At 42.6% G+C, this 288,358-nt stretch overlaps 3 protein-coding genes across 11 annotated transcripts; 1 reads left to right on the top strand and 2 right to left on the bottom strand.

Moving 5' to 3' along the window:
- Nucleotides 1-6,139: 6,139 nt before the first annotated feature.
- Nucleotides 6,140-50,727, bottom strand: PRR5L (proline rich 5 like). 7 transcript variants are annotated; one of them, XM_055790080.1, is made up of 11 exons: nucleotides 50,499-50,727; nucleotides 49,008-49,077; nucleotides 48,331-48,399; nucleotides 38,032-38,305; nucleotides 36,567-36,647; nucleotides 33,044-33,092; nucleotides 21,106-21,163; nucleotides 18,129-18,220; nucleotides 14,414-14,554; nucleotides 12,827-12,953; nucleotides 6,140-8,964 (listed from the first exon to the last, which is right to left on the bottom strand). In XM_055790080.1, the coding sequence occupies exons 4-11, from the start codon at nucleotides 38,199-38,201 to the stop codon at nucleotides 8,582-8,584; spliced, it is 1,101 nt and encodes a 366-aa protein (XP_055646055.1). In that variant the 5' UTR covers nucleotides 38,202-38,305; nucleotides 48,331-48,399; nucleotides 49,008-49,077; nucleotides 50,499-50,727; the 3' UTR covers nucleotides 6,140-8,581. The 7 variants fall into 7 exon arrangements, with proteins under 7 accessions (XP_055646055.1, XP_055646051.1, XP_027651659.1 ...); XM_055790076.1 differs by lacking the exon at nucleotides 50,499-50,727 and adding an exon at nucleotides 50,288-50,410 and having other exon boundaries at nucleotides 48,252-48,399; XM_027795858.2 differs by lacking the exon at nucleotides 50,499-50,727 and adding an exon at nucleotides 50,288-50,410.
- Nucleotides 50,728-67,782: 17,055 nt separating this feature from the next.
- Nucleotides 67,783-74,748, top strand: COMMD9 (COMM domain containing 9). Of its 2 annotated transcripts, XM_055813255.1 has the most exons (6): nucleotides 67,783-67,884; nucleotides 67,989-68,114; nucleotides 68,451-68,590; nucleotides 69,375-69,409; nucleotides 72,823-72,926; nucleotides 73,771-74,748. In XM_055813255.1, the coding sequence occupies exons 1-6, from the start codon at nucleotides 67,834-67,836 to the stop codon at nucleotides 73,909-73,911; spliced, it is 597 nt and encodes a 198-aa protein (XP_055669230.1). In that variant the 5' UTR covers nucleotides 67,783-67,833; the 3' UTR covers nucleotides 73,912-74,748. The 2 variants fall into 2 exon arrangements, with proteins under 2 accessions (XP_055669230.1, XP_055669233.1); XM_055813258.1 differs by lacking the exon at nucleotides 67,989-68,114 and having other exon boundaries at nucleotides 67,795-67,884.
- A 24,104-nt stretch (nucleotides 74,749-98,852) lies between these two features.
- LDLRAD3 (low density lipoprotein receptor class A domain containing 3) lies at nucleotides 98,853-217,401 on the bottom strand. 2 transcript variants are annotated; one of them, XM_055791364.1, is made up of 6 exons: nucleotides 217,285-217,401; nucleotides 176,704-176,850; nucleotides 156,982-157,107; nucleotides 154,111-154,245; nucleotides 105,396-105,741; nucleotides 98,853-103,769 (listed from the first exon to the last, which is right to left on the bottom strand). In XM_055791364.1, exons 1-6 carry the CDS (start codon nucleotides 217,316-217,318, stop codon nucleotides 103,508-103,510), a joined length of 1,050 nt encoding a protein of 349 aa, XP_055647339.1. In that variant the 5' UTR covers nucleotides 217,319-217,401; the 3' UTR covers nucleotides 98,853-103,507. The 2 variants fall into 2 exon arrangements, with proteins under 2 accessions (XP_055647339.1, XP_055647346.1); XM_055791371.1 differs by having other exon boundaries at nucleotides 98,853-103,766.
- Nucleotides 217,402-288,358: the final 70,957 nt, after the last annotated feature.

Below are 288,358 nucleotides of genomic sequence, written 5' to 3'. Positions count from 1 at the left end.
TGCATGCTGAATCGCTGAAAGGCCAACAGATAGTTCTCCCACCTAACAGAGTTCTCTGCTGTCCAGTGACCTAAATAATTGACCTCCCCATCCGAGGCTTTAACTGTATGTTTGTCATGGGTGGCTTGCAAACAGAGCTGCAGGTTTTGGCATCTGTTATCTGTGTCTGAAGTAAAAGAAGATTCCACCATCAATGGCAAGACCACGTTAGACCCACTTCCACAGGTAGCAACCCCCTTCGCTAAAGGCTGCCCTGCCTGTTAGATGCAAGCCTGCTTTGATGCTACAGAAGCCTCATCCCAGCCAGCATTTTGACACAATTGCCTGTTTTATGAAGAGGTGGTTGCAGACCCTGCTGGTAGCGTTTCAGACCCATGATTTAATGACACATGCCATTAAACTGAACTGTTTTAGGTCTCCCTGTTTGGACTTCGCATACCCCTGCAGTTGAAGAAGTCTTGCACACCGGCAGCAAACCCTGTAGAGCAGCCATGAACTTCTGCTCATAGGTTTCCACTAATTACATTTACAGACACTTGTTATGCTGGATAGAACAGATCCGTTATGCTGGAGCAAATGTGGCTTTATCAACTTCAATGAGGAAAAGGACACCAATTAGCAGTCTCAGGAAGGTGGAGGGTAGGAGACAGATTGAAGTGATATACTGAGTATGGGGACAGGTGTTACTAACCCAAAAGATTCATCTCCTGCATGCGCACCTTGCTTTCACCACAAGCAGTGGCAGAGACTGTTTGCGGTGCTAAGCACCTGGATCCCTTTCAGCCCACAGGTTCTGCCCTCCTCCTCCCAAAACCACATTTTCTGCAGTAGTACCCTGTACACTCTCTCCAGCACTAAAAGAAAATAACTTACCGGCTTTCAGAGCCACTTTGCATCTCTAAGCATGGCAGAGGCTGGGCACAGCTCCTGGGCTGGCTGCACCGTAGCACACCCAAGGGGCACAGGACTTGAGGGGTCCCAGACGTCCCAGGCACAGCTGAGGGGAAGAGAGCTGGTTTGCAAACGGGGTAAGAGACAGGACAAGTGCCAAAGGGCAAATCTGCTGCCCTCTAAGACTCTCAAAAGCCCATTTGAGGCTCCTCCACTAAGGGCAACCCCGAACAAGCCATGCAAGAACACATCTGCAAAGCAAATACCCACTTCCTCAAAAGCCTAATGCTTCTCCACTTGCCTCTTCACAGCCCCTGCAGATAGGAGGACCTACTGCTGAATGCACCGCACTTATTATTTTATAGATCTGAGTTTTCCTAACCACGGCCAAGCCAGAGGTGTGGAGGGAGGCCTGCTGCTGCCCTCTGAAGGCACCACTGGTCCTGCCGGTGGATCGGCTAATCCCGACAAATAGCCGCGCGGGCGCGGGGGGGGAGCGGAGCATGGGAGGGGCACAGGTCTTAACCAATTTCCACTCCACATTGTAAACCCTGAGCAAAAGAAGATAGCAATAACGATGCAGACAGCCAGAGGATTAGATTAAGCACTGGGGAACGTCAAAGAAATAAGCTTTTGAAGATGGGGGTTTTTGTTTGTTTGTTTGGCTGACGAGCGTGGGTGTCCTGTTCACAGCGGCTTATACATGCTAATGAGCTCGGAGGGAGCTCCTGGCAAATGCTGTCAGGCCTCATTTACTCAACATTTATTTTCATTTCAAAGAGCTGGACTTACAAAGACATGGGGACAGTCTCTTTGATGGGGGAATGACTAGACAGTGACAGCTGCTTTTTGCCACAGTGCTGTTAAGGATGAGCCACCGCTTTTAACCAGGACTATGGGTGCAGTTGGGCAGCATGCCTCCAGTTTGCCACTGGGCTTTCAGGGGAGAAAGATGTCTAACATTTAGGAGCCAGAAGAGAGACTGATGATACCCTGCACCAGGCTGACCAGAGGAGCTCCATCTGCACTCCAAATACAGTGATGCTCAGCATGCCCGCTACTGTCTTCTGAGAAAAACTGAGAATGGGGGGAAATCACAAGAAATCCCCTTCTCTCTCCCCTTCCACAGCATTCACTCAAACTGTAAAGGAGAGTCATTCTGAATCCCTTAGGTTCAAAGTCCTGTATGCACATTTGAGCTCCCCTCCCATCCCCACCAAAGAGGAAAAAAAGAAGGATAAGAGTAAGTTGTAAATCTAGTGCAGATACCGCCTAGGGGGGACTTTTCACAAAGACCATCAGTCCCCTCCTTCAGAACAGCCTCTCCTACCTTCTCATCTCACAAACAACCACCCTGTAAATACATGATAATTCATTAGCCTGAGATGAGCCCGAAGAAAGACAGCAGGTTTTGCACTTGTAATAGTGAAGCTGCCCCTTAGAGACAGATACGCAGGAGACAAGGGAGGACTTCTTGTTTCTGCTCCAAGAACTATTCATATATGTTAGTCGATAAACATTTGGTGTAGTAAAAACCCAGTGGAAAAGGGGACTTGCTTACCCATAACCCATGTAAATCAGTCCAAGAGGCTTACAGGGTACGTGGTGTATGGCAGAAATTCTGTGGTTTCTCTCTGACATTTTATATATATAAATTGTGTTACTTTCCAGGTAGTCCTGGTACAGTTACTGACATGAACCCTGAGCATCTCATAGCTGGTCTGTCTGCTCTTTGTGTAGCCTAAGCAATTCTCACAGAACTCATGCTTTCAGGTAAAACAAAAATAATTAAATAAATACATTAAAAAATTCTATTATGATAGCAACTGCAGAAAACTTCTGGGTGTGAGCCAATGCAGCTGCCTTCATAAATTTTGAGATCAGAAAGAATGATTCTGTGACTTCAACTTGTTTTCCGATGTAACAGAGGTTGTTACTGCACAGCCTATAATAGTTATGCCACAAGAATTACAAACTAGCTCTTGGCATAAGTGGGACTTAGCTCTGAAGGCTGATGACAGACACTTCAAACAGCAACTGCTTGAATATTGCTGCAGTTTATAGGTGCTGAAGAGCTGCTCTGTACTATGATAGGAGTTTAGGGCAGGTGAGACCCTTCAAGCCATTGTGGTTTTGAGGGTTTTTTTTGTAAGGAGTTTGTTTTCCTTTTGCTCATTGAAATGTCTAGTGACCAAACTGTAAGTAAGCCTCTACCCCACCTTTTGTTATACCAATTATGTGGGAAAAAATTAGTCAGCTATTTCCTTTACCTGCATGTATTTCTTCTTCATTGCCCTCTCCCATCTCGTGGTCTCCTACATGAGCTGTTGGCCATACACAACTAGCAACTACTAGTAATAATGACAATTTTCAGTTCACTTATTTCCTCACTGGAATTGCTATTTTTTGTTATCATTTGGACTGGAGAAATGCAGCCGAAACTACTAATACACCCTGAGCTGCCTCTTCCTGTATACTTACAACAGCTTTCACTGGACCTGGAAAAGTGCTGAGGGCAGGATTTGTCCCCTGGAATGGATGAACTTACACATAGGAGAGATGTAAAATGGCACAACAATTATAAGCACTTAACTCTCCCAGGTGGAGATAATGGTTCAATATAATTAACATGGGTATTCAAGGTATCTTCAGGTACAAGCAATGAATGAAGGGCAGCCAATTCTCAGATGGAAAGTAGCAGCTATTTTATCACATGAAATTTTGAGCACCATATTAACGAGAACATGTTGATCATTTGCTGCTAAGCTGCTTTAAAAGCTGGCCTTTCTGTTTAGAAGCTTTTGCTTATTTAGTTAAGTGCTTGGTGCCCTTCACTGGGAGCTGTTGGCATAGCAAGGGGACAGTAAATGGGTGGATAAGTAACAAAATCCCATTTAAGCTCTTGTCATGCTGCCAGATCCGCCTTCCACATTTGAAAAATTAATAGTATGACTAATTATCTTCTCTTTGCTCAGGAAGATACCAAATATTAGCCACATTCTTCCCACTTTGAATTAAGGGGAAAATTTGTGGTAATTTTCCTGTGGAGCTGGAGTGTTTGTGAGCAAGAAACAAGCTGATTGTGGGCCAGATTTCCAGCCAGTGTTCCCCTGGGAAACTCCCTGGGCACCATGGAGTATCTACACCAGGGTAAGTCTTGCTTTCTCACCTGCTTTCCTAAGCTCTGCCATCAGGCTGCTCCACGAGAAGCAGTGCTGGCTCTGCAGAGACCGGTCCCATGCAGGGAAAGTGGCAGCCAGGACGCACGGACAGCCTGGCCCCCCACCTCCTTCAGAAGTTTAGATGCCCGATTTGTGGCTTGATATGACACACACATTTGTTTCAGGAGTGAGTGGTTTCCCACAAAGGAGAGGCTAATGGGAGGATGTGCTCTCGCAGCCTCCTCCACAGCCCGTTGAATGCGCACCACTGGCCAAATCGCGGGGCAGATTTGTGGGGCTGGGGAAAGGGCCCAACTCCAGCGCCAGCCTCATGGAACGAGTAGGTGCCTGCTGCACTAAAATCACTGGATAAAACACAATCACTCACTTCGGCCGGCCGGCTGCAGCTTCCACAGCTGAATAGATCTTTATCTGTCTCTAAATTTCAATTGTGAATGAGAAGAGGAGCTCACTTTCATTTCTATAGCACAAACGTCTAAAAATAACCCTTCTTCAGCCTTTCCTAAGCGTGAGGAAGACCCATAGTCACTGTAAGTGTCTCGGCAGAGCCCTGCCTGCAGCCCTCTGCACAGGCAGCACCTTTTGCTCTTAGCCCAGAACTTGCAATCCTGGCTCTGGCAACTTGGTGCAAGACAGTCATCAACTTCAGCTGAATTTCTGCGCTGCTTGGCTCCCCTTTCTCTTACTGGAAGGCTGCCCCCCACTCCAACCACCCTCAAAATACAAGGTGTGTGCCTGGCCCAGGAGCCCTGCTACTGGCCCAGAAAAGGAGCCAGGCTGGGAAGGAACAGGGAACCCAGTTTAGGAAAACTGGTTACTCTGGGTCTACAGCAGAATTAAGACATTCATATAAGTACAGCATAAACACCACAATTTATCCCTCATCAGACACTCTATTCCTGCTCTCTGGAACACACAGGCTGCTTGTAAGAGCCAAGCGTTTTTAGTCTGTCAACTCAAGGTTATAAGTATCAAAAGACCATTCCTTCCAGGGCTACCCATCGCCATTCAGACCTAAAAAATAAAGGGCAATACCCTACCTCAGTGTCGATCCACACCCTGCAGGACTCCTCCCTGCTGCTGCCAGTGCCAGCACCAAGATCTACTGCATTTGTTTCAGATAGAAAAAAACAAAAAATACACCAGGTTGCTACCCACCCAGCTGGGGACTGAAGAAGCTCTGCTTACTGGCAATAAAAAAATGCTGCATGCTTATGAACGATGTCAGGAAAGAGGCCAGTTGTACTCAGAATAGCTTTCTGCTGAGGCACCCTCAGTAAATTTGTGACACAATTGCATGGACACAGAGAATAAATCACTTACCTTAAGAAAAGGAGACAGAGTAAAAAGAGAAGACAGATTCAGTGTGATAGGAAGCGGCTCAATCTAGGTAATTATCTAGTTAGAAGGTAACACACAGACTTTGGGAGGTGGTGAGAGAAATCTCTTCTTCCCATTCTGACAGCTCTTCCAGGAGGTGCTCTCGAGTGGATGACCATGAGGGTAGAAAAAACCTGCGCTGTGCCCCTGTCACAGCTGTGTGACATGGTGAGCAGTGAAGAAATGTAACCCCAGGCCAGAACCCTGTATCCAAAATGCAAGTGTTTCTCATGCTGTGGCTCATTGCCTGGGGACAATGTGGCTCTTCATTTCCAGGGGACTGAGCCTCAGCAGGCTGAAAGCATCCTCAGCAGACAGCAGCCACTCAGCTCTGCCCCCACAGCCCTTCAGTGCCAGCCTCGTGTTGCTGTCACGACAGACGCAGGGCACAGATTTCTGACCACTTCCAGGTTCATCCAGTCTGCCTGTAAAAGGTATGGGCTTGCAGAGGCTTGTACATTTCACATGGCTGTACAAGTGGTGCTTATGACCAGACCCTCAGTGCGGTTTACAGAATAAGTTTTTTTTACTTCAGTTTATAAAGTAAAGCCACCAGCTTTAATCCTCCCTATAAACCAAAACAACTAGGGAAGTGCATGATTCAGAGTGGCGCGGTGCAAATTTTTGCAAAGTAACAGACACAAAATCAAAATAATTCAAATTATACATACATGTAGAACAAGAAATTCAAGTTAAAACCAGGACTGTATTCCTATTAGCTCTAGAGATGACCCAAAAATATGTCAGGAAATAAATAAATCATTCCAGCCTCCATAAAAGAGGGTGCTGCTCACTAATCCAAATGGTTTGGGTATTTACAGAAGGCAAATGGGTTAGAGAAGAAACAGAAAGAAGAAAACCATTCATAACAGTGAACTGAAATGCTGCAGGGTGATCACTTCCCTACATACCCCACTACGACTAAGAGAAGGCCTTAAAACACAGCAAGGGGCCAAAAACCTCCCTTTTGAGCAGGATGCCATCATCTGTCCCACATGGGAGGGACCATGCCAAGGTAAGACCAGCATGGTCTGTTAGGTTTGGCTGTCACTACAGAGATTCTGAAGCTCCGCCACAATCCGTGGCCACCCTGGGGCAGATGGATACAAGTAAGTTGGCTTGGTCAGTCCAGTTTGTGAAAGGAGGGCAATTTATCCTAGAATCCATCTGAAGGGAAGACTGCTTGAAGTACACATCTTCCTGGCCTCTGCTGGACTGTGCATGCTCTGAGAAGGAAGCAGCCAGCATAACTACATCTCTGTTCTCCAGCATGTAAGAACAGCTGGTGATCAAAACACTTGGCATTTCCACAAAGGCCAATAGCTAGGGTACCTTAGCTGACTGCAAGAAAGAGCAGACCCTTTCAAGTATCTTCTTCAACACTTGCCGCAGGAGACAAAGCAACACCCTTGTTTACAAAGGCAGTATGACTTGTGCCCATCACTGGTATTTCTGATGCTTTGTTTCCAAATAATAATCTGCTTTATTTTTGCTGCACATGCTACTACAGCCAAATCCTGACAGGTCAGAGCTGTACTTGTGGTGCAACCAGTGGAACAGAAGATGTTTAATGTCTAACAGAAGCAGGCAAATTCTGCAGTTAATGTCATACCATGCAAAAAAAAAAAACAAACCATCCCGAAGGCGCATCCTAACCTTCTGTTTCCTTGTCAAGACAGATTTATTTACAGTCAGTACCACAGGGACTAGATTTGAGTGGCAGTGGTGTTATATCCATATTTTTAATGAGATTTGACATTTAAGGCAGCATTTCAGTTCACTTCTAAGCCTGTAATTACACTTTCAAATCTGCTTAGCAAGACATCAGCAGAGTATCCCAGGGGACTGCTTGAACAGATTGGTTCTGTTCTCATAGAAGTAGCATTTGAGTACCGAATGATGCTACAAAGCAGACACAGCGGATGGTACTGCCTGACACAGACACTTGCAAACTGGACTCACTCCTAATCCTCAAAATAAAAACAAAGACTGCAGAGAGCCTCGCTTTATCTTAAAAGCAACACTGTGCTGAGTCAGATACCACTGGAGGTCAGGAGCACTTCACAAATACACTACCAAGACACGACTCCTTTCTACACCGGCTGGTTATCTTTGGTCTCACAAAATCTGCAAGTGCAAGAAGTATCAGAGCAGCCCAAGGATGAAATCCTGTTTGTCACCTCCTGGTCTAGAGTCATGATGGCCCAGTGCTGAGAAGGAAGGGCCTTTATGTCTCCCGCACAAGCACAGACTCTGCCCAGCATCTCCTTCCCAGAGGAATTCATTTGGATTTCTCCTGTCATTGTAGCCTGACCACCACTGAAATTTTGAGACCAAATAGATACCAAATGCCAGGATGTTCAGGACTATATTTTTCCCTCAGTTTACACACCTACTCCTCCTTTGTACCCAAGTTTACACTGCCACCCGCAAAGATATGACTGGAACGAAATACAGTACTTATGAAGTACTCAGCTGGGACTCTACATGCACTCAGTTCTCCTGAGGTCTGGACACGGGCAGAAGTCTGATTTGTTTGGATTTCAACTTTTCATCCATGCCCATGGGAGGCAAAGTGAACTATCTCTTACTCTTACAAGCCACCTGAGCAGATCTTTCTGCAGGATGCAAATGGTTTCATCCCTGAGTTCAACTTTAAAAGAGAAAAACACAGTCTGCAGTCATCAGCACCAGAAGCAAAGGGAACATTTAGCACAGGGTGCTCCGCCACAGGAACAAACAGCAAAAAAGCAGCACAAAGCTGGGGAAAATGAAGAAAAGCAGAAAGAGGCTAATTTGTATCATACCAAAGAAACAGAAGGAAATCTGAGGCCAAAAGGTTTGGACTAGCAGAGAAAGAAAGCTTACAGAAGGTAGACAGCAAAGCCTTTGCAGCCCTTGGTGCTCACTCAAGAGCAGCCTGGTACCTCCATCAACAGTGATCCCAGACAGGCAAGAAAAACAAATCTAGAGAGACAAAAAACAGATCTCCAAAGAGATGTAAGATCCCTCAAGGCCATTTCAATGACATGAGCAAAACTCAAGGTTTTTTTTCTTTTTTTCCCAGCAGGGATGACAGAACAGTTTGTCCAGTTTTGTGCATACAGTTCTCCTCAGCACGACTTCTTCTAGCTGACTGATGTGCAGTTCAGCTCTGCAGGGTCTTGCCTACCTGCTGCTACAACTTCCTCTGGTCCATCGGCAATACTGGGCTCACTGGAGCACTGCCTGTGGCTAAAACTGGGCTGCAGGAGGCGGCATTTGTCAGTACTGTCTGACTCCTCAATCACCATTCCCGTGTGCATCATGGAGGCCATTGCCAGGAGCTGAATATCCGAATGAGCGTTGGCAACAGTGTGGCGACGGATGCTACCACATTTCTCCAGGTAAGCCTCACCCTCCTGCTCCGTCAGCGGGGTCAGGGCCATCTCGCTGGGTTGCCGGCTCGTCACCATGTGAGATGAATAATTGAGTACACCAGTCTTAGCATGGGTTCTGGAGTACCGTCTCTCTGGAAAAGAAAAAGGAAGCAGGAATGGTCAACAGGGCACAAAGCATCTCCCAAGCTGCTAGGCTGGCCACAGGGAACCAAGAGGACTCGGCATGCAGCCACAGAGTATCCCATGACATTACCACCAGGGAACAGTCAGGTGCTCATTAGCTGCTACTGACAGAGGTTTATAAAGTAGGTCTGCCTCTCCCTGGGGAAGGAGACACCTCCCAGCCTGCTGTAAGGCAATGGTGTTGCTGCCTGAAAGAAATGAGCCCAAAAGTAACAAGTGCAGCAAAGGGACTTTCTTTAGCATTCTGATGGTCTGCTCTCTTACCCGGGGGGGGTGAGGACCAAGTAGGAGCGCTCACATGCAGGTTCACTAAAATCAGTGACACTAAAGTGGCACAGGTCCCCAAAGAAACATTCAGTGAGGACCTGAGTTGCCATCCCTTTCTCTGGAAAATTTCTCTCAGGAGACGCCATTAGCTGGTGTCAACATAAAATTCCTGATGCTTACATTGTGCTGCTTCCCCAGCTGCCTACAGAAAGGCAGTTCTGCTAGCATTATCCCACTGTATTTTTTTAAAGATTATGCAATAAAAAGAACATTTCCTCCACTTAAAATATGTCTGGTTTGGGGGCTAGACACTGCAAACTCCTAACTGCACAGCAACAGCCCACAACAGCCCAGGGGGAAAGGCACAGAAGAGAAAGGCAGTGCTTGCACAGCACAGGTGGAAGTGGTGACACAGAATTGATGAGTGCAGGGTCTACAACCTGCTTGGCAAAAAAAGGGGGGGGGAAATGCCTGATTTAAAACTCAAACCCAAGGCACAGTCACCAGCTCCGTATCATGAATCACCATTTCAATTCTGACACTGAAAGCTTTAAAAGCAGGATTCCGAGTTTGTGCCTTGGCTCACTGTAATTCACTCCCCTAGCAGGCTGAATCAGATAGTATTACTTTTCACCCTGCTGTCTTCCACCACCATGCAGGATTACCATGGGATGTTAAATCTCTATGCAGTCTACCCCCAAGACAGCTGATAAAACTATTCCCTGTGTTTCTGTTTCTCACCAACTTCCTTGAAGTGCAGGGTCTCATTTCCTAAAGTCAGAGACCTCTAAACCATCTAAAAATACTTCCACCAAGACTGCAGAGCGTATGAGATAGAGTAACAAAATGCAAAGGAAAGCACTTGTCAGTGAAGGTTATAAAAGAGTTTTGGAAGCTTTCACCAGGAAGAAAAACAGAAAACAAACTCTATATTGTTGCAGGGAGGAAAGGGTAGGCAGCCAAAACTCCACTACTGGCAGCAGCCAAACTATGACAACGGTTCACCTCTCTGCTTCCAGTAATACATTCATTCAAAATGGTTCATTCTGTGCTGAAGAGTATGTGCAAATAATTTTTGAGGCTGGTTACAGTGAATATATTCTTTAGGTGTCACCTGCAGTTCAAGCCATAGCAATCTGTAGTGTTGGAGGCCATTGGGACCTGACTTTTTTGAGGGAAAAATATCTGCAGATTATTTTTGTGCAACAGAATTAAAATTCTTTATCATGAGAATCAGTTAAAATTAGGCTAAACTCCAAACATTCATTTATTGCTTTACTTTTCCCCCTTTACTTTCTTGGCCGCAAAAGACAGTCTCTTAAGGGAGTTGTCATGCATAGTACAACCAGAAATTTTATTTCTGTTTTGGTGTGTTATGGCCAGGAACATAAACTGGGAGGAGTTTTTAAGGGATTTTTCACAAGCAAACTCAAATCAGCAGTGATGTTAGGTTTAACACATGGGGGGAATGGGTAAATGTTTTATCTTCTTCCCTATCTCCAATTTAAACATTGTTTCTTAGACAGCTGGATCCCCTCAGAGTACTCCATCCTTATGCAGATTACAGCTAATTTACATGGTCAAAGCAAGAAGAGTGATAACAGAAAAGCAGGTGGGGACACTGTCCTCTATGAATCCGTCTACAAGCTGTCCTGTCCCCTCTCACACCTATCCCTGCTGCACTCCTCTCTCACTTTAAATCAAGTTTAAGATACATCAGTCTTGCAGACTGAAGCCTTATGTGTATTCACAGATGTGATCAGACACCTTCAGTTGCATTTCTCAACGCTCATTCGTCTTGAAGGCTCCAGTCTAGAGGGCAGTTTGGCCTCCATAGCATCTGTTGAGAATGTATGTGTACCCAAAGCCAAAGCGCAGTTTCCAAGAAGCTACTACACAGAACCTATGGCCTTCATCGCCATTACAGGTTGCCCACTGAGAGAAGAAACTGGTTCTGAGAAAGCAAAAAGGTGACAGAAAGAGGGAGAGATGAAGAGAAGGAAGTGTGATTAGAAGTGGGAGTTAAAGAAAAGAAACCACCACCACAGCAGCACTTTGAAAGACTATTTGCAGAAAAGTGCTGCTCTGCTGTTAATGTTGTGTAATACAAACACAAGTTTTTTCTCTTCTCCTGTTCAGCACAGGGTGGAGTAAGGGCAAAAGGACACCTTGGAAATACACACAAATAAAAGACAGCTAAAATCAAAGTAAATACAATGCTTTTAAGGCACATAAATTTTACAAGGCCTATTTCTGTGAAACTTTCTTTTTTTAATGGCACTAATGCCTTGTTCAGCTGGCAGAAATCCAAAAATCCAGGATGGCTAGAAACTTCAGTACGGGTCAGGCAGCTACCTTTGAAACTATCCCAGCAGCATACAGATGTCCATAAACAGCAAAACAATCAGATTTGTCAAAGTTCAACTTTAACAGGGGAATGTAGTCTAGATTCAGCCTCAGGATCAGGTCTGCAAACAAAGGCTGTATAACCATGTCCACTTGCATAAAAGATACTTAATTGCCCAACAACCACAAAGACAAAACCCGAGCCATACTTTGCCTAAAGCCATGCCCTGAGTTTGTTACAGGCATGGGTTGTCTGAGCCTTAGTAAGTCCTTTTACTGCAAGACCATCTCAACCCCTGTGCTGCTACAGTGTTATACAAGACAGGTTGTGTGTCTCCAGATTGCTACAGTTTGCATCAAAGCAAGGGCTAAAGGTTATAAAACCAGAGGGAGGCTGGAGCTTTTCGCACTCACTCGATTTAAATCTTCTTGGCTATCAAATCAGTATCACTACGGCTATTTCTTAGCTAGCGAAGCTCTTCTGGCCCACCACATGTGTAAGCAGAGCTCCTGGATCATGTGTGGAGAAGTTTTCCACTATAAGCATCCCCTTCCTGAAGTGAATGCCAGTTCTCTCACCTACACCCGTTTATCCACAGTTAAAACACAGATATTTTATTAAAAAAAAAAAAAAAAAAAAAACCAAAACAAAAACAAAAAAATAACCCAAACCAAAAGCAGAGTCCTCAGACTGAAGTAAGATTCCATGCAAAAACCCCTGTAATCCCTCAGAGTGAGCACCCAACAGTTTTTGCTGTTTGCAAAGGCTGGCTGATGCAGCAGCAAGCATGGCAACCCAGGAGCCATAAAGCAGGCTAGCAAGCAGGGACAGAGAGCAGGCAGCAAAGGACTAGGTGCAGTGTCTCACCAGAGTGAGAGCAGCATGTCAGACATGGACCAGAGAGTCCCAAAATCTTTTTTAAAAGCCCACCTCCAGAGAGAGGGGAGACTTTGCACCTGTGCATGCATGCAGTAGTGGGGCAGTAATAGCTCACTCCATCATGGAAAATAAAAAGCCTGCCACAAAAAATCTACATTCAGAAACATATTAATCAGAACCTTCTTGAGGGTGTTTTAGCCTTTGTTTTCTTTCTTTGAGTCATGCATTGTCTCCTTTTCTAGCACAGATATGTACTGCTTCACATTAACCAAGCTGTGTACCCCAACAAGAGCTTCTGTACGATGCGCATGTCTTACCAAGCAAGCAGGTGCTACCAGAGAAGCTGTGATCCTCACACAAACCCAAGTATGGTGATACCACCTGCTTGACCAGTTCTTCCAGCTGTAGGTAGCCCTCACTGGGGCCGGTAGGCTCATGGACACTCTGAAATTCAAACATAAAAACTCAACATTACCCTTATGTAGTTTTGAGTAAGGTTTTTGGGTAAAGCTTGGAGTCTGTTGTCTGCACTGGAATACCCCCACCACATCAGTTGATCATTTGGAGAAGCAGAGCTGATAAGCCCAAATGGAGGTTCAGGCACTGTTCAGGTCAGCCTCCTTGTTCACACCATAGCCCTGCCCTATTGACATTGAGCAGCAAGCTGTCTTTTTCCTGACCAAGCAATATGAAGATACAGGGTACACTCACATGGAGGGTTTGCACAGTGTAACTACAGTGATATAATTATACCAAGGCAGTTCTACCAGGAAATGTCTCTTTGTAGAAAACCCTTAACACAACTTGAGCGAAGCACTACTCTTTTCCTAGGCAGGACTGCAAGAAAAGCATCCTCTGTAGTTCAGCTTACAGCTGTGAAGATGGTAGATAACACTAACCAATTTAACAGTAATTTCAGAAACCGTTCACAGACTTAACTTCCTGCAAAGTCTCAATAAGATATTCTTTCTCAAATACATCACCCTGAGACCCTCTTTGCCCTCGAGATTCTTTTAATAAAGTATTGCAGGGAAACTGAGCTAGTACTTTATCTCCTGTTATTACAGTCTGGGTCGCTAGGAACATCAGAACAGCGAGAACTCATACAGAAATACCAGCTTAGCCACTTCACAGTTTCAGAAAGTTTCATTCCTCACCGCTCATTGTAAGGTATATTAGAGAAGAAATAAAAGTGAGAGGAACCCAAACAGCCACCTGTGATATGGTATTTTGCAGGACTGTCGTGCTGGGCAATATAAAAAGATAAACCAGCTGGTATATTTGGCTGCATTTGGCATGCTTGGAAAATATTCGCTTGAGTTCTGAATAAAGAGGATAGTCCTCACGTAAGATCTAGGTCTCTTGAGAGAGGCCTTTGGAAGAAGTCTAGCATTTTGCCTGCTGCCTAAAGGTTTTTTCTTCTCTCATGGGCACTGCTCAGCATCCCAGCTGGCCAAGGAGCTGGCATCGGACAGCCAGCAGTCACAGCTCATTCAAATCCCACAATCCGCTCTGATGGAGGCTTGCCCTGTCATTTGCAAAGCTGAGAAACCAGGAGAACTAGAGCACAAAGAAGCATTCAGAGAAGCTGGGAGATGAAAATTTATGTGAAAAAAAAGCATCCTCAGACTGTTCCTAAGTGCAGAGGAGAGGTACCAAGAAAAATACAAACCAAAGAGCAGAACCTGGCCCTTTCATGGTAGCATCCTTACCTGTTCCCAGGAAAGCTCAGGACATTCAAATTCAGCTCTCATTTCTCCATTTACTGCTCCCAAATCAGCACACATCACTTCCCCTTCATCGTACCCTCTACCCTCCCCACTCTCCTTTGTAGGGTTCATGTTAGTTCAATAAGGTCAAGATACACAAGTGGAGACAGACAAAGAAGAGCAGAGGCTTCCCACCTGCAGAATTAACAGCATCTGGACAATGGAAGCTGGGAGCTTTGTCTGGACCAGAGGAAGAATTTCTTCCAACTTTACTTTTAGCAAGACCAAGTCTCTGAAGCCAAGAAGAGCAATCTGGCGGATAGTCAATTCCTGACCCTAAAACAAAAACACAGAAGACAAAATCCATTAGTTGGTAAAGGGATGTGTGAGCATTGCATGAACACATGTATGCATACAGACAGAAAGGGTCTATCCCACCCATTGCTGCTGTGGCAAAGCACCCCACAGCTGCTCAGGCTTAGGATTTATGGTACGCTTTAGTTGCTTCCCTCTCAGTCTCTGTCCCACAGAAATTCTGAAATGAGTAAAACCTCATCTGAGGTGCCACTATGTTTGGAGTGAAGCCAAAAACGGGTCTGTATTTCACCAAAAGACTATGTATTCATGAAATCAAACTGCCATCCACTTTGGTCACAAACAGCCAAAACTCAGGATGAGTGCAGCTTGTGCTTTTGCCACTCAGAGCTGAAAAACCAGAGATTTGGTAGGGAAAGAGGCTGGTACAGATTATTCCTTAACTAAGCCTTGTCTGTGTTGGATCCTCTTTTTCCTCAGCATCTGTGCTTTAGGCCTTGATGGTACAACAGAAATCCACCGTTCGGTTCATAACGGATGATAAGGCTAGATCAAGGCTAGTGACGCTGCTTGTACCAAACATCACTTAACAAAAAGCAACAGCACTGATTTCTACCACAAGGTGCTCTGCGTCCTCCCAGTTACTTCTTTTACATCAACACCACGAGTAAGCATGTTGTAATATTTCTCAGCATATTTAAACACAGTTGGACTCCATTTGGCATTCTGGTGTTACCGCCTTTCCCTCTGCTGTGCTTGACATCTGCATGACTTTCTCTTGCTCCACTGCAGCTTAACAGCAGAAACTTTCCTCCCAGACCTGCCCAGCACTTTCCAGCCTAAAGAGTTTTCCTTGTTCTTCCCAGCATGTTAATCTCTGCCCCACAGTCTGTTTGGGAACCATTTTATGGTCTCTATAACACACTCAACATGGCAAATATTTAGCTGGAAGGAATTAACAGCAGTTAATCATTAATTCATATTCATTTTAATGCCATAATTAACAGCATCATCAATATGTAAATACAAATTAAAGCAATAGTCTGGAGGGCAACTTGGCCATAAGAAAAGCACTTTGCTGTTTTAAACCATCACTGTGTGCTTAGAAACATGGAGGTGTAGTAAAGACCAGTACATATCTCTGAACTGTATTTCAGCAGCTGCACCCTTTTTACTTATATCATGCATTTTAGTCCTGTTAACTTCATACACCATTTCAAAATGCAAACATCTTACTGTGCCAAACAAAACAAGATTTGCTGTTCTTTTTCCACACCAATCAGTTACATCAACAGCTGCAACTATACAAAAGCCAGTGACCTGTTTACATAGTTTCCCTCTGCACAGCAATTTAACCAACTTGGCTGCATAAAGGTCATAGTTCTGCAACAGCTATGAGCCTTGGGTTTAAACTTAGCTGAGATAGGAAGTTACTTCTAGTTACTACCTTCAGTAACATACACTTAACACATTTGGCTGGCTGACTTTCATTCTGAATGGACAGTTGCTGGGATCACACAATAGCACAACTAAATAATCACTGGCATTTGCAGCAAAGGATGGGGAACCAACAACAAACTGACTTTCCCATCTACTGAAGTAGCATATGAAGAACTGCGACTTGGTGAAAGAGATTTTGTTATACAAGCTAGATGAGCTGAGTGACTCAGGGATTGTGACAAGACAAATACAGTAAGGAAGTTATGCTTTCAAAGAGTCTCAACGTCACAAAGTCACGCTTTCACCACTACCACCAAGTTACTTTCAAAAGCTGCAGTAACTTCTTTTCAATTTCTCATTAGAGACATTTAATAGCAGGGGAGTAGATTTTTCTGCTAAGTGGCAAAATTATTAGCATCGGTCAGTATGACACACAGCTCAGCTGTTTCAATGGTGCACAGGTAGCTGCAGCACAGACAAACTGCTGCTTAAAAAGATTAGGTCACTCTGAGCGTTAGCTGCAGGAGGAGAGAAAAAGGCAATATTATAATTACAAAGTTTTACCTGCCAAGCACCTACCTTTAAGCATCTGCAGCAAGGAAAGAATAAAGATAAACACAGTAGAAAGGTTAGTGTCTGTCTTTGCAGAAGTCCTTTCTCCCTTAGGAAGTGTTAACTTTAATAGGATTAGAGGAAAAGAGCAACTGCCAGGGCTTAACCCCAGCTGGCAACCAAGCACCACACAGCCACTCACTCACTCCCGTACAGAGGGATGGGGGAGAGAATCAGAAAAGTGAGAAAACTTGTGGGTTGAGATAAAGACAGTCTAATAGGTAAAGCAAAAGCCATGCATGCAAGCAAAGCAAAACCAAGGAATTCATTCACCACTTCCCATGGCAGGCAGGTGTTCAGCCACCTCTAGGAAAGCAGAGTTCCATCACATCTAACGGTTCCCTGGGAAAGCAAATGCAATAACTCCGAACATCCCCCCCTTCCTTCTTCCCACAGCTCTATACGCTGGGCATGACACCATACGGTATAGAATATCCCTCTGGTCAGTTGGGGTCAGCTGTCCCAGCTGTGTTCCCTTCCCAGCTCCTTGTGCACCCCCAGCCTGCTCGCCAGTGGGGTGGGGAGCAGAAAAGGCCTCAGCTCTGTGTACGCCCTGCTCAGCAGTAACAAAATTATCCCTGAATTATCAACACTATTTCCAGCACAAATCAAAAACTTAACCCTATACTAGCTACTGTAAAGAAAATTAATTCTACCCCAGTCAAAAGCAGCACATCAACCTTTAAGCTTTACCTGCTGCCTTTCACACGATACAAAGGAAAAATAATTTTAGAAGGCTCTGGAAAGTCTGTCTTGTGGAAGAGGCAAAAGTCAAGAGGAGGAGGCTAGCGTTTCCAAGAACATCAGTCTCCTCATGAAGTACGTTTTTATTTTTCTCTGATGGAAGAGAAGATGAAAATAGGCTGGGGAGGTAATTAGACTGCTTGTACGGAAACTAACTAAAATTACATTAAAAAATGATACAGCTCAACACTTCTGATAGGATACCCAGCTTTCAAAATCCCCTGTGTAAACAGGCCTTAAAGTTGTTCATTCATCTTCTACTCATAGATTTTCTTGTCCCCTTATTAAAGCATAAAAAAACCCAAGAGTGGATTTTCCAGAGGCGCAACTGGGACATAAGCCCTCCAAACATAGTTAGGGTGAGTTAAACACATTTGCTCCTGATCTGGTCTTCAGATTTGTCCCTCTGAAGACAAGCTGCCAACGTTGTCATCTGCACCAACAGTCCCAGGTACTTAAAAATGGAAGAACTATAAATACAAACGGCCCAAAGCTTCAGTCTAGACAAGGTACAGCCCAACAGTTTCAGTGTTCAAGCTTAGCTAAGCACAGAGGGCAGAGAAATGGGAATAAATTATACTGTGCTTGCCCGGTAGATTTTAGCAGTCCTTCTTACACAGTTAATGCTGACTCGGACAGGCTCTCCTTCCTCCCAGATTTAGTTTAAAGGTTTTGAGACCTGTTTGGCCGCTGCCCAAACAGTACTGCTGGAACAGAAGAGAAGTTTCCACGTGCCATTGGCAGACACTGCAGTTACATTGCCTCACCTGATTGAAGACTGAATCATAATTAAGATTACCTGGACTGGGTAGAATATTGCCTGGAGTGTAGGAAGAGTCTCTGTAAAATAGTGATCCCAGATTTCAGACAGGACTTCAATGCGATCCTCACCTATGAAAACAGAGATTAGGAGCAAGAGCTTTAGCAACAGGGACACTAAAATCAAGTTGAATTTTCCCACTACTGTGTAATTCCCTAAGTAAGATACAAACCCACCCTTCACATTTACAGTTTCCATCCAAAACTGGACATTGCTTAGCCAAGCTTCAGTCTGATAGAGACACAAGGCTGTGACCATAAACTGCTGTGTTGCTTAATGCAAAGAAGACAGCATTGTGCAAAACATGAGACCAATTCCAACAGAAGAGTGAAGCCCCTCTCCAACCAGAGGCTTTAACTCCACAGCAAAGGATTGTGTAAACTCACAGCCCACAGTTAGCGTGCTCAACTAGTGTGGGAGCATGGCTGCACATCAGCAGCTGAATCTGAAAACCAGCAGGTCACAGCCAACATCAACCGTTCTGCAGCGACTGAGTCAGGGAGACCATTTACAAGAGCTGAGACCCCTCTAGCATCCCCCAATTCCCAAGAACAGACACAGCAGTCAGGGTCCTGACCAGCCACAAAGCCACCATGCTCCTTTAAAACGTGGCACTTAGGAAGGTTCTGGAATGAAACCTACTTGTGGCTACCCCTCATATGACTCCAACTTGAACAAACATCCTCAAATGTAGGTGGGTATTTAAAATTAAGGCAGACTAAGTTGTGCAACTCATGATTCCCATAACATAAATACAACTGTGGTCAAAAGCCTATTATTACCAAAAAATGCTTTACTGAACATAGTCATTTGAATAGACATTTAAAATAATGCTCATAGGCTTGACTTAGAGCTGCGTGCTCCTCAGCATTTGGGCCCAAAGCCTTCAAGGTTTTTTTGGAAATTTTTCCCATCCCAAAGGCCAAAGGTTTGCTATGTTTTTTTCAAGTTTTTAATAACATACCCCAGAAGAAGCTCAAGACAGCTTTGAAGGCTAAGCCTCAAGGTGATTGAAAGCCCTACATGAGGAACTGGAATGCAGGTAAAATTGCAATGCAAAGGAGCCTTATCACTGTCTTCTGAAGTACTTTTCCCCTCTGGAGATTTCCACACAGGTTTTCACTGGGCTTGCCCATTGGTTGTGCTGCTTAGGACAGAGCCAGAGAGCAGAGAGCTAGCAGGACCAGGTCCTGCAGACATCTCCTTTCAGGCAGAGCCCACCGACGACTGCAGGAGGGTTCAGAGAGGTCTCTGTGTCAGGTATGACACCGGCTTCAAAACTGGAACTGCAAGCAGAGAAGCACCAACCCAACACCCCTATCACAGCTACCCATTATCAGAAACTGCCAAATGCAAGTGAAAAAGGCAACAGGAAACAGACTAATTGAATGTTTAAATTTTTCCCTCCTCTGCCTCCTCCCCAGGACTGCAATGCTTTGGTGTGCAGAGTCAGAATGAAATGTCATGGAGAACTCCTTCTGAATGGAAAGGAGGAATGGTTTGAACAGGCATTGAAAGAGATTCTGACAGACTGTATAAAGGAAAATCATGTGAAAATAAAAAGCTGTGATCTGAAAAACAGACACAATAAAACATTGTCATGCAATGCAGCAAGAACATTATTCCATCTCTGAGTACTAGGACAGCAGAAATTTTCCAGGAAGATGGAGCTAACTGAGGAGTGTGTACAAGACGTTCCTGCTGTGACCACAAGATCTGCAATAAGCTCACACATTATGAAAGAAAGGTGCCCATGAGTCATCTCCTGCAGAGATGCCAGCCTGCATGGGCGAAGTGGCTCCAGTGTCACTTTACAGATAAAAAAATTAGGCATAGGAAGAGGGTTTCTGCTGTCTGCTTGGGAAACTTCATCTTACCCAAACTACTTGAGCAGCTACAAACTGCTCCCTGGCAGCTCTCAGCTTACTACAGACTGGAACTCAATTTTCATAACGGTAAAACAGATATTGGAATAGTTTTTGATGGACACAGAAAATAAAACCTACAACAAGCTGCACAGCACTCATTCTGAAAAGCTGGCAGTGGCAGGGCAGGTACCCACATTCGGGAAAATGCATGAATCTGCCTTCTTTCCCTTCCTCACAGGGCCAGTGCTGAAGAAGCACGCACCAAGCAGGAGGCTGGCAACTGCACAGCTCCTTTAGGGTCTGAGTCCTGCAGCCTGCTGGCGGGATGGAGAAGCCACTTGGTGAAGAATGGTGCAGAGGAACCCAGCACCAACAATGATGCAAGACTGTAAGTGTCTATTGGCATTTAATGACCCAGATACAGCACGCTGGTGATTAGCAAGGGATCTTCCCTAACAGGCTACAAAACTGGGTCAAATCAAACAGCAGCCTAGCTTTGAATAAAGACATGTGCTCTAGAGAGCTTGCTCTGCTTGAGCAACTGTTAATATACGTGACTAACTCCCCACACATCCAACACAGAGTGGCTGCGCCACACTGGTCTTTGTCCACAGGCTCTGTGGGGGCAAGCATCTGTACCCCAGTGGTTTGAACAGAACTTCATGTGTGATCAGCTTCTTTCTTGAAGGATTTAATTCCCACCCAAGTGACTGTTTTTTTCTCTAAATTTACACAAAGCCTATTAGTTCAGCTCTCAAAAGCATGACACAGTAACCAAAATCGTGATTACATTGAGCTGCAAATCACATTGAGAAATAAAAGGCAGAAGGCAGATCTTAGCAGTCTTGCAACTGCTTTTGCTATGAAAACATGACTAGTGGGAGTGTTGCAGCTACATGGCTATACAAACAGCCCACCAGCTCTTAAGCTTTAGAAAGGCTGCAGTGCATCCTGGCTCCTGAGAGCTTATATGATACCCTAAGACAATAACAGAAAGGACTGTATGCTTTGCAGACATGGGGATCATCTTGTTTGACCAAACATCAAAGCACAACTCCCTTCCACAACAGGTTTCTTATAATACTTGCCTTCACACAGCTTAACCTTCTCCTCTATAAACAGCAAACCTTTCGCAAGGAGCTGGTTCTGTCAAGAGAGAAGAGAGACATGCATTTGCCTTTTCTGAGATTTAAAATAAACATGGAAGAATAAATCTTTTTCAGATGTTATCTGCTTTGCATGCAGTTATCTAAAGATTAGTCATATCGTAGCACTTTCTCCCAGCACCACCACCAGTCCTGGTCTTACTGTGAGTGTTCTACATTCAGTAACCCCCTCTTGTTCAGCCAGACATGAGAACACGGCAGATAGTTGAAACACTTGCCAGAAGTGGGAAGAAAAGATCTGTCCTGGGTGAAGGAAGGAGTCAAGAAAACAAAATGGTTCTCAACAGAAGAGTACAGCTACATAAGCTATACCCTCAGTCACATGATGGAGGTGATCAAAGGGCCAAATGATCAAAGTGTCCCACTCTCTTCCTCCTTTGCTCTAGTTCAGTACTTGCCCGACTGTATGGTAAGCCAGTTCAGCTCCCTTGACACTTACTTCTCTATTCCTACCTATTATTTTTCTATGAGGCTTTTTTTTGCTATACTGAGCAGTTAGATCATCTCAGTATTCAGTCCCAAGCGGCAGAAGCAGTGACAGGAGCTAGTCTTTCTAGATAAACTGAACTGTCACAGAGACCAGACTGATCAAGATATCTATGTGCCTGTTTGCAGACATCTAAATATCTGATACGCTTTCTGTTCCCATTTCCCCAAACATAAGAATGGTGCAAAAATGACACCTACATTTTTGTTCTCCCAACAGCACTAGGTGAATCAGTTATTCTGAAAAGCTTTGAGAATCCCAGAGAAAGGAGCTGCTATCACCACAAAACACGCTATCATTGCATCCTAAAAGGTTCAGTCCTACCACAGAGATTATTTTGACAGAGAATAAAGCCTTCTGTCCCTTTGAAAGGATTCAGTATCAGGGTAGTGCACAATATTCAGAGACCTCTCCTGCTCTCATGTTCATCCTTCAAGTTTTGTTTTTAATGGGTAACCAGGTCAAACATGCACCTCTCAACCTTTCACCAGCTGAGGAACAAGGAACATCTTTTTTCACTGTCAGTGGACACTGCCATTACCTCAGTGCCTGGACAACTACCCGGGCCTCCTGATGAGCTGCTGTACTGCACACCTGCCCTTGCGCTGCTGCTCTGGATGATATACCTTCCCTCTGTAACCATATACCAGGCTGGTTCATTTGTGACACACTCAAGCAGGTAACCATGTATGCCACCCCAAGCAAAGAGAGCAGCACACCTCCGCATCCTCCCCACAAGAAGCAATATTACACCGGGGTACTGTGGAAAGGAATAAAAAGGAGGAAGTGTTGCTCTGTGACATCCTCCGCTTGTACTTCATTCCCAGAATAAAAGAAAAGCTTGTGACTTGAAAATCCTGCTTGCTAGCATCAGACATCACTTAAATGTGTAGAAAAGGAAGGGCTTTTCCCTAAATAGTATGTAATCAGACAGACTCCAAGTAGAGAGAGGCTAAGGGATTTAAGAGACCACCATACATCCTATCAGTAAGCAAACACCTCTGGATGCATTTCCCTGGTGGAGAATTTATATTCAAAAAGCTGGCAGGTAGGAAAACACTGCAAGTAATAAAATCAGGGGCTGAATTCAAGAAACTCCTTTTCCTTTCGAATCTCATCTCGTGCAAGGTGAGCTCTGAGACCCCCTGGGTCTGGGCGCCAGTGCAATATCAGAGAGAAAATTTTCCACTTGCATCTTTGTCAAGATTTCAGCAAAAAGGGCCTGGAAGAAAGAACAAGCCATACAAGCTCACCAGTCACCTCACATGCTATGGGTAGTAGGGGGAACTTCTGTGAAAAGTTTTGTCTTAAGTCAAGATAAGACTGTATGGGCATTGTCTTCTTCATAGTGTGAAAGAAGTGTGGTATTATACCACAGAGAGGAAATGGGTACCTTTCCTTGGCTGTTGTCCCATCTCATGGCTACTTCACATTAAAACGTTAACTCATGTTTTGCTACAATGGCTTACTTGTCTCAAATGCACCAGATGTAAGTATTTTTGAGATATCTCTTTAAAAAAAAAAACCAACCCAACCTGCATCCCCTAATCTGTATTCAGAATTCAGTCATGACATAAGGAGGCTAATGGCCAACCAATTAATCAGTGGTAAGTTCTGTTAGTAGCAATAACAGTTAAATATAGTGTAGTGCATACAAGGGAAAAATAATTATTGGTCATGCTTGTAATCAAGGTAATTTGCCCATGCTAGCAGGTGGCTTTGGCTTTGTTTCAGAATTCAACCCCAAAAATATTTGGTATGGCCTTATTCCCAAAATAATGTAGAATTTATGTTCTTTTTAAATTAGTTACACAAAAACCCCACAGCATTTTAGGAGCAACATGTGGAATGAAACTGTATTATTTGAACCGCCCATCCAAGTCACAAAACTTTGACCCTTACTAGCTCTAGCAGAGTGCAAAAGCAATCCTATCCATGCAGTATAGTCAAGCTCTAAACAAATTTCAATACTCAACCAATCCTAGTAATTTCAGCACAGGAATCAGATCTGACTTGAACAGTCCTGTTTGTCAGAGGTGCTAAAATTGCTATTCCACACACAGGTGACCATGTGGAGACAAGAGCCCAAAGCACTTTTGCCTGTGACCTTCTGAACCTGCTCGCAGACATGACATGACTCTCACTCACTGCAGCTGAAAAGCTGTGGATGCCAACAGGTAAAAAGCAGAGCTCTCTGGCAATACTGCAGACAACAAAGCAGCTGCTTTTAGGCTTCACAGAGTGCATGGCTGTCAGTTGAGGAGGGTATGTTTTGGTCTGTGCTGACTCCTTCCACGACACTGCTGCCCACACAGGTTAGCAGGCATGGAGGGACCTCCAGCGGCACATGCACCACCGAGGGTCTGGCAGCTCACGCCACCTCCATGACCTGTGATATCTCACCCTGCTTATAACAGCTTACTCAGTTTTAGCCAAAAAGCCATACCTTGATTCTGAAAAAAAAAAAAAAAAGGTCCACCACCTTCTGCAGTTTTTTGTGCTATGGAATTCCGCCCCCTTCCTGCAGAAGCCTGTTTTCTGATTTTATTGTCACCAACGTGACAAAGGGCTGCAGGGAGCAAAGGGAACTTGTCAGTGAGAAATTTTTAATGGCTGGGGGGCCTTTGTCTAGGGTTCACTCCTCCACCGGGGTGAACGTTAGGATTGAGACGAAGAGAAAGCCAAAGTTCCCAGCAGAGCACAGGAGGAACAGGGCTGCCAAAGGATGAGTAAGCTGCAAAGGGAATGTGTCTGGGAGATACTTTTCACCTGGGCTATGATAACAGCAATTAGCAAGTTGGATAAATAAGTTCACACAATGAAAAAAAATGTTCAGCATTTCCAAACGTGATCAGCTAATGGAAGGTGGCTATTTTGCAAAGATTCTCTAGCAGAAATACAAATAAATGACTGCACATGTCAGGCACTGGACAACAACGACAACAACAGACTTTCCAGGAAAAAACAATGTGGAAAAGGAGGGAGAAAAATCTAGAAAGGAAAAAATTGGGGGGGGAGGAGTGAAACCCACTTACGCTGTAAATCTTTTTCTTCCTGAACAATAAGATAATGTTTGAAGTGATATTGCACTTTTACCCTTCCAATTGCTTTCAATTTATTAATGAAGTACCTCTATAATCCTTTATTTTTCAACCTATCGTTCAAGGTAATTACCTCTCATATATTGCAGGGAAAATTTACAGCTGGTCTTTAATGCTGTGCCATTTTTAATTACTATAGAATAAAAAACTGTATACACACACGTATATATGAGGGTGTCACACTTATTTTCTTGTGTTCTTCTCAAGAAATAGAAATTCCTTCTCTATCTGTGCAAAAACATTACGTTTCAACTTACAATCTTTGTAAGCACTGTGGATACGATTTTCCAGTTACTTTGCTTGTAGGTTAGTATTAACAATGCTTTCTACTTTCAGAGATATTTTTTTGTGTTTTACAGCTATGTCAGCAGAAAAATATGCATTTGTACACCTTCATGAGCAGCACAGTTCTATCTATAAAAACAGATATATCAATCGTTACCCTGTAGTAAAGAATTTATAATGCTCTCATGAATGCATTATCAGTAATTCCATATGCTAAATAGATTGCATCATCTCATTCTTAAGGTTTCTTAAAAAAAAGAAGAAGAAAAAAAAAAAACTTAGCTCCATACAGTTCCTGCAGATGTTGCAATTACCCTCGCAAATTTTCCCTTTTCCTGTGGAAGAGAGACTTACTGAAAAAGGAAAAAATAATTTAAAAAAAAAAAACAAACAAAAAACTACACTTCATTTCTCTTCTCCTCATCTTAAAAATATCTGGACATTTTACTTATGTCTTTTCTGCTAAAGTCACAGGCTTAGGAACAGATTCAATACAAATATTACCCCCTCAGATCAAGCCAGACAGGTAAATTTTCATTAAAAAACCCTACAGGGTTTTCTGACAAATAAATACAATCTAATAAATGCAGCTGCAGTGGAGGTCTGTATCAGACCTTGTCTAGATTGCAAGTCTCATTTTACTGCTTTATCCCTGGTTGCCAGAGGCAACACAGAGGCACAGAGCTAAGAGGAGAAATAAATCTTCTATTTGCAAGTAAGACCAGATGAAGACTTACACCAAGTGAGTTTGAAGGGTGCATTTATTTGAAAAAGTTTAGCTGCCACCTTCCATTTCTTTGCAATTACAGCTGAACTGTGCACTTGGGGAGGCAGTTATTCCCTCCCCTCCCCAGATCAGCTTTCCCAGGATCCCCAGGGTGAAGTCCTCACCCTGCTGTTGGGACACCACAAGCTGCTATACGCTCATTGTGGGTGCTGCAATCCTGCCCTTACTCTTGCTATGCTGAAGCATGCACTGCAGAGAAACAAAGCCCCAGGTTAACCCCCCGCATGTACATGCAGTCGAGAAATTTGGAGAGATGTTTTGCAGCAGATAAAAGTGGGCTTGTGAAATCTTGCAGGTTGAAACCCCCCTACTTTTCTCAGCACAGAAAAGCACAATAGCTGTTTCAGGTAAACCACCACCAAGTGCAGCAAAGACAAAGCCTTAAGTAAGTTTTCAAATGCCCCAGTTTTGGCAGACAGTATTCAAAGCTCCAGAAAAACCACTTTTCCTTCTTCCTCAGCAGAAACCCTCCCACAATACATGTGTGTTTGTTACTCTTGCAAAGGAAGCTGTGCTGAAATCGTTGGTAACAAAAAAAAATAATCTGAAGGCAGTCACACACCATGCTGTAAAGCACAGGCACTTTCCAGGTAATTCCTTTTTCCCAGCACAGATATTTTCCCCTTCCTCTCCTGTTAGAGAAACTGAGGCAAGTTTCTCCATCCACATCCAGAGAAACAATTCCAGTTCCCCCAGCACAATGACTGAAGGTGGAAGCTGTCCCAGGCACAACAGCTGGGGCTCCTCTCTCAAACTAGCAGTAATGGGCACCTTCTCCCTCCTCTACCTTGCCAGGAGCTGGCCATCCCCAACAGGGACCATGGAGGCCCTTCCTGTGCAGGCTCCAACTACGTGCCATGCAAAATCGTATCCATCTGACTTGCCAAAGATAGAGATGTTGCCTGTCAGGAGCACTTTCCTAGCAGCCTGGTCGCAGTGACAGCCTCTGGGCAGAACCAACAGGAAGAATTTTGGAGCGATAGCCCTACCACTAGCACAGCTTGCTACATGCAAGTTGAAGGGTGGTGAAAAGCAGCTAAGTAGTTTTGGCAGTAGCTCCACAGAAAACATCGAGGAGGCTCAAGCCATCACAGGCGACTTCACATCTCATCTGAAAGCCTTGTCTCTGCAGTGTAGCAAGACACAAAGGAATTCTCCTGTTAATCAAGAAAATATTACTATTCCTAATAAGCCACTATTCTTGGGGGGAAAAAAGTTGACATGAACATCCATTTAATCACAGACAAATTTCAGTTTCCTTTTAAGTTTCCAAGCCAAACATGGCTAGTATGCCTTTAAGAAGCCAGATTAGAATAAACAAATCAATACTAGCTCATCAAACAGAAACATACGCTTGTAAGCTTGGAACAGGAATAAACTAATCCAGAGAAAACTCAAAATAATTGACTCTATTTTTCTGGGTGAAAAAAAACCCAACTTTTTTCTTCTACACATTACAGCATTTCTTAAACGCAGCACTCTCTTCTAGGCAACTGAGGCTTTGTGTTCTAGTATTGAACCACATTTTTACAGGCTCTACAAGTGCATAGACACTATTTCTTGGATAATCTGATGTTAATTTGAGGAAAAAGCATCACCCAAAGTTACTTGGCAAGTATTTTCTACAAAGTTATTGCCAGTTGTACACAAACACCTACCTACTTCTTGGCAGTGTTTTACAAAATGCAAATCTGTGTGAGCTGCAGCATCTCACACCTGGAACATCCCCCCTGTCCTTTTCTTCTTCCTCTAGAAAGAGGGGAGATAGTGACAGAAGAAGAGAGATCATTTTGATCCTACATAGATAATAAATTGCAAGATAAATATGAAATAACATCCTAAAATTCCTCTTCTAGAGACAGATCTGTTCAAAACAGATAAAAAAGAAAGCTCACTTAAAACAAGTGAGGCAGGGAGAGTAATAAGGAGAGCAGACTGGGCAGACCGAGTAGGCAGCACCGCTTTGATCTAGACCACAAGGTGTCAAGCAAGGCAGCAGCTACGGGAAAATCCCATGGTCGGGCCACCAGCTCTGCACTGATGAGTCAGCGCCCCAGGTGGGAGCCCTGCTTAGCCAGGGCACAGCATGTCACACCACGCTACACTTCGAGGGGTAGCAACCTCGCACCATTTCAAGTGAATCACTCATGTCTACAAAGCCAGTGCACGCAGGGCCTGAAGCAGGTGTCCCCACTGCCACTGCCACCCAGGGCTAGGTCCTCTGCTCAGCTCACAGTAATGGGGCTGAGCTGCCGGGTGACCCTGTCCATGATAACGAAGCTGGGCAGTTGCTATGGAATCTCTGGAGCTGCTCCATGAAAGCTCAGTCCTAGAAAGTGCCAGATGAAGCAGAAATAATCAGCAGACCTGCATGAACAGAGGTTCCCAGCCAGCAAGGAAAGAAATACAATAATAAAGACCAGCTTGACACAAAAGAGTATCGCAGACACACAGCTGAGCTCTGCAAATCACACAAGTGACCATTCTTTCCCCCTGTGCTGCAGCTGAGCTGCTGCAGCCCCTGGCAGCAGGCATGGGATGGCATTTGGCCAGAGAAGAGCTACTGCTGCCTTCATCCAGCAACAACCACCACTCCAATAACATACACAACTACTTCCTTGCCTTGCTCTGAAGCAGGTAGAAATAGAAACCTGGCACCAAGGAGAGAAATGTCACATGCACCAGGTTTTTCTCTTTGGCTAAGCAGGAGAGAGGGACACGCACCATTTTCAGCTGTAGCATGGCTTTACAAAGCAGCCTCTCAACGGAGAGCAAGCATCAAGAGAGATGCCGGATAGGCTGGAGTTTGAGAAAGACATGCACCAGGGACTTAAGCAAAAGTTTTACAGTGCCGCAGCAGCAGCAGGAGGGCATGTCTCCCCCACCACCGCAGCCCCCTTGCACAGCCAGCTTACCTACAGCGAGAGGGACTCTGACCACAGCAAGGTGTACCGTCCCAGTTCTGGCCGCTCTGAAGGGAGGGGGCAAAATCAATTGAGGCTTGGGTCTGGGCATGCCTCATCACCACTGCTGCTTACTTTTGCAGCTATCCATTATCATCTTGCTATTCTTACTCTGCTGGACACCCCAGCAACACGGGTATTTGCATATTGTGGTTTCTATGGTTTTGCATACAAACAGAAAGCTGGGCCTGACTCCGAGTCACTAACTCCTTGTCACCTCCCACAGCTCTGCACTGCAACAGCTTGACTTCTGGTTTTAAGACACCAAAGCTCTCACTGCATTAAATACAGTCCGTTTGCCATCCCTCACCTACCAGCCCTGCCAGCACAGGCAGCAGACCACAGAGTGGAAAGATGACAACTCTGGGCACCTGACTTTCTGCATTTGCAGCCCATGGGTGCTGGGAGAGGTTACAGTGCCTGGCAAGGAATTGGGTCTCTCCACCTCGGGAGGAGACAGTTTGGAGTTAATGTGCATAAACCGGGCAGTTCTGCTAAAGTGGTTAGATGTGAAATAGCTAGCATTTCCATTTTCCCCTGTGAGTTTCAAGATTAACAAGCCCCCAGAGAGTGAAACAAAGCAGTTCATCCTTTCCAAAGGTTTTGTTTCAGGCTGTTTGCAGAATCAGGAAGATAATGCATCAATTTATCAACACTCACTCCTTTTATATTTCAAAAAGTTTCTCCACAACCACAAGGGTCAGACAGCACAAAGGGAGCTTATCCGAAAAGCCTTACAGCTGCCTCAGAGAAGTCCTGGTCACCAATACACGCTGTTCCTCCTAATCCCAGGCTCTCACCTTTCATGGTCATAGGATTCCTCCCTGTTGCAGTTCAGCTGATCACCAGAGAGCTAAGCCAGCAGTGAGAGCAGATGGTGCCCTGCTGGGTTACGGAGCAGAGGGGTGGGTACAAAGTGCCCCTTCTCAGCAGCAGGAAACTATTGGAGCAGTTCACACGCAAAGTCAGTACTGGCAATCCTGGGGTATGAATATTTGCTTTAAGGCAGATCTGCAGCAAATATTATGAATCCCGGCTATCTGGCATCTACACTCAGATGCCGATCCAAGGAGATGGCTTGCATATATAATAGGGTTGCTAAAACAGCGGATTTATAAACACGAATCTGCTGCAGAATGAAACATCTCCCTTCCCACTGAAACCCTTGCAGGAATTACATTTCTCTTTCAAATACAAACCAGACTCAGTAATTCTGGTATGATGAGAGTCTGGTAGCAGAGGAAAGCTGCCTAAACCCCATCCATTTCCTAAACATTCCTTCAGCAACTCCAGGAGCTAAATGTGGTGATTTGTATGAGCATTGGTGAAAAGGACTTGTGAGTAATCAAATCAAGTTGATTGCAAAGGTAGATTCGTCTCACTATAAAAGTTCTGCTTTATTTTAGTATTGAATATTCAGCGGTTAGAAAAATTGTGCGCATATGTGTAAAATATACCTAATGTAAGAGCCAGATCTCTTAAAACAATGGAAAACGTGATTTTAAATACTATCTTACTGGCTCCTATTACAATTGCTGTGGCATAAGAAATGGAAAAATTTTAAGTAAATTTATCACATCTAAATATTACATGATCCAGTTAGTTGCTCTAATTGCTGCTAGGACATTTAAAGCTGCCTGGTTACACCTGAGAGCAGATCCTCTAGGGTCCATTTCAATCTAAAAGAACAGTAAACTTGGTTCTTGGGATAGCTTTTCAGTGGGCTTTAACAAACGGAGGAGGAAGTTACAGCCAGAAGACGCACTTCCTCTCCACTCCCCATCCTGGTGGCCCACTCCCATTACTTCACCCACACCAGAGGAGATGAGCACAAGTCAAAGGAAGTAGTTGAAAACTTTATTTTTTCTTTCAAGGTTACTTTCTAGTCAAATCAGCAGCCTGATTCAACTCTGCTCATTTAGGTTGCAGCAGTACTGCTGTAAATCAGCTGGCATCTGCAGTGAAACTGTACCCACAGGCAAATGAAATAATGTTGTCAGCCCTTCTTTGGCACATGAATAGTCTTTCCCAACTTCACAACACAGGAATTTTTGAGTAAAGACATTAAGGAGGGAGTGGCAACTGCCACGCGCTGTGAGTCTAGAATCAGAAATAATTCTGCATCTTAGCTCACAGCAGGGAAAAAAGCTTATTTCTTACAATAGCCCTTATCTCAACGTTAGTCTCATGGCTTGCCAGCACCAAGAGCTTTACTTCAGGCTAAGTCTGACGGATGCCAAGTAACTCCTTTCAACATTGAGAGGGGAAAAAAGAAATTACAGAAATTAAGTTTGAGTCCCTTTGGCTTCAGTGGGAGAATAGCAATTGCAGGTGAACTAGTACATATACAGTGAGGTATTCGTACAAGTGTGAACAGACAGACTGACAGGAAAACAAACCCAGCGATGATCGCTGCCAGGCCCTTCCACTGCCCGCTCGCCGAGGCGAAGGCCACCGCTCTCCCAGCAGTAGCTCAGTGCTGAGCACCTACACTGCAATCATGGTCTGCGGCTGAAGAAGTATGGTCCTGCCGTTAGGGTGAGAGCACACAGCTTCTCCTGCTTTGGCAGGGAACAGTGCTGGCGATCAGAGCCTTCTCTCAGGACAAGATCAGATGCCCTCAGCTTGCCAAGAGGAATGCAACACAGATATCCATCCTCCAGCAGCAATCAGGCTGTAGTCTAAGCAGTCTCTTCAGTTGTCAGCTCTACTACTAAGAGATCCAAGGAGTCTCAGCTAATGCCACTAGCCCCAGCATGACTGTGACAGGCTCGAGGTTTACAGTCTGGGGGAAAAGAACAAATCCAGCCCCGGTGCTGGGAGCCATCCAGTCCCCAGCAGTAGTTAACTCCTCTTGCACAGTGACACGATGCAGCTGTGTCTTCCTTAGCACTGGAACCCACCCAGGCCTCTTTCAGTAAACTCTGACTTTTCAAAACCAGGTAACAGACATACCTCCGCACCTCACACCCTGCAAGACCGTGCTCAGCTTCTTCAGGTTTACAGGTGCATGAAGTTGCCTGTGGACATTTTCTGCTTATTCCAGCCTCACACCCCATGCCTAACACTGTAGTACCTGGGCACCTGATCAAGACCTTTCAAATTTCAATTAGCCACATGTGTTAGTTGCAAACTTACATTTGCCTGTTTTTAAATTAGCAGGAGCAGTAGCAGATTTCCACTTAACCCAGGCACTTAGTGTTACACACTCAGAGCCTAGGAAACATGCCGCCGTTTGGTGCCAGCAGCCACTCTTTCCAGTAAACCACTTGTGAGGAGAGGGTCTAAAGAAGTGAAACACAACTACCCCTGGGGCTGGAGCTTGCTTCTCACTTGATTGCACAGTGTATTTTTTTTTTTTAAGTCATGTAATCGAATACTGATAGGAAACAACACTATTCTTCTTTTTCCCCTTTCTAAGCTGTTAGCGCAGTACGCAGCAGTGTCAGCCGCTTCAGAAAGTACTGAAATTTTCTCTCCCTCTCACTCAAAGGGAAGAAAACCCCCTTGTTTTCAGCTACCTCTTTTTTTTTTTTTTTTTATTCAACACTACACTGAACAAGTTAGAACACTGAAAGCCATCAGTGCTCTCTCAAAATCATCCAGTACACTTTAACGTGGTTACATTTGAACCTCCATCTGTCTGGACAGTATCATACCAATAGAAGGCAATTAACACTTATTCACAACTGTGATTGATCAGGTCTTCCTTCGTCCTTCATCTTTTGCTTTTTCACAGGTTGCATTTGTATTTGTGGGACTAAAAGGCAAACAGTACCCAGGTTGATTTCCTGCTGATAGGGACTTCCTTCTCTGCCCCCCACCGCCCAAACCAGACAGCTGTTATCTTTTCTCTTCCCCTTTGTTGGCCCATGTTGCAGAAAACCTACTACTGAATTCTCTATACTAGAGAAACAGGGGTGAAAGAAAACTTTAAAGAAGGTGGGATACCTTTTCATAAAGTTCAAGTGAATTCCTTCTTGACCTTGGCAGGCTACTAGCAGCCTTTCCTAAGCACAAAGGAAGATTATACTTAATTTAGCACAAAGCCCATAAATATGATTACTCCCAAGGCTACATGAACCCACATTAAAAAAAGTCCAGTACCTCCATCTTCTGTAGCAAAACAAAAACGAAACACGGAGGCTACATGTATGTATAAGGGGGCCTAATTTTTTATAGGCTAAAAAGCTGAAGAGAACAAACCTCAAAAGCAAGCAAGCAAACCATGTAATACCTGAAAGTAATCTGTGATGAAGGATCCAAGTTCACTCTTCAGCAGCCGTCTGTAGACAGAAGGAATGCAGCCATGAAATAACAGCCATTGCTGGTCATTTCTTACAGGTATATCCGCACTTTACTACCAGTCATACCAAAGACACGTGAGTATGTATGAATGTGTCATTTTGGCCACAGTTAGATTACTTTTACATTTAGGTATATATTCTACAAATGTCTACAGAGGCTATTCTCAAATCATGAAGGAATGAAACAGTTTCCCTGAAGTCTTCTATTTATAAGCCATACAGCTAGAACAAGCAAAAACCCGTTCACCTCCTGAATTCACAGAAAGTTGGGGAGACAGTTTAAAGTGGCTTCGTTTGAAATTCACTATTTTTCCCTGCTTTTTGTTTAAAAAAAAAGATGCCTTTCATTTTCACCGAAGATAGCATATCTCCCTAATGCTGTACTTCCTTTTCTCTTGGAAGTAGAAGGTAGGAGGATAAGGAGAAGAGCAACGAAGTAAACACATAAGCAGAAGCTGCAGCTTCCCCATGACTACCTCACTTAATAAAAAATAAAAAAAAAAAGGCATATTTTTCAAGAAAGAAATTCTAGAAATTTAACAAGACGTGTTTTAAATACATGCAGGCAGAAGCCACTCTAAAGTTAATTTCTGATACAAACTGCTGGATTTTAAAATCAGGCTCTTATAGAAGTTTTACATCCCAATACATATTTGTATTTCAAAATTCTGATACCAAAGTCAGGATTGTTTTACATCAGAAGAAGCATTAAAAACACACAACACTTCAGTGCATTTGCACTTTTAGTGACTGTGAACATAAATTCTGTAGCAGTAAACTTTGCTTAAAATTTAAAAGGTTCCTAACACTTTCCACTGAGAAACATTGAATTTTTTTTGCTGTTCCAAGAGTTCTGCTTTTCACCAACATGAAGTATAATCAACAGTGCTCAAAAATGGCATTTTATTAAGGACCATCCAGTTCTCAGGCTATGTTGTTACCAATAAACTACACCACCTTTTCCTAATCTTTGCTGAAAGTTTGACAGCAACCTTCCTCCCAAACCATTTCATAACACTTCTACATTTATTCACACACCAACATGCCTTTACTCCTCTGTCTGAGTGGTTATATTCAGACAGCCTATCTCAAAACACATTTCTATTTCTATGAGATGGGTAAACCAGACAAATCTTTGGGGGTCCATTTGCCAGACACTCTTCCACCAGCTTTGGCAGAATATCTGCAGGGCTCTCCAGCAGCTGATTGAGAAGCCCACAACAGGTAGCCCAGCTACCAGAGACTTGCACCCTAGAGAGAACCCAAGAGAGAAGTCTCCTCCTGCTCCTCCTGATCATGGCCAGGTCACCTCCTCCTTCCTGAAATGCCATCTCCCGATGGCATTTCTTACCTTTCCTCTTGCTGTGACAACTGACTTTCAGAGCAGTAAAAAAAAAAAAAAAAAAACCAAAAAAAAAAAAAAGTATCCAGTGAGATGATACCAAATCACAGCAAGATAAAAACCTGGTGGCAGCAATCCAGAGCAAAATGTTGCCACCTGCTTGTCTCCTGGTCCTGTCATTACTGTCCTACTTTAGAAGTCTCCTGGGTTTCCCACTGTCAAATAACTAAGCACTGTGCACTTAAAGCACTGCATCTAATAACTTCCAGCAAGGAGCTGAATGGAGAACTACAGACCAGAAAAATCCACCGGCTTGACCTCATGGCACACAAGAGTCGGCTGTCTGACAGGTCTGGCTTTTTGCCCAGTGTCAAGCTAGAGATTCACCTCACACACACACAGAGCTAATATTGTGTTGCGAGCTACATCAAGAGTCACAGGTGCGAGGCTGCAGGTGTGCATACAAACATACATGCAGATGCATGTCCTTTGCTCCTTAGAGGGACATTATTGAGCTACTTGAACGGTAAAGTGGGCTATTTAAAGAATGACCTTTGGATATGTAACCAATGCTCAGGGCACCTGCGGGAACATTAATCATGTATTTCAAGGTGAGTGCTTCCAAGTACTGCCTGGGAATGCCTGTCCGTGGAAGAGGACCTTTCCCCTCCCACCATCAGCGCTGTTTACAAAGCATACACGGCTCACAAAGAATTTCCTGTTCTTCACCCAGCTCTCAACAGCCTGGATCCACTTCAGCACCCCACAGGAAGGGAGTATGGTCCTGCCACCGGGGTCAAGCCCAAGCAACACAGCTCCTCTGCGCAGCACACTGCCTCCCCACGAGGCTGGGAAGGAGCACCCACTTGCACTGGGAAGGCAAACTATGGCGGGCAACAGCCTGGCAGACGAGTCACAAAACCCGAAGCTGGTTCCCAGGTCTGCCAAAAGGCTGTGGGTTAAGGTATTTCTGAAGTCTTACAACATTTGTTTTTCTTTTCATGTACAGAAATACTCATCCCATGGAGAATTAAGACTGCTCCAAGTACTGAAACATAACTTGAGGACTTCTGACCTGAACACACTAAAATACCATGAAAGCATGAGACGCTGTCCTCACTCAGCTCTCAAAAGGAATTATATTAAACTTTCAGCTTTGGGAGCAGACCAAGTAGGACAGAGCCTTGTGCCTTGCAAAGTGCATTTATTTTGAAATTAGGGAAAGGGGTAGTTTAGATTGCTGCTTAGTACATACTTAGCCGAAATTGCCATTTGAATCCTGATGCTAAGGAGAAATGCAAATGGAGGCGGGGGGGAGGTATATAAAAGGAAAAGTGGAGCAACCTATATGACAGAATTCTTGATGAATGAACGCAAATGTAGTGGGAAAGAGGGAGGAGGAAGTACACCCACGAGCTCTGACAATACTCCTCTTAACAGCAATTGGCACAAAGGCAAGAATAAATTGTTCTTTATCTACTCTACAATCCTATCTATTGCTAACCAAACTTTCCAAATAATCAGAATGAGACCACAGATAATCACGAAACCTGCTTTAAAAAAAAAAAAAAAAGTACTTTTAATCATCAGTAGCGTCAGCGTTGGAAAATGTTAGGTTTTCTTAACTTTAGGGATTGCATTTTCAGATCTTGCTCTGCAATTATCATAATGAAGATTAGGCTTTTAAATGAAAAGCTGTGTTTTGCTTTCATTTCAAACACTCGATGGTTCTGAGAAGCTTTGGTTCAGAAAAGAGATGTTACTACCATCATGAATGCCCTGATAAAAACGTGTAAAAAACAGCCAGGAGAGGCACACTCCCTGGGAGGGGACAAAATCCTTACAATCCGAGTCGATACACATCCTGTCCTTGTCAAAGCTACACCATCCACACAAGTCAGAGAAATGCTATTGAAGCGTCCCATGCTATTCACTCCACCCAACAGCAAAAAAATAAATTAGCCTGAAACCCCAAAGCTGTGCCTAAATTTGGTCCAGTCCCTGCTCTACCCACCGATATCCTCTAACTGTGGTTCTGTAGGGGAGCAAAAACAAGCAAACACCTAACAAGCAGCAGCAAAAAACCCTTTCCACGCATTTCAGCAACCTACCTGATATTTTCATTGAGGCTGTAAAGCTCATTGTTCTGCAAGCCTCCCCCTTTGAACACATTTATCACAGCTGTTTGAACACTGCCAAAAAAAGAAGTGAGACAGTACAACATCCATAAATAACAGCCACCAGTATGATTTAACACTGAGCACAATGTGAGCTAGCTGCCAAAAACCGAGTGGTCATAATGGGATAGAGAGGTTAATTGCACTTAAATACTTCCATTCTTTCTCCCCTGGAAATCATCACTCATATTTACCTACATCCTCAAAGAAGACAGGAGAACCAACCTCAAGTTGCGCCTAGAGTAAGCAAGGGAACGTTGTTACAGAGACATCGTTCACAAAGAACACATTCATACCAGATATTTCTTTTTAACAGAGCTGTTTAGGGGATCTCTGCTGCATGCTGCAGGCTAGTTACTTTGAGGAGACATAAATTTTTGGCAATACCTGCCAAACACATCACATTGCATTATCCAGTGATGCTAGCAGGAGCCACCCAATTTGTAGCATCTGGCAGGACCCTGGCTGTGCTGGAAAGCATTCTGCAGCCAGCATCACCTCACAGAGACCCAGCTTTAAGCCCTGTTAATGCTTGTAAAGTGCTGTTGGATCATCCTCCAACTCATACTTCTCTCACCAGCACAGAGGAAGTCAAAGCGACGGTGTAAAGATGCTTTAGCATGTCTTGCCATGGCTAACAAGAGGAGTCATCATTCCCTTAACAGGCTTTCCTTTCTGTGGTCCAGTTAAGGCATTCGCACGCTTCAGAGAACTCAGCTCACCATCCTGCACAAAACTGCCATGTTTTTGCTGGGCCACTTTTGTGCAACATTAATATGCTGAGCTAGGTCAGCAAGAGAGGGGGGTCTGCAGAGCACAGAGCTGGTGCATAGTAGCAGAAGAGAAAGTAGAAACACCCACTTTTGGCAACAGATCAGATTAGGATTTCTCACTCTTCACCCTACACCTTGTTGTTCCAGTTGCCATTGCTGCGTGACACACACAGCAGACAGGATTCGGCTGTCAATAGGAAATGCTGGTGGAAGCCACAAGCTTAGCAGTTGCCAGAGGAACTTGACTGTGGTAAAAGCTGCATAATATGCAAATAAATGCCTGTCGTGCATTAAGAAACTGGTCTTTATTACCATAGTAGGAATGTGTTTTCCTAAATGGTTCTTAAAAGATGTAACTATTAACAAAGAGCAATTCTGTTTTACTTCAAGACAGTACTTCTGAACAAACCTGGCCAAAAGCAAGGTTGAACACTAGTAGGTCTAATTTTTTCACCTCTATGAAGGCTTTCAATGCTGGCAAAGCTTGGGCATGCCAAAAATCCATGCATGCTTATAAACAGACAAGCTTAGCTGTAAATGGTCTGAAGCACAAAGATAAGACACGCAGGATTCTTATCACAGGGCTGCTGCAAGGCGAGAGTTCAGCCCAGGTGGGTCCTGCTCACCTGTTCCAGGCAGAGTTAGAGCTGAGCTGCAGAGCCTGCCGGGCAGCCTGGAACCGTGGCAGGTCACTGAGGACGGGGGAGCTCATGAAGCGAGGTCGGGGCCTTCTGAACGAACCCATCTTGTGGAACTGGAGAGCAACAGATGGAGCTATGGTGAACCCTCCAGTCATAGGGTCAGGTGGAGTGACGCAAGGCTGTCAGAAAGCCTCTTCTCTTGAAGGTCCAAGTGTTAATCTCAGTGATGTCAGCAATTCTTCACACCCAAGGACTCAACCTGCAGCAAGAGCAAAGAGTCAGCCTTGGACTAGCAGTTTCCCACAGTGTCAGGCTGCAACATGGACATGCATTGCAAGATGTCAAAGAAACTGAAGCAGTCCTGCAAAGCAAAAAGAAAGGAATATAGCAAGACAGAGAAAGGAGGGATGAAAATATCCTATCCCACTAACAGCAAATTTGGGCAAATCTTCGAGAGTTCTTAAACAGCATCCCCCTTTCCCATCTTGCCCCTTAAATAATGACCCAACTCAGCCAGCCAGAAATACAACCATGGTCTCTTGATTTCAATTAGCAGAGATGAACATGGTGCCTAAACTCTTCTGCCAGAGTTTACAAATTACTTTACAAAAAACCCTTTACAAATACCTTTAAATACAGTTAACCATTCAGCCTGTATAAAATAGCAGACACTGGAGAAAGAGAAAATAAAACTATTTCACCAGTAAAGGAACAAAAGATGAACAATGGAAGAAAAGATGAATAAATACAATGCTTTTTTTTTTTTTTTTTTGAGAAGTGTTGTGCAAGGGAATAAACCCACTCATTATTAGTCCATCACAAAAAAGATATAGTAGGGAGCTTCTGCAAAAGAGGTCTGGCAACAAGATATTCTGAGAGTTTTGTTTGTTTTGTTTTCTACAGAATGAGAAGTAATTGCTAGGCCAAATACAAAATGCCGGTATTTTCCACTCTGATCATTGTCTCCATATAGATGAATATGTAGCCCCAAGTAAACCACAGAAATATAAGTTAGCTTGGATAAAAACCACAAAAAAACACTTCAGCAAAGCTTCTATACTTTGAGATCTCCCCACTTCAGATGAATACAAGCAGTAGATGTAGTTGGCAGTTTGGACAATGGAGATGTGGGAGAAAGGAGGGAAAAAACCCCAACAAAACAAATTAAAAAACTTGTGTAACTGAACTGCACACAAAAGATGTAAAGCAAAATCTCTTTTCCACTTCACCTCATGCTGAAGATGTACAAAGAGACAATCAGCAAAAGAAATGTTGTGTATCTATACCGTGCTTCTAATTTGATGAGTGCTCAGCTTCAGGAAACTCTTTCCACTCCCCAAACTGTAATTGACTCTTTTACATATAAGAGAACAGCTTTCTTCTCACCTGACCAGTCCCATTTCATGCTGAGCATACTTTGCTACCCCGCCTCTGCATGGCCTTGTCAGATTCTGCTCGGCCACCATGAAGGCCTCACAAGCCCATGCTGTGCCACAGACACCACATACCCTGTCACCAAGGAAGTTAAAGAAGAAAACATCTCATTTTTTAGGCACTGGAATACGTGGTACTATCATTCTTGAGCAGCACCAAGTAGTAAATACAGTTGTTATTCCCCCACAAGCTAAATACAGTTTGCACAGATCTGTGTGGAACTGGAACATGGCTACAATTGCAACTTTTTTTCTCTCTTTAGACAGCTCCTGGCTGTCTTTAGAGATGATAAAGCCCAGACAGTCTTTCGTGACATAAGCTTAACGGTTATGGCTTGAAAGACCAGAAATCTGTTGATTCTGTGTCTGCTCTGCTCCAACATAAAAAAAACCAACAGCATGTCATAACTTTTAGAAATCAAGAATAAATGTAAACTAATACAACTAATCAGCAGGGTCTTCTGTGTGCATTTTTAAATAAGAGTTCATTTGACATTGCCCACACATTTTCAACCTGCTAGCAATTTCTCTATTGGCAATTGTAACCACATCAGAAGTTGTCAGAGGAAAAAAGCTGCAGCACCTTGGAGAGCCGAGGGCAAGCTTTTCTCACAGCATACCAAAAGGTGTCTGGGAGGCAAAATGCAAGTATAATGGATGTTTCTGTTGCAAAAAAGTTCTTGTGCCAATGTTTGTCATCTCCAAGTTCCAAAGCTGACAATGTGAGGAGCTGAATGAGTGACAGATCACTTCTCCCAGCAGTGCAGCAAAATGTCTAACAATTTTAATAAAGGGAAAACAGCATATATTTTGCAGACCTATAAAATGCAATATAAGTGTTACTTTAGATCAGTTGTAGGCATTTAACAAAGCTAGAAAGGAGTGGTTAAGATGCCTGTGCTAGCCCACAAGCTTTCTCCTATCACTGTTCCAGGTGCCATAAGGGCATACAAGTATCTTTCTCCCCAGCAATGAAATCATTTTATAAAACTGCATTTATATTAATTTGAGTTAGATTAAATTGCAAGGGGAAAGCTTAAATTCAGAAATGTAAATTGGGAGAACAACCTCTGTGCCTTAATATACATAGATTTAGAGTTTGCCTAGGAAATTATTTGGCCTGTTCCGTGCAGGCGGCAAAACTCTATGATCAGTTATGTCCCTCCTGAGCTTGTGCTATGGATTTATGAGACTGATTCCACAGCAGCAGAACTGTGACATTACACAGTGCCCCACAATAAATTTCCTGAACACTTCTTACCAAAGGAATGTGCTTGTTTCTGCTCACAGAAACATACATGCTGTTTTCCTTAACCTCTGTTAGAGTCACGTAGACAGATAATAACAAGCTTTTGTCTGCGAAGAGCAGATAAGACATCCCTCTTCCCCCTTCCTCCCCCAACCCCAGCCTGCAATTCTGTGTTACTGTCAAGTCAACCTTACTTTAGGTTCTCATCAGGAATTTAAGACAAGGTCTTCAGCTTTAGGACCAGATTCAGTCTTATTTTCATTTCTTCAGGATTCACAGATACAAATCTCTCCTATCTTATCTAAACCAGTAACAGTTAAATGTCAGGCACAGCAGACTTCAGTTACTCTGAAAGCAGGCCAGCCACCAAATGGTATCCAAACATAACTGACCCACATGTTATCAGAACTGCAAATGCCAATGTCTGTGAGAAGGACCATCCTCTCCACATGCCCACAGCCTATTTTAGCTATTTCCAGAGTTTCATAAAGCTTGAAGTAACAGAGCATTTACGAGAAAACGGACTTTTGGCACAAGTGCATCTGAAGGCATAACAAAACACCCAAGCCCAACCAAACACTTCCATCAGACCAGATTTTCCTTTCATAGCAACTAGTTTCCACTGGAAGCTTTCCCAAAGCAAGGCAGCCTTGTAAATACTGCTTCATTTTCACAGTGAAGTTGCATTGGCAGTTTGTTGGCAATGTCCATAGCGTGCATTCTGCAGCATGCATTTTTTTGGCTTTTTACTGAGAGAAACTACCCTTGTGGCAAGAAAAGCATTAACATAGTTATAGGTTAGTGAGAAGCCCTCATGGTATTCAGGCTGGTTTAGCTATTGGGAATGAACAGTATTTAGCAAAATACTGAGTACAGCAAGGAACAGTTTTCCTCTTCACTTTGCCATGAGAACTCTCACAGAATTACGCAGAAATATTCAGAAACAGATACTGTCCTCCTAGAGGCCTTCAGTCCGAACTCCCTCGCAGCTACAGTCTCCTCTTCCTAAGATTAAAGTGTTTTAGAAGACTACAAAATATCACCTACTTCTAATAATCATAGTCCTATTCTTTATCAACCACAGAAACTAGAAAAAGCTTTACAGAGAAGTAATTATTTTTTTTTCTCCTTTTATACAGAGTGAATGGAGCTATCAGGGTGCAGCATGTTCTAGCGACCAAGCAAAACTCTCACCATTGACTATAAACTGCACAAAGACCCGGAGACTGAAGTGCAGCAACTGCATGAGAGATACAGCTGCACCAAGATAATCTCTCACTGCCACATGCTCCAGCTGCTGGGACAATGCTTTATGTGGCATCACGGCATTTCAAACTTCTTGCCAGCTGATAACATCCTAAAACATTCCCCACTCTCCTCATCTTGCTTAATGACCCTGCACATCTTGTTTTGAGAAGAAGCTTGTCGTAAGTAAGTGAGAGACAGGTACTGCTCTTCCTTCTCTTTCAGCTATCCTATCCCCGGTCTTTTTTTTTTTTCCCCTCTTATCCTCAATTATCATCTCAAAGACCAGCTATCAAAACCCTCTAGATCTCTAACAAGGAGAGATGTCATCTGTGTAAAACCCAGGTCTTTGAGTGAGCAAACTCTCCAGAGCTTGAAACCAGTGTTCTCAACTGGGGGAGCAAAGCAGGACAATGAGTCAATCTGACAACAACGTAATTTCATTCACTTGCAATTCATCACATCTGAGTAAACACTTCTAGGATTAATCTAAATCTTTAAAGAGAAGAATCAAACATGGAGACAAATCCTCTTCAAACACACATAGATACAGACATTTATATAAACATTATGGTCATCAAGCTAGGATTTTTTTTATTGTTTGTTTTCTGTTAGCCATGAAAACCAACACAGAAATCATTATAAAATGATTTCATGAAAAGACCTTTCCCTCCCAATGGACCATAATACATCTGACTGTCTGGAGGAAAAGGAAGATCAGGCAATATACCTAGGTGTATCTCTACCAAAGAAAGAAAAACTCAAAGAAAAAGTTGGCAGCATTTCCTCTAAATTATGAACCTTCATGATAATCTTGGGCTAAACAACAAAAAGCCCATGGTAACTGAGGTTAAACAAAAGAACAAACCATTTTAAATTCCTCTGATGCCTTCTTTGCAAGACTCTGAGCAACACTCACTAATGGAAGTGACAGGGCAGCAAAAATTAGAACTGTTTTTGCTTCTTAGAGTAAAACTTGTACCAGCACTACTTCACACCAAAAAGCCACAAGTCAGAAAGTAACTTTAAACCAGAAGGCAAGGGAGGGGAAGCAGAGCAGAGAAGTCACAGGATGCTCAATTCATCCAAACAAGCACTTCCCAGGTCTCCTGAAACAGAGCAACAGAGAATGAGGAATGCATTCACATATAAGAGAAGTTCTGCCATTTGAACTTCTTTTAGTGGTAAAACTCCAGCCCCATCTTTAAGAAAGATATCCACTTGCCCATTTTCCTCTCCTTTATATGCTTTGTACAATTGTGACATTGATGACCTATGACCATTAAATACACAAACTGGGTACTGCAACATGCACCAGAATTGTTTTGTAATGATTTTGGATGTGGAAGAGGCATAATCTTAAGAGAAATCCCCCACTGTAGTAGGCCTACAGACCCACAACGAGCAGTTTCATCCTACCTCAGACACAAAAAACACACAGAAAACTGTTAAGATTCTTGTTAGCTGATTCTTCTTGCAGCCAAGTAAATTCCTAACAAAGTACGTGACTAGCCAAATCCTTGATTCAAGTTCAACTGACAAGACCTGATGACAGTATTTCTGACAAAAATCCCCCATTGATTTTCTATGCAGCCATATGGAGAAGTGGAAAAGCAGCCCACAACCTGTAACTTCAAGTCTGTTTGGTAATCACAACTACACATGCATGAACTTCGTTTACATTCTACAAAAACAAAGGCAGCACTTGCCAGTGTTAAATTTGCAACACAGTTTCTCTTACAGCCCCCAACTGCACAGTTTCTTAAAAGTGAAAAAGGTCTCATTTTCAGAAGGAGATAAGATGATCAAATAGAGATTTATTTAATAACTAACAAAGGTCTTTTCTGGTTAACATTAATCAGAAACTTTGTCTTAGACATATATCAAAATAATTAAAAGCAAGAGTGTAAAAGATTTTGGAGGCAGCCTGGGACCCGATTGCAAGGCATGGTCCTTCCTACATTCATCCTTCCATGCCTTCATACCTTTGGAAATCTGACTCGTGAAAAATTTAGTGCTTAATCCACAGCCCATCAAAGACAATAGGAATCTAAATATTGGTGTTAACATGGTTTGAGTTAAGCCCTGAAACAGCAAGGAAAAGTGCAGATATTTTCTTTGGTGAGCAGACCCTCACATACGGAACAGTTTATCTTCAGGTGTGCTCATGCTAGCACCAGGAGCACAGACCATGCCCTAAGAGATATTCCCAATGCAGGAAGGTAAATGGAAGAGTGCAAGACCAGCCTTCAGGTCTGACAATCTTGTCAGCAGGATTGATTCAAGTTGCAGACTTTAAAAGACAGCTTCTTCCACCCATATATTAACGCCACTTGTTTCTGAAATCCCACCAACAAAACCAGCTCAGAAATTTTGCAAGGGGAAACTCTAGCAAAGCTATGATCAGGTATCGCGGGCCACAGGCACACTCGGGGGCAATGCCCCTACTCCTCAGCACAAGGGCAGGATCCAGGCAGTAACAAGGAGGGTGTTCCACCAACACCACTGCACTTCATCCAGCTGTAACCCAGATGCTGCCCCAGGGGGCAAAGCAAGGTGATAACTCAAACTCTCTGTGCAGGTTACATGCCAGCTGGCAAATGCAGCACTTCAGCCAGCCAAAGCATATTACCTGCAGCCCCACCACACACCTGCTGCCAGCCCCTGGCTGGCTCCAGTGCAGGCAGTGCACTGCTGCTGGGGTTGCCTGCCTGCCCACCCCACACCTCCAGCCTGCCCTCCCCACCCTGCACCGCAGGAAAGCCCAGAGGTATCCCATGCAGGCTCAGCCCCAGGTAGATGAGCCACTCAGTCCTGCAAAACATTGATTTCGTGAAGAGCTCTTGGAGGGTTACTAATAAGAGTGAAAATAATTATCTCAATTTTCTAGCTGAGGAAATGAAGTTGCAAATCCAGTGAAGTCACTTACCCAGGTCTTCTACCTCACAAGCCAGGATCCTATTCACCAAACAAAAATATCCCTCTGAGCAACTTTAATGAAGGTTTTCAAATTATTTCACAGAATTGGAGAGAACAAGCATTCACCTGATCTACTTCTCCTTTTCAAAGCTGACTCAATACCAAAAGGTGTCTTTTTATCATTATTATTCCTTTGCTGGGCTACCCCACCATGAAGGCAGCAACTTGGTGCCCCATAAACAGTCTGGAGATGTTCTAGTGAACTCACCTATCCTTAATTAAACTTAATAGATTTTTAACTACCAAGATGAAATATGTAAAAGAATTGACATAAACAGAATATGGGAAAACAGTTCTCTCAATACAGTGTTGACACTCTGGTATGCACCCATATATCCAATAACTTTACTGCTACTGTTTGACTACCCAAAACAAGATCTCACCTTCCCTATCTTCCTAGTACACACCCATCTCCACAAATGAGACCCCAGCATCCCTGCCTTCCTTCCCCATCTTTTGCATATTCCCTCTTCAAATTGGACCCACATCATGCCTTTATTCACAACACATCTCAAAAATTCACAAACAGATCTAATCTGGCTTTGACAAAAGAGCTATGTAACATTTGAAAAGAAACTCAGTGGTTTCTACTAGTTATGCTTTGAGTTCCTGAGGTTAAAGCAAACCTGAAACTCAAAGCGAAACTCTGCTTACAGCAAGAGGAAATATATGAGGAGGGGGAAAAACCTTTGCTTATATCCCAACATGGTCTGAGAAGCTTCTCTGTAATTCAGAAACCACTGTAACCCATTTGGAGTTGATGGCCAGTTAGAAGTAGGACTGCTGCTTCATGTCTATATGCAGTACAGTTCCTCATTAAAAAGAATGTAAGAAATCAGTAATGGCAGTGAACCAGTTCAATATAAACTAAAGCAATCAGGTCACAGTAAAGAGCATACAGAAAAATAAGTATTTTGTAATATAGGAGTAGCATCTAAGACAACAAAGTTATTTTGTTCTCTACCACTGGTTTTCTATGTTATTTCAAAAACATTACTTAATTCTTTGGGCTCACATAATTCAAAAAATGGAGAAAATTGTCATAGCTATTAAAAGGCACCACATGTTTGCAAAAAGCTCTGAAATTCTTGGATGGAGAATAGAGAACACCTCATTAGAATCACTTAGCAGATCAGTATGAATTCAGCTAGAGACAAATTTGATTTAGATGCACTAACAACTGATGTAATCTGATTGAAACGAATTGTGTTCCCTGTATGAGCAAATACCACACCAAAAACCTGCCTATGAAAGGCAAGAAACAAAAGCATAGCAGAGTTTCAGAATCATAAAACTGATGGACTGGACTGGGACTGAAAAAATACGCTTACCGCTTTGGTTAGGTAAGAACCCCATCCAATAGAGAGAAGGAAGGGATAAGAGAGGGGAAATTGGAGATACATCACCATCTTCTGATTAACTGAAAGCATTGGGGTTTTTTAGGCATTTCATAAAGTTGTATCCATGACAGTTACAGTAACCATCCTTTCAAAATGAAGTCAGTGCAGTGCTGTCCTAATCCACGGCAGCTAGTGCAGATTTTTTAAGCAGCAGCTTATCTGCATCCCTCTTTCGAGTTTCACCCATCAAGACATAGCTCACTTCAGACAGCAGAGTTAAAATCACCATTGCTCTGCCTCCAATTCTATAGCAAGGCTTTACTCAAGCTGTTACACTCTAAAAAGCATAACTGATTTAATAGCAAAGTAGTACTTCAAGGAGCTCAGGCCCCCGATTTAGTGGCCTATGTTATTCCCAGGCCTACCAGTCTTAAACTCTGTTGATTTCCAGAATGACTTTTAATCAGCACAGACATATGGAAACAAGCCATAGCATGAAAACAAGGAAAGAAAAAAAAAAAAATTACACAGACATAAGTAGTTATTTCCTTCCACTGTCAGGAACAGCATTCAATAGATGCACTAGTAAGTGCGTCCCTACTGGAGCAAAACAGGCCACACTTGAATGATACAAGTATGAGTAAGCTATCAAACTTTTTGCTGTAGAAAAGGCCTTTGGATTGAACTGACTTGTTTTTCAAACCTAGAAACTAACATAGCAGCTTCAACCTGTTTCAAATGACTCCCGAGTAGCATCTGCTGCAAAATTCAGGAAATACATGTATTAACTCATTCAAAACAAATACAGAGTACATTGAGCAGTCTGCAGCGATCACAGCAGTTTTGCTTAGCAAAAAGGAATAAAAGTCATAGCTGCTCAACAAGTAAACTGTTCATACTCTGTAGTTAACATGAGCAGCAGAACTAAAACAGCCCTGCTCACCCACATCATGCTCTCTTCTGAATTTCATTGTGCAGGAAGGGATAATCCCCACCAAGAGCCCTTCTTTCAAGCATGGGCTCTAAAAACACTTTCACAAAGCTCAGAGAAACTTTGTCCTTTTAGACCTTTCCTTCCTTGGTCAAATGTGGTGAAATTCATGAACTAATTCATAGTTACAAGAGGGGAACAGGTAAAGGAGAGCTACAGGGATGCTTTCTTAAAGATGCCAGGCAGAGGTGGGGCAGAGGTTGAGAGAGCACAGCTTCAGAAGAAAAAAAGTCCTATCACTCTAAATGTTAAAAATGTTTAATTTTCTAGAAATGTTGATCAGAAAGCATGCAGGATACACTTCATCAAAATCAGACAGAACATCAGCAACTGCAATTATTTTAGAAACTATCTCTGCTGCAGCTAGAATGACAATCTATTATCTTTGTGCTTTCTTGCACTTCATACTTACTCCTTTTTGCTTGTTTTTTCTTTTCACATTCCTATTGTTGTTATTAAAAACATAAGTATGCCCCACATTTTTAACCCTGGGGCTACAAAACATAGCAGTTAAGTAGCCTGCTTATACATCACAGCCTACCCTCACCCAGCTCTAGTATAAGCAGGGTTTTTTGCTAAAATCTTAAGCACAATCTTCCATCCTCAGAGTTGCTCATAGCCCCATCTCCTGTAGTAAGAACAGGTTGTTATGCCCTACTAAATAAGCCCTGGCACGCAGAACATACTTAGTGTACATTTATGCTTCAATTCAGATCAGCAGAAACAATGAGTACAAAAGGCCATACATTGCGGTGGGGAAAAAACCCAGAAATACTACAGGCACCTAGAAAACTCACATGAAAACTGAACTCATTGAAAATGAGTTACAAAAAGGATACAATTCTAGTACTCATTTGACTGCTACTTCTAATCCCTTGCTGATACATTCAGGTCCCATTCCTCTACTCTTTCCCTAAGAATGGAAGCTACATCGATTTATTTCTCATATAAAAGGTTAAATGTCTCACCTATTCTGTGTCTTTGGTTTCTGGAAATTTAAGGAATTGAAATTCTTCCATAAGGGATTGAGGAGTCAGTAAACACTACCTGCGTTCCAGTCGAACTTTGGAAGTCTTATCAAGAGTCTCCGCTGACATCAGACAGCCCATAAACATGCTGCATAAAAATAATTACAAAGAATTTTATCTTGAAGGCTGAAGAAAAATGCAAAACTGTCACCTTAACTCTGCTGTAAAACTGCCAAAAGGAAATACTGCTATTAAACTGACATAGCAAAAAAGACTCTCATATGCCCTTGAACTTCCCTACCCACCCTTGGCACTGCCAGCTTCCAGGTACCATCCATGCAGAATCCAGTGAAATGCACCATAGCTGACTTGCCAGCTAGTTCAGTCAGATATCCAGGACATCCCCACATAGACAACCACAGCACAATCTACTTCTGGAAAAGCTTTTTCCTAGCTTCACCAAAAAGCAGCTGTTTCTCAGCCCAAGTCCAAGAATTTTCCTCCTCAGATATGCCATAGAAGTCCATGGCACTAAAATATTATCAAGAATGCTGTAAGTTGCCTATGAACTGTGTATCAAGAGCGTACATTGCCTTACATAAATGTGAAATTTTCATTTACTTGGGATGGGAATTCTGCTTTTGCTTGTGGTTTGGAACACAAGAGAATCATATTTTCTTTTCAGTTCAGTACTTTGGTAGCACTTTTAAGTTCATTAATATCTTACATGTTACAACTAAAAGAAAAGTTGCAAACCTTCTGGGGGAATCTATCAGCACTCTGCACCCTATGTGACAGGTCAAGCAATCACAATGGTCTCTCTTGGCTGTAAAAAATATAAATAGCTTTAATAGGAGAAATTTAATCTACACAGCAAAACCAGAATGCAAGTGCTTTTTAATCACGTTTCTCTACTCACCTACACAGAAATGCCATTAGATTTGGGCTGCTACCACAGATCACACTCTCAGTCCTAATGTCCTTCTCATGGCTGTGAAATAGCTTGCATAACTTATTGCACTTATATTCAGCTACAGGTCATTTTTTTCTTGGCAAAACGTTAACACAGTTCTTCACAGGGGTCAGAAGACAGGATTTTACCCCTAGCTAGTTTCAGGGAAGTCTGCAAAGCACGTCTTGACTCCGCTGATCTATCTATACCATCAGGGACCACTGCACAGCTGGAGCATGGCATCTGTTTTAGAAAAAGCTACATTGCCTAGTCATCAGCTTCTCTGTCTTATGCATGCTGCCTCATTATGAAATAAGATCTACAGGTATATACATTAAATATACATGCACATACAGCGCTATAAGCAAGATGTCAACAGCTCTTGCACACTGACCCAGTGAGTTCTGCATAACTGAAACCTTTCATACCACAAAAATTGCAGCATTGCCTATAAATACGCTCAGCACTTGTTGCTGACAAACAAAAAATCTCTCTAGTCAAGACAGCCCACCTACATGAACAAATCATCATATGACTGGAAAAGGCAGGGGAAAAAAAATAGCTGTGTTTTGGACTATGTTTTTCAGCATAGACAGCTAGGAGCTGTGTTGACTGGGGTCACTGCTGGACGTGCCGCTGTGGCTGGTGTCCCGCAGAGAAGAAGGTGGTAGGGTACGGGTTTAGAGTTGAAGGAACCGAAAAGTAGATTATGTCCACGAAAATGGAAAGCACTGTAACTGCTCCTTGGGGAGAGAGGTTCTGAGCACTTGTCGGGGAAACACGGGTGGCATCGCCACGAGGTAGAGGCCCGAGGGAGACAGAAAGGGATGGAGCTACACTTCAATTTTTAAACAGGCAGCCTGCTACTCACAACTTTTGTCTCCTCTTGCAGTGGCTACGTGCTAATTCAATTTATTTAGAGAAAGAAGGGAGAAAAGCCTGTTTCCCTTCACCCCCGGTTTCGGAATTATTGCGTTGCCTGGGGGGAAGGGTTAGACCGAGACATTTAGTTTGGAAATGACTCACTCGGCAACGCTACGGAGCCGGAGGGTCTATTTTTAATATTTTTAAATGGAGAACTTACCCAGGTTTTATGTCTGCGCTTTGCTTCGGCGGCACCGCCGGGCGCGGGGGGCCGCCGCAGCCGCTGCCTTCCGCAAGCATCCCCTCCGCGCCGCCCGCCCGCCGCCAGCACCGCCGCCGGCCCCGCTGCCCGTGCGGGCAGAGCCGGGGCGCCCGCACCCCCCGCGGCCGCGCAGCCCCGGCCCGCGCCCGGCAGCGCCTCCCGCACTCACCCCGCCGGGCCGCAGAGCGGGCGCTGCGCGGGGCGCGCCGCTCCGCCGCCGACCGACGGATGTGCCGCCTCTTCGCCACGATCTGGCGAAACTTGCCACCAACCGGCCGGAGTTTTACACTGCCTGGCGGCCGGCCAGCACTTGGGGTGGTGTTTCTTCAGCAATCTGCCTCTTGCTGGCTCCTCCCAGCAGAGACAAAAGCAGCCGGGCCGGGCTGAGCCGCGCCGGGGGGAGCAGGGGCAACTCCCCCGGCCTCCCGCCCCACCCCGCCCGGGGGAAGCTCGCCTCGCCTCGGCCCGTCCCGGCAGAGCGAGGAAGTTTAAACGCTGACCTTTGGCGAGAGCAGGGGAAAGGGGAGGATGGGGGGGCTCCGGAGGCCCTTGGCGGGGTGGGGCGGCCGGCCCGGGCCCCGCCGGGCGCCCCCCAGCCGCTGCCGGGCGTCCCGTCGACTCGGCTGAGAGATGCCGGAGCTGCCGCCGGCCCCTGGCAGGCCCGGCCCGGGGCACCGGGCTGCGGACCAAGGGTCGTTACGGCCCGCCGAACGTGCGGCGCGAGGACAGGGCTCGGTTTACTCCGATGCCACGGTTCCGGGGCCAGCCGCCGCCCCGCGCAGTGAGCTCTGCCCAGCTCCCGCGGTCTGCGGCAGGTACCGGGCAGGAAACTGCTGAAAAAAACCCCACGTGTAATTCAGGGTCCTTCGGGAGATGACAAAGCCGCAATTAGTTGCAATTAGCGAGCAATCGCATGGAACGTGTAACTCGTATAGCGATGACTTTGGGAGAGCTGCTCGTTAATTTAAAGCGCTGAGATTAAGTGTTCAAAGGAGACCGAGCAAGTTTGTAAAATTGTATCGTTTTCTCTTAACCGCTTGAAGAGGCTTTTGTGAATTAGTTTACGCACCGTAATGCTGGTGCTTGACCACCCAAGGCACTGCTGCTTAAGATAATTTAAATCGCGGCTTTACACCGAGTTGCATCTGGTCTTAAAATGAGAAAAGCCGACGCTACTCTGGAACTGGTGTGTTAACCCATCAGCCCATGCAGGGATCCTTAAACACTTTCAAGTTGTTCTCTAAATATCTATAGTGAGCTTAGATGAGAACACTTGTCATACCTGTTTTTGTAGGAGAGGTATTCTCATGTCTCTTTTCCTACTTTTCTGTCTCTAGATGTGTAAAAGAAAGATTCACTGAGGTACTGTGAACCTTACCTGCTGCCCGTTGCTACTACTAGTTATACAAATAGGATTTACTATTATGAGCACGAAATCAGTACCTGGGGCCTGCAGACAGGACTTTGCTGCAAACTGTATGAAGAAATAAAAAAACATGTTTCCTGTCCCAAATTGTGGCATGCGATACCTATCCAGCACATAAAATTTTAGTGCATCTGTTGATCTGCTAATAAAAATGCATATTTTCATTTATCCTTGCACCTGCTTTTCAAACCAACAGTTACTACTTTTTCAGAGACAGCATTGCTGAAGTGGAGTTTGAGTGGTGATCTCAACCTGTAGCTCATGACACAGCTGGGAAATGACCACCACTATGGATAGACTGACTGCAGAAGCAAGGATGTGATTTATCACAGTTGAACTGTTCTTTGTGGGTCAGCAAAGATCCTAAGGAATTTGCTGGTGAAGAGAATGATGACCTGACACAGGTGGTCATGTGGCATGCTCCATCTGAGAGAAATTCTTAGGTTTTCTAAAAAAAGCCAGCACACAAGCTGACATCTTTCCCCAAATTTTAACTCAGGCGGTTATGAATCAAAACTTGACAACACATTTCAGGTGTGGGAGAAATACCTGCACATGCAGAGTTGTGGAACTCTAGATTTGTGAGGGGGAAGCTGCTCACCATAACTGTGTGGGTTTAGCTTCAGGACTACCAAGGGACATCATTGCCACAACACAGGCTTACTGTGATCATCCTGATGTATGGCTGGGCTCCTGCTTGTGGGAGAAAAGGGAGGAAAGAGCTGAAGAGGCCCCTGCCACCTCACCGGGAATAAGTGAGAGATCCTCTGATTTCCCCATCAGGAAGAAGTGAGCCTTCTGTGGAAAGGGAAGAGTCCTAGTCACTGGGAGCGAAGGTCCCCAGTTATCTTATGCAGGAGCATAGGTAGTGGGAAGACTTTAATATACAGCAAGGGCAGACAAGACAATTAGAAACATTAGCCCAGCAGAGAAAGATAACTTAGTGAGATTCATTTTACCTAACTTTAGCTATCTGAAATTATGCAAAACACACCTCGCTTTCAAAGTTAGGTAAGGTAAATCCTGCCCTAAAGCTTACCTGAGTGGAATAGGGTAGCAGTGAAAGGGATCTGAAACGAGTGATGTTTACATTGAGAGGTGAGAAAAATGTCCTGTAATAGTTCTTTTTTCCCTTTTAGCTTTGATTAGAGCGAAAAGAGAAGAATATGGTTTCCAAAGAAAGCTCCTTGCCTGACACAGATAAGTGATAATTTACAGACATCTGCTCTCAGCATCAAAGCCAATACATGGTGCAAACAGACTGCCATGTGTTTTGTGTGAGAGGAATCGCCTCTTCTGTAACCTTGTTCAAGTCTACAGTATCATCTCAGAAAACCAAAAAGCAGGCAAACTGACAATATCAATGATGTTGCTACAGATATTTATGTAATGAATAGATCTATGAAAAACAGCTACAGCCATAATTTTGGTTTTGACACTGCCTCAACACCACACATCCTCGCTACAGCTCACTCCATAGCAAGACAGCCCAGAGCATACATGCGTTCTCACACAGCCTGGTATACAATAAGCCAAACCACAAGAGTTGTGACTAACAGATGTGACATTTCATTGGTTTGCTTTATAATGCACTTGTTGATGAGATGAATCCACAACATATCACCATTGCTTTGGCTGTATGATCCCACAGGTCTCCAGCATCGTGTGTTTCCCAGAATTCAGTTCTGGGCAAAGACCCACAGTGTGGTCTGTGAAGAGGGCAATGAGGAGAGCCATCATTTTTGATGAACATTCCTAATTCTGGTACTAATTTTTAAAGATCTGAGGGTTGCAGCTGAACCAGGTTAAGAGTCACCATCCTTCAGTTTATTCTTATCCTATCCACCAAAGATCTCTTTCTCTTTCCATCTGCTGGGAGAGCTTGTATTTGCTCCAGCTGTCCAATGAAAGAGAAAGTGGGAACACAAGCAAGCAAGAAAAAATCTACTTCAACTGAAGTGGATGATTTTGACAGCAAAGTATTAGGAGTAGCTGCACTTGAAATTACCTTGCAGATTCTAGCGAGGAGCGTGAGGCAGATGGCTGGGGATCAGCCGGGAGGAGCAACCTCCTATTCCAGCTTGACAGTCAGGACAAGTCCAGCAGTCCTCAGTGACATTGTGCAAATTATTCAGCAATGCAGTTCATCTCTCTCTTGGGGCTCTAGTGAGAAATTTCCATGTTATCAGTGATGCTATAAAGCTTTAACAACTCCTGCAAAGGGAACAACAACAAAAAAAAGTATTTTTTCTTTAGTTGTCTTTTAATATTCATTTTTATGGTTTCAAGCTTGGGGAGGGAAAGGGAGGGAAGTACCTCCAAGCTGTGAGGTTGAGGGTACATTATTCTATTAATTTTACAAGTTAAAGCTCTGGCACAAATGATATTCAGGACACAAAATGCAATTCCACAGGGAAAAATGCAGCTATACTGTGTCTGGTGAAAAATAATTCAAATCACAGCTATTCATTGGGAAAAAGGATTATCAGAAGTGGTAACAGTGAAAGAGACCTAAAATAGCAGGAGAGCAGACAGTTAGACGTGCCTGTAATTTGAGATGACAGAAGAGGAAAAAAACCCCCAGAAACAAGAAAACAATAGAATAGTAGAGTTCATAAACAGAAACTGTAACAAAGGCCACCGTTAGTAGTATTGTAGTGTAAACCCCCTGGAATACTGCATTCAGTGTTCATCATTTTCTCATCAAAAAGACATCAGCAAACATAAAGGAATTATTTTTAAAAAAAAGTAGAAGTGATGAGGATTGATTTAGAGATGCTGTCATATGAACTGAAAGAGCTAAATACAGCTGTGCATGGCATCTCAGACACAAAGCTACAAAAAGTAGGCACCATGGGAGAACAACTATTTAGCTTTGCAGAACTGACAGCATTATTGTTGTGAGGAAGGAGAAACTAGGGTGAAAGGAGGCAAAAAGTTTAAGATGAGTCCTGTTACAATGGCTTGGCTGTAAGATCCACTGCCTGGTGGAATAGTTGCTCCAGGAGACTTCTTCTTGCAGTATTTTAAATAAGCACAATGCTAGTGTTTATCCCTTGGCCTACCAAGCATGGTGGGCTAGCTGATCTTCTACAGAGGAATTTTCCATCTCTAGTTTCTGTGTTTCTAAAGCTTCCTCCTCTGTAGAGCACTGTTTGTCATGTCAGTGGCAAACCTCTGAGAAGACAAACTAGCTCACAAGGAGAGAAGATCTAAATGAAGAAAAGAACTAAAGCATGTTTATATATGATATTTTACGGTCACACCACAAATCATAGCCAGGCAAAGGCAGCGGCAGCTAGTGTTCCTTATATTGACCTCTGCTAGAAACCATAATATAAATTTCCAAAGTACACAAGCAAGCAGAGCAGACCCTTCTTTCCATCCTCGTGCTTTCATTCTTCCCATCCCACTCCTGACTTTATTTGTCTCTCCAGCATCGCCATCTGCTCCATCTCTCTCTTGTATTTCATCCCAAAGGTCGGTAAACCGAATGTTTGAATTCATTACTTGGAATCCTATACATCCATCCTAAATCCTCTCCAACCTACTTTCTATACCTTAGACACCAGAGTAGTAAGTCACATATTCTAAATACCATATTTCAGTCAACCCTCAGAGCAGTTCCCATCTTCTCTGATGCATCAGTCATTTTCACAGCATAGCTGTCCTTTTCCCTTTTGTTTTCCCTGATGGTCCTCTGTGTTTTCTTCTCTTCCTTAACTGCTTCATCATTGTACCCCCCTCAGCTTCCTAAGCGAGGGCTTTTTCTTTTGGGCACTTTCCTTCTCCTTCACGTGTCTGCAGGTAATTTCACATACACAAAAACAGTTTAACTGTCAGCATGGTTGTACTCTCCACTCCAGTTCTCTCTCTTCTTTTTCCAGTTTACTATATTATACTATATTGCCACACACACACACACATTTATTTGGTCTTTGGTTTTAACTGAAATCTTTCTTTCTCTAGGTTCTTATATTCAAGCCATGTCTAAATTTTGCAGATGCTTTCTGTGTATCTTCTTTCAAATAATGTCCTTACTTATCCACACAGCAATATATCTCAGGCTGACTTTTGTCACTTCATATCAAAATTACTGTGATATCTTTTCCTCCAGCTTTCAAAACTGTAATCTTCACTCATATCTATGCAGAGCAGTGCTACAAATACCATTGCCCTCACCTCTCATGTTGAAATCAATACCTTTTATTTTCCATCCCTCTCTTGGCCTGTCATTCCCTACTTATCACCACAGCTCTCAGCCTGTCTTTATGTTACTACAATTCCTTACACTACAGTTTCACTGAATTAGCTGTGACTGATTGCTGCTGAAAAAGGCTATCTCACTCTCACACTGGCTTTGGCCAGCACTGTCCCTCCCTTGTGCTAGCAAATATCTATGTGACTGCACAGCAAATTGGATCAGGAAGATGAATGGGGTTACAAAAATGACACTGCCCTCACTCCCCATGGGGAGCTTGACCTGACTGTTCTGTTGATGGTACTGGAAAAAGGCAATTGGACCCATTGTTGTGTGAAGTACACAGTGATATCAGCCTAAAAGCCCAGGAGAACCTCAGTGTGCGCCCTTAGTGTGAGGAAGGCCCCGAAAGCAGCACTGCAAGCTTCTTTGCCACATGTGCTGCCTTATTGTGAGCGTGCTCCATGGGGCTCTTTTTCAGGTCATTTAGGATCCATAGACTGTGCCAGTAAAGAAGTCACTGCAGGAGGTAATTCTGGCATGCTGATGAACGGCTCAGTTACCAGCTGCGAAGAGGTCTGATATTTCATGTATCAGCTGTCTGCTGGCAACAACTTTCGGTTATATTGTCTTTCAAAACTGCACACCCAAAAGAGTATGCGCGTGGTATAAGACATCTTTCTTACGGCAAAACAACTGAATCACTGTTAGATGACTCTTGTTGGTGAATGGATGCCAAATCACACTGTTCTAATTACAGGTTTCTAAAGTTCATCCCTGACTTGCTATGATTGATCTGTTGCTTTTCAGTCTGTCTTTTTTCACTTCCTACACCTCACTTTACTGACTGTGCTATGCTCTGCAGGACAGAAGCACTCCAAAGCAGTGAAAGCCACTACTGGCTGTAGATCTCTCTTAAGTGAGAGAAAAAGAGATTTTTGTCCTTAAAACACCTGAAGGCATTCAGCACCATCACTTTAATGTAGCTCTCAGAGCCAGCTGAAGTCAGTGAATCTGTGTGGACACAGCAGAAGGACATGTTCACCTCCTGGGGTGACTGGCACGAGAAACAGTTTAGTCAGGGGCCAAGAAATCATGTGTCATGCCAGAAGTGACCACAGTGGCTCTTCCTGTATTTATATTCAGAAAGAATGCAGGAGAGACGTGAACCTTCCCAGCCATCCCACAGTTGGTGGGACGATACGCAGACATGCCTTTTCCCCTCAGAGCAGGTTTCTGACTTGTTGTGTGGCATATGCTGCTGGTTTGGCACAGTTGCTGACAATTTAGCCTCATCTCCCAGGCATGACACTGCCTTCCTTGATAAAGAAAGGGACAACAGAATGCAGCTGGGTGCTATAGTCTGCATTTACAAGTTTACATCTTTGTGCTTAATCTGCTCTTGACTCCCACTGTAAATGCCAGGTAATTTCTCCCAGATGTAGCAGTGCTGAGGTTGGGCCAAACTGGGAGATGCCTTTAATAGCTAAAGGACCTTATTGTTGTCTGCCCAGGAATTGGGTTGTGCTGTGGAGGAGAAGGCTAGGGGATGTCAGTGGGGAGAAGAAAACCCTCAGCCATTCAGAGTTTATTTACATAGAGAAAGGGACTGGCATAATTAATGAGTTATAACTCTGTAACTATATTTGTCTTTCTTGACCAGTTAAACTCCTTAGAATCTTAGGATCACAGAATCATTTAGGTTGGAAATGACCTTTAAGATCATTGAGAACCAACAGGTAATGTAGCACTGCTAACTCCGCCACTAAACCCTGTCCCTAAGTGCCACATCTATGCATCTTTTAAATACCCAGGGGTGGCAACTCAACCCCTTCCCTGGGCAGTCTGTTCCAATGCTTGACAACCCTTCTGGTGAATAATTTTTTTCCTAACATCAGTTTAAACCTCCCCTGGTGCAACTTGAGGCTGTTTCCTCTTGTCCTATCATTTGTTACTTGGGAGAAGAGACCAACAACCACCTCATTACAATCTCCTTTCAGGTAGTTGTAGAGAGTGAAAAGGTCCCCCCTGAGCCTTCTTTTCTCCAAACTAAACAACCCCAGTTCACTCCGCCACTCCTCATAGGTCCTGTTCGCTAGATCCTTCACTAGCTTCGTTGCCCTTCTTTGGATGTGTTCCAGCACCTTAGCGCCTGTCTCATAGTGAGGGGCCCAAAACTGAACACAGGATTCAAGGTGCTTGAATAGATGTTTCCATGTGGCATAGAAGTGCCAGAGACTTCTGGCATAGAAGTGATGTGTATGGTGAGGCTATACTGTAAGATTTAACTAGAGACTGAGAAGGTTTGGTGGACAAATGCGGGCATTGGAAAGGTGGACTGCATTTGAATATACAGAGTAAGACTAAGATGCAAATACCCAGAATATGCACAGCTTATGGTAGTTATGTGGATGGTAAAGTAAAGAACAGCTTCATGGAATATTCCTCCATGCTATTAGATGACTCTGATCCCAAATTATCTATTATTATCAGGTAGAGCCTTTGTATCACAAAGGCACTATAAAGTGGGAGCAAGGATATAGGATGCAAAAAGTGCTACTTAAATCAAGGTGCAGTCTGTGTATCAATATTCTGCATAGTGTGAGTCTTTGCAAGCCAGTAGGGCCTGTGCACTTGTGATTCAGCTTGTTATTACCAGAATAAATGTATTTTACTAGCGAAACCCATATGCACGTGTTCATATTGTTTATGAGCAATACTGTATGGTGATCACATGGCTGTCTGTACAGACACACTCTCCTCCAGAGAGCTAACATGGGTGTTTAACACCAGCTGTGGAATATGTGTCTAGGGCTCTGTGTTTTTATGGAAGAGAATCATATCCTAACTGCGCCAATATGAAGCTGGGCAAATCAGTTTGACACATCTCCAGTTCTCAGAATTTTTCTGTCTATTAGGTTTCTGATTTATTTTCAAAAAATCTCCAGAGAGAATGTTCTTTATGTGGAACTTACCCTTCTGCGAGGCAAGACTGGAATTTCAGCCATCCATAAAGGAAATCCAAGCTTTTTTTTGTGTGTGTGTAGTGCCAACTCACAAAAACAGACACAGGGCCAACACTTGGGCTTTGCAAACAAAAGAATTCAACGACTAAAACATCCTGCCTCCTTTCTTTGCCTCCCTCTCTCTCTCCCTCCCTTCCCCACCATTTTCACACCTAAAATATGTGAAATCAAAATGGCAAACCCCTTCCAAATAAACCATAATTTACTCTGCAGTATTACCCACTGGACCCATACACACATGCCCTGGGCAGGCATCCTCTCTCACATCTTCCCTCTGTGACAGCAAGTGCATCTGCTAGGTCACGGAAAGGCACAGTCCTTAACGGTGGAAAAAAATAGCTTTAATGAGACCTCAGTGAAGCAGTGCCTGGGCTAGCATTGCACTACATCATGGGCCAGGAGCTCTACTGAGTGAGGCACATATACAAAGAGCAACAGACTCTGATGTTCACCTGCAGCTGGGGAACATCAGAGTCTTCCCTGCTCAGCTGGGAAACGTGCCTTATGAAGGGACTCTGCAATAGGCTGGACCTAGCACGTGGTGTTGCTCAGTGAAGGAGAGGTGATGTTCAGGCCTAGGCAGAGGATTTTGGAATTAAGAGGCAAATGCAGGTGCAGCTACATGTTGTCTGACAGATCCATTTTCACCATGAATGATCAACCTGTTTAAAAATGTAGTAGTTCCACCACTGAGAGACACTTGCTTAGTCTAATTGTACAGTTAGAAGCAACTGGAAATAGGGAACATGTCTGCATGAATCTCAGCTCAGGCAGGCTAGCAGGGACATTGGCTAGCCTGTGTTTGGTTACTAGACAATGATACATATTAATGGCCGGAATGGGTATCCTTAGCTCAGTCTTCTGTCTCCAACGGTTGCCAAAAGTAGATGCCTTGGGTTGATCCTAGTAGCAGGAAAAGCATATGGAAAGATGACTTCTCTCAGTCATCTCTACCAATATTTTTACCTGGTTTAGCTTAGTTAAAGCTAGCAAGAGGTGCTCCCTGCACTTCAATCACTCCCCTACAATTGCAGATAGATTTGAATTTATCTATGTTTTCCAGAGTCTGCAAAGGGCAGGTGTCTTGCTGGGGGAAACTCCATTTGGATGGCACATGTTCCTGTGAGGAGGCAAAGAGAAATAATGGGATTAACATGAGTTAAGCTATGTTGCTGCCAAGTATGTAGCCACAGCCTGAAATGCAAAGTCAATGAGGTCAGTTCTAAGAAGCCATAATCTGATTCCATATTCTGTGCTTCTTTACATGCAATGGTCATAAAATTAACAAAACAGAAAAAAAAAAAAAGTTTTCCTCTGTTTTAAATATGCATGTTTAAGAAATGAAACCTTCTGTCACCTCCATTACCCTTGAAAAAGACATTTTGCTGACATAAAGGTATTTTTTTCATCTGATGAAAGTTACAGCATGCAGCAGTGCTCAGGGAAATGACAGTCTGCATGAACGGGATGCAGACTGCCTGCATCTACCTTCTTGCATTAGCCTGGCAGCAGGGAAAAGAGGGCAGAAAGAACCAAGATTAGCAGTTGGCCAGGGAAGATGTGGATTCTTGTAGCTGCAATGCATTATTACCACTACAGTGAGCTTCCACTGTTTACTGGACACATACAGATTGGTATGCAAGGAGATGGGCTGTCTGAATGAAGAAACAGAAAAGGCCAGGGTCCAAGTCTGTCTGGCTGAACAATACAGTGAGGAGAATGCAAGCCTCCTCTTTAGCTGACTTCCCTCCAGGAAACCCAACTCGTAATAAAATCCTCCTGTATCCTGTGCTGTAGTCTGGGGGTGTTGACACAGTTCCAGCTAATCATGTAGATCATATTTGTAGAAGATGGCGAGTGCAGGCTGCTGGATGCAACCAACAAAGTATTCTGGATGAAACATCCCTGCTCTATATGGGAGGAGAGTTGGCCTTAGCATTTTAGAGAGGATCATCTGTTCAAGTTCCCTCAAATGTGACTGCCTCTTTAGTCAAGTTACTGGCCAAAGATAGACCTAAAAAATTCAAAACTCCTCTCATGCCTCCTCTTGAGAAATGGGAACGGTTGTCCAAACACAGTGATTCTCATGACTCCAACAGAAGATTTTTAGACTCTGAGGCTCCCACTTCAAGATTTTGGGGGTTTCAACTGCACAGTATTTGAAGCTTACCTATTTGGGTTAGTGAGTCTTCTGAAAAAGAAATTTCTCTGCAATGTATAAAATGTATAATGCATCAGTTTTTCAAACTGTGGCTTTAAGCTGACCAAGAGAAAGACAGAGTTGGGACAGGAAGTTTCTAACCAATAATCAGTATCCAAGTCCAGACCTGGGACATAAGAAATATGGTTCTTAAGCTTTTGTGATTAACAACCCAATTTTTTTAAATTATTATTATTTTTTTGGGGTGGTGGTGGAGGGGGGAGTGGGGAATCTCTGGAACACATTATATACTACTAGTGTTTTTCAATTAGGAGGTCACTACATGAAGCACCTGAAATCTAGTTCATAAAATGCTGTGATTTTAGAAAAATTAAATTACATGTTATAATCAGAGCCATTTTAGCTGGAGCACTGATATTGCTCACTGGCTTGCAACAGTCAGTCAGAAGTCAGCAAGTATTTCATTGCCTGCATTTTTACATTTTATGGACTGATAGCGGTTCACAGATTGGAACAGTTTTGGAGCTTCTGATAGCAGTCTTGAAAATCAAGGCAGTTAAGATCTCTGTGTGCTTTAGTGCTCTCAGTGTCACTTCAGAGAGAACTTTTTCAATATGCTGCATATTCATACCTGAAACTGGTTAGCTCATTATACTTGCCTTTTCAAAACAAAGGTAGAGCCTTTTTTTTTTGGCAAATAAATGAGATATTTTCACCTCTTTCAGCAGGATTTGGAAGTAGACTATTCCTATTTTTACATTTCCTGTTCCAGGAAGGAAAGAGGGGGGTTTAATTATATTTTTTTTCTACAGACTTTTCTAGTTGAATCAAATCTGAATGAGTGGTGATAATGAAAGAGTTATGCTTCCTGTTTGCTTCTGCTTAAGAAAAAAAATTCTGCTATGAATTGTTGAAAATGCAGCATATTTTTTCTGTAACAAATTAACATCCCATTTTCTCTAAATACTGTCCTTACATTAACCAGTATCTCAAATGCCTTTCCGTTTAGAAATGCAGACAGGAAAAATATCAAGGATGCTATGAGTACTCTTTTTTTTTTCTACTGTAGAAACCATTTTTTCCAGGACTTCTGCCTCAGTGTGCTGAATTAGAGCATTTCCAGACTACATTTCCCCATGAAATGTAGCTGGGAGAATTCTGAGTACTTAAAAATCACATTGAATCTTATCATAAAAGCAGAGGCAAATGCTAATCTGAATCCAATTTCAGTTGTGATATGCTGATTTTTACCTGGAACATGGTATTCTTTATGCAAACTCCCCTTTTTTCCCCTCTTCCTATAGTTATATTGTATTTATGTGTGCTGACTCAGTGAGTAGAAGCGGCTATATTTTCAGCAACAAATGAAGTGTTAACCAGTTATGTAAGTTGTGAAATATTTTAGAAGCTATAGCACAAAATAACATCTTTTCCTCACCATTATCAGTACATTTACGGCAATGACACGTCACTTGCAGTGGTACTGTGTAAGCACTAATTCACTAAGGATCATAGTCTATGAAGGAGCAAAAAATTCACTTGGTCCATTTCATATATGAAGAAGATGAAAGAAAAAATTAGGAGCCTGTTTTTCTGTAGGTCCTCTCAGCCCCTCTCAAAAATCAGGTAAGGTTACATCTGCATTGTAAGGTCAAAAAGACCAAGAATCTATACTGCAGATGCTTGACACAGATGCTGAGGATCTGAAATGCATGCTATTTATATTCCTTTTTTTTTTTTTTCAATTCAAACCACCTTTATTTGGGTTGCCTGGGCTGAATGCCTGTTGAAGTCTGAGCACATTAGGTGCACCTCTGGAGAACATTTTCCAGTTTAATCTAACTGAAGATAATCTAGTCCCTGCACTCCAAAATCAGGTCCTGATGTAAAATGAAACACAGGCAACAGAGATGATCGGGAGATTTTTATCAATAGTACACTTCTGATCTGAACTAAAACACTACTGAAGACACATTATAAATATTGCTGGCAGGACTGCTGTAATGGTTATACACTGTCCTGAATTTACCTTATTTCATTACAACCACTTATTTCATTACAACCACAAGGCAGAAAAGAAGGCATAACAGACTGAGACATGGTGTCCAGATTGCTACCTGATTGCTACTTGCAGGCATATATCCTGAGGTACAAAGTAACTATACTTACCTGAACTGTAACAGTTTGTAGCTGAAGATAGGAAAACTCATTCTGCCTCATTTTGAGACATGCAGATTCAGAATAGTTGATGTGAATCGGCCTTACTACCAAAACCCTGTGTTTGTGTTGATGTAAGCATTATTTTTACCAGTGGAGGCAATTTTTCCTGAATGTAGTGCTTCAGCTCCTTGGTATTTGTGTCACTGAGTAATGAAGTTGCAAAATATTACACCACTGTATATTGGCAAGACAGCTTGAGATGAGGATTCAGGCAGCAATGCTCCCATGTAGCACTGGCATGAAGAGTTACAGGCAAAAGCAGAGGAGCCTTTACACCACTGTATTTACGCTGCCTTTTGTAATCACAGGTTTGTATATGTGGATACACTGTAACTGTAAAGTCAGCCACCTATCTCCAGCCTTTCTGTTGCATGTGTAGGTTCTCTTCCTGAGCTGACACAAATCCTCAGCATACCTATAGTTTCCAGAGGAACACTACCAAAAAAGCCATGTCTGCAGTTGACTTCCCTGAGCTCCTGTTCCCCAGGTAGTAGCTCTTCTGCTGATACAATCTGTCATAGTGAGGCTGCACAGCCTGAGTAAAAGCGATCGAGTATCCTGGAGCCAGAAACATCAGTAGCTGTGAGTCAAGCAATGACTTCCTAGTGTTGCTGTTAGGCTCATGGTCACTGGGTTTTCAACTAAAAGGTAAATTTATAACCGTCAGAAGAAGATGTTTTTAATCACAGAAATACTGTGTCAGAAGAAGATGTTTCTAATCAGAGAAATACTGGGGAGCTTTTTTTAAGTAACAGCTATCAAAACAAAACAAAACAAAATCTAGGTTCAGCTTCATAGTTTTATTTAAGGCTGTGACACTCCCCAGTAGCCCTTAGAATCAGTCTCTGGTACCATGAGGCACCAAGCATCAGTTTAAGCTGATCTGAACTAAACAATGCTGTCATTGTGGGGAAAAGGAATGAAGTTGGGCTGTCTCCTGGATGTGCCAGTCAGTAGGAAGCAAAACAACAAGCACAACAATGCTTAGGTGCTCTTCTCAGCATGGCAAAAGATTCAGATACCATGTTAATCTACATGTCTTGGGTGCCAGGATTAACTACAGCATGTCCTAAGAGGCTGGGTTTTTTGCAAGCTCCATTCTGCAGTTTACAGAGAGGAAAAGACCATAAGTCACCACAGAGTGTTCTGAATTTTTTAAAATCCACAACTATTCAATTAAATTTAAAAGAACTAATGGGAAACTTACACTATAAACACAAGAACTTTATGCTTTCAGAAGTAATTAACTGGTTCCCATCTCTGCCGGCTGACTTTGTCCCCGGCAAAAGCTGACTTGGCCAGGGCAGTGGGCTGCCATGCCGTGCGCACAGCAGTCACTGCTGTTGTCACCCTGTTCTCCTTCAAACTAGACCTGCCAAACCTTCAGTGCAGAGTTTGAGTCAGAGCACTGGTAGCCCCTCTTTCCATGCCATGGCTTTGTTTCCATCTTGCTGCTGCTCTACATCCCCTGCAGAGGCAGGGCTGCTGTGGGCCTTGCATGGAATGGCTATGTGTGCCAGGACAGTGATGCCTGCAGCGCCATGAACGCACATAAAGAAAACAGTTTTGTTTGTTTTCAACTCCAAACAGCACCTCTCTCACGCTTACAACTCAGTGCCTGTTACCATTACAGAATTAGTGTCCTTGCAGCTCTGAAAATACCCTTAGGCTTCTGTCTTGCTGTTTTTCATTCTTCCCATTTTGTTTGTTACTCAGGAGGTATCTTGTGCTGTGCTGACTCCTGTATAGCAACACGGGCATCAAAGGCTGTCAGAGTCTATAGTGAATTGAAATAGGTAACTTTTGGCCAAATGTGGCTTAAGGCTTCCTTAGTGGAGGTAGAGTTTTCCTGAGCCTATGACACAGGTGACAGAATTAGGTGATCTTCATTGAAGCCATGCTATGATTTTCCCGCCCACCAGCAGGGTCATGTATGGCCCAGGCAACAGAGTTATTTCTACCTTGGCCACCCGCACCATGGTTTCACACCTCTGTTCTGCACTGCAAAGGCCAGTTGACACTCCGTCATCATACTGTGCTTGCACAGGCATAGCTCAATGACCAGCTGGTGCCTGGGCACACTAACTCTGATATATATGTTTATATACATGTATGAATGCTGCTGGAGGGTTGGTCTGCTTGGCACTTACTGCTAATTCAGTGGTTACTACCTGGCCAATTTCTGCTTGAAATAGTGCCAACGAGTGCAAAAGAAATGGAAGTTTCAGAACCCCACTGTTTGTAAATGAAGTTCTTTTTGTTGCCAAAAGCACTCTTTTTTGAATGAGAACTCAGAGATACAATGAATGTACACATTCTTCTTCTTCTTTTTCATAATTACATGGCTCCCACAGTGAGGAAATGGCAACAATAGGAGGTGGACTGGAGACTGGGTATGGTATGATGCCAGCTGCTGTTACTGCAAATCAGCACCTTTGCTCTGAATATGTATCTCACAGGTAAATGTTCTCTCTTGCCACATACCCTTGTGATAATACCCAATGACAGTTACCTACTCTCTGCCCTTTGCATCCCTCTACCTACTTGTCTGACAAAGTTACTCTGTCCAATTAAGTCCTTAACCTAGGCATGTATCAATCTGATTTTACATAGGTCTTGTAAAATTGTCACTTTAGAAATGTGCTGAAGAAACCCCAGTGACCATCTTCCATAGCTGCACACACCACTTCAGAAATTTTACTGCTTAGAAAAATTCTACTTCCCTCTGACTGTAGAAAATGCTGATTTTAATGGTTTGGAAAAAAGAAAAGCAAGCAGATTACAAGAGGTTAATGATGCAATTAAAAATTTTAAGTGATATCCTGTGATCAATCCCTATGTTTCCTTTAGGCTTACTTGCTCAGATTGTAACACAGTGTTGATACTGTGTTAATACTGCCTTAATTCTGTTTATCCTTTCACAACTTCCACGCTTACTGCTGATGTTAATAAATTCTCATTTATTAATGCAGGACTTTATCTTACACAGTTAGTTACATTACCCTCCTGACACTCAGGTTACAAAAATGACCTACCTTGCTTCATCTGAACACTGAAGCCGGGTCAAGAGAACGTGATTCCAGTTTCCGGTTTCTTAAACCCTGACCTCTAACTGCTGCCCCATTTTTTGTCCTTTCAGATGCTAATGTTTAGCCCACTGGTTCTGCAAACCTTTCATCTTGCAAACAAAAATTAGGATCCCACTGTCTTTCCATTCACATTCTGCTCTGTTCCAGTATCTAGTTTACAGATACCGCTGTATTTGTGTAAGTGGAAAATGATCGCTGTGGCATAAGTACAGAGACAATTGCCGATTTCTCTGATACTTCCTCTCAGGAAGGAATAGACAGTGTTGCCGGTGTAGCTCATTTCCCTTTTCTGATCAGAGTATTGAGTTGTATACTACAGGCACCTGGATAAGCAATGGCCATCCACAAGATCCACTGCCCACTCAGTCCCGCCACCTCAACTTGGCAGCACACCTGCTCTACCAGGAAGGTCATGCCCTGAAGATGACTCCACACAGCTAACCCTCAGCTTTACCTAATGTGCCGCCTGTGCTGCGTTAGATTTGTTGGTGACACAGAGCTAGAGAAAGCAACAGATACGTGCCAGCTCTTCTACACTTATCAATCACACTGATTAATTTCAAGAGGCCACAGATGGTAAACTCATACCCCAAAACAGTTCCCTCTGAGCCTCATTTCCTGTTGCTCATGAAAAATGATTGAAAATAAAATCCTCTCCCTTTGGATTCTTCTGCCCTTCAAGGTTTCCCAGCATGAGAGGGAAACCAGTTTCTCTCAGGAAGCCCTGCCAAACTTGTGAAGCCCAATGCAAACAGCATTTACATACTTGCATTTCTTACCGTGTGTTACCCTGCTTACAGCATGATGCAAATGGAAACGCGGATGAGGGTGCTCTGACAGATGTAGCAATGGGGAAAGGGCATAGATTACTGATGCCCTGGAACCAGACATGCTAGGAATTAACACAAGACAAAGAGAAGACCATTCCTATCAGAAAGAGAACTTATTTAGATCCTGCACTAACCGGAAGATACACATGATTCAGTAAAATAATGGCCCATATCACTGCAGCAGTGCCACGATAAATCTCTTGCCTGAGTTCCTAGTAGCTGAAAACAGCGTTTACAGCTAAATTCTGCACGCAACGCACAGACTTGCACCAACAGTAAAAGAACGAGCAGATCGGAGAGGACAGTTCTATTATTTAAGGCTTGCCCTCGCCCCTCCTGCCTCACTAGCGACGCCGTGGTGCAGCTGCACTGCCGGGCTTCCCCGCTCGGCGGCAGCCGGAGGACGCCGAGCGCCCCCGCACCGGCACGCCCGCCCCGCCCTGAGGCCCGCCCCGCCCTCACGCCCGTCCTCAGGCTCGTCCCTCCCCTCACGCCCGCCCTCAGCCCCGCCCCCAGCCCCGTCCCCGCCCGCCTCAGCTGACAGCGCCAAGATGGCGGTGGTGCGGCGAGCGGAGTTCGCCGCCCTGCAGAGCCTGCTGAAGGTGAGCGGGGTGCCGAGCTGCTGCGGGACGAAGCTCCCGGCCTGGCGGCGCGGGCTGTCTCTCCCGGGCCGCGGCTGAGCGCCCCCCGCTTTGCTCCCCGGCAGGCGCCGTCGAGGGACGCCGTGCGGCAGCTGTGCCAGGAGTGTTTCTCCAGCCCTCCCGCCCGCCTCGGGCCGCTGGCGCAGCGCGCCTGCCCCAGCCTCGCCGCCGGCCCCGAGGAGGCGGAACAGGTAGGGCCGGGCGGGACAGCGGGCGGGATGCCTGCGGGAGTGCCCCCTCTGGAAGGGGCAGCGGGACGGGACCTCCCCGCCTGGGCCTCCCCGTGCGCGACGGAGCGGAGCGGCCGCCGGCGGCGGGGTTGGCGCGGCCGCGCGCGGCGCCACCGGACTCCGAAGGACCGCGGCCGCTGCTGCAAAACGAAACGTGGTCCGTAAAGGTGGCCCTCGCCGGCAGGCCCGGCGTGGAGGAGCCTTACCGGGAGGCCGCAGGGAGGTGCGTGGGGCGTACGTGCTAGAGGACGGTGAGGACCTCGGCTCCAGCGGAGCCCTTTCTCCTCTTCTCTACAGCTGGTATCTGCTTTGCACAACCTTACCAGGCATGTCGTGTACCGTGGCTTGACGAGAGCAGAAGACATACTCTCTCTCTTTCCAGAAAACTTCCACCAAAACCTGAAAAACCTTTTGACTAAGATAATCTTGGAGAACATGTGAGTGCTACCCACCTGTCATTTCCTTTCTCCAGGAAAATTAATGCCTATATATCTGGTTTGGTATGTGCATAGTTGATGGCACATAAAGTTTTGTTTCTATGAATTTTGTGCATGGCTTGGACATAATCATGCAGGTTGGGATAAGCAGAGTTGAATGAAATGTCATCTGAGTGGAATGGCAAAAAACACACAGCCATGGATGGGTTCAGAGGGTTTTCCCAAGACTTTTGGAATGGGTGTGGGCTTTGTTCACATAATGCTGAGCCCTTTTTATCCTAACAACTCGCCTTTGTGATGGAAGAATGCTGCAGATGATGATAAAACTTACTTAGAGGGCTAGATTTCAGCACTACAGAATCTGATTGGGTAGCATCTAGGTGTTCATCCACTTACCAACTTGGCTTAGGTGCAGGGACTCTGTATGAAGTAGAGCATTTGTGAGTGGTGGTAGAGGACAGCAGTTCTGCATGCTTGTACATCTCACTGCTTGGTAGCCCGTTGCTTTGATAAAACCGGGGAGAAAGGTACATGCCGTAAGTGAGCCATACTTACAGAAGAACCAATACTTGGTCACCAGTTTGCCCACCATTGTCCACCAGTGACAGCCTTTCCTCAGCATAGGCAGTCTCTCTCCTCTGCTTACTGCTGCAGCCCTGGTGACCCTTCTGTCAGGGATAAGTCACTCTGAATGCTTTCCCTACCTTTTTGTCATTTTTCTTTGGTTTTTTTTCCTGACCAAAGCACTGCTGATACTGTTTTTTTCTTTTCCACTTTGTCATAGATCTGCTTGGAGGAATGAAGCACAAGCGAGTCAGAGTAAGTAGTCATTGGAGCTTAGAGTTTAGAATAGTGCATCACAGCCTGGTTTTGTAACATAGCACAGGGATACCCCCATTTGCCTTAGATGAAGCTGTGTGATTGTGGCATTGCAGAGCTTAGCAGGGGCCAACAAGCTTATATTCGGATCTCTGCTGCTGTGTTAAATTGAGTTTCCAGTCCTCAAGCAATTCCATTTAATAGTCTGTTGCTTCCTTGCAGAGTGAAGCATATTTGAAAGTGAAGCAGTCTGACCTCCCCATTCAAGTTACTAAGTGATGTCCATATTCAATAACTGTGCACTGTAAAGGATGTGTAAATATAGGAGAATATCTTATCTTTGCATATCTAGTAAATTTTAGGCATTTTTTCTCTTCCATGCATCAGGAAGTATACTGCATCTATTCATAACTCTGCTTTTTCCTTACCTTTCGAAAGAGTGATGTAATTAAGGAATGCAAGCTTTAACAATAGTATCATGGGCAATGAGTTACATCCCAATTAGGTGTTCCATGTAGCTACAAATCTTTGTTTTCTGCACATGAGGTTTTCTTTACAACTGCAGCACTTAGGGGCTTACAAACAAGAGCTGATACATAACAGAGTACCCTGAGGTCTGCATGGATCCGCCTTACCTTTTTCTTTCCCTGTGGAAGAGATAATGTCCAACAGCTAAACAGTTCGGCAAGACCTGGAAATACACTGTCCCTCAAAGTTTTAATGGAGTATAAATAGGGAGAGGGAAGAAACTATTGCATAATGTTAATACAGTAAATACAGCAGTTCCTTACAGTAAACAATGTTCTAGTGTTACCCAAACACATAATGCTTTTTCCTGTATCCTTAACACTGCAGTGTGTGAGAGGAAATGACAGCAAGCACAACACACTAGCATAGCACACTAGCTAGTCTTCACAACCCAGAAGCAAGGCTCGGTATGTGGCTCTTGGAACACCGCTCAGGAGCTCTGCTCTGACACTCATTCCTTTGTATTCATTAGATGATTATTGAACCCTGTTGGAATGAGATTGTCTTCTAGGAAATGATGGATTATTGTAGTATTGTATTAATGAAATATCTGACATCTGTTACATAGGGACCAAGGCAATGATTTATTGAACAGGCATTCCAATCAACTGATTTATGTTAACATAAAAAAATGGATGGTTTCCTGCCCCTCCCAACCCACCACCCATCAATCTTTGCAAATTAACATACAAAGCTAAACAGATGTATTTTATGTTGTTGCAAATACTGCCAAGCGCTGCCCTTGACAGGCTATGAACTGGAATTTGTTCCAAAAGCAGGAGCAAGGCAGCCAGTTCTGCACTGCCCCTTGGAGCTCTGCTCAGCGGAGCAGGAGGAGGAGCCTTTCCTCAGAAAGAGAAATCTCTGTAAGCACTGTTAGGAAGCAACCTGAGCATCTGGAGCCAGTAGGAAGGCCAGCAATCAACCCTTGGGGAGGAAACTAGGCATTTTATGACAGGCAGGATCCAGACAGGCTGCAGTTGCCTATTGAGGCTGCTTTTTCCTTAGTGCTCAACAGGGGTTTAGGTTTTGCCTCTTCACCCCCCTCTGGTACCCTTAAATAGATGTCAAGTAACTGCTGACAACCAGGTTTGATAAGGCTTTGCAGAGATGCTCAGACCCACCGAGCACCACAGCTGATGGTGTGAAAACTCTATTTTTAAATTGAGTTTGAGGATACACCATCACCTCTACAGTTCTTTTATGGTGTTGGTTCTACACTTCATTCAGACTTCTTTGAAAATCCCTAGCTGACATAAACAGTGTTTCTTCAGGCACCCTGTAGCCATTTACTCTGACATAGTTACAGCAGTTAATCCCCTTAGCTGCAAATGCCCTTTTCAAACCAAAAGTGTTTGTCTTTGTTTCCATGTCCTTAGTGTGGGCTTCCAGTGAGAATTTACGGTTTTTCCCAGGAAACTGGTGCTGTACTTTTGAACATAGGAAGTATGGCTCAGCTCTTACCAGAAAATGGAGTCAAAATAGGTGCAAGAGGTGTTCCGAGTCTTATAAACGTGACACTACCAAAGTGGCAATGACTTTTAAGCATGCCCTGTTAAACTGCTCCTTACAACTTGGTTTCCTTACATATATTTTAAACTAGGTATTTACCTTACAGACATTTTCTAAATTTCTGGATTCTGGTGGTAAATTGTGCTTTACCACTGGGCAGTCAAGTGTTCAAGCCTCATCTTTTAACACTTGCTGTTGTTATTTGGTTGGATAACTAATTATGCTTTCTTCTGGTTTGCAGTTTGTGTGAGAAAATACTTGTAAATCTGAGATGAAATGTCAATACTTTTCCTGGATTAAAATGTTGGGGTTTTTTTTAATGACAATAGGAGACTGCTTTGCAAACAAGGGGGAAAGGTATCTGCATGCCACTCATCTAACTACCTGCCTTGGTTTCACTTGGATATGTTCTTCAAACATTCCCTGTATTTATTACCAGTAGCTGAAAGATACTGTTGAAAAACATTATGCTTCCAGGAACTGACAAAGAGCACTTGCAGCCAGCCTGTTGGTGCCAGAGTTTTGTTAGGAGAACCTTAATCTCAGTTTTTATGCCAGTTTACACAGTGCTTAGGTACTCTTGAGGGTTCATGGTACAGTACGCTCCATTAAGTACATAACATCATGAGTGAATATCCTCATGTCCTGTCTGCAACAGATAGCTTCACAAATTTCTTGACAGGGTGACCAGGTCAGACCTGTCCTCCTTCCCTTGGAAGGCTCATGGGGTCTCCAGCCCTGAACTATTGATGTCAGTATTGCACCAGACTGTTGAATGATTTCTGTTAGGCTACATCTAATTAGGATGATATCTTCAATATTTTTAACACATTGGTAGTATGTGTGCAAAGATTGCAGTTTACCAGTACATATGCTGTACTGCAGGATGCTTTAGTTCACAGGTTGAGGAACTTGAAATAACATGTTTTATCCTGCTGAATTTTAAGAGCATTGGTGTGTGCTTTCTTATTCGTTATAGAACAGAGTAATAAGCATGTAGGTTGCGGAGCAATTAATGATGAAACACTAGTTGAATGTTGTAGGCAGCAAGGCAGGGGATGAAGAGGCGAAGAAATCTTACTGTTTGCCTTCTCCTTGCTGCTTTGTGAATGTACCTATGACTGTCTTGCACTGTACCATCCTTGCATGTGATGATGGGAGAACCCTCTTTGTCCTGCCAGTGTCTTCCAGAGCCCTTCAAAGACTGGCTTATTGCAGAGTGAAAATGACCTGAAACCACACAGTAGCACTAAAGTTGTACAGTTCCCAGGGCCAGAAGTACAGAAGCATGTACATGGTGGTAGTCACAGGTTCCAGGGTCTGGTGTCGTCATGTGCTGCGGGGCCTAACAGATGCATTTTTCAATCCCTCAGTCTCCCTGCCTCAGTTGGTTGACATGGATTGGAGGGTGGACATCAAGACATCTTCAGACAGCATCAGCAGAATGGCAGTCCCTACTTGCCTGCTTCAGTTAAAGGTAATGTCAGTGGCTGTAAAGGATACAGAATCAATATTTACGTCCAACACCTGACTTACCAGTGATAGTGCAAAACAGTTCAGCCAGGCATCTGGTGCTTGCCTATTGCCTGGTGGGCAATTAACAGAATTTCCCAGAGATGATCTTTGAAATGCCACAGAATGTGGGAATGATGTCTCTGATGAAAGCCCTCTTTTCCTTGCAAGGGAGAGTTTTCTTTGCGTGAGGATGTGAGAAGACAACATATTTGTTCTCAGTCACCATTGTTCTCTACAGAAAGAAAGATGATAAATTATGAAGTCATTGCCCTTTAATTCTAAGCCACTTGTCAGCATGTTTAACTAACTGCATTAGTTGAAAAATTACTTTTGAGTACTAAAAGCTTCCTTTGCTGGCCCCATGTATCATCTGGGGAGTATAGCTATAGTTGCTGCTTATGTTCTACAGAGTTGTGGATCGCCCCAACCAGTAAAAGTGGGACGAGTGTGTTTCAGAGGAGGAGGGGGGGGAAAAATTGATTCCTGTGTGTGGGATGGGGTTAAGTATCCTATGCAGTATCTGCTAAGATGCTTTTGATAGGGATGTGGCTTCCTGCCACGAGTCTTTTGAGAATTTCCCTGTACTCATAGCAGTATATGCTTACTTGCATTCTGTCAGTGGGAACACACTCTACTAGTGAGGCACACAGTGTGGAGAATGTGCCATAGTCCTTCAAAATGGAGCTGAATGCCAAATTTAAAGCATGTTTCTTTATCTGTCTACTAAACACTGACTTTCATAGTTGCACTGGAAAAACAAGTGAATGAATTTTTCATACAGCTGATGTCTGCATCCCTGTTTACAGATTCAGGAAGATGTTGCCTTATGTGGAGATAATCCTGTTGTTTCTGCACTGACTGTGGAACTTAGCAAAGAAACCCTGGACACTATGTTAGAAGGTTTAGGAAGGATCCGGGACCAACTTTCTGCTGTTGCAAACAAATGAATACTCAAGGGCATGGATTCCAGCAGTAAGGAAGGGAAGTATTCTCTACCTACAGCTCTTATAATTTGCAGCCTAGTATAACATGTTTTCTTTTTTAACAAAACAAAATTAAAGACATTTCTTTCTTGAGTCAATAAGATAGCTTTTTGAAGAGCTAACACTTAATCATTCCTTTAGTCTGATGCCAAAAGGAGTTTTCCTATGTTGTTGAACAAAAGCTGGTCTCTCTTTCAGAAAAGGATTTGAGGGCTCAGCGCTTGGCTTAATCACAGGGATCATAACTGGAAATAGCAAATAGCTGCAGCCAATGAAGCAAATACTGTCTCTGCCCTGAAATTAGGATCTGAAAAAAGGCTCAAGCTGGTTAATGGGCTGCCTTCCAGCATTAGCAGACAGGGAGAGTGCTTCTCCCTGGAATGTGCATGTACTGAGGTGCATGCTGGATGCAGCACACACTTCCTCTCCATGAAGCACAGCCATGCTGCAGATTGTTATTACAGGATAATGCTTTGAAATAGGGCAATTATGCTACAACACATTCCCTTCTGATCATCTTCATAGCACCATTTGCAAAATGACTAGTCTGAACATCTTTAGCAGCAAGTAATTTCCTTCTTCTGTTTGAAAAGAAAAAAGGAGTTTGGATAATTCGTATTTGGGTTTATTGGATTCTGAGTGTTGCCTTAGCTGCACAAAAAACAGACTGGGAAAGTAAAGAATTGATGGCTGTTTTCTGTACTGTAGGAAACCCTTCTGCGGTAATATGTGCTTATTATTTCCCCATAGTCTTCTGTTTGTTTGTACAAATAGTCATTTAATTAAAAAATGAACTGCTAATTGATTTTGTGAATCCTTTTCACTCTAGAAGAGATATTGTCGTGGGTTACCTCAGCCTCTTTGTGATGGTGCCTGGTTTCCAGGCTGGTTTCATGCATGTTCACATTTGTTGCTGAAGAGGGATCCTTTGTTTCCTGTTCAAATGGATTCATCTTTTAAACTGTCTTCCCTTCATTATAATACAGTTTTAGGGCACCTTTTTCCATGGACACCAGCTCTGTGCAATATTACAGGTGATGACCCTAATCTAAAACTTTATAAATACACGTGCATTGAAAGTGTGGAGGAGTAAGTGCAGATAATGAACAAAATCCAGACTCTTCTTTCTCATGAGCTTCCTGTAGTGTGCCAAATGAGAAGACTGGATCCAAATGCTTTGTTTATGGCAGAGTCCCACCTTTCATAAAACATTTGGCTCTCCTTCAAGACACAAAACATCTCTTGTGTTTGAAAACATGCGATCACTCAAGAAATGTGCATAAACTACAGAGCTTTCTTAATTAATTTTATACACACCCACAGAATGCAGGCTAGACTTTAAGTGTAAATGAAGCCTGTGCCTTTAAAAGATGCTGGTGTGTTACAGCTTGTGCATCAAGATGAGATGTACAAGTCACTTGTTCAAGTCTACCTTGAACAAAGGTCGTAATGATTAGTACAGTATCAAGGTAGACTGGTGGATTTTAGACACAATAGGGAAATCTGAAAGAAGAAGGTGGATAGTCAAGAATCTGTTCCATGTGGTTCAAGATGTGAAAAACATCCGTAACAGACCTCAGTTTGAAGTTCTGTTGCCCTTGTAGCCTAGCCCTAAAAAAATCCCAGTTTATATTGAAATGTTTATTTTTGAAGCTAAGAATCATTGAGGAGGTAAATAATGCATATTTAAGTACTCAGCATTAGAGGAGCTGAGGAAGTCTATACACAAGAAGTCCTTGAGATAAATACTGAAGTTACAGTAAAAATGTTGTAGGGTCTAATGAAACGAAGAATTGATGCTTGCATGGAGTTGTCATGTAAAACAATTCTACAACTACAGAATAGTTTAAAAGAAAATAAAGACTTAAACTGAAAAGGCTTTTCCAGTGTCAGAGTGGTGCAATCTGCAGGTAGCTAAAAGTTGCTCGTGGAAATTTCATAAAGGGGGCTGTCCACTGGATCAGAGACACGAAAAATATCTGATGACTTCAAGGGCTATATCTGAAGTAATTCTACAAGAAGATATTAGTATTTTCTATCCCAAGATTTAGGAGGCTATGAGAGCTTGCCTTCAAACCTTTGCCTAAAGTGTCAGGTATTTTCTTGTTGACTCTTATCACCTTTGCCAGAAGAGCTGAAACTGCTCAGAAGCAGGTATATAAAACGAGAGGCTGAGTAGGACTGTCGTTACCTGACCAGCAACAGTACTTCGCATCAAAGTCCTATTTATGGAGACTGGTGCACAGAGAGAGAATAATATGCCTGCTATTGCAGGCAATCATGTGTGATCTTTTTCATAAAATGATTGCTCTCTTAAAGTTGGTTAGATTTTTTATCCTCCCTCCACATATTGCTGCTATTTGGTAGGCTAGCCTAAATGTATTCAGCACTACTTTATTATCAGCTTGTTCCTGTGCCAACACTGTCTTCTTTACCTTATTTCTCTCCTGCCTTTCCATTTTTCCCTCATCTTAGGAAGCAGTGAAATCACCCTCCACTTCTGATGACTAAGTCTAGTAAGCTGTATAGTCCGTGCCTTTCAGCATTGTAGTGGCCATTCCTCACTTCCAGTTTGCATCTCCCTTGAGTGGGGTCACCACAATTCTTTATATCAAGAAGAATAGTCCAAGGACATTCACTGATAGAGCTGTCATAGTATGTGAGTCACCTGAATGAACCCCTCCTCTAAGGAAACCACAAGCCACCATTGTGAAGTGGAGCTCAAAACCTCCCATCTTCATTCCAGTATTTGAGTAATAGAAAAACCCTCCTACATGTACACTGTTCATCACCTGATAATTACGCTAAGCAAAACAGTGATAAATTTATTTGTAAAACACAAGTATGCAAGTTAAATTCAAATTGTAATTTCACAGTTAAGAGACTGTTGAATCTGACTGTGTCAAAGAGTTGAAAAATCATTACAAACGTTCAAAACAAAATTTTGCTTCCTTTTACTGGAAGAAAATGTGTACTTCAGGGTGTTTAGGCTAAAATTTTTATAGATGTGACTGAGAGCAAGAGCAACTTAGGAAGAAAATGCCTTTATGATTCCTAGCTTCCACTTCATGATCTTTTAACATTGGTTTACAGCAGTAGAAGACTTTACAAGACTGATAATGATTTGTAATGTTATAATAGTTAATATAATGTGTGAGTTTTGGAGTTAATGTGTGATATTTACATATTCAGGCTCTTCCAAAAATGTCATCTATACAAAATTTTTGCTTTGTTTGTAAATGAGGTGTTACTATTTCACTTCAAACAAGTTATTTCATTACTAGTAGCCTGGTTTAGAAATTGTTTTGGCCTAAGTAAAAAATGTTAGTTTCAATTTTTTTGGTATTTAGTTTCACTGGAGATAACAGAGTTTATGTTTAATAATATATATGAGAGCCCTTGCCCAGATTAGAATTGAAAAAGGGATTTTTGGTAACAAATCTGTGATAGATCTGTTAAGTGAACAACATTGCTCTCAAATATCCTAAGAGCCCAGCTTAATCTCAGTACTAGCAACCTAACGGTGTAATTTCCTCAGCTGCTTTATAACTATAGCTATTCTGAGTCACAATAACCCCTACAAAAGTCACCAGTTTAATGAATCCACCAGTCTTTCTCACATACCCCTTAAAAAATTCATCTCACCAAGCTGTAGAGAAGTAAAGGTGCTTACAGTTGCAATGGATCAGTGGCAGCACTGGGAGTTGAGGAACCGCACCTTCCCACGCCCTTTTCTGACTTCTTGAACCCTTAGTCGGAAACTTTATTCCATGACAGTGATTTTTCCCCCATCTACACAGATGTCGTGCAGGTAGTTGCCGATTCTGCGCTCTGTTTTCAATGTAAGAGATTCCTTAAGCTTGGGACGTTCGAGTCTTGCTTACTGAATAACTGCCACCTCCAAAGTGTAACTTGATTAACGTTATGTAATTTAGTCTCCAGTTAGTTTACCCCTTTCCAGTAACCATGCCAGGAATATTACTGCACTAGCATAGCCTTGTAGCTTTACAGTGCAACACCTTGGCTTACCCACCCACCATCAGTACTTGGTAATCCTGCCCAGCATTTCCAGACAGCTCTCACAGTTCACATTCACCTGGCCCCTGCTTTGAAAGCACTACAGCTGCGTTACAAACACCGGTGAATTAAACGTCACAACTGCAGCAGGGACACTTCTGTAGCCAGCCTGATGAGAATGTGCAAAAGGTCCTGAATTTTTTAGTTACACGCAAAAATCCCTAGGTGTCCTTACAAGCATCACTGAAGGCATCCATTTTTTAAGTGACATACAGCTTTCTCTGAAAAGTAAGGTGTTGCACTGTGACTACTCGGTAACTAGGTAATCTGCTGCAGCTCTCATGATGTCCCTGTACTCCACAGGGCACATGTGGCAGTTGCTAAACAGTCCTTGCCAGTTTAAATACGTAAGATCCTGACTGTTCCTGCATCTGCTCAACACTCTATAAACCCATTTTCTGAAGTTATTAATGTGTGTGAGTCTTGCCACTGACATTGCTGCTGCTGAAGTACATAGGAAGTATATAACAAAAATACCAACTGTGTACCCACCCTGTCACATAAATTCACTCTTATTTTATTTTAAGGAGTCTCATAAGAGGGACCACAGTAGGGCCAGCGCTGGGATTGCAAGCCACCAGGCCTCCTAAACCTTCTCATACAACCTTGATTTTCACAAAGAAAGAAGAGGGAGAATGAAAGGAAGGAAGGAATGAAATAAACTTTCCTGGAAGCGTAAATGCCTTTTCCCCAGGAGATGGCGACCTTGGTCTCCCATTTCTATTCCCTCACCAGCTCCTTGGCAGGGAGCAGGCAGTCTGGGCTGTCCTCAGAAGCTGGGAGCAATCGAGTGCCTGCAACAGCCCAAAGAGAACCATTCACTTTAGCAGCAAAACAGAAAGGGGGATGTTATTTACTGATCAGCAAAAGGTCTGTCATCTGCTAACACATTTGTGGGATGAGGCAGCTGAGCACATTTTAGGGGAAGCTGGCAGTGATGGTAGTAGCAGACGGTTCTCTGCAGTGTGTCTGTCATTTTAATCACAAAGAAGTAGGAACCCTTCCTTTTCTTTCCAGGTTAGATGCAAATTCCTCGGCAGGGGCAAGGGAAAGAACGGTGTTGTATTTAAAGGGATGCCAACAACTTGGAACATTCCCAAACTGGGCCACCTCAGACAATGCAAGTTTTGCATAGATTTGTCTGTAAGCAGTGGTGAGCAGGGCACTGTAAAAATAATTTCTGGAGAAGGGAGTAAGATGGCGAGAGGGAGATTTCCTTCTCTCCCAAGCACATTACAAAACAATTTTAAAGAGTGCACTAAGCACAATGGCATCCTGTACATTCGATCTCTGTTCTCCATGTATATACAAATTCTCTTCTTGCTTTCTGGCTCACTTTTCCTCCTGCTGTTAATACAAGGTCTGGGATGAAAGCATCCCCTCTCCTCGCTGACCCTTCTGCACCCCCACCTCCCAGGAGGCATCATCTTGCCAGACTGACAGAGGAAGTGCTCATGCACACCAGCAACACTAACAGGCTACAAAGTGCTGTCAAATATGCAAAGTAAACACACTGAACAGAGACAGTTAAATAGCATCCTGTTCACATCCTTACTCTCTTCTGGTTACTGCTGTTGTGAAAGGCTGCTTTGGAACAATAGTAGGTATGGCGCTTTTTTTTTCCCCTCTAAGGAAGACACAATTTTTCAAGCTGACAGCATGCCTTTATGCTGATGAGATAGTGAAGGTTGAGTGCCAACTAGCAGCAGAAATATAATAGCATCCATTAGAGCTGTTAGCTGCAGTCGGCCAGTGCTTCTGTTTGTAATTTAGAGGGTTATAACTCAGCTATGCAAATAAGATACAGAAGAAACTTTACATTGAAAATCTGGACCTTGCCGTGGGGTTTTTAGTTTCTTACAAAAGCATAAATATGAAGTTTGCTTTGACGCTCTGGACCATGCTGTAAGGAAGAGATAAGAAAGCTAAATGAGAAGACTGCAGTATACCAATGCCTAGCCTTTGCACTGACAGGAAACTGGGCTATTTGGAAATGCTGACACCTTTACAACCGTATCAGTGACTAGGTCCAGGCGTGCGTAATACACATAAATATACAAAATAAAACATACCTATTTTGTATCAGTAATCTGGAGGCAAATGTCACCATCACTTCCAAACAAAGCACTATGTAAGTCAGCAAGGCTCCCTGGGCTGTGTCTCTGCTCTGCGTAGCGGCAGGGCTCAGCCCACATAAAGTTCACTGGAGATTTATGACCAGAACGAGCCAAGTTATGCACTGTCCGAAGTATTTTGGTTTCTCAGTGCTTTGTGGCATTTCGGCATTGGTGCCTTGTTCTCAAGCCTGTTTCTGCATTTATCTCATTTATATGCCTACATAGAGACATGACCCTTACTTTTGATCATTATTTTTTAAATCCATTAATAACAGTCAGTATTATTCCATGCTTTACTAAACCAGAATGGCAGAAAGTCATGAAGAATCTAAAAAGGTCAAACTGGATGTCGACAGACAGCTGATACGCTTTTGGGAAGACATGTCTGGTGATAAATAATCGGAAGATCAGAGTGAAATTAAAGAAACACAAAAGCATGACCGACTGTACTGCAAAACTGAAAGTTATGAGAAGTGCATGTAGAGGCAACTTTTTTTTTCACCCCTCTCTGAAAAGGATAGCATGAAAGTGCACTTGGCCGCCGGTGTCTCAAGATGTTTTCCTTTTCCAGGGCACAGATGGTAAACTTCAAACATCACTATCACTCTCACCTACCACATCAGCCCTGTAAGCAATCTTATTTACAATTTCTACTGATTGCTTTCCGGTGACCTCATTTCTCCCTTTGGTGCTATCTTAGAAGTTCTGGCTAACAGCAAAGGCACTAAAATAGACATGTTCAAAGCTACCCTTGTGGGTGTGGTAGCATAGTTCTCAATAAAGTATAGACCCGTGAAAAGAAAAGAAAGCTGGACACATTTTTGCCTTGTCCTCAGTCAAGAAACAAATAAAACCCCTTTCCTATGCTTTCAAAAAATAAAATAGCTAAGCAAGAAATCTAACCAAGGTGCACCTGTCCTTCCCTGTTCTGGCCTAGTTTGCACACCACCTCTCTAGACCGTGCATTCTCTGCGGCAGAGACCTTGTCTTCATAGCCCCATGCAGGGGCCAACGCTACCACTGGTAGTCTCATCAATAACAACGATCCTGTCCCTTGGTTGTAACAGATCACTAAGATAGTTTAGTTATTTCAGGATCAGATGTCAGGCTTTCCAGTTGCTTGGTACAGCAGTGGTCTTACCTTTTCATAGGTAACTAAGGCTGATCCATGCAGTTTAACAGGTGGATTGTGTCCCCAGTGACAGCTCACAGAGAAACGGTCCAGTTTTCAGAAGTGTGGAGCACTTTCTTTGGAACTTCAGATACTTCTAGTAACCCTTCCTCCGGGACCATCCAATCTAGAGTATCAGAAGTGTTCCCAGTACATTTTTCCCAAAAGAAGTAATTTTTGTTAAAATTTCTTCTTCCTCTACATTTCCTTTTTCTTAAATCATTCTGTATCATACACACTGTCATCCTCCACTCCAGAGCAGACTGCACTCTGGCAGTGAAAGCACACCATCCTATTTCAAGAATTAAATAATAATAAATGAAAAGTACCAAAAATCTAAAAGAGAAAAAATTTACGCAGACTATCTTAATGACTGCTGAAGCAATGAAGAGAGCTATGAAGTCTGCTAGTAACAGAAAATGAACTTGACTTCCAGATGATGAAATTCAACTCAATGGTAATTCTCTAGAGACGGGGGAAAAGCTTTGAGGGTGATGACTGCATACAAAATAAATACCCTGGTCACTAATGATATTTTTTCTTAAGTACAGGCACCTTATTCTCATTAGCAGGGTTCTGGGGAAGGAGTATCATCTAGCGCAGGGCTGTTCTAATGGTAGGCAGTGGTACAACTCTAGACCACAGGCTGGTTTTGCTTACACCTTTGCATGCCGTACAAGAAACCAAACCTCTCACATCTCCTTGGATGCAGAAACAAAGAGGGGCCAAGAGAGCAGCTGCACCTCTCCGGGCTCATCAGCCATGTCCAACCCTGGGCAGTGGGACCAAGTTTAGCCTTTACAGGAGAACTGGAGGCCTCGATGTCACCTTTGGGACCCCAGATAAAACTGAAGCAGGTAGCCTGGCTGGGGGGAGAGCGATATCTGGAAATGCAGAATGCAGAGCTCTGTGCTTGTCTCTGGTGTGACTCTGAAGCCTCTCACTTTACCTCTGCCTTCTGTCCGGGAGGCAGAAAGTTAGGTTACGCCTATTTGGGGGGAGATAGAGAATTAACTGATCCACTTGGTATTAAGCCTTTTGAAGTGTGTAGGCAAAGGAACTTGCAAGTGTGTTGAGCATATTGCCAAGAAAAAGATGTCAACGCCAGAGTATTGTGCTTCTTATGATAGCGCAGGCTGAAATTATTTTCTGCTGCCTGCAAAGAAAACAGTGTTTTGCAGAATTTATCACTCTCTCCAGTTCCTCAGGAGTACAGTTCCACACAGCTTTGAAAATACAACAGGATTTGACTCCTGAACTAAAACCTGAATCACTATTACAATGCTCTTCAAAGGAATCTGATCCTGCTGGGGTTTATAGCTGAGAGCAAGTCTTCACCTCTCCCTGACCCACTTTAAAAGTTTGTCCTTTTACCTCATTCATATGAAAGGCTTAAGAAGGAAACTGAATGGAGGCCACAATGAAAAAGCAGCTCCTCTGCTTTTTTTCAGAACCCCCTTTGCTTTGTTTTAGACCTTCCGTGTAAACTAGAAATTATCAAGATGATTCCCCTGGATACACTCCCTTCTCCCCATCTCCAGTAGCATCTTGTCCCTTAGCTTTGCCTCTCCTTTCATATAGCTGTAACTGGGGAGATGAACTTGCTGGGCACAGGAAAGAAATTTCACGTGTTTAAATTCCCTGCTGTCTGTGTGATGCACATGCCCATGCAGAGCAAGGGAGGGATTGTGGCACTTCCGAATGAATCAAGCCTGGATGATTCTGATCAACTTACTGACATGAATTTCATTTTCACAGTTAGCTCCCTGTTGCCTAGAGTGTTTTGGTTTTGTCAGAGTTGCCTGGTTTCCAGTCATTTGCTGTAGGATTTGCTACAAAATAAATATGTCCTGGAGGATGGTATAGCCTCGGCAGGCCTTTAGGAGGGTCTGCAGAGCTTGCAGATACTAGCAATTTCTCATGGCTGGAGTGATCTATCACTCAAATAAACCTGAGATGAAGCAGATGCAGCGAACAGGGAAGTGGCCTAATAAGGCTTCAGCCATCCTACGTGAAATATAAATACAGGGGTTTTTTTTAGCTGAAATCAACCAGGGCCATCATCATTGCCATTTATTGCCTTATTAACCCACTTTTATTACAGCATTTATGATGTTTGGACATCCCACAGCTCACAGAGAAATGCCTGCAATAAAGTAGTTATGTTCAGGTGTTGTCCTTTATTAGGTCTGGCCCACAAAGAGGTTTATGGGTCCATTACCATCCTCTTGAGATCTGCTGGACATTGCCTTACACAGAAAATATCACAAGCTCTTTTATAATTATCAAACAGCCCCTTAGCCAGTGTTTCTGCCTCTTCTTCCCCTCACACCTCTCAAGAGCCTTCCACTAGGAGCTCTCCGCAGGCATCACCAAAAAGATCATTTGTTTCTAGAGTCCTGTTATTACATGCAGCTATTGCATTACCGCCCTATCCTACTGAGCTTCTGAAAACAAAATAAAGAAAAGAAAAGAAAAAAAGAAAAGGAAAAGAAAAGGAAAAGAAAAAAGGAAAAGAAAAGGAAAAGAAGGAAACAAAGGGAAAGAAAAGAAAAAAGAAAAGAGAAAAAAGAAAAAAGAAAAGAGAAAAAAAAGAAAAGAAAAAAGAAAAAAGAAAAGTAATTGGCACAGCTTTCCCATCCCCCCTTAACCTGCACCCTTTTTCATACTTTCTTGGGAGCTTCATGACCAGTTTGGAGCATGGTCTGAAGGGCAGGTCTGCTGCTAGGATGCAGGACTGGGGCTCTCTGGTGTTAGTACTGGATTTGCATGCCTGTGATGTGGCTGCAGGCAGCACAGGGCTCTGTAACCAGCCAGGTGCTATTAGGAAGGCAATGACAGGATTGATACTGCTCTGATGTCTACAGCTTGCCTTTTTTATGTGGTGCTAGGGGCATTACAGAAAAAAAAACATAGAGGGAGTGAGGCAGGAAGGGGAAGGATCAATTTCACTATGCTTGTTGCAACCAGCGAGACTGAAGACATTCACCAGTCAGCCTAGTGATGAGAAAGGGCAGGCTGAGACTGACCTACACAACGGTCCTGTTTTAGTGGTAACTGATTGCTAACTAAGATTAGACTTAGCAAAACTTTTGATTTAGAAGATAAATACCTATATTCACCTGAAAAAACAGCTTGTATTAAAAATATATCTACTAATTCTGGCCTGACCCAGAAAGGCTAGATCCCCCCCGAAGCTATGTAATGTTTAAAGTATGTAGCAGATGTGCCTGGCCCTGCAGATTTCAGTGCCCAGTTTGGTCAGTTGTTCAGTGATCTGGGCTGAGTACAGCAGTGGGGATCCGGGTAGCAGTTCAGAGGGAAGATTTGAGAATAGTACTTGAAACAGACAGTTGTCAGTCAGTATTTGCAATTTAGTGGGCAAGAAGCAGGAAGGCTTCCAAATAAAAGAATTAACTGCTAATTAAGGGCTTTGTGCTCTAGCTACTAGCTGGCAACAAAATTTGTGCTGATTCTGATGCAATGAGCTTTAATCCTTCTGTGTTATCAACACTGTATTTCCAGGTTTACACACTCCCAGTAGGTAAAATGTCCTTGAAAACTCATTGCCTCTCTAATTCCCAAAACTTTACTTGAAAACATAATCTTAAATATCACATTAACCAATGGCCACAGCATCCTTCATCCACTCTTGGGACCCTTTTCTGTTTGGTATCTACCACATTTTCACAAGCTGAAGTAGCCTCAGAAGTGCTGTTAAGAGACCCAATGCAACACTGCTTAAGTCAGATGGTGGATCACCCTAAAACTGACATTCAAGGAGACAACTAAAGAAGAAATACCCCAGGAAAGGTAAAGACTTTCATAGCACCAAAAAGATGGACAGAGCACAGTAAAGACCGTCACATGCCTTCGTCTGATCACAAACTGAGGCTAGTCATGACTGAATCCTTCGAGAGTAATTTCATTTTACGGTTTTAAGTTCATACAATCTCAGGGTTCAGCCACACAATCAACCTATCACAGTTTAACAAGTTATTGCGTGTCAGCTGAGCTATGCTAAGTCACTAAGGCCTTCTGCTTCCAGTGCCTGAGAGCACACACAACTGCACAAACTTAAACTGCAGCAATAGGCAGGTTAACACCTTTCACTTACCTCGTTCAGACAGGATGTGGTGAGAATGGAAATGCCAAGTTAAGGCCATACTGTATCCCATTCTGAATGGTTGGGGCTAATCCATCTTGCGTACTAGGTTTAAATGTGTTTTGCTAGAAAAGGATTCACAGGAGATGAACCCACTCAAGCATCCATTCATCTGCTCTGCAAGTTTTCTGAACTCGACCCCTGAACTAATTTTTGCAACTGGCATCTACTCCAGTGGCCAACTTGGCTCAGAGCTCTGCAGTGCTCAAGAGAAGAGATAGTATGTAATTTTGCAGCGTGACCCACCCAGCCTCCTGTTGCAACAGAGACTCCTTGGCTTGCACGGACAAGCTCTTCGATGATCAGTCAGGAATGTGGGTCTCATGCCAACATTTCCTCTTGCACACTCTGTCCCTCTCTGAAGATCTGCAGCTCTGCGAGTGTCAGCTATGGCTCTTGCCTCGCAGACAGGCAGCGGCCTGGAATGATAATTGGAGATCATAACCTCAGTGAGCAGATCCCTGTGGCTTTCATCTCTGGCTGTTGAACCTTCAGCGTTATCAGAAGGAGTCAGAGAAAAATCAAATGTGATGGCATCAGCATTTAGGGCAGTGAGCAGGAAAGGGCAGGGAACACAGAAAAGTTATTTGGTGCTTGGTATTTAAATAATGAGGCTACCACTTTCAAGATAAACTCTTATGGGTTGCAAAAGGTCTCAAATTAATTCCAGCACTCCTCTCTGTCTCATCAGCCTATTTTCTCATCTGTTCCTTCACCTAAATGCATTGTGGTCCCTGTTCCTTAGGAGCCCTATCAGGGAGGCTGGGGGGTGGAGGTCTGTTCCCCTCACGCAAATTCTGTTGTCGGGGACTGCATCTGACCTGAAGGGGACACAGGGCCCAGTTGTAAATAAGTGCTTCCAGCTTCGTATATAAATTATACATTACTGAGTGAAGGTACTTGCAGGTCTCGGATTCACAGCTCTGCAGAAAAAGACTGACCACAGCCAACATCAGCAACAAAGCAGAAAACCACATGCTTACGAAGCCATCGGCAGGGAGGGGCCAATGCTGGGATTTTCAACTCTACCTGCAGGAGCTCCCACTGGTCAGATGGACAAATAGGACCCCGTGATCTGGGAGTCCAAACAGCATGTTCTGTCAGCCTGAAAGGAGCAAACGTTTCCCACCTTGTGCCATCGTACCGAGTTGCTCATTTGTACATGCTTGACAGTGAAAGGGTTAACTTGGAGACAGTCCCTTGATACCCTCTTCTGAACATGGTGGAAATGTCAAGTGACCCCTTGGGTTCAGCATGTTCACTCAGACCAGAGGCTGCTGCCTCATTAGCAACAATAAATTCAAAGCAGATGGAGAAACTGTGCTCCATTCTCTGATCCAGCTTTCAAAGGCCTTTGATTTCAGAATCCTTTGGATGCTCTTTGACTTTTCTCACCTGTCAAATTCCCTGGCAAGATTGATAGGGTCTGGACAGGAGGACATCAGTGCAAATTCTGGTATCAGTCCTCTCCCCTGCCAAGTTTTGCACATCTGACCATGTTAATTGCAGCTTCCCTCCCCATCTCTGATGTAAAGACCCTTTGATTATTTTTTTTCCTATCCTTCCTCCATCAACAGTGTATTACAGCACTTTGCAAGGGTCAATGGCTAACTCCTTATCATGTCTGCATTACTTCTGTCATACACAAACCATTGCCTGCATGGCCAAGCCAGGCTAGGAACCACCCAAAGCTACAGTAAGTTTCTTTAGAGAGCATGCCTCTCTTTTTTTTCTACACCACAAGCTGAAAGCCATAAAATAAAGGGAAGTTTGGAAAGTACAGCAAGATAGCAACCTAAGTACTAATGTCTGGAGAAGACTCCACAGCAAATGTAGCACCAGAACAGAGTCAGTGAATGAGTGCGAGATGTCCCCATGCCATGGCTTGGGTACAGCTGAGTGACTTGGGCAGGGAGCGGTGCAGCACTGCTTCTGACAACTCCTTCCTCAGCTGGCAGGAGACACTCCCTGCAGCCCAGCCTGTGCATTGCTGCCTTTTCTGCAAAAACATTTTTCCCAGTCCCCAGCCTGAATGTGGATTTTCAGCTGACTCTTTCTTGTCCCACCTGGGCAGCGTGAGGCCGAGGGACCCTCTCCCTGCTCCCTGCTGCCATTGACATCTCCTCTCACATCCCCTCGCAGCTCCTGAGGCTGCTTGAGAGGGCCCTGTGGAACGAGGGGGCACAGGAACAGAGTGATTTACTCCAGGGCAACCCAGGGAGCAACCCTCACCCTGGGGCCCTGATACCTCAACATCCTTCTGGAGGCTCTGAGCCGCCCGCCTTCCCCCTGCCCCTCAGAAGAGGCGCATTTTAGCTGCTGCCATCCTGCCCCACTGAAATTCCCTGCACGACTACCACCTCTGAGAAAGGACTCATTTCCACAGGTAGAAACTCTAGGGAGCCACAGAAGTAGGTAGGGGACCCTTCTTCCTTCTACCCTCCCTCCCCTAAAAGCTTAGCTTGAACAAGGCAACGCTAGCTGATGAGGCCTGGTAGATAGATCCCAGTCCCATCATGGATGAGACCAGCTCTGCCAGTTTCCACCTTTGATAAGCCAACTCATGTTTTCCTGTAGATCTGTGATCTTGGCAGCAGATGTTTGTGGTCCCTGTTCCCCACTGTCCTCCTGGGCATTGCAGATGCTGCTCCTCACTGCAATCTAGGACAGGGGGTCACGTCCCATCAGAGACCGTGAAGAAACACACCTGAACCCTGGGCAGGTCCTAGCCATCCTGGAGCTCTCCTGTCTGTCCCTGGCTTTTCAGAGGACCACAGAGAAGATTGCCTAAGCAAGATGAGCTGAAATGAGGATAAAAAGCTGTTGCATTGCACACAAACCTCTAGGAAAACCTAAGTAATAAAACCAGCCTGAAATCACATTAGCCTGAGGTTTTGACCTCTCCCAGAGCTGATGACCCAACAGTCCTCCAAAGTACAGCAAAATTCTCTTTAATACATCACTGTGATGACTCTCTACTCTTTGCAAAAATGTAGCAATACGTATTGCTAGAACTAATGAATAGCTGCGGGGATGCCTCAGCTGTCATGGCACGTGCAGGTTATGAGAGCAGGGGTAAGACACAGAGACATTTCCTTCGCTAAAAGCAGCTCTCTAGTCATGTCAGCAGATTGAGCTTACGATGCACAAATCATCAAAAAGCTGATTCCATGTAATGAAAACCAACCACGTCTTAATCCATTCTTTGACTAGACACTTATCCCTAGTGCGTGATGATCCACCTTTTGCCCTCAAAACTATCGTGGGCAACGTATGTTTTTATACACTCTGTAGTAACACAGACCCATGCCAGTGGCATATTCGACATACACGAGGCAGTGCATTTTGGAACACATATTGCACTTCCAAATCCCTCAGATGCTTTTAAAGATCTCCCCATCGTCATCCCTTCCCACTGAAGCTATGGCACAACTCATTTGTTGGAAGAGCAAGCCAGGATCCAGGGGTCCTGTCCCAACTCGTGCAGCAAGCTTTGTAATGGAGCTGTTTCACCTCTCTCTGCCTGTGAAGTACACCAGCATAAAAGCCAGGTCATAATTTCCTCCCAGCTTACACACAGCAGCTGAAAAGCTTTAGTTCTCTGTAAGGGACCGCATAATAGCCTGCATAAGGATTTTGAGCCAGGACTGGATGATGGCTGTTTCAGTTCTCTCCAGAGAGACGGTAGCGGGTGCACACACACAGAACTGATGTGTGTCTGCATGAGAGGAATCTGCCCTTGCTTAAGCTACATATTTATTATTCACTAAACCTAGTAAAAGGCACAAAGTGATGCTACATTTTCTTCTGAGAGTGAGCAGCTGCCACAGTTGTTTTGGCACAAAACGGAGCAGCAGCAAGCTGGGCCATCAGGGCACCCTCAGCTCCTACTTGTTTCTGCTGTGGGAGATGTGATCGTAACAATTTTAATGATCGGAGAGAAGGGTGCAGGAGGGAACCAGCGAACTTGCCATACAGCAAGGGGAGATGCAAGATGATGTTCAAAGGCTGCAAAACTGTCGTTTGGTGATTATGGAGACAATGAAGGCTGCTCTGCCTTCCTCCTGCTTTCAGGGTGCAATCACAGGCACAGCAGAAACAAAAAAGCATTTTGTTCACAGCAAACAAAAGCCAAGCAAACAAAACTGATTTCTAGTTCAGCAAGTCGGGAAAGGGAAGCGTTTGGCTGATGAGGCTGCTGTGGAGACTTTGGCCAACAGAAGAGCACAATTAATTTTTACTGCAAGTATCAGAATGTCAGGCACTGAAATACCCAAGTTTTGAAGATGTGCACGCCTTGGACATTGATTTCCTTGTCACTTCTGTGTAGCCAGCTGCAGATGAGGGAGGGGGTCACTCTATAGCTAAGCATATTCTAAAACGCATTCCTTTCCGCCCAGCTTGGGCCTGAAACAAAAGTATCATCTCCCCTTCTTCCCACTCTGAGGAACTGAGTTTAAATGAATCACCTGTAACTTCCCAAGTGCTCAACACTTAGGTGACTGCTTCCAGTGCCATGGTAGGGGCCTGCAAACTGAGATGCAAAACACTAGGAGAGGGAAAGCAGGCATAAAGAGGAGACGCTCCATTGCTCTGGCAGCAGAAGCCTTGGGAAGAGCAGCCATAAAATCAGTTTAGGGTTTTTTTCTCAGCCTGCAGTCTTGGGGCAGATTCCACTACCTATTTTTACTTTGGACTTGAAATAAGAAAATTATTTGTTTTTGTAATTCTGTCTGCTCACAGCAGCTTATAAATCTGAAGTCATAGTGTTTGTAAAGCAGTCTGCAATCCCCAGAGAGAAAGTACTGTTGAAAGGCCAACTAGCAGTATCAGCCACCTCTGTCACGGAGTACAAGGCAGCCCAGAGACAGTGCAGAGAGAGCAGAAAGAGGGGAGTGATGAGGCAGCCAGCCCAAGGGGCCGTCCTTCCCCAGCCCCTTTCCTGACTGAGGGAGAAGATACCCAGCTCGCCACAATACAGTCTAATACTCACAGGGTCACAGTGTTGACTTTTGCCTCAGGCCTTCCAGACTCTCTGGTACAGCATTTCAAATTGCATTAGTTTGGGAAAGAGGCAAACAAAAAAAAAGTTATATTTTTTTCCCAGGCATTGCTTAAAATAGAATGCAAACAAATGTCACTGCTGACACACAGCCCTGGAGACAGCAGTGAGATGCACAGACACAGACAGATGCATGCAACTGGTCCCTACACTTGATCAAGACTACAGTTCCTTATATATCACCCTCAACATTTTGGATAAAAGGTGGGGGTTTTTAATATCAGATTATGGAAGATAATTAAACACCTTTCCACTCACATGCTGGGTGAATAACATGAATACTGTGGTGGTTTGTTCTCAGTTTTCCATCACTTTCTTTTCCTGTCTCCTGTGTAATTTGCTCTGTCTGGCTATTTCAAAGCACATCTTTATGACGTCCTTTTACTCTATTCAAGTCACCATCTGTTTGTTTCATTAGCAGTCCCACTTGGGGGGCGGGATGTATTTAGGAGGCCATTCAACGTTCAAAAATTAAAAGCCTTGGAACTAACATTATTCAATTGGAAAATGACAAAGTGCTGCTCCTCGGCATTTTTCAGAGGCTTGTCTAAAAGCACCCCAGTGCCAATTTCTTAATACTTTCCCCTTCTCTTTCACCTTTAACTGAGAATCACTGGTTTACTTGCAGACTAAAGAGAACTAAATGCTTCATGCATTTCAAAGAGACGTTAAATAATCAGGCTAATAGTTGATGGGTTCACTTTTCTATCGGAGTGCATGGCTCTCAGCAAAGAAATGTGATGTTACTGGACACAACCCCAGTCCCCCCAGAACGACCAGCTCCTTTGACCCTGCCATCAGTGGAGTCAAATCTAACAGAGATTGCTCTAGGCTACCAGTTCACAGGCCAGCAACACATCTGATTAACGAGAGGGCTGCCACACAGCTTATCCAGAATAATGCACAATGCCAAAAAATAAGCAAGCATAAAAAGGGGAGCATTTGTCACCCACAGCGACAGTGCCACAAGGAAGACAAAGGATCATTTTTCATGTCTCTGCCAGGGAGTGCAAGGTTGTTGGGACACGATGGCAACTCATTGATCTAGGAAAAAATCTGAGTAATTTCTTGCTGAACCAGAGGAGGAGCAATGAATTCAGCTTCTTGTCTGCATGCTCCCCTTGTTCTGTAGCACAGGATGAAAAATAAGCCCAGCCAGAGAAAGAAAAGGAGACTATCGCATTGCATTTGATTATATTACAGTGCATTTGATTTTTGGGTGATGAGGGTAGCTTGGCTGCAGGGGGAAAATGCAGATCAGGCAGACTTAGAAGCATGAAGGGTCACACAGCGATTTGTTTCTTCACTGGGCCATTAACTCAGCTGTAACTATCCCAGATGTTTTATTGGTTTAGATCCTGCATTTGAAAGGTTCTTCCGTAAGTTGTGACTCCCAGATTCACCAGACTGTGGCCAAAGCTATAACTTCTGGCTGGAGAAAAAAAAAAAAAAAAAAAAAAAAAGACACTTGAAAAACACAAACACATCGTAACTAATGCACTGCTAATCTGCCTGAGCCCAGGGTCCTGCTTACAGAGAAGTACGCTACCACTTCTATCTGCATGGGGAAAATACGACTGCATTAGAGAAGGATAAGTAGTGCCTCAGATGCTGGGTATGTCTGACGTTACCAAGCCATTGCTGGTGTACTGTTAGGGAGAGACTTCTCCAACCTGCCACCTCAGAAGGATGCTTACTCGCCTTTTCCCACTGGCCACCTAAAAATGGTGAGTCGAGATCCAAGCAGGTGGTCAAGCCACAGCAGCACAGCCAGATCTGCTCCATGCTGGCAAGCTTTGCGACAAAACTATCAGAAATAGTATCTGAAACAGTGTGGCCATCAGGACTAGGGAAGTGATTGTCCCCCTGTACTTGGCAGCGGTGAGGCTGCACCTCGAGTATTGTGTTCAGTTTGGGGTCTCACTACAAGAAAGACATTGAGGTGCTGGAGCATGCCTGAAGAAGAGCACTGAAGCTGGGGAAGGGTCTAGAGACCAAGTCCCACAAGGAGTGGCTGAGGAAACTGGGTTGTTTAGTCTGGAGAAGAGGAAGCTCAGGGGAGACTATCCTGAAAGGAGGTTGTAGTGAGGTGCGTGTCGGTCTCTTCTCCCCAGTAACAAGTGATAGGATGAGAGGAAATGGCCTCTTAGGAAAAATTCTTCACTGAAAGGGTTGCCAAGCATTGGAACAGGCTGCCAAGGGAAGTGGGTGAGTTGCCAACCCTGGAGGTATTTAAAAGACATGTAGACATGGTGCTTAAGGACAGGGTTTAGTGGTATAGTTGGCAGTGCTGGATTTAGGATTGAACTTGATGGTCTTAAGGGTCTTTTCCAACCTGAATGATTCTGTCATTCTAAAATCCACCACACAAGAGGGTACAACGCCCATACAAGATGGTCTCATCCCAAATTGCGATAGGAACAGTTGGCAGATGTTGGGCTGTGAGAATACCCCAGAAAAGTTCAGAGACAGCGTTTAGTTGTTTGAATTACCTTCCATCATCAGGACATTGTAAAGCAGTCACATAAGCTGAAGAGAAAGCAAGGGCAAGCGCCAGACCTTCACCAAAGGGACGCATAACAGGAAGCTGACAGAAGAGATCTAACCACAGGCACAATAAAACAAGAAATTCATCTTAATAAACTCTCAGGCTGAACAACAGTGAAGGCAGACAGACTCACTGGCATTTCCACAGCAGCCAAGAGTGGCAGGGGAAAGGCCCCCATAGCCTCAGGGATCCCTCGTAGGCTTGGCTGACAGTGTGAAGCCCGACTCTCCAAAGAGTACAGCATAAGCCTGTTTCCAGATGACATGTTCTTACCCCTCCTTCCCTTTCACTTCCCCCCGTTTTGCTTTTGGACCTGTCACAGTCCATTTGGTAAAGAAGAACTGCGTTGCTTCTGTTTAAGGAGGTGCTTGGATCCCCTAATGTGGTTTAAGGGCTTTCAGACAGACTTTCTCCTGGGACTGCCATGCAGGCTCAGCTACCATCCTCAGTCACTAGAAGAGGGCTGAAGCCCAAAGCCCTCATCTTGAGCATACCTAGACATCCAAGACCTCCCCTCATATGGATCCAGCTTCAGTGACCTGAAAAGTAAAAATCCTAGCAATGATTAATTCTTTAAAGTGTCTCTTACTTCAGAAGTAGAATAGCCACCATCAAAAGTCCACTCAGCACAGCTCAGCAGGACAAGAGATAAACCATTAGCTAATGGTGATTGTAGAAGCTCCGATGAGACCTTCCACTGAAATAAGTGCCTGTTTCTTCAAAAGAATGTGAAACCTTCAGGTGTGCCTGTGCAGGCAAGTTCTGTGTCACTGAGAAATAATGGATAACACTGAAGCCGCTGGTGCTACCCAGCACACCATGCAGCAGTATTAACCTCGGCACGGGGTTTATAAGCCTCATTAGCCAGCAGCTTAATGGAGGCCCATGCTGACACAGCAGTATTGATTTCAGCTCTCACGCTAGCTGGGATGTCACCACACACATGGCGTATGCACACCCCCAGGAAAGAAGCAAGGGTGAAGGCAATTTCTGCCTTGATGTGATTAGCAGAAAGCAATGCTATTAGCCCTCCAGCTCCCTGCCTCCCTCTTCCCCCCAAGCCAGCGCTTTGTCCTCCTGGGATTTTCATTCAGTCCTCTGGCTCAGTGTCACATCACACTTTCCCCTTACAGCCCAAAGCCCACCTTGCTATGCACAGTAAGTGCTTCTCTGCGCTGCACCTAGCCTATGCTGGAATGAGAGCTCCTCTGCTTACTTTATCAGATTAATAAAAAAAAAAAATGCTCTCGGCATAGCAGCAGGCTCTTAGTATCTTTGCTGGCGTCTTTAATGGCCTCGGATCTCACAAGGCATTTCACTCATCTGGTGACCACCAGGCTGCAAGAACACTGGGGTGCTCTCCCCACCCCCCGCACCCCCTTCCTCAAAGCAGAGATAAGAGCATAGCTATTTTAAAAGCAGGAGGTGAGATGAAAGCTCCTGCTTCAGATCAGATGCTGCTGCCATTCCATAATTAACTTCACCTAAATTTTCAAAGGAAGAAAAAAAAACCATCTAAAAATCATTTCAAGCCACTCTCTCCCCGTTAGTCATCTCGTTCTTGGTATTGATATCAGTATCAAGAAAAGAAAGTGGGAACTTTTTTTTTTTTAATATAATATTACTAAGCCATCTTTCAAAGCGCTATGTTAAGCTCATTTTTGAAATATCAGCATAAGAGGCAGCCAGGTCACTCTCTTCTCTCTGTAGTTCCCTAAGTCACTTTGGGCTAACTGTACGCCCCAGGTCAACATGACATTTCTCCCTCCCACTTTCTCTTTGTCCTTTCCCAATTGCATAAAGCAAAAAATGTGGTACTGGCCACCTGACAGTGTTCCTACAGCCCCTGTTCCCCCAAGGAACCTGTGCCTCTACCCTCCACACACTGCAATTGCAGTTTTCATCTTCAGATCAGCACGATTTATGGCAAGCCATTTCCAATACACCCTAGCTCCCTTCTGGGAGACATTCACAGTCCACATATTTGTTAACCTGTGGAAAACTACAGAAATATGTACTCTAGGTTAAAGTCCCAGTCTGGATACTTACTCTAGGAGTAGAATCCTCCTCCACACAAAGAGCTATACAGGATAACTGTTCCAATAAGTCTGCAATTATAAATAAGGCAAACAAGTACCCAGAGCTTAGGAGAAAATACAAAATTCAAATATTTGTTTCTGGTTTTTGATAGCTACCTGAATTTTTGCACGAAGGAAGAGAACTTGAAACAGTTACCTGCAGGTCAAACAGTTACCTGCAGGTCCAGACGTTTTTTTTTTAATTTTGTTTTTTTTTAATCTGCAAAAATCTTCTGTTAAATTGATTTGGTTTAAAAGATTACATGGATGGATAACACCAAATGCGGTGGATAGATAGCATTACTCAGTGGTCAGGAGGCTGGATCTTGGAACATGCGGGTTCTGTTATTGCTGAAACTCATCTTGATGTCTCTCCCTGTGTCAGGTGTCCCCACTTTAAAAACAGCACAGATCTTCCTCCAGTCCCTGCGACTGATAAGAGAGAGAAACAGGAGTGCTTAGTTGCTTGAGAGACATGACTTCAAGAAAGCAGCTAGAGGATTTCTATCCAGCTTCCTGAAGGAAGGTGACAATCAGTCTAGAATGATTTTTCATGTATTTCTGGTATCAGATACCAGACAGACCAATTCATACTACCAAAACCGTAACAGCCATTGCTTTCAACTGTGGATGCTGCATCAGCACCAGCTCCACCTGGGCTCAAGGCACAGGAATTTCTAACCATGATCTGCAGCCAGCTCCTACAGACTGACTGGCTTTGCTGATGAAGATCTGCTGCACCTCTCAGATTCACAGGGTTGTCGGGTTTTTTCCCTGTAGCAGCTCAGGTATGATTTTACCTTATGTCTTAAGCAGTATATCTAACACAACACCTTGAAAGCGGGTATTTAAACCAGCTTCATTATTTCTGAAGCAGAGCACTCTCCAAATCCACTTTGGATAATTCATTGGTTCTGCTAACTCCTTTGCTCTGCAGAGGCTGCCAAGGGAGAATAATACATACAGCAACAGATGCATGGAGAATTTTTGCTCTTTGCATTGTATTTGAGGGAACAGAAACTAGCAAAAGAGCAGCCAAATATCAGCCACGTTTCCTTAGTCTGCAAGAGTGCTTACTGTACAGCATTTAAATAGTCCTTATTCAGGTATAACACCTGAAACACTTAAACCTCCAAAGGCTTTATATCTGCATCAAACTGCCAACCTTACTGTCCTTCCCTTACCCTGTACCTTGGCAAGCTAGTGCTACTTCGGCTGCAGTGCTGGGCAAAAAGCATTTTCTAAGGTAACTCTGTCACAAACTAATGAGAAGAAAAATCTACTCTGTCAAATAAAACATCATGCTTCTTCATCACTGTGCTGCAACATGACTTGCATTTGTCAAGGAAATAGCACGTATTCCAAATAAATGGAATAGACCAATTGTTCATTCAGTCAAATTGATGCTGCCGGGGCACTACCCTAGGAGTGAACTGCTTTGGGTCAAGCTGAGCTATTACTCCTGTTGTTCTTACACAGATGAAAGCTCTGTACTTTTATGCTGAGAAATGACCATGATTTAAATTTGAAGGAGTCATGGGCTGTGGTATCATAAGTAATGAGATACTAATTTTTTAACCTCAGGGTAACCGGTAGGAATTAACCTTAGGTAAGAGCCACTGGCAGGAAGGTGGGGGGTGGGGGAAGTACTTAACCTTGGAGTGGCCGTCAGGGAGCCTATAGGAAGTGATGGTCCCAAATCAGTTCTCAGTGAAAAGGTGTTTTCCCTATGGTATCCAGCACCAAAGCAACTGCACTACTGAACCACTTTTGTGACCATTCCCACAGAAATGAGATAATTAGATTAGCTATTAGGAAGAAATTCTTTACTGTGAGGACAGTGAAACACTGGAACAGGTTGTCCAGGGAAACTGTGGATGCCCCACCCCTGGAAGTGTTCAAGGCCAGGCTGGATGGGGGCTTTGATCATCCTGGTCTGGTGGCAGGTGTCCCTACCCGTGGCAGGGGGGTGGAACTAGATGATCTTTAAGGTCCCTTCCAACCCAAACCGTCCTATGATTCTATGAAATGCTAAGGGCCGGATCAGCCACAAAAGTGCTCTACCTTTTCATCTGCAGTGGTCGCCTCAGGAAGGAATACTGTTGGGATTTTGTGAAGCAAAGGATCACATTTCTGTTTATCTATTCACAGTATGTTTTGGCAGATAAACAGAGAAGTTAATTCCCTAGAGAGATCAATCCGGTACTTACCCAAAGTACTTTATGCAATATGCATACCCTCAACTTTGCTTTGAAAAGCAAAGAAGAGCTGTGAATTTCCACATGAAGATGCCCTTACTTCAATTAATAACAGCACACCATTTTGGACGACAGCTCCCCAAAAAGTGAAAAGCTGCTTAGTTCTCTCACCAATAGATAACTGAGGCTGAATAATTAGGAGACTGTTTGCAAATCAGCAAGAAAAGATGCTGCACTGAGATCACTGCTGAAATAAACTGCGTATTTAATTTTTTAAGGTGTAAGAATTAAGATTTTTAAATAAATTGAAGCAGAGAGAATAAAAATGATTAATCGGGGAGCTTAGCTGGAGAGTATGCTATTTATTTTCATAAGCAGCTGTCTTCTGCATCAACATTTCTCAAGCATAGCTCTTGCTGGGACATGGCTGAGTGAGCCAGCTCTGAGACCCCAGCGTTCCCTCCCTGCAGAGAGCTCATTGTGGCAGCCTCGACAGCTCCATCTCCCTTATGCTGCCGGTGTGAATTCTGGATCCACAGCTATTTATCTGGGGGCAGTTTGCCAGCATCAAATGAAGATTACCATCTGAGAATTTCAGTGATGGTATGTGGCTTAATTAACAAGGATAATGATAAAAATGACATGTCTTTGTGACAGACAGTAGCAAGTGGAGATGAGTCATTGAAGCGAAGTATGTCAACCTCTATATACTCATATAGATTGAAATATTTAGATGTAACATTTGCACCCATTCTCCTTAGTCTGAGAAAATAACTTCACAGGAGGTATTTCTTAACACTAGTCCTGTGGGTGACAGGACCTTGACAAAAAGAATGGCTATGATCCACGTGTCAGGTGGATCTGGACTTCATGGGGCTCGATGGTTCCCATGATAGTGGTGGTGCCTGCATCAGGCATCTGCTGGGAAAAGAGCCCTGACATGGGACTTCAGCCAGACACACAGCCTCCACAGAGCATCTCAGCTTGAACCTGGCTCACGCACCTGGCATATGGATCATGGACCTGGATATAAACTGGGTCATCGTGCTGGGAACATAAGTGGTGGGGAAACGTTAGGTGGAAAGGGAGAGACAGCAGCTAATGCTAGAGGCCCCTTAGTTCTGCTAGGAAATCTGTATGCAGCAGCCAACACAGAGCATTAACCTCTGCTGAAGCATCTAGAGCTTTGCTATAAAGCAGAAAACAGAACATGACTGCTTCAGATGCCTCATCTTTGATAGTATGATCAGAATGGCAAAATAAGAACAAGAAATTATGAAATTACATAATTTCATTTTTATAAATATTATCAGTATATTTTTATACACACTTGTACATGTGGGTTTCCAATAGCACTTTTTAAAAATATGTTTAACACCCACAAAGAGGTAACAGAACTTAACACTGAATGCAAAAGAAGTTGGAAGAAACCTCATGTAGAAGGCTATAAAACTAACACTGAGACTTCATGAGACAGCAGAAATCTCACTTGTGAACAGTATTAAAACACCAACTTTATTCAGGAATACAGAGTACATTTTTGAAGCTTTCCAGTTTACAAAAGTTCAAGACAAGGCTGGGTTTCAAGATACAACCTCCCAAAAGCTCTTATGTAACATCTCCATTTCAGGTTGACAAAACCTCTCAGATCAGAGAGAAAAAAAAAAAACAAACAAAAGGACAAATGAAGGCCACAGTCCTGTACTGGGATACATTCCGGCAGAATCCAGCACAGTATTTAAATTCTTTCTGCAGTCCATATTTTAGTCCATGGTGCAAAATAACCTTGTGTTAATAAAAAATATTTCAGATCCAGTACGAACTGCAAGACCACCATTCATTTTACCAATTTAGTTCCAGGCATTATAGGCAAAGTAGCCTCCGATGAGCAAAAGTTAAAAACAGTACTTGCCATCTGATCACCACATAAAAAATACAGCATTAAATTCTTCCTTCATTTATACAATTTTAAATATTCATTAAAAATTAAATTCAGAATCAGCATCCCTCTATCCTTTCCATCGTTAATAGTTTTTCTTATCTACTAAAACCATTTGTCTTTCCTAAGATGTCTAAAAAGTAAAGCACGCGAGATTAACAAGCTGCAGCATTAATTAAAATGAGAGTCATCATCTCTTTCCTCCACTCAGCTTCTAAATCTATCACAAGGGCCCTATTAGCTGTATCAAAGTGAAGTGGTGTAAATAAAACTGATTTGACTTAAAAGGAAAGGAAGAATCAATGCAGTTATTTAAAAATCGCAATGCAGTCACTGTTGTCATGTGTGTCACTGTAGACAAGAGCAGAGAAAATTCTTCACAGGCTCTCTTTTATAAGCATTACTGCCAGTTTTCTATTAGCACAATACCAGAGAAGTAAACTGTAATTTGCCTTACAAGGAAATTCAGATTATTATCAAGCAGATTCACTAATGGCCTGATTTTAAATACACATCACTCTGGATTCAGCAGAGGTTACGCTCAAAACTCCTGAAATTTATTTCTTTTATTTTTAAATAACCCAAATCTTATTTCCAACAGGCTAATCCACATTCCTTTGTCTACCTCAAGTAGTCATTTCTTCAAATTGTTTTGCTGGAATGAAATATATTAATACCTGCACTGTGAACTATTCATTACAGTGCTCACTATTCAATACAGATGTGGAATCAGAATTTGGCTCTGGAAGAAAACTGATCAGTTTTACTTTTGTAAGAATAGGTCTTTGAAATAACATCCACTTGTTTATAAATATTAAGTATAAAGAAAAGCTCCTGGAAGACTAACCTCAAACTAAAATGTGAAAAGCTATTGCAAACAACAGAATGATCGATTCCAATTTTAGCGGCTACCGAAACGAAACTCTACCACCTGATATTTCATGAACATTTAACTTCAACCTTACAAGCTGCAGGATTTTCAATGAAATATTTAATTTCATCAGCACGGTTGTTGCTACCATGCTTTCCCAAAGATTCCACTGAATAATGCAGTATAACACTGTATTAACACTACTAGAAGTGACACATTATAAACAATTTCTGTGTGACACTACAGCAATTTCCAAAGAAACCAGCTAGCAAATCTGCTTTACAAACCAGAAAACGGGAGTAAGATGAAAGGCCCCCTTAAAGTTTCAACATGCCTTTTTGGAACAAGATACTAAAGTTCTGTACTCCTCAAAGTTCAGTGGTCTCCATAAGTAACAACAAAGAGGAAGACAAGACTTGTTTCTTTTTGGATCTCTAGACAATGATATGTAACAACACCCAGGAATGTAGTTAATAGCCTCCCAAATCAACATTCAATCAGAAAGGCACAATCTCCATTTATTAACGCATGTTCTCAAAAACTAGAAGAATCCTATACAAAGATAAATACACCCTTAACTGGAAGGGAAAACGTCACACCGTTCAGAATGTTTTTTCCTTCTTTTACTTGTAAAGTCCAAATGGATTATCTTAATGCAAAAGATACGTGAATATATACAACCTGAAAGTTTGGGGGGTTTTTTGTAGTGTATATATATATATATATATATATATGTACATATATGAGTGACTGACACAGAAGCCAGAAGAAGCCGGCTATGTCCACTCTTTTCCTACTTCTTAGTAATGCAAGGCAATGTTTTTCTGATGCCACAGGAAAACAATATTCAGTTTGCACACACCCTGGTGTCTTAGAATACACATAGTGAAATGCACTCCCCATGGAAGACTTGCATGAGGAATACATGCCATGTAAGCTACACTGAACACTGGTTTAGTTTCAGAAATACAGCCTTAGGCAACTGTAAAAATATATTTACTTTAACGAAACTAAAACATAATGTTGAAGAGTTTGCAGTGAAGTCCAATAAAATGTTTTTAAAACTGGAACAGAAAAACATTAAGGCTAATTCAGATACAGCATTATGTAGCTCTCTTACAGAGGCTGAACAGAAACAGCGAAAGGCAAGAGGGACAGTAGGGTCCAGTGTTCACTGGAGACAGCCCTGCACTGACCTTTACTGTTAACTCAGCTAGTTAAACCCAAGTTTAACCTACCTGCAAAATGAAATGGAACTGTCTGCTAGGTGGGGATGACAACAGTTTGCCTATGAAGTCGGATGGAGTCATTAATTAGCCACGTCCTGCTTTGTGAAGGACAGCGTAATTACATTGCTTGAGCTCCCAGCAAGGATGAAATCTGACCCGATCTTGTACATTGCTTTACAAGGACCTTGGAGCATCTCCAGCAGCACAATTCAAGACAGGCTGCCTAAGTCTGTATGAAAGGCTGCCATTCATCTGCTTCCAAATCCAGCGTTAAAATTCTCCAGAACTCTTCACTGTATCATCTCAGTTCTGGAATGACCTGTGCTTGTATATCCACCTGGCCCCTGCCTCTTCGTTTCCAGCTACTGCTATGGTATTTAAAAGGAAAAAAAAAAAAAAAAAAAAGCAACACCACAAAAAAATTTGTACATGTGGAAACTGAGACTGAACCCAAGTCGTTCCCCTACCTACACTCAAGCTCAAAAATTCTTGGGTTCTGAGCATAACCTTTGGGTGAAAGAAGTTTCCTTAGAAAAGTAGGGAAGAAAAAAGCAGATGATGTGGGCCGTCGGCTTCCTTCATTTCCATTACACAGCAAAGTCTGTTAATGACACTTCATTACATGAAAGGAGGCATGGGAAATGTGTCTGATAGACAAATATAAATAATTTTTCAGGGCCAATTTCCCTCTGGACAAAAGGAAGACACTGCATTGTTTGCTGTACACTGAGCACAAGCACAGCACTGTAGTGGCATTTAAATTCACAGCTTACCTTCCCTCTTGCCACTCTGAATATCTTTACCTCCGAGACACTTTCCCAGGGATGATTCAACACTGTGCACTGAAACACACTTCACAGGAGACCATTTCAAGAGTTAAGACAAAGTGAACACAAATAATTCTGTTTGTCTGCAGAAGCTACAATTTCAACCAAACGAACACAAATAAAGGCAAACTCCATAAACCCCAATGAGAATAGAATGAGTGGAACATTGACATTTTAGAGTTCTACTGGTGCAGCAGAACTAAACCTATGCAATACACATACATACACACAGTATTAAATGTGTATCCATGCATGTACATATACACACTGCAGACAGGGCCAACAAGCCCAACACCTTTCACTACATGACCTGCGTTCAGTTAGTTTACAAATATAACAAACTAGTCATCCTCACTAAAGCTTTCTGTGATGGGTGTTTGCCTCAGGCTGATTTTGGTGCTTAAGATTTAGTTGAAACAGTATAGGGTTTTTTTCTGGTTGGGGTTTTGTTGTTGCTGCTGCTGTTGTTTGGTGTGCCTTTTTTTTTTAAGTAATGTTATTTTGCCACACTTGAAAAGAAATCTTGTGCTGGTTTGTTGAGAAGCTTCAGTGCCTCTGTACTCAGCCTTGAAGTCGGACAGATAAGCCAACCTTTGCACTGTTCCTGAGAAAGCCTGTAAAAATTTGGCCTGGATATTAGCATCTGGGGAAAAAACCCTGATTTGCTCAGAGTTGTTGCATCCTCACAAGCTTAAACTTTGAAAATTACATTCACAGTGAGAATGTTCCAGGCTATGAAGAGAAGGGTCAAGTAGGACATCTGCAATTTGATCACTGCCATTGGGCACCAGACCTCCAAGCAGAGAGACTGCCTCTCACGTGCTCAGCGACCACCAGCTGGCACCAGGCAGTAAGACAAAACAGCTCACATGTCACCAGGACGGGAGGCAGTCTGAACAAAAGAGTCCTTCTGGCATAGCTTTTGTGTGCAATACCTGTATATTTTATACATGCACATATATACATTCATGTACATAAAATAGTTCAAGAAAGACATCACATCAGTTCTTTGACACAGCACTTACGGGTTTTTTACTGGTCTGAACCAGAACTTGCTTGCAGAAATATTGCGGAGAGCTGATATGACTCTAGGTTTAGCTCTCACGGCTCTGTCTTTGATGAGCCCAAAATGCTGAATCCAAGTATTAACTCAGTGTGGATTCAAATCAAGTAATCACTCAGGCACATGTCCCTCTGAAACCTATTAGCCACAGCCAATTAACCCATACAGAGTTGAAACAGTAAATGCCTTCCTGCCCATCTCAAACACTGGAGCAGTTACACTTCTCTTTCAGCAGTGTGGTTGATGAGAGAATCACTTTGATCTGCTGTCCTCTCGAGAACAGTTCTGTGGCCATCCATGCTGTCATGGATGTCTCTTGTCCAACTGGTGGCTGTGCCCAGAGGGCTTCCTGCCATGGGAGTGTCTGTGCTCACCAAGCTTCCCGTCCGAGATCGGTAAGGAGGAAGATCTGGCTGGCTAGGGGATTCTGATTCAGAACAGTAAGGCGGTGGAGGAAGGTCAAACCAAGGCGGTCTGCTGTAAGATATGCAACATAGTAAGAAGTTACTGAAAGCAGTAGTAGGTAAGAAACTACACAGTTTTTCCATTATGAAAAAAACCAAACAGTATTTCTTAGCTTTTCCATGATGACACCTATCAGGACATCTTCTACAGACCTGCCTACGTTATTCAGGTTGTTCCGAAACACCCACACCACCACTGGGCACTAAGGTTCCTGGTCAAGGTGCAACATAGCTAATTATATCATACTTAACACTCTACATTCCAATATTCAAGGCTATGTGCTTCCAACAAATTGCAGCTTATCCTCAAAGACAGCTGCAAGAGGTAAGAATTCTTCCTGTATAACATTTACCCAGCCTGAGAAAGCACTTTAAAAGAAATAAGGTAAGTAGTGGATTTACACCTATAGACAATGATGTGAACACAAGAAAGATCTGGGGAAACCTTCATTAAGTGACAGAGATTAATGGCTTACAGTCTACACATAAATAACGAACTGAATTCTCCACATGACAAATCACTTTTGTTGTCACGATACCATATGCAGAGCAACTGCTAAGTAGGCATAGACAAGATGAATACTGGATTCAGGAAACCTGGGTCTTTTTGGTTGTGATAGTAAACAAGATTGATAACAGGTCTTGGGAGCAATTAGCTCTGAAATTGCTGATGGTTTGTATCAGTCCAGGTGAGAACTGATTACACTCTGGACAGTTGCTCATTTAGTTGTCCTTACTAATGAAAAGATACCGCTATTATGCGTGTCAACATTAAGACAAGGGAGCTGCTGCCAATGCAGCAGAGAATAGGAATGTTTATCATTCTTAGATCCCAGAGTTCCTACTAAAACATACTAACAAGGTGACAGTGAACAATCTGGATAATTAAAATTCATACCATGCCCCTTTTTGTGTACAAAGCATGTCAGTCTAGGAGTTTTGTTAGGAAAGACTGTACAGAGAGAGCTTAAAACAAAGGTTAATTACCTACAAATAAAACCAGTGCCATAACTACAAAAACATCATAACCCAAGCCACACCCACCCACAAAATTTCAAAGCACCTTCAGATATTTAAAATGAGAACAGCACTTTCCATTTCAGAGTCCTGTTCTTTTCTCCTATTGGTAAAGGGAATGTAGCAGAGAGCAGAGGGACTATACAATTTCTTTATGCAAGAACAGACCTCTCACCTTTATATACGTATAATCATATAAGACCATTTTTTTTTAAAATTGTATGACCTACAACCTAGCTGGGTTTTTTTTGGCAAAACTCCAACTTCAGTTTTCATGTTTTGATTCCAGGCTGGCACTACTAGACAAGTGATACATTTCTTTGCATTCTCTGCCGTCCTCAAAGTCTCTGCTACCAATGACACATGCTAAGAGAGCGTGACTTAGTTTGCCTTAAATCCTTTTAATATCAGTAGCAGTAAGGGGACCTCAGTACCATGAATTTTTCATATGCAGGAGCAGCTCAAATTTGCCCAAATTTGGCCCTGTGCATGTGACAGAATTGCAATGCTGTACTTGTTAAAAGCAGTAATAAGCATAAATGGGGAGCAGAAGTACAGATTAACAGAACTGCAACCAGTAGCGTGAAACACTGGCGAACACAGAATTAGCTCTTGTACATACCTTTGGTCGAGCACAGCCTCTGAATAGGATGGCGGAGAGTCCAGGTCCACTGGCCTGTGGTAGCCCTGGTTGGACATGTACTGGATCCCATTGTTGACATTGTAGGTGACGCTGCAGTGGTGTGGGTGATCGAGGACCACCAGCCGGGACAGCAGAACAGGGTGCTGCAGTCGATGCACTGGCAGGGTCATGAGATTGTTGCGTTTCCGTTGGTGATGCAGGACTAGAGCAAGAAAGGCCACCACAAGTACGAAAATGACAGAGCTACCAATGATCGCATAGGTAATACTAGGGTAGTAAAGCAGCTGATTTTCTGAGGTCACATAATCTTGGCCGCTGCCTGCCTCTGCAAGACAAAAGGAAAAGGAAGCCTGAAACATGTTTCAATAAAAATCTGCTTTTAACCTGTGCTGTGTTTTCCATTAATGTACTGGGTGACAAAAGCAAGTTTCCCTTTCTTCTTTGGATTGTGGAAAATTAGCTTATTAAAAGCATATGCATGCAAATCAGAGATTGGCTGACTATCAAGGTCCATCCTCACCTGCAGATAAACTACAAAGGAGAGACAAGCTGAGAAAGATGAAAATACACACCTTAGTAGGAAGCATATGCACTATCAGGTGCGTATCTGCCCCATCCCTACCAATCAGTCATAACTTTTTGTTTCCAAAGGTGAGACACCCAGTTCCAAGGCATAAGCACAGTACTCCAGCTGTACCTGGCAAAGCACACTAGAATCAGAGATATAAAAGGCCTGATCTTTACTTTTAATGATACCTTGCAGTGCGAAGTTTACATACTTTATCAAAAAAGGCAGCAACTAATCCTGTGCTCCACAGATCTAACAGTCCAAAATAAGTATGGGAGAAAATATAGATAGCTGCTTACTAAAAGGGTGTTATTTGGATGTTTGTGATCAGAAGACCTCCTTCCGGAAAAAAATTCAAAAGAAGAATGGACACTGAAACAGTAAAAACAGTGTTATAAGCCTGGTAGATGTGATACCAGTAAGAGATGTGAAAGTCTAATAAAAGCACAGAGTGCAGTGAAAGTAGTGAATGGTAAAAAGAAAACAAAACCCCCAAACCAAACAAAAAAATCAAGTTAAGATAGAACAAGATGAAAAGAAAAAATATGAACTGAGCTAAGGCCATGAAAGATCGCACAAGTGAGCTTCAATTTGAGATGGAAATGATGAAGGGAATGGCTGGAAATGGTATCAGAGTGGCAGGCAGCAGGAACAGAAGCACAACCCTGAACAACAGTATTACAGGGATGATGGGAAGAGATGAGAAGACTGGATCAGAAGACGTACTTCAAACGGCATATAGTGTATGTTTTATTTGCAGGAGGCGCTGAAGAACTGGCAAAGTTACTGAGAATCATAAGAGAAGTTACAGTTGGATTTGTAATGATCAGTCATGATACAGGAGAAGAATTCCCACCCAGGCTCTGGGCCCAGAGAAGCAGAGAGGTGATGGAATGACAACTTTGGACAACATCTGAATGGACTTTGAACTGCACACAAATCTTACAAGAAAATACAATAAAAGGCAACAAAATGCAAAGGAGGAAAGAAGCTCAGAGAGGCAAAATAGCATAAACACACTGATACAACTGCTGCATCTGAGGCCAGTGCCAGCACCACAGAACCGTGTTCCCCTAATTCCGTTTCAGCCCCATGGTCACAAGGTCATACAGCTGTTGAGTACTGTTTTCTTTTTTTGGGGAGAATTTCTATTTCTGTGCAGGCTGTAAGTCCTTATAGCTTCAAAAAGAAAAATTCTATTCTGATACAAGACATTCATCTACCTCAAGAAAAACAAGAGGCTAAGTAAAAAACAAATAAAACAAACCCAACCCCTTGACCTCCAAAATCCACACAATTACAAGAGGACTACACATTCAAATTTTTAATCTCCCACTGCAAAAGGCTAGACAGTACATCTTAACATAAGATTTTCCTTTCTTTCACCTATCACCTAAACCTGCTTTTTGGGCACTCAGAATTGCAACTGAGCCACTTAAGACATTTCCCTAGCAACAATACCGACTGTGTCTGGCATAAGAGAAGAGCTTTCCTCAAGCACCCACTGTTCTGCATCAAGATGCTTTGGGTATTTCTCTGAATATTTGATTTTGGTAATTCACTTCCACAGTTAAACATGAAACCACATTTTCCAGCATCACTAAAAATAACTTGGGCATTGGCTAGGTAAGATAATACAGCATAAAATGGCTAATCCTTTAAATGTCTCCATTTTAAATCATAGATATTTTAGTAAGAAGGGATGAGATGGGAAAGAAAGGCTGTACCAGAACTAAGAGAACATGATTATTTGTCCTGCTACCGAGTACCAAAACTACCACTCTTAAATAGATCTGTTTTACTGATGATGCCCCTACAACCACAGACCAGAGCTTTGCAGGCCAGCTGCAAGCCACACAGTTTTCTTGATACCTAGTGTCACACCTCAGCAAGGATCCTTACTAAATTTATTTCCCCATGCAACTGTGCTGGAGAGAAAGCAGAAATCAGTTACCAGTCAACACTAAGGTCTCTGGCTCACTCAGCAAAGTGAACAAAGTCTACATGAAGAATGTAAATCAGTGCAGAAGGGAAGAAAGGAATTTAAATGTGTCAGTAATTTTAATTACAGCTCATCACATATTGCTGTAGCTTCTTTAATACACTCCCTAAATTCACCAGTTGAAAAACGAATTCTGGTCACATATAATGGACGAGGGCTAGAGTAGGGAGCATAGTGACAAGCAGACCATTTTTATGCAAACAACAAGAAGTGTATTTGCAAGGAAAGATCCATGGATGAATATGACTATCTGCAATTCTTCAGTGCAAGGAAGGTAAATATATTCATGACATCCCAGCAAAATGCCACAAGACTTTCATTCAACTTGGCGCACTGGTTCATTAGCATGAGACTGAGAACAGGATGCCTTTGCAGGCCTGATGAGACCTCATCAGTTACCATGGGATCATTCTGCAGCAGCTTAGTCCCTTCTCTTTATAATCTCTATCTTATTAAAAGAGAAGAAAAATGACAGACTTGAATTATACACCAACTTTTTTTCAAAACTTTTAAGGTTACCCGACTGTTTAGGATAGCATCTTCCAGGTCCCGCACGAAAAGCCTCTGTAAATCCAAACGGTTAACCATATTGTTGAAGATAAAATATTTTGCCAAAAGTCAAATGGGATCTGATGACCAGCTTTAGGACAGTCTGAAACAAAACACCTATTTTATATGGGTTGATGATCCTTTTCATAACAACAACCACCCACCTATCTTGCAGAGATTCTGGGTAAATTTGCAGTTAACATGCAGTTTTGAAGCTTTGGGGTTACTGTGGCTAATGAATCATTTGTTGACCAGTAGAGCTGTTCTTTTTCAGGTTTTTAAATCTGTTGCTTGTATTCCCATTTAGTTCACTGTATCTCTGAGAACAAGAGCACTCTAAGGGCATGCCTACACGAGGGACCACAGGTCTGTGTACATCTGAACCAGAAGTACAGCTGTGAAGGTGCTGTTTTGAATAGTGCTGTCTGGTGCAGCCTTTGAACTGGCCAACTCAGCAACAGTGGTTTGGGGCACTGAATTCTAGCCTGTATGTCTAACACTGAGTTGCACTGAGAAGGATGGATATATCCTGTGAAGAGGAAAGATCTGGTTTATCTCTCAGGTGCCCTTTCATGTGCCCTGGACAGTGCTGAGTACTTTGCACAGACACACACTCTCTACCCAGAAAAAGAATCCAGCTCCCTCAACAGGCATAGTCTTTATACCTTTACAGGAGCAGAGAGAGTACACCATATCTCTGAGAGAGTTCTGCCTAAGAAGATTCAGCTATCATCCAAACAAAGTCTTCTTTCACCACAACAACAACCTTATTCTTGCCTTACGGATGGGTCTTCTGGGCCAAGACAAGAACAATGTTAAGGTCCCTTAGCAAAACATGCTCACAAGTCCAGTGGTATTTTGCTTCTGCTGTGGTGTAGTTTAAACCAAGAAAGACCAGCATGAATCTAACCTTCCTTTTCTAGCAAAGTCAGTACACCCAAACCTGCAAAAGATGAAAGTAACATTACCTCAGCCTATCAGCACTGCTTGGCTTGTAACCCTAAAGAGGGCACACATCACACATCCCATTCAAGGAAAATAAATGAACTGCCCTTAATGGTCTTCCAAAAGAATGCTCTAGCAAGAAAACTGCTCTATATCACAGCTAAAACAAAATAGCACCAAGTATGAGACAGTTTTGCATACAAGAGACTTTTACATCAAGTTTTTTCTTTGTCTTACTCTCTCTATATATAATCATGATGAAATAAATAACTTCTTGGTAACTCCTTGGTAACATTCTGGTTTTTTGTAGAGCCAGGTGAGTACAAAGAAGTGTGGAAGGGAATGATGGACACCTAGCTGAGACTGCCCAATGAACCTCTACCGATCTTGTGCATACTGTAATAGGGAGAAGGTGAGATCTAAAAACACCTGAAAAATATCAGGTGGACATGCATGGCTACTTTAGAAAGCAAAAACCACGACTCTTTAGTTCTGCTCTAGTAACTTTCAGCAAACCTTTACACATCACAGAAGTCATTGAACTGATTTTCTTGATAATTCAGTCATCTTCTCCCAGAAGAAGCAGGTATTACATTAGGCAGGTTTAAAAAGTTCTGTCTGCTCTGCTATTAAATGCAAATTCTCAAAAAAGGTGAGTGGGCAAGCTAATTTAGCTTAAATTAATGGAGTATTTATTCTTTCATGGTTTTTTTTCCCCCATTAAGAAGATCTATGTTTTCTAATCACACCACATAAACAGTTTACCAATGCTATTTATACCTATATAAACTTTAGTATCTGGGAAATGCTGAATTCACAGATTAGAGGTTTTTGGAGTGTAAAAAGCTTTGTGAGTAATTTAGGAAAACACTGATAAAGGAAACGTAATGGGGTTGTGCTCAGAGGGCTATCTTATTCACTGAACAAATTTGCTGTCTTCAAATTTTTAAAAAGATCTGAGAGTAACTGCATTAAGTCTGCCAGACACAGGGATGAAAGGCTATTATTTTATCTTTCACAATCCTATGCTCAAGCCTGACTTTTCACAGTTCATCAGAGAAAAAGCTTTTGAAATACATAATCTGAGCAGACATCTGTAGCCTTAATGAGCACAAGTCACGGTCCATCTCCAACAAAGATGCTACTGTAACAACACATTTAAATTCCAACTGGTTAAAGAGCAGAGCTGCAGCCTGGAAGGTTAAAGACAACAAAAATCAAAGACAGATGGGCAGCACCTCTGCACATTATTGACTTTTTGTGCTAGGAGTTCCTAGGGTATCCACCTAAGCCTCCAAAGGCTCTTAAATTTCTTATCTTTCATGATTTTATGTCCCACTAAAACAAGTCATGCAGATTTTGTACCCTGGACTTTCAGAATATTCTCTGTTCTACTGATGTGCTTTCTAATCCACTTACCTTTTTTCCCTACTGCGCTTCTCCAAGCTACAAACAAGATCTAGCCCAGACAGCACAGCACCTTGACTTCATGGAGTTCCATGCTCAGTTATCATTTGTTCCCCTCCCAAGCTGCTTCATATTTCTCTTAGGCAGCCAAGGCAAGGATTTTTTTTCAGCTGCATTCAAAGTGTGTTTCTGCCCTGCTTTTGATTTCCCCATTTCAGGCACAGAAGAGAGATTTGTTAATACAGGTGTTACACATTAAACAGATCTTAACTATGGGAGTTGGCCAAAGTAATACAATATGATTATATCTTTGCTTACCAGGTACTTGGTAAATGGATTAGATTTCTAGGAAAGCAGCAGGATGAAACCCCAAGCTCCTTCCAAGTACGTCTACAACAGCAATGGCTTCACATCCAAACAATACTGATCTGTATACATGTCCAGGCTTGAAATTGCACCAAGTTATTCTGTGTTTCACACTGTGCTAATCACAAGTGTCCCTCATACTTATGGACCAGAACCACAGCAACCAGTACAGCCCTGGAGCTAAAGAAGCTGGAGCAGAGGGTGGCTCTATTCACGGCTTTTGAAGTTGGCCATCAGGTAATTTTCTCCACCTCTGCCTGGTTCCCTGCTCTGCTAACCCCACCTGAAAACTACATGATAATGTTCTTGGGCTCTCAGGACATTCTCCCAAGCTCTTCAGTACTGACAAGAACTAAATTTTCCTCAAAAGCGTTAAGTGTTTCAAATATTAATCAGCAGTCTAAATACCCCTGGGTGCTCTGTCTTTGCCTATTCTTTCAGATGACTGAAACGACATTCACAACCTTGCCTGCATAAACAGTAGGACATCTCAATATGGGGAAATTGTTACATCCATGCATATAATTTTTTTAATCATTACTGATATTAGTGTAACGCCTTGGAGCTCTAGTAATGAAGTAGGATTTCTCTGTATAATGTACTGTACAGGCTCCGAGCAAGACGATGGCCATTGTTCCAAAGAATTTAAGCCTAAGCATAAGACTTGGAACTATATATAGTTATAAGTCCATACAACCAGCCAGCAAGACACAGATAAACCTCAAGACAGTATTAGTCAGCAGAATTAGCAGCAGGCTCACCACATCTCATTCAGTGCATTGGAATGAGTGCATTACCCATGCCTTCCCCCCCAGACTTAAACCCCTCATCCTGACCATGGTTACCAGAGCAGTGCTTTCAAGTCTTTGCAGCTGCTGAAAGAGCAGCTGAGTCATCAGAGTGAAGATCAAGAGCCTCACCTCTCACATGCCCTCCTTTTTATCTTCTGCAGGGTAGGATAATTACTCCATGCACTTCACACACACACACACCAAAAAAAAAAAAAAAAAAAAAAAGCAAAGCAGCAAACTGAGCAAATAAGTAGAACTAAGAAATACTTAGCAGTAGCCATGGCAACTAAACTTCTAAAATTAACTTGGCAGCAACGTAAAAACCTGCAAAGCCAAAACCTGCCATCAAGCATGGAAACAAAAGGTCCAGGCTTGGCATGTGGATGGAAGCCAAGGAGGAAATTAAAGTGTTACTCAAATGCAATTCAGGATCACTCTGACATTGATCTAAGCAGCACTTTCTGAACACGTGATAGTCCAAAAGGCTAGCGGTATAATTTGCTTAATTCACAGCCAGTACAGAAACTACACCTAAAACCAGGGCCAGAACATAAAAAAGATGAACTTTCTCCTCATAAGGACCTCTTCTCTAAATAGAGGGGCTCAGTTACTTCCGTTTGGTTCCTCTTTCTCCTCCAAAAAGTGAGGGTCACCATCAAGGAGACTGCTAAGAAGTTAGTTACTATACACTTCTTGTAACATTTTAGGACAGGAAGATGCCACCCACCAAAAGTCTGGTGCACTGAAAGCTCTGGGGGCTTCCATTACTATCATTCTCCTCTCAATCACTAAATGAAACCTGTTCTGCATGACAAAAAATTCAAATATCAGCACCACTAAAAGGCTCTTTGGTGAGCCAAGCTTATAAAATAAAGCACTAATGTGCTTCAGAGAAAGAAAAACTGTTATTTTCTTCATAGCATGCTCTTGGTGCTCTTGCCAAGACCTGTGACAAATAGCAGCATCCCAGGCTCCATCCCCAGTGCGAGCACTATGCCTAAGTTGGACATAACAGCCACTGATCTTGTACCACAGCCTGCTCCTTTTCCCTCTAATCTCCCAAGAGATAGTCCAGTCCCACCTTGTTCAAGTCACAAACTGTATTCCCCAGATTTTTGTGTCTCTGGTTGCCACGTAATCAATTGTGTACAATTAAGGAGTAGTATTGTATAGTCATGAAAGTTAAAACAAAAGAATGAATGGAGAAGTTAACAGAACTGTGACTTTCAACCAGCAAGACCCAAGCAGACTCACAGTCTCCATCAGCTTTATCTTCACTGTTTTAACTAATGACATAATAAGTGTATGTTCTACCAAGTACCCCTGACAACACTGGCAAATTTACATGCAAGCGCACCACCCTGTCTTCTGCAAGGGTTAATTATAAATACCAGAGCTCTGAGCTAGGTAAAAGCCTGGATGTTGTATCAGCTACCTGCTCCCTACCAGCACAGAACCATGCTCTATCTTGATTAATTTTGAAAGGTCTCAGGCAGTTCCTAGTAAAAATGTAAGGAAAATAGATTTGTCAAAGGCCATGGGTGGCTTTGCCTTCCCTATTACAGCCTGATTCTGAGGGTTTAGAATCCAAGTCTCTGTGACACGCTTCACTAACGTTCCTTGGAATCATCTGAATATCTAGGAGGAAAAAACCAACTCAAAACAAAAAATAAACTAACTAAAATGAAAATCAGTGGATTAAATCTTTGTGGTTTTATCATTTATCAATCCTGAAACTAAATCCTGGGTGATCTACGTGCCTGTAAAAATGCATGTTATTTCAACAGAATGTCTGGGAAAAGCTGAATGTGGGATGCTGTACAGGACAGACAGATGAATCGCATTTTTTGCACTGTTTGTTTCGGACGTTGGTAAGAAAAGACACATACTATTCAGCTAGAACATGCACATTAACTTTTTCCGAGATGCCGCATTAGTGGTACGGACAGCTGGTGCATAAGAAGGATAATAAGGCTTGAAGAGATGCGGTGCAGGGTTTATGGAGCCTGCAGAGTCAGCTATACTTGGCAAGAAATACTGTTTAAGTGTGATTTAGATATACTGTAAAGTATGTTTTTAATCAGCTTTTAAATTTAATCTAATCATTCAAGGACTGTATTTTAATAGCTCTGCTTTTTTTAAAGTGTTAGTACAAAGTCCATGCCCTGTCTTATATATTACTATCATCAATCCTATTTTTTTTCAAGAATCATGAAGAGGAAGAGATGCGGTCAGATACACAGTCCCATAACTTCACTCATTCAAGATAGTGTCCTAATAATTTAGAAGCCATTGGCAGGCTGTGATCTTGAGTAAAAAAAGAATCAAAACAAAAAACAGATAAGATCTGCTAAATCACCTAATACTTTTCCTAGGGTCACATTTCACATCATCCATTCATACCCACCCTATGCCTCTGCACTGACTGCTTCTAGGATGCAACAGAGGAAGCAGGCAGCAAATCCATTTCAGCAAGCACCCTGCAGACAGCCCTGGCTGCCTCTGGGAAGCAAAAGGAGACTGGAGAGGAAAGCAAGACCACAACGACAGAGTGAATTTGGGTAGATGCGCAGTTCAAACCAAGATGGAGTTCAGTGCTTGGTTCCACCAGAGAACGCACCTGCATGGAGTTACTTCATGCAACGCTTTGCTTCTTAAAGTTATCCTGACTTTGCATTACAATTGTTTGACATTCAGACTAATGTTTCCTTGCAGCTACAAGCTCTGCAAACTCAGTGTAAACAGCAAGTAAGTACTTGGCCTCAGTAGCTTCACTATGTTCAGGTTACACCTTTGGGAAGGTCTTAACAAACATTATACTTGGTGGCAAACGAAACTCTAAATCTTTCCTTCAATATGATAAAAGAAATAAAGCATAAAACACAACAGCAAAGGTGACAATGATTGGTTTTGAAACTAGCTATTGCATAGCCCTGTTTGGCCTTCCTGATCACCAGACATAGACTGTCTAATGTCAGAGAAAGAGAGGGAGAAGAAAACAAATGGAAAAAAGAGAAGCAAGCAAAGGAAGGGGGGGCAGGGGGAGAAGCAAGTGAAGCAAGGAGGAATAAAGGAGAAAAGCTGTATTTGAAAGCTAGTGTACACAAATGGGACACCAACGAGCATCTGGAAGGCATTAACATCAGGAAGAAAATAAGCAGTGCTGCATTCTCTGCTAAAAACTCAATCAGAAAACGTGACACTAAAAACAGGGAGTGGGAGGGAACCATCCAAAGGCTGTGGCTGCCCATGGTTCATTAGAAAATGAGAAGCTTTTCAGCAGGGCCCAAAGGGCTCTGCACTAAATCTGATACTAATCAATAACTACCTGAATGACAAAGTAGAGAGAATACGCTTATTCAGCTTGCTGTTAGGCGACACAAGCACCCTGCAGCCTGCTAGACAAAATTAAAATTAAAAATTATCAGAGATCAGCAGAGATAGTCAGGATCACATGGAGTCAGGTGTCAGCAGAGAACAGCATGTGAACTAGCAATGAAAAATGCAGTCCCAACAGTGCCCAACCCTAGCAAGGTGTCTGGCTGGTGCGAGTATTTATCCAGCTCAGGACATCACACTTAAAAAAAAGCAAAGGTAAATCAAAGCTTGGTGGAGAACAGCACTTATCGTATGTCCATAAGACACTACCAAGAAAGGTTGTAAGAATCAGGGTTGTTTCAGCTGAAGAAAACAGTGCAAGGAATCTTACAATTTTTTAAATACAGAAGTTTGACTTGAAAGAGGATCAAAACAATGCCTGTTCCAACTAATGTAAACTCAGTGCTTTCAAAAGCTGCAGGGAAGTGTCCCAAATGACTAACATGAGATCCCAGCTTTATTTCATACATCTCATTGATTAGAGCCGCTACCTTTTTCTGTAAGTCAACAGTAATAGCACCACGTGCCTCCACGACTATAGCTTTCCAGTTACCCTGGCCACTCTGATTATTTCATTGTACGGACTACCATCCTTCTATGTCCTCAGGAGAGTTTCCCAAAGTTTTTTCTGCAGAATACCAAAATCCTACAAATTTTAACTAACTACAAGCCAGGTTGAATCTGAACCCCCAAAGGCAAAGCGACACAACAGCTTATTACCAGCTTCCTAAGCCACATATATAGCTCTGGTGTCAGATGCAGCTTGCCATGTTAAGTGGCAAAGATAACAAAGCACTGGAATAGATTGTCTCTACCTAACAATGGTCTGGATGACTCTGGAGGTACCCTGACACCTCTGATAGTCCTGCATGTATATGCTGGCCGAAAAAAAAACCCCAAACCAAACACTCTATCCCTGCCAATCAAATAATCCAAAACACCCCATCAACTCTAAATTTGGGTTATTTCTCCAAGTGAGTTGAGAAACCTGCATTAGTTTCACCAAGCCTGTCTTCAGATAAACAGAAAAAAAGACTGAAAACACCCTCTAACAATTAGGATGGATCTCTACTTTTCAAGAATTTTTTCTCACTTGTTACATGATTCCATCCTACAGCCACGTTCAGTAGAAGTTCATACTTCATTGACAAACCTATAAATTCTACAAGTCTTAGAAGCTAACCATGCATTCATAAAGGAAGAAGGAGCTCACCTCCTCCTTTATTGTGTAGAGGAAACCTGAATAGCTTTCCTTTGTGGATGGACTCAGCACAACATTTCAGACAGTAAATCAAGATATTATAGTACTTGGGACTTTATCCAGAACCTTAATTCCTCTTTTTGAAATATGCGTTGTAAAAATTTTGGTCTCACTTCAGCAAATTTTCATATAAATAAATTAAGCAAAAAAAATCTTTAATTACAGAGTGAAAAAAAATTGCTGCACTTGATGAAAGGTTGTTTATTCAGCACTGACAAATGCAGCCTAATGAATGTGAGCGTGCCAGCTTCTATTCTCGCTGAAGATGTAGTCTTGCTTTTTCTTTCCAGAGATTGTGGAAACATTTATTTTCCCTTTGACCCTGGCTAACTGAACTAGTCATACTGAATTGTGCAAAATTTGAAATAAAAAGCATGTGTAAAATGCAAGAAATAAAAATGTATTTTAACTTTGTATTAAGAGGCAAGAATCATAATCATTAATCGCTATGTCAAGATAATTACTGGGTGTAAGGACAAATGAAAAGGGTTTTGGTAGCATACTTACAGTTCACATTCTGTATGGAAAGACTGGAGGCAAATAATAATGGTTAGTACAGCTAAGCATAGTTTAAAAGGCACTGAATTAGCTAATGTGTCACATGAAAATGAACCTTTATTGACAGCATCTTGGTCTAATGCATAGCAGTAGTAAAGAAGGTTAATAGAAAACTGGCTTATCACAAGTGAAGGATGTTAAACATATTGTTGCATGATTCTACGAAACCGCATTTGAACACCGGCATCAAATAAGCTGGCCAAAATAGGAAGACAGACAGAATTAGGTTGGTGAGAATACAGCATGAGAAACAAAGATGATGAATGGGGAAACAGGGCTTAAATATCATGAGAGAAAAAAGTAGGATTTATTTAGTCTTGAGGAAAGATGTTTAAGAGGAGACATGATGGAAGTATTAATAATAGCCATGAGTTATAAAAATTAAGCCCAGTGACTCATTTTCAGATTGCTGGGCAGACCAGAACTAAAGGTGAGAAGGGTAAAAGGGAATAGATGAAGAACAAATTTAATGATACACTTCACAGAAAGAAGAGAAAATAGGTGAAATGCTGTTTGATTTTTCATGACTATATTTAAAAAAAAGCTGGGTGAATGAATAGTGCTGGGGAACAACCACATCACGTGGGAAAAGCTTCCACAGAGCATCTTTTGTAATAGCTGAAGCATGTTTCCATACACACATATAGACCATCTGCAGCAATTTTAAAAATCATTCTTAAAACAAAAAAGGTTAAGTGTTTACCTAATCTCAAACCCAGAGAACAAAAAGAAACAAAAACATTTACTACTATTCCTTTATAGTACAGATGCAAATAATGAACTATACTATATCTTTTATAGTACTCTTCTTTCAAGTATTTACAGTCAAATCATAAAATGTTACCGTAATCTAACAGGGTAGGTAAACATATTACCTACCTAAAAAGCAAGGCTTAAATTAATAAAATGATTCACCTGAAGCTGCAGAGCTAAAAACTGTCAGTCAGGATCAGAAGCGGGAGTTCTTTGCTTCCATCTGCCATACCCTGCTCTCCATACACACACTTTAATGGATTATTTACTTTTTCTTTGCTATCGTAAAGGAGGTAGCTTTATTCCTTTACTCTTAAGGTGCACTTAATTATCTTTGAACAACTTGGTACTGTCCTCCCCAGCACGCTGGTATTTTAACAAGCAATTTACAGTGTCCATACATTCAAGACTGAGATTGATTTAATATGCTTACGTGCCAGCTTCAAAACTTGACTAAACACAAATTATAAAAGAAAATTATAAAAAAGAACAAAATCACACTGGATTCTAGGCTAACTGCAACGTACCTAATATCTAGAAAATTAAAAATATTTAATAAAAGCCCAAAACAAACGACAGACACTCACTCCTCACAACTCCCTACTGCTTTTACAAACCATTTCTCTTTAATTTTTCAGCTGATGTCTGCTTCTGTAGATAAGGACTACACGAAAAAAACTCCCTCTGGAAGCTAAGGGCCTGACTCTGATCTTAACATTACTGTGTACAGCAGTCAGTCTTGCCTTGGGCTATTAAAGATCAGGATGGATCCTCCACCTCATGCTCACCTGTGCAACTCTACACCTTTCTCTCTGAACATTTTAAAATATACCAATAATAAAAGGTGCAATTTGCTTTCATCAGGCTTTTTACATAAGTTTCAAGAGCTGGAAAATTGTAACATAATGGTTACCTATGACTCGTGAAAGACAGATGACCTGGGAGACCTCTAAATAGGAAAAATAGTTCCTAAAAAGTAATATTCACACTCTGGGGTATAACTACATTACCTTGGGAAATTCACAGCAGTTTTGAAGGGATTAAAACAAAGAAGAGCCTCCATAACTAAGCCAGCTGAAAGTTTAATTAAATACAATTGCTTGCTGTGCTTCCCTTCCCAAAACAGCCTCATGCATATTCATCACTGTAATTACAGCAGTAAAAAAACTCCACAACTAATTATGCCATGCTTCTCATCTTCTATATGCCTGGAATTTTTTACATAATTACTACTGAAATTAATTGCATGTTAGTTAATTCTGCACTTTGTCCTTTCAAGCTTAATTGAAAATGAGAATTTTTCAAACCAAGCCATTCTTGTAAGCACGGTGCTTTTACCATGGTGCCATACACCAAAACATTCTTTTGCTTTTAGTAATGTAGCACAGTACCAGTAACGTTGCATAGAGGAGTCTTGTAAATTTTATTGTTTAAAACGAGTGTTGCCCTAATACATATTCACTATACGCTTGTTAGTTGTACAATTTCAAAGAATATTCAACGTGCCCATTGCCACTTGGCATCTCATGCAGTACATTAGCATGCCATCCCCTGAGACAAAGCCTACTCTATCAGTGCCACAGTTACTCTAGATCAAGCTCAAACCTGGATTTTCTTTGACTGTGGTCCAAATATTGTGCCTAGTATTTCAAGGGTGACCAACGATTTCTGATGTTCAGTTCTACAACGGATTTTGAAAAAAGTAACAAACATTTGTTCCCTTGAGAGTTGAGGAAGAATCAAACAGGAAAGCCAAATTTTGACTTGGCCTAGAAAAATAATTGCCCAGGAGTACCTGCTGTGCATGGCAAACTTAAATAAACAGGTCAAAGTGTTTCAAAGTATATGCCAGCATTTAGCAGGGTCTCCTCATTTGCTAGGGTAGTCCATTTCAAATGTACACATCGTGTTTTATTGATTTGAGATATGCCTTTTATGAAGGATTCTGTACAATGTAAAATCTTGCTATCTACTAAAAAATATCCATGACACCAGATGCAAGATGCCAAAGCTCTGGATGGGGGTCCCAGCAATTTCCAGAACACAACTGGTACTTGAACAGAACCAGTAACATGTCTTAGCAAACCAGAGGACATTTCAGAGGGCCACACCACACATCCCCATGTAAATCAATCAACTATTAAGGTTATTTTCATTTAAACCCTTCTCCTTAGTACCTTATGATAATGGAAATATTAGCTTTTTCGCCCCTTAAAATAATTCATTACTGTTTAAACCAAAACAACAACAAATTCACTCACCTATATTTCAAACACCTTTTCTAATCTAACTCCAAAGCTTCAATCTTGCTGGGTTTAATCAAATCTAAGTATTTTTCATCTCTCAAGAGATCTTGCAAATGTCTAATCAGCTAGTAGATTTTTCAGGACAAGAGAAGTCTGTGAACTTACTTCACTTGTTCCTTACTTCTCCACAGTCTCTATAAGCCACTTACCTAACTCAATGGGTAATTTTTTTCTTATAATCTTTCAAGGCTTCACTACAAGAACAAAAGACAGTGAGCTGCAATAATGCAAGGCAGACAGTTTATAGGCCGACTCCCTCAGAAAGCAAGTTCTTCTCAAAGGTGTGGCTTTTGCTTAGCAACCACCGCAAGCGCAAGACACCGCTACATAAAGGAAAAAAAACAAGTTTACAAGTTCTGCAATTCTGCAAAAATTCCTGTTGCTCCAACAGGACAAAAGATCTCTCCACACTAAATTTGTCACAAAGATCAACAGCACAGACAATCCTGCCATGAAGAGAAATGTCACTGCTAACATTTCTTCCAATTAACTAGAGTGAAGACCGGTGTCCTCTAAAAGCAAAAGGCGAAGAGGAACACCTCAGATATGGTACAACATCAATAAACGAGACCTTCCAAAAGACTGGTGAGAGCAACTACATCTGGAATACGCCTAGAATGTTTCAAAACCTTATTGCAACAAAAATCAGATCCCAGACACTTAATCCCATCCCCTGTGTTAGCAACTGCTTATTAAAGCATGTGATAACAGTGCCAAAGGCTTGAGCAATACAAAGCTGTACAAGAGGGCACAAGGTTAAAGCTGCCTTGGACCACATATACAGTAAGAGACAGAAAGGGACTCTCATCAAGTCAGGAGGAGTTGTACATCATAATCACCAGAGTAGCTATTATGAGGAAGGTGCAAACGTAGTGGCCAAGAGGAATTCCTCATTGCAAAGCTCCTGAGTGAAAAGCCAATAGTGAGTTCCCAGGGTGGATGGGGAGTAATTAAAAAGGTAATTAAAAAGAAAAAGCATTGAAAGTCAAGAGCCCAAGAATGCCAAAAAAGCACTTTCAGTAAGTGTTGTAAAGACCTGACCAGTGATCCCTTACCAGCAAAGCAAATGAATACAGTATTTGTTCTGTCTCAGTAGTCTAAGAGCTGTTGAACCTGAGCCACATGTGTATTATTAACTGGGAAGTTTTGAACAAGCTAGACTGGTACACTGTCCGAAAGCAATGATTTCTGTTTTACAGGTAATTTTCAATCCAATGAGGAAAAATTGCTACTTGTTTACCATGCCCAGTTTAAGAAGTGAAGCAAAACATAATTCAGTTGCATACTTGCATAGAGCGACTATATAGTTAAATACCTCTCATCACACAAAATTGCAAAGCTCTTTGTAAACAGGTCTAAAATTTTCTTAACCAAAGAAATTGTTTTTTCTTCATTCTGTTTATGGCTAGCAATAGCATTGCACAGATATACACACAAAAATACCATGAATAGTTTGGTGTGAAATTATTTTATTTTATTTTTTTTACGTACATTGCATCTTTCATCTGATGGAAGTCTTTTGTGCTCTTTTATTCAAAACTTGGAAAATACCTGCTAGGAACATTCCAGGCTAGTGCATACTTCCTAAGGATTTCTCCACGTATACCTACATACTATAGTAAGTAACATTTTTAAAACCGAAACGGAAAAAAGAAAAATCAGATTATGTCAGTCTTGCAAATGTTGACTGTCTTTTATCTCAACTACCCCACCATAATACTTCTGCTTTAATTAAATATCATATCAGTCAAGTAGGCATGCAGATTTAATTAGTGCTGCGGTTTAAAAGGAGCTTGTTTCCCCTTGAAACCACTGAAGGTTAGCAGTATGACCTCAGTCTAATGGAAAATCCTCAGTCTGGCAAGACGCTGGACAGAGGAATTTGTCCCTTATGGCATAGTTTAAATGTGATTCTTAGTAATACCATGCTTGCAAAAAAGTACTGGTCTAACAAGTTTAATCCAAACATACCTGAGGTCTATGGCAGCTGAACATTTGATGGAAATAAATGCACTGGACCATTACAGAGAAATGGCCCATTCAGCCTTCACTTTACCAGGTCAGTAAGAGTGGACCTGATGTCAGAAGTCCCCATACATCCTTCAGGTTTGATTGACATTTTTCTCCTCTGACTCATTATTCTCACCAAACATTTCACTCAGCCACTCTGACACAGGAGTCAGGGGTCAGGTCACTTCAAGAGAAACAGTCAGAGCTCTCATAGGGGATGATGGGTGGTATGGGAAAGAAAAGAGGAAACCTAGGGAATAACTTTCAGCCAGAAATGAGCGTGGAGGTGACTGAGGAACAGAAGAGTCTTTTAGGCCATACAGCATCAGAACAAAGTGTTTCCCATCAAACCCTGAAAATGAGGATTGTCACCTTGAGCAAAGTCTGCAGAGCTTCCTGTTCACATGAAGGGTTTTGAAAAGATCAAGAACACAGCCAACATGATGATGGTAAGAAGTTCTGTTCTGTCTTGAGGTATGTCCTAAACTGACTTCTAGGCCACCTGTTGGCAATCTGAAACCCACCTCACTGATTTCTAGTTCCCTGTGAAGGAAAACCTGGGTACATCTTCATTCTTTTTCTGCACCAAGATTTTGGATGAGGAATCTCAAAAGGCTACCTGTCAGATGGAGACAGTGATTCTGGTTCTGGGCAAAACCCAAGCACTAAAAGCAATTACTTGATTAATGATACCTGAGTAGCTGAACACAGGCTAAAGCTGTTCAGTAGGAAGCAACTGCAGGCATTTGGATTTATTAAAAACCCACAAACTATTCATTGAAAAGCAACTGGCAGCTGAGAAGGTACTTCATAACAGAGTCCTCTTGCATTTAAAAATTGCACATGTTCCTGAGTACCCTTATAACCCTACTCTAATACTCTGTCTAGACAAAAAACTCATGGAACGGATAACATATGACACTTTCTACATCCTCTGTGGGAATTAACCAATAAATCAGGTTTGCAGACTCAGAGAAATTGCATCCTTTTGAAAGTGACTTGCCAAATTTCAGCAAAGGAAAAGTTTCTGCCTTGGGAGTAAAACCATGATGCTTTAAGGGTGACTAGCGAGAGATCATACCCAGGAAAATAATTAAACCAGTATTGAAGTAATAGAATCTGTAGAGATGAAGGAGAAAACAACGACAATTTCTGTGCTGCACACCCTTCTTTCCAGTGCTGCATATTACACAAAGACTCCTAAGTTGACTCTCATTGTACAGAGCAAATATTACGCATGCTTTTCATTGCATGCTAATTCCATAACAGAACTGCAGCATTATGACATTTACCACAAAAGCAGCACTCTTCTATTATCCTCCTTCACTAGGATCTGATAGTAAAGGAAATCAGGTTTGTGTGATCTTACTTGGTCAAGGGAGTTCAAATCCACGCTCATTTATCTCCCCAAAGTTACTGAACCTACCTAGGCAGTAGGTCATAGCCTAGCTATTTGAAAGTTCACCTGGGAAAGAGAAGGCAATTCTGACCTCTCGTCCAAGGACTGCTTATGCTTTTCCATGCAGTGCAATATATAAACACATAAGCCACATTTAAGGAGGAAAATGGAATACAAAGCTGCCTCCTCCCCTGCCATTTTTGCAGCATCCTTCCTCTTTCTTCCCCTCTTACCAGCCCAAGGAATCTCAAATTCTCTCCTGCAAAGAGAAAAAACAGAAGGAAAAGAGTGTTTCCATCCAAATAGCCTAAAGCTGTACAGATAAAGGTTGTCTGTTAAGGTGTGTTGCTCTTAATCACTTTAGGATGAAGGCAGCAAGGTGTTCCATACCATTGGACAAAGATTTATAAAGATAGTGGATGAAAGGGAAAAGCAGCTTATCCTGGGTCTTTCTGAGCTAAGTGGATGCAAATGCTATATTTTTTTGTGGAACTTAATACTGTTCGTGCATGCCAGTTTTCCACCTTGGGAGTCTGGTAAATGAACTCCTGCTGAGAGCATCCCAATCAGATAGAGGTGTGAAACCAAAGCCAAACTGCTTTGCCCTGCCCAAGTGGAAGCAGACAGAACACTTCAATTGCATTAATCTAGGTCTATTTTTTGACCAACTGCTTGCCACACCTTAATGGCATGGATCTTTCAAACACACATTCTTCTCATTCTGTTGCCTTCACCATTATGATCAGTGTAGTTCTACATTATGGGGGACAGATTAGCAACCACCTTTCTTTCTGACTTAGTCTTTGGCATAGTTTCTTTGCTGAAATTTTAAATATAATTATTCATTTGCTTATTAGTTGCTTGCTGTTTCAATGCTAACCGGATATAAGCATTTTGTTTAATGAACTGCACACCCTTATTTAACAGTCCTTTATACTGCACTGCATTTTTAATAATGAGCTGAGTGGAAAAAAAATAAAAATATTGCATTACATCACCCAAGGCCAGTACTTTCTTAAATAAGGGAAACTTCCCTTAATCTGAAGCCCAACAGACCAACTTCATCTGTTCTATTTACTTACACTCTGTTGAATGCATTCCACAAAGCATAAGCATTTGCCATGACAATACATTCAATGCTAGGGCTTCTGGTGTGTGATAAACATTTTAAATACTGTATGCAAATTACTTCTTTTCCAGCAGAGGAAAGTTCCTATTCATTCATCCATTGTATACTGTGCATTTTTAACAGTTCAAGGGGTCACTTCAATAAACCCTAACCCAGACTGAATTGTATTGAAATAGTTAAAGGCTTTGACTTTCTCCTGTAACTAACGACACTTTCTCCTAAAACACACAGTACATGTTCCCTACTATTATTCTTGTTATCTTATAGCAAACAGAGTACCTTAGAATTCTCCTTTGACCCCTTTGTGCTTCACAGAGCAATCAATTTGTTGCTTCCAACTGAATCAAAAGTTTCTCACGCTCTATGTGTAACTCTGACAAGCTCCTGATCATTAAAGTGTCCTAAAAAGATGCAAGCAAATGCTCTCACCTGTCTAGAATAATAATCCAACCTAAGATGAAAAGCAGGAAACAGAAAATAAGAGACCTAAATTTCTCAAGCCACAACTTGTCCATGGATGAAGCCTGCTGTTCATTACTGAAAGCATTTTGGCAGGAAGAAAACATGCCAGACACGCCATTCTACAGTAATATATGCACATGTATGTAAAAATGAACGCATCTGTCAAGACTGTATTAATTTTCACATTTGATTGCTCTGGTCAAACAATTAACCTGCTTTGCTGATTAAGAAAAAGTAACTTTCTCCCCCTTCTAGTTAATACAGACTCTTTTCCATCAACAAAAAAATACATTCTTCTATGGGACACCTAGTCATGTGTCCAGGTTTGCTGTTCTGCCTCAGGGTCATACTGTGCATCTTAAATCATGCAACATTTAAGTTAAAGTAACATTAAGTTTATGATCCTGTTGGTTTTTAAAAGCTAATGATATGTGCTACTTACAGCAAAGTGCAAGCCCTGTGGGAGGCATTTTAATTAATACAGTTTGTTCAAAGAAAAACAAATGCAATTCCCCCTCATCTGTCAGCCAGCTATACTGCGCCCTGAATGCAACGAACACAGAACAATAAAACAAGCCTGTGAGAAAAATCAGACAGAACTGGGACTTGACAAAGAACAGTAAAATATAAGCCAATTTCACCAATATTAGGCAAGAAGATTTCAGTTTTGTAACATTTTCTTCTTTAATAAATATAAATTTTCACCATCTGCTCTGGTTTCAGGTTTATCTTTAGAGATTAGCAGACAATAGTGAAATACTCTCCCCCAAGGAGAGCTCTTCAATTGTACTATACGGTGCTCTAAATTATGAGAGCTTACAAATTCAGACATGGAGGAAAAGCGTTGTAGCAAATGTGGAAAAGAACAAAGAAAAAGAGTTTGCACAGCCGAATTGGCTATGGGAATTTCTCCCCAGCCCCTGAAGACATACCCACACCAATCAGAGGCCTCCAATTAGCCACTAATCTGATACTGACTTCAATCTCATCTACACCAGATTAATTACTACAATACCAGAAGACTTACTATGCCGTTTAAAATGGAGTATGTTATATTGAGGTCAGGTCCTTAACCTTTTAACAATCCTAATATTGATTCCCCTAGGGCAACTAGTCTTGGAGAATTCATCTCAGTAACATCTACAAAGCAATTTAAACTACTTAGGCATGCCTTTTTTTCTTTTTTTGACACCACCAACAAAAAAATCTCAAGACTGGTTGACAAGATCTCACAACAAACACTGTCACACTGATCAGTACTTGGTAACAGTTTCACGCTCCCATATTAGCACTGAACTCCACACTTGCTGAAGCTTGAAATGACAGCCATTTCATTTTCTGTACAGATGCAAATACATTTATTAACATACCATGTTGCTGACATAAGACAGCCTACATCTGAATGTGGTACCAATCTTCTAGACCACAGGTTAGCTAATAGTTTCCAAACAGGACATGTGGATAGGAACAGATACCCTTTGGCAGAAATCAATCCAGATAATGGAAGGGAAGCAGTTTCTTCCCCTCCTGCTGAGATCAAGGATCCAAGAGCTGTCAAATGAATATTTAAGTTGAGGTATATATATGAACAGCTGAGTTTAACTTACCATGCCAGCAGCAATGCATTATTGGACATGCCTTCTCACATATGAGCCTGCACAGCTCCATTTTCCTTCACCGCTGGGCTCCTTTTTGCAATGCCCAACACTTGTTTCTATTATCTTAAGATGATCAATACTTAATTTTGGAAAAATAAGGAAAAGATTCAAACAGGTCTTCTCTACACTACATATAAAATTCACCTGTCTCACGAGAGGAAAGTTTGCAAGAGGAGGGGTAACATCAAGATCCTTCCTCTTAGCACATTTCCTCTCAAAACACAGCAACTGCCAGTGTATGTTTTTCTAATTGGGTTAAAAGGAAACGAAAATCAGTGGGTAACGAAATGCACTGCAGATCTACTTACAAAGAAAATTACTCAAGATCTGGCATTTGTGAAATTTTAAATAAATTACATTATTTTGCACTGTTTCTCCTCCTTCCCTCCCCCTACACCTCTCTACAGACATGAAACAGATTTAATTTATGCAAGTCCCAAAATTTTTCTTTGTACAAAACTTTTAATAATATACTATTTTTTAAACAATAGGGTATTTCTAAGACCACACAACCCAGAGCTGCTCAGGATGGCATACACCAGGCACCCAACCAGGTAAGTGAAAAACTGCTGTCACCACCAGCATCAGATCTTCTCCTGGGAGTTAATAACCACATCGCTCCAATTTTTGCTTAGCTTCATATTACAGATCTATGTATCGAAGCTCTGTAGTAAATCATATCCTTTTGAAAGTGTGTCCATCATGAGGAAATGCAATAATAGAGAACTGCTTTATTGACCATTGACTACTATGGATTTTAATAATTGTTCCAGCCTTTATTCTTCTCATTTGGCCTTTTCTATTTAGAAAATTATACTCTTTACGGTAATGGTGTTTTCATCTCACACAACGTCCTGAACACATTTGCTGGTTTTTTAGCTTGACCGGTCTCTTCTTTGAATTAATGATTTAAAGTAGTAGAGACTGCATTTCTACCACATTTATCCATGAAAGAATTACTGGTATCTTTTAAAATTTGGGTAGCGTGAGGACTGTTTCACTTCATTATCAAAAGAAATTGAATAGAAGCAGCTTAATGAGCAGCATTGAATACAGACCTCATATCAATGAGCTGTGTATCCCACAATGTTTTATATTATGTATTTTTTATATTAATTCTTTTCAGTACATACAGAAACATAAAATTCAAAATTGTCTTCCGAATGGAAAATGGCTTTTAATTGTAATGTTTAGAAATATCCTTTCAGACTTAAAAAACTGCTGGAGACGCCAAAAAAACCCCAGTGTCTTCTCATATACAGATTCAAAACAATTAAACAAGAGCTGTTAGTTTGTTGAGACGAGGTGAGACAGGAGTATCTTCATATGCAGACAAGCTTTGGATTGTCACAAAATGAAGCAGCAATCAGTCTCTTACCCCTAGTACCTCCACAGCATTTGCGTCCTCCCCCAAACTCCAAGGGGCTTGCATGTTGTAACTTCAGGGGAACAGAGGCTGGCATATACACAAACCATGTGAACATGATCATTATGAAGATGCTAACAAAGAAATTACTTCCCAAATAAAAACCCTCTGTAGAATACCAGATGCTTCTTCCTGCTGTTAACTAAGAACAGTGAAAATCCTTGCCTGCCCCAATAATAATACAAAAGCCATTTTACTAAATGAAAAAAACCTAGTGCCTTCTCTGTGCTACACCTTACATTCAATTAATGTTTTGGCCTTCATCACTGATTGACAGCTAAAACCCCTCTCTTTCTATATCACCGACTTCCAAGATCAGCTGCCCTGAACAAGCACAAATTTAGCTCTTGAAGAATAACACTGAAAACACTCTTAACTAATTGCATTGTTTTAGCTAACAGGTATTTTTCTTTTCCTAATAAGTAATGGATTTGATTAATAAAGGCAGTCTTTCAAATGCCTTTCTATGACACACCAAGCTGAATTAAGAAAACCCCCACAAACCATAAAATAATAAAGACTTCATTTGAAGCAGAAGATAACATACCTAGACTCATTAGAAGTATATGCCAAGACTAGGAGAAGGCTGCCTAAGCCCTTCATCCTCTCAAGAGACAAATCGATAAATTTCTTACCTGTGTAAGTAAAAAAAAATAAATAAAAAAATACAAAGAGTTAGAGGCAACTGATAAAAGTCCTTTAATCATTATTTACTTACACAGCAGAAGCAAAATAGTGACTCAATTATGTTCTGATAATTTGATACTTGTATTTACTAACTGCTGGACTGATTTCAAATGAAAACTTGTAAATATGAAAAGGGATAAGTGTATGTTCTCATATTTCGCTAGATAAGAATAAAAAATATTTGATAAAGAGATTTAAAGGTTAAAGTGAGTATTTTGAGATAAGAATGTAAATGCTTATTTTGCACACGTCCTCTTGTTCTCACATTATTTTTTTCCATACGACTTTGAAGTGTTAACTTTCAGGAATGCAGAGGTGAAATGGGTCTTCTGTATTAAACTGTCTTCTCACTGCTCAAGAAGATTAATAAGGGATAAGAGCCACGCTAAAAAACAAAGATTAAAAGGCTAGAATCAGACTATATTGATCAGAAGAGGAACTAAATTTTTTTGTTGCACTTCAAATGGCTGAGTGATACAAGCATTCTCCGCACACAGAAAGATGCTCATTTCACCCATGCAGAGGTCAGACAGCAGTTCTGCTAGCACTTTGGGTAACGATGTTTTGATTTCTTTTGGGAAACTCCACATACACCAACTCCACATTCCTAGAGAAATCACCTACTAGGAGAAGCGCCATTCAAATCAAACTGCAAAACATACAGCAGGATCCAATCAAGTTCACCCTATTTCAGAACACCTTGTAGGTGCTCTGGGGAACTGTATGAATTAACTCTTAACCTTTCCAAGGGAGAAATACATTCCCAACTTCTTCCTGAACAGTGTTTTCAAGTGAACTTGCGACAGTATGTTTCTCCTCTCCTGGATACTAAAAGACAAGATGCTAACACTCAGATGTTTAGTCCACTAAAATTCATCAGAAGGCTATGTTTAAGACCACTGGCACAAACCCATTCATATCTCAGTGCAAGGTATTGCCCCATTCACTTAAAAAAATAAAATAAATTGAATTAATTTTTCCCCATTTCCTAGAAGTCTTGCTCTGTTTAGATAGTAACTTCGTGCTTTGCAGCTTGTGTAGATCATACAAAACACCCTGCTAAAAGCAAAGACATAACCTTTCAGCACATTGGTAAGTTCTGGATATCACATCATGGTGCAAACAACATTACCCAGACACCATGAGTTGAAGATTTTGTTTCTGCCAGCATACAATTGACTGACCACTTACAACACAGCTTTGGTTTTTCATTGTGGTTGGTTTGGATTTTTTTTCTTTTATCGCTACCCAAAATTGTAGCTATTCTGCCAAGCTTAAAATTACATAAATGATTCCTTTCATCCCTTAAAACTTGTAAGAATCCTTAAAAAGAGAAATTAACTTATTTTTATATGCATGCTGTCAAACACAAATACACTATGATGGTAACAAGCATTAGAAGATACTCAGTATAAGAAAATCTCAGGACTGCAAAGAAGAAAGCTGTTTTCTACTAACATCAGTTTGACAATCAAAAATTATTTATGAAGCCTTTTGAAAACACTGTAAATCAAATAAAGCGTCTGTTAAGTGCCCATGATCAGATTATTACAGTATGTGTTTATCACCTATCATCCTTTGACAATATGGTGAGTAGTGAAAATAGCTATGTTAAACCCCAAAACTCAGCAGCACTTCTTTAGAACATGCAGATGTTACATACATGTAAAACACCACTACAGCCATGGTCTTCCAAAGATCAAGTCTGCTGAAGACTGGCATACATAAAATCTATCAATTTTTAGAGGGACACTCTCTTCCTAAAGAAAGAGATCAAACACCAGGGTGTTGTAGTGGTAGGGGCTGAATTTTGCAGTGGTATAAACCAGAAGTGCTGATCTTCCTGCAGCAGCACAACAGCTTCCCACAGCTGCGCACAACTGAGCATTAGTACAGGTTGCACTTTGTGTCAAAGTACTTGCATGCTTCCGTACCTATCTGTTTAAGAGCTATGAACACATGCGTCACTTCCAGAAACACAAGTCTCCTTTGCCTCTTTTCAAATGTTTCTCAGAAAATATGTTGATGGGATGGCAGGTCTGTGCTTTGCTTGTACCCATCTGGTGGACAAGGCAAAGGCCATCCTTTGCTTTTGCTGATTTCCATCACTGGATAAATACTGAACAAGCATGGCACACAGGGACTAAGAAACACCATTAAATCTGTGTGTATCTAGAGTATCCTTCCTTCAACAAATAGAGAAAAGCACCAAGCAAGCATGTGTCAATCCAATTCCAGGGCACACTCTTTTCAGTGTCTTAGAACAATGTTAAAAATTTTATTTTTTTCCCTGACTTTTGTGACTCTCGTTACTTAAGATAGAGTCTTAAGCAGGCAATGAACAAATAGTTTATATAATCTCCAACTACATCCTTGGGAGATGAGGAAGCACTACTGCTATTTTTAAAATTGGGTAAAAAAATATCAAGACAGAAACTTGCTGCAAGTCACACAGTAGGATCACAGATGATCAAGGAACTGCATTCAATCTCTCAATTCTTTGATTAGGATGGCCCAAGTGGCATGATGCTTTCTTTGATCTTTAACTTTATGATCTCTGGTGACAATTAAGAATATGCCAGGAAGCCGACAGACAGATCATCCCGATATTTATACTCTAACTACAATAGCAAAAAAGTATTTTTAAAAATAAAACCGACATCTTTGACCTGCAAAATCAGTTGCCAACAATGAAGATACTCTTATTAACAGTGAGGAGTTCAACAGCAAAGAATACCTCCACATATTCAGCAAGTAAGCACTCTGAGTCACACTGTTAAACGTGTTGTGCAACTAAACGCCAAACTCCCCCATCAAGCTCTCTTCCTTCTTTGGAGGATGCATTCATAAAGCTAAGCTCCAGGAACGCTCCTAGTGAATGCTCATTCCCTAGGAAGAGGCTCTATTATAGAAGAATCCTTCAAACCATTATAATATTAATACAACAGCAGATTAAGTTTACAAGATTTATTACCAATACCTTGCTCCCAAGTCTGTCAGATAGGCTACAGTAGCAGAATTGGTTGGGATGTTCTCATTTACTTTGCAATTGGCGTACACCACAAACCACAATAAATTCTCAAGCTGTAACAGACTGGAGAATTTGGGATAAAGAAATCACATTAAAACATTCTTTACATCTCTGAAGATTAAGAGAGCTCCTGCTTCTAGGTGAGAAGGTCTATTTAAATGAAGTATGCAGTGAGTATCTGCTCACCTATGAGGCTTTAATACCCTTCCTAGATTAAGAGCATTCTGTTGACCCACTCTGCATCCCAAGCACGAATCCTGGGGCCACAGACTGTAATCGGAAATAAAAAATATCTGGGACACATTATGCAAAGTGCTAGCTCAAGATAAGAAATTTATCAAAAATAAGTAAGGGGTTCTCTCTGAAGACTCTGTGCTGGATAGGTGTCAACTATCCTCCTTCAGCTGACACAAAGCCAGTGTAGTGGCTAACAACAAAAATACTGGTAAAATCTGTACCACTGGCTGATATAACTGCACCCACACCCAGAATTTACGATTCTGGAATCATGGTGTTAGACCAATCCTAAACTCTGGCACAAAGCAGCATGAAGGAAGACAGTGTTGACCATCCATGCGTTCTGCATGGGCATACAATTTAATTATTTGGGGCTGAAAAACAGGGGGTTTATGTGAATGGGTGTTTTAGGTCCATTTATTTTTACAGCTACTGGCTACTTTTAGAAATTCTACTATAGTTCAGAGGCATTATCCCCTTCCATCAGGGAACAAAAGAAACAGAGGGTACAGAAATAATCAGATCCACAGAGTTTGCATGGACAGCTATCCCGAAGTATACAAAGAATTCAGTGCCAAAGGATGCAGACACAACAAGCTGATGTGATGCCAAAAAAAGAAAAAGACTGAAAAGAAAATATTTGACAGTACATTCTCTGGATCATTAACAATGTCTAAAAATATCCTTGGTCAGCAGCTTTCCTTGATACAAGCAATCCATTCAGAAAGGCAAGTCAGCCTTCCACTAAGTCCTGATCCATAAAAAAATTCCACACGATACAGAAGCATCTTCTCTTAGCAAGTTAAATAGCCAGTGCTTTGAACATTTGACTAAGCACTGTAGTAGGGGAACCAACGATTAGAGTAGCAGAAAGCTATGGAGGTACATGAGGGGGAATTGCAGAGGACAGACGTTTAAAAGACTAGCATTCAAACTGGATGTCTCAGCACTTCTCATAAGCACTCAATTTACATAGCTGGTCTGAAAACTCATGTAAAATACGTATTTCCTTTGGAAAAACTATCTACTTGGCATGCAAGAATCAATCACACGATTATATGTTAATAGACAGAAACAGAACACGCTGAATGAGTCTAATTATAGTAATGGGAACCAGAACGGAAAACATCACCCTCTGGAGTGAAAGGCGATGGCAAGTTATTCTGATAGGAAATCAAACATATTATCCCAGAACTTTCCATACGTAGCCCAGAGAAGAATGATCTATCCTTTGCTCTAATAATTTTAAGCACAAACCAAACTCAGCATTTACATGATATCATTAATAGCAAAATATAAATTACAAATATAACTAGCATGACCCTGCCTGGCACAGCACAAATATATGAAAGGCTGATAATTCCCCAGAGAGTGACTGTAACACACCAGAAAAGCTTAGCCTCAACACAACCCAGAGCTAACTTCTTTAGCTGTACTACAGGAGCATGGAAGCTGTTGAAACTGGCACAAACTTGCTCAACAGTTCAAGACACTTCACTCTTCTGTGACTGAGGCCATGTGGTTGTCATCACAGCAAATTATACCCAACTCTGACATTCAAGTGTGAAGTTTCTAATTTTAAAGGTTCATCTTGAGAAAGATCTAGCTCAGTTTTTTTACAGGAAGGTGTCTGAAGTGACCCATTTTAAAGTCACAAAAATACAATGAAACAGGCATATCTGCAGCTCTGGGGCAAAATATGGGAAGTATTCCAAACGTTAGTTCAGCTTTCAAATTAATTTCTGTATTGGACCATGAGGGAAAAAAAATATGTTTTGAATGTTAAAACCCACAGTGACAAGTTGCATATGCATGAACCAGATCATGGGAAATTAATCCACCACCAACAGAGATGCTCTGGATCTGCTGATCCCTGGAACGCAAGGTGATGCTCGCTGCAGAAGATGGGAGGTGTTACCAGTGAACACTCAGATTGTAACTAGTACGTCCTGACAGCGAGTTGGCAGTTGGCAAGACACCCGTGATGGTTTCCTTCTTCAGAGCGAAGCATTATCTCCATCAATATCCGGCTGCAAAGGCCAGGAGAACAACACACAACTCATTTACCTTGCTGATATGAGGATGAAGGAAGGCAAAGCATTAGCGGAATGATCCACTGTAGGCCTGGGAGTAGCAGAGTCGTGTTCAAACCAGACTGTGCCGTAAAGACACTGCAGGGATTATTTTGATTAATTGTCAAGTTACTGCATTTCACTCTAAACTTAAAGCCACATCAAAGTGAACAGATTTCTGTATTTAAAAAAATTGACACTCACCTCTAGCTATGTATATCACTTATTAAATATTCTACGACAATCAAACTACAAGTCTAGTAGTGCCAAGAAGAGCCATTCATTCTCCATGCTCTTGTCATAACAGACCTACAGAGGAAAGTTCTTTGCCAAACAAAATTCTCTATTTAACAGGTGAATCTTACCTCCTGCCCTGAGCAGCAGTCCCACCTAAGGGTGTGTTGTTTTGTTTTAAAAAGGACAAGACTGGCAAAATAACATCACCCATTGCCAGCTTCAAAGTCAGAATTCATGGACTAACACTAACAACCTTCTAAAGTTAAAGACACGTTAACTAATGTGCCTTGAAGTGTGATCTTGAACTGTCTGTCTATTCAGTCCACTTCCCTACCATGAAAAGCTAGGAATTTATTTTCAAAAGGATGGGACAAGTTTGTGTACATTATTTCCAAAAGCATTCCACAGTGTTCACAAAAAGTAATTTTGGCACCATGTACCATACACTGCAGGTTCATAGAAGTACACCGTTCTCCCAGTGCGAATAAATCCTCCCATGCCCATCACCCGTCCCCACCAGCTCCTGCCTATATATGACTACCACCCAAAAAGTAGACTTTAACAAGGCTTCTTTTCTACTTTTTTTGGTAGGTGAACTACCTGACATCAGAATTCCCAGAGCTGCCCTCCACCCTGAAGGGCTTCAGGCAACTGGGTGCTCTGCAGGATCTTCTTCCCCTCACGTTGGATCACACATGCAATAAACAACACACACATCAGGCCTCCAGAAGCAAGGGAATAAGGTTTGTCAAATATCACACCACACCCCCAAACACATCCTGGGTTTGTGCTACATAAAATTAGGGATCCAAGAGTAATCTATTTATTTATTTATTTATTTACCCAATAGCCAGAAGTGCTTGTTTTTAAAGCATATTCCTTTCTACACACTTTCAACAGGAGCACAGTATCACACAACACACCTTTTTAGGAAAGCCAGCAGTTACACAGCAGCAATCCATCAAGCCTCAGTGCAATGCATACCATGCTATGCAGGCCACTGTCTCATCTGGCAAACACCTGTCAGACAGTCAGATTTGTTTGTTTTATACTGTCAAGATGCTTTAGAGTCTTAAAGATTAATTATAAATCAAAGAAACATGACTCTCTCTCAACAGAACAGATAGTTCTGCCTAGCTTTTGCAGGATGCACCCCATACAGTGCTCTAGACAGACAGTTATTCTCATGGCAACTGCTGAAGTTTAAAAAAACCACATTTACATAATGAGAGTGTGAGATAAACTCCTGGAAACAAAGGATTTCAAAGTTAACAGTCAGCTCTTTGTCAGTGCTAATGATGTGCATACTTGTGTGCATGTGAGTGGGCAACAATCATCTGCAAAATGAAAAAACTGCATTAGCATTTGATTTTGAATTTTCTGTGTCTTGCTTGGGTTGAAGATTGAATTACTTTTTAATGCACGCTTCTTGTCCATTTTCTGAGACAGGAAAAAAAGAGGGTTATGAAAAAATGAAACTTATCCACAGAACTTTATAGCTTTAGCCAAGTAATTATTTTTAAGCTGTTTTAATGTTTTGAAATCTTTGTCTCAAGTAATCAAACACCACTTTAAGAAAGCTGTTCATGCTATTTATGCATGCAATTGCTACAACAATTTATACTCAAGCTATTAGCTCGTTGGGTCTCAGGAGTCAAACACAGGATTAGGGTAAATGGGTTTCCTGAGACGCCTGTGGCTGTGTGAAGAGAGGAAGAAAGGGAAGGAAAATGCTACTGCAAACAGTAGAAACAGGAATTCAGCAAGTACCCACTTTTATCAGGAACACTGCCACACCACCATGCTAGAAGATTCCACAATATTCCAGGCTTTATCTCAGATCAAAACCCAAAGTCCTGACTGAAATACAGCCCTGGATTTTTCACAGGATTCAAATTACAGTTTACTTTAGTCTGTGCCCAACCAACCTCAGTGCAATTCCTCTGGAAAGGTACATAAAACTAGAAGAGCTACCATCACCACATCATTAAGTGTTCATGGGGAGGAGCAAAGCAATTTATTTATGCAAGCTCTTAGGACTCCCACTGCCTTCTGGACTCCTTTGAACATGCCTCTTCTGAGCAAGCTGTTATAATTAATTTGGCTTTCACTAGTTTGCAAGGAAAAACTGAAGGTGGGATGCACAGAACAGAACACAGACTAAATGACCTGAACGCCGGAGGCCTACATGAAGCATTTTAAAAATGTCTATTTGTATGCAACATGGCAAAAGATAGTGATAGGTTGTATGAACTGATGGTGGGTGAGTCTGTAGAGTGGAAAGTTCACTCTATCCTGTAGAAATGAGAGCTACATTAACACTAAAGACTCCTGCTGCAGTGACAGCTCTCCCTCAGTGAGTCAAACCCATGCTTCGTTTAAAGCACACTTGAGCAGAGCAGAGGTAGCATCGTAATTCATAATACTAAGTGCTTTTAAATGGTGACAGGAGTTTTATCCTTGCGAGGAATGAACGTTTGTATCCTTAGCTAAGCACGTGAAACAAGAAAAGGCACAAGCTTTCTCCAGGGCTGACAGAACATGTCGCTAAAACACAGCATGAAATCAAGAGGGAAAAGACAAGCTGACACTCTCTTCTGAGAACGCATTCACACGCAGCTTGCAGACATTCCTCACTCACACCTTCCTGTCACAGAATGGGCCCCCTCCCTCAGACTGCATGGTGCTGAAGGGCCACATCTCCCGCCTACCTCCAACTTTCCCACTTCTCCATCAAAAGAACCAAAACCACATCAGCCAAACAGTGGTTTTATCCACAGGCCATTTGCCACCAGAGGTATAAAACTGCACTGAGGAAGGGTGACACCCCATCACCAAGCTTACAGGGCCCTGCAGAAAAGCCCAGAACTTCTCATGCCAGAGACATGCTGTTCAGCAGGCAGCATTCTTTCAGACTCACCAGAAACTGCCAAATGAGCTGGTATGAGGACACCAGCCCATTTTCCCCAATAAAAGAGAGAGCAGACTGCCTTCAGAATTACCAACAGAAGCAATCACCTCTCTTTTTTTGTGCTGTACATGAGCTAACATACTCCTTCATTTCAGCAGAGCAACCTGACTCAGCAAGTGAAATCCACCAAACAATTGCCTGCTCTTCAAGGTACTCTTGAAAGGCCAGGGAAAGGATTTTCACCGACAGTGGTGAGACAGGAGACTGGTGTAGTGCTACCAGTGAACAAATGTGCGATGGACCAACGAATGACAAAATAAAAATACCTTTTAAAAAGCAACAGCAACAATCGGAAGTTTTAACAGATACTGGGGTCGGGGGAGAAAGAGGAAGGACACTCTCACAGGCTTCACTATTGTGGCCAAAGATCCCCCCTTCCACCTCACTGAACTCCCTCTGACAGCTTCTGATGGCTACACACTTACAGGTGTAGAAGTTTCTGCCTGACATTCCATCAGAGCCTTCCAGCAATGGATTTTAATGAAGAGAAACATGCCAGCTGCATAGAGATGAAACAAAGTGGTGCAGAGAACTCACTGAACTGCAGAAGGGGGCTGAACTGGGCAGGCACAGCACCCTGGCTGAGCTCTGGCTGGAGCTTGTACTGCCTGTACCCACCCCAGCCTCTGGGCAGGTTACACTTTCTTTAGGCCACATATAACAGGGACACATGCAGCATGTTAACATGTTCCACACCAGTAAAGCATATACACCTTCCCTCAAGCCTCCTTCCTCCCTCTTCCCAGAAAAGGCTTGGCAATGTTGTACCGACTCTACTCGACACCTCTGGCTTGTGGGCCTATCTGCAAAAACCTCATCTCACCTGAAAGCAAAAAAAATGTCAGCAGGTAGCTTACACAGTTCTGGAAAATATGACAGCCCTCTTGCACAGTCAAAGGAATTGTAGAAACGTCACTTTGAAGCCTCACTATGGAAAATCTTTAAAATATATTAAAGCACAGAAAAAGCTCAGAACATCTTCCAAGCTAATTAAGATACTTAACATTGTTCTTAAGCAGGATAAATACTTTGAAGCTGCTTATGAACTGCTCTGCAAAAGGAGCTGCCAGAGAAAGAGCATGCATAATGCTCTGAAGAACAAGGTTCCACAAGTTGTATTACCCCTTTTCTCCACACTCATGTTTATAAAATTATGTTAATTATATCCAGGTTTGAAATGGAAACAAATCAGTAACCAGACAGATTTAAGTACATGGTAAGCTGTGAGAGGTGCTGTTTCAAAGCAGTAAAAAATATACAACTTATCTTCCTCTTCTCCTGTCCTCCCCAAGGAAGGCCTCCTCCTAACCAGATCTGTTTTCTGGACGTTTCACACAATACTTGGCAAGTAAAACATGTTTCTGCTTCCTGAAGTAATTTTCATGCAGCTTGAAAATGCCTAAGAAAACAGATGCTGTCGAGCGCTTGTGGAGGCTGCAGCAGAGCTGCCTTCCACCCGCAGCAGCCAGACACCAGGCACGTTCCCCCTCGCTGCAGGGGGGCCTGGCCGCTCCCTAGGCCAGGCTGGGGACAGGGGCCTGGATCCTGCTGTCCTCCCTGCTCCTCAGGGCATCTCTGTGCTGGCCACCTGGCAGTGGATCCTGCCCAAGGGGGAAGCAAAAAGGGAAGGGGAAACCCCCAAGCTTTTCCCCCCAGGCCCACAAGATACACTTTCAGCCTGAAACTCTAAATGTAAACTATGTGGGGCAGAAGAAGGGTTTAACAATTGAGATCCAGCAAAAATAGAAATAGGTAATAAATTCAGCTGGACTGAGGATGGATTAATGGGATTTACCAGTCATTGACTTTGTGAGAACCAACCTCGGTCACTCCACATCCATGGAGAGAGAAACTAGTGCCAAGAAAAATGAAAGAGAATCCTTATTTGATCATTGTTTTGAGTTCCAGAGATCAAAAAAGCCCAAACAGCATAATACATAATAAAAAATTAAGTCATAACATCTGCATCCCTCCTGTACTCCTCTGAAATGAAGCACCTATGCAAACACAGGAGACTTGGAGGGGGGGAAAGCCCGCAACAGATAAAATGCAGAAGACAGAAGGAGATCAGGGCAGGTTGAACCACACACAACACGTCAACAGAAAGGTCAGTGTTTAAAAATGAAACCATAGAGCAATAGTTTAATAAGTTCTTAATGACAGAATAGGCCTGAATTCAGCTTGATGTAACCACTGGAAGAGTAACAACCCAGAAGACAAGCTCAGCACTACATGATCCTGCCTCAGGACAAGCAGAACCTTCTTGCAGGGGAGTTATTTAGCAAGACTCAGCAACAACTGGTTCATGAGATCTTCACCAAAAATGCAGATGGGATGGAGTGTTCATTAAATGCAGGGCACACATTCGCTACAGTTCACAGAAAGAGCAGAAGCTGCTCAGTGTAGGGCAGAGCTCTGCAATCTCAACATCAGTCTTCACCCACAACAGCTGAAATAAATTCACCCCCCCCATTTGGGAAATCAAAAGAACTAGAGAGTCTGTTCTGCATGTAAACAAAGGCAGGTGATGGTTAGAGTCACTTTGTACCTGCAATAAGTGACCTGCACTACAGGCTGGTAGAGGCCCAGAAACCAGGTAGGGAATGTACTACTTGAAGAATTTTATTTGGCTTTAGAGCAAAGGTGAAGTTAAAGCAGGAAAACTTGTTCTGAGGACTGCAGGTACAATAATCGCCCAAGAACAGTAATGAAATCTTCACAACATAAAGCCTGGAAACTTACATTGAACAAAGCACAACAGAGTGGTACAGCACAGGGTAAACAATCGTCAAGCAATGGAGATCCTCTTTGAAGCCTCTAACAAGAAGGGAATTGAAAATAGTCTGTGTAATATCTGCTCAGGACAGCATTCTTCAAGCCAGGAGAAGTTTTGCTTGCATTAAGCTTTCTTTGGTGCTTCATTATTTACCTCCTTAAAAAAAACCAAACCCTGAGTTTAGATAAAAAGGGTGATCTTTTTTAAAATGCCTAAGAGAACAAAGCCTGCTAAAAGTTGACCTTACTCATGCATCAAAAGAGATGCTTTGCAGGGAAAAAAATCCACCATCACAGGTTTTGGCTTTCTTGTTGGGACCCAGCCACAGCGTTCACAAGAGACACAAATTCCTTTCTCAATGTGAAAAGGGTAGAGGTGCAAAGCACACTCTTAATTTCCCTGGCACTCTCACTGTGTATTAAAAGTAGAAGGGAAAAGGATATGGAAAAGAAAAGAAAGAAAAAGGAAAAAGCTAAAGAAGCCCTTTTCTAAGTACTGGGAGAAGAGACAGAATATGTTGTGATTGCAATTCCAGAGGCAACTGCTGTAAGAGTAACGTAACAGTTTTGGAAAGGCAGTTCTGTAGCCCCTGGAAAGGAAGGAATTGAAAAAGTCTTCCCCCCCCTTCCCTCTCTCCTCAATCAGCTCCCACAGCTGAAAAGCTTACAGAAGAGCGCTGCAGAAAACTCCACCCTGTTGCAAATGACAAAGACTTGTGGTTGAAAAGCATCAAAAACCCAGCAGAGATTTTTCTCCCAAGCACCATTCACAGATCTCACACTAGTGAGGAATGCTTTGAGACAACTGCTGGCAGCAGCCTGCACTCAATCCAGCTGCAAAGGCTTCCTTTCCCTCCTCCCCTCTAATATATGAGCAGGCAACTTTTACTAGCGCAGTTCCTGCTCTGCACACAACTGCTGCAATGCTGTGTCTGCCGCCATGTGCTGCACGTGGCTGGGGGCTGGCCAAACTGTCGCTTCCAGCTTACACTCCAAAAGCGGACTATTAACCCTGTTCTTGTGCAAACTTCATCATCTAGCAGATGTTTTTCTTGTGGAAACTTCCTCCTCTAGCAGATGTTTAATGCAGTAATTTCTTTCAAAGACACCTCCCCTCCTTCCACTGCAAAGGCTTGGTTCCGGTGTCCAATGGGAACACGCTGTAGCCAACGCACACACCTCATGTCAAAAGCATTAGGAGACTACTCCCACCTAGCAAACCACAGGCAGAGAACTGCTAGCAGCATCAGGGAAACTCATGACATACACTATAAATCAAGACCATAAAATATAAGTAGTACAAATCATGTGGTGAAATAGGCAGAAAGGAAATTCCTGCTTTACTGGCTTTAGCACAACCAGAGCAGAAAATGACTCCTTTTCTCACCCGTGTGACTTGCAGACACCAATAAACCTGTAATATTAAATCTCAGCTGAAATTATAATCAAAAAACATATATTTCCTAGTAATACTACCAGCTGGCAATGTTCTCATAGAGGACCACTGTTTGGCACTCATATCAGAGATGTGGTCCATCTCAGAGAGATGGACATAACAGAAAGGAATGTACATCCAGTCTTCTCCGGGAGATGTATGATTTCTCCCACATGTGGGGTTTGGGTTGGGTTGTTTGTTTTTTTTAATTTGTTTGTGTGTTTTAAGCCTAGACTGCTTCCTGCCCCTCTGGGGTGACACCGAAATGTAAGAACAATGATTGAGTAGGACAGATTTACCTTAACAAGGCCACAACACTTTGTAGTATTCTAACTGTAGGTAGTGGATTGAAGCCTGAATGTGGCTTAACGTATAGTTTCTCTTGTTTGATACCTCCAGAAAAGCCAAAAATAAACATGTGAAGAAAAAGCGCGATACAAAAACTGAAGAGATAAAGAAACCAGAAAGCAAACAAACAACAGGAACAAGGAAAAGCCCTTGATGGCTTACAGGAAAGAAGGCAATAAAACCAAAACAAAACAGGGGGAAGCACAAATCTGACTTAATTTCTTTACAAACAAAAACTCCATGCACTGCTTGGAAGAGTTTTTCCAACAAGAGAAAGCAGAGAATGCAGTGAGGGTGAAACTATGAGGGAAAGAGCACAGGAACAGATTCAGTATGTTTTCTCTACTCCATATTTACACTAGGTTTTCTGGAAAGACTAACCATATTGCTGATGCACAGGTAAGAAAGATACAGACCAAAAGCAGTCCTGTACCTTTGCGGGAAATTTCTTATTTGAAGATTAACTCATTTCACAGTGTTTTTCCGTGTTACTTGGTTTCCAGCTCAGATGGGCCATATAGCTTGCAAAGGCATCATGCTGAGATCTCTCTCCAATAAGCAAGCTCACAATATCACTTCTGCACATTTCCTCAGGCTCCTCCAGCCAGTGCTCCTTCACATACAGAGTCTTGAATTACATCCAGCTTGGCCAGGAAGACACTCTCTGGATATTTTCTTGCAATTATCAGTCATGACTAGAACCTGATCTCATATGGCTGCCAAGTAATCATCAACTCTCTGGGATTTATATATCAAGAGGTGGTGGAAAAAGAAGTCTGGAAAACAAGGGAGAGACCAGCAGTGGCTTCTGCAAACACTCAGTGATTCAATCACACTTGTGCTGCAAGTTCAATGGAAAGAGCACAAGTTTGGGCTCAGGAATGTAAACCTTGGCAGCTGATTCATCACAAAACTGATCGTGTGTACTAAGAGCAGAAGGTTACCACCACCTCAGTCTTAATTATATGAGCTGGCTCCCACACAAAAGCAAATTACAAGACTATGGACAAGTGATCCTTTCACAAAACAAAATTAAATACAAAAGAATTAACAAAATTAGGTAGAAGCATAGCTTAAGCCCCTACCTATGATCTCCACATCCTATTTGCAAGCCAGGCTCTGCTCACTGGCACCATGTCTCATTTTTATCACAAGAGCTGATTCACTCCTCTTGTATCTGCTGTAGCCACCCTGTTGTCTGAGCCCATCTCTTAAGAACCTCTCTAACTGATCACCAACATACCTGTCCCAACCTGCTCAGACAGATTTGGCTTTAATAGCAAGCAAAAATAACAGAAAATATTCAGCCTGGAATTTGTTACCTTTTGAACAGAACATACAGTCTTCTCATCTACCTTTTCCTGGTTGTCCACAGTTGTCCAGTTATTAGAACTATATAGGATATAACTTCCCCTTCAGCACTGCCTTCCTGAAGTCACATGTCTATTGCTATCTGCTTCTAGAGTGTGAAAAAAGAAAATTAAATTTGACAGCAAGTTAGTCACCATAAGGACAATCTCTTTCCCATACAATATTCCTACAGCTATGGGTTCTTACAAGCGTAAGCACCAAACACCTTGCAGAGCTTCCATGTAATTGTGCATAATGATCCCTTCCTCTCAAGCCAAGTCCAAACCACCTCCTCTGCAAAAAAGTCAGCAAGGCTCCAGCCACCATAGACTTCAAAGTTCACTGACAATAGTGCAAGTTTCGGTTCTGAAAACCTTTCTCAAAGGAAAGTCTCAGCTCTAGAACTTGTTTTGTAGAAGGACAGTCCGAAGTCTTCTCCTGTAGAGGGTAAATCATGAGCACCATTTGCCATGGAAAAAACTGCCTCAAAAAGTCTAAAAGTGTTCTTCTGGACAGCTGTCACTAGAATCAGGCTGGTGTTTGCTAGCTATTCAGCGTGTAGGAGGCAAAGGGAAATGACAATCTAAGAATACATAGTTGAACAAATAGAACAAGCTAGATTTTAATTCCCATAGGTTTTAGTGCAGTGTAACACATTCCCTACCCTCTTAACAAAAACACCAGAACCTCAAAATTACTTCCATTTAAGAACTAGTTGGTAATCACTGCATTTACTGTGGTGCAATAATGCTATTAGAATAAATGAAGCCTTGAAAGCTTCCACTTTGAAGCCTTGGAGGATGTAATTCAGCATCAATGCCCAGACCCCACAGTCACTGGTTGGTGCACTTCAGGTGTGGGTAATATTCAGAAATGATTCATGATATTTATTTTCTTCAAATGACTTTATAATCTTTCATAAAGTTTCAAAAGTTAGAAGTTTGGTATTCTTCACCTGTAAAATAAAGATCAGGCATATGCCAGACACTAACCCAAAATGCCCAAGGTCATTTATCATACCAACAGAAGGAAGCCTCAGGTAGCTCTAGCTCTTGCCACCTCTGTGCTTGGGATACATAAATGGACATCCTGATAGTTCCAACACTCAGCCATGTTAGTGGAAACACTACTTTATAAGGCATAGGTACGAACAGGACTTTCTGCACCCAGTACTTCCTGCTCACCAAGCTGCCACCTCCCTTAACAGCCAATACTTCGATATCTGAACTGAATTTGAAGAGAGGTACATAGAGTGCATTTTATGGCACTGTACCCTCTGTACTCATCCCCCTGCTTGTTCTCCAGGTTTTACTGTTTGCATAGATTCTATACTACAAAGAAACAGAAAATTAATTATTCAGCTTCTAATTCCCATTGCATGTTGATGTTTATGTAATTGAAAACCATATAATTGCTTTATGTTTTTAACATCTCTCATGAATATGGATTTTTACAGAATCCTTTATAGCAAATTAGCAAAGAGTATCTGGTAATGTTTGATGGGAGCATTAGTTAGTTTGGCAAGCTCAGGCAACAGCACACAGACTAAATACTGGTTTGACGTTTCTCACCACTTCACAATTTTCAGCAGGCAGAAGAAAATCTGCTGTGGTGCCCAGCTTTCCAAGGAAGCTCAATCAGACTCTGGGACACAGGTATTAAAACCTGTGCAAGAACAGCAAAGAAGAGAAAGCTAGAATTCAACAGTCTCATCCTTTGCAGATTTACAGGTGGCTGAGGGATGAATCTCAGCTTAATCTAAAGCCTGCCAAGAAATTCTCTTTTTTGTGGTAATCCACTTGCTTATCAGGTTTCATTTGCTAGTTTTAGATCAGGCAGTATGAAATACCTTTCTCCAGAACCCTGGCTGGCAACTTGCTCAGGTTTTAAAAATTACCCTGAAGCAATTTATGCTCCACAGTCAATACGGCACACTGGTATAGCAATAAAGAAACAAACACCATTTGCTTCAGCAGCAGGAACTTAACACTCCCGCTGACCTGGCTGGGACCAGCATTTAGAAGTGAGTGGGCACGAAGACATAGTGAGCTCTGGTAGACATGCTTTGATGTTAATACCACTTCCAGTTGTGAGGTATCCCCTCCAAATTCATTTTGCCATACCCTTATTTCTCCTATAAGATGATATACAATCGTATTTTCTGTAATGCAGAGTAAAATTGTAGCTATGCCAGCACAGTGAAACTACTTAGAAAAAAAACCAGAATTACTCTAAGCAAGGATTTCTCAAAATAGTAGACACAAACTGCCCAGACTGATAAAGGTCCCACACACATGTGGTCACCTACATTTCTGAGGGCAATTCTGCATTTCTAGCTGTTCCGCTTCCTACAAGTCAAGTGCATTGCACCAGCACAGTTTCTAGCTACAGAGACATCTGGCTGACCTAGAGTTGCTGCATTTACTCTTGTTGAGCAGATGTCAGTAAAACTTTTCAACAGACCTTGGTAACCCTGCTCCAGGGGACTGCCTACACTGAAAACATGCTGCTTTAGGTCAATTGCATAATTGATTATGTATTGAACTGTTACAACATCTGAATAGAAATACTTTTACACCTGGTCACGCTGGCTTTGCTTGCGGCTTTACATTTGAGTAAGAACACACGCACAGGCTTTGACCGAGCTCACGCCACAAATTATTCCCAGATATAACCGAAGTTGTGAAAAGATACAGATTTTAACCATATGCAAAACTAGTTTCAGCTGAGGACCGAGTTGTAGCCTGACATTTTAGGAGCCACATCTTCCAGCTTTACTGCTGCAGGGGGAAAAACTAAACAAAAGAAAATATTTACCCCGAAGTCTGACTCAGGATGCTGGGATCTGTTTCTCCCACTCACATAGGTCTGAACAGCAAAACTGATCTACTCGGTTCCACTGCTGCACAAAAAGAGTGAACCAACTCCTAAAGAGCAAGAAAGGACAACTCTTGTGCCCTCTGCCCAAGTCCCTGCACAAATTGCTGAGCGTAGTGAGCTTCCTCAATAATTCACCTTGGGAAATAATTTCTAACTAGTGATTACAGAAAGGACAATACCAGACCAAGATTTGTAAAGGCACTGAAGTATAAATTAACCTCAGATTTTTGCTGCCCTGGTTAATGCAGGCAGGTCTCAAAGCTAGATTTAGGTTGAAGCATTATCACTTCTAAGATGCATGTTAATAATCTGCCTAAAGAACAAGGTTTACCACTTGACTGGAACTGCAGGGTTGATAGCCAGACCTGGTGATAGAACCACGCAGACCAGCTCCCAGCTGGGCTTGGAAGCAGAATTACAGGTTGGGGCAGGCTGGTCTGATGAATGAAGGTTAGGACTAGAAACAGGAGACAGCCAAGCTAACTCCCGCTGTGCTAGCAAGAGCTTCTATTCAGTACTTAACCCAGGAAACCCTTGCTGTGGCTCCCCCAACACACATTTGCTATGACAACTACCGTTTCCCAACAAAGATCAGGTTGTCCTAGTACTGAAATTGTACTAAAAAAAAATATTAAAATTTCATTTTAAATACAAACACTACAGTCCTTTCCACAACACCTGTAGAAAAAGCACTTGGTCATCTTTCCTAGAACTGATTTTGTTTTACAGCAAGTCTAAGATTAAAATCTATGCCTTTTATTTGGGTTCCCTCTATTGACAGCAAAGAAGACTGGGGCTGGCACCGACAGTCCAGCAACAGGAGCCTTCTATACAATTAAATGACACTGAATTCTATGAAAAGTTAATGCAATTCAGCAGCCAGCACACGGCATGACATGCCAATACAATATGGCATATTTCAAACACCCACATGCTGTTAAAAACTTGTGGAAAACGTGTTTGAAAGGAATTAATTTTTACTAACAAGAGCTCAAGAGAAAATTTCGTTAGCTTCAAGAACAACGGGGAAAAAGAATGTCCTTTTTTCTGTTTGCTTTCCTCTAACATATTTTATCAACCTGTTTTTGAAGTTTTGAAGCACAGGCAGAGAAACTGGATATTCATGTCATCACCTTTTTCTGGAATTGTTAATTAAGCATAAATGCCACAAAGTGAAGGTAAAAACATCTGGACACAATTGTTAAGAGCTCATATTTCATTTCTGTACAGGTGAGTAGAAAAACATGCCATTTACAGTCTCAATTCTCAGCTCCCCTCATCAGGCAGCCACTGGCTGAAAGGAAACTAGCTTATACATGGTTACTACCTGCAGGTAGGCTTTTGTAACTAGCTTGAGAACTGCAATTTCAGCCCCAACAACCAAAAAAAATACCCAAACCCAAAACCACCATGGGATTACAGCAAGAATCCAATAAGGTACTTCCATAAGAACCACAATCCCATCATGGGAGTAAATTGTGCCTTGAGGGAAGGCTGCTATTAGCATCCTCAAGTACATCTGTCTACAGAAGAGGCATAATACGAGCTGGCAATATAAAATCAGTTCCCCATCCTTACTACCTTCAGGGAACTGCCTTCAGGGCAAGGTGATTGTTGACAGATCCTCTTTTTCTTCCTTTTTTCCCCTGCTAAAGCTGTTGATAAATATGGTGAGCCCCCAGTGATACAACACCTTGTCTAAGATTTGACTTATGTCATAAAACTGATTTTTACGCTAGCCAAGCCAACACCTGCTGGTAACTGCTTTGAGCTTCAATGCAAATATGGGCAAAACAGGAGATTAGACAAAGAGGCTGAATGCTTCCCAGATCTACAAACACTCTTTTAAGTTTGTTGTCCATTTGAAGACCTGAAGTCATTGCTTTTCTATTGCCATATTATAGTTGCTCTTAATAGAACAGCTGCTCTCCAAACAGTAGGGTAGCCTAACATCTTGGCAGCATGTCTATTGCTAACTATTCTGCCAAAATGCTAGCTAGGCCAAAATGCCTGCAGGAGCAACATGATGATCCACAAGACGACTCTTCCTCAGGTTCATATACCTGTTCTGCAACAAAACCCTGCATCTTCACAAGCTGAGGGAACTGTAAGATGTAGCAACTCAAATCCACTTGTACCAGCTGCCTGGACTTCTCCCCAAAATCCCCACATGTATTTTACATTACTTGCAAAGCTTCCATGCACAGCTTAGTAAGAATTCCTCTCTCAGTCCCACTCAGAAGTTACTATGCTTCTGAATGAGTCTGGGACCATCTACAATAATGCCTGTGCTGTTGTTATCTGCTGTTCAAACGAAGTCATCAATAATCAATCTTACAAACCACAACCTGACCTGGGAGGCAGCATGGACTGTGGAGTCTGCATGCTGTTGAAATAAGTGTGCACAGGAACTTAACGGTCATCTGAAATATCAATACCAACTAATATGAACACCTGGCTACTGCAGTTCACCCTACCTTTCAGTATCCATGCAGATGGATCAATTTTTTCCTTGACAAGAACCCTCTCAATCTCACGAGGAAAGAAAAATGGAAAGAAGATGAAGCCTGGACTTAATTAGGGAATAGAGGAACAGAGGAAAGAAGGAATTCAGAGCTGACAAACATTTCCATCTAGCAGCATTATAAAACAGGGATATTAGAGAGCTAAATATGCTCAGGAAAAGCTTTCATTTAATAAAACATTCAGTGACATTTTATTTGTATCCTTCCTTAAGTTTCTGCTTCTATTTAGTCTGGCTCCGAGTATTAAATTCCTAATGTAGGCTGAATACGGGCTAAGCTCATGCACAGTAATTGCAAATTGAGCTTCAGTTTAAAGACTGAATGAATAACGAGTCAGAGAGACTCCATAAGGAAACATACACAGCCAGGATCAGACTACAAAGCTTTGGGATGTCTGATACCACAGCATTTGGGAATTTCAGAATTTCAGTTTGCCACATGCAAAGGGCTGGTTACAAGCTCTATAGAGTGGGATGTTCTGGGAGCTATTTGCATTTAAGTTAAATTCTGTGGCATTTCATTGAAATCTATAGAGTATGTCTGTTCCACTTGGCTGTCAGCTCTAGAATTCTTTTTGCATAGCAACTCAATTGTGCAAACACCAGCAGTAGGCCATAGTGTTTACCATTACAGCCAGTCCCCTTCCAACTTCATAGAATCAGAATCATTTAGATTGGAAAAGACCTTTAAGATCATCAAGTCCTACTGTTAACTTAGGAATGCCAAGTCCATCACTAAACCATGTCCCATCTTCCTTTTAGCTGTACCTAAATCCACAGAAATCATCATTACAGAATTTATATTATCACTTAAAACCTAATTTTAATAAGTCAAACTTCTGACAACCATGTAGGCTTCTAAATCTGTTTCAAAATTTTGGGGTATATCAAAACCCCAACATAAATTCAATGAAAAAATATGCAAAAATAAAAAAAGGAAGTATCCACACATGCAACAGTGGACATTACCAAATACACTGTAGAAACACAGGGCAGGAATCAACTTCAGGACACTTGCAAAACATTTGGTTTATAATTTGACCACAAGGGTACTGTTTACTAACAACTGCAGAGCAAGAGTTGTAGGAACATTACTGAAGCCAAGAGCCTCTCTCTACAGCACCAAAGTGTTGCTGACTCACAGCAACAAAAGGCTCTTTCCTAGGCAAGGGGGTTAAAGCTAATAAAGGTATTCAGCAAACTTAGAAGGAAAGAAAAGAAAGGCCATGAAAACAAAAGGACTTTGAATTAAAATATCCAGTACGCTTTTGTTGGTGTTAAAGCTTTCGAGACTAAAAGTACAAAATTAAGGAGAGTCTAAAGGAAGAAGCACTGGGAAGACACATATAGATAAAAAGCAATTAAGAGAATAAATTAAATACAGTCCTAGAGCTGAACAAATTTACATGGTTGTTGAAAAACATTACGAGGGAGGAACCCCCTTCCAACTGAGTGGATGTCAGCTGTGGAGCAGGAAATCCCCCCAGTGACAGACAGGCCCAAGGAGTACACCCAGAACAGCTGCTGTGAATGATTAGCACTGTCAACTAATTCAAGGCATAGGGAAAAAGGTCTTGAAGTAATAAAAGAAAAAAATGTATGGGGGCGAGGACCTTTCCTGGATTAAGATCCATTAAGTACAAAACAGGCGCATAAATTTCCAATTGCTACCAGTGTTGTTAAAACTGGAATAACACCTTAGAAAGAGCAATTCATATATGCAACTTGCGGATAATCCAAGCAGTTGCATCCTCCATCTAATCCCCAAACCCAGGCACATACTTTGATGAATGCACCACATTCCAGACTAAGGGAAATGTCTGGCCACACTACTTCAATGCTGGAAACTGGAGAGGGCCAAAATGTAGCTGGGGTGGGTTTAAAGGAACAGCTCTGCCGTTTGCCATGGCAGCTACAAGAGCTACAAATATTTACTGTTGGGAATTAGAGCAGAATTATTTGACCTGCGGCTAAATTGTCACTGATTAAGTTTTTTAACAGACACTTCCCCCACAACATACAAAACTTTATAATGCACAACACTCAGTTACAAGCAGTAATAAGAAAGGAGGGCAGGAACCTGTTTTCAAAAATTTGACCTTCCTCCCATTTTCACAAATAAATCCTGGGGCCTCTGCCTCCCTCCCCCCAAATGAATCCACCCCTACTTATGAGTAAAATTAATCTTTATATACCCATGGCTTCAGGCTCATCTCAAATTGCAGCATGCTAGCAAAGCTATTATTCATCAAGGACCACACATTTTGAAGCGTTCCATATCAAAGCCGGGTCACTACATTTTTCAATATGGGGTCACATTCCTGTTTTCCTAGCCTGCAGAGTGACTCTTTTTGATTGAAAGGATCTTTATGCATGGAGGAGTATCTGACACAAACCAAACCGATATGCTACTGGAGCTTTCCAGTAATGACAGCAGGATAAAGGAGGCCTTTGAAGTTCATGGAGGAGTAGGAAAAGGTGTTAATTTAAAAAGCTTGTCAGTATACCCAAGAGCAGGAGAGCAAAGTACCAATTAATAATTCACACTTCTATTCCACATGATATTATAGTATCTCAAAACACTTTGCAAACATTTATTAAGTCCCATAGCATCCCCCTGGAGCAGACAAGCACAGATGAAGCTCTACTCCTACCAGCCAGGATGTCACTCTGGGACCATTTTGTTTAGCTGATCTATGCCCCTTCTTCCCCATCTGTTAAATGGCAATAATGACACTATCATCCAGTGGTTCAGAAGCTTAGCTAGTGATTTCTAAATCAACACATTTTTAGATCAAAAAACAGCACACAAGGGCAATCTCATGTCAGACTACACTCAATTACACTGAACTAAAGCTATCACATTTGACATGGTAACATAGCTAGTGGGAAGAACCCTCTCTATCTTAATTCTGTAATACCTTACAGATTTGCTTTGCTCTGTCCCTAAGTACCCAGAGCACTTGAATTCTAGTTAATGACCAGGATTCTAGGGTACTGTGTTAACATGAAACTCATTGTAATTACAGTAATTAGATCTGCTGTAGAAAGAATTGTGAGAAATGAGAGACTGTCCACAGTAGCCTCTAATTCTCAATTAACACAAAGTAGTTGGTGTGTTTGGAAGCCAGGACAGATACACCCCATAGCTGCACACTCCAGAGGGAAATGGTCATTTACATTCAGATGGGAAGTTGAGCACATTATACTGTTTAATCCTTGCTTTGCAAGACAAGTATGTGAGCCTCGTCTACTTACAAATGGCAAAACAGCAACTGAGGGAGGCTCTGAGCTGCCAAAGGGCAAAGGCAATCACACACGCTCCCCAAAACCAGCATCTCCCTTTGGAAACTCCTCATTCCCAGCCCTGTACTTGGATGACTTGGACCCTTTTTTTTTTTTCATTTAATAAAAACCCCATAAACCATTGCTGCTCTGGCCCTAATGACAGCACTCTTTATTCCTTGTCTGGGGCTCTTTCACACATAGAATCAGACAGAATTACTTTGCTTAACCCTCTTACTAATCTGACTTTTCCAGAAGGGACCAAAGATAAAGACAAAAGTAATGGTTTCATGAAATACAGCTCTTTTCTTCTCTTGAGCCTGACAGTCACTTCCAAAAGCAGATTGTCATGACAACAAACAACCTGGAGGCAATCCAGCCAATTAATCTGCAGAGGAAGCAGTCATCCCAACCTTGGAAAAGAACACTGCTGCTTTAAGCTTCAGAAGCTAAAAAAAAAAAAAAGAAAAAAAAAAAAAAAGAAACCCAACAAGAAACCTTGCCACCCGCATTAATCTTATAAGGCTGCCTTAGGCCTGTAGTGAAAAACAATTCAGCCCTCAGCACAGGGGCAGCAACTGCTGCAAGAGCAATACACACATGCTAGTCCCTCACCAGCCCTTTCCTTCCTCCCTCCCGAGACAGAGGGTAGGGTCAGGCCAGAGCCCCCTCTCCAAGACTCCGATCCAAGCAGAGCTATGTTCCCAGGCTGTGATGTAGCCCAGCAAGCAGGCAAGTTACCAGGATGACCCTGTGACCCCTTACATACGGAGCCAAAGGAAAGAACTCATAGGTTAGGCTGAGGAATGACAAAGAGGAGATGGTCACATACCATTGCTATAAAGCCTGTTTTGTTGGCATTGCTGTTGCGTGTTTTCCTCTTCCCCTGTAAGCTGTAAATGTTTGTCACCGTGTTAAGCTCAGAATTATTCTACCTTCCACAAAGGACTAAATCATCAGCACAGCTAGATATTAGTCATTCTCCTTCCACTTCCCTAATTTCTTCTTCCTTCATATCCTGCTTTACCTCCATGTGTCCTGCTTTTTATAGGCCCAAGCACACTGCATTTCCCCTGCAGATACCCACCATCCCCCATTTTTTGCTTACTCTAATCTATCCGTAGTAACTCAGACATTAAAATGTTTACTGGCTGATGTCCAATACACATTATTTTTTAACCTCAAGTCATTCATATATGCTTCACATTTTACAAAATACTATGGCATTAATTTACAGAAAACAAAAATGAGGAGCATTAGATGTAGACTCTACAGCATAAGTCAAAAAAGAAAAAAATTGTCACAGATTGTATTTTGAGATTCTCACAAGACTCAATACACAACAATTTTCAAACAAAAAAATTCTTTCCTGTCCTCAATCCTTTTCTCTAAATACAGAAACAAGGAAGGGTAGGAATAAATTATTTCACTGCATACTTGTCCTGCAGTGAAGCATGCACTTTCAGAAAGTAACTGAGCAATGAGGATCTAAAGCTACACAGATTTACTCATCTGGTAAATAGATAGAATGCTGAACTACTTCAAACTAAAGTTTTATTATTGATCACTCCGCGTCCAATCCATCTCACACAGAAGCCACTAAATGGATTCCCAGTAACTTCAGTGAGCACTGGATCACAGAATATAAGCGCTTTCTGTAAAACCGCATTTTTACTGATCTGAACAAGATACTAGTCTTCTGAGCGCTGAGAATGAAATGTATGTGTGCACACACACACTCTACACATTTCACACTCATTATTTGCAGAATTGGGAAACCACAGCTCTAGCCAACACTGAGCAAGCCAACAGAATCATATTTTCTGCTGAGCCTGTTCCACATTAATTGGAGTTGGTACAGAATTGCAGAATAGAATAAAACCACTGCGCCTACCTTGAGGGCTTTCGCAGCTTTCTTCATCACTATTGTCTTGACAGTTATTTTGACTGTCGCACACAAAGCTTTTATCAATGCAAAGACCATTTTTACAGTGGAATCTGGCAGTAGAGCAAAGCAAGGGATTCGCTGCTGCAAAAAAAAAAGCAAGTGAGATCTTTCATTAGAAATTCTCTTACCCAGGCAGTGAAATAGCCGTTAAACAATCAACAGCAACAGGTCACAACTCACCAGTTGGTCAATTTGCTGAATACGTGGGAGTAACTTGGCAAACTAACCTTGTCTCTCTGAACAGAGCACACTGAAATTTCTAATTCATGCAAGATTCATTACAATTAGCAGAGATTTAGTCCACCCACAGTTATAAGCCTTCTGTTCACTTTCATGAGAGCCCCTATCACAATGACTGTTCAGTGTTCAGCATTTGCTCACACTGAAGACATATGGAGGGTAGCACTGCCTACCATAAACACTGCCTGTTGCTTCCCATTACAGCAAACTCAGTTTAGCTCGAGTTTTGTATTATAAGCCAACAACTCCGGCTGAGAACTGCCAGGCAGTGGTTTATTTACCTCTGCTTCTTCTTCCACCTTCCCTATCGTCCTCATTATTTTGAGTCAACACAATGGCAATGTTGATGTTTCTCAACATCTTAGTGTTTGAATTTCAACTCCTTTTTAAGGCTAACACACACATTGCAGTAGCACCCAGAAAATCCTTTCACCTAAGGCCCAGCAGAGCAACAGAACAGTATTTAAGCAGACTTATTTAGGTAGAGCAGTTTCTCACCCATGCCAAACCAAGCAGTAAACACACTGTAAGTTGTTATGCCTAATTTCCTTTAAAGCTTTGAGGAGCACAGTTTTCAACACTTCTCCTAGCAGATTACATCACAGCTTCAATGCATCTCACTGCCAAGGAGGTTTCCTTGATATTCATCTTAGTTTTCTCTTTTCTAATTTCATCTCTATTCAGTGCTATAGCCCAGCATACATAACTACATTATCCCTCCTTTAACAGTGTTTGCACCCTCCACATACAGCATATATAGCTTTATTTTCCAACATAGTCATCGCTTAGCTGAGATATGCATAATTTAGGAGTTTCTAATATTTCCTCATAAATCAATCTCTCTGTCCCATAATAATTTTTGGCACTCTTCTCTGAACTCCCGCCAGTTTTTGGTAACGAGGTAACAGAAAGAGAATGCAACTTTCCAATTGAAAACCTAAAAAAAAAAGCTGTTTAGATGTCTTGTCTGTTTCAAAAGAGCTTCTCTGCTACAATAAAAAAGGGGATTACAGATCCCAAATAACAACCGGCTTCCTATTTTTTATTCTTTAGAGAGCTGCCTTTAAAGAGTCTTAAAAAAACCCCAAAACCAACATAAAACTTTAAAGTCTGCCATGCATATAACCTGGAGTATATATAGCAAACATTCTAAACTCCTCCAGCTCCCCAAAAGCACACTTATCATGAACATGCTAAATCTTTGGTCTGAAACTGTTGATTTTTCCAGGTCACTTTAGGGTCTACAGTGTTTTTCCTCTACATAAGCAAAACAGTGAGTAGACACTTGGATGAGCTAGAAAATATCAAATATATGCTGAAATGGTATAGAGAAACAGAGATCAGCAGCATGTTATCAGTTGTAAGGTCCTGTTGCAGTCACACACTACAAGCTCATGGGAAATTAGGTCATTCATCATCAGCTCCATGAGACGGTGCATTTTCAGTTGAGACCTGCCACTTGTCAGTCCACCATTTCAAGAATATTCTCACAGCACTTTTGTGAAAACTTCTTTCTAGTTCACTTGTTTAAGCATAACCCAGAGTCATTTCCATAGCCTTCCGTCTTCTTTCTCTAGCTTCACTTGCTCCACAGAGGTGCTATCACCCTGCCACAGTCCTCCCAGGGCACAAACCAGACTCTTCATGCTGGGGGGCACATAAACAAGAAAGGCAAGTCCTCCAAGAAGCAGACAGTGATGGATCACTGTGAAGATCACCCCTTTTGTTATCTTTGAAAGTTGGTATCTGTTGTCCTCCTCCTGACCTTTAAATGTCATTAAAAGGAAAAGCCCAACATGCTGCAACAAGAGAAGGAGCAAGTATTTGCTGCAAGCTTCTACCTACAGACCTGTGCTTTTAATAGCTCCTGATAATAGCAACAGAGCTGCTGTATCAAACGTAACCTTTCCTTACTGCTATGATATATCCCTGCTAGACTTGGATACAAATGGATCTGTGCAGCCAGCCACATGCAGGGGGTATAGCCCAAAGCAAGTAGCACTTCAGATAATATCTCTGCTGCAACTTTCCTGCAAGCTGCTGAACAGCTGGTCAAGCTAGTATATTGGCAGGCATGCCTGATGTGGAGAACCTCCTTCTCCTCCCAAGAACTTGTTTCACTGAATAACCCTTTATTTATTTATTTATTTTCTGTTTGAGAACATGTATAAACAGCGAAACCTAAACGTGCTGATGAACAAGTCATACTCTTCAGTGACAAGAAACAGGCAAATAAAAACTAAACAATTTAAAGTAATACTTAATATTTACCCAATTTGAGTTACATCTGACTAGAGTGCCGTTCAAAGCAAACATGCAAGTTAAATCTCATTTCAAAGTTACAAAGGCACTTGTAGTGTCATATAGGCATTATATACAAAAAACTGAGCTGGACCTTTAAAAAAAAAAAAAAAATAAGACAGGCAAGGTGAAAAGCACAGGGATCATCTGGGTCATAAATGACAGGGAGAGTATTAAACTCAAACTAAAGGCTAATGAATGCTTCCTTTCCAGGTAGTATTAATTAGCTGAAAGAAAAAAAAAAGCAGCCACACTGACAAGTAGGCTTGCACTTACTGCAGTTTTCCTCATCGCTGCCATCGGGACAATCCTCGAAGCCGTTGCACCGGAAGCGGCCAATGATGCAGTGGATCCCGCTAGCGCAGGGGAAGAACGTGGCACCGCACTTGGACTTGGCTTTCGCTGGGAGAAAAGGGAAAAATGAGGGAAACAATTTACAAATGTTAAATGAGACTTTGTAGCAGCTGTGCAGGTTAGGGTACTCTAGGCAGTGCTGGTGGCACCCATGTTAGGTGCCTTCCAAGTTCCCTATGGCTTGCCTTCAACTACTTTAAGGTTCTTTTTGTGAGATTTCACTTGCTTAGGCTGATTTTTTTTCCAATTTTTACGATTTCCAGAATGACCAAAACATTCAAACTTAAAATAAGTCAAATGGCTCTCAAAAAAATGTAAATTGCTCAACACTCTGGAATATAAGTTTGTAAATTTGGCAAGCAAGTAGTCCTGTCTCTTTAAAGGACCACGTGAATTTGACCAACTTAGAAGCACTGAAGGAAAAATATTAAAATAAGAGGGTCCCACTAACTCCTCTTTGCATGGAAGTCTGTTGTAAACGTCACCATCCCAAGCACAAGTCCCAGAGACAGACATCTAAGCAAGTTCTTGGGCAGCAGACAACAACCCACAGAGGCTAAGAAAGGTGTAGCTGGACTAGTGGTAGCCCCCCCAGCCTGTAGCCATATGTCACACTGAGTCCACAAACACTAAATTGCAGCAAAAGTCTAGATTTTGTACACTTGCTTGCTCAGAGAAGCCAAACGGTGAAGAGCCCAAGGCAGACAGTGATAATGAACATGGTAGCAAGTTCAGAGAATCTGGGACCTGGAGGCAAACTTGGGCAAAGACAGGTGTACAAATAGTAAGAAAACACCAGGAGAAGGAAAGGAGGAATACAAAGATACCAAGTGAGTTAGTGTCTTTCTAAGAATAAGAAACAAAAGAGACCTTAACTAAAGTATTTTTCAGGCTGCAAAAATCAAACTCAAAAAAGAAAAGACTATAATTAACACCACATTTATTTAGCACAATCTGTATACAATTGGGTGTAAAGGAACATGAGTATATGAACTGCATCTCTTGCTGTACTTCTCTCCATCATCCATTATACAGTTCTTCAGGACAGAAACCACATGTTTGTTCATAGTACCAGCACAGCTATTCATGTAACACTAAATACTAACAATAGCATCAAAATGCATTTAACAAATGATTACAGAATCTCATTATGATCTCAAGTACTTCACATTTTTTTTATGGCACAGCAACTCTTCACAGCAAGAAGAAAACACTGCCCTCAGCTAGAGTGATGCAGTTGTTTCCACCACGATGCTCAAGGCAAACACTAGTTAAGTCTTGTGGTATCACCAGCCTAGAATAAAGCAACTCCTAAAGTAAAAATAATAATAATAAAATTAACAAGACATGTGGTTAGATGTTTTCTCCCTTTTGCTTTTTCAAATTAGCACATGACACAATGGACCACATCACAGGACGCTGAATTCTTCAGAAAGTCCACTCTAAAGCAAAGCCAGTAACTGCAGGAAGAGCATGCCGGTAACCACAGGAAGGTGTGTACTGTGCAATGTGAACACACAGAAATACCATGCACAGACCACTGATGGGAGAACACCAGAAAAGAAGCCAGTTTCATAAATTGTGGGCCTTTTGAGTAAATGTTTCCTACTCCTACACCAAATCCACAAGACGCATTTACAACTCCCAGGTTTTGAGACATGACAGATCTGGAGATCACAGTGACAGGCAGTCTTTTTATGTAGCCATATGGCATATCAATACACCAACTTGCGCAGTTTTATAAGGCTAGGCCAAGGTTGAGAACAACCAGAGTACAGACAAAAAAAGTACATCCAACAGGGACAAACAGCTTCAGCATTAATTTAGAAGGAATTCTCTCTTCCAGGGTTAAAAAATAAGTGCAGCTGTAGCAAAGCCTTCTTCCATCACTCATCAGTGTGCATATAGACTGTTTTCAACTCACAGCTACAGTAACTCTCGCTTGATTTAGTGTCCTCCAAAAGCAAATCCCTGCAGTTCCTCTCTTAACATGTTTTTATTATACCAGTAATTTTCAGTTAGAATTACAAAGTGTAAAATAGGATGTATCACTGAATTTCACATATTCAACTACCATTTTTTCTGAAGAGTATCCAAGGTCCACATGAGGAGAAAAAAGTAAAGCATTACTTCATAGAGAAACAGCTGATAAGTTACCCGCTGCCATGCTTAACACCACCAGTAGTGGAAAATCTTCAGCCTAGACATCCGAGTCCCTGCGATTCTTCACACACCTTCAATGAGCAAGTCCTGTTAAAGCTCAGGCAGACTGATCTGAGCTAAATACTTCAGTAACCACAAGGTCTGAGGCAGTACCATACTCCCAGCCTTTAAACAAAAGCAGCAAAACAAACACCTTTGCAACAGATTTGCAGACCATCACTGAAGCAAACAGTCTGCATTAGCATTTGACCAATATTCAGCACACTAACCAGGCAGCCAAGCTGCTGCTTGCAGTGTGTGGTAATAACACAGTATGTGAAAAGGTGTCCAATGCTTCACGTGTTTTGTTTTGTTTTCCTTTTTCTAAGAGTTAACATTTTTTGAAACCATGCAGTGCATGTACATTTCCCAGACCAGATGACTGCTTCCAACAGTTTCCTTTTTTAGAGGTGTATTTTGAGCCAGAGCAGTTCCAAGAAGAAGAGAGAATGAAGAAACAAGAAAAAGGGGCAGCAACCGTGGTTTTGCCTGTTAACACTGACTGGATCCCGTTTCTTCAAACAGGTTTACTTTAGTCATTTGGGGTCTGAATTCAGAGGCTATCAACTTTCTGGCACATCACATTCAGAAGTGCCTTTTCACCTCTCTGAAAATCCTGCCAAATTAAGGCGTCGACATTATTTACTTCTAAAATATCTAATATGGACCATCTCTTACTCTTACAGCCTTACCTTTCCAGAGAGACTTCAGACAGAATCATCAAAACCCAAGTCTCTGGCCCTCTGAAGAGCAGAAATCACGCGTCTGCACTTTCCTGACCAGAACTACAAGCGGTGGCAAATGCTGCAGGGGCTCCATTTCAGGTACAACAGACACATCACAGCAATCTCAGCTGTCCTGACCCCTAAGGCAAGAAGGCCCAAAGCACTTCTGCTTCATTACCCTTGAGCTACTGCAGTGAAGCCATAAGCAATATTTGACGTTTGACCACATCTGGAGGAAAAAGGTGTTGGAATGACCAGGAACAAAGCTGAGTTTCTGGAAAATGCACTCTTTCTTCTGTCCAGAGCATCCCGATATCCCATCAAAAAGAGGAAGATACCATTCAGGACAATGGCTTAATGGAAGTATTACCTAGATAGCTAAATAATGTTTAGTTCAACATTTTCTCGCCAGACCTTTTCCTATCTTCTCCTCCTCTTGCAACAGCAGCCAGAGAACAAGCAAATTCTATTTTAGAATAACTGTTTAACAGAAGAGCACATACTAGTAACCACAGCCCAAAACCAAACAAGAAACTAAAACATCTTCAAATTTGTCTACTGATTTTTTTTTATTATTATTTTTTTAAAACTCAAGGGAAGGAAATAACAAAAAACCCAAATGTAACTCTGTATATTTGCAACAGGCATGATACATACACAAATGAATCCAAAGTCAAACTTATTTACATTAGACACCCCAAAAAAATAAAGAAGCATTTCAAACGCCATAGTGATTCACTAGTCTCTTATTTAGCCATTTATTAGATACAAGTCTCGCCAACAAACAGAACTCAGTTATCCAAGTTCCAATTCCAGACACAGAATACATTTCTCATATGTTGTGCATAAATGCAGGAAAAATGAGAAACCAGTAATGGCTTAGTCTAAGCCATATCCCCCACTCTGGAGAACTCCACGGGGGAATTTCTGCTTTAGTTTTAATTTGACATCTTCCTTTCATCTGGCACAGTTTTCCCAAGGTTTTCAAGCAAGTGTTGTTTGGTCATTGCTCATAAAGTTCCTAAGGAAAGAAAAATCATTTATTCCTGAGCAGAAACATATCCTCCCATTCTGCAATGATCTCTGGAGATATCCTTAACATGAAGGGGCTATTAGTTTTCTTCACATCTTCAGCACCCTCAAGTAACAGATATGCATACCAGGACCACAACTGCCTGTAGCAGATTCAAGTCATTTGCTCCACTACTCACAGCACTCCTCTGCAATTCCTACTCCCATTAAAAGACTGTCAAAAACTGTTTTCTTCTCCTTTGCTCATCATCCTCTGTTGCTCTGTTCATGTTGCTCTCTGCTCATGTCTTCTACTGCACAGATCTCAAGTTTTCAGACAGAGCTCTAAATGAAAAACTTTATGATTACTCCACAGCAGCTACCTGTTTGGCTCCTTCAGTGATTTCAGCCTTGATAAGCTTTCAAGAACAGCATTACCTTTGCAATCTATATCCTTCTGTTACACTTGGCTGAAATGGGCTCCGGGCAATCAAAAATTACTGGGATATCAGGAAATGACAAAACAGGAGTGAAAAAGGACATAGATGCATGTGGATTGTGTGACCTTATTTAGCCTTGGTGTTACAACCAGCTGAAGGAAAGGGAAGGGAGAAGCTGGCTGTTTTTAAAGGAACTGGCAAGTCCCAAGCCCAGGTCTCCAGAACTTAAGAAACTGAGAGACCACATGCTGGAGGAGAAGAGGTAAGGACTGATGGACACAGTTGAAATACAGCAAGAAATCACACAGCAGCTTACGAAACTGTGTCTAAAAAAAAGACTGCTCAAATAGCAGATCCAGTCCGATTTCAGAAATACAGCAAGTACAGAACTCACCCCAAATAAACTGACATTTAACCAATTGTTAACCTATGGCAGAAAAGGATTGATTCACTCCAATTCTTCATGTGTTACCTAGTAATGGGAGAAGCCATGCAGGACTGAAACATTAACATGAATCTGTATTTACATTACACAAAGGCGTATTGCCATGGTATTTAGAAAGAGCTGTCAGTGCACCACTGACATGCACTGGAGGAGCCTCCTCTGACTTCATTAGACATGGGAAGAAATTGCTCTCCACTAAAATATTCTTCCTATCTCTTAAAATTCAAACATGAAGCAAGTGGTGAAGATGGTGGCAGAGAACTGCTGGCCACAGAACAAGCTTGCCACACGTTCCCCTCCCCCGGTTGGTTTGCTTAAGTTCAAGAAAACTGTTTTGGCAGTTGTATATGTGAGTCTGTGAAGTTGCTCCTTATGCTACACAGAAACCAAGCCTCCCACCCCCTTCTTTTAAAGCTTTAACAAAACAGTAACTTCCCATCAGGACCGGTTGTACGTTCCACTGAAGATGTGACAGTTTGCAGGCACGGCTCTACAGCATTAACAGAAAAACATTTTGCTATCTTTAGGGTACCAAGTGTGAAACAACACTATTTTTCAAAAAGTGTAATCCACTTTATTTCTCAGCAGAGATGAACAACGGGGGGTGGGGGGGTGGGGGTGGTGCGGAGAATCAGATTTGGCATATACTGTGTAAAACCTTCTACTGTATATAGATACCCCCTTGTATAAAGAGCAATTCTGACACTCCTGACTTGGCTACAAAGACTTAAAACCCAGCTAGAAAGTTGCAACAGATTATGATAGGCAGGTGAATTTTCACTCCATAGATAGGGTAAAGAGATCAAATGTCTTCTATAATTATCAGCAAGTGCAGTTATGGACTACAGATTTGAGGAATACAGCCAGAACAAGACAGCATAACCCAACTTCTTGGAAAAAAAAAATTTCATCTGTAACTTTAAGTAGATACTAACCTACTGTTTCAGATATCACAGTAAAATTTTAAAGCTGTGCCCCACTATAATGACACGGTGCTTAAAGAGACACGTATAACAGGTTGTTTCTCTTACAGAAGCCAGCACACAGTCTTGCTAATGAAACTTTAGGTAAGAAACTTCAACTGAATCATTACTGTTGAGCCAGCAAGTTCACACCTGCAATCGTTTCTCAACTAGTTACAGTGAACCAGGCACTGCTTATTGCATGCAACATGCAAAGATAGCATACAACAGGCACCCCACGTGATGCAACCACCAGGACAAGCACATTTCTTTTATTTCTGCAAACATTTCTGTTTTGCAAAATAACTGAGAAATATTTCAGTCTGGAGTGAGTGAAATGGGATGTAGCAGATCCAACAGCAGACATTTTGTGACAACCTGCAGCTAGAAGTAAACTACAGTATTTCAGCATCAGCATCTTTGAACTATTGTTGCCTTAGAACCCTCCAGGTAACAATCAGGCAAAATAACTTTATTTTGTTTCACACCCACATGTCACAGTCCAACAACAGATGATTATTTATTCAGCTAATCAAAATTTGATTACTTGCATGTGACAAGAGCAACTCCCTAGACAGAAACTGTTGCATGCAGATGCTATATTATTGCAGAGCCACAGGTATTTTCTTGACTTTGGTAATGAACCACCTTAAAATTCTCTGCTGCTCTTTGTTTATGTTGAGAAATGCCACAGCCACATCAGACAGCACCGTAAATTCAGTCTCTCTTGATATGTGCATGATGACGCACAGCATTTTAGTAAAGAGACTACACGAAGGCATTAAAGGTAGCCATCTTTTCAACTTGTCCCTGCTCTTTGAAAAACAAGTTTTAACTTCCATTTACAAAGAGAAGAAAGTTTTATTTTACAACACTACATAATACAAGCAGGATGACACCAGGATACTGCCCCCTTTCACCCCAAGAAATGATACAAAGCCTAACTCAGTTAATACTAACAGTTATTTTGGGTTACTTAATTGCTGTTTGGACCCTACAGTATTTTCAGTTCAGTTCCCAGTGGGGAAATCCACCACTACCTGTGGTCATTCAGCTGCCTCTGCACAGAGGACAAATGCGTCTTTTATTGGCTCACAGACCTCTTCAACAAGGCTGTCTTGCAGAATTACACAGAGAAGTTTCACCTCCTTTGCTTGCTTTTTCCTATTCAGAAAAAAATGAGCACCGTAGTGCTCTTCCCAGCATAAAATCCACCCAAAACTCTACTATGCCAGAAATCCTCCAATTCAAGACAAAATTAACTATTTAATGAGTTTTGATCAAAAACACAATCAACTGCAGAGCAATCATTGCACCTACAAAAAGCTCTTGGGTCACTCTTACCTTTGCTCCCTGTTTAACCACTCAGGTGAAAGAGTTGCTAGTCATAAACTGCTAATGTAAACTCAGAGAAAGTGAACCTAAGAAGTATTTTATTTTAGAGGCAGCATTATTTTTGTTTTCTTAAAGTAGTGGAATTAGCCCCATAGGAAACATCAGAGGTTGCCTCCAACACAGTAAACTATCACCAACTTAAATGGGCAGTATTTACACTATAGTTCACAGTAAGAGAGAAGGGACAACACTAAAGTAAAAAAGCCAATGGAGTCTGCTGCCATGAAGAGTAAACTGCTTCCTTTGAAAAGAAGTGAAAGCACTTCTACGTTGGACTACTATGAGTCAGTGGCTTTTATTTCTTGCCAGATAGTAAGGCTTTAAAATAATCTTTCATAGTCTAGGAGTCCATGTTTCAGTCCTTCGAGATCATCACAAAGCAGATGTCTGAAGACAGTACAGAGAAGCTTGTTTTTCAGACACTTAGTAAAGCAATTTCTCACTAGAAGAAGTATTTTAGAAGTTACTACTCATTAAACAACCTGAACAGTAATATCATACAAAAGGACAAATATTCAATCAGCTGTTGCACCATCCAAATTAAGCACAACTTCAAAGTTGTTAAGCTACTCAGGAGGCACACAGGCAGGACAGAACACCACCCTTAAGGGACTTCAGTAGCAAGGACAACCCTCCTCAGAGGACAGTAGCCTGATGGGCTACGATCCCTCACTCCATCCTGGGCTAGCTACCTGATCTTTCTTTTTCAGTTGTGCCGCTGATTTCATCCAACTGTTAAACCTTTCTGATTTCAAGCTCTCCAACTGGGCTATTTACTGACCCCTATCTAGAGGACACCATCAAGAGGTTTAAATATTCAGCACCACAAAACCTCTTGATCTTCCTGCATAAAAAGCTATCAAACACAAGTAGCTACTGCACTTGCCCTTACTTCCATGTAAATTTCTGTAACTGAGCTTCAAATGAAACGTTCACCATTGTCACTTCATTATAAGTCTTATTTAAACTACAAAGTATTTGGTGGCTTAATCATAAGTGAAAACAAGATTTAATTCCAGTTTGATATTCCAAATTTGAGAATCATCCGAGTAAGTGACAAAAAGATCAGCAGCTGGCTTACAGTATCTTCCCAATTAATACAAATGCTAATTTCATGCATTGCCTAATACGCAGCTTTGCTGAATCAGAATTCTGATGTCTGTTGCCTACCTGCAACAAATTTTCCAGGTCAACCAGAAGATAATGGGAAGCAGCAAGAAAAACAAAAGGAAACCTAAAGCACTCAGTGATCATAAGTTGCAAATAGAAGTCCAGAGGTATTCCAGGGGTATATGTATGACTACTACCGTACATACAACTACTTTTACAGAGGAATTCCTAGCTTTCTGCTATGTATTCTAGTTACTTAGAAAAAGAAAAAAAAGTGTTAACTTCATTAGCCTTTTACACAAATTATTACTGGATTATAAATAAGCACAGGACCACTAAACACAGGTTTTGTACAGTTTTATAAGATTGTTGTTTGCACAAAACCTGGCAGCCTGAATCCTAGCACATGACGATGCTTACTCCATTAATACAAATGCACAGAATCTACTTTGACTGCAGCTTTTCATTGCCACGATTCTTCTGGGGTGCAAGCTCTGCTAGAAAGCTTCTCTCTTCCTTAGTTTTGGTGCTGCTGTTAGATTTTCTCCTTGCACATATTGACCTACACACAACCTAAGCAGTCAAATAATAAAAAAAAAATTACCTGCTTACAGGTTTTCTTACAGACATGTGCTTTCTCCACAGACATTTAAAATGCACTAGATTAAGATGGATGTAGTGTAACGCAGCGTATCATGACGGTAAACTGTTTAGTCTTGTTTATCAGGAGAGTTAAATTCCCAAACCATACTCCAAAAAACCCACAAGCCCCACACTTCCTCCATATATTCCTCACATAGAATTTAGCAGGAATAGAGTTTTAAAGTACTCAAATTGCTGTAATTACACCAGTTATTTTAACTCACTACTTTTATATTTATCTCTATGCCTTTATCTTGTTCCTTGTGTCTGTATTGTCCTCCTTCATGCTCATAGAGGATCACAGAGCACGTTAAACCAGTCAGTAATTGACAGCTAGCTCTGTTATTTGTGTGAACCTTTCAGCTGTTTTTGGACACATCCATTTGCAGCACAGGCTTGTCACCATATCCAAAACTGCATACAATGACCAAAGTTCACAGCCATGTAACCCTCTGGTGAGTACCATGAGCCATGTCACAACTGCTCCACACTTCCCAAAGTAGCAGATACAGATTTGATGAACTAAAGAGTACAAGCTCAGCTCTAACACTTTTGAATGGTGTTAGAATAATAAGATAAAACCCTTAAACGTGACAACTTATTTTGATGTTGAGTTCCCTTTTTTGGTTGGTGGGTTTTTTTGGTTTTTTTTTGGGGGGGTATGGGATGGTTTTTTGTTGGGGGGGTTTCTCAAGTGGCAGGTTGCCAAACAACCTACCTACAAGTATTCATTAGTTGCTTATTTACTTTTTCCAAAATGTGGTGATACAACACACACTCAACAGCTATTTAGCTTACACTGTTATAAATTGTTAGCTAGCAAGAGAGAATTCAAACTTATCAGAAAGCAGCACTGGAAACTTCTGAAAGCTAAAAGTGTATCTGGCTAGCAGCAGCAGACTGCAGCAGATGAGATTATTTCTCATCTATAAATGATGGGGCAGCCCAGAAAAAACTGTTGCAGGTATGCAATCCTGGATCTTAATCCCAGGAATCTGAATGCATCTCCTGAATATATCACCCTGCCCCTCATCTTCTATAGCATTAGATTTAGTTAACAGCAAGCTTTAACTGACATTTTAAGAATCATTTTTGAGGGCCACTGATACATTAAATAATTTGAAATCAGTAATCATTACAGATGTGTAGGACTAGCCCTACTCAGGCTCTTGGCCCACTGCTGTATTTCTAGGAGACCTCAGCTGGTTTAGACAATCCCTTCTGAACTGGGCAAAAATGTCTATTAATAAAGTGCCTCTCTCATTCTTCAGTGCACTGAGCTCTGCTTGTTGAACCTAAAGCCTACTATTTAAAAGTACAGCAGCCAGATTTTTTGTGCCATTTGTTCCCGTACTTGAAAACCGTTTGTTAGACTGACTCTGCTGAGTGGCTAAACCCAAGCGAAATATCTTCACTTCTTTTTTTTGCAGTAATCTCTTTACAAACAAACGGGTCAAGAGGTAATAATTATAGATGCTTTTCTTCTCTTATAAAGAATTACAATATTTTAAAAAGGTTAAAATCCAGACTCTCACATAAAATAACAATAATAATAAAAAAATAATCAAACCCACTCCAGTTAAAAGTTATGGCTTCAGTGTTCTATACCATAGATGCTGATCTAACCACCAAACCACCAGTACTTCCCAGGCTGCCTTTAACGCTGTGATCAGCATGACAGACTCAGCCCTCCGCTAATTCCATTTCTACTAGGCCCAGCTGTAGACAACAATCCAACCAACTCTACTTCACCCTGATTCAGCATCTAATCAAAAGAAAAGTCATGCAGTTCCCCCCACCCCACAAGTTATACACAGCCACTTCCAGATTATGAAATATTTATATATGTATATGTATATTAAAAGGATGGACATTGATTTCCAAATCCACACCCCGTCGTGAGATCCTGCCAAGCACTGAGCGCCTCTTGGGAGATGCAGAGTACACTCAGCCCCTGCGATGCAGTCCCCGAGGAGTATCATATTAAGCAGTCATTAAAGAGCCCACAGAGACTGCAGAACTCACTGTATCTACAAGACCTTTTCTCTCTGTCTTTTAAAGTGGCTACTAGATCTGGTTACTTATTCTTAGCAGTGGGGAAGTCATGAATTTGCCTACTCTTACAGCCAAGCGTAAGGAAAGGAGAGGACAAACATCTAAATTCAGACTGTCACCAGAATCATTTGGGTTGATAGTAATGACCATTTGTCAGTAAATTTTGTCTAACCCTCCATTTTAATTTTGGGACATAAATGGAAAAGCATGGCTACATAATGTACCTTAATATAATTCCAGCTCATGATCTTCCTATAGAGCGGACTCGAAGCACACTCCTGATCAAAGCAAATTCCATTTTAGATATATATATGCATTTGACAGCAACAAATTTAAAGGCCTTTCGAAATGTACCCCACATCAAAGAGGGCAAGACAAGACAGTCTGAAAGTCCTCATCTGAGCCTTCCAGGCATATGGCATGGGTTTGAACCTGGTGCAGTCCCCGCTGAATCCTCCTCCTTTCTACTGAGAGCTGCACCTGCCAGTGTAGGAGTTCTTGCACTCAACAGCTTCTCCAATAACAGAGCAACTTCCTCAGCCGTGACTTCAGTTTCAGGGGGCTTTTTCCTTTTCTAAATAATTTCCACCCCTTTGATGTGGTGAAGTTTTTAATACATACAATTCTTAAAAAAAAAAACCAACATCTTTTGTGGAAACTGGATGTAATGAAGTCAGTCAAAACGCACCTTAAGTACCAGTCTGAAGATGAAAACTTAACTTGCCTTTGTTCTGGGAGAGTTTCAGTATCCCAAGTGAAAGGTCTTAGAGCACAGGAAAAAGATTCTTCACATAATCTAGGAAACCCAGGCTGCCAATTGCAGAGTGTGGATTTCATTTATAATTCTTATGAAAAGACTTTTTATATTTCATCCATGACCGTCCGTAATTGTTTACTACGAACACTTTGCTGCAAACTCCATTCCTGAACTTGTCGAGCAGTAAAACCTGTTGCAAGTGAACACCAGAGGGAGCAGTGAACATTCGTCTGGTAGATAGGTTTTAAATTGGACATGGAACAATATGGTACAGGAAACCTTGCGGAAACCTAAAAATGGTTATTGGGGGCTGTATATTACAGCTAGAATACATTGCTAATCCAATCTAATTGCCCACCAGAGCAGGGTCAACAAAAAATAAAAACAAGTGTGCAGATACACTTTGAATGATGCAAGCTTAGTTGTGCCACATCTGCCACCACCTCACTCCACCTTCTGATGACACCAAAAGATTTATAAACTGTTCTGAGACTATAAAGCTTTTATACAAAATGCTGGTATATGTTTAGATAGATTATATGGAACTGAAAATATACCCAAGAAAGAAGAGACGGACACAAAATGGAATGTGAAAACCCCCAGGCGTTCTTATATATAAACACACAGTTCAAACTCTGTAAGATAAAAACCAAGAAGAGAGTTAAGACACATAAGAGAAGATGAAATCAAGAATAAATACACCAACATATCAGCAATGAACAAGTAATTACAGCATTATCTCAAATATTATTCTACTAATCCGCCAAAGACAGTTAAAAATGCTTGCAAAGACAACAATAGAAGCATGGTTACAATCATGAAAACACAGATCAGAAAACTTCCACCACACATAAATAAAAGCCCCCAAAACACTTTAAGGAATTGAACAAAAAAAAGAAAATTTAATTTTTCTCGGGCCTTCATCTTTGCACTACAGCATGCAGCCTACCAGATGTAGGAGTTCCTGGGGTATTTCTCACCAGGACCCTGACTTCAGCATGGGTTCCGAGAGCTTTAATTCCCTGATCCAGAAACAGAAGGGCTCCTTCCACATCTGCTAGACACCTGGATTAAACTGGTTTCTCAGATTGCCCCAATATGAGTCATAGCATTCAAGGCCATGATAGTTAGCCTGTTTTTGTGCCACTCCAGAAAAGCTTGGCTCACCATACTATGCTGAGTGCAACCCAGAACTGCAGACATCATAAACCCTTCAGTTCTGACTGCAAGGGGTTCCCTGCAAGCACCCGTGTCTCAGGCAAGAGACGAAGCTGACCTGTAGCAGAAGCCTGCTCAGCATGTGGCTTCATTACCTGTCTGGAGAACACTAATTAAAACTGACCATTTTCACACAGCACTTCATTTAACGAAGACATTTGCATTCTCCCCCATGGAGAAGATTTGCTCATAAAGACTCTGTCTAAAGGACAATCAGAGCAAGCTCTGATGATGATGGATCGCTGGTGATGAAATGAGCTTTTTAATACTGCAGTTCCAGATGTTGCTACAGAGGCCAGTTCTTGTGAGCCACTGCAGAAGTGTGTTGGCAGCACATTCTTATAAGCATGGATGATGCCCTGTTGCTCAGACATCTATACATTCCAATCATACAGACTTTAGCATTGACTCAAAAACCTGCTTTAGTTTTTTGTGTTGAATGAGCAACAGCTGCAACTGGAAACAGAAACACATGAGAGAAGTTCTTAATACAAGAACACACCACCCCAAGGCTATCCTTGCATAGCATTTTCCTCTAGCCCACAGCCTACACTCTTTCTCCCTTGGATTAACACAGCTAGTCACTGTATTCACTGTGTGCCACTATTTGCTCGTAGCTGAACATACAAACTTGGCATGTAAGAAATGGCTCTCAGAAGAACTGTGAAGGAAAATCTAGACTTCTGGGTATTTGGTATGTCTCTAATTTTGGCTGCTGTCATGCCAGGCACTTAGCACAGATGATGTGCCATGCTTTGAATCTGCACCATCTGCTGCTCATTAGCTGACAAAGGCAGCAACATGCCATCTCTCCACTAGCTGTTGCTCATTAGCTGACAAAAGCCATCTTCAGTGTTCACATTGTTCTTTCTGTAATAATGTAATACAAAGATGTACAAAGAGCAGAGGAAACAAAGATGACAGAGTAAATTATAAGCTTAACTAAGAACATTAGTGTCCTGGTTTCAGCTGGTATAGAGTTAATTTTCTTCTTAGTAGCTAGTACAGTGCTGCGTTTTAAATTTAGTATGAGAACAGTGTTGATAACACACTGATATTTTTGGTTGTTGCTAAGTAATGTTTATACTAAGACAAGGACTTTTCAGTTTCTTAGGTCCTGCCAGCAAGAAGGCCACAGGAGTGCAAGAAATTGGGAGGGGACACAGCCAGGACAGCTGACCCGAACTGGCCAAAAGGGTACAACATCATGCTCAGTATATAAAATTGGGGGAGCTGGCTGGGACCTGCCAACCACTGCTTGGGGACTACAGCTGGGCACTGGTCAGTGGGTCGTGAGCAACTGTATTGTACATCACTTGGGGTTTTTTTTTCCCTTCTGGATTTTATTCCTTTCTCCCTCTCTCTCCCCTTCTCATTACAATTATTATTATATTTTAAATTACTAAATTGTTCTTATCTCAACCAACAAGTTTTACCTTTTCCCCCATATCTCCTCCCCATTCCTATTGGGTGGGAGGCGGCCAGTGAGCAGCTGTGTGGTACTTAGTTACTGGCCGGGGTTAAACCACAATTAGTGTACTCTCATATCTCAAGGAGAGAAATCCTTCCAACAGCTGGATGCAGGTCTTGGTACCAAAGGAGTTTGTCAGCAGGCAGGTAAAAAGGTCAGCACTAAAGACAATCCATTTATCTCAAAATGTTTTGAAACATGTAAGCACACATTTCTAATCTCTTTCCATCCAGGTTCTCTATTTTGTGCCATTTTGGATCTTCTGTATCTGACAACAGACAGAGTGGCTGACAGCATACAGCTCCCACCTTGACCAGTGTGAGCATGAATCCATAAGCTCTGCAGGAAAGTCCCGTTGGTAAAGATTCTGCATTTGTCAAGAGGAGCCTCAGCTTCCATTACAAATCATCTACACAGCTAAAAAGCAATAGTAGTAGTAGTAGTAGTTAAAAGCCCACTAACATTTAAAAGAAACCGGCATGACTGTTACTGGACTACACAGGTTGATGAGCAATCCAACCGATGAGAACCAGCAGAGTCAGGGGGAATGAACTACAAAAGTGTTCTCCATTTTGGGAGACACATTGATACTAGCAGATTACTCAAGCTACAGAGAACTGGAAATACTCACAAAACATTTACACTGCTATGGTCAATTAATTCTTTTTCAAGCTCAATTAGTGGCTTGGAGGAAAAGCCAAAGAGATACTCTGATTCAAGGAGAAGATAAATTGTAAATAAGAACAATGAGAAGTCACCGTCTCAGCTTATTTCCTCCCTCTTAGGCCTTTTCTCAACAGCCCCCCCCCGACAAAACCAGGTAAATTTTTTTCTGTCGTCACAGCACCATGACAGAAGGCAAGAGTACAAGAAGTGTCCTGTGCACTAAACAGCATACAGAGAGCTGGTATGGGAAGCGTTAAACTGATCACGGGTCAGGGCACAGAGGAAGCAAGAAAGATGACAGATGGTATGGATTCTGGCAAGCATGGGAGATGATGAAAAAGCCCACAAAATAACATGGTTAATAGAGATAGTCCTTCAAAGCAGGAGTCAGAAAAAGGACAAAAGGAAGAGAGGGAAGAGATAAGACATGAATGGACAAGGTGCCAGTAATTGTGCTTTGCATCTTATTTCATCCTCACACCCAAACCAGCACTTTTCACTTGCTGGCCACAGAAAGTGAGAACCAGACCATAAATTCTAAGTTTTCCTGTTTGAAGGGGAACACACAAGATGAGGTAGTACAGCAATAGAATTGATAAAACATTGCTGGGCATCGACATTCAACTGAAAGGCAGTCCAAAAAAAGAGAGAAAGACTTTGCACATAACCACACAGGAGCACGCATGAAACTTCCTCAGTGGTCATGCCAAAAGGCAGCATACTTGTCTTCACAGAAATAGCAGTTCACAGTACCAAATGAATCCTGTAACTGAACTCCTATTCACACACAAACACTTTAAAGCAAGGTTAAAGCCTTTTAATCTGAACTAGTTAGTTGATGAAGAATTACAAACAAAGCATCTTAAAGCACAGCTCATAGTAGTAACACACTGGGAACTCAGCCATCTCATGCTGCTAATGCAACTCTTACAGCTTTGCCTTGACTATCCACAGCTCAGCTATTGCAAAGCAACATCACAGCAGAAAACAAAGAACTCCAATTTTGCTGCAAGGTATGCTCTAGGAAGTAGAGCCCTATTCTGATAGGAGGAAGGTAACAAAACTTATCCTAAAACAATTAAAAAAATGTTACACTTATATTTATATACACACACACTCCAACCCTTGTAAGGCTAGCTTGACACTTTCAAGCATGGCTGTCCTCCCTGGAGTTGCCTGACACAAGTAACACAACACACACTGATACAACAATAGCACCACATGTGATACACACACACACACATTTTGAATGTCAACTGTTCTTACTTTTCAGTTGCTGTTTCTGCAGTCAAGAACAATAATTCCTGGGCTCCTACGTTTCCCCTCTGCCACTCACTAAGACCAGAGGATCTGAATGTTCATCACATTGCACATCTTTACAAATTGTTTTGTTCAGCTTCTATCTCATCACTGGAAGCTGATCATGTACTAGGAAAAAATTTTTCCCAGTGCACATATTTAAACTCTAGAGTAGGTGCCCAGTGAAGCTGCGGACTCTTCATCCTTGGTAATGTGCAAAACTTGACTTAGACAAGGTGCTGAGCAACCCTGATCCAAGTTAGTCCTGCTCTGAGCAGACAGCTGGACCAAATGACCTCCAGAGTCCTTTCCAGCCTATAATAATGTAGGAGCCTATCTTTACAGATTGACATAAACTGGAGCGGGAGAAAAGACGTGATTTTTCTCCTTCCTTCTTCCTTCTCCCTTCTCAGAAGACACTAGGGCTGCCTTTCAATGCCTTAATTTTGGGCTAGGAACTCCTCTAACACCAGATTTGTGCGTATAAGCCCATCCAAATTTTGATTACTTTCTGATGTAAAAGACTGCTTGCTAACACTATAACAGTACACCGTAAGAATTGGGACCATTTTCAAAATTCATCGAAAGAGCAAGCGAAACTTTTTTTAGCTACATACATATGTAAGCATATACATACAGTGTAAGTGACTGAATTGTCCCTCTGAAGGTATTAGCAAGGCTAGGTGCTTAGCTGGATTCAAAAGGGATGTTTCCTGGGCCACAAGGATCATCCACGCTTGAGACAGTAATCCAACTTCCTCAATTCAGACATAAGACAACAACTAAGAACAGAAAACCTTCCCAGCCTCCTTACTAATGCTGTAATTCTTTTCTCCCAGTGACTCCTCTCACACCCCATGTCTCTGCCATATTACACTGACTGTAGCTACACCGGCATATTCAGCATCCCATACACACAGTGGTTAGTTCATTAGATATACTTCTTATGGCAGCATACACAGAGTTAAAAGCTGCCTACTGGAACAGAGAGGATGGAGATGCAGAACAGGCAGCTTGAAGCTCTCTGGATGCATTACAGAACCTTGTCTGCATGAGCATTAATTTCTTGTTTGAAGATTCAAGTAAGCACTTATTTCCATTCTGTTTTGGCTTATCTGACCTGTTAACAGCAGGCTAGCACAGAATAAGAATCCCTTGCTCTCCGTCCTGTCTCTTTTCCATGCTAATTTCACATTTATGAAGGTGATCAGATAGTGGATAGATGTATGGGAAGAGGAAAGAATAGTCTTATTATCTCTGTTAATTTGGGCAGGATCAAAAGGATGCCCATCCAAAAAACCATCAGCCAATCAAGTGGGCTGGAAGTATTTAAAGAAAAGGAAAAAAAAGGACAATTCTGCAGAAACTTAAATTCATAGTTGTGGCATAGCCTAGATCAGTGAGCTTTATTTGAGGTTGTTGTGACAAGAACAACTTTTATAACTGTCATTTTCCAGCTATTTATATTTTATTGTCAGTTACTATGTTCATTACTGTCTGCAATTCACTAGATCAAACCTATTTTGGTAAGGAAATTTTTTAACGGAGTCACAAAGCATATTTTCCTGTTGCTGATTCATGGGTAAATACCCAGCACTGCCTTCATTAAGAAAAACTTCTTTAAGGTTAATGAAAATCTTCATTAAGATTTTATAGTTGTACCACTGAAACAAAATTCATGCAAGGCAGAGGATGAAAACATTCTTAAAGATAGAAAATGTTGTGATTTGCTATCCTATAAAAACAGAAGTACCATCATTCAGCTTGTTTTAAAAACTTGAAACAGAATACCAGAAGTCATGCTAGCAGCATATTCAGGACCCAAATAATGAGGAACCTGAGAGTCACATAGCTGTTACAATCAGGAATATCTCAATGACAGGTACACTTTGAACTCTGGACATTTTTTATTCTTGCCAAAGCTCCCACTAATTTAAATTCAGCTAGGTTTTAAACAGATATGCATGACAATGATCAATCCTTGCAACAGGTCCGTCCTTTCCTAAGATGTTAAAAGCTAAGAAAAAGAAAGTTAACCTGTCTTCAGCATTGTAACATCAGCCTGATGCTTTATAAAAATTGCAAAGCATCAGATATTTTATACAGATGCTTTTAATGCCTTAGAAAGGGAGAAAAGCTCGCTGGCTTTAAGTAGAACTATGTATGGAGATTTCCACAACATAGTTATTAAAGTCCCCTTATTTTAAAAGGGATGGATAACTGGAGTTAAAGAAGAAATACTAAGTTGAAAAAGCAAGAGTATTTAACAAAACATGGTATTTCTAGTCAGTTAATTTGGAAGAAGCTATTCTTTCTTCCCTCTGCTCCAGAAGCGAAGCTAATAATGTCTTGGAAGTGTCCTGGGAAAGGTAAGCTTATCATTTGGTTTAAGTTTAATGAAAAACTCCATAAAGTACATATGTAAAGCAGCAACATCTGTTAGACGAAAAGCAGTAACTTACTTGTCAGAAATTACTCAGTTGCTCTAGAACCACATGAAATTTAAGGATTTTTCTACTCCCAACTAGATTTCAAATCATAGCATTATGCTGCAGCATAATCTTGCTGTCTAGGTAAAACATGTAGGCTAGAAAGTTTCACACTAACTAATGGCTCAACAATAATATTTAAGTTTAATTAAACTAAAGCTTAATTAATGCTAAGAAAAAGATGAAGTCACAGGGGAGAACCAGATCCAACTTTTTTGAACTCTCTAGAACTGGGAGTTCTATAGGGAGGTTTAAAACATGTAAACACTATTAGCCAATTCATTTGGTCTGTATTCCAGAAAGTTAGTATTATATTTCAAAGGATTAAGAATTACAACAGGAGAGAGCAAAAATAACAGCATAGTCAACAATTTTGAAATGAAAGGGACTAATCATGATGGTAGCAAACATCAACTTATAGCACTAAGCCACTGTGCTGAAGCGTATACACAGAATCCCTAAAAATCACAGCGCATCACTATTCCACTAATTGTAAGTCAAGTCTGTCTCAAATTATCCATCTGTGAATAGGGGTTTAGGTACCTGCTACCAACTTCTGTATTAAAATAGGACAATTTGAAGAGCATTAAAGACCTGAAATAATAAGAGAGGCTGTACATTTTTTCTAACAGCTAAATTACAAAAGTGGAAGTAGCTTTGTTACTTACCTAATACACACTACAGAACATGCCAGTAACACTACCTAGCGAAGCTTTGTGATATTAAACATGTTAAGGTCATAGCAACAGTCACTTACGGCATTCCTTCTCATCACTGTCATCAAAGCAGTCTGGAAGCCCATCACACTGCCAGGCCCCTGGGATACAGCGCCCATTACTGCACATGAAGTTTCCAGGAATGTTGCATTCATTTGTGAAGTTATTCCCAGGCAACAGTTGGCTCTCTGCAAGAAACAAAAAAAGAAGGAAGTTTACAGGGGATGTTTAAAAAAGCAGCAAAAGCAGTCACTGAGCAAGCTGTTTATCAGTGGTTGAATGAAGACAAGACAAATGGATCTTGACCATGGTTATTTTGTCATTATCCTACCAATATCCTGAGTATGGTACTTGGAAGCACTTTCTTTTTCCTAAATCATCATTTTACCTGTTCTCCATTCATACTCCCCATTTCACAGATTTCTTTCTTCCTGTTCACTTTCTAAGAACATACATGAGGCCTTTATGTATCCTCAGATCAAAGCACAGTTTGTTAAAAAAAAAATAAAAATCTCTCCACAGGGTTGGTCTAAACACAAGTAAAATAGGTGAGGCCACAAAAACTTGGCTCCATAGTCCAATGCTTTTGTCAGATCAGTACTTAGCTTGCACAGTATTTGTGGTTGTTGTTGTAACCCAAGGGCTACAAACTAGGTAACACATTGACTAATTCATACTAGGTTTTCAATTAAGTTTTAAACATAGTGCTGCTAACCAAAGTAGGAATTGAGCTTCTTGGTGTTAACATATAGTCACCTGGCATACATCTGTCCACAGGCTAGTAAAGCAGTTGGCACACTGAGTGTCTGCCAAGCGGAAGGAGTTACTAGTAGCAGGATACTGGAGATCAAAAGAACCGTGCTGGAGGGAAAGCTAGAGATTTACTTCAAGGTTAAGGACAGCTCTGACCAGTCATTTTAATCTATCCTGTTGCCCACTTTGTGTATTGTTTTTAGAATGCAGATATCCAAGGAACACAAACTTCAGTGAAGGAAGATAAGGACACTCAATGGTTTTAATAAGCATCCAAATAGCACAACATGTTGTTGAGCTGGGGGGAAGCTACAAGACAAGGCAGAGAATGAGAGAACGAATATGCCCTCCTCTTCCTCTGTCACATTCCACACTAGTCCCAGACAACAAACACTCGAAGAGGCAAAAACCAGAAATACAAACCTTCCCATATACGGGTGGTAGTGTCACAAAAATATGCCCCCTCCCAACCACATATCTTCATGGTTCGAAACCAAGAAGAAATTAAGCTGACGTGCAACTTAATCTTTACCCATTTTGAGGATAATTGCATGATTTTTGGAACCCTGTGGAAGTGGAGAGCTGCAGTCAGTTCCCTCCATTGTCCACCCTACACCAGCTTGCCTTCTGCTCTGTTGGAGTCTAACTGCTGCCTCTCCCCAGGAAGGCCTGAGCACCAGGGGCGTGGAGAAGCACTTACAAACACTGCACAGCGAGTGCCCCATTCTTCAATGCAGCACAGAGCAGATCACAGCTGCCAGGATGAGCACTTTCAAGGAAGATTCTTTCCTAGCTCATTCCTGCAGTCCCAGGGAGGAATCTGTTCCGTACAAGCATCTTTGGAGAACTCAGCTGCCAAAACAAGCCTATAAGCATGGGGCTTTCCAGAAAGTCCTGAATCAGCCAAACCCAGATGGTTCCCTTCTTCCCCAGCAACATAGCAAAATGCTCCATCCCTGACACAGGCAAAGCTACTACATTTTACAACGTTGTTTCAAAAGACATGACAGGAATGCTTTGGGGAGGTATTTTTTGAAGTCTATGCCTGCCATAAACAACCTACGTCCTCTCCAATGTTATTTCTTGCAAATGGCTGACTGTCCTGGGGACATTTTAAGAATCTGCCAGCATGGAGCAGATACCTTCACGGAAATGTGCTCTGAGCTGTTAAAAAGACAAGGTAGTTGAGAAAAAAGGTAGAAATAAGGTCTTTTGAGGCAGATGAGGCAATCTCAGCCACTGGCCACACACTCAAGAGCTACCTGTAATCCTGGTGTAGCACCTGACAGAAAAAGACAGCCAGCAAAAGGCAAGCCCAGGCTACGCAGCTGGAAATTTGGTGTCTTTTTGATTTTAGCAGTTTCATTCAAACCTCAGTTTCATTCCCTGCAACACTGCTCTTCTGATCAAGAACAGGTTTGGTCTCTACACCACGATGGGAAAAGGCTACAACCTAGAGCACACGGGAAGCAGCTCAGCTCCAGCCCACTCAAGCAGAGCCTTCACTGCTCTCAGCAGGCCCCAGGGAAACGCTGTACCCAATTCTACTTCATGCCCGAGTCCTTAAATCAGTAATGGGAACTGTTTGTCCTTGGCTAGTCCTGATGTGAAACACCAAACAGATAAGGTGCTGTCAATAACCACCCCTGCGCCAGTGCAGCCTTACAGCATCACTGTTCCGTGAGGTCTGCAGTTGTATGTTCAACCAACAAGGGTTCTTTTTGTTTTAATTATTTGGGTTTTTTCCTGAAACCAGCAACTGCACACATTCAGATCAGTCTTCATATCATTGGCCTATAGCTGGTAAGTAATCAGCAAACTAAAATTGCCACTCTCAAACAGCTACAGAGGGTGAAACTGTCAGCATTACAGAACCTCCTATTAGCAAACAACTCCCAGTGCGCTAGTAACACCTCTGCCTGCAAATGGAGAAAACCTACCCCAATATTACAAAACTATGGCATGCCATCACCAGGTCAAGATATGAAAGAGATGAGATACCTGGGTATTCTTTGCAATATAAAGGCACAGCCAATATGCCATGTTCTCAGGTTTGTTATAAAGCATCCAAGAGCAGAACCTAAATCCTTTCCCCACACTCCCACCAAAAAATAGCTTTCAGGTCAATATGGTGCCACCAGAAGACTTTCCTAGAAGTTGTCATAACTTTTATTAGAGCGAATTTACAAGTTCTCAAATATTACAAAACAGAAGTGTCCTGGCTAAGAATAAATCTCTGACGTAAAACAGAGTTACTTCAAGCTTTACAAAAGAAGTAGGAATTACCAAGGCTTTTGCTCTCTCAAAACCTAAGCACCTAGGTAGTACACTTAGGCAGGAACATAAAAAAGATGCCATTTTCATGGCATCTCTCTGTTGTTCTGCACCTGCCTTCCTCACTAACCTCATAAGTACATCCCTCATCCAACCTGCTCTACTTCCACACAGAAGCTGCATCCATTCAAAATGAAAAATCCTGTGTCAACACTTAAGTGAGACCTCTTCTAGCTAGCAAGTTCCAAGCTAAGAATCAACACCAGGTCTCACAGCTACCTGCCCTAACTACAGAACTTTCTTCTCCCACCTAAGCATCATAGTGTCCCTGAGAAAACATAACTGGATGCATTTCAAGTACTGTGACTCCTCCTGTGTAGAATAACTGAAGTTCAGCTGCTGTCAGATCTACTGCTGTTACTTTGCCTGAAAAGCTTTACCCATGATCTCCTTTAACACTTCTTTAAGGACAAAATTTAGACCAAGCCAAATCATTTAAGAAATTTTTAGTTTCAAAAAGCAAAAAGACACAAACCAAGAAACACTACCACCACCACACAAAAAAAAAAAAAAAGCAAGCTAAATTCCTGTTACTTTTAACAACTCCTTGAAATAAACACTATACTTCTACCCTACTAAACTGAAGCAGCATTCCAGAAACAGATACCAAATGTTATTTGTTAACCAGAAATTTTTTTGTTTATAAGATCTCCTTTGTCACAAAATAAATTGATCCTCAACGTTCTTCTAAAGCAAGGATGTATTACTAACCTTTTCACCAAACAGGAAACAAAAGATACTGGCAGATCAAGTTACTTGGCGACAGCCCTACACAAGCTTTGCTGCGGAATGGGAACACTGAACTCTTGACTCAATCCAATTTCAAAGCAACAGCTATTTCTCTTAAAACATGACCTTCATCAGCTGTCAGAACAGAGTTGCAGGTTACCGACAGCAATTTGAGAGTCATAGTCAATGCATCTAGAAACTTGTTACATGCATTACTCCATCTCCAAAAAATCCATTGGTGGATAAATAACTGTCAAAACAATTGCACATGTGGAACCATTTTAAATCATATTGCTCCTTTTGCTTCCTTCACTTTGCAAGTCTACTCTATGGGATGTAAAAACCCTCAAAGAAATCCTCAGTGCAGTCATAACCTCTCAACCCTCAGGAATGCAATGTTCCTGCCGACTCTGCACACAGCCCACTGCATGACTCAGGGGGGCTCTGCGCACGCACATGAGGATGAGCAGTGTTACAGACACACACGGCAGACATGGAAAAGATCAAACTAGATCATCTTGTCCATTTTTCTGATAAGGTCTATACAGATGTCAGGTTTTGTGCAGCCAACATGCTATACCGCCTGTTGGCAGGTGCAGAAATTCCTTCAATCTGGCAGAGCTGGCTTTCCAATAGTTGACATATTTACCCTGCAGCCTCTTTGACTTATTTTGAATTCAACCCAAATGTAAGTTACACGGATGTGTTCAGTTAAGTAAAGGAGAAAGGGAAGAAGGGGAAAGAAGTAGTCCATTTTCACTGCAACACATTGCTCACTTTAAGCAGCATACCATCTGGGCTGAATAAATAAAAAAGGGACTCGTGTTTCACTCTGGAGGGGCCTGAGTAAGTCAATCTGTTTTAGCAACCACTTCCAAAAATGTTAGCATTTAAATATTTAATGCTCACTGAAAAATAATCAGGGAAAAATAAATAACAGGACAAGTCATACTGAGCACTTCACACTGTATTAAGATAGCAAGTCAAGGATATCTTTCACAAAAAAACCTTTACCTGTAAGCACTCCAGAGAACTGTGCATGTTACAGAATAGATCACTACTGATAACACTGCTGCCTCTGTATCAGAAACTGTAATCAGTAAGAATAGGCAGTCACCCTGGCCAAGGAGGTTTTGAGGAAGAAATACAAGACACTTACATGCTCAACATCCTCGTGAACAATGCCAGTAACTTCAGCCTTATCGCCAAACAGGATGCATGAACAAACCTTTGGCATATCTTTTTTGGGAATCCTGGGATCTTCAGTGGATACTTTCAATGGATCGCTGCTTAAAGTTTTTCAGAAAGGAAAAGAATTGCTTTGATCCAGGCTGGTATGCAGCTGTGAGGCCAAAGGGTTACTAATGATACTTTTCTATCACATGATGCATATAGAAAGCTCCATAGTTGAATGAAATAATTCTTTCTTTCTGCTTGTTCCCTTGCCGCTAAGGACGGATGTATCTTACCATACTTCTTTATGTTGACATGAAGCATCTGACTCACTCCACATCTACTTTACAGATAACTGCTAATGCAGATGATGCATCCAGAAGAGGAATTCAAAAGTTGAGTATGAGGAAACTCCAAACATTATGTTTCGCCTATAAACTTCAGTTTAACATGTACGTACATAAATTCCACTGGCAACAGAAGTATGTTGTCAGCAAGATAACAGCAGTGAAATTAAGGCATTTTGGCTTAACACTCACTGCACTGAAACTGAAGACAGAGTGGATTTGTGCTTATGAGGGAACATCACAGTCAGGACTCCTGCAGCCACCCAGAGTCTGTGGTAATGAACTTAATCTCTTTACTACACTTCACCCATTGTTAAAATGAAAACTGGGCACTAGTGTTTAAGAGGAAGGTTCCATAATGAATTCAAGCATGTAGGGCATAAAAAGATTGCCCATTAATAGCACCAAACAGGTTAGGAAAGTACACTAACGAGGAACAAGCTTACTTTCCACATCTTCAATAAATATCCTTGATACCACCCAAAAAGTTGCTCACAGCTGAACGTTCATCAGCGTATCTCGTAAATCCCCACAAATGCTAGTCTTCACCTTGATTTCCTTTCCTATGCACTACTGCAAAGGTGCCTTGCCAGAATAGAAGAAAAGCATCCCACTGCCATTCAGGCTGCCTTTGGTAAGCAAAGAACAAGACAAGCTCTCTCTTGCTCTGCTGTGAAGCCTCTGACAATGCCTAAGTCTTCTGTCACAGGTAAAGGACACCTGCCAGTGATTATCTGACAACAAAAATCCCCTGGAAGTTTTAACCCCTATCTTCCCCTATACTCATTTAAACTGCCTGATTACATCACTTACAGAATCATAAAATGATTTAGGTTTGAAAAGACCTTTGAGGTCATCAAATCCAACTGTTGACCCAGGACTGCCAAGTCCATCACTAAACCATGTCCCTAACATCACATCTATGCGTTCTTTAAACACCTCCAGGGATGGTGATTCCACCACCTCCCTGGGCAGCCTGTTCCAATGCCTGACCACCCAATCTAAACCTCCCCCAGCCCAGCTTGAGGCCATTTCCTCTTGTCCTGTCCCTTGTTATCTGGGAGAAGAGACCTACTCCCACTTGTCCACAGCCTCCTTTCAAGTTGCTGTAGAGAGCAATAAGGACCCCCCCCCCGGAGTCTCCTTCTCTCCAGGCTAACCAACCCCAGCTCCCTCAGCCACTCCTCACAACACTTGTGCTCCAGACCCTCCACCAGCTTTGTTGCCCTTCTCTGGACACGCTCCAGTCCCTCAATGTCCCTCTTGCAGTGAGTGGCCCAAAAATGAACACAGTACTGGAGGTGTGGCCTCACCAGTGCTGAGTACAGGGGGACAAATGCTGTTGGCCTTCTTGGCCACCTGGGCACACTGCTGGCCCACGTTCAGCCGGCCGTCAGCCAGCACCCCCAGGCCCTCTTCCCCCAGGCACTTTCCAGCCGCTCTGCCCCCAACCTGTAACACTGCATTTTCTTAAGCAACATTAGAAATTATGAGGGTTATTTGTAAAGGCAGATTGACAGCCCCACTGCAATACGAGTGCTCAAAAATGTTTCTTCACTGAAGCAGCAGATAAATTAGTGATTATTCAAGGAACTGCTCACTGTTCAGATTTGACTTCCCCTCCTTCAGTTTTCCAGCTGTGATCCCTGAGATGTGATACATTTGATATCTAGCACTTTCAAGATTTAAAATGGATCAGGCCTAGTCAAAAGAGCGGAAACTCCTATGGTTACTTCCAATTAAATACTAAATATTACTGAATCAAGTCAAAGTCAATGGGAAAACCCTTTTTAAAGCACTAAAAAGAATAGCTTCTTTAAATTTAGACAGAAAACTACAGTGGTGGAGAACACAGACAGCTATCAGATGCCCATCCTTCACCCATTAATTCCTCACAGCAAAAGCTGCCTTTATTGAACTGGAGAGCAATTAACACATCATGATCTCCACCATAAATAATACAACAAGCATAGAATAGAATATCTTTTTTCTAAATATCCTACAGTGTTAGTTTAAGCAGTTGACACATTCCCCATAGTAGGTGGCTGCATTTCAGCACTTAGCCATGCAAGCCCCTGAATTAAATATAATCTTCTAAATCATTTCCTAATAAACAGCCATTTGCTTTTTCCTTGCAACACCATGCGCAGGAAGTGAGACAAGGTGAACAGGCTTGCTTACTTTAATCCTACAGCCTTCACAGCTGGATTCTTTATTTAGTGGACTGGGCATTTGACTGGAGCCCCCACATTTGTTTATCTCCAGTGCAGCTGCTTGAGTACACACCAAAACCACATACACCTCCTATGTCTGCAGGCTCTCAGCAGTTAGCACGGCAGAAAAGAAAAAGGCTATGGGCCATTAACAGTACAGAGTGAACACAGCTCCAAACCAGTACAAGTGCAAAAGTACAGCAAAAGGAGGAAAAGAGGAAGAAACACTTACTTAGCTTACTGAACTGGGTGCACCTCAAAAGAGAAGCATTCCCCAGCAAGGTCAAATTGAGATTATACACTGTTCTTATCCAAACTACAGCTATCCAGATCGCTTCCTTACAGAAGCAGCAGAGGTAAATATCTTATTCTTAATACCTTTGAGGGATGTATTGCTATACACTACCTTTAAGACAACATTCTTTTTTTCTTCACAAAAAGAATGGACTAAAGGATTTACATACAATAGTGTGGAAGACGTAAATTCCATTCCAAGATTTTTTGTAGATTAGAGCAGTCCCTGCTTTAGTGATATACTTGTAATTACCTGCAAACAGGAGTCCAGCGGGAGTGTCTGTATCAAACAGTTGTACCTAAGACAAATCAAATGGGGGGGCAGAGGTGAAAGAGAAGATAACAAGCTCATGTGTCCCATCACACTACTCTGGTCTCCTGATGACCAGGCCAAGCTGACATTCTGCCTGGAAAATATGGAGATCATCCCTGAACTGTGACAGCAGTGAGACAGTCTGATTCATTTACTCATGAATTTAAGCATTTAACTTCAAGAAGTGCATATGCTTCTCCAGACAAGAACAAAGGAAGGATGGAATTTAGCCCTTTTTATCCCCTGGTGAATAATGTTTATGATCCTTCATAAGGCAATGGAGCCATCACATGGCTTTCTCCCTGATTTTGAATACTGGAGACTCCTGGATACTCATGGCAAACAGGGTCAGTACCTGATCCCCAACTTCTTTCTTTTGACTACAAGGACCATATGAGTCAATGGTTATCTTTACTGAACAGTTTTCCCATTCTGCTTGCCCTCAATTGCCCAAGATAACTTACAGTGGAAGACCAACTCAGACTGACTCATCCACTCAGCCCCTAGATCAAGACCAGTACTCCAAATTTACAACTGTTTTGTTTATCCCGGACTCCTCTCCAGCTCCTCTCCCCACAGTGATTTTAAGGAATCTATGAAACCATTACTGTGTAACAAAGTAAAGTATGCACTTACACAGAACCTTCTAATAATTAACATCCTCTGGAATGGAAATATTTTCCCTAATTATGTGTTTGTCATACTCTCAGAAGAGCTTAGCTGTTATCTCTGGATACTTAAACAGAAAGTTAACACAGTCCAGAATAAAAATCTGAAATACAAGAAACATACTCCACCCACTGTCATGTTCAAACCATTGAACAGTTAACTCTCTTCTAATAATTTCTTCTTACCCATAGTTATTATTATCTTATCTTCCTGACCTTCCAAAAGAGCAGAAGGCACTGTGACAAAGAGGTCCACACTGACTTCCTCGAAACACCAAGTCCAGAGGGAAACTACATTCTGACCAGTTACTGTCTCCACATCAGCTCCACAGCCAGGTTCTTCATCACTAACTTCCATGCAGCTTAAAGCCAGGTATACATTCGTGCATCTTGGTAAGCAGAATGAGGAGCAAAACACAAGGGGTTGCTGCACAGTTGCTAGACAAGTCTATGGGATCTTTAATTTATTGAAGTAATGTGCATAGTTAGTAAAGAGAAGTGAAAAGATAGAACCAGCAGACTTTGGGAGATTATTTTAGTTTCTGCTGCACCAGGAGAAGCTCACATTTCAGATTTCAGTATGGCAGTGACCATAGTTATTTATAAACTATTAAGGATTTCAAACAGCAGCCAGTGATGACCACTGACTGTGGCTTTCAGTCTTGAGAAGATGCCTCCTTTAGCACAGCGCTTTGACTCACAGGGCAGTGGTGCTCCTCCCTTAAAATCACTCCTAGCAATTTATCAGCTCAACTCCAAACACCAGCACACTAACAGGATGACTTGCCTTTCCACCTCTTAGTAGAAGGCACTTCTTCTAAGGCACAGTCCCACATTCAGACAGATTGTATGGAAGTTCAGCTTCAGCATCAGAAAACAAGTCATCTTCACAGGCTGTGTGACAGACCTACCTGTTTCTGAAATGGCTCTGGCTCTCCTGTCCCCAGTAGTGTTAACAGTTTGGCTTAGACCCTTACAGAGTAATGTTTTAAGAGAGACACTGTTACATGAAACTTTGCTTTCACCACAACCAGGTTAGCGTACTTTTCCAGATGTTCCCTGGCTGAAAAAGCATATTTTTTAAATTTAATTTCAAGCTTTAATTTGATGGAAGAACACAAGAGTACTGGTGACAAAAAGATAAACAATATAAACACACATCAAAAAATGCAACTGAGCATCTTGATGGGGGTAGCAACAAAAACAGCAAGAAAGAATAAAAAACTAAAGATGTAGTTTCCATATTCAACCATGCTAAAAACAAAGTGAATCCTATTGGTTTTATCCATACTGAGTAACTTTCAACACACTTAAGAGACAGAACCTGTGTACACAGAAAAGAATCGAACTTCTTCACAAACCATTTATGTAATACATTCATCGCTATACAGAGGCTACCCCGCAACAAAGAGCAACAGTAACTCACCTCACAGATCACATTACAAACTACAGACACCTACAGGGGACAGAAAAGATAACTGTTTTTAGCATCTCAGAAGAGATTTTATCTTGTTTTGCTCAGCCTCTCTACCTTTGAGGAAAGATTTGTCTGCATCACCCTTATGATACAGTTAGGTATATTATCCTCCTCTTGGACAGATTCAGACCATGCTGTGAAGAGACAGTATATCGAGTTGTGGTATAACTACTGTCAAAGAATAGAAGTACAAGTACCTGACACAGTCTGCCAGTTACGACTTAAAGGTTTGGGTTCTAAAAAACAGGGAAGGAGGCCCAACTTTGCCTTGGTAACCCTTATGATCAATAGAGTATCATCCGTCCTCCCACAGACAAGACTGCTGCACCTCACCAAACTGAACAGATAGGCTGTCTGCATCATGCCTGCACGCTGGTCACTCAGTATTAGTCACCCTGAAAACACAGCCTGAATTATTCACAACATGGCATGGATGTAAAGAAAGTAAATACAGGATAAGTAATCTCGGTCTTGTGTCTCATGTCCCAAACCACCACCAATATCAAATCCTTCTATCAAACTCCCCTCCATGTGTGACTGCAGAAAATCTTTGATTTGTCGACTCAAATTCCTCCCCACCACCATTTTGGAAGCAAAACCCACTTGACTTTCACAGCTTTTAAACATCAGCTTACTTAGAACAGAGATATCTGAAATACTTCCTAAAGAAACAGGACTGCTGCGGGTTGGAATGCGAGCTCTGGCTGCTGGTCCGACCCACTGCAGGAACCAAATCTATCTTTTCTCAGGGCAGTCAGAGGGAGCTGACTGGAAAGTTAAATGATAGTCACAGCCAGGGAGATGTTTACATTCCTCTGTCTACAACAACTCTTAATGCCACAACACTTCCTCTACCAGCCTCATCTCACTGCTTACTCTGCTGATAAGATAGGAGAAATGTACTCAAGGCCAACATCCACCTAGCGATAAGATTTCCAAGCTGAATCTTATCTTCTTTCTTGGAATGGAAGAAGTCTGAGCACTAATATTGAATGGCCTATCGACAGGGAGGAAAGGAAAGAAAAGAAATAGTCTCATATTGACGGATAAACACCTTGAAGGTGGGAGGAGTACTACTAAGTTTTAGTTTATTCAAGGATCTTTCCTAGGGATTCAATTCAAATTTGCCTTTATTTCACAAGCTGCTGAGACAATTATATTCTGTCTGCAAAACACAATAGAACATGAAATTTTTAAATGCTCTTGCAATGCAGGGCGTAATCAGTCACCCATAAATCTGGCCTTTAAATATCCACCTGAGATGAAACCAAGCTGCTACATACAGATCTGTACGCAGTTACTTTCTGCTGTTATGCCCAGATTTTAGCTCCTTGCTCTCACAGCAAACACAGCCACCTTTGTCTAACATTTTCCTTGGCAACAGGATATTTCCGACAGCACCACCCAGTATAAATCATAAGCTTGTGTAAACCAGTAAGGACAAATGGCAGTACTGGACAGTAAATCTTATACAAAATGACTGCCAAGATTAAAGAAGAATGCATCATTCAATTAAATGATAGGAAGAGCAAGCAAAGGAATAGAGAACGACAAAGTTTGAACTGAAGTTACATTTGTGATTTTGTGGCATGGCTGCAGAACCATTAAAAATCCTGTCCATTTGGTTTAGGTACACATATTTGAGACAAGCTGGTCAAGAAAGATTTGTCCAACCAATATGTAGCAAGCTGCAAGTCCAGAGCAAAAGTGAATTCAATGTTCAAAATTAATCAATTTTAAAGGAATAATCTACAATAAAAGAAGTGAACAGAAATTCCATTTAACAACAAGCACTTTACAGGGTTTTGTTGGGTTTTTTTCTAACAGTTGGAAGGGACTAGGTTTAAGCTTCCTCACACAATACTCCATGTCAATAAAAACTTACCTGGCACAATTAAGTTTAAGTTTCCCAATTACAAAATCTGAACATTTACTTTCAAAGACCACAGGTTTGTAATTGCTCTTTGAGACTTGTTTCTGCAAGGACTTTTTTTGCATTATGCACATGCAAGAGGTCATAAAAGGCTGCTATTAACCACATTTTCTTGCTTAAATACATGTATTGAATTACCTGCACTGAAGAACTTGGGTTCTTCAGAGCTCCCACAGCAATGGTGGATACATGGTCTGGGTGGTACACAGTGCCAGCCAGAGGACCCAGCAGTCCATAATGTCCACCATCCCTTACAGTCCATTCCCTTGCAAAGCCATCAACAAAATCGCTGAAGAACTTATGGTTCTTCAGAGATGACAGTTAACTGTGCAAACTCTGGGATGTTCAGGCTTACTAGCTGGGTAGATTCGTTTAGGTCTTACACCCAATGTAAGAAAAATCCCACAGTTGTTCTATCTGGAGAAAACTAATAGTGAATTGGTTATTTCCCCACATGCAAGTGCTACTTCAAGCTTCTGTTGTGTCATGCCATAATGACTTAAAGGGTTCTCCAATGAGAATTAATCACAAGGAGTGGCAGGAGTTAACTGCGAGGCTTTGAATGGCAGTGTCAATTCTTTGCAAAAAAAAAACCAAAAAAAAATCTGTAACATCAGTTGCTCTGGAAACATTTCACTATGGCAGTGGTTAACATATGCTGTAACTTAGAGGCATAAAAAGCACTGAATTCCTTTGCATTTGGTAGCTGATACTGGACACTATCCCTCTCTACATCCCAGCATACAAAAACAACAATACCCAAATATGCAGTAATACAAAAACGTAGAAGTGGAGTAGAGGAAGGGAAAAGTGGTAACTACAAAGGAGAACGCCAACCTCGTCCCTCAGCAGGATGCTAAGAAGGTATTATCCTGCCCCTTCTCCTATGAGTAGCCACTGAGCACTCATAAGAATATCTAGTATTTCTGTAGTCTGCTGTCCCACCACACAGATGACACAGAGAATCAACCTCTGCAAACGAATGCAGTTTAAGCAAGAGCTACTCATTATAGGAAAAAAGCCTATAAACAGAAATTGTTAAGTGGTAGGCAGAAGAATGTTTCACCCAGTAAGAAATAAACAAAAACCACCAAAAAAACCAGCCTCTGCACCTCCAGAGATCTTACAGTCCAAATACATAAGATGATGACAATACGGAATGTTATTATCGGTCAGTGGCAGAAGCTCTGTGCCAAACTAATCCCAGTTGCTTTTTGTACATAGCTGGAATTAGCTAAAGGTGCATCTCCTCAACAGCTTAACCTGATCCAAATCTGAGCTAACAGTTCCATCCTTCTCCAGCCCCGGCTACAAATTCCTGTCTTCCCTCTTACTATCCAGTTGCATAAACTCTACCACAGGTGGGGCAGCAAGCTTTAGAAAAGCGAACCTATAAGCCTTTAGTTCTCAGCACTGTCTGAATGAACCCACCACCAAGTTTCAAAAGCATCTGCCATCACAGAAGAGAGGGAAAGGAACACACAAGTCCTGGAAGGAAGGACAGCCCAAACACCTTGTGCTGCTGTGGAAACACACCTCTAGGTTAAGAGCAAGACAAGGGCTGTAGCCTTTTCTCATGCTTAACCAGATGACCTAAAACCAAAACACTCTTGCCATTACGAACTCCAACAGATATCACTTAGTCTAATAAACTTGGCTTATCCTTAACAACTATGCCATAATTCCTTCTTTAAGTAGTAAAGGAAAGTTTTCAAGAGCAATAATTGTCTTGGCAGCTGCAAATCAAAGTCTTCACCAGTAAAGAAAGCTGTCAGAACCAGGCATGCCATGCTGTGTCGCAGCAAGCATGTAGATGAAGGATCGTATCCCATGCTGACATCTTACTGGTAAAAGACCATTTGACAGGTGTGCTAGAGACAGAACATGCAGCGCTCTGAAAGCAAACTCACTGTGTAAGCATGGTAGAGAAAGCAAAACAAATTATGATAACAATATCCTCCTGCTGATATCAGGAGAGTAATTTAGGCATTTAGGATCTGACTGCACGTCAGTACAGCACATCAGGAGGTGAAAGTAAGGTGTGGTATTGGTAACAAGGGGAGAACTCAGGCTGTGTGACTACATGAAAAGGCCACACCTCAAAAAGAGCCTGCAAGACATAGCTGGGGTGCAAGGCTCCACAGAGGTGTCAAATCCAAGAAACGCCAGGATGCAGGCCAGAGTAACAAAACGAAACAGCCACAATGTCCTTAACAATAAAGAAAAAACTCATAACCTCTCACTTAATGACATTGAGCTAATTTCCAAGTGTGAGGCGATTGATGACAGATTACCACAATTTTAATCTAGACAGAGACAGATCTGCAGATTTCCCTACCCTGGGAAGGCAACTCAGCTCCTGCTTTGAAGTCTTGCCCTAAGAACAGAAAACAAGGAGACCAGAAACCTCCCTCCTGAGGCTCCTAAAAAAATCTGGAAGAGGAACAAGAATGTTTTTCCAAACAATACACTGCAGCAACAGTTACAATTAGGAAAAGAATCAGCAGAAGACAATCAGTCAAGGAAAGGCAACAGTTTAAGAAGAGGAGAGTGACTGCAGTAGATGCTAGTGACAGCACACGGCCAGTCAAGATGGGGTACTGTTCCTAAACAGAACCATTACCTGGAAACAGATGATAAACTCTTTAAACAGGAATGCAAATCAAAAGACATAAGAGTTAGACTGAGAAGAGGGCATACATGAACACCATGTGAGTTGGGCGACAAAACAAAGTGAACTCAGAAGAACCCTCAGTCTTCAATGGGAAAGGTGACTCATTACTCTCCCAATGCAATGATAATGCAGAAATGGACATAAACATCTTTAGAAAAAACAATTTCAACGTAAGCCAAACTAGAGTCTTGACTTCAGAGGATCACCAGGCTGGGTTATCATCAGGCAATCATCATCCACCCTATATTGAAAACACGACAAGCCATGGCACAGCCACAGCAACACCCTTTAGACAGTCCAGGACCTCACATCGCTCAGTATTTTGAAGATCACTGCTAATATACTCATTTAATTCAACAGTGACATCACAGGACACTAGCCTTTACAAATGTCATGCCCTAGATCTACTTGAAGAGATTGTGCCATTACTTTAGACTTAAGAGGTTTCTTTTATAAAAAAGACAGTGTGCATTTGCCCTTTTCCCAGTCACATGTCCTCTACTAGGCAAGCCTCAAAGACAGTTAAGTGGGGGCAGAAGATGGGGCTCAGGAATGACAGATGTATACAAAAAGTGGTTATTTACTTGAAGTTGGGAATTTCCTATAATCACTATCAGAGACCTAGAAAATAATCACTTCAAGTGAAAAATAACAGCTTTTATAACCACCTACCTAAAGCATGTTTTTTCCCATTCAAACCGAGCTCTTTGGTGTGCTTTATACAGTAATAATAAACATTTATACAGAAGATAATGTGGCTCAGTATTTGCTGCATGGCTTAGATTGCTGCTGCTTTCTGTAAGCAGGTCAATAACAAGAAAAAAATGGCATTTGCATTTTGTCAAAGAGAAACATGCTGTTAGGAAGATACATGGCAAGGATTACATTGAAGTGAGCGGCTCATTCTTTTCACAGGAGTTTAGTTTCACCTTATCTATTTCACTTCGTCATTGTACCAGAAGACCTAGCCAAGAACAATGATGTTTTTCCATTGTAGAGGAACAGTGCTCCCACACAGACGGGACATTAATGCAGGGTGTGTAGTGTGGCTGTGCAATCTTTCTGCAAGGTACTGGTGACCAATCCTTTCCAGCAAATACTGCCACAGCAAGATACCACCCATGCACACCATATATTACAAACTGCTTTCATGCCAGCAGTAAAATCAGGGGTTTGCCTGCAATATAGACAATCCTGGATTTTGGCTCTTTCAACAGCTGCTGTGTTTAACAGCATGGTGGAGAATACTGGAATGAAGACAGGCAGGAATATTTAGCAAAAAGCAGAAAAAAATTTCATGCATGGATGAAAAAAAATGAACATTTCCCCAGAAGCAGCAGAGGCAACTGTGGTCAACGTCTCTGGAAAGGGCCACACAAAAAACAGTCTAGGATTTAGACTATGTGGTGTACCAGCTTTCCTCCTTTTCCCATTTTTTGCTGCTTCTTTGATTCCTGCCAATTCTGTTTCCTTTATTTCCTAAAATCCTCAAACAGTTTCCCATAAACAAAAGTAGCACCCGATTTTTAGAAATCTATCCTGGCCTTGACAGAAAAAAAAAAAAGAAAGAAAAGAGGGGGGGGAGGGGGGGGGGAAATCATGCTACACTACTCAAAATGCCCGTTAAGACAAAAAGTCTTAAAGAGAAGCTTCCTAGTACACTTCAGTTAAGAAAGAATAAGCATTTATATACTTCAGTCCCTAATCCAAATATTTCAGGTGTCTCACTTGAACCACTTGCAGCTTCCAAACCTGGATGTGTTTTACTCAGATGGGTCAGTCCTGGGACAAACTCCAAGTTCACAAAAACTACTAAGTTTCTGGTTAACTACAAAACCATTCTTGCCTTCTAAGGCTTCATTCAATATTTTTTTGCATCAGGTATTCTTCCATTGAGCCAAATCAAAACTCAGGAGATCTCTTAACTCCATGCATCATTTTGCTGGTTAAAAACCTCTGAAAGCTCCACATTCCTCCGGGCAACCATTGTATTTATGTATGGTACAAAGTGTACTTTCTGAACAAGCTAAGTCAAAGACACATCTGGACAGAGAGCATCAAATTGGCAAATACTGCAAGGGCTGCAGAGCAAACAGATGAGCTGGAGAATCACCTAAAGAGGTACACAGATGGGGACCAGAAGGATCAGACAATATCTCAGGAATTTCAAGCAAATTTTCAATAAAAACAGAAGTCCACAATATCTCCATAACCCAGAGAATTCAAGATGCCCAGGCAAAATACATGGCTTCTACATATTCAGTAATAAATTATTTATCCTCAAAACAAGTATCTATTTCATTCCAAGGCAGGATACATTTGCCTTCACACAAAACCCAAACTGAAATTTAAGATGCACTATGCTCATAGATTTACTAATCTTATTTTCAAAGTTCTAGGGAAGCAAGCATCACTTGCAGCGGCACCCGAGACTGGCCATAACAGGTTCTTGAGAGCCTTGATGAATATACTAATGAAATGGCAGTTTCAGCATGTTGCTATTAAAGGTTAATTTTAATTTTTAGTCTCATTGGCCTAGTTGGCTATTCCCATAAATACCAACCCAGAAGATGTAATTGCAAAGCAGGTATATTTGGCTCCAGTTACTCTGCCAATTTAGTGGCAACTAATGTCTGAAAATTGCAGGGTGTAAATTTAGCATAGTGGGTCTCACACATCGTGCTTTTTCACTGGTAGAGACTGTATTTCGTTAATCAGAAGTAAAAGAAAGATATCACATTTTATGAGAGCTTGTATATTTTTTCCCTAAATCTCTGGAAAGAAAGAAATAAGAAAAACCAGACTGTATTGATTGGATAATGACAAAGGCAGCACAGCTTGAAGCTGCATTTCTGAGTTTCAACAGTCATTTCTTTCAGGTCGATGAGCAAAGAATTGCTAGTGCCAAGCAGCTATCAAATCTGGGTAAGATAAGGCAAGCAGGAAGAGAGGTCTTTGGAATACAAGGACTACCTGAACATATTTTCTCTGTAACAACCATGTTCAAATTTCTTTTACAGCTGCAAGAAATCAGCAACTGGCTAGCTCTAACTGGCTCTCCACTACCACTCATACACACCTTCCTTTCTGTCCTTCCCACACACTACAAGAAGCTCAGAAGACAATGAAAACTGTACAGAATAAATATTTTTAAGGACATTCTGGCAGGCAATATAAAGTGCTAGACTGACAGCCATTGCCATCAAAATAGAACACTAGCGTAACACATACAAGCACTAGCCAAGGTTTCTCCTACTCTACATAACACGTGTGCAACAGCAGCAACCAAGCAAAATAGTCTCTAGTCTTTGTATTTCCATGAACCGTCATGTCTGTGCATCACTGCTGTTAACAATAACTCTAATTCTTACTTGACAGAACAATGTCTCAACCCACTCGCAGCCCATACTGGCTGCTGGTTATTTGGGTTTCGATTTTCTAGCAAAGTATCTAAGCAGACTTACTCCAGACTTACTAAGATTTTCAGTCTCTTGGCACCAGAGCTGCTGCCATACATACTCTCACTTTGAACACACAGGCCCACATTTAAGAGAATGGGAATCTTGCTGAACATTCAAAACTCATTTTTCTTCTGGGGAAGCCTGAATTGCAAACATTTGGGAGCAAAAAAGATGCCTAAAAAGGCACCCAACATTCTTCATAGACTCATTTCTTTAACTTTGATTCCCAGCTACTGCCGTAATTTCTACTTTTGTAAAAAGACAAACTGACACGCTCTGTTCAGATGTTCTGTCAGAGTTGCAGAGTCACAGCTCTCACTTTCCTAGTCAGAAAGTCTGGTAAACTGCAATCATCCCTATGCGAAGGTTTTCTCTCTTCTGTGCATCTACTTCATTACGAACAGAGAAACAGGCTTACAGGTGAGGTACAAACCTCTTTGTGGTAACAGACCCTGATATAACTTTAGAAAATTAGTTTAACACTTCAGAAAGAGTTCACATACTTCAGACAAGATCCAAAGCAAATGGAAAAAAATAAATAAAAAGATAAAAGACTTTCTTCCTAAAAAGAAGGGGACTTTCATTTAACAAAATTATCTATCCTAAATTTTCCCTTCACTTATATTACCCAATACCAGCAAGTTACTGAAGTATATGAAGATCAGTACTTTAGCACCAAAAATAAAATAAATAAATAAAAAAGAACAATCTCTCTTACAAAGGCAAAAATGTTTGGCCAGGAAGATGAATCCTGCAGTTAGATGATACAACAATGAATTCAGCACCTTTTTAAATCGTGTTTTTATTACAAATAAATAAAGTCACTATCCTTCAAGATGTTTCCAAAAAAAGGGCACTTTCCTCTTTATAAACACTGATGCTTTGTGACACCCTGTCACAACAATTTCACAGGACAACTATAACATCCTGTTTGTAGGAGACATTACACATTAGCAGAAGACAATAAGCCATGCTGTCTAGGACACAGGATAAGCACCATCATGACAGATAGGTGATATCACTGGATACCATGTGACCTCACATATTACACAATACAAACATGTTCTGCTTTCAAAGATACCCATGCAAGTGTCTCCCAGACTGATTCATTCTAGACAGGCCTTTGTTTGCCAGTATGTAAGAGGATGTTCATCATTCATTGTAACGTAAAAGTAAATTCCTTGCTTTCAAGAACGAGAAAAACTGAGTTTTCTGAAAGGCATTGACAACTCAGCTGCATTCTCCTCTTCAACTCTGGAAGAAAGCCTGTCTGCATCTCACGCTGTTTCATGGGCAACGAGACACCTGTGACCCTGGTGACTAGCACAGAGGAAACAGGATAGCTGACAGTCAGTAACAGTTTCCTTCAGCAATACTTCATTAATAATTTAAGTGTTAATGGCCATGTAACTGGAGTGGTTGCAGGAGAAATGAACTGTATAGTTGTCCATTATATTGCAAGCACTTCTCTTCAATTGTCTTTGCTTTCTATATAAGCAACAGGGCTTCTCTTTTGTTCAAGGGTTGGTTCCTTTTAAAAGGGAAAAAGGTGTGAAGCTCAATAAATAAATCCAATTCATTTAACTTAAAATTTGTAATCACTCAAAAAAGGCTGAATGCGATTACTATAGATCTTTCCCACTACCTTAACCTTCTATGCTATTTTCAAATATTCAAACAAAATATAGTCTATAACATAAAAAGGAAAGATTTATGCACTCATTGCTTTGCTGGTAGTTACATATATAAGTATTTCTGATTCAGGAAGTTAACACAAGAATAATACTACTTTTGACCATGTACACTGACCCATATTCAGTAAACTAGCTGGAAGTATAAAAGGAAAACTAACATATAGAAAATATAATGCAATGCTAAAACTCACCCAAGATTCTAACACCAAACAACTTCATTCTTGGTAAACATAACACAGGCTCTAAGTGTCCTACACCATATTCATGTGTTTCATATGCAAAACAGATGATGTAGCTCAGCCAGCAGCACTTAAATTATCCGCTAGCTCTTTGCACTATGGCTGTTTTCCCCGGATTTCCAAAGAAATAAATTTAAAAGGAATAGTCTGAGTATTGACTGCAGTATGGCTGATGACTGCACAAACAAACTTAACAGAACATACGTGTTACCACTGCCATGTAACACTCATTCATTTTATGTGTGAATTCAAAGAAGGATACCTGAACATGTCTACCATACAATATCCCAAACATAGATATCCCTTAAGCTGACAATGAAAGTTTTGCTTTCTTTCCACTTGCTTGGTCACTAAGATTACTCATGCGATCAGCATCTCATCTGTAACATGCCATATGCTGACTCCAAAGAGGAGAGGGCAACACACAAGGAACAAGTAGCAGCAGCAATGTAAGTCCTCTCAGCTAGCTGTAGGCTGTAAAGAAGATACAATCAGAAATCTGATGCCAAAGAAATGAGCTCTCTGGGGAAAATTAATTTCTTACTTCCTCTAAAAATCTACTGCCAATGGTACAGAGTATCCTTCAGCCGTGAGGAAGTTTCATCCCAAAGGCAGGACAATTTTCCGAGCTACCAGAAAGCTAACTTTGCAGCTTCATTACTGTCATTATTTGAGTGTCCATTAAGAATTTCTCAGTGTATTTCAGATAACCCTGTAAACATGTTCAGCAAGTGCCAGACAATACTGACACAATAGGCTTGGGTACCTGGATGACATTTCTCGTCAGGCTCAGACACAACAGATTGTCATGTCATTCACAGCAACTGCCACAGAAAGGTGACACCACAACTCTTCACTATGTCAACACACATTCTATGTTTCAGAAGCACTTTGTCAGCAAGAAGCACATGCTAACAGAGATGCTTTGTGATCAAACACACGCTTAGCACAAAAGATTTTGCATGGCAAGAAGAAAATGACAGTAAAATCTTAAATGTACAGACAGAGTAAGCTTCCTTCCTTCCTCCTCCAGACCCTGAAGGCAACAGAGGAAGTCCAGAGAAAGGAAGACTTTCCTCTGGTCAAGGAGAATCATTTAAGCAAATGTGACACCCACAAATCCATGGGCTCCAATGGGATGCATCCCTGAATGCTGAGGAAGCACTCTCCATCATCTTTGAAAGGTCACTGAGGACATGAGAGATGCCTGAGGACCAGAGGAAAGCCAGTGTCACTCTAGTCTTCCAAAAGGGCAAGGAGGACCCAGTAAACTATAGGCCACCAGCCTCACCTCCATCCCTGGAAAGGTGATGGAAGTGCTTATCCTAGAGGCCATCCCAAAGCATATAGAGGAAAAGAAGGTCAACATGGATTCACCAAGGGAAAATCATACCTGACCAACCTGATAGCCTTCTATGATGGAGTGACTGGCTGGGCAGACTAGGGAAGAGTGGTGGACGCTGCCTACCTTGACCTCAGCAAGGCTTTTGACACTGTCTCCCATAATATCTTCATAGGTAAGCTCAGGAAGTGTGGACTAGATGAGTGGACAGTGAAGGGAATTGAGAACTGGCTGAATGGCAGAGCTCAGAGGTTTGTAATCAACAGCACACACTCAAGCTGGAGGCCTTTAGCTAGTGGTTTTCCCCAGGGGACAGTACTGGGTCCAGTCCCGTTCAACTTTTTATCAGTGACCAGGATGAAGGGATTTCGGGGTGCATTAGGAAGAGCATGGCCAGCAGGTCTAGAGAGGTGTTCCTCCCCCTCTGCTCTGTCCTGGTGAGGCCGCATCTGGAGTGCTGTGTCCAGTTGTGGGCTCCCCAGTTCAAGAGAGACAGGGAACTACTGGAGAGGGTTCTGCAAAGGGCTGCAAAGATGCTGAAGGGACTGTAGCATCTCCCTTGTGAGGAAAGGCTGAGAGAGCTGGGCCTGTGTAGCCTGGAGAAGAGAAGACTGAGAGGGGATCTTATCGATGTCTGCAAATATCTTAAGGGTGAGTGTCAAGAGAATGGGACCCAGAGTCTTTTCAGTGGTGCACAGCAACAGGACAAAGGGCAAAGGGCATAAAGTGAAACAGAAGTAGTTCCATGTGAACATGAGGAAAAAATTCTTTACTTTGAGCGTGACAGAGCACTGGCACAGGCTGCCCAGCCCAGAGAGGCTCTGGAGTCTCTTCCTCTGGAGACATTCAAAACCCACCTGGATGCAACTTTGTGCAACCTGCTTTGGGTGAACCTGCTCTAGCAGGGGGTTTGACTAGATGATCTGCAAAGGTCCCTTCAAACCCTGACCATTCCGTGACTCTGAGATTCCTTCCCCCTAAGTATCCCTCAACCAGAGCACAAAATTCAATGTGCCACTGGAAACCAAAATCCAGTTACTCCTTCCCCATAGACCAGCTCAAGTCTCAATTACTCCTTCTGTTGTAGCAGTTTTACACTGGAGTTGTTCTGTTGAAGCTGTTAGAATCTGACTGGTGAAAAGGAACATAGAATCAAGCATTTTGTTTGTGGAAACTGAAGGTTTAAACCACTGTACTCAGACTTTAAACCTATTATTTTCCCCTTCTCAATTTGATGCCTAGAAAAGTCTACAACATTTTTTTCTGTGAGATATTGAAGAACAGATTTAGGAACATAGTGTGCAGGTACATTATTACTCAAGATATCCTAGCCACAACGAATTCAAGTCAAAACTCACCATTTTAACAACTCCTCCATGGAAAACTATTAATTGAAAGTAAAAGCATCTTTTTTGTCCAGCTATTTTCTTCCTTTCTCCAAAGAGAGGTAAGGGTGACACTGTGAACAGAACAAAGTGCAGCTGGCTGAAAAGATTAACTTCCTTCAGTTTTAATGATGGAATTTCATCATTTGAAATTTCATTTTGAAACCAACACTTTTTAAAGGAAGTTTGCTAACTGGAAATCGAAACAAGTCTTTAGGGAATCCCACAAAGCAGTTTAGTGACAGTGACATTCTTTCCAGCCCTGTCATTTCAATTAAGTTTAAAGATATGAGAACAACTCAAAACAAAATACTTATTTCTGAGAACTTGGTTCTCAAATCATTTTTAGATTCATAGCAGTTTAAAACAGAGTGTTAACACACTGAAATATATCCATGCAAGTTCATTTAAACAGAAGAATCCGGACATGTGGCCTCAAAAATGTATAAAAATAGTTACACAAAAATCCTTGATATGTTGATTTAAGATAGAACAGAACCCATTTGGAAACTGTATTTATACAAAAAAAACCCACAACAAAAACACATTCCTTCCTAATGTCTCCTTGGTAAACCAGACTCAGATGAAGGACATGGTCTAACAGATTGCGGTCTGTATTTAGGATATAGCACAGCCTTTGAGAACCTTTTGCACTAACACCTGTGGAGGGTTTGGCAAACTATTCAGATTCTGCAAGGTAAAGACCATGTCTCAAACTACAAAAAAGCTATCAGAAGATACTATGATTAAAGTCTTGTTGTAGTTAGTTACCTTTGGACCTCAACCAGAAAAGTGCATGAAATATGTTTACAGTAGCCCTAGGAGATAAACTGTAATAAACCAACAGTTCTTCCCCACCTCTCATTTCTTAGTATGTAAGACTGAACTACACTGCTTCCTCATTTGTGTTTTCATAGCATCATAAAATGATTTAGGTCAGAAAAGACCTTTAAGATTCATAATGTCCAACCGTTGACCCAGGACTCCCAAGTCCATCACTAAACCATGTCTCCAAGCATCACATCTATGCGTTCTTTAAACACCTCCAGGGATGGTGATTCCACCACCTCCCTGGGCAGCCTGTTCCAATGCTTGGCCACCCTTTCAGTGAAAAAATTTTTCCTAGTATCCAATGTAAACCTCCGCTGGTGTGGATGTTTCCTCTTGTCCTGTCCCTTGTTATCTGGGAGAAGAGACCTACCCCCACCTGCTTACAGCCTCCTTTCAAACAGCTGGAGAGAGCAATAAGATCTCCCCCTGAATGTCTTTTTCTCCAGGCTAACCAACCCCAGCTCCCTCAGCCGCTCTTCATTAAGACTTCTGCTCCAGACCCTTCACCACCTTTGTTGCCCTTCTCTGGACACGCTCCAGCACCTCTATGTCCCTCTTGCAGTGAGGGGCTCAAAACTCAACACAGTGTTCGAGGTGCAGCCTCACCAGTACAGAGCACAGGGGGACAAATCTATTCCCTGCTGGCCACACTGCTTTGGACACAAGCCAGGATGCTGTTGGGTTCTCGGCCACCTGGGCACACTGCTGGCCCACGTTCAGCCGGCCGTCAGCCAGCACCCCCAGGCCCTTTTCCCCCAGGCACTTTCCAGCCGCTCTGCCCCCAGCCCATAGCGCTGTGTGGGGCTGCTGTGACCCATGTGCAGGACCCGGCACTTCTCCTTGTTAAACCTCATATCATCTGCCTTGGTCCATCCATTCAGCCTGTCCAGATCTCTCTGCAGAGCCTTCCTGCCCTCAAACAAACCAACACTCCCTCCCAACTTGCTGTCATCCACAAATTTACTGAGGGTGCACTCAATCCCCTCATCCAGATTGTTGATAAAGATATTAAACAGAACTGAACCAATACTGAGCCCTGGGAATGCAACTTGTGGCCGGGCACCAGCTGGGTGTAACTCCATCCACCACCACTCCCTGGGCCCGGCCGTCCAGCAGCTTTTTACCCAGCGCAGAGTGCACCCGCCCAAGCCGTGAGCAGCCAGTTTCGCCAGGAGAAAGCTGTGGGAGATGGTGCCAAAGGCTTTACACTAAGGTCCAGGTAGACAACATCCACAGCCTTTCCCTCATCCTCCAGGTGGGTCATCTTGTCATAGATCAGGTTTGCCAAGCAGGACCTGCTTTTCATAAATCCACGCTGGCTGGGCCTGATCCCCGGTTGTCCTGCGTGTGCCGTGTGACTGCACTCAGGATGACCTCTCCATAACCTTCCCCAGCACCAAGGTCAGGCTGGCAGGCATGTAGATTCCCAGTTTCTCCTTCCAGCCCTCCTTGTAGACGGGCATCACACTGGCTAACCTCCAGTCTCCTGGGACTTTTCCAGATAGCCAGGACTGCCGATAAATGATGGAAAGCAGCTTGGTGAGCTCCTCTGCCAGCTCCCCCAGTACCCTCGGGGGGGATACTGTCCGGCCTCATTGACTTGTGTGTGTCCAAGGGGAACAGCAGGTCCCCAACCATTTCCTCCTGGACTGTGGGGACTTCATTCTGCTGCTCATCCCTGCCGTCCAGCTCAGGGGGCTGGGTACCCAGAGGGTAACTGGTCTGACTACTAAAGACTGAAGCAAAGAAAGCATTAAGCACCTCAGCCTTTTCCTTATCCTGTGTGGCAGTATCATCATCATTCCCCCCCACCCTCTAATAAAGTACAAAGATTTTCCTTGGCCCTCCTTTTGTTTCTAATGTATTTGTAACACCATTTTTTTTTATCTTCTATGGCAGTGGCTAGCCCAAGTTCTAGCTGGGCTTTTGCCTCTCTAATCTTCACCCTGCATAGCCTCGTGACATCCTTAACAGTTCTGCAGAGTTGCCTGCCCCTTCCCTAGAGGTGGTAAACTCTCTTTTTTCCCCGAGTTCCAGCCAATACTCTCTGTTCAGCCAGGCTGGTCTTCTTCCCTGCTGGCTTGTCTTTTAGGACATGGGGACAGTCTGTTCCTGCATGTTTAAGACTCCCTCCTCAAGGAATGCCCAGCCTTCCTGGACCCGTGGCCCTTCAGGGCTGCCTCCCAAGGGACTCTGTCAACCACACTCCTAAACAGGCCACATTCTGCCCTCTAGAAGTCCAAGACAGCGGTTCTGCTGACCCCCCTCCTTACTTCCCCGAGAATCAAAAACTATCATTTCATGATCGCTTTGCCCAAGACGTCCTCTCACCACCACATCACGCACCAGTCCTTCCCTGTTTGTAAACAGCAGGTCCAGTGGGGCATCTCCCCTGGCTGGCTCACCAACCAGCTGTGTCAGGAAATGTTTATCTTACAGAAAGCAGAGACTATCCTATACTAATAAAAACAAACATCACATATTTTACAGGATATCTATTTTAAAGTTCCCCTCTCTAGTGTCCAAACTACTGCCAGAAAAGAAAACCTGTGATACTCCATCCTGGGAGACTGGAGCCCCTCACCCCTCTGCAGTCAGGAAAAACTGGAAGGAGAGACTGCAGAATTCCAAATCCTCATCTCTGATGGTACAATTTAAAGTACATTCCTCACATAAAGAAAGCAAATATAACTACACCCATGATCCACTCCAAAACTATGTATTCTCACTAATATGGAAAACCATCAGAAATAGCTCACTCACGATTTAAAGTAGGGATATAAAGGAGAGAGCTGAAACAGCCTTCTCAGCCAAGCTTATAGACAACAGCATCAGACAGAAGTAGCAGACCTTAAAGCACTTTCATCACCAGCAGGAAGAAAAGACCAAGCAGGCCAGGAGAAGCCTCTCCATCTGAAGAAGAGAAAGAAGCGTGTCACACGTGCAGGGCTGAGCCCTCCAATTCCAGCCTGTCTGTGGTTCAACCTTTCTTAGACATGCCGATGATGCAAAAAGAAATCCACAAAACCATCTGGTATTGTTTGCCCCATTCTTTTTGTAAGCGTCTTCAGTTTTATTTTGGCCCTAGGGCAAAGCATCCATGGAAAAAGAGTGAAAAGGCACGTGGACAACTCCCCCATGAAATGCTGGCAAAAGCAGTGAAGTGGAACTGACAGGGGAAACATACCATTTCCTAGCATCCTGCTTACCAAATAAATCAGAAATCAGATCCAGCAATTAAGTGATAATGAATTATTGATGACACTCACTTTGGGGAACTGAGCAATTACCAGCATTTATGGAACTAAAGAAACTGAGGTGGGTAAGTGGTATCTCCGTTTCAAGTAAGGCACAAAGCAAGGCAGACAACAAACAATTTGCCTGATGTCATGTACTGCCAAGAATCGCCCTTATCTCTAGGATGTTATCTTAGTTCTATTTGTACATGATCACACATCACCTGATTCATATGCCACTCTACCAATGTGTAAAATATTCCCACTGCAGAGAGGCACAGCGAGTGCTCCATGTGCAAAATTCAATAATTTCAGTAACCACAACTTAATACCTTTTGGGGCAGGGGGAGGCTATGTTCAAAGTAAAGGGCAGCAAAACAGGAGGCATGGAAAAATCACTTTAACAGGTGATTTCCAACATATGCTCAGTGGCGGAATTTGCCCCTGAGAAAACAAAGGAGGTCTTCAAGCCCTACTATTTCACAATACTTTAAATCTGTGCAGAGTATGTCTTCAAGTCAGCCAACTTTTTGCCAATGCAAATAAATTCAACCAGAAGCTCAGCAGAAAGCCAAGGAATTCAGTCTCAGATTTAAAACACTTGCCAGTCACTCAAGACTGTCAGTAATACCACACGGGCACATTTTCTATCACTAACGCATAAAAGTAATCTAGGAAAGAGAACTCCATTTACTCCTACCATACTACACGCTGATGCCATTATCTATTTGCCACTACCTATTAAAATCCAGACACAGAAGGACATGAGCACTCACTGCACATTGTGTTATTTATCCTGCCTCTTTCCCATTCTTCATCAAGCTCATGTACGGTCTACATGCACTTAAACACAAGTCTCTTGCACTCCTTGAGCTTTCACACCCAACAACAGTTACCCAAACTGAGGTAAACACAGATTCAGCTTTACAAACTGGAAGCCACAGGTCATCCAACTGGCATTAAACACCATGATGCCATGTTAAACAACACAACCATTTAATGCTAGTGTGCCGACTCCTAGTCTGCAGACCAGATCCTTTTCAGGAAAGGGCAGCTTTCTGGGTGGAATTTGAGAAGACCAGAGACAGGGGTCAGCCCTACCACAGATGTCTTATATGATCATATTACTCTGCTTTCCTTGGCTTCAGTTTTCCTTATCTATTAATGATTACTAACACTCTCCCATCCCATGGAAATCCTGCAAGCATCCATAATTTGCTTCCATGCTGCCCAGATGCTGAGGAGATGGGTACCTATATATATACCTCTTCATATAAAAAACCTATTTTTAAGCAGCATTACAAAAAATGCAAAGTCTTGATATTAAAAGCCCACAGGTGTATCTTGAATAATTTATTCCTAACTAGTAAACAGGCAAAGTCATACCCAAAAATCTTTGAGCAGGTATGCAGCTAATACCCTGTCCAAGGATTCTGATCAAAATATAGGTAGGCCCACCCTATAACAGAAGAAACTTCAATTTCCCAAACTCCTGCCTGCTCAACTACCAACTAGACTCAGTTCACACAGTGACTCTACAGAGAAAAGTGATCCCACAGACCTAGAAAATTCAAGCCATTTTAGATACAGGAATTAACTATCCTCTTATTTACGCTCATGGGAGCTCAATAAGAACCCCTTGCATGGTGTCATTTTTTTGTCTCCCTTTTGCACACACACATACCTACCACTTACTTTTGTTTAATGCTGAGGTGTGATTTGTGGGAGGAGAAGAGAACAACCTGGGAAGCTTGTTTAAAAAACAGATTATGAATCTGTGTATTTCAAGGTATCCAAAATCACTTTGCCCTGGAAACACTAGCTCTTGGTACAGCTGCTTACACCTAGGGTTTAATTTTGACAGTTGAGCTCACTCAAACTGTTCTCTAATCAAAACATTTACTACAGTATTTCAGTAATACATTTTTTTCCAAAACAATAGGCCAACACAGTCTTTCCAAAATGAAGTAAACAACACTGGAATATTTACTAAATCTATGCCAAGTTAGTTTTCTTATAGGGATATGCAAAGGAGCTTGGAAGGCTCATGTTTGCAAAGACCCAAATCATCCCACCTTCAAGGGCAAGCCTGGCAAAAGTGGAAAGAGTACCCTGTTTCCCAAAAGTCACTGCCCCTTTGAGATATCCCGTATCAGACATATTTCCCATCCAAAACTGAGATAACAAGCAGGTATTTTAGAAACACAAGTCTCTTCAATACAGGCCCAAACAAAGTTACATTGAACGTTTCTTAAATGGGAAAGCCTGTTCACAAAAGTGGGCTGCCTAATTTTGCAACATCGATGAGCGAACAAATAAACCACCAACACTGCAGGAAAAAGTTAGCTAAATCATGCTTTACAGGCTGAACACGGTTTCCCCATGAGACTACTTACAAGGAGCAGTGGCAGTCAGCAAGCCACCTACTCTGGATTCAACCTCAGTTAGGACAAGAATATCCTGCCAGTGATCAGAACCGCTTTTTGTATTTTCAGATTTCATTTGACTCAGCTAATTGGCCATTAAGCTCCAGTAAGGTGGACGTTTATCTACAGATTACCCAAGGAAATTGGAAAGTAAGCAGCCTGAGGCTATCCTGAAGACCGTTAACCAAATAGCAAGGCAGAGCTTCATTTAAACAATTTATCAGAAAACCTATAATAGTCCATTGGCAGATTTTCAAGGATCCCATTAGAAAATTTAAGGATACCCAATTTGATTAGATACCAAAGCCTAACTCATGCAGAAGTCATTAACAAGTAGAGAGTCTTTAACTTTGAAAGCCTGAAAGTTATCAAAGCTGCTGCAGGAAGACGGGACATTTTTGCTGTAACTAATACGCATAGTTTTGCATAAGAATGCCAAAAGCATTCTATGCTATATTAAAAAAGTAAGACTGAATAAAAGATACAGCTGTTCAAAGCAATGTCGTCCAGTACCCGCTACATTTGGGTGGACTCATACTCCTGATGTAAATAAGAGACAAACACTTTAATATGTTATCTCAAAAGAGAGGAACTCTGATTCAGGAATTCTCCATGAACTGTCTGCTAATATCTCAGTTGTTGAAAAGGACAGGCACTCCCAAAAGAAAAGTGCAGTGCAAGTAAGAAATTACGCTGTAAAACATTTTGTTTCTACATTTTATGAAAAACCTGGGTGGAGGAAAAAAAATGGCTATTATGCTCTTACCTTTAATGGACATATAATTCAAATGTGAAACATGGTAACAAACTATTCTGGACTCTTTTTTGGAAAAGAAAGATGGCAATGAGAAAGTGTTTCAAAGATTGTGATACTGTTACCAAACCTTATAGGAAAAAATCCCAAAAGGTGACAACACTCTACCTTAAACTTGCCATTTAAGACCTAACACTCCTCACAGAAGATTTTTAGGGTACAACTGGTACTACCGACTTGTATTGTTTATAAATACTCTTAGGAACTCTACTGTCAATGTCTTTTATCTGCTAATGCTCTAGTCAGATCACTTTAATATTTGGTCAGAAGTACATTCCTGATTTGTTCATCACAAATGGTGGCTCCTTTTTCAGAAGAGTGAAAAAAGAACTGGTTCCTAAAACACATATTGCTTGCAGATCTAGGGGCAAATCCTCCATCTGACTGTGAAAGGACAAACTGTTGTGGTTCATTTTAGAGCTCATAGGCTGAAATATTACAGGGCTTCATTTCTCTCACTTGCTGATACTCAAAGTTGGTACATTCACAAGACTGAAAATGCCTAACGAGTGTAGATAGATGTCACCTTTTAAGAGAGGGCTAACAAACAAAAATTTCTCAGAGAATGTAAAGCGGAATTCCAATAGGACTTGATTTAATAAAGGGAAAGTTTAACATTCAGAACCTTGGTTACATGGTAAAGTGAATGATCTGTTCATTTAAAAGTTCACAATAGGTTTTTTTCTGTTTGGTTGAGTTGGGGGGGAGGGGTTGTTTGTTGTTGTGGGTTTTTTACAATTCTACTTTTACTTCCATACAGGCTTATTTCACTCACAATCAGGTATTTGAAATTCAGCCAGCACTTTATTAAAAGATGCGACTAACAACAGCCACATGGATTATTTTTTTTGTTCCTCTCCACCTTCTTTCCACTTTTCAAAAGCTTGTCTTAAAAGAAAAAAAAAAAAAAAGCAGCGCCTTTTTTGAGTTTGTATAGACAGCAATCACCACACACTGTTGTTGCTTGTTAGGCAATTCTGAATTATGCCTAATTAGTTTAATGACTTAGTCTTTTAAAACTGATTGAGCAGTAAGTACAGTTCTTCCAGACTCCAGGATTTCACTAATGCAGTTTGCATTCTGCCAGCCTGAACTGATCTTTATGTCAGCATCTGTATTGTGTCTTTCCAGTTACCCAAACAAGCAAAGCTGCAGACTGCTCTACATGATGCCCATTCCTTGATAAGACATGTTTCTTATTGTTGTTCAGATCATGGAAGATTTAGTCCCCCATCCCCAATCAGCATCAGAGCCCCAAACTGTTCTCATAGACAGTCATTCTCCTCAAGACAAAATACATGCAATTCAGGTTCCAGTTAGATTATATACTCATTTTATTAGTGTGCAGTTCCATCCAGCTTTTAAGATTGCATAGTCTTGGCTCTAGTCATAAGAGCAACTTGTGCCATTGACAGGTTAGCTAGCTAGAGGAGTCATCTTGCCTTTGAAGTACACTGACTGCAATGTGTTTCCTTTGGAGATCATTAAGTGCTGACTTTATCAATTTACCTGTTCATGAAGAACTGATGTGCTTCGGCAGGTGAAGCACAGTAGAGCTCCTCTGCGTATTTAACGACACAAGGAACTGCTCTAGCATATTTTATATCTCTCTCTAACAGTGCCCACAATCACAAAGTATTTAGACGTTTATACATGCACACCTCGCATTGTGTGGCAAGTAAATATTAACTGTAGTTCACAGATGATCCCTGAGAAACTGAGTGATTTGCACAAGATGCACAACTCACTTGTAAACTGTATCAAGAACCCCTAGGGAGACCACCACAGCAGAAGCTCCAACCTGGGCCTTCACACACAGCACAGCTAAGCAATGGATAGGGGGAAGGACAGGTAGAAGAGCAACTCCAGCAGCATAATATCATCCTATGCAGCAAAGTTTCCTATATCAGTAATTTCATATTCCATTGAATGTAAGATCCAAATCAGGAAGAAAGATGAAGTGGATCATGAAGTACAGGAAAGACACTTAGTACAGAATAGCGATATGAACTGGGACACTAGACTGCAGCCAAAGAAAAGCAGCAGAGTGCTACAGAGCACTTGCAATAGCCAGAGGCAACAGAAAAACAACAATTCGCAGCTGCAGGTTTGGCCTACAGAAGCATACAATCCTAGTATGTAGGTATATGTATAATAAGCATACATGACAGCTTCTTTCCAAGTACAGAGTCAAAGGCATGATGAGGAAATCCATGACTAGAACTATGCAGCAATGGGCACAGTTTCAGATGAGGTCATGAGGCACAAAGCAGGGGGGGGAAGGGGGAAAGAGTCCTGAGATGCGAGGAGGAGTGAGGTAAGAAATCAGGTACAGAAAGAAGCAAGTGAAGGCTAAGTCATCAGCATGCAGCCTCAGAACGGGAATACAAGCAAAGAAAGTTTGGCATTGACAAGAAAGCGATTCACAGTCTGAGAAATAATGTCTATTTTTAGCTGCAGAATTTTAGCTAAGCTTATAGAAAGACCAGCAGAAACATTTAATAGCCCTAGACGTAGCTTATTCTTGCAGGAGGAGAACAGCAGCAGAATATCAGTCCCAAGACTGCATCTGCAGCCTCCAAACTCAAAAACACAAGCTGAAGTGTTACCTGCTGCAGCCATGTATGGGCAATGACTACATTCCCTGTGAGCAGCCACTGACTAGCAGGTTCAATGCAGTACTGCCTAGCAGGTTACCAGTGACAAATACCCTGGACAAGCAACAGTACTACACGTTGCCAACTCCTACCCTGCCTTAAAAAAGATGGGAAAAGTGCAACTTGCCAAATACATGGACTTTCATAATTATATCACTTTGTGCACCTGTATCACATTTCACATTTTTCTAAATCTAAAATCCCTCTGAAGAATCTTAATGACTTTACTGTAACAACAACAAAAGATGAGAAAGGAAAAATAGGAACACTTAAGTAAAATTCAACATATCAAGAAAAATATACTTATCTTGCATTCAACCCCTGCCAGCAAGACAGAACATTTCTTCAAGGCAAAGAGCTACTTTGAACTGTAGAAAGACATGCTTATTGTTATTTGCAGCATATAGCTCTTGACTGAACTTCAGTCAAGAAAGATGGAAGGAAAGAGAGTTGGGGTCCAAAAAATCCTGATTAAACGGGTAAAATGGAAGTGAGTGCAGTGATGAAATAGATCTTGTCCAAAGTCATACTGCTGATCAGTAATACATCCTGCAGTAGATCCTGCAGCACTAAGACCCTGAACAGCCTTGTCCAGCAGTCTGCGAGTCTTCAGTTGACACAGATATGGCTGGCAAATGCATTCTGTCTGGAGCTATAAGCATCATCTGATTCATTAACAACTGAAGTTATACATTCGTGCAAAAAATATAAAGTGAAAGGACTCCAAGGAATTTGAGCACAAAGTAGCCAGAACTCACATCTTAATGTTTAAGGGGCCACAACCTACTTGCTGCTGTAACATTACCGCATTTTATCAAAACCAGACATAAATCCCCACATGAAAATGTTACTTAAAATGTAACTTTTCATCCTACAAACCCAGCTGTTTCAAAGTAGACCAACATAGGCTACCTCACCTGATATAACTGATTTCAATCTAAAATCTTCAATAAAAGAACCCCGAACCAGGAATCTCCCACACATCCCCTAGAAGCTGTCTAGAATAATAATCTAAGCAGATGAAATGTAATATCCCAGCACCAGAGACTCATAGCATGGTGTGGCACTTGGGGATTTGCCTTTCATTTAAAAGAAAAAAACAAACAGGATCCCTACTAAAGAGAAAAAAAGAAGAAGAAAAGAAAAGAAAAAGACCAATCCAAAATATAGCATTAAAAACTGAAAAAATTGTATTTTGGCCCCATTGAAGCAAAATATTTCATAACACAACATCACACTTCAACTGTATGCAACTTACACACTTCCCAACCTTTAATAAATTAAGCCTCACAGGCTACCTGAGAGATACTAAATCTATTTGAAAACTGAAACCCCTCAGCTAAGACACAGTATCAGAACCTCTCCAGATCTGCTATGAGTTCATCAGCCTCTAATCCTAAATGATCCCACATATTGGGTTAAAAGCCTGTTATTATGGAAGAGAGATCATTCTAGCTGAGTTTCATGGCCCCATCACATTACCTCAGTTCCCTGTTCACTCTGACGTCACACATTCTGATATAGCAACTTACACAATTGTTTACTCATACACAAAAAGCAACTTTGCTTGACATGTTTTAATTGTGCTCAAGTTCACAGCTTTCTAGCCCATGGCAGGAAGAAGGCTTAAGGATCACAGAGGAGAAAGTTCTCACCAGCCACTCTCCTGCAAATTGCTTCCCTTTTGATTTTGTTCATCTGGGCCCTTTTGATTACCCACCCACATGATTTCCCCCGTCCTTCAACACATTTCTTACACTAACAGGAAGCACCTATTATTTCTCTCAGACTTTCAAAGAGGACATATTTCTATAAGCTGCAGCTAAATTAGGTATCTCATTGAACAAACTCCTTCGCAATCAAGATCTGGATATCTGTGCAAACAGCCAAGAACAAGCATGAGCAGAGACTAACGGCTCCCATTGAGAAATCTCCTCACTGCCTCAACATTTCCCATATGCAAATTAAAACAAACACACACCAAAACCAATTAGCATTACACCATCTTCTCCCTTAAAAGGACTTTTCTGTCCTGATAGCCAACACTACATGCAACATAAGGTTGGCTTAAACTGCCTTTTAATCTGACAGTTTTATTAGCCTAAGAGGCTGCATGAAAAAACACTCAAACACATGATCAAGTTACTGCAGTTTAACAAGTTTGTACATGTCATATAAGCAAGTATCTGGATACACACGTGGACCGTGGCAAACAGAAACCTTCATGGATCATGTAAGTTAGAATTTTAACTATCAGAGTTACTAATTTAGTTAAATGCTTTCTGCAGGGGTGTTTACCAAGACTTTTGGTTTGTTTTTCTTAAGCTATTTGTTTAGATTTTCATCTTCATTGGTGCTTTTTTTTTTTTTAAAACATGTACGAGCTCCCCCTCAAAAATTCTTCAGTCGTCAGTAAATTTACAATAAACTGATTATACTAAAGGTTGATATACAATTACCTCCAACCATGACCTACTTATATTTCAGGCAAAGGACAGTCTGCCATTTTATGTTTCACTGTAAAGATACCTTGAAACACATCATTAAAACTGGTTTCACTTGAAATATTCCATTCTACTTCTTGGCGTGTCCTGTTATGAGATCTCACCAGAGCAGAAGAGTTTTGCTTTAATGCGTGAAAAGACAAAAATGCCCAAAATAACTATTGAGGCATAAGATCTTTCTCCCTCATCTTCAAAACTTATCTGCGCACAACAAAACTGTTTTCAAGTTCAAACCCTGAAAATCCCCGTTTAAATACTTATCACAGAGTGCCTTCTACCAAAGGTAGGATATCAACAGCTTCAGTCTGCAGCAGGCAGGACAACTGAACAGTGACAGCCTACAAGGCTTCCTACCAATTCATGAAACTCATCATTAGCTTCCACAACAGACAAGATACTGAAATATAGAGCACTGCTATCATCACAGCAGATCTCACACTACAGATTTTTCAGGCCTCCTCCATTACTGCATTTCTGCTTATACAGATAGAGAGATCAACCACAGGACAGGATATCTCACAGAAACTATTCTGGTAGGATTTACCAGTTCGGAAAAATAAAATTTAACAATGCAAACAAATACAAAGAGTCTGTCTCCAGGTGATAAATTAATTTTGTATTAGACTTTCCTACACTACTGCCCTAAAACAGTGCTTGAACCTTAGCTCATTTCATCATTGCTGCCTATCAAACCACCACCTCTCTTTTAGTCTACCGGATTTACAGCAAAGGGAGCCATTTTATTCCTCACCTGGTTGATAATCAGCATACAAATGGAAGTAGAATACAGGTTACTGTTGTCACAATTAACATATTATAGTATCATCAGGAAGTTTTTTCATCTAAAGCATAGAGCTAGCTAGTGTCCCAGTCTATCAGGCACCGCAGACTGACTGTAAGCTTACATTTTATTTCACATTTATACAAAAGCTGTATTTTTAGTACTTATTTTATAGTTAACAATCTCTACTTCCTATCACAACATATGACTGCAACATTGCCAGTCATGCTTTTAGCCTCATGGCCCCTGACAGCTGCAGGCTACTGCTGTGGCAAAGTCATCCTGAGTGGGATGGTATGGCTGGAAGCACCTGGGCCCTGCAACTCCCCACATCTGAGAAGCAACAGGAACCTGCGGAAGTCTAGCCAAGGACACATCCCTTTCCCTCACACTATTCAAATCCCTAAGTTTACACAAAAGCCACGAAATCACCATCTGCTTACTTCAGTCCCCGCATTAAAAATCTACTTCAAGAGTAAAGTCTGACAACAGCCTCAAACATTCAATAACCAGAAACCGGTATGAGAATAACGTCTCCAGGCACCGCACTGGCTCCTGCGAGAAATCCCAAACATTCTCCCCAGCATGGATGTGGAGCTTTGCACTAAGGTTAATACTTCCCGGCTGCTCTCATCACGACTGCTGGCAGACTTACGCCTTCATCAAACATACAGTGCTTCACCGGTTCCTCCTATTACTTTGCCAAGTTGGAAGTTTCTTGACTTGCCAAAGCTACTAAGGAAGCCTTGTCCATCTCTAATACACTGACGTGCTACGCAAGCCCGCAGCTGGCTTGTGTACTGAGAGAGATACAAACCCTGGTTATCGAGCACTAGACCCAGTTTAAGACTTTTCAAGAGGACTACAGCAACGATACAAAATAGACCTACTGTACACACAGGACAAACACAAGTCTCCAAACAGAGAGTGGTTTTCTTGCTTTCTCTACTTACACAGCAGCAGAGTAGAATGGTATTCAGCGGTGCTCTTCCCATGCAGTACATAGAGGTTTTCAGCAAAGAAACTCTACTAAAAGCAATACTTCTCAATGTCAGTACAAATTAAGACCCATGTAAGGAAATACTAGATATTTCCTTAGTAGCATGTGGAAGTTTTAAGCTAGCAGACATTACACGATGCAGATTAATGTGGTAACATTACTCTTCAAGCAGTTCCTACCCCTGCTTGATTTGGGGGATGTTCTGTTCTGTTCCAAGTTTTTGAAACACAGTTGCAAATTGCCATGAACACATGTGGCCCTGCATGTTTACCCTGTCTGTGGAATGGGGTCCGATTGCAACAGTAGTAGACCAAAAGACTGGAGGGAACAAGACACAGAAGCCTCCACTTATTTAATACACAGCAAGTTGTGTATATTGTAAGAGATATAATATTGATATTATACATTTGACATGCATCAGAAGGGTCTGTACACTGAACTGTGACATTTCGGGGACCATACTCAGGAATTCCCGCTGTGCACTGCATTCTGACTCTCCAGCCAGCTGAAGACTGACATTCTTAAGATCTACTTCACAGCCAAAACAGGAACGTTTGTAGTTGTCATAAAAAAAGTGATCTTCCTTTTCCACTCACTTTGTAATCACACTTCTTAAAAGCTGTTTATTTAGCTAAATGTTTGTGACTCCTGCCATCATTTATCTCCTTAATAGATGATATACAGGTTGAAGAAAAAAAATTACATAAATCTATGTTTAAAACTTATTCAGTAGATTTAGGTTTCTTTGAACAAAAAGAAATTTTGTCTTCAAAACACAGCACAGCAGTAGTCAGCATTACAAAGAGTTAATTTTTCTTCTAGTGACTATTTACATGTTATTGTTTTATTCAGTTATAATGTACTTGCAATTCTCTGAGGCAATACCTTCCTAAACTTACTGTAACTGTGTGTAGCTCAGCTTGTACTACTTAAGTAATACAAACTGTGGAAGAAGATAAACATAGATGTCTGTTTTCTAACAAACTTTCTTCTACATTAACTCAATCCACTAATGTTGTTACAGTCTAAGCCGGTAACTGGAATCCTTGCAGGACCTAACCCACATCCAGGGACTTCTGGGCTAACAATGAGCCAAAGCGCTGCGAACTGGGTTAGGCCATGGCACACGTAGGGCAGCAGGAGGGGATGAGAGCTGAGCACAACCTGCTTATACTGGCAAGAGCACGGAGAGATGAAAGAGTCTGGGTGTGCATGTGTGTGCACACACCCCAGAGCCTGATGAGACTTGAAATGAGGCAGGGACTGGAAAAGGAAAGCAAGGAAGTCGGGGAGTCCTGCACAGGGAACAGAGGTTACAGTTCCAGATCAATAGTTTCTTTCTGATCAATTACAAGCTGAAATTAAACCAGCCTGGTGTAAGTTCACACTATATATCATAACAAGGTAGAACCTTTTCCATGCAGATAAAGTCTTTCAGGATCAAAAGCACTATTCGATCTAACTATAATATTAAGAACAAAGATGTAAATAAAAGATCCAACTTTGCCTTGCAAACCTTCACTAACAGAACTGTTCAGACTGAGACATTACACAGTGTTTACTTTCTGCTAACTGAAGTTGATCACCAGAGTTTCAAAGTTGCCCATCTGTACCCAAAAAAGACTCAAGAGGAAAAGAAATATGTTCAGGAGTTACCAGAACTAAAATGCAAAACAGAGTGAAGGCCAGGCAGAGACAAACTAATTCTCCCTGTGGGAAGCTTGCAAGGGTGCCAAAACATACAGAGGAAGCAACATCTAAAAAACAAATCCCCAAAGACCACATACTTCATTCTTCAAAAGAAAAACAGAACACATGAGGAAAAAAAAGTTTCAGAGAGCTCTTTGAATCTGCCCCGAAGCATGCCAGAGTTTCTGGTTAAATAACTTCAAGGTAACTGTTGTCCAAGGGTGACAGTTTGCTGTCAAAAAGCTGAAGTACTAACTTCTGTATGAGAAACAGGTCTTCTTGGTTACTGCTCCCGGGGCAGAGGTGGAGCAGGAACATGGGGTGTGAGTGCCTGGGAAATCTCTGTATGTAAAAATCAGTGTCCTGTAGCATGGAACCCTGCGTATTAACCTAAGGGTGATATTGCAAGCACATATATTCAATGCATGGAAACATATTCCTTGCTTTGAATAATCAGGTGCAATTTTGGCAATGTTACTGTAGTAAAATGGAAATTAGTAAGGAAGAAGGCGACACAATCCAGATAAACAAACCTGAGTTTTGCCCAGTTTTCCAAAAAAAGGAACTCCTGAAATAGTTCTGCAGAGACACCCAAACCTACACAAGACTTAATGGATGTCTCAGCTGAAAGGTGCAGTTCTGTTATTTCAAAACAGGTCCAAGTCCTGTGACACTTCTCCTTCCTACCCATCCACACCAAACTCGAAACAAACTTGTGTCACGGAAGCTGTGAAACTTATCAGTTCTCCAGGACAACAAACACTCTTCGAAAGAAAGAAATTGAACTTGATAATCTGAGTTGTACCCACTGCGTGTCATCACTTCATCACTGAGGCGTGATTCGGAAACACACAGAGCAGCATGCAGCCGGGCTACTTACACTGTCTGGAAAAGCGCCCGCTAAGATCATGTTGCAGAAATAATTCACACCTGCAGCAAAGCTGCACAAAACATCATCAACTCGCCGACTCTGACAGACATACGCCGACCGCGAGGGGAGAAAGAACTTATATCCAGATGAACACGCATAACAAGTACGAAACCCCCCTTCAGCACCCCAGGTGAAGCCAGCGGGACCCGAGCGCTTCACGTGGGTGCAGGGACCCCGGCGCCGCGCCGGCCACAGCCAGCCCGCGCACCGCCGCAGGGTCGGGCGGCTGCACCCGCGACGGCCTCCGCCCCGGGGAGGCCTCAGAAGGGAGAAGGGGGACCGAGTCGGCCCGGCGCGGGCTATACCGGCAGGCCCGTCGATTCGGCCCAGGGGCGCCCGCCCTGGGACCTGCCCGCCCGCCCCGGCCCCGCTCCGGGCGCCTCGCGTCACAGCGGCCCCACCACGCTTGGCGGCGGCGCCGGGACCACCCTGAGCACGCCCTGAGGGGAGGGAGGGAGAGGGCGGAGACGCCCCCGTCCGGCCCGGCCCACCCAGCGAGCCGCGGGCAGGCGGTGCCCCGCGCCCGGCCCGCCAGGGGGAGGAGAGAGGAGCCGGGGAGAGGGCAGGGCAGGGCAGGGCAGGGGAGGCCGGCGGCGCCCCCGGCCCGGCCCGCGACCAGCCGCCGGGGGGAGGCAGGGAGGCCCCGGCGCCCTCCTCCGCCGAGCGGAGCACGCCCCCTCGCTCCCGGGCAGCGCCCCGGGACGCCGCCACCGCCCGCACTCACCCGCCGAGCCCAGCAGCAGCCACAGCAGCCACATGGCCCCGGCGCCGGCCGCTCCACAAACTTCGGGGCTGCTCCGGCAGTCCGCCCCCGACGGAGCCTGCGGCCGGGGGCGGCGGGGCGGAGGGAGGGCGGAGGGAGGGCCCGAGGGCGGTGCCGGCCGCCGCCCCGCCCCGCCGGACGGGCGCCCTCACCCGCCGCCGCCGCCGACACCGCCCCGGCCCGCCGGCGGCTCGCCGCAGCCCGCCCGGGCGGGGCCTGGGCCCGGGGCCCTGCCAGCCGGCCGGGGAGTTGGGAAAGCCCGGCCGGGACCCCCAGCGAACGGAGCGTTGGCGGCAGCCCGCCCCGCAGGGCCGTCCCGGTGTCCCGCTCGGGAGCGGGGCCGTGCCGTGCCGGTGCCCCGGCCTCGTGCGCCGCAGCTGCCCCCCGCCCCGCTGGCAGGTGGCACGGCCGCCTCGGCTTCGCCAGTTCTGCTGCCGGTCAGGCACCTGCAGCCGGTGCTGAGGACGGTGAGGAGGTGTCCAGTGGCAGCAGGCGGGAGCCCTTTAGCGACCGCTGGAAGGGTTGGGGTCAGAGCTGCAACCCGCGGGCCTTCGCGAGGTGCAGAAACGCTTGCTGTGCCCCTTCTGCGATACAGGGCAATGTGGTGCTCTCAAAGTGTCTCCCGTGCCATCTTCTGGCGTGTGCTCCTCTCATCATTCCCCAAACGGAGAATGAGACATTTGCATTATAGCCAGTCAATCAGAGCTAGCATGTGGGACTTCATATCCTTGCAAAGCTCTGAAACCCAGGATTTAGGCATCTTAAATTGCATTTTCAGTCTAGGGGCCCGATCCTGATCCCACCTGGCTTCTGTGGGAAGAGGGGTGGGCCTTGCTTTAACAACATTGTTTTTCAGGAGTGAAGAAAACCCACATTAGCACATCAGCTGTTCTACTTTTATGGGAAAATTGCTGCCTGTTCATTAAGTGGTACCTTTTGATTGTAAAGTATTCCCTCATGTGTGTATGTCAAGTACATAAGTAGATCTGCATGTGTATAGAATAAAGTTTTAACTCCCTAAAAAGCTTGCAAGCACGTATTTAATAGCTGAAGAGGAGAGCTTAGTGCAGAAGGTATTTTAGCTGAGAATTAAAGCTAGTTTATAACAGTAAAAAGCTGCCAAATGATTTCTAAAACTGCTCAGCTGATCTGGACAAAAATACGGTTTCAAGCAGAATTCTTACAACTCATTTAATATAGTCAGAGGGGCTGGAGATTTATTGGTAAGGTTTTCACACCATTTGGAAGAATCAATTTTATTTTGTATTTAAAATAAGACTTCTATTTGCATATTTTAATTTAGCTTCTGTTAGTTCTTTCATGGTATTTTAATCCCTGATAGCTAATTCCCACGTGGAAGTCATCTTGGGAACTAGTTTCCAGAAGGGGGGCTGAGACGGAGGAGTGGGGTTTGACCCCTGAGGGATGTGGCTGTGGGAATTTCCTCTGCCTGCCAGGACGCCGGTCCCCAGCCGCTGCCCTTTCTGCCTGGGCTCCCAGTGTGACAACCCAGCGTGACCCATCTCGCCACTCAGCCAGCTCCAGCCAACTCACCCCGACTACATGCAGCAATAGGGGTTAAGAGGCGAAGTAAGATGGATGGGTGGCCTCCTTGGCAGTTACCAAAAGAGCAAGATCTTCTAGTCTGCTAAGGGATTAAGCGGGAAGCTCTCAAGCTGTAAAAGCATTTTATTCACCTCAGTTTATTAGTCAGCACAGGATAAAGGGTCCAGTGTGATTCCTCGTTTTACCTTGTGGGTGTCGGGTTATACAATTAAAAGTACATAAAAAGATGCAGGAAGAACAAAGACAGGCAGAGAAACCTCAGTAACCTCATCAGGGAAACCAGAGCATACAACATTGGCTGCTTCTAGGTACATCAGAGAAGACTTGATTAGACCTTCCTACCTGGTGTGAAGTCTGCTAAGATAAGTCAATCAAGAAACTGTCTCCCAGATGACTTGCAAGCTAAAGGTGGTTATTGCCTATGGTATAGGACGCATTTAGAGATGCAATGCAAAAAACGTTTTGGGGACATGCAAGACTTACTATAGAATGTTTAGGGCAAAGACTAAAGGAGGGGAAAAGGAAGGTTTGAGGTAGATTGAGGAGGAAAAAACATGGCTAAATAAAGGGAAAAGAGGATCGAAGGGGCTGGCCAGTTGTAGCTGAGCCATGTGTTTGATCACCACAGCCTATCCCATGTTCTAGTTAAATCCTCTTTCTAGCTATCTTGCATATAGGTGCACTGTCGATTCTGAGTGGGTATGTCTGAACACTAGCAAACTTCAAACTAGATTAGCCAGCAAACAAGAGGTCTGGGTATCTGTAACTGAGTGGCACCACAGACTTCAGGTCAACAGTACATGCTCTGAGTCACCTTACCCTCATATGAACTGCCTTCATATCACCAGGGTGGATTTCTCATTTTGCACCTGGAAGCAACATGTGATCCCAGCTCTGTTGCAGACTTCGTGTGGCCTTGAGCAAGTCACTCTTGTCTGCCCGTGCTTTGGCTCTTGATGAAACTACAGGCCACCTACACCACAAAGATACTGCAAGGATAAAGAAGTAATTTCATGTTGCTCAGAATGTGGTTAGATTCTGAATGGCTACCAGTAATGCAGGGTACCAGCCAATGATCATAACAGACAAGGAATATAGTCTGAAAAAAAACCCCATTTTTTTTTCTTGCTTCTGTTAGCTTCATAGTAAATTATGCTGCGCTTGGCCTGTGATCTTGGCAGGATCTTTGTGCACTATGGCTAAGGGCTGGGAAGGGAAACTTTCTTCAGAGCCAAGCTTGTCAGAGAAGGCTCATTTACATTAGCACAATTGCTACTAGCCAATGTTTCTGGCGCTTCCTTCGTGACTCTAATAAAAGGTGTGGGATTTTGCTGCTCGATTTTAATTTCCAAATGCAACTTCACCTTCTGCCCTGTCTTGAAATGAAATCAGCAATCTTTTAATTTACAAACATCCCAATCTCCTGACATCAAACAGCATTTAATAAAAAACTGCATGTGATGGCAGTGTCCACATGGCTCACATAGTTGCACTCTTCCACAGGAAGGTTGCAGGTGGCTTCAGGGAAGCTGAAGTAATGGAAGAGGGACAGATGGAATGGAAGTACTAACGGAGGATGGGGATGACCTGCATGAGTACTGCCTTGTGTGGGTGCGAAATTATGTGTCAGAGATACACAGTCATTGTCTCCATCCACATCATAGCTGCATTCTGCCCTGCTTAGAAATTTCTTTGTGGCAAGTCTGTATAGATCAGGTGCTCTTTCAGCAAACCGTGTGTCAAAGTTTGGGTGCCTGATGACAGCAGAAGAATAGGTGTGAGAATATCTGGCTTTGGCATAAAATTCTCTCTCCACCTTACTGTGCTGCTAAGGGGCAGGCAGTTAATCTTTGTAATGCAAACCTGCCACCAGGATTGTGGGGTTTAACCCCTTTTTGGTTACATATTCTTCTGAGATGCCCAGACGAAAAATAACCAATAACATAAAGGGTTTGCTATAAAAAAAAGAAATACCCAGATGCTTATTGAAACTAATCTCTATCAATTATTAACCTAAAGGCTGCTCTTTTTAGGTTATTGTAGATGACAGAGTGTCTTCAGCTCATATTGGCAGACTGTCAGTTCCTACTTGGGGAGGGGGACACAAATTTTTAAGTACCTTGCAGGGCATCTGCATCTCCAAGAGAACCCGACCCCTCTAAAAGATACCAGTGCTCAGCATGTTGTAAGCTGAAGCTCAGATTTTTCATTTCTCATTTCTAACCAGCTTAGTATACAACTCATATTTAATGTCACAATCATTCTTATAAACTAGAAGTTGCTTTTTAGGGAGTTCACATTGCCTAAACAAGGGAAAAGAGAAAACTGTAATAATGTCTCTAGATGCAATCTAAATTTGCTGGCTTCAGTCTGGAAATAGTGCTTTGAAAAAAATTAATTCTAGTCATTTATATGTGTCACGCCCAGTGACAGGACTGATGATGATAAAAAGTCAGGACTGTTTTAATTAAGGATAAAAAATTTTAATAATATATTGCAGTATTTTGTATATGACTGAGCTGCTACTTAGCAAGCCAGGGAGTTTGGAGCTCTGCTTAGCAACAGCTTCTTGATGGATTCAAAATAATAATAATCCAATTTTTAATATATTGCAGCAAAATGATAAATGTAGATCCAAATACATTTATAAATTTGTAATCATCATTAACATCTATCAAGTTAAACAGGTATATTAGCATATCAGCCTATATCCATCTATCCATTAGAATTCATCTCCATTATGGCTTTGCAATGTTTTGATCTTTAGCTCTGCATCAAGCTTGAAGCTCTCCTGACTGTTGCAACATTATTCACTTTAGAAAACAGTCGGAGATCAGTTTTCAAAGGAGTCATAATAGGCATTCAGATTTCCTCATATCACTCGTATGGTTCTCTCATAACATCTTAACATGTAAAGCGTTATTAACTGTATGCATTGATGTGGTCCTCATCACTATGCCAGTCGAAAACATAACGATCAAATGAAAAGTAAGGAACAGTTCTCAGACCTGGGCAATTACATTGGCAGCTTTCTCAAAAAAGCAAATTGAACTACTATGGAGTTCAAAGAGCGAGTGAGACAAGCCTCCCCCATCCCCTGCATACCACGGGCTCCAGAGCCTCCAGCAACAGGAAGCACCTGGGCAAACCGGTGCACTTTCCTTGAGCTCCAGAAGTGCCAGGCTTGGATTCAGGCATCTGCTCAGCCACGGTGGCCTGCCTCTTGTGCTCCCAGGAGCTCACTGCTCACAGCTGCCTGAGGCACATGAAACATAAACAGTTAATATTGGGACTGGTCTTGCAGATTGCAGCTACTCTATGTTCTGTGTGCAAAAAGTGTTTTAATGAGCATCCAGAAGGGGTATCTGGGATGTTCTGCTAGTACAAATTAAGCCAGCTTAAGTGTTAAATTCTCTTCCTCCTCTCCTGCCAGGCTGTGGGCTCAGCATATTAGAAAATGCACAGAACCCCCTTGCTCTACAATAGCTGCTGGCTTTTCTGTCCTAGTGCTATGGAAAGGGAAGGCCCTGAGGCTCTGGCCCATTCATTTTAATTTTTTCTTCACAAAATCTGCAAAAAGCCCCCTGCTGCACAGCTCCCATTTGGCCTAAGCTGCAGCCATAATGGCGTTCTCTCTTTGGGACTCAGCAACTGGAGATGGAAAAGGCTTGCAAGGCAAATTTGTCCATACCCTGAGCAACGTGGGACTGTTCTCCATTGCACAGTAAATCTTTACGCACCCTGCCTACGTCCCTCTTACTGACCCACAGTGAGAGGCCCGCCACACTGCTCCAGAAGACTACACCACACTCTGAGAGCATGTTTAGACTCTTGCCCACGCTTTCTGGCTCATCACTGCTTGAGTTCCTTCATCTACCTCCTATCTACCCTTCGCTTCTGATTTTGGGACTAGGCAGGAGTGGGGGGCAAAAATCCTTCCCTTTTTTGTGCCACAGGCATAACCTCGGGCTTCACAATTTCAGTTCTGTCGTGCCCTTCCCTAGCACAAACTGCATCAGTGGTGGTGCATGACTGCCCTGCTGTTAGCGCAATGGGATGCACTTGGTTTTGAGCTCTCCCCTACTGCCAAAGCCATGGTAAGAGGCTGTAATGCCACAGCAGTAGCAGCATGTCCTAGGGCACAGCTTGCCAGTAGGGCAAGGGTCTTAGCTCATCACTCTGCCCACCATGACGGCAACTTGTGAGTATTACCAGGTGATGTCTAAGTTTTCCCTGATAATACAAAAGGTGCAGGATGCCACCTCTCAGTTATATAGCTCAGGTGGCACACAGCTGTTTTTTCCTTCCCTCCATTTTACTCTAAGCTATGTTAAATATCAGCTGGAAAATTTTCAGAACTGTTTTCTCACTCCCAGCCCCACCCCCACCCACCCACCCACAACATATGTGGTTGCCCCAGTCTTTCTAGACAATTCTACATCCCCACATCCCTAGCTCAAGCCAAGAAAATTCCCTGTTCCAGGTCTCTGATACAAAGGACACAGTTCGAAATCAGAAAAGCTGATAGAATGTTTTGATGCCTGTTTTACCTTTTAATCCTACTCTGTGGAGCGGCAGGAGGCTACACTAGCAGATTCAATTGCAAAATAAAAGCAATTTCAAAAAATTTGCATCCTTTCCATTTTACATATTTATAAATGTACATATAAATTAGGTGGTTCTATAGTTACAGTTCTCTAGCTACAAAGCCAGACAGTTCTTGTTTGCAAGCTCCTCACCCCGCACGCCTCACCCACGGAGGTCACAGTTTTATTATACTTGACCTTCTGAGTACTGGTGTTTTCTGGAGGAACTCATTAGAAATCCATTGCATTTGCAGGGTGTTTTTTTTTAATTCAAAAAGTAATGTTGTTTCTTTGATGTGAGCTTTATTCATTACCTAACCTGTCAATATTTTCAGCTAATGATTTCAAAATAAGTAATCATAGACAGAATGTAGAACAGCAAGATGATTATGTTGTCCCCAGGTCTTCCAATGACCTCCTGGATAATTAGCATATCAATACTTTCCATTAATGTAATGGGCAGTGTGTGAAACTTCCAGACTGCTTCCAGAATCTAAAGTAGATGAAAACAAGCAGAGAGGATTATTTGGCAGTAAAGTATATAATCAATAAATGAATGCCCAGATCAATACCTGTCCCCTAGCAGGACCACAGCAGTTTAGCTCCAGCTATCCCTTAAAGGGGTTCTAACAAATAAATAACAGAAGTTAAATTGGTATGTTTTGATGATGAAAGTTTGCTGTAATTTGCAGGAAAATGTGATAAAACTCCATTATGTGTGTAAATCCCCAGCTAAAGTAAAATGTTATGCCACCTATGGCATCTATGCCACCTGAAGGTCTGAGAGTTTAACTCATGCTTCTGATTTAACACCTATTTTAAAAGTAAAGTGCCTCTCTTTTGCTCCAGGCCATGAAAAAAACACATCATGAAAGCCTCCTTTTATGTGCATATGTGAGAATTTATTTTTTATATATTTTCACAAAATATTTGGTGCTATCTCACACTGATGGCCTTGTATACAGGGTAGAGGAGATGCAACAAGAAGCAGGCAAGTCATTAAAAATACAAGGTGGGAAGGAATGGAGTGGCCAGGATGCTAAAACCTTCATAGGAAAACAAGACCTAAGCTATAACTGAATTTTCTGAGTGCCTGATCAATTCTTTCAGAATTGAACCCTGAGGTTCTTAATCAGACCACAAAATGACTTTGTGATTAGGTAACAGGTGAAGAAAGGAACCCATCTTCTCTTTTCTAAGCCCTCTTGAAGTGCAAAGTAATAAGATGTCATGAGAAGATAATCTACGTGGTGTTTGCAGTTCCTAACTGGGAACCCAGCTGGTATTTGAAAAACTGTGAATTAAATAATTTTGTGTTTGCTAACAAGGGTAAATTGAGTAATTGTTTACATTACAATGTTTGTTTGAAATGTTATATTTTTAAATGGTAATCTGGAATTTAGAGTTTGTCCAGAATTCAGTCTTTTCCATGACTAATGTTCCTCAAGATGTACAAGGGTAAAGTCCTCCTAGCAAGCACTTTTAGGGTTCATCTAACTTTTTAAACGTCTGCTTCAAGAGGTGTTAAATCCTCAGAAACACCTATTTCTCTCCATCAAGTGTGAAAGAAGTTCACAATGTCTGGCTCTAGTGGAAAAAAATGCACTGAAAATGTCTGGAGCTAAGAGGAGATGAATCTCACCCACAGTCTGCCAGCTCATACATTTGCACAGACATCAGATTGGCTGTGCCTGAAGTGAACCATAACCTCTTTACAGTGCCAGAGCCAGCACCAGGTGAGCTGGGGGCACCCAGCTCTCCTGGGGCAGAGGGGCTGCTCAAACGGGCTCAGATCATTTCTCCAGCCCCTGAGGTGCAACCATCAGTAGTGAGCACAGCGAGGTTTGCACCCTGGGAAGCACAGGAGGCTCAGTAGAAATTTATGACCCACACAGGAACTTTTTCAATTTTGTCTAGTTTTCAGAAGTGTGAAGAACTCCCTGGTTATTGCAAGTACCCCTTAATGACATGTCATTTTGGGTGCATGGTGAAAATGGAAGACTTAGGTGTCTGCAGCATTGTTAGGGCGGTGGCTCTGGCAGCCCTGTTTTGAGGAAAGCACATCTCCCACTTCCGTGCTGCAACTTCTGAACACTTTGAGGCTTCCTAACTGAGAACTGTGCTGGTTAAACCATGTTTAATATATAAGAACACAGCACAAGCTTGTATGACCAGAGGTCTGATGCAGGGGCCAGAAATACTGCATCTCTATTTCCTAGTGCCTAATGGAGGAAGAAGAGCAATAGCTGAATGAATCTGGCCCATCACCTTAGTTGTCTCAGCTGGACTGCACACAGTATAGATACAGATATAGTTTGGAATTAGATAAGCGATATGCTTCGCATACCTTTTTAGTATTTTCTGTTTGTTTGTTTGTGATCGATGCACAGAGTTGGAAGGGAATAAGACCCCAAGTCGTAACATGGAGCTGCTCTTATTTTACACAAGAGAGCAATGGCATATTGAAACACTCACTTTGATGGTTTCCCTGGTCTGCAGGGAGTGCTCAGTAAAAGCTTTCTGCTACGTCTGGATGAACATAACTGGGATTGTTGGTCCCACATGAATTGAGCCAGGAAGTACTGCAGTAGAGAGATGGTCCAGATAGGAAAGCAAATGTCACTGACCGGCAAGATCTAATTTCAGTGTTAGGCTAATTATGTGACTGATGCTGAGCCAGTAGAAAATTATTATGGCCTAGATTAGATTATGCATGCAATGTCAGAAAAGCCCTTGTCCACCCCTGCGTGCATCCCTGCCCTTCCCTACCACGTTTCAGAGTGCAGCCACCCCCTCGCCTCTCTTCTATCAAGCTTTTGTTAATACAGGTAGGTTAGAAAGCTGCATAAGCAATTACAAGCTCCATAATAATGTTCTGTCAGCCACCTTCCTTCACCCTCTCCTGAAATCTCATTAAAGGAGAAAAAAAAAAAAAAAAGAAAACCTGTCTGTATGGAAATGCAAAGTGATCTCCCTTACACATGCATTGGTATTTGTTTCACATGCCAGAAGCACAAAGGGCTTTTCAGGTCCAGAGGCTGCTGGGAGTGTCAACAGGGTGGACAGCAAAATGAATGACTGCCACAAACCAGAATGGGAATTTGAACACAGCAGCTCCAGTCTGCTGAAACTCCCAGCCAGCAGATCCCTCCAGCCCAGCACTGACTTTCCTAAGCACAAAACTCTCCATCTCTTTCTCTGTCCAGCAAAAGGAGCAGGTTTGGATTCCAGTACAGGACAGCTTACATTCATGAAATGTTCTTTCCTGTCTCACCGGCTAGGAGAAAAGCCATCTTTGCTCATACTACAGCCAGAAATAACAGAGCACTGTGCAAAGCCACACATCCAAACATGGTGGGACACCAAGATGAAGCTCATGTTACACAAGGGGATGGCATGTTATCAGGTAAAAGACTATTTTTGTCCAGCTGACTTCAAGAGACAAAGTACAGCTTTCATGGACGTAGGGAAACACCACAGAATCACTACTAGAGAAGCTGTTTCTGTCATGTAGGCTTCCAATCAAACCTCAGCACAAGCTACGTCTGGATGAAAGGTACCAGTTAAAGAGTAGGTGTAGGAGCACAAGAAAGCAGCAGTGACCCCTGTTTCTTTGCAGGGGGCTGCATAACAACAGGGGTTGTGCAGAAAGTGAAGATCCTGAATGAGGAAAGGTTTGGGTTTCCCCACCCAGCAGTGTGTTCTCAGATCCCCGAGAACTGCCCTGCTTGAACTCCAGTGGATCTGAATCAGCTCTGGTGGCCCAAATGTCTCACAGGTGTGAGTCAAGAGTTAAACTGAAAATAAAAGTTTTCAGTGGCTTGGAAATTCATACAAAACCAGTGCAAATTTGGATCTGAAAACAAAATGTCCCCAAAGTCCAATGGGTTCATTTTTAGAAACTGGTGCTAATGCCCATAAAACAGCTTCATTACTGTTTGTTTTACAGTTTTGCATTAGGTGTTGCACAAATACTAAGCACGGGCTTACCCTGCACTTACATGGCCACTGGGTTGATTGATTTGGATTATTTGGTAACAGCTGAGTGTTTATTTATTCAGTGTATTGTTACAAGCCTCTTAAGGTTGACTAGAGCACTGTATAGGCATTCATTTGGGTCAGCTTGTAAAAATTTAGTGATATAAACAGGGAGTTCTCCCCTGAGCTTGCAGACGTTAGCAGAAGTCAGGCCCTAGCAGAGCTGTTCGAAATGCTGGCAGCTCATCTTCTGGGATGGCATGAAAATGGGATTTATCTTTATTAACACTCTTTTCAAAGCTTTATTTTTGAGACACTCAATGCTTTCCAAGTTTGACCTTATTAATGGCTAAAATGTAACTAGCAATGAGATGTAGCAAGTCAGATTAAGCTGGCCTGAAACCAGCTGAGAGGTGTCATTTAAAAGATAGCTGTCCATACTCTAATTTATCCATGACACAAAAGCTCCGGCTTAGGAACACATTTGAGTATAAGTTTCTGGCCTATACAGTCAGTCAAGATTGTAAAGCGTAGAAAATGGATGAGTCAAGAAAAATAAGATCAGGATAATCCTATGGCAAGCAGAGTTGGAGGCTCTAAAAGAGCAATACAAAAAGTATTTTTTTCAAGAGCAAGAGAGATCCTAGCAATAGCATTAGTCCATCATGACAAATTTCCTGTCTTCATCACTAAGGCAGGAGGACACAATTTTTTTCTGTCCTGTACAGAGGAAGAAGGAATTAATGAATTGATACCACATCACGTTTCTTAAGATACTTTAAAGCAAATGATAAGTAAACAGGAAGCCAGGCAATGGGATGCTAAGAAGCAGCTATTAATATCAGGGAACCTAAAATCAGCAGGTCAAGACAACTTCTGTACAGCATGTTATTACAGACTGTTACTTTGCATCAGTCCTGTCCCAAGTAAAAGATAATGGGTTAAAACAATGCTCAGGGTCTACCCTTTTGTTCTGAAGCAGGAGCTAGAGTTTCCGAATCATCTGTACCAGCGATATATGGCCTAAATGCAGAGACTTACCAAAGGCACTTAGCTTCCAAGAAATCTTTCCAGGAAAAGGATATTCTGAAAAGATTGCAACACTATATTAACAAAATTCTTTCCTGCAGCATACAGGATTGAACAAACTTCTTCTGCTATGATACCGCTTTTCACCCTTAACTCTTCTCTGCTCCACCTCTTTTTTTGGTAGCCATAAAAGAAAATTCTTCATGGCATCTGTGATTCACATTTAACAGTCCGTTTTCATGAGTATCTTTGTAGGGGTTTCCAGCGGAGAAACCTGGGCTGGTGCCTGGCTGAAGCTTGCTTGAGCTTCATGTCACACTGGGGGAGCCATCGGATCGGACTTGTCCTGCTTTGACCCGGATTTCACAGATTAAAGGCTCCATCCCAGTCCCCCAGACCACCCTATTCATGCCACGGTTGGCAGTGCTGAACAGCCAGGCGCGTGTTAGCTGGATGCAGTACTGTGCTTACACATTAAAAATGCCATAATGTGGGGTGGCTGCTTCCAAGCAAAACAGCCTCGCGGTCTGCTGCCTGCCCCTGGCACTGCTGGCACCTGCTAATTACGTGTCACGGGAGCAATGAAGTGCTCCCATCCACTCCTGGGCTGTGTGAGCCTTCCTCTTCCAAGGCGGTGTGCCTTAGGGAGGGGAAGCAGGGACCGGGGTGGTCCACCAAGTACTGCTGGGCCCTGTGGCAGTGTCCCCGTGGGCAGTGAGCAGGGAGAAGCTGGTGACAGGCACTAGACCTGCCTGCACTTTGCCTCACAGGACTCAACACCCTTCTCAGATTTTAATGTCTACATACAAAGCACTGGTGGTCCTCCTGTAACAGGTATTGTATTACTATAGGCATTTATCTAAGGCACCCAGGACCTAAACACTAATTAGAGAGCAGTTAAGGTCAGACAAGTGATTAGTTAACAGTAGTTCTCCAACTCAGCTTACGTGCCTTGTTCATCTTCATTCAAAATGATTTAGTTTGCTGACAGTCATAGAATTTTCTGGTAGGTAATCCTGAACATGTGAGTCATGAAATCTTTCCCAGAATTACCAGAAGCTGAAGGCAGAGTTATGGTCTTCCAGAGGAGCATTTTCCCCCAACCTGTTACCACTGAGCTTGGTCCCCTCCATGCCACCTTGTGCCTGCATGCACATGTGGCCTTTTGTGCAGCTCCTAGAGCTCTGCTAATTAATCTAGTCAATCAGAATAACTTATATGATACTGCTAATTTGAGGCATTTTTATTCTGCATGCACTTTGCATGCATGCACACAGATGTGTGTTTATTTGATAGGCCTCATCCTTGAGTGGGAATTTAAGATTTGTTTACATGGACTAAAAGTGCAAAGATATACATGAGAAACCAGGGCCCGAGCCCAGCTTCCCACACAAGCATCAGTCATTTTCAGGGTCAGATTGAGGATTTTACATTTGTTTTGATTATGTTAGGCGAACAATGTCTCCTTATCCCAGTACTCTGCTAGTAAAAATAAATATCCATAGCAGGGAGGAAAAATATTGTCCTTGATTTGATATCCCATCCAAGGTAATTATTTTCTTTTCATCGTAATGCTCTTGTTTCTTTGTATCATCTCCTTCCTTTTTTCCCATTAGCCTTTTTCAGTAAACAGTACAGGGCTTGCAAGGTTAGCAGAGATTTATTTTTTTTTGCTCTACAAAGGGCACTTCAGCACATTAACTTACTGGACATGTACATATCTGTAGCTGCTCAGAACACTACACCATCAGGCAACCCAGTACGCTCCCTGCAAAGGCACTGCCCTCCAGTGCCCAGGGGAAATGCTCCAAAACGTTATGCAGATGATCAGGATTGTAAGTCTTTCTGGCCTTAAAATACACAAAGCTTCAAGGAAAATGATGCTTTTGCAGCAGAAAGGCTATCATTACATAATGCAGCTCACGCCATGAAAAGCAACCTAACACAAGTTCTTGGATTATTACATGACTAACACTTCCACTTTTACAAAATCTGGCCAAAAACTACCACCAAAAAACATGTTAAAATATAGTTAGAATATTAAATATGTTTATAGAGCTGTGTTTGCTTCTTCTCTCTCTCATCACATTTCCTGGGTTTCTTTCATGTGGTAAGTTTATCATCTGCTGGTTGCATCAGGTGTGTATCAAAGCCACCCCCGCTCCGTAGATGTACTTTTGAGGGATGAGCTGGGGCCCTGCAGAGATCTCCAAGGAACCACCACAGAAAACTCATTGCATCCACACCGAACTACGTGTGTTTGGAGAGGACAGTCATCCCTCCAGCCAGAGGAAAGCAATCATAACAGCTAAATTATGGGACTTCAAAGCTTTCACTGCATTGTAAATCCTGAGCACAGCAGCTGCCGGGTATTGTCCTGGTGAGCAAAACTGATCAGTCTCATTTAATCACGTCACACTTCATTTGTGCCACAAGTGTCAGGAAGCTGGTCAAAACAAGGTTAACAGGCTACAGTGCGTCACAGGCCAATAATCAGATTAAGTGGGCAGTTGCCCAGTTACTGGCCGTGATTATATTCACCCTACAGTACCGCTTTTAACTATTTGTGACTGGACTGCCAATCCAGTATTATAGGCAGGAAGAACAAGGCTCAGAACCCAGGGGAAATTAGTTACGGCTACAAATTAAATGGGGCTTCTGCAAGGTGCAAAATAAAAACTGACAAGAAAGATATAGAGGTATTTGCATTTTCACATACTCTTTTTTTTTTTTAATATTGTGAGGGGCCATTAGTATGGACACAATAATTTTTAAACTCTCTTTATACACACATATATTTACCTCAGCAGCAACCCATTAAGTAATCTATTAAAAATAAAACAGGGGAAAATGAATGGGGCCTTTTCCTAGTATTTTATAGGACATAATAAAACAGGACCTTTCCTTTGACACTTTCTTGATTATTCAACTTGAAATGCATTTTTCACAGCTCTCAGATTTCATTGCTTCATCACCGGCTCAATGGGGACAGAGCATAAACTGTACAGTCTCAGTGCGGCTCCAGGTCAGGTTACAAGTCTGTGGGGTCCTACAGACTACATACGCAACAAGAGTGACATCATTTGAACAGAGGCACGGGTCGATGCATGGTAATGTTCCTGGCTGCCTGGCATCAGCCTGACTGCTGGGATGTGATGTAGAGTTGCCATGGGAAGTAGAGATGTAAGAAATGCAAAGATTAGAGAAACTCAGTGTTTTAAAACCTGTGTGATAAAGATACAAAATCTCCCCCTCCCCCTCACTTCAGTTTTTAGGGGGAAAGCCTGCGAGGGGCTGCAGGACTTCACTGCACACAGTGGGGTGAGTGTGGCAGGAGGGTCCCGGTGTGGCAGCACCCCTCTCACCACCTGCCTCCTGGCAGTGATCAGAGCAGCTGCTGTGCTCCTGCCTTGCTATTTCTTACATGGATAAAATGGAGAGGTGAGAGAGTCAGAGCTGCCACCCACCCTACCTCATGAAGTACTTCCCTTTTGCCAAGACATTAATTTAAAGCAGAGTAAAAATGGTTCCAAGTTTGCACAGAAATATATAATTAATGAAAAGGTGTCAGATAATTAAATTGTCTTATTATTTTGGGAGCCTGACCTTTTCTACACTGAGATTCATGTGTAAAGTTAGACATCTGTTTCTCTTCAGTGACTCAGTTTTACTGTCTGTAAAGTGTATTTGATCCTATTATGGTATGAAGCCTTACTAGGCAAACAATCAAAGCAGCTCTGAGATTCCCAAACAAAGCCCCGATTTTCCTTCAAGTGCAGCTTTGCCAACAGGTAGCTCCTCCAGTTCAGGGTCTCTGCCTCATGAAGTTAAAGCATTTAACACAAATAGGAGAAGTATTCCTCTATGCACTTTGCTTGGCTGGTGGTGCAGACCCAGAACAAAGGGCAAAGCCAAGCTAAGCACAATGCCACAATGCTTGGAGATACCAGCAGTGGGGGCTTTGCACCCTGTGCTCCAGCCAGCAAGTGGAAGTTTGCTCTCAGCCTTGCCCAAGGTGGGGGCTATTAAGCCAGTGAGGCAAAAAATACTGCCAGAAATTATCTTAAGAGCAGGAGAATCAAGGAACCTCCTGAACCCAGACTTATTTGAAACAGCCGCAGCTGCTGAAGCATATGATCCTGGGTGAAGTCAGGCCATAGGCACTTTGCATTTCAAGGCTGTCAGCACATCCTTCACTGTCACATATCCCCAGCTCTCCATCTGGCATACACCTGCATCTTGCTCCTGGCTCCTGGCAGCGCAGATGCCTGCATACAGAAGAAGGCTTTCCTTCAGCAGGTTCAGAGAAGATGACAAATTGATTTCTCCTCTGACTTCCCAGTCACAGCACCCCTTAATCCACTGCAGGCAAAATGACCTGGATTAGTTCAAGCAATGTAAGTAGATGCTGTAAGTTATTCTGGTTGGTTTTGCCTGGAGGAGATCAGGAATGCTCACACAAACCAGTTTGCTGGGAGAGCTGATGAATGGTAGTGGCTATAGCTGGAGGAGGAGGTACCACCTCCGGCTGGCACAGCTGGATTTGGGATAGTGCTTGTGGCCACAGCTCTCTGCCTGGCAGGAGAAAACTTGCTTCTTTTCCCTTTCTAATGCAGAAGGTAGCTTTTATGCCTGGAGGCGTGTGGGAGAAGCCCAGTAAATCTGCACTGTGAAGCACGGTCTTAGTGCAGTGGTTGCTTTAATGTGGAGTTGGAGCAAAAGGAAATACAGCTGAATGAGAGACTCCCTGGGATTCAGTGCTGGCCAGGGAGCATCGGTGGTACGGGTCTGTGGGGATTGTCTAGGGAGAAAGCCAATAATGGGAAAGCTTGCAAAATCCAAACTTAATCTCTTGCGCTGCAGAGAACTAATCCTTGTGCTTGACATTAATCTTTTCAATGGAGATAGAATGCCCTTATCTTCCATGTTGCTCACTGAGCCAGAAAACAGAGCCTACGGTCTTTATAGGCTGGAGATGGACCTGCAGAAACCCTTACACTGACATTGTCTTTCCATTGGCTTTTCTTAATAATTCAATATGGACTGGGCTTTCTTTGATGACAGCCCACCTTTGCTCTTTTTTTAAGAAATATACGCACATGTAGTCCTGATACAGCCCCTTCACTTGAAATCAGCAAATCTCTCTGGGCTCAGCAAGGAAGAAGCCATTGGCCAGTAGCACTGTAATAACCTGCCACCCACGGCACCCCCTGGAAGATCTCCAGGTTTTGAGCTGGCTGGCAGCGGGTATGGCTGTCACAGACTAAGTACTTGTGTTGCAAATGATGGCAGCCCAATTAACCTGGAGGCAAAAGCTTTGTTTTCCTCAGTGAAGCAGAGGCCATACAGCTTGTCCTACAGGCAGCACTGGAGTGAAAGCCCACCGAATTTTCCACTCTTCTGGACCAGGCATGATTCCCCTGCCTCTACCTTGTTCTGACCCACAAGTTTTGATTTCTCCCTTTTCCCCCCTTACTTCTGTTTTTGTTATTCCTACTTTTGTTTCTTTAAGGAGAATTCTCTAAGGGAATTCAACACATTGCACAAGGCCTTGCACTAATCAAGGCCTCAAGGCTGAGATATTTGGATGCTCACCCAGCATCTCCGTAAGCTGCACGGTAACATATTGGCTTCTATAGAATCAGGAAATGTTGAACTTCACTGTCTGAAATAAAACTCAAAGATTGTAATACTTCTTCACTCACCAGGAGCCATGCTGTGGCAGAGCAGCCCAGCCTGTCCAGAGTCTAAAAGCAAACTGTGAAACAAATCTTTATGCTTGTTTCTTAATAAACATTAATTGCAACTAGAAGCCAAAACTATAAACACAGTCAAAATCTTCTGGGTTTCCAGACAACTCTAGGATTTGTGAATAACAGAAAAATGGGCAGTAGCAAGGGAAGTAATCGAAGCTCCTATATATCATATTGATTAAAACACAAGGACTGCCCTTCAAGGAGGGACTTCGCATCGGGAGGGAGATACATTGGCTGCTCTCGTAAGCTGCTTCCAGCTCTGCCAGTGGCATTTCAGGAGATATGACTACGTTGTCATGGATAAAAACAAATCTGCATTTTCACTCTCTCTACTCTAAAGAAATAGCCCAGGAAGAATACATGTCTTAATTAACCCCTCAGGAACAGAAGACAAAAGCAAATAACAAACAGAATACTGCACAGATGGAAAGCATTTTAACAACAAATCCTTTGAAATCAGATGAGGTTTTTGTTTGTTTTCATACAAAATAAAAATACACCTCTGTCGGGTAGCCTAGCAAAAGGTCACACAACAGTGGAGCCCTCTAAGAGTCCAATTTCAAAGACCCAAATGAGACACTGTGTGGATTTCAACTACTGACTGTTGCTCTTCTGTTGGCAGGAATTCCAGCTGTGCGTGGGTTGCTGCTTCACTACACAGGAGGCAGGAGCAAAGTATGACAAGTTGACACCACTATTTCCTTTGAGCAACAGATGCCCACATTTGACATCAGTTGGATCTTTTAAACAGTGAGAGCAAATGGGCCTGTTTAAAGTTTGTACAAGCAGGTGCACGTTGCCCTTCAGCTATACACAGACACTCAGAAAGCACAATTAAAGCAAGAAGAAAACAAAATGGTTTTTTCCTTTGCATCCTGAGCACAGGACACCTGTGCAGCAGGGCAAAGAGCAGAGGGGGAGGAACAAAGAACAGTTTGTACTGAGCCAACACAGATGAGAGATACTCTGCCTTTTCCTGAGCCACTTCTCACCAGTGTAAGAACCCAGAGCCTGAGCAGATCCTAAAAGACTCTAAAGTGGCAAAAGTTTGTCCCATGAATTTAATGGGAACATAATTTTCTTCGAAGATATTTTCTAGTTGATTTTCTGTAGAACAGAAAGAAAAGCCCTCTTCTTGATGAGGGGATTACTTGGCCTCACAAATGCTCATCTGTTGGTGGTGCTGCTCAGCTCACATCACATCAGCATCTTATCCATCGATACCTGCATAGCACTCAGGGGCCAAGTGAGCTTCCAGGGTCACACTGGAAGGCTGTGGCTGAGTCAGAAAGGTGTTTTTGCTTAAATAAACCCCAGGCAGATGGCTGTTCCAGCTGTTTTCTTCCTCCACCATAAGAATGGCAGCAGCGCATACCACACAGTGGGTTTCCCTCACAGTCACGTGGAGTTGAGTGCACATTGTACTCAGTAATGCAATTGTGCCGTTAATACTGCCTTAACCATATGTCGGAAACAACTGCCAGGAAAATGAGAGGGTTACCCTCCTGGTACTGGCCACCTGCCCATTGGGCTGAGGTCATTCCTCACCCCACCATTCTCTCAGTACCTGCCTCTGCAGACAGCCAGAACCTGGCTAAGTGCCTGCCCAGCATGCAGCATACGTGCTGCTGGAAAAAGCTGGCTGCCTTCTTGCAGCAGAGGAAATGGCCTGTACCTACCTCAGAGAGGCAGGCATTGTCAGCTTATAAATGTGTCCTGAAATTGGCTGTATCTTCAGGCAAGAAATGTAAATGCAACGATCATACCTGGGTAGAGAAAGATACTGCATTAGCCCTGATACCTGATTATAAGAAGCAGCGCTCAAAGATTGTTTCTTCCTGTCTGTTACTTTCTTATTCCCTCTCTGATCTAAGCATGATCCCTCAGCCACACTAATTACGCAAATCACATTCACACAATTGATCCCCACAAGCAGAGCCTCTTTGTTGGGTGGAAAAAGACACTGAGGAAAATGCCATTACTTCAGGCAGTTGGGCAGGGGTTGGCAAGAGGGCAAGGATGCAAGATGCATCTAAACCAAATCTTTATCTTCATTTTTGAAGTTCCCTTGGCTGGAGATGTTCCTTATCTCCTTCTCACAGCACCACTGCCCTTGCCCCAAGGATGCAGCACGCACTGGGCATGCAGTCACTGAGGGCATGAGCAGCTGGGAACTTACTGATCCCTTGTGGCACAGTGCACCCTCAGCAAACCCTAGGTGGGCACACTGCTGTGGCTGCACTTTCTGGGCCAGCACAACTTTAAAAATCTCCACTCCCACTGCCTTCTACCTCATATTCTTGACTGGTTAGCCCTCAAACCTGAAGGGACATTTTGCGAATCCTTATGACCACCTTTGACAAACCCACTTTGGCCTAAGCAGACAAAGTGATATTTTATGGGAGATTTATCTAACAGTTGGTCATCTTTCAAATGCCGATAGCAGCAAAGTCTTCCTTGAGGATCTTTCCTAACACACCATCACCTTACTCTTCTAACAGGACTGCCTCCAAAAGCTTTGGTGCTCTGTTATGTGCCTTCTGCAAAAATGGTGAGGAGAAAATTACGGTCCTTCTATTTGGAAGCAAAGGTGTCAAAACAGAATAATAACCTAAAGCCAGACTGTGATTTTAGTGAGACAAATGGAAACACTGAGGCACTCCTATCAAGAAAACGGAACTGCTACCATGTCACTGGAGATGAGAATCCAGCCCAAAGATAGGAAAGACAGCACCAGATGGCACACCGTGCTGGTTTGCTAGTGTGTACTAAGGTGCCTCTGCCTTCTGTGAGCCCTGGCGGCCACGTGGAGAGTTGTGAGCTACACCATATCAGCCCTGCAGATTTCAGCATGGTCTTTGTTCAAATTGCCTTCAGGTGTTAATTTTGAGAGGCACCAAACATCCAGAACTCTATTTAAAGCCACTGAGCACCATGGATACAGCACGTCTAGGAACATGGGGCCCCCAAAAGTGACTGTTCGTCTGTGGAAAGCCTCAGCCGTGCCCCTGAGCAGCCACAGCTAGGGGTATGGCAGCACTTGCCCACTGTGCCAGAAAGTCACTGTCCTTGACATGGGCACAATCAGTGGCAAGGGGCCATTCAGTGGTAATCAGGGCTTATAACCAATTTACTCCCTATAGCAAGCTGTTGTCCACTACCAATGACTTTGGATCACTACTAGTTTTCAGCTGTCTTTGAGACAGTGACCTAAGAGATGAAGTCTCCAGCATGTTCTCAAACTCCTTCAAAACAACAATTTCCTGGAAACGTCTGGTTTCATTAGTCTCCAGTGCAGTATTACCTTATTTCTGTTGTTTTATTTACTTTTGTTGCTATGCCTTTGATCCTCAGGTTTGCTGCTGCGCAGTCAGCAGGGACCTGGCTTTTTCATGTTTTCACAGCACAGTGACTTGGGGATGACAAATGCTGGAAATGAAATAAATGATGGATCAACCCATCCTTTCACTGCCCAGAGCCTGAACTTCAGAGAGCCCAAGGAGAGTGCTGGCAGCCAGGGCAGCACTCGGCAGCACCGCAGGGCATACAGTGGCACCCAGAAAAGTGCTCAGGATCCCTGCAAAGCAGCACAGGATTGGTTGTGCATTTGGCCAGCTGTGTCCTGCGCTGTCAGCAAAACCAGTATTGCCAAGAAGTGCCAGCAAGAAGGCAAAAGGTATGATTCTCTCCACAAAAGCCACCCCATTCATGCCAGACTTGAGAAGCTCCTCACTTGCATGCTAAATCCTTCCTGCCTTCCCCTGGATCATCCATCTTTCCCCACCTAAAGTTCCTGTGCTCCCAGGGATTTACAAACACATACACACACATGCACATCCACAGAGGCAGGTTTTGAGATGCTTGATGGCAGCCCAGACCACATACAGTCTAATAGTGAGGGGCCAGAGCCACACAGGCAAGTCAGGGAGGAGGTGGGATCACCCTGGTTATCTGTTGAGCTGACAGGCTCAAGAGAACCAAAACATCTTTTCAGCTTGAGTGCTGGTTGATCCTGTGTCCAAATTGCCTGAAACACTGGACCATGCAGCTGTACTCTGTGGGTGACACTTGGGTTGAGAGGCTTCCCATCTCCCCTCATCAAGGTCACCTGGTCACTAATGAGCTTGTTTGGGCCACAGCCATTGTGAAATGCTTGCCAGGGGATCTCAGCGTTTTCTCATTCGCAGAGGAAAAGCAGCCACTGGGGACGTGCTGACACCATGAGTTTTCCTTGTTGTCAGCTTCCCAGGCAGTGGGCTGGTGTGAGGCAGCAGGATGCAGCTCAGCATGCAGATGCCTCACAACCCGCCGGCCAGAGAGCACGGCCGACACAGGACAGCCTGGGAGCTCAGGATGGGAACACACATCATACACAATTTATTTTCCAGCGCACTGTGCTGCTTTGCTTTCTCCACTGATGTTTTCATTCAAACAGCAGCAATATAAAGGGGAATAAGGTCAGCTCATGCTTGCAAGTAAGAGTGATTCTAAGAAGCTGTTCCAGAATAGATCTGAATGGTCTGAATATTGAGGAGCCAAGATGCAGCCCAGCCTCAGGAGCTGAATGTGTGTATGTGCATACACACAGGTACAGACAACCTCCTCCTTCCCCCTTTCCTCCTCCACTTTCTGGAGTTGTCTCCACAGCCTCCCTTGCCAAAGCTGCTAATTGAGGAAGCAATGCCTTTCTCCCGCTTTCACATAGTTTTAGGGTGACTACTGAGGGTGACCATGAAAACAGCTGTTCCCCGATTAAGGTGTAAAACAGAGGACCACCACTGATCATTAAAGCTCTCAGGAAACATTTCCATTAGGGGTGGTTTTAATTTTTGCTTCTGGACCAAATTTTTCTCCATGATATTGCTACTGCAGACTTTCTTGGGAAGATGCTTCCCTTTCTGTACTGAAGCTCCATCTCTCCTGTATGCCCAATAACTGTCAATATACATATTGAGGAATCTTGTACCTGTTTGAAAGGAATCAAACCTCCTTTGAATGAGACAGTAGAAAACAAGGTTTTCGGAAAAGGAAAATTCTTACTTGCACAACTAGGAAGCAAACTGCAGCTCCATGTTAGTTATCTTGAACACCTTGGACAGTGGAGAGATCTGCCAGGGCCACCTCGGGAGACAATGTTAGCAGCCTGGGAAGGAGTGACCTTGAAGAAGGTGCCCAACTGCCCTGGGCATCCTGGTGTCCCTGCAGGCTGAAGACTCTGGTGCCACTTAGTGCCTGGGTTCTTTGCATCACATGAAGCTAATTAACAGCAAGCACAGTGGCAAAACGCTTTCTGCATTGACATATGGTCACCATAAGCAATCCAGAGCTCTAAGCTCACTGCACGCTGCCGGCAGACTGGTGAGCTAACAGCAAGAGCTTTCACTGACGCCAGTCCTGATCTGGCTCAACGTAGCAATGTTGCTTCCCCAGGAAGCTCCCATGAGCTGTCTTCTCATCTGACTTTCTTTCCTTTATCCTGTTGCTGAAGGAGGCACTTGAAGCTGACAAAGTCTCAGTATCTGGGCAATCTTCTCCTACTATAAATAATAGCAGCCTCTTTCGGTAATCATCAACGCCATCAGCCCAGCATCTCAGCAAGCAATACTGGCATATGCGTTGTTAGCCTATCTTGCAAAGGATGCAAAATTGTACCTAACATCTCTCCCTCAGCCCAGAACAAGCCTGGAGGAATATCCTGTGCCATCTGACTTGTCTCCATTAAGTTTTCTCTCCTGCTTTGCACTGTGCAGTCTGTAAGGTAGGTTGAACATGCAAGACTGAAACTAGTAGTAAATATGTCACATTGAGCAAATAGGACACGCAAATTGGTAGGAGTAAGGAACCTCTGTGGCATTAGGACTGCTGAGGGGCCTTTGTGAGGCTGTTCTTCATTGTGACAGCAAGAGCCTGTGAACTACACAGGTAGTACTATGGTGGATATATAGCATCTAAAATGCTATGTTTCTGAATCTCCCCATGAATCTTGTATCCTTGAGCATTCTCTCTCTATCTATCACTCACACAAACAGGGCTGTTCTGATCATCTGAATGAGAGAAAAAATATTATGCACAGACAGCTAACAATTTTCAGTGAAAAAGGTAGATATTATGATAGAAGCTGCTGTTTATGCCAATGAGAATTTGAGATTGGCTGAGGATATAGTGCACAAATACTGTATACAACCAACTCTTCTCTACCTCTAGACATACACATACTTTCTTTAGCTTAATAACTATGAGATGTCTCATTATATTCCCACACCTAATACCTCAAGTCAAACCACAGTATGTATGGCAATCAGGTTTTCAGAGCTTCAGCCCCCTTTTCCACTTTTGATTCTCTTTTGGGTTTCACCTTGACTTGTGCTGCTTCTCCTTCACCCCCTACCACAGCCCACACAGCCCAGGCTGCATCAAAGCAGCTCAGGGGCTGCAGCTAGACCAAAGTAAAAGTCACAACAGCTGGTTCTGGTCAGGACCTTCTCTAAGATCTTGGAAAAAGGAGACAGAGTTTCCCTTGATTTCCTCTCCTGCTTCTCCAAACAACTCTGACCCTCGAACTTGTGAGATAGGTTTATCTAATAAAGCTATCATGTTGAATGTAACAAGAATATACTCCAACCAGTCTCATTTTGCAAGCTCTTAGTATTTCCTCAGCTGGTTTCACACTGAACAGATCCACCATCAACAGGTGTTCTTTACTGGATAAGAATAAATAAAGTATCTTTTCTTCTCCAGTTACTTCTAGGAAGAAAGACAAAGGTTTTAAGGAAGGCAGAAGGAAGGAAAGTATGTGTGGGCAAGTGACAACTGTAACTGCAGTAAGGAGGAGCAATGCTCATTGTTTCATAAAATTCACCATATGTTGCATGGCTTCATTACTCATACATTGTATGTGCTTGTTTGATGATTTGATCAGCTGTTGATTTCATTCCGTACTGCTGCCAATTGATGACTTGGCTGATTTGATTTGAGTTGTATCCCTAACTCAAGGATTGCATTTTGCTCATTTTCAGTCTAGTTATTAAGAAAAATAAAAAAGATTACTCTGCTTTAGAGGTATTTTTAATTATTTCTGTGTATGTGTTATTTAATTTGCAGTAAAGCCTAACAGGAAGACATAGCCCAGAGTGTTGCTGCTAAGTCCCCAGAAAAGCCACACACCCACTGTGTACAGGCATGGGCAACCATAATGTTCTGCTTATCCATCTTACACAGGCTGCTGGGACATTTACTGGCTATATGGTAAGTGTCTTGAAGTATAGGAGTCTAGGAGTATAAAAAAGAGACTTGATGGACCACAAAGGCCAGTTTCCTACAACTACAGATAAAACATATTTTATAATCCTCCTTCATACACTTCCCAGGTAAACTTACTAACATGTAGCTTTCAGAAGTGACAGTATTCTCTCTTGGGTGTTATGTACTGTTACCTATAAACCATGGGGTAAGGTGCTTGATTTCCTGTAAGAATTTTAGAAAATTTACATGAATAGATGACACCTCAAGCTATTGCTCAAATCCAGGCATTTTTCTTCAGCAGCCTCAACGTCAGAGAGAAACTAGCAGAGCTATGTAGCTTCAGTTCCATTTTTCCCCTTGGTACCCATGAAAGCCCGTGCCTGATTGATGGAGACGTCTGTGGTCTGAGTGATGCTGTCCACATGGGCACAGGCAGGGCTGCGTTTGACAGAGGGACTGAAAGAAGCATGTAATTGTGCATATCGCACTGCAGTGCCTGAGCCCATATGGTTTAGTGCAATATGCAGACTTGATTCTGGAAGGTGGTAGAAACATGAATGCGTTCTCTGTGAATCTGGGCCATCCAACATTTCTGTGGTTCAGATCTTGACTCTGAAGAAGCAGCCTTGCCTTCTCTTTTCTGTTTCTCAGGCAGTGAAGCAAGCCAGAAAGGTTATGGGGAAATTCTCCTTTCCTCTCCATACTGAAGTCTTGTGTATTTTTCCCTGCCACGCTGCAGATGTTATCAATGTCAGAAAAGCTTAGATGTTAACGAATAACAGCAGCTCCATCCCTAATGCACTGCCCTTTTGCAAGGGCACAAACCAGCACAGCAGCGATATAAGACAGCAGCACAAAGTGACAGGGAAAAGCTGGTGAAGAAAAGCTGTGTCTCGACAGGCTGCAATATATGCCAAGGGAGCGTTTACTCTTGAGATTAGCTTTTTTGCTGAATTTCAGATGAAGATGCAGAAAATGCATTAAACACGACTGTCTTTCATTTGAATGTGTGTGTCTGTGCACACATAGCATGCCTGGAAGTACAGAACATGCAAATAAGAAATCCTCCCATGATACAGAGAAAAGCAGGCAAGAAACTGAGATGCAGCCACAGTGGCCCAGTGTGTGCTGTTGTGCTCTTTGCTCACCAGTTGCTTTTGAGCAAATGCAGGAGACTATAAGGGCTACATACCAAACAGACCACACACGGCTCAGGGAACAGTGTGCCGGGCCGAGAGCGAGCTATGGCCATGGTTACTCATGGTTACTTAGCAGTGGAGAGAAAGAAGTCAGGGGACAGTCCTCTGTCTGGGAGGTGTTGACAGGCAAAGGAAAAGATGAAGGAGCCAAGCAATGCAGAAAGAACTGTTGATTACATACATGTGTATATAAAAAACCACAAGAAAAAGGAAGAAAAAAAGGAAGAGATGAATATGGATATAAAATGTTGGGAAAATACTTGTCCAGGTTCACAAACTGAAAACCAATCTCATTTCACTTGCCCTTTCTCATCTTCTCATTTATTCACAGGACTGTGCTTTAGCAGTAGTAGTGGTGTGGATCTAATACAATCACATGGCCATCTTGCCAGAAATACCACCAGCCACCATAAGGGAGCTGCAGCAGCGCTGAGCTTAACAAGGCTCACAACTCTTGCAAACTGCATTCCAAAAATGGATTTATTTTTTTTTTCCCTTAAGGCAGCAGGGATATAGTCTGCTCCAGATTTTGCTCTGTGATCCAGATTTTGATCACAACACACACCTGAAGGACAAAAGGATGTGGGCAGCAGAGCCTTAAACTGTATTAATGACAATTAATTTCCAGACCCCAGAAACAATAGAAGGCAGAGCTTTAATTAAAAAGTTTGAAGATGACACAGATAGAGGGAGAGAGATTTATGACCTGGCTTCTGTTTTCCAGAGGAACAGAACATCTGCAACACCTGCTAAAGCTAGTGGGATTCATGGGTGCCCAGCACCTGTGAAAACTGGGCCATATTTGTCTTGTCTGCTCTGCAGATTGGCAAGAAGCCATGGAAGTATACTTTTTACTCGGGAATTTATGCATTGTCTTTTTCTGTGGGAGCTGCCAGTTGCCTGATGGATTGTTTCTCTCTCTGCTGATATTCCCATAAGATCCAGAACAGAGAGGCATGGGAAGGGTTCACTCTGCATCCTTTAGGGTTGCAAATGACTTCTCCTGCCCTCTCGCAAGTTGGCAGCTGCCAGTGTGATCAGTTGCACCGCACAGCCCTTCTGCCTGCAGGAGGTAGGGTTCAGCCTGGTGGGACCCTCCTTTCACCCCTACTTCCACCCAGTGTTTCGCTGTACACGTGCTTTGGTAGCTCCTTGGTATTCTCGTAACTCCCCGCTGCTCACCCTGCTCTTGCAGAACCACATGATCTCCTTAAGCTGTGAGCAGCACCGTGGCTCCCCTGCCCCTGGGATAGCAGAAGCCCGCAGGCAGTAGTACCCCAGGATGTGTTGAACCCCACTCCCTCAGAAATGCTGGGAAAGCCACCGGAGCAGTACAAAAACCAGACAGAACGTGGGAGCGGACCAGTATCTCAGTGGATTAAGCATGTTAGTGGGGAAGTCCAAATGCAGGCATGGGTCTAACCCAGGGTGACGCTTTTGTGGCAACAACAAAATCATCGCCCATGTCCACCCTGCAGATTCAGAAGACTTGCTGCCTCTGTCTCAGGACACTGCACCAAGTGACAGGTGCTGGTGCCCCACCCTCCAAGGGCTGAGTCGCTTTAAAAAACAAAATGCCCAAGGAAGCAGCTCTCTGACTCCCCTCTGCAGGTTTGTTCATCGCTGCCTGCAAACGCTCCCCCAGGGTGTGCGCTTGAAATCCCATCTGGGACATTGCTCTACTCCAACTTTGCATATAGCCACTGCATTGCCAAAGCTCGTTACCAGTTTGAGGAGCTTTGATTTTCAGGGGTCAGAGCTTGACAGAGTTGAGCTTCCAAAGGTGCCAGGTACAGCCTGCTCCCCAGACCCTGCCCACCCCCAGGCTGCTCCCTCCGGAACGGCAGTGCTGGAGGAGGAGGAGGGTTTACAGTAACACGGGCCAGGCAGACCTCAGGATATCCCTTTACAAGGCAGGGGCCAGCAGGTTTTCAGGTTGGCCTTAGGGTGTGCTGGCCTGGACAGGAGCTCAGAGTGGAGAGTCCCAGGCTGTACAGAGTGCTCTGGGTCCCTGCTGCCACTGCAGCAATGTCCCTGGCTCACCACCCAGCATCCTCGATGTTTCAGGGAGGATGATGAGTTCCCACTGACTTCAATTATCTGAATATGCTGTTTATTTATGAAAAAGGCTTTTCTGTGGAGCTCAAGTGATTTGCCAGTGGCTGTGACCTGTCTCTATGCCTACAAAGAACCAGCCAGAGGTAAACACAGATGCTGAAACCCTGCTGGCATGAAGCAGCTAAATGAATATATTTTCTTGGGTAATATAAGGGCTTCTGCTCATCGTGTATTTAATATACTTTACTGCTGACACGGGTAATAAAAAAAAGGAAATTAATTGCATGGCTTACTCTGTCTCCAAAAAGGCTGAGAGACCAGTTGCTGCTGGTCTCCCTGTTAGGAGAGGGGACAAAATATTTACAGAGTGCAGTGCTGATCAACAGGCTACCCCTGACCATAAAACAAGCGGCACATTTTTCTTTTGGGCCCTGGTATGTGATAAATGTGGCTGTCAGACCCCTGCCACAGCAGCCATGAAAGGCATCCTGGACCCGACAGGCAGCAGGCAGGAGCTGCCTGCCAGCTCACCTCTTCCCCACGTGCTCATCTGCCCACCAGTGGGATTTATGGCTTCGGGATTTCTTCCTCCCAGCCCCATGACACTACCTACGACAAACTACAGCAGCACTGCAATTCCTGCCAGGAAGAAGTGTCTGTGCCACCTTTTCTCCTGCCTCACCTCTTTTTAAAGTGGGAGAGAAGTTAACAGGAGCACAGGAACACAAGAAACAAGCAGATGTGTGACCCTGATGCCTCCGATTATCTCACCGCAGCGGGCTGGCCCCTTTGCCCCACACTGTGACTTCTGGCCAGGGCAGCTGTGGCCCTCTTGGTATTCCAGAGTACTCGGAGCTTTAATGAATACCAGTTGGTGGGTTGCTGGTCCTCACTCCCCCTGGCATTTGGGTTCACACTTCATTAACTGAGAAATGTTTTCCTTGGGGGATCATACTTCTTCCTCATTTGACCCCAGCTCTCAACTCATTTCCAGTCTGCTTCCTTGCCTGGCTCTGGGAACAACCCAAAGTGATTATGGCCTAGATCAGCAGCCAGGGCAGGAAATTAGTATCAGAGATGAGATGCCCTCAGGTTTGGCAAGTAAAGACTGCAACTTTAGAAATTAAGGGAGTCCCACCATACCAGAGGGAGCTGGTATCCATCAGAGCAGCACCCTCTGAGTGTCAGTACAGCCAACCTTGCCTGACCCTGCTGGTTCCACCTCCCTGCTCTCCCAGTGTTTTTAGCACTCCTGCATGTCTGTACCTCCCTCCGCAGGAACAGCACCATCCATCACATTGTTTCCCTGCTTTCCGCCGAGCAGGCAGCCAGCTCTCCTTGCTGGGAAGGGCCTCACCACTTTTCCTGCCTCCCACTAAAGATCCATGAGGACTCATTAGCACACCTCACACATCAGCAAAGGATTGTTTCTTTATTGGAGAGGGTAAATGCTCATCTGCACTTTCTGCCCTGCCCTTTTCTCAGAGTCTTGCCAGCAATACTGATGGAAGAGACGCCAGTGCAATGGCAGGGAGCAATGTGGGAAGAACGTCCTCTGTTGTTCACAGATGGTGTGGGCTTTTGAAGCTCAAGCACCAGATCTCTGCTCCCTTGCCACCTCCCTGCACACAGTGGGGGCCAGGCCCTCCCCAGTCACCAGCACAGAGGTCACAGTGGACTCAGGGAAACCACCCAGACCACGGCCAGGCCTGAGGCATGAGGACCAAACCCAAACACTTCCCAGCTGCTGCATACCCGAACAGACTGCAGCAAGATGCAGGCGCAGGGTGACAGTGCTGCTGCTGTCCCACAGCAGGCCCCGGCACATGGCTGCGCTCCCTGTGCCAGTGGAGGCAGAAGATTTTTTTTTTCTGACATTTTTGTAGTGACTGCTGCTTCATGCCTCAGCTTCCCCACTTCAAAATACAGAGGAGGTTTTTTTTGCCTCCTCTGGGACACTTTGCCTCTTTGCCATACAGCTCTCAGGGACAGAAACCATCTGCTCATGTGCCTCTCCAGGGCCACACACAATGGTGCCTCGCAGGACCCAGCTGCTAATATTAAACAGGGCTTTGGAGCCAGTTTAGACTATGAATTCACATTAGTGCCAGGACCATACTGCAAGCAGTGGACAGAGCTGCAATGGCCCTCGGTGTTCACCCCTGCCTTCCTGGCCACAGCACTTCTTGGGGAACCCCCCAACCCTGCCTGAACCACAGCAGCACCCCCCACCTCTCCCTCCACTGCAGAAGGGGACAGACTGGGGGGCTCCCCACAGCCAGGCTGCTTCACTTTCACCCCCATGTTCCTTGCTGTAACCCCTCTGCCAAAAGAAGCCAGACATATTCTAAAGAAGAACACTGCCTTTTCTAAAGCTGGAAGACGAAGCCCTTGTTTGCAATGTACCTCAACAGGGAGGAATTTGCACATCGGGGAGCTTGCTTCTTTTTTTTCTCCTCAAAAACGTCGTGGGTGGTTTTTCTGCAACAAGTCGGGTTGGGGGGGAGGAAGCCCTTATTTATTTACTTCCTGTGGAAAGATCCCAGCTGGTTTTACTGGTATTAGTTAACAATGAAATTTTGCAGCAGGGAGATAACATTCTGAGAGGAGACTCTCTCCATAGCCTGAGCTGGGGCATCTGTGCATGGAGGGAGTTTACCCTCCCCGGAGCTGCTGAACCGAGAGGCAGTGAGGAGAGGCCATGAGGAGTCATGGCCTTTTAATGTACTGGACAGAGAGAAATATTTTTGTCTGCAGTTCTGACTGCAGAAAAGACAAAGCCACCCACTGTGTACAAGGTCTGCTCAGCACTGCTGCTCTTTTAAACCTGATTTTTTTTTTTTTTTTTTGCCTTACTCAGACCACTGGAGCACCATCAGGGGCAGGGGCTTGAAGAACAACATTCAGATTTGCACTTTCCCAAAGTATAAGGGAATTTAAATTTTTTAAGCAGCAATATTTGCATTTAAATGCTGAAGGCTCCAGCCTGAAAAGGAGAGATCTCTTTTGCTGTGGTATGCAGAGTCTCCCAGCACATTACTGGGAGCCCCCCAATGCTGCAGAAGGAAAAGATGACCACAGCCAGCTGCTTTTCACCACTCATTGCAACGTGGTAATGATCAAACAGCAGGGTGGAATACATCCTTATAAATCCATGCAATCTAATCCCAAGTCCAGCAAGCCACATTCCTGTGTTTCTTTGAACTTGATTTTGTTTCCGTTGTATTCAGTTAGGAGCGTTTCCCATTCAGAGGAGGTCAAACAATCTTTTCAAGTCCCAGCCCACAGTGGATTAAATACTTGGCAACACTGGGAACAGCAGGAGCTAGGCATGCCCGCGATGCCAGGCAGGATCCCAGCCCTGCTCCCAGCAGCTTCGGTGGTGTTTTAGCCTGGTTTAGGCACACAACCAGCTGTTAAGACCCTGAATTCCTGTCCTGGAGCTGAAACACAATTGTGCCGTTGATTTAGGCTACCTTCCTGAAACCAGGGTTTCTTTCTCTGTAGGTCCATTGGAGATAACTATTCACGGGCAGACAGCTTTGTGGGGAGAAAAGCAACAAAGGAACAAAACCAATCCCAAACCCACATTTTAGTCTACAACTACAAGAAAAGTAAGGGCAGCAACTCTGAACATAACATCTTGGTACCTACAGAAATGCACAGCCCACTCCAAAAGACAGCGCACAAAGTGGAGCACAAAGCTTCAGCAACTGCACTGAAATGCCTCAGTTCGCTGCTTGCAGCGTTTGTCTTGCAGGTGGGCAGGTCAGACCCTCTGAAGTGGTAGAGGAAGCTCATCTCAGTTCAGTCGTGCCCCAAGAAAGGAACTATAACAGAACCATTAGACAATGAAGCCAAGTGGAACGACCAGCACATGTTCTTGTTTTGCAGAGAGCCCCGCTGCGTACAGTTGCACCGCAGGAACTGCAGACCTACACCACAGGGTTCACACAAGAGCTCAGATTGTGGCAGCTCAGGACTTTACTGTTTTGGGTACATCCATCCGCAAATAACTAGCCACTTACAAAACCTCCCAGCCAGAATGTAAAAGCCTGTGTTAGGTAAGCCCTCTTCTCCCAGATAACAAGCAATGAGACAAGAAGAAATGGCCTCAGGCTGGGCTGGGGAGGTTTAGATTGAATATTAGGATATTAGGAAAAAATTCTTCACTGAAAGGGTGGCCAAGCATTGGAACAGGCTGCCGAGGGAGGTGGTGGAATCACCATCCCTGGTAGTGTTTAAAAAATGTGTAGATACAGTGCTTAAGGACATGGTTTAGTGTTGGACTTGGCAGTCCTGGGTTAATGGTTGGACTTGACCTTAAACATCTTTTCCAACCTGAACAATTCTATGATTCTGTGAAACTCAGGAGAACAGCAGCCACTGAGCACTGATGTTAAAGGCCAAAGTTTTTCCTTCAGACACCTCTGGCATCACCACGTCTTTTTTTTTGTTGTGGGTCCAAACCTCATTTCAACTTTCCAAGAGTATGACCTGCTATTTAATATTGCCTTTAACTGCTCCCCTCCTCTTTCTCAGCTTTGCAGAAGCAATTACTAAACTTTTGTTTAATCTTGGGAAAAGCTGAAACACTGTGAATTTATTCACCAAGGAACGCATATGCTGTGCACCCTGGATTTTGCTGAATTAAAGTCATGACACAGGCTGCCACCTGCCTTTGGAGAGCTTTCAGAGGTGCCTGGCATCCTTGGGCTGCATTTTGAATGTGCCCTGGAAAGCAGATGCTAAGCAAAAGCAGGAGCCCGGTCAGGTTCTGACTCTTGTCTCCAACACTGGTTGTACAGTCACTAGACCATATTACTATTTAACCCCTCTAATAGCAGGTAAAGTTACATTTAATAAAGAATTTGAGAACAGAGTTCATTTAGCTGTGATGAGAAGCTGCTTTAACACCGGCACAGCGCTAGAGATGAAATGGAGTGCTCAAAAATCAACACCCATAGCACAGAAGTGCTTATGCAGTAGGTGACCAAGCACTGAAAGGACAGGAAAAGAGATGCATCCTCTTCCCTTGACTACAAACTCAGGCAAAAGAGCACAAGCCTGGAGGACTAATTAAGTTACTTGTGAGCCAGCTGTTAAAGGCAGGTGTTTAGACTAGTTTCCTTGCTGATGGCTTGTAGAAATAGGCTGCTAAGAGAGAAATGGTCAGCTTTCTCTATTACTTTTTACTTCCTTCCCTGATGGGCAGTTAAGGCTACAGAAAGCAAAAAATTTCTTCTGAGAAGGTGTATTTATTTGTATTGCTTCTATGTTTATCCTTCAGAGCAATAGATAATCACCACTTTTATCTTTGTCAGTTTTGCAAGCTATAGAAATATACACTCCACCAGCCCTTAGAAAACCCTGTTCAGGCCTTGGTTTATAGATCTCTCCAAGAGAAACAATCACATACCTTAATGGGTCTAGGCTGCAAAACCATGTTCCTCTGGTTTGCTTCATCAGCTACTGGTCTGGCCTGCTTCTTGCTAGGATCAGGCTGAAGACTTATTTCAAACTGAGAAAACTCTAAAAAGAAATTAAAACTTTGTTGTTTTGTTTACTTTTTAGATAAGACTTTAAAGAGAAATAAAGGACCTGAAAAATCATAGCCTAAGAAAAGCTTTCCCCTCTGTCTTTAAGAAAGCTTTGCTTAATGGCACTAGCTGCCTCAGGTGCCTAAAGGTTGCTTTCAGGCACTCCCGATTGCCTGGTGGAGGGTGGGAGCTGTATGGGAAGGGACATGTCTGTGAGATATTCTGTGGGGGATTTTTTGCCTTTGAAAACATAATTCTGTTGGCTCTGATCTTATGTCAGCTTCCATTTAATCCCTCTCACGTGAAAGCAAACCACAGAACAACTGATGCAAAGTTGCCACACAGGGTTATCTTCACATGCCTGTGTCTTGGCCCGCTAGAGGTAGTGCACAGCATTTGCAGATGCTGTCCTGTGATGGTTTTGTGGTCCTTTGTGGGTTTTTTTTCTTTTCTGTCTGGCTGCCTGAGGGGAAGGAGCATGTTTCTCTTTCTTCTTGGCTGTAACAGAAGCAGAGGTAAGCATGACTCCTCTGCCTGGTGGTGTTCTCCCCTGCAGCCTCCTGCAATCAATTCTCTGCCTGCCTTGCAAACAGCAGATATGAGGGGAGCTATTGTCAGGCTTCATGAGATGAACTGGAGGCACTACAGACACACTTTGGGTATCATTGTAGCAGGTGATTTCTGTGACCTGCGAAAGCCATCAGCTATTAGGGAGGTAAAGCATGCAGGCAAGTTTTAAGCAAAGATCTGGCATCGAGGTGATTCAGAACAGTACCTGCAGCTCTGCCAGCTGAGATAAAATTACAAGGTTCATCAGCTCTCAGCCTTCAGGGCTTCGAGCTGACCATGAGCCAGAAGCAGGAAAAGTGTCCCCTCGAGGAAGCTGCATCTTCTTCCAAAGCAGCCAGAGCTGTGGGTCCTGCTGGCAGGATACTGACCCATCAGTCTACTTGGGACAGAAGCTGTTAGGCTGTGATGAGCTGGGAAGCAAAACCGTCCCTGCCTCCTGCTGTGCAGCTGGGGTTGATGTCAAAGGAAGATGGGTCCCTGAGAAGTCTGTGATGTCCCCATACCACTCCCCATGGCAGGCTGGACGCTGTGGGAAGGTGGCTGCTGAGCCAGTACCTGAGCCCTATCTCCTATCCTGCTCTGGCACACCAGGCTACAAACAGGGCTCAGCTGTGCTACTGCCTTTAGGTGGAGTTGTCTTGGTTGCTTTTAGCATCTTCACAACACTGAATTTCTTCACCAGCCCATGTTCACCCCTCTCAGTGCAAAGTATTTCACAGCCTTAGAAACCCAAATATCTTCATGTTCACTGCAAATGGACAGTAAAATCGCAACCATGCAGAGGAAGGACCAACACTAGCCTTTACCTGTGCCCCCCTCTTGCCAGTTCACTCTGCAGGAACTGGTGTGTGAAGCACCACCATATTGCAGTGCTTGCTGACCAGCAGTGGCAAATGGGACACTGCATATGCATGCCTTTGATCCAATTATTCCCCTCCTTTGAGTCCAACTTTATGTATAAAGGCTAGGGATGTATCAAGTGGTAAGTAGCACCTTACTTTGCCACATAAGTTGCCTGATAAAATGCCTTCTAAGGAAAGAGGAAATAAGGAATGCTGTACATCCTTTAACTGCTTTATTTTGCCGGAAGATTTCATTATTTAAGGCTTAGTGAAAGAATGGGGTGAAGGCTGGCAGCCAGGGCTGGCAGCCCTCTCTGCCAGCATTCAGCTTCCAGTGCCTTAAAGAGATTTGATGTGGCCATCAGGAGAGTGTCAGCTCCTATTGCAGTTGTACCCAAAGCCTGGTGAAGAGGGGAGGGAGAAGAGAGGAGGCAGACAAATGCCTGGGAGCACAAGTACAAGCCCAAATGAATGCTGCAGTGCTACAAGTTCGGGATCCAGCGCTTCACCCAAGAGCACTGAGCTCACAGTGAGCTCCTCACATGCTATCAACACCTGTGGGTTGCTCCAGCTGCACTGGGGTGTGAATGGGATCCCCTCTTCTTCTGCTATGGGAAAGACAGTATAAAGCTGATGTAGAGCACGCTCTTTTTTTGCATTCCAGTAAAACAGATGATTAAGGAGCATCACGTTGAGATGAACCTCTTGCTCTTGCAGAGCCCCCCATCTATGCTCAGACTGCAAGAGTGAAAGTCAAGTGAGACTGGCTGTGGTGTGGGCAGCAGCATTTAAGCCACATTGAAAGCATGTTACTGGGTCTATTCAAGCAGTGTTTCTCCCGGTTTCCACCCGTCTCATTAAGAGTGACTCCTGGCACACTTCATTCATTGCCTCCCTGTACAGATGAGTCTTTGACACCACACTGGTCTGAAAGTGCCTGGTGAGTTCAGAGAGCAAAGCAAGCTGAAAGCTGGCACCTCTGGATAACCAGCCTGCAGCTACCAGCAGCATGTAGGTTCTCAATGCAGAGCCAGAAAACACACACACGCAAAATTAAAAAAAAAATAAAATTAAAAAATCCAATCTTCACAGTTTTTTGAAGTAATTTCTATGAAAAAGCTTGTTTTATCTTCAAGAGTCTGTAAGCCCACTAAAAATAATGATGATGTCGCTAATACTCCAGTTTGATGGAACCTTATCCTTCTGAAAACACAGTCTAACTGAAGTGGCACAGTACCATTTGTCATCTGGTACATGCAGATCATCCTGTGTTTTGTAAAATGTATGTTATGAAGTGAAAGCCCAATGCATTCAAAGCCAAAATGGTAGCTATCATCATGACTAAAGTGGTGGTGGTGGTCGTTGTTTTTAAAGAGAAACAACCTTAACTTTACTTTCCAAACCAGAGGAATGGCAAATGTTTAAAACACACAGCTGTTAGAGATACTGAAAGCACCTAAATGCACACACAGGAATACCTGTACAGTTAGGCAGAATAACATTACTGATATTGGTTAGCTAGCAACTTAGGCGCAAGTTAAAAAAAAAAAAAAAAAAAGGATTTTTTTTTTTTTAAAAAAAAAAGGAAAGAAGAATTACAGCCCACTCAGAAAAGAAATTAAACCTGGTCTCCACCTACTTAAGTTTTCTGGGAATCTTTCTGGTCTTTCTTTGGGAAATGCCCGTAATAACTTTAACTGAGAAAAGACTGAATAAAATGAGGTGGGACATCAGAACCTGGCCTTTCATCCTGCAATCATATCTGCTGCCTTTTGTCCCATGTGTAACACTCTTGGCACCAAGAGAGGTCTGCTTAAGGGCAGCTGTCTGTCTGCTTCAGCTAACTATAGCACAGAAGCTACAATTATCAACATTTGCATTCCCCAAATTCCTTTGCTGATCTCCACTGGGATAATATTATAGTTATTCTTTGTTTGCAAATATAGATACTTTACCAGACTAATTAGCTGGGAACTACATTTAAACTGAAGCCATATGACATTATCTGAGTTTTTTTTAAACAGTCATGTTATGAAAAAGTGACCTTCCCTCTGTAAGCCTTGGGCAGAATGATTTGTGTTCAACAGATGAAAGTATGGGAAAAGGTTAAATGCAAAATCAACCCAAAAGTTTACAAAGAGGCACATGGGTTACTGTGAAACCACTTTCCTAAAAAGCTATTTATGCTCTTGGTTCCATTGTACAGATGGAAACACGGGGGCTCACAGAGATGAATGATGGAATGAACTCCAATTAGCTGGAATTCTTATTCAAAAGAGTGGCAAAAATATTTTAAAACCTTCTACAAATAATATACTGTGTTCTTTGTATATTAATTTTCTAGCAGCCCAAATGCTGCTTCAATGTGATTGCTTTCCTGTGCAACTTGCATGATTAAGAACTGAGCAAGGATGGAGTTTATTGCGGTAATTTTTAAGTAAAGCCCTTAAGTATTGGACTAATTTTGAATTCAGTGGGACTTAAGCTCATGCTTTATTCTAAATACCTGCTTAAGTATATGGCTGAAGTAGGGCTTAGCCAAGACTGGTTGATCCTGGCCATACTCAGGAAGTTGCCGACTGCACAGGGCATCCCCACCTGGTCATGGTGAAATAAGAGATGTGCAGCAAAACGTTAAAAGAACAGTCTATTGCTAATCATTGACATTTGCTTGAAAGGGTGTTTTCATCCCACCCAAGGGCTGCCACATTGCATTGCTGTTTCTGAGACTGACAGGCTGCCGGTGGAAGAGACTGTCAGTCCCTCAGGAACAATTCGTTGGTGACACTGGCAATTATGTCTGGATTGATCACCTTGCTTTTCAGGTTCACTCAGAGGTAAGCAATAATGATACCGCACCATGCTCTCTAGTTATGACAGGACTTGATTTGTGGTCTTTACAGAAATTAATTGGAGTTCAAATCAACAGTTTCAGAAGCTAAATGAGCAGAGAGGCTCATAATATCTGCACAGAGGTACTGAAAATCTCCATTGCAGCATTTCTGTTCCACGTTTGCAAGTTTAAGGTGTTTTTTCAGTGGCAATATTTAGGAGAAACGCTCTTTTTGGCAGAGAGACAAAAATATATGTACCTATGTGGAAGACTGCAACAGTATAGCGGGGTGGTTAAGATCTATATGCCTAAACAAAGTTGTATGGTATCTGTGGGCCAGAAGTACTGCACACAACCAGTGGCCAAGCTCATTATTGCCAAGTGTGAATCAGAGGGTATAGTTTCATTTTAAAAGTGGCATCGCTGTTTTTCTTTCAGACTCTCCTCTCTGGTATTGTCTATACTAAGAGCCTAACGCAGCAGCAAAGAAGTCTGGAGAGGAGTTCATGGCTCCTCTGCTGAGAAAGCACCATTGTATTAAGCTCAGGCTAAGGACTCCTGGGGCAATGGTCAGCTCTGTCCCATGCTTGCACGGTTCCAGCACACCAGAGTTGGGCTTAATGAACAGTTTTCTATCCTCCTATGATAACAGCAACAACCTTAATGATAAAACCTGGTTGTTGATCCTGAGAACAGATCACTTGAGGCTGTTACCTCCCCCCGATGAAGGCTTATTCAGTACTTCAGCAAGCAGTGCAATGCAGCTCAGGTCAAATCAAAACATAATTCAGTCCAAATCTGAACAATGCACCAGCACCTAAGCAGCATGGTCTAGGAACAAAATGGAAACTGTGTGAGTTTCATGCTCAAGGCCTATGATGGCACTGTGTAGCTTATGAGTACCTGCTGTAGCAATCAGGGGAAATATCACAGGATTTAAACTGACAAAATTAGTAAACCAGAAACCCTGGCCTGCTCTGTATAAGCCATTGTGCTGTGTTTAATATACTTACTGCTTCCAGTTTATCAGGTGTCCTAGACAGTATTAAACTGTAAAAAATATCACAAACTCCCCCTAAGAATGCTGTGATGCCTCTTTACTGATTTTTACAGAGTTTAGAGATTGTAATCTTTAGTGTTAGGTAAATTTTGTTTTAGAGGAAGCTAAGATGTTTGATCCTGGGTTGAAAATATTATTTTCTTTGAAATTTGTCATGATATCACACAACGCTAAGGCTAATGAAAAAAAAAAATCACAATCAGGCAGACGATTAAAAAACAACCAAACTCACCAAATACTAAAGTACACCCAACAGCCTTTCATTGAATCTGGCACTGCAAGAAGAGAGGAAGATTCTTCCTAAAAGGCTCAGGACTCCCTTTTCTTCTCTCCTGCCCATCACTGGTTTCATTGGTCTTACTATCTGAGTGGTTATAACTGCCTCTTCTCAACCGTCCCATACAATTTCAGGTTATCCTAGAAACTGAAATGAGAAACAGAAGTGTAGAAAGTTGTTAAACTGTATATTATGTGCAAACCAATTGACCAGTCATGTAGGATCACCCCATGACTTCAACGGGTGGCCAGAGAGCTTGGCTTCACTCATTCATTGCTGTCAGCAGAAAGTTAGAGATATAAGCAAGGTATACAACGAACCTCGCAAAGCAAATGGGAGAAAACCTGAATAATTTCCATATGTATAATCATGCTGCCCTGACTTTGCAGTGATATTTCACACAACACGTGCATTCCAACTGTAATATACATCTGCAGTGTAACTCACCCACCTGACACAGAGACAGGAAATAACGTTCTTCCAGTGTAACAAGGTAAAGCAGCTGAATTTAACCCTACTGACGCCAGCAGAAGAGGAGGAAGAAGCCCAGAGGACTGTTCACATGCTTAAGGCATCTTGCTGAATCAGGATCTGAACAGCATCTCACTGATGGATCTTTTAAACTTTTGGCCGGGGACTAAAATGGCTGGTCCAGTGCCAGCTTCTGATTGTGACATGGTTATTATCTTCCGAGTCTCTTCACACAGGATGACAGCCTCATTGTTACCAGGGAAGGCAGCTCTTGTGGCGAAACGAACATAGAAGCAGACAGTGTCTCAGGACCAGCCTGCACGCAGTTGTAGCCAGTTTGGGGCACGGAGGAGCTGCCTGGGCTGCTCAGTTCTGTTGCTACACATCACATGCAGCTCTTTCAGGACTATCCTAGTTAGGAGTAGCAAAAAATTGAGCCCAGAGGGCAGAAACACAAGAATCCTCAGGTTTGTGCCTGAGGAGACTTGCTGACACATTTTGGCCACAAAGAAGTAGGCAGCTCAGGCTGTACAGGCACCTAAACAGCCAAGGGGAGCCAGAAACCACAGCCCTGTTTCATATACGCAGGGACAAATCCCTCTACAGAAGGGCACTAAGGGAATGCCACAGGCCTTACACCCGGCAGCAAGACACACCATGTTCCTGGAGGTCATTAAAAAAAACAGTTGATGGAAATTCCCCAAGTCCTTGTCCCTTAGCAAGTGTTTTGGATTTCCAGTTGGCTTTATAACCCTGAATGAGCAGGGTAGTAGCATCTTTCCCATTTTCAGAAAACACCAAGGCAGAGCTGTTCTGTAGCCGAATGGAAGATTATTAACCTGCCCAGCAGCCACATCTCAGTGCTGCTTGGCCTCACACCTTAAATGGAGAACATGATCATTTATCAGGCTTAGTCTTTTCATAACAAAGAGAAAAATTCTCATCAAATATATCCACGATGCTTAAAGCACAACAAACTGCGCTGACAAGTGGCTCTGCTGGCTACACAAAGCTAATCCTTTCAAATAATTTTACTGAGCCAAGGAATATAAACAGCTATTTTTTATCTCCACACAGGGAGAGTTCCTGTGTGAGCAGGACAATGTGAGAACTAAGGAGTCCAACCTGAAAATGCTCTCTGGCACAGCACTTGCAAAAGACAGCAAGGTCATGAACCCCATGGGACTACATTTAGGAAGCCACATGTTTACAGTGTTTGCAAGTAAGATTTGCAGAACTGAACTCTATTGATACACACAGCCCTTTAATTCTGAAGCTGCTTTGATGCCCTAAAATGTGTTCAATGCAGGGGGAAGCTGGCCTGGAATCTCCTGAGGCTTTTGGGAAATGGAGCAAGAAAGATAAAAGTGATCGTGACCACTGCACCGACCCAGAGCTTTGCACTTTGGGAGAGCTCCCTCCATCAGCCCTCTGCTGTGGGACACAGTAGGTGGGACTGCTCCCTGGCCTGCCATATTTCACCCATACATCGATGATTTCTTCCCCCACTCTCTGTACCAACTTATCCTTGGGAAACAAGGAGAAACAAGGAGAGGATTTCCTTCTGGCCCACCCTGGAGGGCTTGTGCCATGAACAGGCACTTGACTGTGGGAGCTCGTGGTTGGGCAGGTCTTTGGTCCTCCCTCCACCTGCTTGTGCTCCCCTCTGCTGCTGCCTGTGCAGAAACCGTTAGTGAGGTGACTCCCTGCAGACTAAGGCAGGAACAAGCACTAAGGCTGGGATTTCCAGGCTTTTTGCCTTCTTCTCAGATGGGTCCCCTCACTTTGCATAATATTCACAGAGGATGAGTGTTCCTCCTTTTACAGAACAGGCTCAGAAATCGTAGGGCTCTGCTGAGTTATTATACAGTAATCCTGACAGCATCTTTAAGGATATACTAAATTAAATTGTTAACTACACCCCTGAAATCCTTCTTCTTGAAAGACCATTCCTACCTCATACCATTTATTAATCTCAGCTGCGCTGAATTATTAAACTGAAATCCTCAATTACTCCCATCACTAAAAATACCAGTGTGGCTCTTAGACCCATACTTCTACTTTTTACTGTAAAGCATTCTTCATTTTAATTTTTGGCACCATATTTTCTAAGGCCAGTACCTTATCTTTGCAGGATATTTGTCAACCTAAAAAAAAGGCTGACAAGTGACTAAATCATTAGGTGATACAAACAGTAATTCTTGAAGGAGAAGTACATGGGAAAAAATCTAGCAAACAAGAGACATGTTAAAGTGAAGTAACAGAACAAAACATCAGCTGATTCTGGGGCCGCAGGTGTGCGTTGCTCAAGACACTTTTCTGGTGTTTGTTACCCGAAGAAGACTGAGTAGAAATTTTTCTGTGAAGGGAAATCAACTCTTTGGTAAGAAAGGGTAATTTTGTGGACTAAAAGTATAACAAGGGCTCCCCAACCAAAAATCCTATGTGAAGAAATCAAGACGACTTCCAACCAAAACCACTAGAGACACCCAAACAGCAACCCCAGCCCAAAGCAAGCCTCGTCTGGCCTATGGCTCCTAACAATGAACTACTGCAGTCCTCTGGTTGCCATTACCTTTTCTGATTCAAAGAGCAGATGCTTTGTCATGAAAATGCCATCCTCAAGGCCTGTCAGTGGTCTAGCTGGTGGAAGCCCACCACACAAACTCCTCTGTACCAGCACACAGGAATGATAACTAACTCAGGAACAAGGAAAAAGTGTCCTCTGTCTGGCGCAACCCATTTTTGAGCACTCCATTGACCTGCCAGCTGGTCAGGGCAACGGGAAAGGGCTCCTTAGAAAAGCAAAGGGTTGGTTGTGACATGGGGTTACCAGCTATGTTAGCTTTTCTCTAATTAGAAGAAACGCTCTAAAAAATGACAGCACACACTGATGAAGGGTCCAGAAAAGCACTGCAGTGTTGAAACCGATGCCCTTACCTTGGCTGCTAGCCCATGCCGATGCCTCTTATGCTACATTTTCATGTTTGCTACCCAGGCCAGCTGCCTGCGTCAAAGACACTCCTCTGCCCTGCACACCAGCTGTGACACCTCACAGGCTTATGGTATGGGCACTGCCTTGCAAGAAAGCCGGCATTAGATTCTCCAACGTAACTCCTGTCAGCTGATGATCAAGAATAATTATCCCCAGCATTCGAGTTGGAGCACATGTGAGGAGACAGCAAAATGCCCAGCACTACATCCTCAGCATCCTAAAGGCAACTGCAGTAGGGGGTTTTCTCCCTCAGGGAGCAACAATGTATCCAGCCATCATCTTTTTAAATTCACTTCCACCTAGTACAACAAGAGTCATTCTTTTCCTGTCTAGTTTCTTTCTTACTTGTGTGCTTTCAATTTCACTACTTGTAAAAATCCTGGGACCAACAATGACTTCAGCAAATAAAGTAGAAAATGCAGGGAAGACTCTAGAGACCACACTGGATTTTTTCCTTGCAAGACAAATAATGTATTACATTATACCTCTCATTCCCCTTCTAACCTTAATAAGAAGAGACAAACGCAAGCCCAGCTGCACATAGTTAACATCTGACAGGGTCAAAAACTTTTAACCCACAGCATATGCTGAAGGCACTATGAAAAGTAGTTTTCTGGGAACTCTACCACCAAAAGGATACTCTGGAGAAGGTTTATATAAAGGTACTGTTAGTTTTTCAAGCTAATCTAGTGCCAGCTGGAAATGCAGGAGTAACCACCCCTGAGGCTGAACATCTAATCTGCAGAGCCAGAGTAGTACAAGATGGGAAATAAAACTTTCTCTTGTGCCAGTCCCAGTCAGCCAGTTTCACTTTTGATCTAGCAGCCGCCTTCTGGAGGTATGAGAGGGGATCTTAAACTTTTGCCTCTCTGGAGGTACTGGGTCTCCTCAGCCATCTGTGCCCTTCAAGGGTAGGGCTGGAAGATTCATTAACTCACAATACCCATTGCCTTGTTTATCTAGCACCGAGCACAGCGACTGATTTTGATAGACACAATCACCTTTCCTCAAAGTGTTTCCCAGAGTAATTCCAGCCTATCAGTAAGAGATGAAAAAAGTACATCCTTGAACACTGCCCCTGGTTCTTCTCTTCTGGGGGAAAAAACAAGGGGAAAAGAAACAGACCTCATGTCTCATACATGAAGAGTTCCCTCCACCCACCGATACAATGGACGCTACACTGAAAGACTACACTGAGAGACTACTCCAGCTAACTGCTTTCAACCTACTGCATGAGGGTTAGCATCAGGGTCACGCTGAGGAACCAGCCACCAGAGCTGCTGTGAATGCTATCAGAAACACCTCCTTTTTCTGGGGCAGACGTGCCTCTTGCATGCCTGTTACCCTCAGTATGCTCAGGAAAGCCATGCACTTTTATACTGTGCTCTCTTGTCCAGTCTCTGCATTTCTATATAGTTCTGATGAAAGCTTCAGTTTGGTTTTCATTTTAAAAGGGGACAAGGAAAATCAAAACACAGCATGCATGCAAATGAGAAAAATATCTTCGAAGACACAAAGTAGGGCTGAATTTTCAAGGACCATCAATTGATGATTCAATAGGGAAAGATCCCTCTTTGCAATTCGTAACACTACTGAAGAAAGTAAATTTCATTTTTATTGATGAAAATGGCTCTTAATATTTATATATGTATTAAGTATCCCACCCATTTTTAATAGGCACTGTTGTACCATAGTAGCAGAGGGACTACATCATCTTCCAGACCTTGCTTCTGGGGCAACAAAACTAGCTGGGCCCTTAATGTAATGTGGTTGGTCAACCCTTTTCTCTTTTTAATTTATATCCCACCACCTCCTAAAGCTCCATCTTTCATTCTGTGCCACTGGTATTAGAGCCCCACTGCAGTCCTTAGAAGTGGCTTTCTGCTATTCAGCGCAGTTGGCTTTTGAATGAAACATGAGGTTCTTTAGCACCTCAGGAGGCTGAGCATGCTTTAGCAGCCCAGCCCCAGCCTCAGCACAAGGACTGCCCTTTAATACCACTTAAATAAATTCAGTGTTGTTGGTTTTGCCCCTGAACAGAAAGGAGCTTAGTGGGAAAGTCAAAACAGATCTCAGCCAAAGGGAAAAAATAATAAAGCAAGCCCATAAATTAAGTCAAGCAAGTGTATCCTAGGAACAAGAAAGAACTCATGCAGACGAGGCAAACCATGCCATGCATAGAAAGCAAATCCCCACTGCTGGTCTTCCCTCATGCCATTCCAAAGAAGCAAATCTCTATGTGAAGTGTTTGTGAGCATGCTGGAAACAGAGGGGCCCTAGAAAAATAATTAAGAAATAAATTCCACTATTTGGTGGCATTTGTTCCAAAGGAGACAAAGTGTCTTTTGTGAAACATTCCCACCAGAAGCCTTCCAGAGTTTGAACTGCATCCACAGCCTTCACTGCTATTAAACCTAAAGTGAGATCTCATTGTTTGCCTTTCTTTTTACCACTGAAAATCAAAACAGATTTTAAAATATCTGACTAATCAGCCAGGTCTGAGCTGTACTTTTCCCAGGATATGAATCAACTTTATTATCATTTAAAAAAAATCTATTAGCATTAAACTAAACAAGAAAGGGCCATTACACTTCTGTGTAATTACATAGTCATATTATTATGGCAAGAAGAGTACCACAGGAAGTAAGAGAGGGTAAGGTGCTTAAACACCGTGAGGAGATTGTCCCTAGACTCTAACAATAAGCCCCTGCCGATTCATAATATGAAGACATATCAAGTCTGTAATATTGCTTGCTAACTAACATGTATTAGGTAAGGATGAGATTTTTAGGAAGAATTAAGCCCCCTCCAAAAATATCTTCCCGCTCAGGAGGGTTTGGAAATCTAGCTCCTATTAGACCTTGCTAAACACCTTCATGTTTACTTTCTTTGCTCTGAAACTCTAAGTAGTCAACATAGACTGACAACTGCCTTATGCATTGTGAGAGGTGCTGTGGGCTCACAGGGCAAAACCCAAGCCCAGGCTATTTTACAGATATTGCCAGGGCAGGAAGAGCTTCAGCAAAGGTCCCAGGAAAAAGGTCAAATCACTGGAAGCATGTGATCCTCTTTTCCTTTTTTCACTGAGGAAGGCTGGTAAGTGAAGTGCAAGATACCTGTAAAGTCTCCCTTGCAGCCAAAATCACTGTCTCAGCAGGCTCCATTAGCAGAGGATGCATCGTCATCATCGTCTTGCCTTTCTCCTGGGAAGGACAAATGGGAGGGAAAGGATGAGCTCTGTAAGCAAAACAAAGTGGAGAATGGGAAAGAGCTAAGAGACCAATTAAGCACTGCACATATGTAGGCTCCCTGCACAGCAGCTGACCTACAAAGGATATTCAGTGTAGACAAAGGGCTGCACATTGAACTGATAAAGTAACCAGATGAGAAAGCAATGCAGCATCAAGCCATGTTGAGGGGGGGTAGATTATCCTCACATTAACTCTATTATAAAGAGATTATCAATGCCACATAAATCAAAGCATACATATTGGCATAAACACCCAGATCTAGCTCCACTGTCTTGCATATGTGTGGTAATACAGTTCGCAACACCGTAAATGCAAAAGGAGAAGGCAGGTCCCAGAAAATGTCTTTCCTTGTATTTGCAATTATGCAGCTGGGTGATGCTGGAAGAAAGCTCCCTTTGGAAAATCCAGTTCACCTGCCACCCCACAGGAAGGCAGGGCTTAAGTAGGCCACCATCACCTTGCAAGTATTGGGGGATGAGCTGATTTTGCTCCTTCTCCTCCTACAAACATCCCTGCTTCTTACTGCTGGGAAGAAGGCAGTAAGTGACAGCTGGGCAGGGGTAAAAGAGGCAAATGGGGGTGTGAAAATTCACAGTTCTCTGTGTGGCTTGTTTGCAAGTGAGCACCGAAGCATGTCCCTAGACAGATGCATCAAGGTGAGTGAAAGGAGCCCTTTTAAGCATAAGAACTTTTAAAGTCTACCATTTGAGATGTAACCTGAGTTCAGACGAATGATTTTTCAACCTATTACACTGGCAACAGAATACTTTCCAATCTCCCCCTCCTCCCCTTATTAAGAAATGCTTCCACTCCTGCTTCTTCCTCTCAAGCCAGGACTATTGGAAAGATACACCTTCTGAGACTGTTTACTTCCGTGGAGATCTTTAATAAAAATGCAATGACTGGAAACTGTGAAGATAGAGCAGTCTGAGGAACAGGAAATTTAAAGAGACAAATATGCAAAACTCCTCAAGATGCTGCCAAGGCAGCAATTTCAGAAGGAAAACAATGCTGAGTAACCTAATTTCCCCCAGTAGCTGCAAGTCGTTCAGCAACCTTGTATTAAGTTCACACCTCTGCTGTCTCTGCATGGCCTCACGAGAAAGGAATGAAATCCTTTATCAGCAGTACCAAAAAACCTCCAAACAGCATAAATATTAGAAGGCTCCAATTAAATCAGGGAGCTGGCAGCCACCCGTGATGATTAATGGGTTCACACATCTCCCTATGCCCTGGCTCAGTCATACTAAGCTAATGTTTGAGAATTTCATAACCTGAGCAGCCCCTTTGCTTTCAAAGACATAGCCTTGGCTATCCAGTGATTCCTCCAAGAGACAGGTAAAATGAGAGTCTGGTTTCCTTTCTCTCCCCCCTTACTTGAAAGCATCCTTAAGACTGGGGCATTGAACACAGCCTACCAAACCGCTGTATTCAGTGTCACATTGTACACTGAAATAAAGAACTGGACCTTCACAGTAAGGAAGGGATTAGACAGAGAAATCTGTTTTCATAAACAAACAGGACTAGCCACAAAAGTGGATGATCAGCTGATAAAAAAAAAATACTGCATTATGGCTAAGAAAAATTCAGCAGTAAAAAAAAAAAAAGGAGAAAAGTAGGCACATGCAAACACTCTGTGCATCAACAGGAACCTCCTGGAGTGTGTGTCCTGGCTTCAGCAGCCTGTGTGAACCCATGTACCCACACAGCTCCTGTTCAGCCTCAAACACACATGCACATCTACATGCATCTACAATGGAAACAAACAGAAGCAAGAAAAGTACCAGTAAAGACAGGGCCTGTCTGAAGACAGAGCTGGCCTATACCTTTCATGTTATGAGTCTACATGCAATGTATACTCTTGAATACAATTTCTAATTTACAATGACAAATTCATTTGCTTCTTTTGATGCCTGACTTCGGAGTCACTGAAACATGCTGCTGACACAGCCCTGGAGGCTGACGTCCCGTTAAACCTCAAAATAGGCACCATCGCTCAGCCTGCAGAAAGTCCTGTCAGTGAGAGCTGGGCTGGGTGTCCAGGACCTTTCAGCCCTTAGTCTCTCCTGGGACAGCCACCAAGAGCTGACAATGGTCATCCAGAGCACTGGCATTATGGCTATGCACCTAATAATCCACCAGGGACTTTGATGGTAAAAATCACAAATTCTACAAATCAGACCTTATGTTGTCCACCTTTTAGTCCCTTCCAATTGTACAAACTACAGGTAAAACAAGCAAGGTCCCTGTGCAGCAATGAAACCCTTCAAAGCAGTTTCTCTTAGCACACTGGTCTTGCTGAGAAAGCCCATTCAGACCTCTACAAACAACTCCAGGTGAGACACTCAGGCATCCCGCTATCCTGCCCTCTAAGTTGCTACAACCTGTTCGATCCACTCTGTCCCCAGGGTGTCTGGAGACACGGGGACATCGGGCTTGTAAGCTCTGCCTTTGCAGCTTTGCTGGACCTTTCAGCAGAAGATTCGCAAGTACATTAGCAGAGCTCCACCACAGCACTACAGACAGGGCAAGCACCCTCATTCCCACTTTGAAGCGAAACGGCCCAAAGTGGCAGGAGATCAATTGACCTCCCAAGGCCACAAACCATGTCAGTGGCACAGGTTAGGCTGTGCCATCCTGGCAAGCAGTTCATCCCTCTTCAGTAAGCCACAGAGCTTGGAAAAGCTCAGGACCCAAGAGATGTCTTAGTCCACATTGCGTGAACATGTGGGGCCACACCACACTACATTCTGGGTAAGGGACAGTCATACAGTGCAGATAAAAAGCTGATTGCACACATGTATGTATGTTCAGACCATTATCTCTGTGTAGCATGCTTCTGCTGCAAAAATCTGCCTATTGTATTCAATACCATTGCATATCTATTAAATGTGTGCACAGAAAGGGGGCTAATTGCTTTTCCATTCACCAGTTATAGTTGCTACGGCTGTAGAAAGTACATTAAACACAAAGTGAATTCATGTTTGGAAAACAGAGCTGCTTCCAGAAACCGCCTGCATTTTAATTACCATCTGGATATATATGAGATCCTCTGTTTTATAACAATGCTACCGTTTCACTTGCCTCTCCCATTCCTTTAATATGGAGATTTTTATTGTCAGCCATATCTTTTAATGGTGGTGGTAGTGCTGCAAACAGGGTGCTCAGGTGCTTCACACATACGATTACTGCAGGCATGACTGCAGCAATAATGAGTGCCAAGGCAGCATGTGAGTCTAACGGAGGGTCACGGGCAGTCATGAGGGAAAACTCGAGGCCCGTGGCAAGCAGTTGTGCCGAGTGGCAACAGCGGCTCATTGCTCTGTCGGGGAATCTCAGCAAGCCATCTCCACTGTGGCACATCCTGAAATTTCCCTGGTGTATTTATCTTCCACAGTGTCTGTTTTGCAGCACATCCATCATCCGAGAGGCGGGGGGGGGGGGGGGGGGGGGCGGGAAGCAAGAAACAAACACAAACATTCAACCCACACTTTATGCATTGTACAGAGGGCTGAGGGCAGGGGATGCAGTGACAGAGCTGCAGGGAGCTTCCCCAGCCGACAGGGACAAGGGAATAGGGCAGCGCTGATGGGGGGAATGCAGCTGGGGAGAAAGGAGGCCAGCTTGGTCAGTTGTGAATGAAGCCTTTGTCTTGCAAGACTGAGTCTGGGAAGAGCGTCTCAGGGGCTGTCACCTCCAAGGTAGCTGGCATGGAAATCCCCCCCCGTTTGTTTAGCGGCTAGCCTTATTTCAGTCAGCTTGAGTGCAGTCTTAATTCATGGGCAACACTGAAACAGAAGTAAGGGACCCAGTACCAAAATCTCCTGCACCAGCTGTGCACTTCCAAAGCTCACATGACAGTTTCACACTGGATACTGTGCCTAACAGACCTACCCAACTGCTTTGTGCTAAATCTCTTCCAGGACTAATCTTTTCACTTCTGTCAGAGGTGCTGCCCTTTCTCAGGTGGAAGTGTGCATAGCGGTAAGGAATAAGCTTGAGCAATTTCTTCCAACAGTACAAGCTTTTGCTTTCTTTTGGCAGTCCAAGAGAAGATCACCTCTGGTCTCCCTCTCACCCATTCAGATAAAAACCTTTGACTGGAGACATTAGGGTTAACAGAAATATGCCCCCATGTGCTGGTTCAGCTTTATACTTAGGTAGCACTGCTGAACACAATTTCCTAGCCACGATGTTGGCACAGTATGACTACAGACCAAAAAAACAGCAAAAAGAAGAGAATATATTATTTGTCTTGCAGAGAAACCAAGCACTGATGGCCTTGTAGAAAAGAGAGAAGTCTAAGGTTCAGTAATTCCCTGTTTCTATTGAATAATCTGGGACATTTTCAGTGAGATCCTTTTGGAGGCAGCAAAAACACAGATGTCTGAAAGCAACCGAGCAGTTCAAGCGGCACGTTCACACTTCAAGGGGTTTTCAAAGCTGTCCTACACTTTGCACACAAGTGGGAAAGTGGCTGGAATGATAACACATGTGCCATGTGTCGGGTTGTCACTGGGAAAGGTATCTTGAAGGACAAGCCAATAATAAAATCACTCTCTTCTGCTCCCAGAGATGTTACTATTATCTGTCTCCTCATTTTGCCAGATGTTTCACACTTCCTTAGGAAAATTCAGATTCTCTCACCTTCTCTGATCACAGTATCAGGCATGATTTACCAAGGAAGCCAGCTGAACATCTTCTGTATTCCTTCTTACTTTAGTGTCCAATCAGGGGAAAAAAACCCGCAAAGCCCACAAATAGCTAAGTTTCTTCTCACTCAGTAAATGAAATGTAATCTTGGTTTCATGCATCACTCATACACCTTTGTGTAAATATGTATAATACAAACATGAGCGTGCTCCCTGGAAACAAATGGTTGCAAAGGTCTTTTCCAACCTAAACAATTCTGATTCTGTGATTCTAAGTACAGAAATGCTATTTTTTCACCCAAGAGCCTGCTGCAAGTATTTTTAAATAGGACAGCTGGTTCAACAGTTGTGGTGAAGGGCCCTTATGGGATCAGGTCTCTGCTGTATTAAAGCACTGTACGCAAGGGTCCCTCACTCAGAGACCTGACTCCTAGCAAACAGCTGGGAGAAGCCTGAAAGGGGAATAAGCAAAAGGGACATTTCCATTTCACAGCATTTGTGTCCAAGGCAGAGGTGCCTTTTGGCTAAACTGATTTCTAATTTCAGCTGTCCGTCTTGCAGACTCCAAGGCTTTGCTGCTAGTGGAGCACGGATGACTGAGAGGGACGTATATGTGCTCCTTGGCTGCTTATTTTTGGCTTATGCAGTTTCCTATCTGTGCTGAAACAGCGAGGGCTGTGGAGTAGAAATGTGCCCCGTTCAGCAGTTGTTTCAGCATGAGGCTCTGGCAGGACGAGGGCTAAAGCAGCAGCATTTCAGCCTCTGCTAAAACAAACTCCAATTGTTACATGGGGTCCGGAGAGGGGACTCCAAGTCCAAAGCCCCAGCCACTGAACCTTCCTCCTTAGCTTTTCCTGTTGTCATTGCCTATTCACCAGTGCAAACGATCACAGGAAATCTGACTTCCAGAGCTCCTTTTCATTTAGAGGGGCAATCTCAAGTGGGGGACAGACCTACACCAGGTTTTGTTAACGTTCACTTGCCTTCAGAGGTAAGAGCCTGCCCAGCAACAGCAGCAGAGACGGTGAGTGCCTACCAAACCTACCTGCATTAGCCTAAAGTAGCCATTTACTTCATTGCAGTTTCCCTCTTTTAATCTAGAAAGGAACTATAAAAATAGATGCTTCAACACAAAAACAACTGCATATAAAACACTGCAGCAAGAGTAAGATCAAATAGGAAAAACATATGAAGTCACTTGGAATAGCAGCTACAGCATTGCAGCCTCTTATTAGGGAAAGAGGAATAAGGGACACAATGCACACATACCTACTGTTTACATCAGTGTGTCTGCTCAAGTGAAGACCTTGAATTGTCAGACAAATGTACTCTGAGTTTTTGGTTTATAAATATATCTCGATTCTTTTCTTCCCTGCTCTTCCACTCCAGGCCTGTAAAAAAGTACAGGACCAAACACAATTTCTTCTCACAGTTTTGATTCATTCTTGAGAATGTAGATTAGGATCAGGAAGCTAGGGAGAACTTGGAATGATTTTAATTGCCTGTGGTTTCTTTTGGAAAAGAGGAGAACATACATGCAAAATTGTCTATGAAAGACAAATGGATGACTAAGGTCTACCTCATTATAAGCTGCTACAACACAAATGTGGCATGTGGCAGCATTCATTTGAGCACACACACATCTCCTCACAAAGACAGACAATGTTAGAGGCTCTCCACAGCTGGACAGCAAGCTCTTGGGATGAGACTACGATGTGCATGCAGGTACCACAAAATTAATTAGGACTGGACAATGAGAAAAGAGCAAAGGAGTAAGGGCAAAGTCCTCATATGATTCATTCACAGGTTCAGCCACCATGCTTTCACTCCCCCAATAATGCACCTCTGACTTGGCTAGGAGGAATTTTTCCTCTGACACAAGGCATCTGCCCTTCACTTCATGCTGTGTCTGCTAGAACTGCTTGCTTCTTATTTTCTATATTCACACCTCACTGGCAACCAGGAAGAAGTCACAGCTAACAGCCTCCCTCCCAGAGGGAACCCTCATGTCTCTTTTTAAGTTGACATTGTTTTATGCAACCAACCTGTTGCTCCTTGTCCTAAAGTTTACCAAGATCTATAAAGCCCCATTTCTTTAGGGTCTCGTTAACCCCTTGCATTGTTTGCACTACACTGATTGCTTACTTGCATCTGGTTTGCAGGTTTGTTCCTACTTTTGTGTATTGCTGGGGAGGAGAAGCTGCCCAGTGAAGGAGGACAAAAAGGAAGCCAGAGTTAAGACCTCAGTTTGACAGGCTGGCCCATACACCACTCAAGCAGCTGTTCTCTACCAAAACTGTGACTACCACATAAAACATTTCCTTTGAGGGAAACTGTAGGTAGAAAAGCAAAGTATAGAGATTGATACCTTTGTGACACCATGACTTCTGATATTCAATTAGGCCCTCAACTGAAGGTCTGATGGTTCAGTAGACATGCAAGTACGCTCAGTGGTGCTGTCTAAACCAAGGATACTGCTTCTCCTTTGGATGCTTCTTTGCCAAGCACATTAGGTAAATTGACTGATTCTTCTCTTGAATTACCAAGAAAAAGAAATTACTCATAATTTGATTTATAATTAAAACATTTTATAAATTCATGAAAGAGAAAATGGTTCCACTGTTCCAAGAATAAGTAGTTATATAGGGTCACATTTAAGTTTTTAAATAAAGGAGGATACCATCAAAGATATTTGACAGCTCCAAAAGAGAAATACAAAAAGTAAATTATATATGGACACTAACGGATTTACAGGAGACATTTCTGCATCGTGAAGTTTTTTCAGTTCTTTAATGAGATTTCTGGTCTCCTCCCAGCAGAGTCAGCACTGAGAACAAACCCAAGTGGGGCTTCATCACAGCAAGCAGCAGAAATAGGAGGCACATGGCAATCGACTAAACGAGGGACAAAACCATTTTGCTCAGAAAACAGACAAAAATGTTGCTTAGAAATTATATTCAAGCTACTTACAGGAAAACACCACAGACATCCATAGGAAGAAATCTGTATCCTATTTTGCTGCTTCTAATGCAACTTGAACATAAAAGCTAGTGTACTGAATCTATACCTTCCAAAACAGGGCTTGGGCAGGAAAGCTGCACTCTGTAGTTTGATTAATACACAGCCAGGAAACAACCAGCTGGATGTTTGTTTTTATTAACCTGTTAAGTCAGCTCTAACTTCTGTAAAGTACACTTCTAGCACTGTTGGATCATCCAATGTCATGATGAGCAATTAAGAGCCATGAGCTAAGAACCCAGGCCCTGGTCTGCAGCAGAATGCCACGGGGGTGTCACTGCCTGAGACGTGTTGACAGGGACACTGAAAGAACTGGACTCTACCCCAGCACATGAGGTGGCCAGCACAACTTCACACTCTCCTTCCTGTGCACTGTGATCCAAGCTAGGGAAACCAGCTGCAACTTCAATGGGCAATGCATCAATAGCACGCACCATTAATAGTAGTTAATAATACGAAGACAACACTGTCTCCTAAGCATTACAAAGCCCTAAACTGAGGCTGGACCAGGAGAAATCAGGTAGAAGCAATTTATTTCCCCAAGGAACACAGGGCCAGACTTATGGGAAACATCTGGACATCACTGGACTGGCATCTTGACGTTCCAACAGTGCTACAGAGCATTACACAATGAAGTCTCCAAATACTAACAGTAGGGACATGATGTTAGCTGCTCTGTACACAGAAAGAGCCTCAGGTGGTCTTGCTAAGGAACTGACAGAAGCTTTTGTAAGACACATTACAAGGGAATATGAAAGTATGCTGGAATACCTTCCCTGGACTTGCACTGCTGGTGTTCATTGTTCAAGGAAACCGGAGGGAACACAAGTAATTAAAAGCCCACATTTCTGTACTGAATCTTTCTTTTTTTAAAAAAAATTGGTTCAGCAAGTTAAATAGATGTTCTAGGTAAAGCTTTGCAGAGAGTTGGGTGCTAAAACCGTTTTTATGGAGATTGGCTACCATCTTTTCAAAATATTTACAAAATATAATCAAAAAGTCAGACCTCTTGCCTCTTCCCTATTTGTGTTCTGTGAACCACTACGTGCATTGTAATGCAAACCATACAAAATAACATATCTATACTACCTGTATTCTTTCCATATTGTAACAGCATCCCACAAGAAACATGATTCCAGAGTCAATGAAAGCCATCATCCCCCCCTGTGAAACCTGTGCAGGAGTGGTTTTTAGTCATTCGCATCAGAGCTGCAGTAGGGCAGGGACAGCTGCCACATTTAACAATGTGAAACATCTTTTGTGCCACTCTCAACAGCAGCATGCTCTTGTAAGGGTGGCTGCTTTTAAACCAAGCCAACTCCCAGCACAACCATGAAAGCCTTTTGTCCATATCACAGATGCACGTAAAACTCCAAAAGTACAGAGGAGAGAGTGGAACCACTTGTGCTAGAGGCATATTAAGGAGAAGCAAGGAGACATGCAGGGTGGTGAAGGTCCTGGATGCCCACAAGGCCCACAAGGCCCCTGGGTGCACCACTACCCCACACATGCGCCCAGTAGTGTTTCCTGCTGCTCAGCACCGTGTAGCATTTCACCGTGCTGTCCAGGTCGAGCTAGTTCAAATTCATTCTCACTGCCTGACAGAAGTGACCTGTGAGAAGCAGCTGATGAGCAGTCATCTCATGGCTTCATGAAAGACAGCCCTATTTGGTGCCGTTCAATCTTGATTTTTTGCAAGAACAAGAATGTGCTGTTCCAAATGTTGCACACAGCATCTTGGAATGATGCCTCTGAGCAAGGGCACCAGTGCTGGCAGAAAAAGGAATTATTACACAAAGATGGTGTCTTTGTCCATTTCTACAGTTAAAGAGAAAGGTGCAGGCACGCAATCACAGAGTGCCTGATACTGCTGTTTCTGTAATATGTGCTGGAGATCTTGCACTGTCCTGAATAAGACACACGTAAACTATGCTTCTGCATGAAATGTCAGCCTACTTGACTCCTCAAAATGGTGTGACACTATAGGAGAAGATGCTGTGTCTGCAGTAGGTTAGAAATCACTTTGTGGTAGACAAAGACACACTAAAGCAAGGTTTTGCTCAAAAGCAGCAACAGAAGCATAACTTCTGATCACTATTTCTACAGGTTGTTCCTTTTTATCTCAAAATGGTTCGTGAATAAATGGGAATTTATTTTTTTTAAAGTGCTTTGCCTGGAAAATAAATTGTTTACTAAATCTTAAATATTTGGTCTTCTTCCCGGGAACAATCACCTGACTTCCTCAGATCAGAAAAGTATTTATGCTGCCCCTGGCTCATGCTCAGGTGCCTCTTTTTATAAAACTGAACATCTATAAATTGTATTATAGCAATTATAAATATGCCCATTAACAAATGAGGAGCTGTGAAATTTCATGATCAATCTGAAAAATAGACAGACAGGAAACTACAAAAAGAGGGTCAAAGAAGATAAAAAAAAAATCCATATAATTAAGATAGTGAGGTGAACCCCTCTAGCACATCTACCCATCCCTCCCCAGAAACACACCATGCACCATCATGCACTGGTCTAGAGAGAACTGAGCTGCAATTTATCATGCATTCATGTGCTTCGACGATGTCTCAAAGGATGCTCTCATTAAAAAGACTGCTGGAAATTCTGCCATTTCGTTGCTGCCAGGTAGATTCCTACCTGCTGGCATGCTGGCATTCTACCTGCTTCACTGAACATCTCCCCAGCCAAATGGCTTCCTCTCCCCTCAAGCTCTCAGAATGCAGCACCAACTATGGTCAAATCTCATTCTTCAGCACAAATGTGGGGGTGATTCCTACTTTATATATGTAAAACTGAGACCTCCAGGGACACAGGGCACCTTCATTCACTCTTCATTCATCCTGGAATAAAATACAGAATGCAGGATGCAAAGACTTCCCCTGAGCCACCCAAGCCTGTTTTCCTTCTGCCACAGATAAATATATATCCTGCCCAGACTAGGCTCCATATCATAGTCATATTTTTGCCTCTGTTTTTTGACAGGAACAAAATAATGCTGTTCCAAATTCTGCAAGTGTAAGTCTGCTTCAGAGCCTCACTTTTCCACAGTTAAAAAGTTTCTTCTAATTTCTAGCTAAATTTATTCATCACCAGTCTATGCCCTGCTGTTCTTTTGCCAAGACTGTCTGTTAGCTTCAGTTATTCCTTCCAACACACAGGGCAAACCCCTGTTGATTTTACAGACTGCAATCATATTGCCTCTTTGCCATCATTTTACTCGGTGACACACATCTTTTTCTCCCTTTCCATTACCTTTTTGTTAAAGCAAACCATCATTGAACGTATTTCTAAGTTCATCCTTCTTGAACATGAGCAACCAGAACTGCACTCTTGATTCCAAATACACAATAGCTTTAATGACCCTCTCTATCAGCTCTACAGGTAGGATTGTATTTGCCTTTTCGCCAGCTGAGTCACATTGGCATCTCATGCTGCAAAAGACAGTACAGATTTTAAAAACATATTGCACAAGATCAGACCAATCCTTTTCTGCAATAAAATAACTGAATTTGTAGACAAAGCAAATGCAGCAAGTCTTATCTGGACAAAGCCGCTAGCATCTTTCTCTGCCTCACTACTCTAAGTTACGAGCCCATTTTACAGCAAAGTGGATCATGTTTAATCCTTAGGTGAATAACCTTGTACTTGGTTGTACTTGGCTTTCTACTGCTTAATCTTCAAGGTCATCCAATTCTTCTTGGTCTTCCTTTTACTGATGTGTCTTACAACTTCGTGTCAGTAACAGAAAGCTATTTCATTAACTCTCTCCACTTTCTGAGCCAAAGTCTATATATTAAGCAAGATTGGTCCCAAGACTGCTCCTTGATAAAGTCTCAATAACCTCCCTCCAAACTTCCTTCCCTCTACAGTATCACCTCCTGCCATCTCCCTGTTACCCAAGTGCTAGTACTACTTTCTGATCCCTGACTTCTCCAGTTTATCTAACTCCTGGTGATAATGGCACCAAATAATTTCTGTTTCTTGCTTTTCTTTGCCAAGGAGATCAGTTATTTCATTACTTAAAGGTATCATACATTTGGCACAATCTCTGAAAACCCTATGTTGCATTTTTTCCCACTTCACATTTATTCTTGATCATTCTCTGCTTCCCAAACTGGTCTATAGTCCTGCATATGTACTGAGGTTAGATTAGCGTGTCTGCCTGTCCCTGAGATTTCTTGTTCTTTAGTTAAATGGCATAAACTCAGACTTCACATATTTATTAAAAAAAAATAAAATCCTTATTTCCACACTAGGACTTCATGTACAGATTGTAGTAGAATTCTGGGAAAGATAAAATCAACCCTGCAGGCATGTCCACTAAACTCTCAGAATTTTGCATACACCTTGAGTGTGATAGTTGCCTCTCCTTCATACCTCAGAGCTACTAGTCACCTTCACTTTGTTCACCCCAGGTACTCAGCAAGGGTGGGAAGGTACTGGCTTGATCAGGTCCAACTGAATCATCTTTCCTGAGTGAAAAGCCAAAGCAGTTTCTGAGTTTTGGAGCTTCACCTATGTTACATTTAATTGTAACCCATCATTACTGTATCATGCATCTCCCTCTACACCCTCACTGTTACCTCATTTTGTAATTATTTGATTGCAGATCTTTTTTCCATTTGTTTTACTTCCCTTTGCTTTGAGTCTAGCTCAAGCTGGTTTTTGACAGTTCTTACTTTGTCTCCAGGGAGCCCTGTGATACTTCCCTCTTACTTTTAAACTTTTGTACTTATTTAAGCTACCCCATTAACTTAGACCTGGGGCCTCAAAATTCTATTTCAGCTTTTTAGAACTTTGTAATGTCAAAAGTGAGAATCGCCCTCTGAGATAACAGAAATGTTAAGGATGAGCTTCTCCAATGATCATGTTCACCATAATTTAAACATCTATCCTGAATAAGACCTTTCCAACTTAATTGCCCCAAAGATTCAGAACAGGCAAAACTCACAGAACAAAACCCATTCATGATGCTTTACTCCTCATTAAGTATGGCATTCTGATGTGTTTCATCCTTAGAAGTTGAACAGTTGATTGCCTCCATAACGAACTCTTTCACTTTCTCTCAGTGGTCAAGGGTGAACTCCATGATTATCTACTATAGTAAGTAGTACATTGGCTCCATTAAAGACAGGAATGCCTCCCAGGAATCCCACATAATGAACAACAATAACAAAAGATGACAAGGCCCTGGAAATTTTTTTGCTACTAAATACACATTGGAAGAGATGGGGAAAATGGAAGACAAAAGGTTACAGTTACTGCTTGTTCATTAGCTCTGCTTGAATGTTTGGGAGCTCACACCTATTATCATGACTCATTAGCTATTTCCCTTCAAGATACACTGGAAAAAGTAGGCAAAGAGATATTTATGTCACAGTGAATTCCCTGTCCTCAGAGGGCTTCTGATGCTGCACTGCACTGGAGCAGTGAGGCCCCATTTAGCCAAGGAGCTTGAGTCAAACCCTACAGTCACTGCCTACCGGGTGCTTCCATGCAAACCTGAGCTCTGGCGGGTCTCCATTGCTTCCAACAGACAAAGCTCCAAGACCAGAGTTAAACTGTCTCCAACCCTGTGGTGCCCCAGGCTCTCAGCCTGCTCTTCTTCAGGCTCCTCTGGAGCAGTGGATTCAGTGGAGATTATTTAGCAACAGCAGACGTATTGTTTGACAACTCACACCATATAGAAAAAGCAGGGCAGAAAAATTTAACTTTCTTCCACTACTAAGTACCCAAGAAATGTATTTAAGAAATGAGGAAAGTGGGTAGCATTTATATCTTAAATGCAGGATATAGAGTTCCCTCTTTCATATGCCCTCAGAAGAGCAAGGAAAATCAGCCACAGAGACATCTGGAGGGATTTCAGGACTTGAGTGCTTTCCATCTGGGACCATAAATAAAAAAGTAGCACTGCAAAAATTTTCCATTTCTAGACCAGACAACAAAATTATCTACCCCAGAGCCATTAGATGCCAGAATGGAAAAAGGTATCTGACTAAAATAGCCAACAATTTACATCTTCATTTTAAATATTTATTGATCAAAACTGAGCTGCAGTTACATGCAACAGTAGCTAGGACCGAATTGGTAGTACATGCCTGCAGATCAGCCAAAAAGGACAACGGTCTGCTATAACTATAAATGGCAAATCCAACATGAAGTACCGAGACGTTTGCAGGCACACAACTGGGATGCAGTAAGTTATCCCAGGCCTGATGCTGCTGCCTGTGTGCTCACTCAAGTCCTGCCCCTGAGCACTCCAGGAGACAGCTAGTTAGTACGACCGCTTGCATGAACCAGCTATGCTGATCAAAAGATACATGCATTCCAATATAGCTGGAAAAAGCAGCTGACAGCGAAACTCTGGCAAAAGCTTATTGTTATACTGGCCAAATCCTAACATTTTCTCAAAAACCCAAACAAAGCAAACCAAAATTCCCACTGCGGTCAAGTGGCCTCTTGAATAAACATGGCTAACCAAGGTCTTTCAGACAGTGACTATTCTCCTTTTAAACCTCTGGCTCATTTCTCAAAGCACTTCTATAATTAATGCTAATGAATTAGAATTAATACTACCACTAAGACTGACATTTTGGAAGCTGCCTGGGTAATACAAATGGCCATTTCCCTCCATTTTTAATTGAAACTGAGCATCCAAATGCTTTAAAGCCTTTCTCTGTTCCCACGTAGCACATAAAACCCCTTCCTTGATAGTATGCTATAACTGTTTGGCACAGTCCTGGCACAGAGACAAAGCAGGGTGGTGACCTTACTCTGAAGCAAAAAGGTTTCTCCAGGCCTGCTCCAGCAGGATCTGCTGCTCCCAAGAAACCAGAGCAGATCAGCAGCAGGCGCCCTTGCCTGCCTAACACGTACGCTCAAACTGAGAACATCTGTAATGAGCCACTGTGCCAGCTAATGTGAAGGTTTTATACAAAATAAAGCAAAGGGTAAATTCAGCTTTAAAATGGAAAAGATTCTCTGCTTTACAAACATGCATCATTTCACATTTCGCTATAGAGGGTGATTTACATTTATTGCATGCAGAGTGAGGACTACATATTTTTGCAAAATATAAATTTCTTTAAAAGTTAGAATCATTCATAAATTGTTTAGAAAAACACCTCCCTTGAAACTATGTAGGGCATTTCAGAGTAATCCTCTCTTCATTGTTTGTTTCTCATCTTCAGGGTAGACTGGCCAGCTCAGGATCCCCATATGCCATTCCTCTTGTGGGACTGTCAATCAAACCATCCCCACCACCAGTGGTGAAGCTTGCAGGCCTCTTGCAGTGTGGTTTCCTTACTCTGGTTTGGCCCATCTCAACACAGCCAGAGTGGGAATTAAAACAAAAACCTGCAAAGCGACTACAGCAGGACTATGATCCAACACAAGATTTCAGTTCTTGTTTTTCATTCCCTATACAATCCACTTCTGATTACAACTGGACAAAAACCATACTGCAGTCCACCACCTCAGCGGCCTGGGGACAAGGCGCATGAATTATCGTAAATGTTCTTTTAAACAGACTTCACAGTTTGGTGCCATCAGGTCACTATGGTAGTTTGCAAGGCTTGAGCACTGTTAACAGTTTTGACTGTAAGGCAACATGTGGTTGCTGGCAGAAGCAGCACCAATGCTGACACTGCTGTCACTGTGCTGAAGAAATTGTCCTTCATCCACATAGCATTGGCCTTGTTTTAAGAGAGTATGTCATTTCCCATCTGTCATCTCCAGAAGCATTTCCAAGTGACATGTCTGTAAGTGCTGACACCAAAGAACAACTTAAATTAAGAGATAATGGGGTAAGCATTGGACTGTATATTGTATTCCTTTTTTTTTTTTTCCTCCCAGAGTAGCACTGCACACAAAAGGAGTCCTGCACCACAGGTAAACCATCAGCAAAGAGCACCACAGTCACACTCTTACAGTAATCTCCTGAGGTTCAGTGTGCCACTGATGCTACCTGACTGCCTGAAAGGTGGAAAATTCAAAAGTATCCTTTCACAACAAACCGCTTCCCATTCTAACTTCATTTATGTTTGCTCTGCCTGCCTCTGCTCTGAAATGGAATTTGGAATCGATTATTGGACACTTCCAAAAATAAAACCCAACAACTGTTCATGAAAAAAAAAATCACCAAGGTTTATACAATCTCCATCTGAAGGTGCAATTTACCTGAACTTCATCTGAAGTAATTACTGAAACATGAGATAGGAAGGACGCTAGACCTTCCTTGCTGGAAATACGTGGCATTTTTCAGGAATGGTTAAAAATGAGCCAGGACTGAAAGCTACAGCAGCTTGTATGATCAAATTCCACAGCTCTGCCACTTTACATAACACTGCTGCAAGGGGGAGGGTGTGGGGGTCACACCAAGAGGACCAGACTAAATCTGTTCCCTTCACTTCTACTACACCAAAGAGAAAAGTGCCCCAAAAGCACAACTCTTAGCTTCAGCTATGAAATAAGATGTGTGGAAGTCTTTGTACCAGGAATCTATTTGGCTCAATATGTCAAGAACACATAAACAACTGGCCACGGCAGCCGGGCAGTTTACTGCCCCCTCAACCTCTTTCAGCATAGACATGAAGCAGCAGATATTAACCATTATAAATTTCCACCTTAAAAAAGCAATAAATGGTAGTAGTACTCTATTTCAAAACTATTTCAAAATCAACTAAGAATCTATATCTGAGGCACAACAGCTATTTTGCTTTCACGCCCCATCTGTACGCTCCCTTTTCACATTAAGGATTCCTCTTTGCAGTTTCACGTCTGAAGTGATTATACCTAGACCACATGACAGCCTTCTTGGTGTGGAACAAGAGTGTTGAATGTGGCGGGGGCAGAATCATCATTTCAAAACCATGATTCCCAGCTAGCTGTCTGAAGCAATAAACCTGAGGAGATGCCTTTCTACTGCATCAAAAATTTAAGCAGCAATGGACCTACTGAGTGCCCCCTAGAAACTGCTGTCATGTACATGCATATAAACACAGGGGTCAAATTATCTCTTTCAAAGCGATGCAGAGATTTCATTACCTTGAAAATGATAGAATTCAGTGAAGGTGAGTTCTTATTAGATGGAGTGGTCAAGTGAAACACATTGTTTTATTCATGATGAGATTGTGACTGTATTATCAAAAAAGCTTACGGGTCTCAACTCAGCATTCCCTGACTTTGCTACTCTGGTTCACACCGGGTCTCCTGTTCTTTGGCTTTCCAGCCTCTCAGCCTTTCCCCCACTTCCAGTCTCTGTAAATGAAGCCCACCAGTCTGAGACCTGAATACTCGATCTGGTGACTCAGTGTTCAGGACACTAACATGAACCATACAGTCACGGTTTGAAGACACAGGTATTTTGTGGCCAGCTGTATCTGATATCGTAAAATGTCACCAAGGGTTCCTGCCTTCAGACTTACCTGTTAAGACACAGGGAAAGAACAGAGGAGACTGAAAAGGGCTAAGAAATCCAGGGACTGGGGCTTCCTCATTCCAGTCCTTTCTCTGACTTACCTCATTGATGACCCTCAGCTGATCATGTAGTTCCCCAGGACCACTGTTCTCTCAGCTGACTCAAGACTGTTAGGAAACTTGAGCACCTTACAGGCTCAGCAATACACAAAAGGGCTCTGGTGGGTTTCCAGAGCCACTGGGAGCACTCAGGTCTTCAAAAGACTTGGAAAGCATCAAGAAATAATGTGAGTGCACGATATATAAAAATTTGCATGGTTTTTTTTGACAGTGTGACAGACCCAATAGGAGAGCTGTGAAGACATTTAAATGCCTGCCTTTGGCATTCTTTACTCTGTACTTGGGTCTGCACAAGCCCTCTGGTTCCTCTGTGCTTCTCCCCTTCTGTACCCTTCCCACACACTCCACAATTCACATCAGTGCTTGGAAGTTTGGTGCTGTTTGAACATCTGCCACCAAATTATTTCTCTCTCCTGGTTCAGTGAGCAGAGATTCTGCATCACTGAACTACAGAGTTTATCCACCAACAACAGGCTTATCACAGCAGCGCCAACCTTTTGCAGCTAAAGTGTGTTTATGTGAGCAGAAGCACCGAAAGCATCCTGCAAAAAAAAAGGGAATGGTTCCTCTGATAAATACAGAGAGCTCCTTCCCTTCCCAGCTCAAAAAAATCTCAAAGCAGGTATCTGATACAGTAAGTACTCCATTAAATTGAGCCAGCCGCTAAATGACAGGGAAACGCCTATGGCATGAACAGATGTGCCTGTTGTGTACGCAATAAATTGATTAAGGTCCGTGCTGTCACAAGGAACAGTCAATCAGTCCAGAAGGGCTGGTTGCTAATTTCTAGCCAGGAGGATGCTTCTGCGCTATGCAAGGATTATACAAGCCTGACACTACAGGCACACTTTTCCCTTGCTCCCTTGGCAGAGCAATGGTCCTATGGATAATGCTTTTAAGCATTCATTTACTGATTTAAATTAGAAAGAAAAAAAAAAAAATCCAAAGTGCTCATGACATCTACATGAATGCAGAATGAATTCATCATGATTGGCACTATTACAAGGAGCAGCAAATGCATTCATAACGGCAGGACATTTAAGAAGTAATGTGTTGTTGGATACTTTCTCTATAAAAGTGATAATAAGGAAATGGGTGCATCACAAATCTAAGAGGAACTCAGGCACTGGCAAGCTGCTGCTTCAAAGGCTCAAAAGAGAAATAGAAGTGCATGTGGTTTTTTAGCACCTCAGCTGCAAGATCATTGTTGCTCCTTACTGTAATGGATCTTTTTCCATCTCGAAATCTGAGCTATCTAGACCACTTCCCAGTGCAGAAATGTTCCCTATAGGATACTTGCTACTGCTGTATCCGAACTAATTTTCAGACATGTCAAAAGAGAGGCTTTTGGCCATTCCCCTGGAAAATTTTATACAGTCTTGGAAAGGTTAAGGTTTGCAACAGGTGCCTGTAACTGAACCCAAATCTCCTTTCTTAATTTGTTCATCTACAGTCAGGATTAGATCTGGAAGATGTCTAAGGCACACAAGTTTCATTTCCACTGTTACATCAAATCAGCCAGCAAGAAGCAAAATCATCTCACTGAAGGCAAAGCACTGGCTACTATCAAGCTGACCTAAGTGCAAAAAAGATGCAAGGGGAGCATACAAGAGTGCAGGTTCAGACTAGTAAGGCCAGAAACATTCCCTGGGATAGATACTCAAAACCTCCCCTGCAAATGCTTTATCTGAGAGTAGTCTCAGCTTCACACCCTGAAGCCCATAAAGTCTGTTAGTGAAAGCCCACCTGAAGAGGTATCTTTCCAGGAAAGGTACACCAGCGGGGCACAGAGCATGTAGCACTTGCACCACCCCATTTCAACATCACACAATTGCCTTCAGAACAAAAGGCAGAGAAGATTCACAATTTCAGCATCTTTCTGTCTTCTTTTTTTCTTCTCGAATGTGGGAGAAGTGCATGGCTCTCTTGGGCTCAGATTAGCCCAGTCACAGGCTCACCTTTCTAGGCTTTCCACCAAGAAACAACAAAAGAAAGGCTAGAAAGAACTGCCCCGTATCTGCATTGCCTTTACATCTGTGCCAATGGGCTCGTGCTCATGCTGAGGGCAGTGCAGGGTGTGCCCTCAAGCACAGGAAGGGAACAGAGAAAAGTTGGTGGCAAAGCTTTCAGCAACAGCTGTAACCAAATCACACCACAAGCAGAAGTTGTGCTGACATTTGGAAATTCCCTTTTTCCTCATCCCTATGATCAAAGATTAAAAGCATCTCACGTAGCTAGCTCTTCACCACAACAACCTGAGGAACAAATACCCAACGGGAAGCAGAGCACAGCACATGGAATCACTGAAGTACATGAATGCAGCACCACTGAAAACTGAGTGGTTACATTGCTCTGTACTGCTGGTGTTGATTTTGGCTCAGAGCCTTCCAGCATGTCATGGAAATTGGAAGCCCTGCGGCCCTCCCCACACAAGACGTGAAGTCAGCTCTCCTGTGAGCCTCCTCCGGTTTGTGAGATACCCATGATCCACAATAAAACAGCTCTTTTTCCTGCTCCTCTGATGTTGTCCCTTACTTCCTCCCTGCAATGAAAACCCATTTTTAACACAGACAGGCCACAGCAAGGTGATGGAGTTACATTTTACATTTGTCCTATAAACTGAAAAAAAGCCAAAAACTCTTCACTTTTTTGTCCCTGAAAATGGAAGAACCATTTGCTGGTGCTGACTTAAGATGATGTTCCTGAGAATGCTTTGACAGCAAAAGCATTTATAACCTAGGCAATTTTATTTGAAAAATTAAAAGCTCATGCTAGGAACAAATAGGTTTGAGCTCTCATACACAAAAGCAATCTCTATGTACAAGTCTCATTAAACTTCTAAGAAAGGTAGTGATCTTTATGGTTTTAAGCTGCTTTTGGAAATAGGTGACTAGGAAGAAGTTGTTCCTATGTGCTTTTAAAATGTAACTCCATTTACAGCCAATGTCACAAGAACTCTGTAAACTAACTTGAAAACATCTCCCTCTCATATTTATTACAGGGTGTTAATACACAAAAGACCCTCATTCAGCATCTCTGCTTTTGCACTTCCACTTTGCTTCAACATCAGTGTTTTTGTAGAAAAATGCCACTCTACACCCAAGCTATGCATCAGGCCAAAAGAGACACTGTTGTGTATTTCTGAAAAGGGAACCAGAAAGCAACCAAGATATTCACTTACAAGCTGCCCAATGGCTGCTATTGCTCAATAATATACAGAATTACTGCTACAGTGAATTTGTAAGAAGCAGGGTATCCTGCTTTGTGACTTTTTGCTGATTTCTAAACCCAGTATAAGAGAAATTAACGTGCCACACAGTTCTCACACCACGTTTTCAAATACAGCCATGAAGCTGCCCTTCTCCATTTTTGAACATCCTGCTGAGTAGGAAGAACCTGACCCAGGCTTTCTACTCCACCCAGGCAGAGGCTGACAGCGACCTCTCCAAGAAACTGAGTGTCCAGCTAACCCCAAACTGTGGGGCTTCCACACTGAGATTTATTTCTCCTGTTGTCTGTGCCTGGCTTTTACATGCAGAGTGAGTATCTTAACATTCTTGTTCTTAGAAGAGAGACTGTATTTGCAGGACACAGTTTTCCCTCTTTCAGAGGTCAGCTCTACTACCAAGGCAAATGAAGTACAGGCAAGACAGGCTCTTTCCTAAATGCAACAAAAAAAATGCACAGCACCAGACTTCACCACAGGCAGGCACCAAGGGTAGAGAGTATCACACTAAAACTGCAGATAGTGCAGAGTCAAACTGCTAAAAAATGTTGTTGGAAACTTTAAAAAAGAAAAGAAAGTAAATTCAGAAATCCTGCCAGATACTCGAGCTGGATGTCAAATTATGATCAGCTGAAAAGTTCTGTCTTTCAAATACAAGAATCTTCTACAGTCTATTACAACCTAACTACAACAGTGGCTGAGTATGTATTTTTCACATTTACTCCCATATCTATCTTACTGTGACAGTAAAACAGGCCAGTGGGGAAAAAAATCTAAACACTAAGTATGCATCCTTCCTGTAACAGCTTTCCCTCTGCTTTCTTGTGTACAAGCAGACATAAAACACGGATAAGAGAACATCCAACAACACATGACACAGCTCAAAAAAAGTAATGTCACCAAAGAGCTTGTCAGGCAAAAAAGTGATACTGTGAAAGCCAGAGAAAGGGTTAAACCCAAAGGGGATCGGGTGGTTCGATTACCAGTTTAACCACTGAGGACCCTGAGGGCAGAAGACAGGCAAGCAGCTGGGTACATCGCTTGTCTTAGAGTTCATCACCTCCCATTCTGTATTACCAACCAGCCACTCTTGTTTAACAGCTTCTGGTCTTGACTAGCCTAGAATGAATTTGAGCAGGTATCTCAAACCCTCATGTCCCGCACAGAGATCTTGCTGGTTGGATATGCTTTTGCTGAGCACAAGTTATGGGTTCAGTGCAGCAGCACCAGATAAAATTCCCAACCTTGACTTCTGGGGATGTCAGGAGGGATGATCTGATAGTACGTTAAGGTGTGCTAACTCACTGAATCACACCATTCCCCTTACTGACTTACAATTGCAATCTAGCGGAGCCTTCTCACTCACTTTACTGTAAGGAAGCATTGCTTAATAAACAGCAGCACAGTTAATTGGCCTTAGCATTGAAATCATAGGTTAAGCCATAAATAACACTCTGGTCTTCAAGCAGACAATGAAGCAATGTTTACAGCTTTCAGACTAAAGAAACATGTTCAATGTTTTTGTTTACTTAGTAAAGTGGAGTGCTATCTCTACTGACACAGACTCTGACCTGGTTTATCTGCACTGAAAATGCAATTGCAATCTCTGGCAAAACAGATGTTTTCAAACCCAAACGTAACAGCAATACATTAGGGGGAAGAAACTAAGAACCTCTGAAATCTGGAACCGATGTTTTGGAGTGGTGAGAAGCTATACTGGCTATCAATTCCTTCCACACTCACCAAGCAACCCCTGATTGTTGGTCTTCACTATTTAATACTGTTTTACAAAGAAAGTATGAGCAGATACAACAGCATAACTGGGATTCCAGTACGCTTGCAACTGGCTAAAAGAAAGTAATCAAATACTGTGAGGCCAAAAGTGCTCTCTCCACGATCTCTTTTTTCAGAAGTATGAAAATCCCATTTGCAACTCAACTGAGACATATGAATATATTAAAAAAAACTAAAAGAAAAAAGAAAAAAAATAGTGACATTTCTCAGCTACACAACTGCTTCACTCTGAACTGATAACTCATGATGACCTTTAAAAAGGGTATTTTGGGGACAAAGAGAAACTATTACTCCCCCCTGGCCAAGAAATGTACCTGTGACACTAACAGGCTGACTGCAAGCCCTCCTCTGCTCACCTCAGAGCTCTTTAGCCCTGTCATTCACACATCTCTTTAGAGTGTAAGATATTTAAGCTATGTAAGATACCTTTCAAAAAGCATTTTTTAGGCATAGGGACAATCTTGTGCTCTAAGTTTTCATGAAGACCACCAAAACGATGTTGTCAGGCATGCCACCCTTCCTCTGGCTCGAACCATAAATAACATTTAACACACAGCATCTTGCACAAATACCTGAATAAATTACTAGCATATGCAGCAGAAATAAAGGATCATGACTGCAATTTATCACAACACTTCTACCTATGGATGTATAAGAATAATAAACACAATGTTACAACTTGGCACTATCTAGCTCATAAGCAAATTGCATCAAAATATACTTCCTAACTGCAGCTCATTACCACTGTGTTAAAAAAAGACTTCCAACCTACATAAATTTGAAGTAGTGTTTCCCTACTCCTATTTCTGCATATTGTCTGAAAGGTAAATCATATCATGAAACTGAGAAGATAAGCAGTGCTTTATTTATTTATTTCAATGCTAAAGCAGTTAAACACACAGGTTGTATGCAAGAGAGGTTCTGAATTCCCTTGGTAAACTATGAAGGGGTTTTATAAAACTGCACTCCATTACAATAAATCAGTGCCTTTTGGGTAAAAATCAATAGTGACATTCAACACAGTACCATCTGGCACATCTCCCTTGTTGGGTTAGAGTTGACTTGTGGTTTTGACTTTAAAAATATTTCTAGACAGTTGTAGAACTTGCTATGGAAGGGTTAGCACAAGACACTACGGGACTAGACTCTGGTGGTGTCTGCATATCTAGTTCAATGTGACCTGTAACTGAGATGCCTCCATAGGCTGGCAGTGCTGATAAATACCAGCTGGCTTTCCTCTGCAGCACTGGTCACCATCTCTTACATTTTATGCAGCAGCAGGAGACCACCCCTCACACCTCATGCTGGAAGTGGGGAGCTTCCAAGCTTTCTGTGCCTCAGATGTTTCAAGAGAATGTTCACAAGCAGCACAGCAGAGGCAAAATCAAAACAGATGTGAGCAGAATCAGGAAGGGGAAAGCTGCCTGAAAATGTTTTTAGCAGTGTCACACCCCACACGCATCAGCAGGGAGGGGAGGAAGTTTTGTACGATCAGAAAAAGCATCTGCATTGCCTACATGGTGTCCCAGAAAGGCCTGAGTTTTCACACATTGATCAAACTACAACCAAACCAACAGCACTTCTTTCCATTCTTCTGCATTACCATTTCGCTCCCCTTAGAGTACAACAGGTCATACATGACGGCAGCACCTGTGGTCCCTGACGAGGGGTGCAGACCTGGCTTCAAAGGAGCTGGAGCACTGCACAAACAGCCATTCATCTTAGATGAGCTCTGGACAATTACTATCCATATTACAGATAGACAAAGAGAAGCAGACAGTAGAGGGTCATGCTTACGGTCATATAGGAGATAAGTCACTAATCTAAAGAGAGATGCCAGAGGAGCTACCTGCCTGCCCATCCTCAGCTGCTCTGACCACTGCTCCAGGGTCCCTCCTGAATCCTGAGGCTTCACTGTTCACGTATAGCATCTGGACAAAGGAAAATGGGCACGGGTTATCTGCTAGCTATCAGGAAAGGAGTAAATGTCAGGTCTCCATCTTTTTAAATGAAATCTACTCCTATATGCTCTTACCAGACAGCAGAAGATAATTTATTTCTTTAGAACCAAAATTTGAATATATCACCCTAGCAGCCTTCTGCATTATGACCCCCACAATAATCTTATTAAGAGAGAGGTTACTGGGCTCTTTGTTGGTGAACAGAACATTAATGAGATCTCCTTGAAATAATCCCATCTGTAATATGCAGGGGAAATTACATTTTCCAGCGTAATTACTATGTCAGTCAAAAAACCCAGCTCCATCATTAATTGCTTTTCTCCAGATTCCAACAGCTTCTTGTCAAGCAGCAAAACTCCAGGAAGAGGAGGGGTAAAGAAACCCAGGCAGTTCATCTTATTAAGTAAAACCAACGGCAGCTCTGGGAAGCTTTGCCTGGCTGGAGTCTGTCGTTTTAACAGTGGGAGCTGCGGACATCCTGGCAGGCTGGTCAGAAGCAGGTTGCTTTGTTAGGGCACACCTGCTGCTTCTCCTCCCTGTAACATCTCCTGCCCAGATCACCTCAGCCAGAGCCCTTGGGTCAACACAGTGGCACACAGCAGAGCTCATCCCTAGCAGTGGCCCGTGAAGCCAAACTGCTCTCCCTGCGAGCCATCCGGTCTCATAGATGAGGCAGGGTCTAGCCCAGTCACATCTTGTGAGGGCTGGCCGAGGAGAAATACATGCCACAAAGGTGAGTGTGGTAAGTTGGAAGGTAACACTCCATGTCCCCCAGCTCAGCCCTAAGCCAAGGAGCACGGCAACAACAAGGTGGCAGTTACACACTGTTAACTTTTCCATAACACACAAAGACAGAGACGTGACCAAGAGAAGCTGCTTTCTAGAGAGTGTTTAATGTCCCCTTGGGGCAGGGGAGCATGGAAGGCACAGGGCGGGTGAGGAGGGATGCAGCTGGGCAGAGATGAAAGGTGAGGTGTCACAGGGGAAGCAAGACGTAGTGTGGCAAGAGGATTTGTGCCCCAATTACAGTGGGTTGACCTGGCACCTGCAGCTGCGCTACTGACTTGCTCGCACTCAGTAAGGGTGTTCAGTTCCCTTCTTAAGTTTGAGGCGATTCCAGTTTATCATAAATAAATTAATTAATTTCAAAGACGGTGGGCTCCCACCTTTCCACCTGGTAACAAAAGGGAGCTGAAGATCTCTTTCAGAAACTAAACACAGGTGAGTATGAACGAGGAGCTAAACCTGAGACCTTGCTTGGGGCTTATAAGGCCATAACTTCCCTGCACTTTGATCTGCAGTAAAAGCATAACGCTTTGGCTGAGAATTGTGAAACAGTAAAATACTGGTCTTCCACTGCCTCTATCAGAAAATGGGGTTTACATGAGAAGATTTTATGCAAACATGAAAGTCAGGGTTTGGGCCTTAATAAAACATTAACAGCTTTGGGTCAGGTGCTTTGTGCAGGAAAAGCAGGTGGTTGATGCTATATATTGCTGCAAAACCACAGAGGGGTTCTCCTTCCCCTCACCCCAGGGGTCTTTAAGGATACCTGACAGAGCACTGCTCTTAGTTCAGA

The sequence above is a fragment of the Falco peregrinus genome, chromosome 1 (genome assembly GCF_023634155.1).
Source record: "Falco peregrinus isolate bFalPer1 chromosome 1, bFalPer1.pri, whole genome shotgun sequence".
Classification (NCBI taxonomy): Eukaryota; Metazoa; Chordata; class Aves; order Falconiformes; family Falconidae; genus Falco; species Falco peregrinus.
This window is presented reverse-complemented; position numbering and strand designations above follow the sequence as displayed.

Bases quoted from the DNA above. Each gene is read 5' to 3' on its own strand.
- PRR5L (XM_055790080.1), bottom strand. From the start codon at position 38,201: ATGACTGGAGGGTTCACCATAGCTCCATCTGTTGCTCTCCAGTTCCAC. The intron at 36,648-38,031 runs GTGAGCAGGACC...TTTTTTTGGCAG, and splicing joins TCTAACTCTGCCTGGAACAG to TGTTCAAACAGCTGTGATAA. The intron at 14,555-18,128 runs GTAATCTTAATT...TTTTTGTTTTAG, and splicing joins CAATATTCTACCCAGTCCAG to GGTCAGGAATTGACTATCCG.
- COMMD9 (XM_055813255.1), top strand. From the start codon at position 67,834: ATGGCGGTGGTGCGGCGAGCGGAGTTCGCCGCCCTGCAGAGCCTGCTG. The intron at 67,885-67,988 runs GTGAGCGGGGTG...GCTCCCCGGCAG, and splicing joins CCCTGCAGAGCCTGCTGAAG to GCGCCGTCGAGGGACGCCGT. The intron at 69,410-72,822 runs GTAAGTAGTCAT...TCAATCCCTCAG, and splicing joins TGAAGCACAAGCGAGTCAGA to TCTCCCTGCCTCAGTTGGTT.
- LDLRAD3 (XM_055791364.1), bottom strand. From the start codon at position 217,318: ATGTGGCTGCTGTGGCTGCTGCTGGGCTCGGCGG. The intron at 176,851-217,284 runs GTGAGTGCGGGC...TGTTTCTTGCAG, and splicing joins GCTGCTGCTGGGCTCGGCGG to AGAGCCAACTGTTGCCTGGG. The intron at 157,108-176,703 runs GTAAGTGACTGT...CTTTTCTCCCAG, and splicing joins CAGTGATGAGAAGGAATGCC to CGAAAGCCAAGTCCAAGTGC.